This window comes from Hemitrygon akajei, chromosome 8 (genome assembly GCF_048418815.1).
Source record: "Hemitrygon akajei chromosome 8, sHemAka1.3, whole genome shotgun sequence".
Lineage (NCBI taxonomy): Eukaryota > Metazoa > Chordata > Chondrichthyes > Myliobatiformes > Dasyatidae > Hemitrygon > Hemitrygon akajei.
Window position 1 is genome coordinate 163,701,087 of NC_133131.1, and position 288,358 is coordinate 163,989,444.

The window sequence follows — 288,358 nt, forward strand, 5'->3', positions numbered from 1 at the left end:
CACTTTCGGCTGTTGAGGACTTAAAGGGGACATTTTTATTCTTTTATTTTTGCAACACCCCTCATTGACTTTTTTTTAAAAAAAAATCCATTTGGGAAAGGGAGAGGAGAAGGAGACAGCGCGCATTAAATGCCGTGGACCTGATCTGGATATTACTACCACCCCACCTCCCCTCTTTCCCTCCCTGACCATTTTTAACAATCATTTTTGGTGCATTTAAATATGATTGCTTGCTGGCTGACTTTTGCACTTTGGGCAACTTTCTGTGCAGGTAAGGGTTGGTGGTTGTAAGACCTCCTGTTTTCTTTTTTTTTGTGGGCTGCTGGGGATTAATGTTCTGATTGAGTTTTGGTTTTTTTTTGAAGCCCCTTTGTGTGAAGGGGCCGGCGAGTGAGTTTCTAAATGTTTCTAACTGGTTACGTAGATGCCCGCGGCTTGTGTGGTTGCGGGTGCTGGCCGCTTTTGGTGTGTGGTGGTACCAAACGTGTGTGTGTGTGTAATCTTGGGGAGTCGTTGTGGCTTTTCCCTATTTATTTTTTTTGCTGCTGGTCGCTTTATTGTGGCCTGATCTGTACGCGGGGCATCCGCCGGTTCCAAGTTTTATTTCCGACAAAGCATGTTTTGAGTGAGTAAGGGTTTCGTCCTCTAAATGAGAAACTCTGCGGCATTTTGCAAAGTAGTGTTTCATCTTTTTTTAAAAAAATGTTGATTTTTCTTCCCGTTTACCTTTTAAAAAAAGTGTATCGGTTAAATGATAGAGGCAGTTGCAAATTCCTTCTACCTCAGTATAGAGGTAATTGCAAATTGAAGGAAATTCACTATAATGGGGTATCTGGAGTTCCTTTTAAACTCGGCCCGTCTAATGTAAACAAGTTGTGCCAATATAGACATAAAACCACATTTTCCCTTTAAAAGGGAGACGGTGTGTGAACTAATGGCAGACTCGGCCTCAAACGCTGCTTTTATTGTCCCCTTCCCTCCTTGTTTTTGATGTATCGATGGGGGAGGGGGAAAATCTGGGCCCCTCTGCCTCTAATATAACAAACCGCCTAACTTCTCTCTCGGCCAAACGTAAACAAGATGCATTGTATCGTTTTGGATGTGACTTTATTTATGCCACTGCACGGAGTGAAACGTTGTAGCATTTGGGTTGGCGGGTGGGAGAAACCCGTAGATGCCAACACGTCTAAAGTGCTCGGATTGTGAATTTGGAAACAAGAATCGTGCGGATCTTGGAAACATTTTAAAAATATTTTAACCATACTCGCATGGACGATCACATAGTAAGCAACAGCCTGGTCTCTCCCGCTCTCTAGGAAATGAACGCAGGCTTGATATTAAATAAGAAACAAGTAGTTTGCCCCCTCCCTTCCGATGTTAATTTCCCCATGTTTTGCGATATACATTTGTACCGGTTCTTGTTACTAAAATACGGGCAACAATTGCAGAAGATGTATTTAAAAACAAAAGGGCTCATCGTGTTCTTGGTGGGGAGAGGGGTCATTCGGATGCGTGTCAACCATTGATCCTAGCAGGAGCGGTGGCGAGGGGAGGGGAGGGGAGGGGGAAGGGTTGCAGGAGGGGTAGAGCAGCATTTTTGTTTGAAGGCAAGACACGTGGTGGTGCAGAGTTGTAACAGTTCTGAGCTGGGAGTGAGAGAATTTGATTCATTCTTTGGTGTGCGGAAGTTTGTGGTCAGCTTTCGCTGCCGCTGGTTGGGGTTTGACTAAGACTGACGAGCTATGGGTAAGGCGCTGTTTATATTAATACACAGGTGTAAATCCCGCGCCTTCTCATTCCCATAATATTCGCTCTAAGGCAGGCGGAGTTGTTTTTATTTCAGTTGTGCGGAATTCTCAGAAAATTGAGAGGCTTTTGTGTGGTCGCGGCCGAGGTTTATGCTGGATCGGTCTTATTGCTGGTTTTGTGCAGAAATGTATATTCTCTCCCCCCACCCCCCGCCCCTTGGACTGTTGGTATTGTTTCACTAGGCTGCTGAGTTTATGAAATGTGGCCACATCGCCGCGGTTGTCTAATGTAAACCTTTGCTCGCGTTCTCGGTAAAATGGGGACTCGGCCAGCAAGCCCCTCCCTTGTCCTAAGAGGGGAAGAGTTTATCACATAGGCCCGGCCAGCGAGGAAAAGCCCCCCCGGTGAACTGGTCGGATTTTATTCAAACAGCAAACAGCTCCTGGGGGTCTGTTTCCCGGGTTGAGACACAATTCTGGTTTAATTCCAGCCCTCCCTTATCAATGTTACACTGAAGATGTATCGCCTCCAACGTTTGAAAGAGATCCCATTGTCTGTTTCAGTGCGGTGGCTCGCTTTGTAAACCGGCACGTTTGCTCGCAAGGGGTTTTGAATGCGATGCGTTTCGGGGAGGAAGTTGAGGCTCCAGTGTGGAGCCTAGGAAGCGTGGACCTGTTGGCGTGAGAGAGGGGGAAAGCTGCCGCTTTGTGGTCTAACTGGAAGTGATGGAGCCGGCAGCTAAACCAAAACAGGGAACAATGCGGATGAATAAAACATGAGCGCATGTTATATAAAGAATTCTCGTTTTCTTTTCATGAACCCGCTGCCTTTGGTCCTCTTCCCTTCGTCCCATTTTTTAAAAAAGAAACTCTCCGTACTTGACTAACGTAGCGCACCCCCCCCCCCAAAGTGTTGGGTAGGGGCATCTTGTGGGACGGCTAGCGGTGAATTGTTGGGGATTTCTAAAGTTTGCTGGAACGTGTTTACACTGCATGTGTGATAGTGGGCAGCGGGCACTGGCAATGAGATCATTTCCCCGCCCTGTGTTTGCGTGGGATTGTGTCAGCCACACATTTGTAGCACTTGCGGTCTTCGCGGCCGTTTTTCCTCCATCCACCTTCGGCGGCCTCTCCCCGCTATCAATGGGCTGTGACGGCATTTCTTTTTCTGGGGACTAAAATAACCCAACTTTTATTTTTTTTTAAATTCTGGAATGTTTAACGTTTAAATTGCAAATTCGCTTTGCACTCTCCTTTTCTTTCCCCGGCTTGAAGGAATAAACTTTCTGCCGGCGCCCCAAGTCACTTTCTCCGCGACCCCGCTGGGAGTCCCGGTCAGCAGCAAGAAAGTCGTTTCTCAGAACGGCGCGGTCTGTAAACTGGCGGTGTTTCCAATTTTCCAACCACCCCCTCCTTAATGTTTTACAAATTTGGAAGCAAGTTTGTTATCCAAGTAGCTATACGCCACCTTGAGACTCATTTTCTTGCGGGTTTTACAAGTAAAAACCACAGGATCAATTGCGGGGGGGGGGAAGCTCCACACAAAGATTCACAATTGATGTGCTGAAGGAGACGGGCTGTGTGTGACTATGAACAAAAACGATACTGGGAACATTAATTATAGAGTCTTTTTCGTGAGTCCATAGGTTGTGCTCAGTCGGCAGTTAGTTCATTGTTGGGGTGAGTGAGTCAGGAGGGTGATAACTGTTCCTGAACCTGGTGGTAGCGAGGAGAGAGCATGGCCTGGGCGCTGAGGATTCTCGACAACAAGATACGAGTAAGAAGCAAGAACCGCCGGTTTGTTGTTGAAGTTTTATTTTTTAAATCCTGAATGGATTTTTTTTGGTCATTGTTTCTGAAAGGAGTTTTTTTTACCCTCCTGGCTGGAGGGCAGCTTGTGTATCTTAAACCTCTGAGAGATTCGCAGTTATCCGTACTTGTCGCCAAACCTGATCGCAGACGCTGGACGTTCAAAGGACACAGACAAAACGCTGGAGGAACTGGGCAGGAGTCCGGTCGATGTTTCGGGCTGAGACCCTTCCTCAGGACGGGTGGAAAAAAGATGAGTCAGTGTTGGAAGTGGGGAGGGGAGGAAGGTGAAATGAGGAGGAGTGAAGTACAGAGCTGGGAAGTTGATTGGTGAAAGAGATACAGGGGGAGTCTGATAGGAGGGGACAGGAGGCCATGGTTGAAAAGGGGGAGGGGCACCGGAGAGAGCAGGCAAGGAGATGAGGTGAGAGGGAGAACAGTGGACAGTGAAATAAAAGTTAAGTATTGCAGAAAGAGGAAAGACATAGTGAGATAGTGTTCATGGGTTCAATGTCCATTCGGAAATCGGATGGCAGAGGGGAAGAAGCTGTTCCTGAATCATTGAGTGTGTGTCTCCAGGATCCTGTACCTCCTTCCTGATGGTACCCATCAGAAAGCATCATGTCCTGGGTGACGGGGGTCCTTAGTAATGGGCATCGATGTTTTGAGGCACCGCTCCTCGAAGATGTCCGTAACGTATCTGTCTACCTCCACTCCGGTATCCACCACACTGTGTAAAAACACTTGCCTTTCAAAATTACCCCCTCTCCCCTTAAATGCATGCAGTCTAGTATCAGACATCTCAACGCTGTCTGACTCCTCTATCTACCCCTCTCAGCTCTCCCCTCAGCCTCTGCTGCTCCAGGGAGAAGCACTCTCGAGTTTGCCAACCTCTTTCGATGGCTCATGCCTCTAATTGAGGCAGCATCCTGGTAAACTGCCTCCAAAGCCGTGTTCAGCACTCCAGGTGGAGTTTCAAACCCGTGCCTTCGGCCCATCGAGTCAGTACTGAGTGAGCTCAGTCCTTTTCCCGGGGTGGGGAATCAGGACGGGGAGGGCACAGGTTTCAGGTGAGAGGGGAAAATATTTAATAGGAGCTTCAAAGGCAACTTTTTTCTCCCCCCCCCCCCCCAGACAGCGTGGTATACATGTGGAATGGGGGGGGCCAGATATACATTTTCTTCAACCACTCCTTTGGAATGAAAGTGAGGCGGGTACCTGGAGTTCAAAGTTCATTATCGGAATCACCATGTGCCACCCTGAGATTCATTTTCTTGCAGGCATTCACAGTACAACAGAACCAATGAAAAACTGCACACAACATCTGACCAACAGCCAGCTTGGGAAGCTTAGAAAACAGTAAAAAAATAATCCTGAGAATGTGGGGTTGCAGAATCAGTTCAGAGTTGAGGTGATCCACTCTGGTCCAGGAGCCTGATGGTTGTAGGGTAACAATGGTTGGTGAAGCTGGTGGCGTGGAACCCAGGGCTCCTGTACTTCCTGCCCAGAGAAGAGAGCGGGGCCTGGATGGTGGGCGTCCTCGATGATGGATGCTGCTTTCCTTTGGTGACGTTCCTTGTAGATGGACTGAATGGTAGAGCACAGCTCGCTTTGGGATGTGGGGGGGGGGAGCCCCACCCCCTCCCGCAGAAGAATCTGGTGCCTTCACGGCGAGCACGTGTACAACCACATGTCAGGATCGAGCCCAGACGGCCGGAGCTGTGCCACTGACTGCTGAACGTGTGTGCAATTTTTGTGATTTTTAGGGTAATTTTAAAACCCACAGTGGTTGGGTGCAATTCCTAGGCTGTGCTTTAAGGGGGCTGTCGAGCTGGATGTCAGATCAGCTTGCGGGTGGGGGGGGTATGGAGAGAAAGCAGGTACAGGGTTCTGAGTTGGATGATCAGCCATGATCATACTGAATGGCGGTGCAGGCTCGAAGGGCCGAATGGCCTACTCCTGCACCTATTTTCTATGTTTCTATCGATCCTTGATTGAAAATTGAAGATTGTTTAATGTCATTTCCAGTACACGAGAATGAAATAATTGTTTCTCCAGATCCAATCCAGCACAAAGTTGCAAAGTATAAAGATCACAATAACAAAACACACAATACATATAAATATGTACGATAGCTTATTTACATAGGCTGTATGTGCATAAAGTGACTGATGGAAATGTCAAAGTAGTGGTGGGTGGGTCAGTGGGCGGAGGTGCTGATCAGCCTTGCTGCTTGGGGAAAGTAACCGTTTTTGAGTCTGGTGGTCCTGGTGTGGATGCTGCGTAACCGCCTCTCTGATGGGAGTGGGTCAAACAGTCCATGAGCAGGGTGAGTGGGATCCTTCGTGATGTTCCTGGCCCTTTTCCAGCACCTTTCTGTGTATATGTCCTTGATGGCAGGCAGGCTGGTGCCTCGCGCATCTTCAGAAACCCTCTTGGTATCGGGGGGGGGGGGGGGGTGATCTTGCTCCTCGTTTCAGGTCTAACCCGCAGACGCCTCCCCTGCTGGGGCAAGGTGAGCTGTTTGGAGGGACTTGAGGGAGTGGGGGCAAGTTTTGCTAGTCTAACCCGCAGACGCCTCCCCTGCTGGGGCAAGGTGAGCTGTTTGGAGTGTGGAGGGACTTGAGGGAGAGGGGACAAGTTTTGCTGCTTCACGTTGTAAGCCTCGGCAGAGATGGAAGTCGAGTTTATTGTCATCTGCACGAGCCTGTGAATGCACAGGTGTATTGAGGAACTTGCTTGTCACAGCATCGCAGGCACAGATGCACAACGTTCATAACAAAATAAAAATAAACTGAGCATAAATTATACACAATATTTACCAGAGCGAGCAAGAACACAATTATAACAGTAAACAAATCCATTGCAGTCAAAGTTGTCACAGTGTTTCTGTACTCAGAAACAGAATCCGGGTTAATATCACTGGCACGTGTTGTGAAATTGGTTATTTTGGACCAGCAGTACAGTGCAAAAATAATTTTAAAAACAGTTAAGTTACAATAAAAATATATAAAATTAAATCAAAAACACTGGGGTAGTGTCCATGGGTTTATTATCAATTAGGAAATCTGGTGACGGAGAGGAAGAATCTGTTCCTAAAACATTTGAGTGTGTGCCTTCAGGACCCTGCACTACCTCCTTAATGGTAGCAATGAGAAGAGGGTACGTCCTATGTCACTGTGGGTTCTTTGTGATGGATACTGCCTTTTGAAGGTGCCCTGGATGTTGGAGCGGCGAGTGTCCATGGTGGAGCTGACTGAGTTTATGACTTTCCGTTCCTGTGCAGTGGCCCCTCTGTACCAGACAGTGATGCAGCCAGTTAGAATTCTCTCCGGGGCACGTCTGTAGGAAGTTGTGAGGCAGTGTTTACAGTTGGACTGGTTGGTCCAAGAGCTGAATGGTTGAAGGCAGGTAGCTGTTGTTGAACCTGGTGCTGTGGGATTTCGGGCTTCTGTGCCTATCCCCTGCACTTCGGAAGCTGCAGGAAGATGGGGTGGTCTGGGCAGTGGGGGTCGACGTAGAGGGCTGAGCTGAGGATTCTCTTTCAGCCGTGCCTTTCTGAACGGCTGGTGGACGTGCCACCGGGGAAGCCAAACAGCCTGTTAAACGAAACCGACGTTGCAGCCTCTTGACTGGCGGGTAGCAAGTACACTTACCAAGGCACTTAAGTTTATTTCCTTCTTCATTTATTTAGAGATTCAGTGTGGAACAGGCCCGTCGAACTGCTGCCGCCAGCAACCCACCGATTTATCGGGACAATTTGCAATGAGCAATTAACCTGCTAACCGGTAGGCGCTGGAACTGTGGGAGGAAGCCCAAGCACCCGAGGAAAACCCCCGCGTTCCATGGGGAGGAGGAACGAACTCCGTACGGGTGGCATCGGGGTCCAGCTCCGAAGCCCCGAGATGTAATAGCATCGCGCTACCGTTGTGGGACCTGGCTGCTCCCTTCCTGTCTGTCATGTGACAGCAAGGCATTTAGGTTGAGAGGCGATAGTTTTGAATGGAGTAATTTACCACTTAATCTTTGTTCTATCATACTGCTTTTACCTGTCTCTGTGCGTAGAGGCTCTGTATGGTTCTGTTGTAGATACATTTTGTGATTAAGTGGCCAAGAGGATCCATATGGTACCCATTAAGGATTATTGTAATATTAGACGGCACCAAAATCGCCTGTTCTGTCGACTACAGAGAGCGGCCCATTATACCCTTGTCAGTCAGGCGACCATATTACTTCACAGCAAGGACACAAAATCTGCACCACGCTTGTCTCTTGGAACCAGAATGAAACTGATGAGCAGGGCGGCTGTCAAGAACAAAACTTCCAGTTTTTGTTTTGTAAAAAGCAGCTTTACAAAACCCCCAGTGGCTGGAGCGGAAAAGGTCGTGCGCTGGGATTTTGATTCACCAATGCCGCGGCGCTACTGGGACCCGGTTTGTTGCGTCTCGTTCCTTCGACAGCAGCTATTCCCGCTGCAGATGACGGATCGACTCTATTTTGCCGTTTACGCGTTAGGGATTTGCGGTGTGGGTCAGGGCGCGACAATCGACTTTTTAAAAAAAAACCTTCCAACAGTTCTGAAGAATCGTATAAAAACAAAGTTAGAGGTTGAAGTTTAAAATGTGCAGAATTAAATAATACCAGCACGCGTTTGCAATGTAAACAGCTTTGTAAAGAGTTTAAAATGTTTGCGGTGTACTGACTGAAGGGGATGTGTGTGGGGGGGGGGGGGGGTGCTAACTAGAATTATTGAGCAGATTAACTGCCTGGGAGAAGAATTTCTTAAGGTGGCGTGAAGTTTTTGTTTTAGTAGCTCCACAGTGCTTTCCAGAAGAGCTGTGAGGTGCTGCTGCAACTCTGTAAAACTCCGGTTAGACCGTGCTGGGAATTCTGTGTTCAGTCCTGGTCACCTCGCGGCGGTAAGGGTATGGACGCTCGAGAGCAGGGTTCCCAGCGGGGGGGCCACTGACCCTACGGTTAACAGTAGAGGTCCTTGGCACAGTAAGAGGTTGGGATTCCCTGCCTTAGAGAGGGGGCAGAGGAGATTTCCCACGGCGCTGCCTGGATTGGAGAGCAAGTGGTACGAGGAAAGGTGGAGTAAGCTGTGGCTTATCAGACGGTCTTTTCTCCCCCCCCCCCCCCCCCCCCAGGTTGGAAATTGCTAATATGAAAGGGCACAGTTTTAAGGTGTTTGGAGGTGGGTGGGGGGGGGGGAGATGTATTTGGAAGTTTTGTTTACACAGGGTGATAGGTGCATGGAGCTTGTTGCAAGAGGCAAATACATTAGGGGTATTTAAGAGACTCTTTAAGTGGGATGAACGGGTAGGGGGAATGGAGGGCTATGTAGGAGGGAAGGTTTAGTGTAGGTTAAGTGGTCAGTATAACACAATTGGGCAGAAGGGCTAGTACTGTACGGTAGTGTTCTTTGCTCTGTTCTGTTGTCTCCCATCTTGCTTCCCTGGCTCACTGCAGATTGGGTGGCAGGAATCTGGGATCGATCGCAGTCTTGGTGACCATTGTGGTGTTAACCTTCCCTAATTGACGCAGGACAGCTGAGATGGTCAGCTTCCATACTTGTCTGTCTGGGCGTTGGATGGAGGAATTGGGTCTGTTCTGGACTTTTTCGAAAGAGGTGTTGATATGCTGAAGATCCTGACAGGATGGACGTTGAGATGGATCCACTACTAGGCAAATCTAGAATTGGCGGGGGGTGGGGGGGGGAAGGAACACAGGAGAGGAGGGTCATTTAGAACTGAAGTGTAGGAATTTCCTCTCTGGATGGTAAATCCCTGGGATTCCCTAACCTGGAAGAGGTTAGATCCTTGGCAATACTTGGAGGAGGTAGATAAATTCATGAGATGATGGGGAAATGAGGGATAGGCACAGAAGCAGCCTGGGGCAGGCTTGAGGGGCGAGTAGGCTACCTCGGCTTTCTTTGAGGAGGCTTGGATTTTTTTGTGGGCAGTGGAGGAAACATCAGCAACATTCCCTCTTTTTTTACAGCTGCACAGATCAACCATTGCTCTGAGCAGGAAATTTTTACACGGCCCGAAAGCTGCGTGGCACTTTAAATGTTTATTTTTGTAATATGCATACTATGAATATTTAGAATGAAAGTTGAAAAATCACATACTTGTTTTATTTATTAATTGAAGGGGATAATGAAATAGAGTGCACAAACAAAATCTTTCACCTTCTGTAAGCTTTTTCTCCATTTATCTTTAGCCCGGCTATGTGCGTGGGAGCGTTTTGGTTACGGTGCTGCCGCATGGCCTAGAGGCAATAGTGGGCACGGTAGTGTAGCAGTTACCGTGACAATTTACACTGGTGGCATTTAGAAGATCAGGGTTCAATTCCCGCCACTGTAAGGAGTTTGTACTTTCTCCCCATGGTCTTCCTCTAGTTGCTCTGATGTCCTCCCACACTCTGAGCACACACGGGTTAGGATGCTGGGGCCAGAAGCACGTCAACACCCGTGGGCTGCCCCCAGCACATCCTCGGGTTGTGTTGGTCATTGACACCAACGATAGATTTCACTGAATGTTTTGATTACTTGTGATAAATAAATAAAACTAATCTTTAACCTGGACTACGTTGTCCCAGGTGGTATCGGGTTTCCTGAGAATTGAGCTCTCCCAGGCTCCTGATGCGCTTTGATATGATGGCCAAGCCTCGGAGTGCTGGGAGGTGAGTGTCTGGTAGAAGGAATAAAGTTGTTCAGTATTTACAAAATGAGCAAATTCAGAAATCTGAGGTGCAAGGGGACTTGGTGCAGGATTCCCTGAAGGTGAACTCACAGGTTGGGAGGTAGTAAGGATGGCAAATGCAATGTTAGCATTAATTTCGAGAGCACTAGAGTATAAAATGAAGGATGTAATGCTGAAGTTTTCTAAGACATTGGTCAGACCGCGCTTGGGGTATGGTGAGTTGGTTGGGCCCGTGTTAAGAAAGGATATGCTGGCATTGGAGAGGGTCCAGAGGAGGTTTACAAGAATGATTCTGGGGATGAAAGGGTTAACACACGAGGAGCATTTGATGGCTCTGGCCCTGTTCCTGCTGGAGTTCAGAAGAATGAGAGGAGATCTCATTTGAAACCTGCTGAACATTGAAAGGCCTAGATTGAGTGAACGTGGAGAGGATGTTTCCTATAGTAGGGGAGATAAGGACCAGAGGGCACAGCCTCAGAGTAGAAGCATGTCCTTATAGAACAGCAATGAGAAGGAATTTCCTTAACCAAAAGTTGGCAAATCTTGGGAATTCATTGTCACAGGGGGATGTGGAGACTGACTCACTGGGTATATTTAAAGTGGAGGTTGATATGATCTTGATTAGCAGGAACAGGCCATGATGTCTTTGCCAGAGGAGAAGCATCAGGGTGCCACCTGGATTAAAGAGGGTAGGTTGCTAGAGCCTCTGGGCTTTTCTCTTCGGAGTGAGGGAGGGTGAGAGGGGTAAGCTGGGATGAACTGGTGGAGTAGACTCGACGGGCCGTGTAGGGGTTTCCTTGAACCGCCAAGTTCCGAGTCGGGGAGAAAAATGGTACATTCAGTTCTCCATTACGAAACCGGCAAAGATAGAACAATCTTGTATAGCACAGAAAGGCTAACAAAAACCAAATCAGCAATATAGTGAAATAAGAGCAATTAGCATAATTCAGTGAAGGTCGGATATGTGGCCAACAAAAAATATCATCCCCCCCCCAACTCGTTCCCCCTCAACTAACTAAGCTCCAATACATACTGTACTCATTTGCTTCTACCACGCCCAATTCAACCGCCAGGAGTAAGATATGTTAAAGTGCCGGGGTCAGGACTCAAAGTATTTAAGTAAACTACTTAAGAACTTTTTAAAAGCTATTTATTAATGCTTTTTGAGAGGGTGATTTTAGATGCATATCATATTTTTACTGAGTTAAGTATTGTATGCAATTAGTTTTTGCTACAATAAGTGTATGGGACATTGGAAAAAATGTTGAATTTCCCCATGGGGATGAATAAAGTATCTATCTATCTATCTAACCAATGTGACCAGTTACCCACAGTAAACACAGTGCAGACAGACAGAAAACAAATGCACAGTTCCTACAGGCTGAATGGTCTAATTCCTCACCCATGTCTCGTGGCTTGAGATGTGTAAGAGGTAGATACAGAGTGGACAGCTAGGGACTCTTTGGAATTGGCTGATAGGAGAGGGCATCATTTGATTGGAGGAAAGTTTGGGGAGAGGTGTGGGGAGGATGTCAGTGGTAGGTATTTGTACACAGAGTGCCCTGACGGGTGATGATGGTAGAGGGGGATGTGGTAGGGACATTTAAGAGAACCTTAGGCACGTGGATGAGAAAAAGAAGAGGGCTGTGTGGGAGGGAATTGTTAGGTTGGTCTTGCACTGTGGGGTGAAGGGCGTGTACCATTCTATGTTCACGTTCTCTCTAACCGGCCTTTAAGTCCCCTTGTTATATCTGATCGCACCGCTATGCCCGGTAGCCCATTACAGGAACCCACCACAAAGAAAAACACTCCCACCCTGCTCAATTTAAATCTACGTCTTCTAGTTTCGGAGGTGTGTGAAGGGGTTTGTACCCCTCCCCCGCCTCCTAGTGGCCTAACTCCCTCTCTCTGATCTGCCACACTGACGTGTATTCAACAGCTTGTCTCCACCACCCTCCCTTCTCCCCTTCCCCCTCTTCCTGCATGTGTGCAACATGCATTAAGCTTATTAGCAGAGCCCTTGTGGTCTCCCCCCCCCCCTCTGTTTCTCGTTTGCGGAGAAGGTTGGCAGCGGAGGGCTGCGGTTACAATCAGCCAGGCCATTTCAAAGGGTGAGATGGAGCAGCTGAATTAATCACACGCTTGGTGTCACTTTAGTTACAGAAGGAGTCCTTTTTTCCTTGTCGAAATCAGAACTTCTCGGTCACGGTGCAGCCCCGCGCGCACAAAGGTGTTGTGAATGCTGTAGGCTACGCAGCGCTGTAGATGGAGGGGGGGGGGGTGCGGTGTTGTCGGTAGTGATGCGGTTCCCTCAGCCTGCAGTGGTTTGGTGTGAAGTATGTCACCCAGATAACTGGCCTGAGCTTCAGACGTGAGGGGTGGGGTGAGTGTGTATCAGAGGGGCTCCCTCCCACAGCCCCTTCCATTTTCTTCCTCCCTTCATACCACCTACCCCAATCATTTTCTCCCTCTATCACTTCCCTTCCCTTCCCCACCCCCAATTCTGTTTCACTTCCTCCTCTCTCCCCACCCGGTGGTTATCTTCTTGTGGGCACCTCCCTTCCCCCTTGTTGATTTCTCGTTCCCTTGCTCCCCCTCAGACGTTCCTCCCTCCTGACCCGCGATCGGCGACCTTGCGGGTTTCCTGACAGAGGCGGACTGTCCTCATAACCCTCTTCACGTGTTAAAAGAAGGAAGAATTTTCCTGGATAGCCCACGGTTTATTTAAAGCCTGGGGTGTAAAGGCAATCCACGGGCCAGTTGTCCCAAGGAACCATCTTCATTTCTCATCCGATTCCGTGAACACCAAGGGCAATACACCGGGAGCCCTCAGCTGGGCAGTCTCCGGATGGGTAACATCTGATAACTTCTGCCTGTTGGTCCCTTTGTTCTCCTCGCCTTGCCCAGACTTGCTTTCTCCCAACGGAAGAAAGAATCCCTTTCACGCAATTTGACTGCCCCCAATTCCCAGGGGCTGAAGTCGCCTGAAAAGGCCCATTGATGTACGGTTCAAAGAGAAGTGGCGAGGTTAACCCTCGGCCGAGGGCTCTCGGATTGTGAGGCGAGGAGCCCTGTTGCTCAGATCTGGGCCACTGGACAGGGAGGCGGTGAGAGGGAGAGAGTTCAGCCTTCAAAACTCTTGAGGACCAGTGCGAATGAAAGCAGGTCATCTGTTCACAAACTAATTCAGATAACGTGAAGTTTGTTGTTACGTGAGAGTAGTACGGTGTAGAGGTGTAAAATCGCCAAATAAATTGTGCGAAATAAAAGAGTAATGCACTTGAAGTGCTGGAGAAACTCAGCAGGTCAGCCGGCTTCTATGGAGGAAAATGACTGTCGACTTCAGGTTAGATGGCAGTGTGTTTGGGCTTGGCAGCCTCTCAGGGGTCACCTAAAGGTGCTTTTGTCTTTTTCTTAAACGTCCTTTTTTACGGTTGCGAGACAGTGCTGGTCTTTAAAAACTTTGGGTACTGCAGCTCCATCCCATCGGCGCGCTGCTCGTTGGCGCTTGCTAGGAAGGCATCGGAATTGGTGCGCGAAGGCGATGTGCGTTGTAATGGCAGGTGACTGTGTGCGATCGCAAGACCCTGTTGTACATTGATAATGCAAGGTGTCGTTGTCCTGTTTCCCTGGTTTGTTGGTGTGGCGAATGGTGGGGGGGGGGGGGCGGGGAAGCTGTGAGGATTAGGTCTCAAGTCGTGGGTTTGCCTGTTGCTGCCGTCCAGGAGAGGAGACACTGGAGGGGGTATAGCACGGCGTCCGTGCTCAGTTGTGGACCGTCTTATATATATAATGTACCATGTATGCTTTGCACCTTGGCCCCCGAAGGAACATTGTTTAGTTTGGCTGTATTCATTTATGGTGAATGATAATAAACTTGAACTTGACATTTTGGGTGGAGGCCCTCAGGACCCTCATGCCTCTGAATATTGAGGCTGTGCTCATGGTGATCCAGTTGAAGTGAACTTCGCTGGCAGGGATGGAGTTTATCGAGTGGACAGCCAGAGATAGTTTCCCAGGGCAGAAATGGATAATACAAAGGGGGGCATAACTTTAAGGTGATTGGAGGAAAGTATGAGGTGGGGGGGGGCGGGTGTTGTCAGAGGTAAGTGTTTTACACAGAGTCGAGAAAATCTGCTGCTGCTGGAAATCCAAGGTTTCACATGCAAAACGCCGGAGGAACTCAGCAGGTCAGGCAGCAACTCTGGAAACTGTCAATGTTTCGGGCTGAGACCCTTGAGCAGGACTGAGTTCCTCCAGCATTTTGTGTACTTTACAGAGTGAAGCGTGCTGCTGGGGGTGGTGGCAGAGGCAGATAAATGGGGGCATTTAGTAGACTCTTAGACATTTGGATGAAAGAGAAATGCAGGGCTTTGTGGGAGAGAAGGGTTAGATTAATCTTAGTAGGTTAAAGGGCTAGCATAACATTATGGGCTGAAAGGCCTGTACTATGTCCTCTATCCTGTCCTGTGTGTTCATTCAGCTGACTTGGCAGTGCTGTGACTGGAAGCGGGTTCTAGCAGAGCACCAGTTGGCATGTTTAGAGCTGTCTGCTGTTATCCCAGTTGGAGAAGGTTTGTGTGACGGTTCAACATCAGCCAGAAATGGGAATAAGATTCTTAATAAATTAAGATTCTGGTTGTATTTTATTTCACCTTCTGTTTCAAGGTTCTCTTCCCTTACGTTCTGAAAATAGTTGCTTCCAAACTAATTTCCTTAAACTGGCACCGATTTCTTCAATTGGTTTATAATATTAAAAGGAAATTTGATGGAAGTGCTCAGATCGTGAGTGGCTGCTTGGGGTAAACGGCTAAATGTTTGAGAAGCTTCGCTGGGCTGAAGCTATGGATCTGACAAGATATTTTTTCAAGATCACAGTGAAGGGAAAACATTAAGCTCGGTTTTAGAGGGAGGATCAGGAGATGAGTAGCTGTGGTAAAGACGGTGTATGGCATTCTCGCCAAATGTATCTGCTGGGGAGGCCGAAGCCCGAGTCGGTGTCTGCTGGAGACCTGCCCTGGGGTATGTGGGCGGGAGGGAAGCACGAGGCTTGTTGCTTGTGTTCTGTGTTGCTCTGTTTGGCGACTTGCGGGCTCAGGTGTGTGGTTGTTAACACAAACAATGCATTTCGCTGACTGTTGTGCCCCTGGCGTTTAGGGCAGCCATGAAGGACCTCCATCTCTGGCGGGTCATCATGTCAGTAGCTTCCTCACGGTTTCCACTGCTGTCAGTCGAGCAAGTCCCGGGAGGAGACCCAGGAATACCGTCACACACAGATGTCGAAGGATTCTTCATTGTCGTTTCCATAACAGTTTTACCAATCGGGTTCGGCCCTGAGCTGAACCCACGAACCCGGAGGACTGGTTGACCATTCTTAGTCTGGCCTTTACCCTTTGACCTGTTTGGCTTGGGTGACCCCACCAAGAGCCAAAGCATAAAGCCCTGACTCCAGCCAACATAGTTCTCTGGGTCATTGAGGCACGCAAGCCTCCACACCCAACGACAAGGTTGTGGTCCTCTTGCATGTGATAAATGAATCTTGAATCTTGTTAGCCGAGGCACTGAGTTCAAGAGTCGGGGAGTAATGTTGCAGCTTTATAAAACTCTGGTTAGGCCTCATTTTGAGATTTGTGTTCGGTTCCGGTTACCCGGTTATAGGAAGGCAGTAGATATTCACCAGGAGGCTGCCTGGATTAGAGTGCACATGCCGTTAGGAGGGTTTGATCAAACTTGGGTTGCTTTATCTAGAGAGGCAGAGACAGAGAAGAGATTTGATAGAAGTTTATAAAATTATTAGAGGAATAGACAGTAAATGGCTGACATCTTTCAAAATGTCTAACACTAGAGGACATACATTAAAAGTGAGAGGGGGAAGTTTGAAGTAGATCTTCAAAATTCCCACCCCACAGAGTCAGGGGTCAGGGGTGGTGGTGGAGGCAGATACGATAGAGGCATTTAAGAGACTCTTGGATAGTCAGGTGAATATGAAGGGTGGACCATGTGCAGCCAGAGGAGATTAGTTTAATTAGCTGGCATTAGCTTAACTAGTGTGGCACAAGATCATGGTCTCCGGGCATGTTCCTGTGCTGTCCACTCTGAGAGTGGGACTGATTGTGTGCATGAGATGCCACAAGCTCTGTGGACTGAAAGGCTTTAGTTACACGCAGCGGAGCTTGCCACCCTGTGAGCAGGTTGTGACCAGTAGGAAAGGGCAGGCTGGATCCTTGTGATCGTTACGGTTTGCTGTTGGACCGGTGGTCTTAAGCTGTCCCCCCAAATGGTCACCTACCTACAGGAAAGCTTGAAAGAGTGCTGAGAAAAGTTACGTGGTTGAGGAGCTGAATTACAGGGGAAGATTCAGACTTTATTCACCTGAACGTAGAAGATTGAGGGCAGATTTGATGTGCAGAATCATGAGGGGTGTAGATTGGATAAACGCAAGCAGGCTTTCCCCTGTGAGGTTGGGTGAGACTAGAATTAGAGGTCACAGGTTAAGAGTGAAAGGTGAAATATTTAAGTATCACCTGAGGGGGTATGACTCCACTCGGAGGGTGGTGAGAGTGTGGAACGAGCTGCCAGCGGAAGTGGCGGATGCAGGTTTGATTGCAACATTTAAGAGATATTTGGATAAGTACGTGGATGGGAGGGGTACAAATTGTTGGGATTAGGCAGAATAATAGTTCTGCGCAGGCTATATGGGCCGAATAGCCTGTTAATGTTCGGTAGTATTCTGACTCTCAAATCTGTGCGAATCAAAGCTCTAATCTGAAGAAAAGATCCCTCTTGGGCTGGGTGCTTCCAAAATGGGCTGACTGCTGGTGTACAGGTCCTTGGGATCAGTTTCGTGTGACCTATTTCTGTAAAGCATTCTGCTTGGCTTGGACTGGTGAGAGTGCGCAAGATGGCTGCCGTGCCTGCTGCCCAGCGAATGTGCAGAGCACACACGTTTCTCATCTGATCTCCGTAGCCCCAACACCCTTCTGCTTTAGACGTGGTCTGATTTAGGTCCCTACCCAAGATGAATGAGAGGGAGCGGTAACTGCATTAATCCCGCGTCGTCTCCCGGGGGATTCTGCGCCGTAACCGCTGTGTGAAAAGTGACAATCTGCTGTGTTAGTGGCATTGCATGAAACCTGTTAAAGAGGGAAAGTGATTCATATATTCAATAACAAGGACAGAATGAGATGTTTATGGAGCTTTAGAATACATTTGCTCTCACAAGGCTCGGTTCTGAATAAACATGAGGTACTAATTGAGCATCTAATTGGGTCAGTTTAACAGATTTACATTATCAAAGGTGATGAGGTTGAAACTTAACTACACACAGAAATAAAAATAGCTCTCTGCATAGTTCACAACCCACAGGACTCGTGGTTAAGAGAAACTGGCGTTTAATAATTGGTCTACATACCAATGCAAATTCTCTGAAAGAGAGGAATGTTTTCATTAGGATTGGGAGCATCCTGATCCGTCTTGTAGTCTCGATCCTGGGCAGTGCGGAGCCACTGAATCGGGGTGGGGGGGGTGGGTGACGTGGCGCGGTAGTATTCAGCGAAATGCTATTACAGCGACGGCGATCAGAGTGCGAGGGCGTTTGTGCGTTCTCTCCGCTGCAGTGGTTTCTTCCAGCTGCTGCCGTTCCCTCCCATGTCCCGAAGACGTTTGGATTGGGATTAGCAAATTGTCGGTGCTGGAAGTGTGGTGACATTGGCGGACGACCTCCGACTATGTCGGTGGTGGACACAGATGGCACATTTCACTGCGTTGCCATGCGTGGGACAGATAAGGCTAATCTTTAACAGAAGAAATTCTGCAGATACTGGAAATCCAAACCAACGTGCTCAGAATGCGGGAGGAACTCAGCAGGTCAGGCAGCATCTACGGCAATGAATAAACAGTCATCGTTTCAGGCCGAGCGCCTTCATCGGACTGAATGGGGGGGGGGGGACACCAGAATAAAAAGGTGGGGGGAGGGGAAGGAGGCTAGCTGGAAGGTGATCGGTGAAGCCAGGTGGGTGGGGGCGATACAGGGCTGGAGAGGAAGGAATCTGATAGGAGAGGAGAAAGGGAAGGAGAAGGGGCAGAGAGGGAGGTGATGGTCAGGTGAGAGAGGTAAGAGGCCAGAGTGGAGAATAGAAGAAGGAAGGAGGGGGAGAGAAATGTTTTTTTTACCAGAAGGAAAAATCCAGTAGTTATTCCATCAGGTTGAAGGCTACCCAGATGGAATATTAGAACCATAGAACACGACAGCACAGTACAGGCCCTTCAGCCCTCCATGTTGTGCCGACTCATATAATCCTTTTTTAAAAAAAAGAGTACTAAACCGCCACTACCCCATAACCCTCCATTTTTCTCGTGTTGCTCCTCCACTCTGAGGGTGACCTCATCTGGAATCTTTACAAATCTGTATTGGTCCTGAGTCTCGGTGCTGGCGGTGTGCTTTTCTCTGAGATCCACTCGTGTCTGATATCCCACTGCATTGTGAACACAATGTATTTCTAATCATAATGGGGTTTGTATCAGCTCGTGTCAGCTTCGCTTAAAAGCAGAGCTTTCCCAACCATCACTTTATGCCGTGGACCCCTATCATTAACCAGGGGTCCATGGACCCCAGGATAGGAACCCCTGATGTAAAGCAAAGCCATCAGTCCAGTTCCTATAGATTATAGGTTCGTGGAATAATGGAGGAAGGAAATAGGCCCTTTGGCCCATCTTGAACTTGCTAACTAAGATACCATCTGCCTGAATTCGGTCCATATCCATGGCCCAGTATCTCTTAAACATAATAGCAACTGTTTCTACTATCTCATTCTGCTTGGAAGAACTTGCCCCTCAGGTTTCCCTTAAATCTTTCCCCTCTCACATTTAGCCTGTCCCGTTTAGTTTTAGACTCTCTTCTATCTGGGACAAAGACTGTGCCCAATCACCTTATAATTTTGTGTATCTTTATGTCGGTCCTCTGCCTCCTTCACTCCAAAGAGAACATCCCCAGCTTATCCAGTCTCTCCTCAGAACAAGGCCTGCTGTTCTGGCAACATCTCTCCTGCCACTTACTCCGTCTCAGTAAGGACCTGGATGACTCAAGGTTGGGTCTGGATGTTAACCGCTCAAATTTCTAAGTAAATTTATTACAGGTTTCTCCTGCTATCCGAAGGTAGAGCGTTCCTATGAAACTGTTCATAAGCTGGAATATCGTAAAGTGAAGAAGCAATTACCATTTATTTATATGGGAAAAATTTCTGAGCGTTCCCAGACCCAAAAAATAACCTACCAAATCATGCCAAATAACACACAAAACCCAAGATAATATAGTAATATATAGTAAAAGCAGGAATGATCTGATAAATACACAGCCTATATAAAGTAGGAATACTTTTCTGCAATCATTGCAGCACTGTCCACTGTAATGTATAATCTCACTATGTAGTGGAAGCACTCTCTCCAGTAACCTTTAAGCTATGAAGCTACCAAATAACACATAAAATACACAGCCTATATAAAGTAGAAATAATGTACGTCCAGTGTAGTTTCACTTACAGGAATCGGGAAGACAGCGAGCACACTGATGATGGTGTGTTAGGCTGAGTTGTTGGAGGTTGGGGTGCTCAGCAATATTTTCCAATAAGTTACAGTTTCATCACAGTTAAACACTTGCTTATATGAATAACCACCTTCTGTAATCATTTTCTTCAGTTCTGCTGGGAACTTTTCAGCAGCTTCAGAATCAGCCTAATCACTCTCTCCAGTAAACTTTAAGTTATGAAGCTGCCCTCACCTCAGAAACTGATCAAACCACCCATGACTACCTTTAAATTCCACTTTCGCAACACTTTCATCACCATCGTCCAGTGCTTTCTGTTTCAGCTTATTAAAAAGACTGACTGACTTCTCCTTAAGTATAAAATAACTTAACGGAACACCACGCTTTGTACACCCATCAATCCGCTCGAGCAATAGACTTTCCATTTTATCCATTACTGGATGCTGACTAAGAGAGACCACTTTGCTACGAGCAGAACCAACAGTAATAATGGCAGCTTCCAAGATTCTTTCTCTCTGTGTGGGTAAATACTGTAGTGCGAATGGTTCAACTATGTCCTTCCTTCATTCACCACGATCGAAACACTTAATTATGTCTAGTTTTACGCTAAGTGTAACACCCTTACACGCTCTTTTAGGCTTTTCCGATACCTTAGAACTCACCTTGCTAACGGATGCACAAAATAAATCGACCTAAAGCACAGATGCTCACAGGCACGTGTTTAAGCAATGCCGGTTAGAATGCAGTTCCGGGGGAGGAGCTTGGCTGCTCGGGGCGCGCGCTACCTTTTTTCGTAACGGTGAAAACACCTTCTGTTAGTGAAAACAGGTAACTAACTTAGGTCTTTCGCAACAGCGAGGTGTCGTAAAGCGAACGTTCAAAAAACGGGGGCCACCTGTATCAAGGTACATGTATATCACCATATCCTTACATTAAGATTAATATTCTTAATAAAGCAATGCAATAGAATATTTAAAAAAAAACATACATAACGACTGACAAGCACCAAAGGTGCCAGAAGGGACAAAGTGTGCAAGTAAATAGCACCGAGAACCTGAGTTGCGGAGTCCTTGAAAGTGAGTCCATAGATTGTAGACTCCATTGAGAGTTGAGCTGAGTGAAGTTAGCCACGCTGGGATGTGCTGGGCTGTGTCCATAACTCTCTGCAGTTTCTTGCTGTCACGTGCCAAGATTGACATTCAAACTCATCCCATCTAAACTAGCCTCTCGTGTCCATATCCTTCTAAATCTTATCTCACAGAGTACCCACCTTCCTCAACCTACTCCACCACAGCAGACCCATTTGTCCCTGGAATCCTCAGTGCTTTCCCTCTTTGGAAAGTCTGTTCTGACTTTATTAAAGACAAGAAGGTTCACAGTAAATTTATTACCAAAGTACATGTATATCACCATGTACATACCATCGTGAGACTCACTAATGCCAGGACTTAAGAACTTTTTAAAAGCTATTATTAATGCTTTTTGAGATAGTGATTTAGATGCATATCATATTTTTTTACTGAGTTAAGTATTGTATGTAATTAGTTTTGCTACAACAAGTGTATGGGACATTGGAAAAAAAAGTTGAATTTTCCCATGGGGATGAATAAAGTATCTATCTATCTATCTATCTAATGACCATGCTGCGTCCCTACGCTGGGGACAGTCATCATTGCATCACGAATTCGACCGAGCTCGTTAAGACGATAACCAGCATCCAGCTGACCCCGGAGGACATGATGGTCAATTTCGACGTGCTGTCCCTCTTCACGAGGGTTCCCATTAAGGATAGCTCGGTCCGCCTGTGGTCGCGGTTCGATGAGCGCACCTACATCAATGTACTTCCTCTACAAGGTGAGCTGCTATGAACAAATGGACGGAGAGGCCGTGGCATCGCCCCTGTCACCGGCTATTGGTAGTTTCTACATGGAGGACTTTGAGGAGACGGCTCTGAGTTCATCACCCTTACGCCCCAAATGTTTCTTCAGATATGTCGATGGCACCTTCGTAGTGTGGCCTCTTGGACTCCAGGCACTCCAACAGTTCCACGACCATCTGAACAGCTTACATCCAAACATCCAGTTTACGATAGGAGATGGAAAAGAATGCCTGCCTCCTGTTCCTGGACATTCTGATACAATAAAAACTGGGCAGGAGCCTCGGACATGGCATCTATCAGAAATCGAGTCATGCAAACTTGTACCTCAATAATAGTAGCTGCCATCACACCTCCCAATGCAGAGCGGTTCTTTCTACTTTGAGTAACCACACAAAAGCTATTTTGGGCCCATAGTCTCCCCAAGGAAATGAGATGATTACACACGACATCCTTACAGAACGGCTACAAGGTGAGGAAATCAATCGGGCCTTTAAAAGGGCAGACAGAAAGAGCAGGAAGCCTAACAACAAGATGGAACTGCTATCACCTGTCTTCCATACATTTCCACAGTTTCTGGAAGGATCGCCAGGATCCTGAAGAAAAACCGGATTAGTACCACCCACAAACCCTTAAAGAAGCTCCAGTTGGAGCGGGTCAAAGACGACCTGGGGCTGAGGACAACTGGCATGTACAGGATTCTCTGTATCAGCCAGACGGTGGAAACCCGTTTGGGTTACCCGGAGAAATCGGTGGTAGCAGAACGCAGCATTCGCACTGGCCGTGGGATTGACTTTGATGGCACAAAACTGCCGTGCCAGTGGCTTTTGGGACCGCCTGGTAAAAGAAACCATTGAAATTAAACTAGAGGACAAGTATTTTAACAAAGATCAAGGCCTCGTTCTAAGTAAGGGCTGGAATTTGAAAAGAAAGTGGAGAGCAGAAACTTGATTGGATGAGGACTAACCAATCAGGACGGACAGACTACGGGGTTATAAACACCAGCGGACCAGACGTGCCCAGGCATCATCCCTGATGAAGATGGTGGAGTTTGCCATCCGTTATAATCGATACCTGTACCCGGCTGGAAGCCCGAGCAGAGTTTATTCATCCTGAGGTTTCAGGGCATTTACAGTAAAACAAAGAAGTACGATCAAATCTGTGAGAAACTACATAGACTGAAAAGCAACTAAATATGAACAAGACAAGCTGCAAATAATTTAAAAAAAAAAAGAGATGACCGCTACTAAATACTGAGAACACGAGTTGTCGAGTCCTTGCACAGGTTGTGTGTAGTGATGAGGTGGTTCAGGAGTCAGATGGTTGAAGGATAATAGCTGAACCAGCTAGTGAGGGACGGCCTAAGGCAGATCCTGTACCTCCTGCCCGAAGGCAGCAAGCCAAACCTTGCACAAAGCCAAAGCTGCACGATTCCCCATGGCCAGTGAAAAGAAACAGGAAGGACTCCCACAGAACGGGTTACCTTTCAAACCAAGTAAGCTGGAACTCTGTAACCGCGTCTGGCTCCAACTCGGTGATTCCCTACCCCATCACTGTCGCCAAACCCAAAATAACTCAGACGGCTTTAATAGAAGTTTAAGCATTTCATGAACTTCGAAAGACTGAACAATTATGCTGCCTGCATTGTGAGGTTGCTATGGTAGGATTCGCCTCAGCGTCAAGGTGAGGTACCGATAAGGAGCCCTACATAGTTTGAATGCCTACCAATCTCTTGTGCCAAGACAGAATATCACATTACAGTAGAAGTACAGGCAGATAATAAGGGCCAGGACGAGGCAGATTGTGAAATTAGGAGAAGATAAATAAGATTAGTTTTATTTGTCACATATACATCAAAACATAGGACATACTGTACAACGAAAGGCCAGGCTTCCAGTGCCAACATAGTATCCCCATTGCTCGCTAATCCAAACCCGTATGTCTGTCTGGAATGTGGGAAGAACCCTGAGGAGACGACAGTGTCACAGGGAGAATGTACAAAGCTTGTTCTGTTTTGTAACTTCAAAGCATTAAACTGATTCAGAGGAAGACACGAATGTTAGTCTAATTTGTGTTCTAGTTATGGAGATACGGTGTGGAACTGGCCCTTTGAGCTGTGTCACCCATCAGTTCCCCGGTTTATTCCTAGACTAATCCCGGGACGATTTACAATGGCCAATTCACCTACCAACCGGTACGTCTTGGGACTGTGGGAAGAAACCAGAGCACGTGGAGGAAACCCACGCTATCATGGGGAGAACATACAAATTCCACACGGGCAATGGCGGGAGTTGAACCACAGGGTGCCTGTGATGTAAAACGTGCTAGCCGCCACGCTACCGTTCCATTACCGGCATTAGATACACAACAAAACTCCTTACAAACAGCCACACGAGTTGAACCCCTTTCTTAAAAGTTGGTGCTTAAATCGCGATGTTGACCGCGTGCTACCATGCTGGCTCCATCACTAGATCTTCCACCTTCAGCACATTGTACCAGCAAAGCTGTCCTTGTGCAGAGCGCAGAAGGTATATGTGTGTATATAAAATTTGCCCCGCACAGCTCCTTTGCTCTCGCCCCCTCTCCCCTTAAATGCATGCCCTGCAATATTAGACATTTTGATCCTGGGGGAAATGATGTTTCATTTTCTACCTGTGCCCCTCATAATTTTGTCAAGCCTCTGCAACCCGAAAATGTGGTCATGTGCTCTCACTTAAGACGGAGAAAAGATCTTTCAGCGAATTGCTGGGACTTGGGGCAGCAGAATCTGAATATTTTTAAGGCAGATCTTTTTGATAAGATACGCCATGTTAGGTCGACTCTTATTACAGCTCAGGGCTTTGGGGTTTGGGGTTCAATTCCGGCATCCTCTATAAAAAGAGTGTATGTTCTTCCCGTCAACGTGTGGGTTTCCTCCGGGTGTTCCAGATTCCCCTCTCAGTCCAAGGATGTGTTGGTTGGTGGGTTAATTGTCCTGTGGTTAGGTCAGGGCTAAATAGCTGAGGTGCTGGGCAGCTTGGCTCACTGGGTCGGAAGGGCCAGTTCCGTACTTTTGGCAGGGATGTAGAGTTGCCGCTACAGTAAGACCAGTTGCGAATTTCCAATCCACTGAGAAGCTGGTGAGCTGATTTCCCTGCGCTGGGTGAACACTGCTTTTGGCCATGGAAGACACAGTGATCCAGACACTCCTTATAAAGCTGGGAGCTTAAATTCCATGGTGGCAGAGAAATTAATTTGTTAAGTGTGGAAAAGAATTGAGAGCTGCTACTAGCGCAATAGAAGCCAGATTGCCGGTATACACCTCCGATCCCGTGGGGAAGGGCCTGCCATTCCCGTCCGCGTCACGATAAGCAGGTGGTCGGTAGTGGAGAAGGTGTACGGTCAATCTGTGGAATTCATTGCCACGGGTGGCCGTGGAGGCCGAGTCATTGTGTTTATTTAAAGTGGAGGTCGATGGGTTCTTGATCAGTTGCAGGGAGAAGGCAGGAGAATGAGATTGAGAGGGAAAATAAATCAGCCAACCCTAATGGCGGAACAGACTCAATGGGCCGAATGGCATACTCTACTATGTTAAATACACAACAAAACTCCTTACAAACAGCCACAGGAATTGAACCCCTTTCGTAACGTTCATACATCCTGTGCTTTATGGATGTGAGGAAGATGCTCCAGTAGTGTTGTTAGGCAGACAGTTCCAAAAAGAGCCATAAATGCTGATATTCCCCAGTTAGTTAGCATTGTGCTTTGCACTTTCCGTCTCCTCATCAATCACCATGCTTCCAAAGTGATTAATTTGCTTCTGTGCGAAGCATCGTTGAGATGACGGATGAGAAAGCCGCTGTGTGATTGCTCAGGGTTGGCTATTTTAAACCCAGGTCCTGGGGATTAGAGGTGGGTGCTGAACCGGTTAACGGAAGGGGAGCGCAGTGATTAAGAGGCCGCAGGCTCCCAGTGGAGAGGGCCTGGTGTCTCCTCGGGCAGCGTTTGAGGCCGTGGGAACAGTGGTCAGTGAAAGGGAGGAGAAGCCAAAATTAAAAAAAAAAGTGGTGGGGGCATGAAAGCGGCAAGTCAGAAGGAGATGGGTGAAGCCAGGTGGGTGGAATGGTCAAGGGCAGGAGAGGAGAGTGGACCATGGGAGAAAGGGAAGGAGGAGGGGGAGGGGATTGGCAGCTGAGAAGAGGTAAGAGGCCAGTGGGAATAGAAGAAGAGGGGAGGAGTAGGGAATTTTTAAAAAAAATAAAATTTACATTCATGCCATCAGGTTGGAGGGTACCCAAGTGGAACGTGAGGTGTTGCTATACCACCCTGGGGGTGGTTTCATCGTGACACAAGAGGAGACCATGAACCAACAAGTCGGAATGGGAATTAAAATGTTTAGCCACCGGGAATTTCTGCTTTTGGCGGATGGAGCGGATGTGCTCGATGAGAGGAACCCCAAATTAGGAGGGGTTCTCGCCCATGCAGAGGAGCAGTGGACACAGCCTGTCGGGCTGTGCACAGCCTTTAAAAGACTCTTGGAAAGGGATGTGGATGAAAGGAAAATGGAGGGTTATGCTTGTATGCCTCTTCTGTGAGTTAATTCAAGTCTTACCCAAATCTTCCTTGAGTCCTAATTCCAGATTGTCTTGATATCGACAGCTCCTTTATTCTAAAGACAGGTGGACAGGCCAGTGAAAAAAGCAGAATCAGAATCGGGGTTAAGATTTATTGAGACACAACACTAAATAGGCCCTTCCGGCCCCTCGCTGCCCAGCAACCCCAGATTTCACCCTAGCGTAATCACGGGACAATTTACAACGACCAATTAATCACCAACTGGTACGTCTTTGGTCTGTGAGAGGAATCCCACACAGTCACTGGTAGGGTGTAGCAACTCCTTACAGACAGCAGCAGGAATTAAACCCAGGTCACTGATACTGTAAAGCCTTGTGCTGCCCACTACGGCACAGTACCTATCACTTAATATTCTTGAGGCTTCGCTCCTTGAAGGTGTCCTGGGTGCCGGGGAGGCAAGTGCCCATGATGGAGCTGGCCGAGTTTACAACTTTCTGCAGCCTTTTCTGATCCTGTACGGTGACCCTCCATGCCAGACAGTGATGCAACCAGTAAGAATGTTCTCCACGCTAGATCTGTAGAAATTTGAGAGTGTCTTTGGTGACATATCAAATCTCCTCAGACTGCTAATGAAGTACAGTATAGCCTTTGTCGATGTGTTGGGCCCAGAATGTAGATCCTTCGAGATGTAGACCCAGAAACTCGAAATTGCTCAGCCTTTCCACTTCTGATCCTTCAGTGAGGACTGGTGTGTGTTTCCTCGTGTTCCCTTTCTGAAGGCCACAGTCAGTTGTTGCATGCTCACCTTCTTGGGTCAGGGCTGTTAGAAAGCACTGGGAGTATTGCGGTCCGTTCTGGTCACCATAGGGATGAGGTGATCGCAATGGAGTGAGGGCCAGTACAATGCATGGGTTGGGGGGGTGGGGGAGACTTCAGTTACGGGGAGAGATTGATGGGCTTCCCTGGAGAGGAGGAAGCTGTGAGGTGACATGATAGAGGTATATGAAATTATATGAGGCATTTGCAGGGTGGGTAGTCAGCATTTCCTTCCTATGTTAAGGATGTCAACAACAAAATGGCATGAGTTCAATACACAAAATGGTGGAGGAACTGAGCAGGTCAGACAAAAAGACAAACGTAAATAGTTGAGGTTATTTCAAGCTGGGATCCTTCACTGAGACCGGAAAGGAAGGGGGGGGGGGGTAGGGGAAGCCAGAATAACAAGGTGGGAGAAGGTGAATGAGCACAAGCTAGAAGGTGATGGGTCAAACCAGGTGGGGGGGAGGGGTGATGAAGTGAGAAGCTGGCAGGTGATAGGTGGAAAAGGCAAAGGACTGAAGAAGAAGGAATCTGATTGGAGAGTGGACAATGGGAGCAAAGGAAGGAGCACTGAGGGGGCTGATAGACAGGTGTGAAGAGAAGTGGGGAATAGGAGGAGGAGGAGGAGACAGGAGTGGGAGAAATTCCCGGAAGTTGAAGTAATCGATGTTCATGCTGTCAAGTTGGAGGCTAACCATATGGAAGTTGAGGCTTTGCTCCTCCAACCTGAAAGTGGCCTCACTGTGGCAGAAGAGGAGGCCTTGACCAACAGGTCAGAGAGGAAGGAGCTTTTACAGGCATTTGAGTTTTTTAATTTGGATATCAAAAGCAAGAGAGCCTAGGTTTAAGGTGAGAGGAAGGAGTTTCAAAGGGAGTTTGAAAGATTTGTTCACCCCACAGAGTGCTTGATAATAGAAAGTGGCTGCCAGAAAAGGTTGGTAGCCTTGGGTATAGCTACATTGAAGAGATGTGTAGGCAGGTAAGCATGTTTCAGCATAGAGAATTAGAGTAATACAGAGAGATGACAGCGATGCAGATAAAATTCTCCACTAGAATCAAGCATCAGAATTCTCAATAATGGAGTGATAACATTTGCTGAGGGAAATCGAAATACAACCTTCGATTCCCCTCCCAGCAAGTGCCAGTAATTATGTGACAGGTTGATGGGAAAGATTGGAGGGGATTTGAGGAAATTATTCTCTGCCAAAGAATGGCAAGGCTTAGAAGGATGCATCGCCTGGGGTTGGAAATGGCAGATGGGTTGGCATGGATGTGGTGGGCGAGGGGCCTGTGTCTGGGCTGTAGCTTCACAATGCGCTCAGTATTAATGCAGTGCCTTGCGATTCACATCTCTGCTTCTGTCTGTTGATTGCTAACAGGTTGCTGGGAAGTCTAAATGCATCAGTAGACCGTGTAGAGAACATGCATGAATAGACCGTGTGTAGAGAACATGCATGAATAGACCGTGTGTAGAGAACATGCATGAGTGGACCGTGTGTAGAGAACATGCATGAGTGGACAGTGTGTAGAGAACATGCATGAGTGGACCGTGTGTAGAGAACATGCATGAGTGGACAGTGTGTAGAGAACATGCATGAGTGGACAGTGTGTAGAGAACATGCATGAATAGACCGTGTGTAGAGAACATGCATGAGTGGACCGTGTGTAGAGAACATGCATGAGTGGACAGTGTGTAGAGAACATGCATGAGTGGACCGTGTGTAGAGAACATGCATGAGTGGACAGTGTGTAGAGAACATGCATGAGTGGACAGTGTGTAGAGAACATGCATGAGTGGACCGTGTGTAGAGAACATGCATGAGTGGACCGTGTGTAGAGAACATGCATGAGTGGACCGTGTGTAGAGAACATGCATGAGTGGACCGTGTGTAGAGAACATGCATGAGTGGACCGTGTGTAGAGAGCATGCATGAGTGGACAGTGTGTAGAGAACATGCATGAGTGGACCGTGTGTAGAGAGCATGCATGAGTGGACCGTGTGTAGAGAACATGCATGAGTGGACCGTGTGTAGGGAACATGCATGAATAGACAGTGTGTAGAGAACATGCATGAGTGGACCGTGTGTAGAGAACATGCATGAGTGGACTGCGGCTGTCCAGCACATTACGGGAAGGCTGGCACTGCACTGGAGAGGTGCCCTAGGAATTTACCAGGGTGTTTCAGGCGAGAGAGCTACAATAAGGAGAGATGAGAATGATGGAGAGGGTTTGTGCAGGGATATAACATTCTCAGGAGTTCAGACAGAGACAAACATAATATTCGGTTTGTGCCTCCTCCCCTTGACTGCTCCGGTTTCCTCCCACAGTCCAAAGAAGTTCTGGTTAGTAGGAAACTGGTCATTGTAAATTGTCCCGTGATTCGGCTGGGATTAACTCAGTGGGCTGCTGGGCAGCTCGTCTGAAGGGCTGAGAGGGCCTGCTCCACACTGAATCTCAATCTGATGATCAAACACGAGGAAATCTGCAAATGCTGGAAATTCAAACAACAACACACACAAAATGCTGGTGGAACACAGCAGGCCAGGCAGCATCTATAGGGAGAAGCACTGTCGATGTTTCGGGCTGAGACCCTTCTCCTTATAGATGCTGCCTGGCCTGCTGTGTTCCACCAGCATTTTGTGTGTGTCAGTCTGATTGTCCTCATGTCCAGGAGGTGCTTGAGTGGGACTGAAGAGATGTGGTCCTCAGAGCTGTGGGTCAGGGATGAACATGGTTTACTTTTGGTTAGCATGAGCAAAGGAGCTGAATGGTCCAATCGATTCCATAAGTTTATCTAATTTTATGTTCATTCAAGTTCCCACTTTAGTGCTGGGTGGGAGCCTGTTTTATTGGCGCCGTTGCCCGTATTGACAATGAATATGAATGAGTAAGTTTAGGAACTAGAACACTGCAGCACAGTATGGGGTGTTGTGTCCACATTTCACCCGCTCTAGGATCAATCCAGAGTAGATCTGCAACCACCGGGCCCATCTAAGCATGTCTCAAATGCCCCTAATGTATCTGCTTCTGCCACCACCCCTGCCAGGATGTTCCACCCATACACCGCTCTGTGGGTGGGGGGGCAGAATCCCATGTCTCTAACATCCTCCCCCAAACACTTTCCTCTAGTCACATTAGAATTATGCTCCCTTGCTCCCACAGCGTTCCTATGAAACCCTTTCTAATCCGAAATGTCGTAAAGTGAAGAAGCAGTCACCATTAATTTATATGGGAAAATTTTTTGAGTGTTCCCAGACCCAAAAAAATAACCCACCAAATCAAAGCAAATAACACATAAAACCTAAAATAACACTAACATATAGTAAAAGCAGGAATGATAAATATACAGCCTATGTAAAGTAGAAATATTGTAGGTATGGTGTAGTTTCACTTATCAAACTCCGGAAGACAGCGACCCAAAATCAATTTGGAGAAAAAAATCGGCTCGTACATGCACGCGCAAACTGCCCGCACAAGGCCTCACAGTCATTGTAGTCTTTCTCGAGGTAAACACACGTACAAAGCGGGCGTCTTTTTTTCGTAAAAGCGAAAATCCTCTTTGGCTAGCGAAAACAGGTGCTAATGTAGGTCTTTTGTAACAGTGAGCTGTCGTAAAGCGAACGTTTGGAAAACAGGGGCCACCTGTATTAGCAGTGTCCCCGCTGGGAAAAGGTTTCTGGGTGTCCACTCAATCTGTGCCTCTATAATGTAGCATCCAGTTCATACCGTTGGATGCTGTGGAATTCATTACCACAGACGGCTGTGGAGGTATATTTATAGTGGGTGTTGTTCAGTGAATACAGCACAGACTAGGCCCTTCCAGCAATCTTTCCCCCCCCCCCCCCCCATTTAATCCTGGCCTAATTGTGGGGCAATTCACAATGACCAAGTAACTTACCAACTGGTGTGTCTTTGGACTGTGAGAGGAAACTGGAGTAGCTGGAGGAAACCCATGCGGTCACAGGGAGAAGGTACAAACATGGTGGGAATCGAAGCGGGGTTGCCCGTTCAGTAAAGTGTTTGCTAACCACTACACTACCATGCTGCTCTTTACTATTAAGAGTGTCAAAGATTTTGGGGAAACAGCAGGAGAACGGAGTTGAGAGGGATAATAGATCGGCCATGATGGAATGGCGGAGCAGACGACAAGGGCTCCTGTGTCTTATGGTTTTATCTCAGAGTCTTGTCACTGAATCTGAAGCACGTTCTTGTGCCTTGGTTTTGATTTTAATGGGTTTGTGTGGGACACCTAATTTGCAGGAGCAGGAATAAGTTTGGTACGTGGTGATGTCGAACGTGAGGAGGCCAGTTCCTTGGCGTGAACCAAAAAGCCTCTCTCTGCATGCAGGTGCCCTCCCGCATTTCATCACGGGTTTGTTCCCTGCCAAGAACTCTCAGAGGCACAAAGCAGAGGAGTTTTTCCAGTTCGAACGGAATGAAGTTGAACTGGTTTGCGAACTGGGTCCAAGTGTCATTTCATGTTACAGCCTGGCTGGATTGAGCAGTGCAGTGCAGAAACTAATCCTTCGGCCCAGCACGCTAATTTTTGCCCTTCCTCATTAATCCCAGCTCCCCCCATTAGGCCTGTAAGTTCTGTGCTTTCTCTATGTAGACACCAGTCTAAATGCTCCATAACCATGGCTGTGTGTATAGATGACCCCGGCAGTCTATGGACCAGTTAACAGTCGTAGAAAATGGACCACTTTGTGATTTTCCCCCCTCCCCCCCCCCCGCTGTGTGAAGCCAATTGATTTCGATGTGCGTCAGCAAGTGAAAGTTTTTTTTAAAAAAAACAAAGCATTTAAATTTTAGCACATAAATTCTGTAAGACTGAATCTCAGACTTTTAAAGTGTAGTGATCTGTGAATGCCGTAAGGGGGGAAATTCCCGTTCCCTAAATGACGTGCACCACGTCAGCGTGCTGCAGATACTCTGTGTGAGTGGGCTTCCCCCTTCAATCAGATCGTGCATTTGAACCCTCTTTTTCACAGTGTAGAGTATCTGTGCATAATTTGTATGTTGTGCATGGCTTGTGTACCTCAGTGCAAGTGAGATTTTATTGTCCTTGTATCTCATTGTACCTGTGCATGTGACGATACACTTGATAGCTGACCCTTTAGATCTCCTTTCCCTCGTTTTAAGCCTGCGCTCCCTTGTGTTGATCCATCAAGGTACAGCCCACCCTATCTTACGTGCTGCCCATTATGCTGCTGGCATTTAGGGCCACAGTGAAGTCCTCCATCTGTCTGTCTGTACTGCCAAACGTAGATGTAGAACGATCCTGCATTACTGTTTCCATAACATTTTTTTGACCTGTCAGGGCTGTTGGCCCTGAGCCTGGAGGACCAGTGGACCACTCTTAGTCTGATCTCTACCCTTTGACCTGTTTGGCATGGGTGACATCACCAGGAGCCAAAGCACAAGGCCCAGACTCCAGCCAATGTGAGGCACGTGAGCCTCCAAACCCTACGATGGAGGGCTGCCCTGTCTATGCCTCTCTTAATTTCGTAGCTTTTTCCTGAGTAGCAAACAGCTGCTTTCACAGATTGCCAGGTGGGGGGGCTGCGGCCCACAATGTTGTGCTGATCTTCTGGCCCCTCCCTCTTCCACATCCCATAACCCTGTGTTTATTGATTGAGGTTCAGTGTAGAACAGGCCCGACCAGCCCTGCCGCCCAGCAAACCCTGATTTAATGCGAGCCTAATCGCAGGCCTGGGGTTACCCATGCATTCACCAGGAGAGGATATAAACCCTTTACAGGCAGCGGTGGGAATTGAACCCGGGTCATCAGTACTGTAAAGCATTGTGCTAACCACTACACTACAGTGCACCTAACCCTCCGTATGTATAAGAGTCTTGTAAATATCTGTAATGTATCTATCTGCCTCTACCACCACCCTGGCAGTGCACTGCAGGCGCCCATGTTTCTCTCTCTCTCTCTCTCTCTCTCTCCCTCTCTCTCCCTCTCTCTCCCTCTCCCTCTCCCTCTCCCTCTCCCTCTCCCTCTCCCTCTCCCTCTCCCTCTCCCTCTCCCTCTCCCTCTCCCTCTCCCTCTCCCTCTCCCTCTCCCTCTCCCTCTCCCTCTCCCTCTCCCTCTCCCTCTCCCTCTCCCTCTCCCTCTCCCTCTGTCAGAACCCCCTCTGCGGCCCTCTGTCAGAACCCCCTCTGACATTCCCTGAAACTATCCTCCCCTCACCTGAAATGGATTTTCTCTGGTACTGGACGTTGCTGTCCAGGAAGAAGGCTATGTTGCTCATAATCTTATATTCCTCTATCTAGTTGCCAAGAGAAGAGAAGCGAGTTCTGCAGTACCTCAGACTTTTGAATTTAATATTTTGGCAGCTCGTTCATATGGACAAGTGTCATGCGTCAAGTGTTCCTACCCCAGCAGTAGCCGGTGTAAAGTCACCCAGTCAGGAATATCGTTAGCGAGAGTGTGGAATTTATTGCAAGAGATGGTTGTGGAGGCCAAGTCATTGAGTCTATTTAAAGCAAAGGTTGACAGATTCTTGATAGTAAGGGCGTCAAAGGTCACGGGGTGAAGGCAGGAGAATGGGGTTCAGAGGGATGATGAATCAGCCATGATGAAATGGTGGAGCAGGCTTGATGGGCTGAATGGCCTAATTCTGCTCCTATGGCTTTTGGTCTTTATGGTGTAATACATTGGACATGAAGCACCCCCACCGCCCAGGACATGCGGCCTTCTCATTTCTATCACCAGGGACGAGGCACTGCAGCTGGAGGTCGCACACTCAACTTTGCCATCTGATTCATGAATGGACGATGAACCCACCAACAGTACTTCAGTATTTTTATTCTCTTTTTAATTAATTAATTAAGAATGTTTTCTTTAAAATTGCAGTTTGGAGCAAAACAGCAAATTTTATGACATACTGTGTCAGTGGCATACTGATTCCTCGGTCTCCTGGGAACGTGAGCCTGCTTCAGGGCCTGAAGTGGTTCACGCTCTCTGGGACGCGCCCTGGTGCGTACGGGCTATCTCAGCAGTTGGAGTGTGTCCAGGATGCTCGCAGCGAGCGGCTGGGGAAAGAGCTGGCCTTTCCAGCAAGGTCTGCGTCCCTGCGAAGCGCTCTTTGGAGCTGCGTCACTCCTGGGGGGCCCGGAGGAGGAGGAGGAGGTAGCATGGCCAGTGAGGGAATACTGGGCCCTCTGTTGGTGTGTGAGATTGACGGCCGAGCTAATCTCCAGAGTATGCACTCGCCAGCAGCAAGCACAGTGGTTTACAGAAGCAATGTTATTTTTAAAGTCCCAGCAAGCAGGAGAGGAGGCATTGTGGTTTCTATATTTACCCCCAGGCTCCCGAACTGGTGTGGATAACTTCACTCCCCTCAACTCTGAACTGATTCCACGACCTATGGACGTACTTTCAAGGACTCTTCAATTCACGTCCTCAGTCTTATTTAGTGTGCTGTCGAGATGAGAGCACACTTGGGTTGGAGGAGCAACACCCTATATTCTGTAATGGTAGCCTCCAAACTGACAGCATGAACATCGATTTCTCAAACTTCCGGTAATGCCCCCTCCCTCATTCCCATCTCCCTCTCTCGCCTTCCCTGCCCACCAACCCCACACGCCCTCCTTCCCCCTCACCTATCACCTGTCAGCCAACCCTTTACTCATCCCCAGAGATGCTGCTCTGGGTTTCCAGCACCTCTTGTGTTCACGTTGAGCTCTGTCAGATCGCTCAGCACGAGCGATCCTGTGGGTGCGGGGAACCCAGAGCGACACAGACAGTGTGCTGGAGGGGCCCAGCAGGGCAGGCGGCATCTGAGGAGAGGATTAAGGGGTGGATGTTTCAGGCTGAGACCCTCATCAGGACTGAAGCCTCGGTGAGAGGGTGGGGTAGGGGAGGTACAGGCTAGAAGGTGATAAGTGAAGCCAGGTGAGTGGTGGTGGGGGGGGGGGCGGAATAAAGTGGGAATCTGGGAAGTGATGGAAAGGGTGAAGGGCCAAAGGATGGATTCCCGAAGTTTCCTTTACACAGTGCAGGGGGTGGTGTGGGGGCAATATTTGTTTAGATTCCTGATGGCAGGACGGAGTTCTGGCTGAGAGCTCTCCTGACGGTTGACTCCTTTTCCTTGGCCCGGTCCCGAAGGAAGTGGGGGATGGACATTAGAGGGCACCTACTTCAGTAAACGGCCCGCTGGGAGATGGGTTAGGCAAACTCCATGGTGCTTGTGCGGTTAACCGTAGCAAGAAGACAGAACTTTCTGCTTTTGTGGAAGCAAAACCTGCTGGGAAATCCCCTGCTCGCTGTAGGAACTGAGGGCTGGGTCAGCCAGTGCATCTGCCCTGTGATGACCCCTTGGGCCTCTGAAGTGGTTTCCCTCCATGGGCGTACAGATGCTTTCCAACCCCCCCCCCCCCCCCCGCCCCTCTTCTCCCCCCAACTGAGCCTGGGGCCTTTATCATGGACCCTGTCGAGAAAGGACTCGGCCTTGTGTTGAAGGTCAAATCCGCCATGGGCTTTGCTTGGAAAGGGCATGGCTGGCTTTTGTGTGGCGAAGGTGGTCCTGCTCTAAACAGTCCCTGTCCATGGAGTTCAAGGTAATGTTGCTGTGTTACAGAAGTTAGGTTGGACTTTATTATGTTCGGTTCTGGTCGCCTCATTATATAGGAAAGGTGTGGAAGCTTGAGACAGGGTACAGAGGAGATTTCCCAGGATGCTGCCCCGATTAGAGGGCACGTCTTGTAAGGAAAGGCTGAGCGAGCTAGGGCTTTTCATTTTGGAGTGAAGGAGAATGAGAGGTGACTGTAGAGGTGTACAAGATAAGAGGCATGGATCGAGTGGATAGGCAGAGACTTTTCCCAGGGTGGAAATAGCTAAGATGATGGGGTTATGACCTTGGGGTGATAGGAGGGAAGTACAGAGGTGGGTGCATGGAACATACTGCCGTCCAATACATTTGGGACCTTTAACAGACTCTTAGATCGGCGCGTGGGTGATAGAAAAATGGAGGGTTATGTGTGAGGCCCCTTGCAGGTCATTTCGTTTTAACCATGCGTTGCAGTCGTACAAGCTAAGCCAGGAAAAGAATCGTAAGCACAAGAGATTCTGCAGATGCTGGAAATCCAGAGCAACACACACAACGCTGGAGGAACGCAGCAGGTCAGGCAGCATTACAGAGAGGAATAAACAGTCGGTATTTTGGGCTGAGACCCTTCGTCGGGGCTGGAAAGGAAAGGGGAAGAAGCCAGACTAAAGTATTTCGGTTACAGTGCGGGCAGGCGGACGATAATGAGGTACTAGCGATCGTTCAATAGCTTTCTAACAGTGGGGTACAAGCTGCCCTCGAGCTGTCAGTAGATGTTTACGGGATTTTCAATCTCTGCTCAAAAGGAGGGGGCAGGAGAGAATGTTTGGGGTGGGGGGGGGGGTCTTTCATTATTCTGATTGCTTGACTGAGGGAGTGGGAGGTACAGCCAATCCATGGAAGGGGTGCTGGTTCCTCTGAACTGTTCACTCTGTACACCTCCACTGGCTCAATAACACACTTCTGGGGATGGAATCTGTTCCTTTGGCTCTCGTTTGATTTCCTTCTTGTGAATGAATTCCTGCTGACGGAATGAGGCGACTGTGTTGTTGGGTTTTTTTTTTGACTAAACCACGCTCGCTGTCAGTTGATGCCAGCCTCCACTTTTGGCTGTTAACAAACACACACAGAACTTGCGAAAGATATTTTGTAACCTTGGCAGTGAATAAACTGCATTTGGATTTTGGATGTTTTTAAACAAAAATGTCAATTTAAGCACCATTTCCTTGCTCTTACTTGGAGCCGCTTCAGAATGGAAACTGGGTGGAAGTGTTTCGTAGCTGAGCATTTCTCAGCCCCGGCCTCCGGTGCTGCCTGTCGGGAGTTTGCGTGCTCTCCCTGTGACTGTGAAACTGCTGCTCCAGTTTCCGGCCATATTCCAAAGACGTGCTGGTTGATGGGTTAACTGCCCCTGGTGTGTAGGTGGGTGGTTATAAGACCATACCAGACCTTTCCAACCAGGGATCCACAGTCTCTTTGTTTAATGGTATTGGTTCAATAAGGTTGGAACCCCTGCCACAGACCATAAGACATAGCAGGAGAACTGGGCCATTCAGCTCATTGAGACTGCTCTGCTATTCCATCACGGCTGATTTGTTTGTTAACTCTCTCAACCACATTCTCCTGCCTTCTCTCTCTAACCTCTAATGCCCTTTCTAATCAAGAACCTATTCTGATGAAGGAAGGGTCTTGGCCCAAAACGTCGACTGTTCCATAGATGTTGCCTAGCCTGCTGAGTTCCTCCCGCAGTTTGTGTGTGCTGCCGATCTGCACGTCTTTGGGGTGCGTGAGGGAACCCTTGCAGTCCAAGGGAGAGCGTATGAAATCCGCGCACGCAGCACCCGAGGTCGCGATCGAACCCGGCTCTCTGGTGCTGTGACATCGCAGTTCTATTAACTGGATCACTGTGCTACGGAACAAACTTGCACGACAGTGCATGCAGGGCTGGTTATTGAGTCCACGGGCTTTCAGAGGAGTGAGCTGTCAGTGGGTGGGGTATATACGTAGTGACAGAAGCCGGCAGCTGATAGGTGGATGCAGGGAGGGCTTGGAATTGGTGAGGGGGCAGACGGCTGATAGGTGGATGCAGGTGGGGAGGTATTGATTGGCAGGTGGAGGGAGGGCTTGGAATTGGTGAGGGGGCAGACGGCTGAGGTGGAACACAAAAATACAACTGCAGATGCTGTGGATCAAAGAATACGTACACAACGCTGGAAGAACTCAGCAGGTCAGGCAGCATCCATGAGAAAAGAGTAGCCAACGTTTCGGGCCGAGACCCTTCATCAGGAATGGGGGGGGGGGGGGGAAGAGAGGGCCGAAGCCCAGTAATAGAGATAGGGGAGGGGGTAGGGCCTAGAGGCACCAGGTGGAAAACCAATCAGAGGAAAGATAAAGGGGGGAGGGGGAGGGGATAAGCATGAAAGAACTGTAGAGATAAAGAAGCAGAAAGTTGAAAGGGGAGAGAGGCAGAGAGGGACCTGGGGGAGGGGGAGGGAATTACCGGAAATTGGAGAATTCAATGTTCATACCGCCAGGGCTGGTTATTGAGTGCACTGGCTTTCAGAAGAGTGGGCTGTCAGTGGGTGGGATATATATTTATAGTGCTCCCGGTGCAGCCTCTACATCGGCGAGACCGACGCAGATTGGGGGACCGCTTCGTCGAGCTCCTCCACTCCGTCCGTCACAATAGACAGGACCTCCCGGTTGCCAACCACTTCAACTCTGCCTCTCATTCCCATCTAGATATATCCATACATGGCCTCCTCTAATGCCATGGTGAGGCCAAACTCAGGTTGGAGGAGCAACACCTCATCTACCGTCTGGGTAGTCTCCAGCCTGGTGGTATAACATTGAATTCTCCAATTTCCGGTAATTCCCTCCCCTTCCCCCCTCCCCCTCCCCCAGGTCCCTCTCTGCCTCTCTCCCCTTTCAACTTTCTGCTTCTTTATCTCTACAGTTCTTTCATGCTTATCCCCTCCCCCTCCCCCCTTTATCTTTCCTCTGATTGGTTTTCCACCTGGTGCCTCTAGGCCCTACCCCCTCCCCTATCTCTATTACTGGGCTTTGGCCCTCTCTTCTCCCCCATTCCTGATGAAGGGGTCTCGGCCTGAAACGTTGGCTGCTCTTTTCTCACGGATGCTGCCTGACCTGCTGAGTTCTTCCAGCGTTGTGTACGTAGCTGATAGGTGGATGCAGGTGGGGAGGTTTTGTTTGACAGGTGGGAGCAGTGCAGGGGTGGGGAGAAGGTGACCGAGGCCGGGAGGTTTGGGTGATGAAGGGGCTACAGGTAATGCATTCTGATGGGAAAGGAAGATGGACGAAGAGATCCTACCTTGAACTAGACTAGGGAATTGCCCTCTCCTCTCTCTCTCTCTCCCCCCCCCCCCCCCCACCCCCAGTGTCCAGTGGTAATCCATCAATAAAGAAGCGAGTGATCTGGTGATTGTTGTTTAGTTTGTAGGAAGTTGCTCAGCGTGTTAGCGGTGCCGTCACTATGGCGAAGTTCTCTCGCTCACACTGAGGCGGCGTGATGTGTTTGATTACAGTCAGAATGGAGTTTGATATCACCGGTGTGTGTCGTGGAACTTGATGTTCACGGCAGCAGTGCATTGCAATACATATTAAAAAACTGTAAGGTAATTAGAGAGAAAAGTGAGGTAGGTTCATGGGTACATTGTCTGTTCAGAAATCTGTTGGTGGAGGGGCTGAAACCCTGAGTGTGTGTCTTCAGGCTCCTCTGCCTCTTTGGTGGCAATGAGAAGGGAGCATCTCCTGGGTGATGTGAGTCCGTAACGATGGATGCTGTGTGATTGAGGCATTGCCTTTTGAAAGTGTCCTTGATGGAGCTGGCCGAGTTTACAACGTCCTGCAGCCTTTCCGGTCGTCCCGGACGGTGATGCAACTAATAAGAATGCACTCCACAGTGCGTCTGTAGAAAGTTGCAGGTGTCTTTGGTGACGTACCAATTCTCCTTAAACTAATGAAATATAGCTGCTGTTGTACCGCCTTTGTAATTGCGTCAGTATCTGGATCCTCAGAGATGGTGATACCCAGTTCCTTGAAGCAGCTCAGCCTTTCCAGTGCTGATCCCTCGATGAGGACTTGTATGTGTTCCCTTGACTTTCCCTTCCTGGTCCACAGTCAGTTCTTTGGTCTCACTGCCGTTGGGTGCAAGGTCGTCGTTGTGACACCACTCCTGTACACCTCCTCGTCACTGTCTGAAATTCTGCCAACAATGGTTGTGTCGTTAGCAAATTTAGAGATGGTGCTTTGAGCCGTGCTTAGTCTTTGGTTTAGAGCAGGGGTGTCAAACTCATTTTAGGTCACGGGCCGGATTGAGCAAAAATGCAGCTTCATGCGGGCCGGATCAGTCAGACGCGTGCGAACGCAGCTTTCGTTGCCTCCGTTTTTTCAGCCTGCTCTCATGTGTCTCAGTCTCTGCTATAACTACAAAGTGTTTCACTTTACAAATTCCGTTTCTTATGAAGGAGACTGCCGAGCAAGACTGCCGAATAAACACTAAAAAACCCTGAAGACCTGTACCCCGAATAAACTCAGCATTAGCCATATCATACGCCATAGGCGCTTTGATTACTGGGGCCAGCTTAATAGTAATTAGATATTATCTCGCGGGCCAAACATAATCCCACCGCGGGCCGGATTTGGCCCGCGGGCCTTGAGTTTGACATGTATGGTTTAGAGAGAGTAGATCAGTGGGCTAAGTGTGCCAGTGAGAAGAGGTGATTTCCAATCCACGCAGACTGGGGCCTCCTGATGAGGAAGTGGAAGATCCAGCTGCAGAGAGAGGTACAGAGGCCCAGGTTTTGGAGTTGGTTTTGATCAGAACTGGGGGTATGATTGTGTTGAATGCTGAGCTTTGATCAATAAACAGCAGCCTAGTGTAGGTATTAATTTTTGGTTTATTGTACCGAGGTACAGTGACAACACTGTGCTTACAGATCAAAATCAAAGCACGGTGCATTGAACTGGAATGGGGTAAAAACAATAAAAATATAGAATAAAGTGTGAAAGCTAACGGAAAATTGCAGTACAGGTAAATAATACAGTGCAAAATTGCGAGATCTTTCCGTAGAAGAGGTCCGATAGTGGGATAAAAGCTGGTGGTATCTGCTTTCAGATTTGATATCCTCTGCACGATGGGGGGGGTGGTGGTGGGGGAAAGAGAGACTGCCCCAGGTCTTTGATCATGCTGGTGGCTTTCCCGAGGCAGCGAGAAGTGTGGGGCCTGCGGAGGGGGGAGTGGCGAGGGTCTGCTTCCTGCGATGTGCTGAGCTGGGTCCTCAGCTCTCTGTCATTTTTTTGTGTGGTCTTTGGGCTGTGGTCACAGGGAGAGCCTGCAAACTCCACGCAGTCAGCACCCGCGGTCGTGGCCGAACCTGGGTCTCTGGTGGTGTGTGGCCGCGGTTCTGTCAGCCCGCACACTGGGCCGCGTGCCACTGCAGTGCTGATGCAAACAATACAGCTCACTGTACACGCGGTAGATAAAGCTCTCCATTTTCCTTCTCTAATTTACGCAGGCAAACCCCCGGGACTGTTTCCATTCGTGAGCAGTGGTGTCTCGGCTGCTGCATTAAATATCTCTGTTGCAGTGTCACCTAAAGGTGCTGGTTAAATATACACACGTTGGAATTCTGGAATTGGCTCGAGGTTCCCTCCAAACATAAATAAATAACTCTCATACGTAGAGCTTGCCAGTGCTGGCTGCTTGTCAGTAATGTGAAATTTAGTTTGGTAATGCTCTTGCGAAATGCCCTTGGGCATTCTGTTTTGTTGGAGCATCTGTGTCAAAGCAGGTTCCATCACTTCCAGCTGTCGGGTGCATTGGGGGAAAACCTTGTGACTAAATCTCTCAGGGAATCCATTTTAGAAGTGATTTATCTTTCCCTGGAAGTCGGAGTTCTCCCCCCCTTCTCTCTTCCATTTTCTGTTCCCTCATCTCTCTCACCCCTCCTCTCCTCCTGGTGCCCGAACATCTCCTTCTCATTTCTTCCATGGCCTGCTCTCCTATCGCTTCTTTTTTGTTCCGCCCTTTATCTCTTCCATCTTCACCTGCCTGCCTCTCACTTCATCCCTCCTCCCATTCACACCACCTTATTCTGGATTTTGCCCTGTTCCGCTCCAGTCCTGAGGAAGGGTCTTGGCCGGAAGCATTGACAGTTTACTCCCCTCCATAGATGCTGCCTGGCCTGCTGAGTTCCTCTGGCATTTTGTGCGTTCTTTAGAAGCAGCTTTTCCTAAGGCAAGAGGGATCTGCATGCGGGAGACACAAGGTACTGGATATCTTTAGCCGCACACACAACTTGCCGGAGGAACTCAGCACATCAGGCAGTGTCTGTGGTGGGAAGTAAACAGTTGACATTTCATTAGCAGAAGATAGGAGCAGAATTAGGCCATTCAGCCCATCGAGTCTGCTCCACCATTCCATCATGGCTGATTTATTATCCTTCTCAACCCCATTCTCCTACCTTCTCCCCGTTATCCTTGACACCCTGGCTAATCAAGAACCTATCAACCTCCGCTTTAAATATACCCAATGACTTTGCCTCCACAGCCGTCTGTAGCAATGAATTTGAACCAATTCCCCCACCTCTGGTTGAAACAATTCCTCTTTGCTTCATTTCTAAAGGGGCGTTTCAGCCTTCAGCTCAGTGAGGCAAGCTTGATGGACACGTATTGGGGGTGGGGGTGGCGGTGGCGGAGGGGGATTGAGCAGTCAGCAACCTGCAGAAATGAACACGTCCCTGGCTGTCATTCACCACAACACCTTACAGTTCAGAGGGCATTGTCACAGGTACCATGACTGTGCTGGGTGGACCTGAGGAGAATCACACTGCCTCAGCTCTCAGTCCATGCTCTTCCAACCTTTCAGGAAAACGAGGGGCATCTAAAGCCGATGTGTGCGGGGAAATCCAGAGTCAGCTTCATTGTCACAGGCCGTGGTCGCCAAATTGGTTCTTTTGTGGATCAGTACAGAGCAAAAATAACATTAAGTGAAAGTAAATAATGCAAAAAGAGATCCAGACAGTGAGGATGGGTTCATTGTCCATAAATCTGAAGGCAGAGGGGAAGAAGCTAAACTAAGAGTGTGTGTCTCCAGGCTCCTGGACCTCCTCCCTGATGGCAGTAACAAGAAGAGGGCATACAAGGGAAATGGTAGGGCACTGAGGAGTGCAGTAGAGCAGAGGGATCTGGGAATACAGATACATAATTTCCTAAAAGTGGCGTCACAGGTAGATAGGGTCGTAAAGAGAGCTTTTGGTACATTGGCCTTTATAAATCAAAGTATTGAGTATAAGAGTTGGAATGTTATGGTGAGGTTGTATAAGGCATTGGTGAGGCCGAATTTGGAGTATTGTGTGCAGTTTTGGTCACCTAATTACAGGAAGGATATTAATAAGGTTGAAAGAGTGCAGAGAAGGTTTACAAGGATGTTGCCAGGACTTGAGAAACTGAGTTACAGGGAAAGGTTGAATAAGTTAAGACTTTATTCCCTGGAGCGTAGAAGAATGAGGGGTGATTTGATAGAGGTGTATAAAATTATGATGGGTATTGATAGAGTGATGCAAGCAGGCTTTTTGCACTGAGGCTAGGGGAGAAAAAAATCCAGAGGTCATGGGTTAAGGGTGAAGGGGGAAAAGTTTAAAGGGAACATTGGGGGTGGGGCTTCTTCACACAGAGAGTGGTGAGAGTGTGGAATGAGCTGCCAGATGAAGTGGTAAATGCGGGCTCACTTTTAACATTTAAGAAAAACTTGGACAGGTACGTGGACGAGAGGGGTATGGAGGGATATGGGCCGGGTGCAGGTCAGTGGGTCTAGGTAGAAAAATGGTTCGGCACAGCCAAGAAGGGCCGAAGGGCCTGTTTCTGTGCTGTAATGTTCTGTAGTACTACGTCCCTGATGTTGAGGGTCTTTAATGATGGATGCCACTTCGCGAGGCTTCGCCTTTGGAAGGTCCTTGATGGTGGGGAGCCTGTGATGGAGTTGGCTGAGTCTCCAATCCTGAAGCCTCTTGTGCTCCTGTGCATGCGCCCTTCCATACCAGACAGCGAGTAATAATGCTCTCCGCCGTGCGCAGTTATAGAAAACTACAGCACAGAAACGGGCCCTTTGCCCATCCAGTCTCGTCCCGTCACCCTGCACCCTGACCCTCTCCCTCCATGTACCTATCCAATCTTCACTTGCACGTTGAAATCAAAGTCGCATCTGCCACGAGCGCTGGCAGCTCGTTCCACACTCTCGGCCCTCTGAGTGAAGAAAATCCCCCTTCAACATTTCACCTTTCACTTATAACCCATAACCTCTAGTTCAGTCTCAGTAGATGTGTAGAAATTTGCTGGAGTCATTGTGGTAATTTCTTGGAGACGTAACATTGCACCGTGTAAAATAGATCCTGCAGCCCAAGTTGTCTACCTGAGTGTGTTTGCATTTGGCCCATGTCTACCTCAACCTCTCCATCTACAGTACCCCTCCCAATGTCTTTTTTAAATTTGTAGTTGCACTTGCTTTTTCTGGCAGCTCGTTCCATATACCTAGCACTCTCTGTGCAAGAATTGCTCCTCAGCTCCACTTTACAAGTTTCCTCGTTTGCTCCAAGTCAACACACTCTCATTTTAGAGCCTCCATCCCTGGGAAAAAGACTGACCACCCACCTGATGCGCACCTCTCGTGGTTTGATGAGCCTCTACAAGGTCGCCTCCCCACCTGCTACACTCCAGGGAAGATGGTGTCAGCCTATCCGGTCTCCTCTTGTAACTCTGTAACATCCGCGTTAATCTTTCTTGCTTTTCCACTCTGATCCTGCCTTCCCACAGCTGGGTATCTTGGGCTGCACGTGACACCAGGATGGTGAGTGTCTGGAAGTCCCTGTGCGTGGAGGTTAGATTATAAGGAGGTGCTTAGAAAGGGCAGTAGATCAGTTTTTGAATGATTAGGGAATTGAAGGCAGATCAGCCATGATCAAATTGGATGGTAGGTTGGTGGCGGCCCCAAAGCCCCTGTGTCAACGTTCCCGGAAGGAGGAGGCCCAGTGTCTGGGTCCTACACCGAGGGCTCTGGAGGCAGGCCGGGCTGGGTGTGAGGAGAGGGCCTGTTTTGCTGGTTTAGTGCCTCTGTGTTGCTCTCCCAAACATCGTGGGCATGCTAGGTTGGTGCCAGAACGTGTGGCGACTCTTGCGAACTGGAGGAACTCAGCAGGTCAGGCAGCATCAATGGAGTCGATATTTCGGGCCTAGGCCCTTCATCAGGCCTGACTAGGACCTCGGCCCGAACATCGACTGTTTATTCCTCACCTTGGATGCTTCCTGGCCTGCTGAATTCCTCCAGCGTGTGTTAATGCTCTAGTTTGTGCTTGGGCCTTAACAGTGGCAGAGGCAGAACTGAGAAGCAAGACCGTTGAAAGAGTTGCTTGCTCACAGGATGCGTAGAAGGTCATTTTCTGTAAGGCTAATGTGTGAGGGATTAGATTTATTTATACACTCTGCAGCGGCTCAGAGAAATATGCTCGAGTTCCTGTGAGCCACGTGAGTTATTCTTGCACCCTGCCAAGTCAAAAATAAGGATTTTTGATTTCACTGTTAGCAGCTCTTAAACAAATGCTTCCCTCTGAGGCCGACTCTCGCCCGGTGAGGTGTTGTGAAGCCCTCTGCAGCAGTGATGTGAATTTACTTGTGCAAGGGCGGGGGCTGTGTCTGGGGTGCTGTCAGTGCCGAATATTAATGTCCTGTTTCCAGTCTGGGTAACTTCACTCACCTGAACTCTTAACCGATTCCACTTCCAAGGACAATACAGCTCGTGTTGTTAGATCTGTCTGTCTGTCTCGCAGCTTGTCTTCTTTTTCAACACTGCGAATTTGTCAGTCTTTGTTGTGCGTCCCGATGATTGCTTGTTCATCTCCATCGATGCTGCCCGACCAGCTGAGCTGCTCTGGATTTCCAGCATCTCCGGGATCTCCTGTGTTTTTGTTTATGTGTAATTTTTCAGTGATTCTATTGGGACGGCACAGGGGGGTAGTGGTTAGCACAACGGTGTACAGTACCAGTGACCCGGGTTCAATTCCCGTCACGGTAAGGAGTTTGTACGCCTGCCCTGTGACTGCATGGGTTTCCTCCGGGTGCTCCGGTTTCCTCCCACAGTCCAGCTGGTAGCTTAATTGGTCATTTTTCTCCATATTGTATCTCAATTGGAAAATACATTTCTTTATTTGTTTCAACTGTGAATGCTTGCAAAAAAGTGAATCGTGTACTTTGATTAAATTTTATTTTCAGATGTTTGACAGCTCAGGATGCTCCAGCTATTTTTGACACTGAGTAGATAATTTGAGTTCTGTAAAAAAAAACCATGCAGGTCCATTTAATGGGAGCGCAGAGCAGCCTAGTGCAGGAAGGGACATTGCTGGCTAAATGAGGCAGTTGTTTGCTGTGTGAAAGGCCTTTTGTTTCCTGCCTTGTCAATCCTCGCACTGGTGAGATATTCCTCACATTCAGCAGCTCCCTGATCGGAATTCTGTGGCCATTAAATTCCTGCCGATTCACCGGTTGTACATTGTGAAAACAGGCCCTTCATCCCAACCAGCGTGCCCATCTGAGCTGCTCCCACTTGCCTGTGTTTAGCCCATATCCCTCTAAATCTTTCCTATCTCAACCACTTCCTCAGGCAGCTCGTTCACCCTCTGGATGAAAACGTTGCCCGGCGGGTTCCTTTTAAATCTCGCTCCTTCCACTTTAAACATCTGCTATCTAGTTGTTGATTCCCCAATCCTGGAAAGACCTGGGTATATTCACTCTATCTATGCCCCTCATGATTTACCTCTCCTTCCCCTACTCTCTAAACAACACAGAGCCAACTGGCTTAACCTTTAATAATACAATTGCTGAAATCCTCCCAACATCCTGTTAAAACATTCCTGCACTCTCCACCTTGACGGTGCCTTTCCTGCCACGGAGTGACCAAAGCTGAATACAATATTCCACGTACGACCTCACCAACGTCTTGTACGACTGCTACAAACGTCCCAATTTCAATACTCACTGCTCTGCCCGATGAAGGTCAGTGTCCCGAATTCCTCCTTCACCCCCATGTCCACTGTGATGCCACTTTCAGGGGAAGTCCTCTGAGATCCTGCCCAGGCCTACGTTGGAGGTGGAGCCCTCGACTACGATGTTGCTTTTCTCCCACTCTGGGTAGGTGAGGTGCCCTCAGATTCGTGGTGACCCGGGCTCTCAGAGGGTGTGTGGGAACGATGGAATCGGACTGCACGGGAGGGAACCAGTCCACTCCTCGTACCCTGTGCCAGCACCTCGTCAGGGAGACTGTTTATTCATTTCCATGGAGGCTGCCTGACCTGCGTTTTGTCTGTTGACTCCGGCTACATCCACACTATGCCGGATAAATCCGTAACCGAAGCTTTTTCTCTTCGTTTTTACCCTCCGTCCACACTAAAACGGCGTTTTCGTCCCCTGAAACCGGAGCTTTTCAGCGTGGGTATTTTTGAAAACACTGCTCGGGCAGATCAGTGTGGACGGGGTAACCGGAGACTTTTGAAAACGCTGTCAGACGGCAGCGCGCCATTTCATTGTTTTCTTGAACGCAACCTAACAATTTCAGAACAGACGGCAAAGAGACTTAAGCCAGAAGAGGTAGAAATGTACTCACCAAATACTTTGACCCATAACTTACGAATAAATAAGTATACTCACTTTGCCCTGTTTTCTGTCCTTGCTCGTATGAAGGTGGTTTGTTTACCTATTTATGCAAGTACTTCTCTGACAATAGATGTGTAACAGCCTAATGTAACATTGTATGGAAATACAAGATAATACTGATGCAGACATGTTTTATACATTTAGCAAGGTGCTTTATTAATGCAACAGAGTTAGTCAGTTTTTCAATGTTCGTCGTCAGCCGGGTCAATCTGTCCGTGAACTCCCTGTCGGTTGCCTCCGTATGCTCCAGTATTTTTTTTAGTTTTAAGTTCTCCTGCGTGAGAGCCAACAGCTGTCTGTTTTAAGTTTTTCTAGTCTGTAACTACACAAACACGCACTTTTACGGCGAGATTCGACACCGAACATGTCGCTTGTTTTCGGTAGATGTGTCCTGCGCATGCGCAGGAGGAGGAGATTCACCGAAATCTCCGTTTCAGTGTGGATAGATATATTTTCAAAAACGCATAGTGTGGACACCTATCGTTTTTACGCGAAACTGGCTTTTTCAAAATTATCCGGTCAAGTGTGGATGTAGCCTCAGTCAAGCAATCCTGTCACATGCATAGTCCCACAATCCTGCCAAATCTTGTTGTGCTAATTAATTTGTAATTTAAAAGAATTCTATGCCTTTGCACTGTACTTTTCATTCCCCTCCCCCAACCTTTTTACTCAGGCCTCTTCACACTTCTTTTCCAGCTCTGAAGAAGGGTCTCGGCCTGAAACGTCGACAGTTTATTCATTTCCGTCGATGCTGCCTGGCCTGCTGAGTTCCTCCAGCATTTTGTGTGTGTTACTTTGGATTTCCAGCATCTGTAGAATCTCTCGTGTTTAAAATTTCATGTCGTGTATGTTAGTGATAATAAACCTGATTCTTGATTTTAAAGATAAAAATTAGCTTTATATATCACGTGTATATATATATGGTGAAATGCGTTGTTTGCGTCAAGTCAAATCAGCAGGGACTGTGCCAGCCGGTCGGTCTACTGGTGTCAGTGCCAACGTAGCGTGCCGACAACTTACTGAACCCAGTGGGAGAACACTGGAGCACTCGGGGAAGATCCATGCTGTCGTGGGGAGAACGTACAGACCCTCACCGATAGCGGCAGTGATTGAATGGCGATCTCACGCCGGGCACTGTCATAGCATCGCACTAACCAATACGATACTGCAATTTGGTTTTTGGAGCCAGTATCCTTTGGAAGGTCTGAGTCGCGGTTCCCTTGGCACAGCGGCGGCAAGCAAATGAAGTTGGTAGTTGTTATGAACACAGGAACTGAACAGTACAACAGAGAAACAGGTCCTTCGAGCCACGATGTCTGTGTCGATCACGAATGCCGAATTAAACAGAACCTCTCCTGCCTGCAAATGATCCACATCCCTCCATCACTGAATATTTATTTGCCTCTACTTTTCGTTATCTCCCGTAATTCCTCCTCAGCAGCTCTATTCTGATCATTGTGAAATTTCTAAGTGATGTTTCAAAGGCCAGTGATACTCTTTGGACCATCGTCATTATCATCCTGTGCCGTGTTGTATGACGTGGGTGATCATGGTGACCACGGTTGGTCTTGGCAAAATTTTTCTACAGAAGTGGTTTGCCATTGCTACCTTCTGGCCAGTGTCTTTACAAGGTGAGTGACCACTGTCATTGTCAACATTCTTCAGAGAGTGTCTGCCTGGTGTCAGTGGACACATAACCAGGACTTGTGATCTGCACCGGCTGCTGATACGACCATCCACCACCTGCTCCCATGGCTTCATCTGACTGATCGAGGGGAGAGGGGGCTAAGCAGGTGCTACACCTTGCCCAAGGGTGACCTGCAGGGTAGCGGAGGGAAGGAGCACTTTACACCTCCTTTGGTAGAGACGTGTCTCCACCCGCCACTCTTGGGATAGGGCAATATTTTAGGAATGGCTTCTTCCCCTCCGCCATTACATTTTTGAATGGTTCATGCATCCATGATCACTACCTCGCTATTTGTTTCTCCTTTCACAGTAGTGATTTTTGGTCTTGCAGTATACTACCATTGCAAAGCAACAAATTTCACCACGTCTGTTAACGATGGTTGTACAGAGTAGATTAGCATGACCCCTGGCCAAGGATGGCCAAGAGGTTTGTGAAGCATTTTGTGACAGCATGGTGCCATAGCAGTTGGCATGACACTTTACAGCACTGGCTATAAGGTAGAAGTTCAATTTCTGTGGCTGTCTGTTTGGGCTTTATAAAGACAGAATAAAAATAAGCAGGAACATTTTTTCCCTCGCTCTTTCCTCCTCCTCCTCCTATTCTCCAAGCTGGCCACTTACCTCTTCTCACCTGCTCAACACCTCCCTTTGGTGCCCCCCCCCTTCCCTTTCTCCTCTGCTCTCCTCTCCGATCAGATTCCGTCTGCTCCAGCCCTTTATCTTTCCCATGCACCTGGCTTCACCTATCACCCTCTTGCTGTCTTCCTCCCCCTCCCCCCACATTTTATTCTGGCATCTTCCCCCTTCCTTTCCGGTCCTGAAGAAGGGTCTCCGCCCACAATGTCAACTTTTACCCTTTACAACAGATGCTGCCTGACCTGCTGAGTTCCTCCAGTATTTAGTGTGTGCTTTGCTGTGATTTCCAGCATCTGCAGGATCTCTGCTGTTTACAGTCACAAGAGCTGTTTTGTGTAGTACCACTGCTGTTCCATGCAGGGGAAAACACAGCAGTCAGAACCAGAATGCTTCTGTGTCACCGAACTAGAAAAGTGTAGAAGATTATCATTCTTTGTGCGTTTTGAGATGCTTACCTGGCTGTGCACATAGGCAGAGGAATGCTCCCTTCCACCCTTCAGGTGATTCTGCTGTGCAGTTTTGAAAGTTTCTCCTCCTCGGGAAATGCATGGCAGAGTCAGCGTTCGCAAGGTATTTACTTGTTTCGTTTAGAGATTCGGTGCAGCGTAAACCCTCCCCCCAGCAACCCACCTACTCACAGGACGATTCGCCTGCTCACCCCGTGGGAGGAAACCAGAGCAGCTAGAGGAAACGGGGAGGGCATACGGCTTTCACCTCCATCACCCAGGACATACCCTCTTCTCGTTGTGACCATCAGGGAGGAGGTACCAGAGCCTGAAGACACACACTCAGTGATTCAGGAACAGCTTCCCCTCAGCCATCAGATTTCTGAATGGACACTGAACCCATGAACATTTCTACCCCCTTTCTTTGTTGCACTACTTATTGAAATTAGTTTTTTAATGTGTATCTGCATATATTTAATTGTAATTTAGTTTTTATGATGATGTATTGCACTGCATTGCTGTCACAGAACAGCAAAATTTCACAGAACACACACAAAATGCTGGTGGAACGCAGCAGGCCCAGCAGCATCTATAGGGAGAAGTACAGTCGACGTTTTCACGGCGTGCCTGTGATATTAAACCTGATGCGGAATTCCTTACAGACAGCGCTGGAATTGAACTCCGGAACGTCCCGAGCAGAGAGAGCGCGCGCTAACCGTTGCGCCATGACGGTGATCACTGAATTGTGGCTCCGTGTAAAAAGGGTGGGCAGTGTCGAGTGTGCTTTCTGTCTCTCGCGACCGTTGAGGCCCTGTTAGCAAGTTAGGCCCTGTGACTGAACCTGGCTGAGGAAAAGATCACAGACGTCAGATCCAAATGAAGCGGATTTGTGGAGAAGCGAAAGGATGCTTTCTTTAGGATGAAGGAAGCTTGAGAGGCACCCGTTTACGGGAAGGCTGGACTCCAAGCGGACCCATTCCCTGAACAGAGAGACCAAGATGTAGGAGGGGAAATACCCAGTGCGTGCTCGTGGATATGGAGCTTGGCTGAGGGAGAAATCCACATTCAAACGGAAAGGAGAAGTGAGCCACTAATGGCAGGATGCTTAACAGTATTGACGTCCAGAGTGATCTAGGGGTTCCACACCCATAGAAAGACTTGTATGAGATACATCGCTGCTTGGTACAGCAACTGGGATAACTTCACTTGCCCCATCGTTAAAATGTTCCCACAACCTATGGACTTGCTTTCAAGGACTCTTCATGTTCTTGATATTTATTGTGTTTATTTATTTATTTATTTATTTATTATTTCTTTTGTATTTGCACGGTTGAATCCTGGTTGAACGCCCAAGTTGGTGCATACCTGTCATTGCCTCAGCAAAGCAGGTAACATAACCAAAATTCCCACCCACCCCAGACATTCTCTCTTCTCGTTTCTTCCATCAGGCAGAAGACACAAGGGCCTGAAAGCACGTACCACCAGGCTCAAGGACAGCTTCTATCCTGTCGCTCTAGATCAGTGGTTCCCAACCTTTTTTTGGCCATGCGCCACCTAATCACCTCTAAAATCCTGATGCCCCCTGTGGTGATATATAATTCTTATTATTCAAAAAGTGAACTCCTATTCACCTGGAGGAAGCCTAAAAGACCATTAACTTGGTTTAAACAAGCTTCCAAAGAACATGGCATTCATGAACGAGAAAAATAAAAGAACCAAAGGACTGTTAAAGTTCTGAGGAAGAAATTACGAAGAAATTACTAAGAAATTGTAAAAAAAAAGAACATTAAGTGATATTAAAATAATAATAATAATAAATAAAACAATGCCGATTCGTTTCTACAGCAAACAAAGACAGATACACCGTTTAAAAGAGATGACGCAATGTACACACCTTCACACCACCAAGAACCGAAAGCTACTGCAAAAAGCAGCATTGGCGCGACCTCGTACGAGTTTCTTACGCGTTTGGACTTGTTCATTCGTTCCTTCCTACATCAGTCAATTCATTAATTTAATTATGAAAGCCATTTGATGGTTGTAATGATGGTGATACACTATATATACAGTACATACGCAATTACACATGTACATACACAGAAGTATTTTTATGTATGCATACTGTATATACACATATGTATTAACTCGCACACACACTCATACTCACACAGACTTACTAGAAAAAATTCACTGTTAATAACTCATTCTCGAATTGCCCCCCTTAAAAATCAAATTACCCCCCTGTGGGGCGTACGCCCCACGTTGGGAACCACTGCTCTAGATTATTGAATGACCCCTAAAATATGGTCAGTTGGGTTCTTGATCTCACAATCTACCTCGTTATGATCTTGCACCTTTATCCTATATTGTTACTGTTTTACCTTGTTCTAGCACGGTGCACTGTGTAACGACCTGATCTGTCTGACCAGTTCACAGGGGACCAATAAACCAGTCCCAGGCCCCTGAAAGAGGCTGCACAAGTTGCTAGGGTAGCACAGAAGGCATGCGGCATGCTTGCATTTACAAGTCGAGGCACTGAGTTCAAAAGCTGAGTAAAGATTATTTCTGTTTTCAGAGTAATTAGCTGTTAACCTCTGAGTATCCTTGCCCCCGAACAGCCTCTGCGCGGTAACTGAAACGCTCCAGCCCGCACAGCCTTTGTTGCCGCAGAGCTGTAATTTTCTTTTAGATAATGTTTTATTGAAGTGTGATGCAGTTTTCAGGCCATGTAAAACTTTCCTGCTCAGTGCAGCTGTAAACAGAACGTGGGGGGAGGGGGGTGGTTAGCGTTGTGAATAACTGCTGTACAGACATAGAACAGTACAGGACAGGGTGTTAGGCTCACGATGTCTCTACTGAACATGATGCCAAATTAAACCCAATCCGTTTTGCCTGCACGTGATCCGTCTCTCTCCAATCACTGTGTATTCCTCTTAAACGTTGCTGTTATGTTTGCCCCCACCACCACCCCTGGCCCTCTGGAAGGACCACAAGCTTGTCGTAAGGTTTGGGGGCTTGCGTGCCTCAGTGACCCAGAGACCTATGTTGGCTGGTGTCAGGGCTCTTGGTAGGGTCACCCATGCCAAACAGGTCAAAGGGTAAAGGCCAGACTAAGAGTGGTCCACCGATCCTCCAGGTTCGGGGGTTCAGCTCAGGGCTAACGACCTCGACTGGTAAAACTAAACTGTTACAGAAACAGCTATAAATAATCCTTTTATATCTGAGGACCCTGAGCCACACTTGGGGCACAATAGAATGTAGCCAAGGACAGGCAGAGACAGAGGAACTTCTTTGTTGCTCTAAACACCAGCGGTGTAACGGGCTGTTAGCAAGTACCAGCCCGGCACAGTGTTCCAGACGCTCACCGCTCTTTTCAAAACAAACTCACTTATCTTCTCAGCAAACACGAGGAAATCTGCAGATGCTGGAAATTCAAACAACAACACACACAAAAAGCTGGTGGAACGCAGCAGGCCAGGCAGCATCTATAGGGAGAAGCACTGTCGACGTTTCGGGCCGAGACCCTTCGTCAGGCCCGAAATGTCAACAGTGCTTCTCCTATAGACGCTGCCTGGCCTGCTGCGTTCCACTTATCTTCTTTCAGTTTTCCCCTTCACCTGTAGTGCACGTCCTCTCCTTTTTGACACAGATATCCTGGGAAGAAGATTCTGACCGTCTCCTCTACCCCTTTTCTCTTTTGCCCGTTGTGCCGCTGGTGTTTAGGGCAACAATGAAGGTCCTTTATCTCTGGGGGTATTCATGGCTTCCTTTGTCATGTCAGTAGCTTCCTCTTGGAATACTGTCAGTCATGCAGGAATACCGTCGCCCTCCAGTGCAGAAGAGTTCTTCATTGTTGTTTCTGTAACAGTTTTGTTTTACTAGTCAGGGTCGTTGGCCCCGAGCTGAACCCCGAACCTGGAGGACTGGTGAACCATTCTTAGACTGACCTCTACCCTTTGACCTGCTTGACATGGGTGACCCTACCAAGAGCCAAAGCATAAAAGGCTTGTGTGCCAGCATAGCTGTCCAGGTCATTGAGGCACACAAGCCTCCAAATCACGACAAGGTTATGGTCGTCTTGGCGGAGTCTACCCTGTCTAGGCCTCCCAGGGCACTACAGTAGCGAAGCAGTTAGCACGACACCTTTACAGCTCAGAGTGTCAGAGTTCGAGTTCAATTCGGCTCTTTGTTCATTCTAACTGTGCCCACATGGGTTTCCTCAGGGTGCTCTGGTTTCCTCCCAAAGTACAAAGATGTACTGGTCAGTAGATTAATTGGTCATTGGAAATTGTCCTGTGATTAGGCTAGTGTTAAATGGGCGAGTTGCTGGGCAGTGTGTCTTGTTGGGCTGACAGGGCTTGTTCCACCCTGTATTTCTAAATAAAAATAGTTTTGTAAACCTCTATGCATAAAGAGGCTTTCTTACCACAAGTGTACAAAATTTGCAACGCCCAATCACCCCAAGGCCAGGTGTTGACCTTGGTCCAGTTAAGAATGTCCCTGGCCCACTTCACTGTACTTTTCTCAAATCTGAGTCCCTTCATTCCTGATGTTTGATGAACCTTACGATATAGATGCAAAATGGAAGTGTTGCAACTTCAGAACTTGGCATTAATATGTCAGCTCTATAATTTGTTCCATTTTCTTCTCCCTCTGTAGGCTAATCATAAATTATTGTTCTAACTTTGATAAATCCGCAGTCAAAATAGTTGCGACAACTGTAACAAGATTTTGGACGAAAGTGACACGTCCTCAGCAGGATGTAAATGAGTGAAATTTCACAATAATTGTGATGTATGATTGTTGCTTATTAGTTCATCATCGCCCTGCGGTGTTTATTTGGGACGTGAACGAGGACAGGATTAATTTAGAAGCTTGCTAATAGGTTTTATTGCAATGGAGTGGGTTCCTAGGTGTCAACATCTCTGAGGATCTATCCTGGGTCCGACGTATTGATGCACGTCAGTGACTGTATTTCATTAGGAGTTTGAGGAGATTTGGTAGGTCACCAAAGGCACCGGTAAATTTCTAGAGAGGTACCGTGGAGAGCATTCTAACTGGTTGCATCACAGTCCGGTATGGAGAGGCACTGAACGGGATCGGAAAAGGCTGCAGAAAGTTGTAAACTCGGCCAGCTCCATCAGGGGCACCAGCCTCCCCAGCGTCCAAGACACCTTCAAAAAGCGAAGCCTCAAAAAGGCAGCATCCATCATTAAGACCCCCATCTCCCAGGACACGTCCTCTTCCCATTGATACCATCAGGGAGGAGTTACAGGGGCCTGAAGACACACACTCAACGATTCAGGAACATCAGAATTCTGAATGGACAATGAACCCGCAAACACTAACCCACTTCTTTCTTTTCGCTCTGTTTTTGCACTACTTAATTACTTTTTAGAGTATGTATTTCTTTTTGTAATTTATAGTGTTTAAAAATTATTATTTATTGAAATGTATGGCTGCTGCTGAACAACAAATTTCGCAACATATGCCAGTGATGTTAAACCTGATTCTGATTTCCCCTCGGCAATCATTGCAGGATTTTGACCTCGAGCTCTCCTGGGAGTGCTTCTGAAAAAGAATGTGCCCAACAGTATTAACTAACATAGGGGGAAACCAGGTCTCCCTCCTTTATGTCCCGCAGAACAGGAAAGCCTGGTTTTGACCCGAGATGTCTTCCCACAGATACTGCTCGACCCACTGAGTTACTCCAGCGGGTTAAGCAGCGGCTACAGTCTCTTGTGCTTCCGTGGCGGGTCTCCTTCCCCTGCTCTTGTGTTGTGTTCCAGTTCTATGGCCAATGTCCATCGCCAAGGCTCCGATGGACCGGATTTGTACTGCTGGCAAAGGCAATGGTTCTTATCTCCAGGGTAAAAATGTCAGCTGACTACAGGGCATCCGTTGAAGGGGAGTTTAAAAGGAGATGATCAGACAAATACTTTTACACAGGAAGAGATGGGCGCCTGGTTTGCACTGTCAGTTGAAGTGGAGGTGGACACAATCAAGACCCTTCGACGTGCATATGCAGAGATTAGAGGAACGTGGATCGTGTACAGGCAGAGGGATTAGTTTAAATTGGCATCTCGTTCAGCACAGACATTGTGGGCTGAAGGGTCTTTCCTAAGCTGTACTGATTGACGTTCAGCGATCTCTTTATTGGGTATACCTTACCTCAGCTCGTTGATCCATTTGTCTAATCAGCCAATCATGTGGCAGCAACTCAACACATTAAAAGCGGTCAAGAGGTTCAGACCAAACATCAGAACGGGGAAGAAATGTGATCTAAGTCACTTTGACTGTGGAATGATTGTTGGTGCCAGACGGGGTGGTTTTGAGTATCTCAGAAACTGCTAATCTCCTGGGATTTTCATGCACAACAATCTCTAGACTTCACAGAGAATGGTGCGGAAAACAAAGAGCATCCAGTGAGCAGAGGTTCTGTGGGTGAAAACGCCTTGTTAATGGAGAAGTCTGAGGAGAACGGCCACACTGGTTCACGCTGACAGGAAGGTGACAGTAACTCAAATATCGACATATTACAACAGTGGTGTGGAGAAGAGCATCTCTGAATGTACAACATGTTGAATCTTGAAGTGGATGGGCCACAGCAGCAGAAGACCGTGAACAATACACTCAAGGGCCACTGTATTGGGTACCTCCTGTATCCACTGACAGTACGTTCCCTGCATTAGCCTCAGTTTGGAATATCATTCCTGCCTCTATCCCGTATGACTCCTGTGCTTCCTTTCATCTTTCTGCCTCCTCTTCCCCCCTCCCCACCACCATTTCCTCCTTGGCCACATCTCCCCGCCCCGTCCTTTGCCAGGCCCACCCCTGTCTCCGACACCCGCCCTGGCCTGCCCCATCTCTGTGTGAGTGATCGGGGAGCTGCCTCCTCCCAGTGAGCCCGCGTGTCTGGTTCCACGCCAGCTCCTAATAATAGTGCCTCGCGAGGTCGGATCGCTCTGAAATGAGGGGGCGCGGCAGGGAAGGAATAGCCCCTTTTGGCGTCCAAGTGGCTGCCTGCCAAGTGATTAAGCATTACAGCGAGGGGGGGGGGATGTGGGGAAGTGGAGGATTTAACAGTGAGCACTCCTTGTAATAACATAAAAATTAAAAACTTAAAAATTAAAAAGACACTTATGATTCCTTTAACAAAATTGAAGTGTTGGCTTCCATTGTAATGTATGCTTCTGTCCTCCAGCAATAGATGTTCACGTAGGGTTGTGGTTTTTAGTGGAATTTGCTGTTGACATCAGGGAGAATTTGTCATTCCATTTTTTAAATAAAATATCAAGCAGTTCGAAAGCTGACCACTGATTTGTCAGATCGTACTTCAACTGTGGCAGCAGCTTAGCGAGGCGAGTATTTATCTCGGTCCAGCTTTGCCAAGTGCGGTGTGTTCGGAAGGAGGTGGGGGAGAGTTTTCTGCCCCAGGTGTTCGCGTAACCCACACGGGAGCGGGATGGGGGGGGAGGGGGAAGTGGCAGGGGTTCTGGAAAGGGAGGGCTGGGACCATTGAGCAAGGGGTCTGCGAACCCCTGGCCGGGAGGAAGGGATCTGGGAGTTTGGATTTAGAGGTGGTGGCTGCCATTTCCTGTGTGCCATTGTTTCTGGGCTAGCAGGTGCCGGGGAGAGCTGGTGTTTGCTGCCCAAGTGAAAGCTGATGTACAATCTATCGATTGGTAGATTAATTGGTCATTGCAAGTCGTCACATGATGATGCTGTGGTTAAATGGGGTGGGGGGGGGGAGATTGCTGGGCATCATGGCTCGAACAGTCGGCTAGAAGGACCTTTCTATTCTGTATCTCAGTAAATGAATAACAAAATAGCGAACAGTGAAATCAAATCAGTGAGATTCGGGCTTGGGGAGGGGGGTGCAGCTCACTCTTCCAGCACCAGCTTGGCACGTCCACTACTCAGTAACCCTAACCCGTGTGTCTTTGGAATGAGGAACGAGGAGAGCATACAGACCCCGTGGACCGCGGCAGGAACTGAACCCTGATCTTGCAACTGGTGCTGTCATAGCACTGTGCTGACCGCTAACTTCCACAGCCCCCTCCCGGGAAAAGGGAGGGAGCAGGGATGGAGTTGTAGAGCAGCCAGTGAGGCCTGTGGCCTACCAAGTCACTGCCAGCTTCACATACCCTGCTGCACCAACCCCGCTTCAATTTGCCTCGCATTCCGGGATCAGATTTATTACCCACACAAGGGATTCTGCAGGTGCTGGAAATCCGGAGTAAACGCACAAAACACTGCGGGAACAGACAGAGTATGAGGTCGGTGTAGGGTATGAAGGAGAGTGGACTATGGGGGAAGGGGAGCGGGGGGCACAGAGGGAGGTGATAAGCAAGTGAGGAGAAGAGTTGAGGGTGAGGAACTGAAGAAAGAGCTAGTTCATCCCCTTCCCCACCCACTTCACTTCGCCTGTCACCTTCCAGCTTGTTTGTATGTGTTGATTTGACCACAGCATCTGCAGTGTGCTTTGTGTTTACCTTCTAGCTATCCTCCTTCCCTTCCCCCACCTTTTTATTCTGACATCTTCCCCATTCCTTCCCAGTCCTGATGAAGGATCTCAGCCTCAAGTGTCAACTTCTTATTCTCTTCCATAAAAGCTGCCTGACCTGCTGAGTTCCTCCCGCGTTTTGTGTGTGTTTTTCTGGTTTATATGGTAAAATTTGTTGTTATTTTTTCAGTGGCAATACAATGTAAGACTATAAGTTACAAAAAATAAGTGATGGCGTAAAAGAGGAATAATGAACTTCACGAACTTCTAAGGAAGTAGAGGCACTGCTGTGCTTTCTTCATAATTGCACTTGCGTGCTGGGCCCAGGGCAGGTCCTCCGAAATGTTAACATCGAGGAATTTAACGCCTGCACCTCTGGTCAACCCATGGATCTCTGCTTTCCTTCTCTTGAAGTCAGGAATCTGCGGCTTGATCTTCCTGACATTGAGTGCGAGGTTGTTGCTATGGCACCCCTCAGCCAGATTTCCAATCTCCCTCCTGTATGCTGATTCATCACCACCTTTGATTCAGCCTACAAAAGTGGTGTCATCAGCCAACTTGAATATGGCATTGGAGCTCTGGTCAGCCTCACACTCGTCAGTGTGAAGCGAGTAAGAGCAGGGAGCTAAGCACCCGGCCTTGTGGTGCAGCTGTGCTAAGGGAGATTGTGGAGGAGGTTGCCAATCCAAACTGACTGGGGTCTGCGAGTGAGGAAGTCAAGGATCCAATTGCACAAGGAGATTGTCTTGAAGATTATTGACTCGTTTTGAGGGGATGAAAGTATTGAGTGCCGAGCTGTAGTCGATGAAGAGCATCCTGGTGTGTGCATCTTGCTGTCCAGAGGTTCCAGGGTTGAGTGAAGAGCCAATGAAATGGCATCCAAACTGGAGCAGATCCGAGTTACTCCTCGGGCAGGATTTGTTATGTTTTATCACCAACCTCTCAAAACACCGTGGATGTAAGTGCACACACAAAGTGCCGGTGGAACGCAGCAGGCCAGGCAGCATCTACAGGAAGAAGTCCAGCTCACACACCGCCGCTGTGTCTCAGGGACTGGAGGTGCAGTGATTTATCTAAAAAGATTCTGCATGGTTTTTCAGCACACCGCCCCCCCCCCCCCCCATTTTCCTTGAAAACGCAATCAGAAGAACAGCAACGCGCTGGTCTCGGCCCGAAACATCGAGCACTTATTCCCCTCCATACGTGCTGCCTGACCAGCAGAGAGAGAGAGTGTGTGCACGCGTGCAGGCTTCCAGTATCTGCAGAATCTGTGCCTCTGAGGGCAGTGACAGGGGCAGTTCTGTTTCGGACCCAACGCTCCGGCTCTGCCTGCTCTGGATCTCTTTATTGCCAGCCTACTTCTCCGGCAAGGACTCTCCTACCCCCACCGATGGCCCCTTCTCCCGTCTTCAACCCTCCTCCTCTTCATGGACACCCCACTCTAGTCTCCTGCCTGCTCTGGATCTCTTTATTGCCAGCCTACTTCTCTGGCAAGGACTCTCCTACCCCCATCGATGACCCCTTCTCCCGTCTTCAACCCTCCTCCTCTTCATGGACACCCCACTCTAGTCTCCTGCCTGCTCTGGAGCTCTTTATTGCTGTCGACTGTACTTCCTGTAGATGCTGTCTGGCCTGCGTTCCACCAGCATTTTGTGTGTGTTGCTTGGATTTCCAGCATCTGCAGATTTCCTCGTGTTTGTGGGTGTAAGTTCTCCTGGATGATAGTCATTGAGGCAGATCACCACCTTCATGTCATCAGTTGGAATATTGCTTAGAAAGGAGCTTGGAGAGGGATGGTGGGGAACCATCCCTCAGCGAAATTAGCATTGGTCGTGGAGGAAGTACTGGAATCTGATGGGGTTCAAGGACTGTTTACAGCTCCTGTGCTCGGTGTAATTTTTCTATTTGCACAGTTGGTCGTCTTTTGCAAATTGGTTGTTTGCTTAGGCCATCTCTGTCTATAGAACATAGAACAGTACAGTCCCTTCGGGCCGGAGCGTTGGGTCCGAAACAGAACTGCCCCTGTCACTGCCCTCAGAGGCACAGATACTGGAAGCCTGCACGCGTGCACAAACACACTCTGTCTCTGCTGGTCAGGCAGCACGTATGGAGGGGAATAAGTGCTCGATGTTTCCGGCTGAGACCAGCACGTTGCTGTTCTTCTGCTTTGTGTTTTCAAGGAAAATGGGGGGGGGGGGGGGCGGAGAGGTGTGCTGAAAAACCATGGCAGAATCCTTTTAGATAAATCACTGCACCTCCTGTTCCTAAGAAGGTAGCGGTGGTGTGTGAGCTGGAGCGTGAGGGGTTAAGTTGGAGAGTGCACAGGCTGACTCGGATGCTCCACAGAGGAGTGGGGCCTTGCCGGAGAGGCTTTTGTGTGGCCACCGTGAGTGCTGATCAGAGGGGCCCTAGTTTTTATCCTGGCTGGTTTCTTCCTGCACTCCCTCCCCTTCACCCTCTCTGTCTCCCCGCCCGTCGATGGGACTAAATGGTTAAAAGAGCAGACGGTACTTTGAGTGTTAAGAATACTTCTTTGCTTTTAAACTCCTGTGTGCACGTTAATCTGTCCGAGGAGACCACGGCTGCCAGATTACAGTCGGGCCTCAATTAACTTGGTTGCCCCGTGAGACAGCTTTAGAAGGTTAGCTATGCGAGTTCCCTTGACATTTGTGTTTGTGTAGGACATCTGTGCAAATGGCTCCCGTACAATCCTGGCCGCACTCTCCGTCGTTTTATGCTAATGAACGGAATTTGCATTTGCACTCTTCTTTCTGTTTCTCCCTGCCCCCCTCCCCTGCTCTGCCTCTCTTCACAGTTGTAGGAAAATTTTCCAGTGAAAGTCTCCTGGTCCACGGGAGGCGGGGCGACGTGTCCACTTTGCTGAAACAACACGGATTAAAGCTGCTGTAACTGAGCCGCCTGCCAGCTCACCCCAGCCAACGGAGCTGCTGGTTTAACCCTTCGCGCACCGATACTCAGAAAGCCTTTCTTTCCCCTTCGATGCTCCGCCTCGCCCCCACCGTTCTCCCTGGGGACTGGTGCATGTCCCATCTTCACAGATCCCCATTTACATGGGGCACGAGGGCTATGGAGGGCCATGGTCCCACTGTAGCTCCATGAGGCTAGGCAGAATAATAAGGTGGTACAAGCTAGATGGGCTGAAGGGTCTGTTTCTGTGCTGTAGTGCTGTATGACACTACATCTTTGGGTCCAGAGAGAGAGAGAGAGAACACAGAAACCAGCCCTTCTGCTCAACAAATTCACTCTTAGGATTAAAATCTTCAATTCATCAAAATGTTTTTAATCTCCCCACATTCTCCTCAACCTGAGGGAAATCTTGTGTTCACCCAGAGAGTGACCGGTATATGGAATGTCCTGCCAGAGAACGTGGTTGAGGCAGGTACGTTCATTCATCATCATTCTGTGCCGTGTCCAATGATGTGGGCGATCGTGGTCTTTCCATCACCGTCGTTGTCCTTGGCAAAGTTTTCTACCAAAGTGGTATGCCATTGTCTTCTGGGCGGCCCCAGCCATTATCAATACTCTTCAGAGATTGTCTGCCTGGCGTCAGTAGTTGCATAACCAGGGCTTGTGATGTGCACCAGCTGCTCGTACAACCATCCACCATGTGCTCCCATGGCTTCACGTGACCCAGATCGGGTGAGGGGTGTGGGGGGAGGGGTAAGCAGATGCTACACCTTGCCCAAGGGTGACCTGCAGGCTAGCGGAGGGAAGGAGCACCTCACACCTCCTTTGGTAGATGTATCTCCACCCACCACAGGTACACTAGCAACATTTAAAACGTACGTGGGTAGGAAGGGTTTATGGACCAAATGGAGTGAGATTAATTTGGAATTTTGGTTGTGTCACAGGGATTGGATCCGTACAGTTTGGCTCTATGATTCTATAACATTCTTACCCCCCCCCCCCCCCCCCACAAAGTTCTACCGCTGAGCTACACGCCAGGGGCAATTAACAGCAGCCAGTCAAGCTGCCGAGCTGCACGTCTTTGGGATGTGGGAGGAAGCCCACCTGGATTACAGGGAGATGTGGCAAGCTTCACACAGCCAGGACCAGAGGCTGGGATTGAACCGGGGACTCTGGCTCTGCGAGACAGTGGCACGTTGGCCTTCAGACCGCAATCAACCCCTCCCCCACACCGACATCACTCCTGCGGTACGCTCTCTACTGCCCACAAAGACTGGCCTGCAAATGCATTAGTTACAGCATGGCCCGAGGCTGTTCAGCCCATTGAATCTGTACTGCCCCTTGTAATCTCTCATTTGCTCCGCAGATTTTTCCCATTCAGATACTCATCCAGCAAAAAATTGAATCTCTGTTCACTACCCCCCGGCACTGATCTCCAGTCCGCAACCACCCAGTGCGTCTTTCCCAAAACTTTAAAAGTTTTCCTCGTGTAATATAGTGGGGGAGTCTAAGACCAGAAGGCACAGTCTCAGAATTCAAGGGCGGCCCTTTAGAACAGAGATTAAAGAGGAATTTCTTTGGCCAGAGGGTGGTGAATCCGTGGAGGCAGGAGGGTGGGGCTGAGAGCGATAACAAATGGTGGAGTAGACGGGATGGTCCAAGTAGTCTAATTCTGTCCCTGTGTCTAGTGGTCATCTTCAGTGCTTGCTGGATGGATTTTCAGGTGAGTAATGGAACTGTAGAATACATTCGGAGTGGAAGGTGAGAGGGGTGAAGCGCCCCAGGGAACTGCGCGGTCTCGTGTTCCCTCCTGTCACCTTCAGATCATAAACACCGTTCTGCAGATGCTGGAAACCTTGAACAGCACACACACACGCACACAACACACACGCAAAGTGCTGGTCCGCGGAACACAGCCGGTCAGGCAGCATCCGTGGATGATCTTCAGGTGGTGTCCCCACCCTGCCGGTGTATGTGGTCCATTTGGGGTTGGCTGGGGTTTGTAAGAGCTGCTGATTTCCTGTGTTTGTCCCACTCCCATTAGGGAGGAGGCTGCGTGGTACCCACGTCAGGACCAGTTACTTTTCCCCAAGCAGTAAGACTGAACACCTCCTAACCCACCAACCACCACGACTTGATCATTTCCTGTCTGTCACCTCATGTACGGACACTCGTGTGCCTAGGGTCAATTTATGGCCATACAATCAACCTATGGATGTAAACTATCTTACGTACAGTATTCATACTTAATCAGTTTTTTTATCGTGTTTTGTGTTTTTTATGCTGTATGAGACAGATTAACGATGGTTTTGTTCTGGTGTGCTGGAAGTGACATGAAACAATCCTAAACTGAGAATGTGGGTGATTGTGAGGTGTGAGAGAGTAAATGTGAAGGGAGAATGTATGTTAATGGCCGAGCCCTTAACACCGTTGATGTACACTGGGCAAGTCCACAGCTCCTTCAAAGTGGCTGCACAAGTTAAGGACACAGAACATGACAGCGCAGTACACACTTATGCTGACCTAACCTACTCTAAGCTCAATCTAACCCTCCATTTTTTGGTCACCCATGTGCTTTTCCAAGAGTCTTCAGTGTCCCTAATATATCTGCCTCTACCACCACCCTGACAGAATGTTCCACACATCTACCACAGAGTCGTAGAAAGGCCCGTCTAGCCCATGCTGAACCATTTAAACTGCCTGGTCCAATCGACGTGCACAGGGGCCAGAGCCCTCCGTACCCCTCCCATCCATGTACCTATCCCAACTTCTCTTAGACATTGAAATCAAACTCACTTCCACTGGCTGCTCATTCCACACCCTCACCACCCTCTGAATGAAGGAGTTTCCCCTCATGTTCACACTCACTGCTCTGTGATAAGGTGGAAAAGAAGACTTGCTTTTGTTTTTGTAGAGGCACTGACTTCACGAGTCAGGAACTATGATACATCCTTCTAAACTCTGGTTGGGCACCTGGAAGACTGGTTAGGATGACCCTTTGCAGAGGGTGCAGTCGAAGTTCATCAGGATGCTCCCTGGATCAGAGGACATTTGTCATGAGGAGACATTGGGTTGTTTTTTCTGGGGAGGTGGAGGGGAGGTAGAATAGTTCATTACTGGGGTAATGCTTTATAACACCAATGGCAGGAAGATTGGGGTTTAATTCGTGCTGTTGTCTATAAGGAATTTGTACGTTCTCTTTTCCCACATGGTGCTTCGGCTTCCTTCCACATTCTTTAAAAAGTGGTTAGGGTCGGCACGCCGTAAGCATGCTGTGTTTGCACTGGAAGCGTGCTGACAGTTATGGGCTGTCCCCAGCTCATCCCCGAGGTGTGTTGATGTAAGCAACGCATTTCACATGCGCTTCAATATTTCAACAGATGTGTGACACTTACTAAGGGAACAGTTACTACCCCCATCCATCCATCAGACTGTTAAACCAAAGGAGATAACTTCACTCGTCCCATCATTGAGATATTATCACAACCTACAGGCTCACTTTCAAGGACTCTTCATCTGATATTCTCTTTATTTTTTTTTGTATTTGCACGGTTTGGTTCTTGTACACTGATTGAACGCCTAAGTTGGTGCAGTCTTTTATAGATTCTATTCTGGTTATTACTCTATTATGAATTTACTGAGTATGCCTGCAAGAAAATGAATCTCAGGGTTGTATATGGTGACATATGCAATTTAATAATAAATTGACTTTGAAATAAACCTAATCTTCAAAAAGGTTTAATACTAAGGGCATTGCATTTAGGGTGAGAAGGGGAAAGTTTAGGCCTTTAGGGTGAGTTAGCGTGAGAAGGGGAGAGTTCAGATGAGAGGTGTGGGGCAGGTTTTGTTTTACCCAGAGGGCTGTGTGCCTGGGCTTACTCCAGCAGACGCAGTGCTGGAGTTCCCAACGTGGGGTCCGCGGGCCCTCGGTGAATTGGAAGGGGGCCTCTGGCAATGGAGGCATTTAAGAAGCTCTTGGACAAGGACACGAATGAGGAGGAAGTGGAGAGAGAGGGACCATCTTTGGGCAGCAGGGATTAGGTGCCATCAGATGGCTTGTGGGCTGAGGGACCTGTTCTCTGTGCTGTACTGCTGTACGTTTATATTAATATTCTGCGTTTTAATTCGGGTGCATCTCGGATAAGAACTAGAGAGGAAGGGGAACGAGGAGCTGGGTTTCCTGTAACTTGCACTGTGAACAAAAGCTATCAAGGGCCACTTTGTATTTTAACTCGCCTTTCAGAATGCTAGAAATTCCAGCGTAGAATTCACCTGCCCCCACCCCCAGTCCCTGAAACAATGAACAGTCAACTGGAACCAAGCACAGTGATCTCGCCAATTCCTGCAAGCCTCTTGGCGACCCTACTCTCTGAATTCCTTTCCATTTAAAAAAAAGACCCATTCTCCTCCAAACCCCTGTGCTTTGGCCGCGTGTATTCAAGGTGGTGGTGGGGAGGTGAAGTATTTCCAACGTGCCCCTTCTCTCTTACTGGAGTGAGGCGGGCACACGGTCCCCCACCCCCCTCACCAGGATTGGAAAAGATGCAGCTTTTCACTGCGAGGGGCTTTTTAACGAGCAGCCTGTGTTTGTCCAGTCAATGGTGGCCAGCCTTTCTCCCCGTACACCGTCGATCTTGAGTGATGGTTCTGGGGTCTATTCAGCACTGGCCATCTGTCTCCCCCTTGCTCCCCATTGTTCAGAAATTGTTTTGTTAAGCCAGTTCGCTGCATGAAGAGAAAACCTCTGTAGCTTCTAAAGCGTACGACTTCTTGTGAGAAGGCTTGTCTTTCATTAGCATGTTGTCCACTAGGCAATGGGGGAAAAAAATTCCCTGACTTTTATGATTTGTGTTGAGAAACAAGAAAGGAAAGGAACTGGGATGTAACTTCACTACCAGTAGGCTTTGTCGTTTTAATCAAATGTTGCCTTGGTCCTTGTGCGGGTGGGGGGGGGGGGGGTTGCCACTTCTTTTTGGCTAGGGTCTCTTTGAAAGGATGTGCTGAAACTGGAGAGAGTCAAAGGAGATTCACGAAAATGATTCCAGGATTGAATGGCCTGTCATATACAGAGCATTTCGTGGCTGTGGGCCTGTATTCACTAGAATTCAGAAGAATGAGGGGTGACTAAATTGAAACCTATCGAATGTTGAAAGGCCTTGATAGAGGGGATGTGAAGAGGATTCTCTTATGGTGGGAGAGTCTAGGACCAGAAGAGACAGCCTCCGAATAGAGGATCATCCTTTTAGAATGGAGATGAAGAGTAAATTTCTTTAGCCACTGAGTAGTGAATCTGTGGAATTTGTTGCCACAGGCATCTGTGGAGACCAAGTCTTTATGTATATTTAAGGCAGAGGTTGATAGGTTCTTCATTGGCCAGGGCATGAAGGGATACATGGAGAAGGCAGGAGATTGGGTCTGAGAGGGAAAATGGATCAGACAAGATGAAATGGTGTAGCAGACTCAATGGGCCAAATGGCCTAATTCTGCTCTTGTACCTTATGATCATGATAACTTTGCCCCATGTGTACTATCAGAGCCCTAGGGATACAGACCGTAGATTAGTACAGGACAGGAAAAGGCCTTTTGCCCCACAGTGCTGTTCTGAACTAATTAAACCAGTCATTAAACACCTACCTAAACTAATCCCTTCTCCTTAACGTTCTCTACCTACACATGCTTACACATTCCATTCTCTGTGCCTACCTAAGAACCTGTTAAATGCCTCAATTGTCTTTGCTTCTATCTCCCCCCCCCCCCCACGAGCAACCCATTTTGTGTGGGAAGAGAAACAGCAACTTGCCCTTTGAACTCACCATAAATGCTTGCCCCCTGGTGTCGTATATTTTGACCTGGGGGTGGGGGGTGGGGGGGTGGGGTGGAACCAGCTGTAGACTCCATTCGCGTCTCTCATCATCTTATAAACGTCCAGAAGGTCAACCTGTGCAGCCATTTTCAGGGAGCTATGAACTTGGTGTTGAGAATCCTGCCGTTAACAGACTTTGCTATCGGATTTCCGAATAGTCTATGAACATTACCTCAACTTTTGTGCATTTTTTTTGCACTGTTTTATATATATATTCTGATTTTATGTATTGCACCGCACCGCGGCCACAAAATGCCACTTTTCACAACGTGTCTGATATACCTGGTTCTGATTCTATGTTTGATGTTCATGTTTTTTTTAAAAAAAGAGCTTAACTGTTCTCTTGGAGGCTTTTGTGTGCCTTTTGAGTCTCGGCCTGAAACGTTGACTGCTTATTCTCTTCCGCAGATGCTGCTTGACCTCCCGAGTTCCTCCAGCATTGTGTGTGTGTGTGAGTGTGTGTGTGTCTTTGTGTGTGTGATTGTGTGTGTGCGTGTGTGTCTTTGCATTTATCAGTGTTTGATAACGAGTTGCAGCAAGAACTGCTTCTCTGGGTCTGCTTCTCAGCTGCTGTCTCTGTGGAATAATAATAATAACTTGTTTATACAGCACCTTTTATACAGGCAAAATAGTTCAAAGTGCTTTACAATGGGATAAAGTGTAAACATGAAAATTTTTTAAAAAATGAAAGTAAAAAACGTATGTTCATTAAAAGCAGGGTCAAATATATAGGTTTTAAGCATATATTGAGTCAGCATCCCTTATAGTTTTAGTTATTGAATTCCATAGTGTAGGGGTACAGTTCAAAAATCTGCCCTGCCTGCCAGTTATCTTTTGAGAGAGATTGTTTAAATTTAAGAGACTGGTGGAAGAAGACGCAAGAGCTCAAGCAGGATTGTAAAACGAAAAAGATTCTGTGATATCCTCTGATCCCAGGCCATTGAGAGCTTTAAAACAAGTAAAAGAACTTTTAAAATCAATTCTAAAGGTGCAGGAAGCCAGAGTAGCTCGGGTGGAAGTGATTGCTCCCTCGTCCCGGTTTTGGTTAAAAGTCCAGCAGTGACGTTCTGAATGAGTGGAAGTTTGTCAATAGATGACTTTGGAAGGCCAGTCAAAAGTGCACTGTAGTAATCTAGTCTATTCGATCTAAAGACATGGATTAGTTTTTCAACATCATTATGTGCCAGAAAGTAACATACCTTTGCAATATTTCACATTCCTATTGCATGCCTTCTCATTGCTACCATCAGGAAGGAGATGCCTTTGCTGGTGATATTAAACCTGATTCTGATTCTACCACCCTCTACCAACTCCTCCATCCCTCACCTACATCATTTCATAGTGGCCAACTAACCTACCAACCTTGGGGACATGGTAACAAACATGCACGATCGCAGGGAGAACGTGCAAACTCCACTCTCTCTTCCTTTCCTCTTCTCTTCCTGGCCAGGATTCTCCGGGAAGTAATTTTTCAACCAACTCAACAACTGAGTTGGAAGAATATTCCAGGAATGTTTCAGAGCAAGCCACGTTATGAAATTGGCTCTCACCAAAATGATCACTGACCTCCGGCTCAGCACTGATGCAATTATTGTCTCAGTCTTAATTCTTCTAGATCTACAAAAGTGCTGTCTTTGACACAATTGACTACAACATTCTCCTAAATCACCTTGAGAGCTGTGTTGGCCTCTCTGGTAGTGTCCTTAATTGGTTTGTTCATATATCATGGAGAGAAATTTTTTTTGTCTATCAGGGAAGCTATCTTGGTCCCCTACTCTTCTCCTATACATGCTCCCCTTGGGAGACATCATTAGAGAGCATAAACTTGATTCCCACAGTTGTGTAGATGGCACTCAATAGTATATCCTGGTTGAGCCTGACGACAACAGCCAATCTGATCTGATTTCTGATAAGGAGGAATAAACAAATAGATGAGCATTAATTCCCTAAATGAAGATAAAACTGAAATACTTTTGATTGGTTTCAAAGCCGAAAGAGATAAGTTTCTGGATAAACATTGGAACTTAGCTCCCCTTGTAATATCAGCAGTGACGAGCCTGCATGTTATCTTTGATTCGGATTTGAATTTGAAATCCCACGTGAAGAAAGTGACCACTGCACTATCTCCACGCTTCAGAAATGTTGCAAAGCAAAGCAAGAAATCTCAACAACACATGCAAGATGCTGGAGGAAGTCAGCAGGTCAGGCAACATCTGTGGAGAGTTGGTACTTCATCAGGGTGAGATCTTCCATTGGGACTAGAAGGGGGAGGAGAAACCAGAATAAAAAGCACAGACGGGCAGGTGATGGGTGAGACCAGGTGAGGTTCAGTTATCGGGGTCTCGGCCCGAAATGTCGACTGTCTATTCCATATTTATGTTGGATCACTGGACGGTTTAGCATGAAGGGAATGAGGTTATGTGGCTTGGTAGATCAAATCAATAGGAACGGTAGGTGGTGTCAGAGGGGTTGAATGGCCTCAACCTCTATTCCTGGGCTACAGCTCGGAGTTTGATTGGGAGACCCGAAGGTCAGCTAACTGGTGATGGACTGTGTTGAAAAGAATAGGGGAGTGGAGAACTGGAGAACAAAGCATCGGAGAGTAGTCACAGACGGGGGGCTTCTCGCCTTTGGGTTTGTGAGGGGGCCTGTCACCCGGCTCACTGTGATGACTGGGCCCTGGGGCTGACTTGTCCGGCCCTGGATGCAAGCAGCAGCAGTTAATGGAATTTTCCCTTTTTTGTGACCGTCTTTAAGTCGCTGGATTAGTCGAGGTCAAAGCTCAAGGGTCAGATGGCAGGGGCTCCTGCTTGGGGTCAGGCAGTGGTGGCTGGGGGAGGGGTGGTGCTGAGGGTTCTGCAAGGGGAAGGGGAGGGGTGGGGTGTGACAGGGCCGGTATGCTGACAGCACTGGTGGTTTTATGTGAAGGCAGGGTCCAGCCCCCGCTGTCCACGTTCCCCAGTATCCGTCCATCTCGGGCAATGGTATTGGGCGAAGCTTGGGCCACACGTTCAGTTCTCCGTCGGACACGGGAGAACAGACTCGGGAAGTCGTCCTGTGCTTCAGCAAACTTGTCCCTTTTACAAACAGGCCTCACTTCTCAGGAGGAACAGAAATATTCAGGGTAACATTGCAATGTGAAAGCATATTGCTTGACAGTTTCGGTAATTGCTTTGTGATTAACTGTGTTTGGGGAATTTAAAGGTTCTGTGCATGCGTATCTGTCCCTGACCCCCACCCCTGCCTCTCTCGCCCCCCCCCCCGCCTCTCGCCCACCCCCCCCCCATGTGATTTCTGTGGTTGTGGTAATGGGTGTGTTGTTGAGGACTTTGGTCTTGAAACTTTGGGATTTGCCCCAAAAAATTTTTTAAATGGGTTGGGGCCCTCTTTAGAGAGATTAGGGCAAAGGGTGCCCTCCTCAGAGTAACCTATTACCTGGACCCACCCACATGACCAGCCCGGCACCAGGGCTGGGTACCCCACAGCTTTGCCTCCCTCCCTCCCTCCCTTCTGACGGTGATGGCATTCGGGTGATTCTGCCTGCAACAACATGCTAGCTTAGCAATTAGCGTAACGCTATGGCAGCGCCAATAATCTGGGTTCAGTTCCACTGCCATCTGTGAGGACTGTGTGGTTTCCTCCAGCAGCTCCACTTTGGTTAGGTTAGTAGATTTATCAAAGTACATATGACACCTTATACAACCCCGAGATTTATTGTCTTGGTATAATAACTATATATTAAAAAAACATAGAAACAGAAAACCTACAGCACAGTACAGGCCCTTCGGCCCACAATGCTGTGCCGTATGTCCTTACTTTAGAAATTACTAGGGTTACCCATAGCCCTTATTTTTCTGAGCTCCATGTACCTATCCAGGAGTCCTCTTAAAAGGCCCTATTGTATCCACCTCCACCACCATTGTCAGCAGCCCATTCCATGCATTCACCACTCTCTGTGTAAAAAAAAAACTTACCCCTGACATCTCCTCTGTACCTACTCCTCAGCACCTTAAACCTGTGTCCTCTTGTGCTAGCCATTTCAGCCCTGGGGAAAAGCCTCTGACTATCCTCTCATTATCTTGTACACCTCTATCAGGTCACCTCTCATGTTTTATCCTCTTGCTCTTCACATACTTGTAGAATGCCTTGGGGTTTTCTTTAATCCTGTCCGCCAAGGCCTTCTCATGGCCCCTTCTGTCTCTCCTAATTTCATTCTTAAGCTTCTTCCTGCTAGCCTTATAATCTTCTGGATCTCTATCATTTACCTACTTACCTGTCCTACCCTTTCATTCGCTTTTGACTTGCTCATTACTGGCTTCGTCTTTGCACTGACTTCCTCCCCAACTGGTAATTGGTTTATTATTGTCAGAATCAGGTTTAACAGCACTGGCTTCAAGTCGTGAAACTTGCTGCTTTGCAGCAGCAGTACGTTGGAATACACAATATTAAAGCAATAAATTGCATTAAGAAATACATTTTTAAAAAATGAGTAAAAAGAGAAAAATAGAAAAGAAAATACAGGTTGACCTTCTATAACCCGGCACCATCGGGACCTGAGGAGCGCCGGATTAGTGGAAATGCCGGATTACAGAAGGATCACATTAAGCAATAGCTAACAGCCTCATCATACCTCTAAAATATCATGTAAATCAGTACAAGTTAGATAATAATGAAACAGAAATATTAAATGAGTAGCAAGTGAAATTTTAATAAAGTAATATACTGTGCTGGCACAGATTAAATAAAGGGTACGGGTAAATGTACAGGAATTAACTTATACAGAACAGTTGAGTACTTTGGCTTCTAAAGTGAGACGTTTAATATACCTTCAGGCAAAGTTACATGTCTGCAAGTGTGGGGTTGTCAGGATCATCATCTTCATCTTGGAAAAAATGAGTGAAGCATCAGGAACTGGTGCTGAAACTGGCACAATAGTTTCTTCAGGAACTGTTGATGGTGGTGACAGCACATCTGGGTGAGCAGAAGCAGAAGTCAGAGAAAGGAGATCTTCTATACGCCACATTTCACGTGACCAGCAGGCGGTCGGGGATTCAGTGCTGGGCTCTTCCCTCTTCACTCACAGCGACCTCGTTAGTTTTTTTTACCTCCGCTTAGTAATATGCTTAAATTCAGCGGATCGCCATATCTGATCTGAGGTCGTAGGCAGAAGAGAACGGAGTGCCGGGCCGGGTGACGCCAGAGGGCAGTGTGCGACTGCCAGCAGGTGGGCGAGATGGTGGACCGACCCAGTCGCGCCTCACGCAAATGTTATTAATAATCCAGGAAAACAAGCAGGAATCGCCTGTCTGTGCTTACAAGAGCGCGCCAACATGTGAACAGATCTAGCGCAACCAAAACAATGTGCAGCAGATTGGCACGGTGGCCCGGGAAATTTGAAATCACAGATGTGCGGAAAATTTGAAACCTGTGCCGGATTATCGAAGGAACCGGATTAGTGAAGGTCGACCTGTTGTGCGTTAGTGCTCATTGTTTCAGGGACCATTCAGACGTCTGATGGTGGAAACGAGGAAGCTGTTCCTGGTGTGCTGAGCATGTCTTCAGGCCCCTGTACCACCACCTTGATGGCAGCATTGAGAAGGGGGCACACCCTGAGTGGCGAGGGATACCCCTCACCACAATGACAGATACCATCTTTCTGAAGGATCGCCTTTTGAAGATGTCCGCATACCCTGAGATACGGTGAAAGGTTTGTTAGCTTGGCATCTACGTGGATCGTTTCAAATATCAGTAAATCAAGGTAGCACAGAGGAAGAAGCAGTAACAAGGTAGGATAAGCTGACGCAGTTACAGAGAAAGTCCAGTGCGGCCAGACAATAAGGTTGTTTAAAACAGTTGAGTGGGAATTTCTCGTTTGGGGACTGTCATGTCTTTGAGATTGTTCCACCTCTATATGCAGGCTGTAAAGTTTCAGGGTTTTGCATACACATAGAGCTCTACAGCGAATAACCCAGCCACTCGGCCCATCTAGTCTGTGCCCAACTATTACTCTGTCCATCGTCTTGCACCTGGGTCATAGCTGTTCCTTCTCCCCCATTCATGTACTTATCCACTCTGTTTCAATGCATTTTTTTGAATTATATTTTATTAATTTGTGGTAGCATTTTGTTTTGTGTGCTGTGTGTGATAAATGCTTTGTGGATGCACCGTGGTCCAGAGGAACGTTGCTTCATTTGGTTGTATACATGTATGGTCAGGTGAACAGGAAGCTAGAATCTGATTGGTCCCTTTGGCCCATCAGTTCCATGCCAATCAAGATTCCCACCTCAGCTTGTCCTGTTTGCCCCATATCCCTCCGAACTTTTCCTATCCACAGACTATCCAGGTGCCTTCTAAAAGTTGTCAGTGCCCTGCCTCAGCTCTCTGGCAGCTTATTCTATAAACGGACCATCTCCTGCGTGTAAAGGGGGGAAAAAGTTGCCTTTCAGGTTCCAATTAAGTCTCTCACCTCTGACCTTCAACCTGGCCTGTTATTCTTGATTCCCCAACTCTGGGAAAAGACTATCCACATCCACCTAATCTATGCCCCTCATAATTTTCAACGTGGTTGGCATGGGCCAGCCAGGCCACGAGGCCTGATGTGGTTCTCTCTGACTCTAACACCACCCCTCATTCTCCTGCACTCCAATGAGGAAGGTCCCTCCGTAACCCATAATGCAGTATCTCGAGTCCCAGCAGCATGCTCATAAACCTCCTCAGGACTCTTTCCAACGGAATCACTTCTATCCCACAACAGCGTGACCAATATTGAACACAATATTCTAACATCTTGATAAATGCGGGGTTTCCATTAACTTTTGAATATTTTCTTGCTGATTTAAGTGTCATCTTTTCCACCCAGAGTGTGATCTATATATGGAGCGAGCTGCCGGTCAAAGTAGTTGAAGCAAACTCGTTATGCTCCGACGCAGTGTTAGCAGTCATTTTGAGAGGACTAGAATATAAGAGCAAGGTACAAGACATTGTTCAGACCGCATTTGGAGAACTGTGAGCGGTTTTGGGCTCCTTATCTACAAAGAGATGTGCTGGCATTGGAGGAGATCCACAGGGGGTTCACGAGGATGGTTCCAGGAAAGAAAGGGTTAATGCATGAGCATTTGACAACTCGGTGGAGTTTAGAAGAATGAGGGGGGGATCTCGGTGAAGCCTAACAAATATTGAAAGGCCCGGATTCAGTGGACACGGCGAAGATGTTTCCTATAGTGGGGAGAGTCCAGGACCAGAGGACGCAGCCTCAGAATAGAGGAACATCTCTTTAGAAGAGAGATGAAAAGGAATTTCTTTATTCTAAAGATAGTGAATGTATGGAATTCATTGCCACAGGTGGCTGAGTGCAAGCCTAGTTATTGGGTGCATTTAAAGCAGCGGTTGATAGGTTCTTGTTTAGTAAGGGTATCAAAGGTTGTGGAGGGAGGGCAGGAGAATGGGGATGAGATGGGAAATAAGTCAGCCATAATAGAATGGTGGAGCGGTGTCTATGGGCCGAACGCACTACTTCTGCTCCTATGTCTAAAAGTTTTGTGTTCTTAAACATAGAATTACTGTACATTGCAAAATAAATAGTGGAAAAGAGAGTTGGCAGGATTGTGGGACTATGGATGTGACAGGATTGCTTGACTGAGTCAACAGACAAAACGCAGATCAGGCAGCCTCCATGGAAATGAATAAACAGTCTCCCTGACGAGGTGCTGGTGCAAGGTATAGTGAGTGGACTGGTTCCCTCCCGTGCAGTCCGATTCCATCGTTCCCACACACCCTCTGAGAGCCCGGGTCACCACGAATCTGAGGGCACCTCACCTACCCAGAGTCGAGGGCTCCACCTCCAACGTAGGCCTGGGCAGGATCTCAGAGGACTTCCCCTGAAAGTTGCATCACAGGTGGACATGGGGGTGAAGGAGGAATTCGGGACACTGACCTTCATCGGGCAGAGCAGTGAGTATTGGAATTGGGACGTTTGTAGCAGTCGTACAAGACGTTGGTGAGGTCGTATGTGGAATATTGTATTCAGCTTTGGTCACTCCGTGGCAGGAAAGGCACCGTCAAGGTGGAGAGTGCAGGAATGTTTTAACAGGATGTCAGGAGGATTTCAGCAATTGTGTAATTAAAGGTTAAGCCAGTTGAGATTGTGTTGTTTAGAGTGCAAGAGAAGAAGAGGTAAATCACAAGAGGCATAGATAGGGTGAATTCACTTGTCTTTTTCCAGAATTGGAGAATCAACAACTGGAGTACAGAGATTTGAGTGAGTGGGGCGAGGTTTAATTGGACCCTGAGGGGCAACTTTGTCATCCAGAGGGTGAGCGAGCTTCCAGAGGAAGTGGTTGAGGCAGGTACATGAGCAACTACATTTGATAGATATTTGGGAGAGATGCATGGAACGGCAAGGTTTAGATCAGGGGTTCACAGAGCCCTTGGTTAATGGTCAGGGTCCATGGCATTAACAAAGTTGGGAAGCCTGGGTTTAGAGGGATACAGGGCTAGATTAGAAGGGCGGTCTCGGCTGGCATGGACCAGATGGGCCTAAGGGTCTGTTTCCATGCTGTATGACTCATAATTTGCATCAGCTTCCATCTCCTCATGGTGTTTTGTGTCCTTTAATATCTCTGTTGTGAATAACTGAGTGCTTTATCTCTTAATGGCTGTAGAGTCTTTAATTCTGGCCCAATGAATGTGGGCTCAGTGGGAGCAGCGCTGACTCTCAGTTGTGGGATCAGATCCTACCTGAGTGCGAGGGAGCCCTGAGCCTGGGATTGTACGGCCTACATGCTCTATTGACCCTGAAGCAGAGGGGCGCGAACCCACCTTATGGAAGGAAGGCAGCTCGTCATCGCCACCTCCAGGGCAGCCGGGGAACTGCAGCCACTGCCTCCTTGCTGCTGGCTGGCTCAGGCTGTGTGATAGAACATTTCTCCCCCTGCGGTAGCGTGCTCTGTGTCCTGAGGGGAACTGGATAAGCGCCTTTAGGTTGAATTTTTGCTCGGATGCTGGTGCAAGGAGGGGGTTTTGAGTGAAACCTTTGTCAGTCTCACCATTCCACAGACAGATGGGGACTGGTCACTGCGCTTTGCTGCCTGTCATGGTATCAGGTGGAAGGAAGCTTAACTGTGGTTGTCTAGATTGAAGGAGAATGGAGCTGGTTTCTGTTGACCTTTACCACACTGCGTAGTCTGGCAGAGGGCGTCCTGCTATCTTCAGTACACACGCTCAACTTGACAGCCTTAGTCGTCCTCAATTCTTCATCTCTCCGAGGGGAAGCCCACCCTCTCCTGCCTGGTGGCTGGAACTGCTCTCATTTCCCCAGTCGTGGGCCAGCGTGCTCTCATTTCCCCTTGCCGCCTCCTGTAGGTGCTGTACACCTCTCTTGATAAATCCCAGTAGACGTGTGCCCCCTGTGACCACGTGGGTTCAAAGCTGTGGGGGTCTCTAAACTGCCCTTGTGGCCATAAAGTGACGCTAGGCTAGGCACGGGAGTGTCTTTACACAAGGTGACCGACAGGAGATGATAAAATGCTGGTTGAGGTGTTGATCGGCTCAGGGAAAGTAACTGTTTTTCAGTCAGGTGGGCCTGGCGTGGATGCTACATAGCCTCAACCCTGATGGGAGTGGGGTAAATAGTCCATGAGCAAGATGGGTGGGATCTGTCACTATGTTACAGGCTCTTTTCTGGCACCTTTCTGTATATGTGCCTAATGGCTGGTAGGCCAGTGCCGGTGAGGCGCTGGGATTTCTTGTCAATTTCCATACCGAGCAGTGACATGGCTTGTTGGATCCTGTCTGTTACACGTCGGTAGAATGGTTTGAGCGTGGACGTGCAAAGACCAACTCTCTTCAGCCGCCTCAGAAAGTAGAGACATTGGTGAGATTTCCCTATTGTCTATGTTGTTCCATTGTTTAAGAAAGGCTCTAAGAATAAGCCAGGAGATTATAGGCTCATGAGCCTGACGTCAGTAGTGGGAAAGTTACTGGAACCTGTTCTAAAGGACTGAGTATTTGGATAGATGGGGCCTCATCATGGCTTTGTGCGAGGTATGTCATGTCTGAACCGTCTAATAGGGCTTTTTGAGGAAGTTACCAGGAAAGTTGATGGAAGCAAGGCAGTGGATGTTGCCTACATGGATTGTAGCAAGGCCTTTGACAAGGTCCTGCATGGGAGGTTGGTCAAGAAGGTTCAGTCACTCAGCATTCAAGATGAGGTAGTAAATTGGATTCAACACGGGCTTTGTGGGAGAATCCAGAGAGTGGTAGGACACGGTTGCCTCTCCGACTGGAGACCCGTGACTAGTACCGTGCCACAGGGAATGTGGAACGAGCTTCCAGCAGAAGTGGTGGATGCAAGTTCTTTGCTGTCCACTGTCTCTATCGGTGATCTGGTGAAAATGTCATCTGGATCAGAAAACGGGCAGGTGTAGTGGACAGCGAGGAAGGCTCACAAAGCTTGCAGCGGGACCTGAACCAGCCGGGAAAACGGCGATGGAATTTAATACAGACAAGGTTGGGCACTCCGGAGTGTGGTAGAACAGAAGGATCTGGGACTACAGGTCCATCATTCCTTGGAAGTGGCATCACGGGTAGTCAGGGTTGTAAAGAGAGCTTTTGGCAGGTTGGGCTTTCTTAAACCAGAGCACTGTGTATCGGACCAATCATGTTGAAGTTATATTAGACTTGGTGAGATATTGTATGCAGTTTTGGCCACCTATACACAGGAAAAATATTAATATTTGAAAGAGTTCAGGGAAACTGGGACTTAAGGTGATGAGTTATAGGGGGAGATTGAATTGGTGTTTCGAAAGGGTAAATGCAAGCAGAATTTTGCCACTGAGGTTGGGGGCGGGGGAATCGTCAAGCGTCTGATCGGACGAGCTCACCACCCACTGTATTTGTAACTCGTCAGTGATGGTTATCAGTAGAAGCTCTGTGACAGTTTGGTTTGAGGTGGAACGTGCTGCTGTGTGGGAGAAGCACGGGAGAGCAGGGTTTCCAATGGTAACGGTTAGTTTTATTTGTCACTTGTACATGAACATCGTGTCCTGATGAAGGGTCTCGGCCCGAAGCATCGACTGTGTACTCCCCTGCTCAGGTAGTGAGGTTTGAGATGGTTTCAGTTAGGGATAGCACAGCAGACTAGCAGAGCACGCAGCACAGGATAGATCAGTTGCAGATACGGGCAGGGGGGAGTTTGACGCAAATAAATGTGAAGTGTTGCACTGTGGCAGGCCCAGTACACTGTTAAGGACAAGATCCTGAGCAGTGTTGATGAACAGAGGGATCTTGAGGCCCAAGTTTATAGCAAAAGCTAAGGGGAGATCAAATAGAGGTTTATAAGATTGAGGGGCATAGAGAGCATCTTTTTCCCAGGGTTGAAATATCTAATACCAGAGGGCATGTACTTAGGGTGAGAATGGGTAATTTCAAAGGAGGTTTGAAGGGCGCATTTTTACCCAAAATGTCAATTCTATTCCTCTCCATAGATGTTGCCTGACCTGCCGAATTCCTCCATTTTGCGTTTGCCCCTACAAAAGGTGCTTTTGGGGCAGCATGGTAGCATTGCGGTCAGCGTAACTCGGTTGCAGCACCAGTGACCCAGGTTCAATTCTGCTGCCGTCTCCAAGTACTTGTGAGGGAGGAGGTTAACTGGTCGCGTCACGTGGGTGTAAGTGGACAGTGCAAGCTCACTGGGCCAGAAGGACCTGTTACTGTGCTGAATCTCTAAAAAAAAACACTAGATTACATCCGTGGATTCATCCTTGTCCCAGGATTAACCAGGGAGACCAACCCCTCCCCCATTCCCTCAGTGTGTTTTGTGTCTGATGGAGGTGAATATTTTTCTCTGAACGTGCACAGTTCTACGTCCCACGCACAACAAGCTCTTGAGCAGGAGGTTGAATCCCATTTTCACCTTTGGAGATGCTTATCTCTTCTTTGTTTCACTAATTCCGTCTGTGTAATGCCTCCCCCTTCCCCCTCAGACAGTCCCGTCCATCCCTGAGAGAAGCTGCAATATGCCCCACTTTGTTATGGGTCTTAAAAAAAAAACCCTCCTGAATTCACAAGGAATAGTTGGAAATGTTGAGGCACCAGAGGTTTCTGTGTGAATCCAGGGCAACACACACAGACTGCAGGAGGAACTCAGCAGGTCGGGCAGCGTCTACGGAGAGGGAGAAGGGTGGTGTTTTTGGTGAGACAGGGAAAGGGGGGGCACTTCCCCACTTCCTTTCCAGTCCTGATGAAATGTCTCAGCCTGAAACGTCGATTGCTTATTCTCCTCCACGGATGCTACCCGGAGTTCCTCCAGCATTTTGTGTGTCAAGATTTGCAGCACCTGAAGAATCCATTGAGTTAGGGATTCGGGTTAATTTGGGGCAGACATGGAGGGCCGTGGGACCTGTTCCCGTGCTGTACTGTTCAGGAAGAAAAATCCTATTGATTGGCAGAGTTGACCCAGGGGGTCAAGTGGCATACCCCTGTTGCTAGTGATGTTCAACGTGGAGTTGAAGTGAAGATGTGAAGTCAGGAGTCAGTACTGGGGAGAGAGGGATAACTGGACTGGGCCAGCACCTGTCATTTTAAACCCCCACCCTGTGAAATCTGGTCGGTGCTGGCGTTGTGGAGTCGGATCGATCATTGCCTTCTGGAGCTGTGCACGCTGTCTGATTTGCATGGGTAAATGCCGTAGCTGAGCGCCTGCATTCTGATGACCGCCAGGTTGGAATAGTGAGCATGCCGCGTGCGTCAGTTCGAGCAGAGTGAGCCCGCCCACCCTGTGTGACCGTCCCACTCGTCCAGCCAGCGTTCCATATTTATGTTTTTTAATCCGGAGATTCTGACATTTGTGTAGGTGACCGAGGGGTTGTTGATGTTTAATCAGTGAGTCTGTGATCGATACTGGGCTGGAAATGAGAAGTTTCAGTCCAGGGCTGAATCTTAACCCTCCCCTCTCCTCCCACACCACCGGTAGGTGGATATTCTGCGATGACTTGTGCAGAGCCTGCACTGTGAGGTGGGTAATGTACTTGTAGAGCTGCTGATAGACTACACAGTGGGGGGGGGGGGTGGTGGGAGAAAGACCCCCCCCCCACTCAAACACAACACATTGGGTGCATTTGGGTGGCGATTTCTGAAGAGAGAGAGATGTAGATTAGAACAATCACTTTACAGTGCCGGATTGAAATCCCACTGCTGCCTCTGCGTTTCTTCCGGTGCTCCATTCCCCCCCCCCCCCACGTTCCAAAGACGTACGGGGTCAGGGTTAGAGGGTGCTGGGCGTGCCAAGTTGGCACTGGAAGTGTGGCTGCCCCCGCACATCCTCCCTGTTTCACCCACGAAGGTGTGGCGTGAGCTGGAGCTGTCGCAGCCCGTCTGGTGACGCTTTCAGCCATGTCAGGAGGGAATAGTGTCAGAATACAGAGTCAGAACAGAGATGAGGAATTTCCTTAACCAGACAGTGACGAATCTGTGGAACTCAAGTCAGTTGTGGAGGCCGACTCCTGGGTGTATTTAAAATGGAGGTGGATAAGTGTGATTAGTAAGAGCATCAAAGGTTACAGGGAGAAGGCAGGAGAATGGGGTTGAGAGGGATAATCATGAGCAAACATAATGGGCCAAATGGACTAATTTGTCTCCTGTAACTGGTTATTTGCTTGCTGGATGGATTTTCAGGTGAGTAACGGAACTGTAGAATACATTCGGAGTGGAAGGTGAGAGGGGTGAAGCGCCCCAGGGAACTGCGCGGTCTCGTGTTTCCCTCCTGTCACCTTCAGCTCATAAACACCGTTCTGCAGATGCTAGAAATCTCCAGCGATAAGATGGTAGAGGAACTCGAGTTTGGCAGCAGATTATGTCCCCTTGTTTGTGCCCTGGCCCTAATTCTGCTCCTATGTCTGAGGTGTTCCTTAGGGATTCAGAGAAGAGCTCTGGCTCTAACACCAGTGTCTGGGAAATGCCACCGTTCACCTGACCCGAAACTCCCCCTCGATCAATCACACTTGTAGGGTAACGTAACTGGGAGAAATTCACAACCGCCAACGCTGAGTTGTGGCCTCACTTTCAGAGGCTGGTCTGACATGCTGACGTCGTTACGTAAGGATTTTTTAGTGTGCTTTTGTGTTGGGTTTTGCAATTCAATAAAATGCGTTACGGGTTGCGTTAAACATAAAACACCTCATTTAGTTTTATTTGTGAAAACCTACATTGGTGACTCCGAAGCGCTAGGGTGATTCCGGAGTTGTGGAACATGTCGGCCGAACCAGTAGCTTTGAAACTCCTGGAGCTTTGGGTACAAAATGCCGTCATTTGGTTTGTACAAACTGAGGCCTAGTTTGTGCTTCGAGATATCCCCGCCAACAGTACCGAATATTTCCGTGTGGCAGCGTCACTCAGCAACTCCGCGGTGGTGACAGTGGTGAGTCTGCTTGAAGACCCGCCTGAACGCGATAAATATCAACTGTCACACGTTTGGACTATCGGAGTCTGAGCATGTCCAACAGTTGCTCTCCTTGCCTGGCCTCGGCAAAGCTAGGCCTTCGGAGCTAATGGACCACACGCTATCTCTCCTGGGAAAGCACCATCCTTGTTTTATCTTTAAAGAACTCTTCATGCAGCAAATGCCTGATCGAGTTCACATGGCCCTCGGTAATGTACCCGTGATGGACTATAGGGAGCTTGGCAAAATGGCTGACGGTCTTCACTCAGCCGGACTGCAGTGCATCATTCCCTCTCCTTTCTCTACCTCAATAAGCCCAGTCAGCAAGGCCCTCAACAGAAGGACACCCACAGCTGCAAAAGAGACTTCGCCAGGCCTGTGTTTTTACCATGCTCACTTTGGTAGGAATGCTAGGAAGTGCGGCTTCAACAATGCCATGCATCGGGACATCAGAGGTCTGTGAACACCGTGGGTTCCCGCTGCCAGGGTCATCTACCGTACATTACGGACATCCTTTCAGGGTGACACTTCTTATGTGACACGGGTGCTCAGGTACAATGTTGCCAGCATCGCCTATTGGTGAGAAGGCAAAGCAATGAAGCCTCACTGGAGGCCACCAATGGCAGCAAGATCTAGACCTACAGGACACGATGGGTGACGCTCTGCTTCAGTGGGCGATGTTACACACGGGGCTTTGTCCTGGCTGAAGTGGCTAGACCTCTGCTCGGTGCAGATTTCCTGTGTGCCCAGGGACTGTTAGTCGATCTTAAAAGCTGCCGGCTTGTGGATATCAACGACTTTGGGTCGTTATCCTGCTCCCCACAGTGTCTCCGTCAAGCCCGTGCACCACTGCATGAGAGTTTACTCGACTGCTGGATCAATTCCCAAACCTCACCAATCCACTACTCCACTATAGACACAAAACATGTGGTCGAGCACCACGTTTCCACAACTGGCCCACCAGTCCATGCCCGCACACCCAGAAAAGCGAGCAACCACTTTGCCAACATGGAAAGACTTGGCATTGTCTGCTGGTCAAATAGACCCTAGGCTTCACCCCTCCGTATGGTCCCCAGGTCCAATGGTGTTCGCTGCCCATATGGTGATTACCGACGCCTTAATGAGGCCATCCCCCCACCCCCACCAATTGTTACCCCCAGTCCCACATATTCAAGACATTCCAGCATGTCTAGCTGGAAAGTTAGTATTTTCCAAAGTTGATCTAGTTAGGGCTACCTGTGTGCTTGGAGAACATTCCCAAAACAACTGTGATAATCACGTTTGACATTTTTGAGTTTCTGCGCATGCCGTTTGGGCTGAAAAATGCAGCACAGTCTTTCCAACGGCTGATGGATTCTGTATTAAAAGATTTGGGTTTTCTTTAGTTTATCTGGTGAAATACTTGTCACCAATGCATCGAAATCTGAACCTGTGTCAAACTGGCCTTAACATATAATCATCAGAACTGGAAGGAAACCATTGCTCCCATTAGTATGTTCAGGCCAGTCATCGAGATTGTGGGCGATACAAGATGGAAGACAAGGGTCCTTCCTGGTAAGATTGAATCAAAGACTCGTTGAGTAGGAAAATGTCAGTGAAAGCTTTCCAAAGATTAGATGCTGATTGGTTGTTAAGAACTAAACTTTATCATGACAGGTTCATCCACTTCTTATTTTGTGCTCCGTCATTGTCTCATTATAGGAACTTCTGAGAGGGTTTGTTCATTATGTGCTGTGTGATATGCTGTGGGCGATAGGGTGAAGGCATGTGGGCTTTTTCCCCTCAGATTGAGTGAGACCAGTCTCTCAGCAGACACGAGGAACTCTGCAGATGCTGGAAATTCAAGCAGCACACACAAGATGCTGGAGGATCTCTGCACCGGTGGTCAGGCAGCATCCATGGAGATGAGCTCCTCTCCGGTCCCGATGAAACGTCGCCCTTTTAGCCCCAGCCATAGATGCCGCCTGATCTGCTGAGTTCCTCCAGCATTTTGTGTGTGGTGGACATAATTGTGGACCCTTCTTATTCCAGAGGGAAGACAGGCAGGAGGTATTAATGTTCGAGAGGCCAGGCCGCCAGGTTAGAGGACAGCTTCTCTCCCACTGTTATCAGACACTGGAACAGTACTCAAGCACTCTGAAGATGAGCTCGTGATCTCCCGGTCTATCTTGTCATGGCATTCGTACTTCAATGGTCCACTGCACTGCCTCCGGAGCCTACAGTCTGCGTTCAGTTTTCAGTCCCCTACCTCGATTACTTGTGTATGGTAACGATCTGTCAGATCAGATACAAAGAGGACCATCTTCACCCAGAATACGATAAGTATTTGGCACACGCTGTCAGAAGCAGAACACAGTGAACACTTGAATTATTACTGAGGCCCAGAAGGCTGTGGACCCGATGGAATTGACAAAAATGGTCCTGGGCCTGAAAGGGTTAACATATCTTGATCACTTGTGGGTCCGGACTTGTATTTACTGGAGATTAGAAGAATGAGGACGGAACTCATTGAAACCTATTGGATATTGAAAGGCCTAGATGAGCGGGACGTGGTGAGGATGTTTACAACCAAAGGGGCCAGCCGCAGAATAGACGAACGTCCCTTTAGAACAGGGATGAGGAATTTCTTTAGCCAGAGGGTGGTGAATCTGTGGAATTCATTGCCACAGTCGCCTGTGGAGGCCCAGCCATTGAGTGTATTTAAAATGGAGGTGGATAGGTGTGATTCAGTAATGGTGTTGAAGGAAGAAGGCAGGAGAAATTGCTCAGTATACGTGACAATAAGCCATTACCATAACATGCCACACGCAGTGCTCTGAGTATGATCTAACCAGCTTCCACACAAGTTCAGTGTCAGTCTGTCCCTCCGTAAATAAACGCGAGTTGGCTTGCGCTTTACATACCACGAGGGAGGCCGTGTTGCGGAGGCTAAAAGCGGCAAAGGGCTGGGTATTTTTGGGCTCGGGGTTTATTATAGTACCACGTCACTCAGATTAAAGCTGTACCGTGAGCTGCTGGTTGTTTGATGTTTGGCCAGAGGCACGTTGCCGCTTGCTATCAATAAACACGAGCTGCCACAGTCCTCTCCGTCCCACAGTCCTCTGCGCCTGACAATGGAGAAGGCAGCTGCCTTTCAGTTCCCTTTAATCTCCCGAGGATGACTGGGGCTGCAGCTGCTCTTGGTGTGGGAGCTGGGAGCTGAAGGGGCTGGTCAGAGGTCGCGCATCGATCGGCGCCCGCGTGGAGCAGACAGCGCGACATACTGTGGTCGTTGTCAAGCAGTAGCCGTTCACGTGTACCCAAGGCAGAGTTTAGTAACTAACTGCAAAAGAGAAAATGGGTGCAAGGGCAGCGCAGTGGGACAGCTGTCCACGCTGTCTCCTGTCTCAGTTCCAGCAACGCGGGTTCGATCCTGACCCCGGGTGCTGTCTGTGTGGAGTTTGCATGTTTTCCCTGTGACTGTGCAGGTTTCTTCGACTTTACAGAGATTTGAGGGTGTGATCACCGCAGTACTCCCTTCCCCAGGGTCAGTGCCTCCTCTGCCAGGGGTAACACGGCCCGGAAACAGATCGGTCAACCCAATCAGTCCGCGCTGACCACGTACTTACCCGAGGAGAAGGAGGTAGAAGTCTGTCTGGGAGTGTGGTGGTTTAAGGCCGGGTCCGGAGATGGGCTGGGAACCAGACGGCACCTCGTGCTCTCAGCCTGACCGAGTGGGCTCTAGACAAGAGGCTTCTGTCCATGCTTACCCTGTCCACTTCTGTCCTCCCCGCTACAGGTCCGGGCCAGGGAGAGACGGAGACGAGGACGTGTGAGTACTACAATGCCAACCACGAGCTGGAGAAGACCAACAAGAGCGGGGTGGAACACTGCGAGGCCGAGAAGGACAAGCGGCTCCACTGCTACGCCTCCTGGCGTAACAACTCCGGCTCCATCGAGCTGGTCAAGAAGGGCTGCTGGCTGGACGATTTCAACTGTTACGACAGGTAGGAAACATAGAAAGCCTACAGCACAATACAGGCCCTTCGGCCCACAAAGTTGTGCTGAACATGTCCCTACCTTAGAAATTACTAGGCTTACCTATAGCCCTCTATTTTACTAAGCTCCATGTACCTGTCCAAAAGTCTCTTAAAAGACTCTATCGTATCCGCCTCCACCACCGTTGCCGGCAGCCCATTCCACACACTCACCACTCTGAGTAAAAAAACTTACCCCTGACATCTCCTCTGTACCTACTCCCCAGCACCTTAGTCCTGTGTCCTCTTGTGGCAGCCATTCCAACCCTGGGAAAAAGCCTCTGACTATCCACACGATCAATGCCTCTCATCATCTTGTACACCTCTGTCAGGTCACCTCTCATCCTCCGTCGCTCCAAGGAAAGAAGGCTGAGTTCACTCAACCTATTCTCATAAGACATGCTCCCCATTCCAGGCAACATCCTTGTAAATCTCCTCTGCACCCTTTCTATGGCTTCCACAGCCTTCTTGTAGTGAGGCGACCAGAACTGAGCACAGTACTCCAAGTGGGGTCTGACCAGGGTCCTATATAGCTGCAACATTACCTCTCGGCTCCTAAACTCAATCCCACAGTTGATGAAGGCCAATGCACCGTACGCCTTCTTAACCACAGAGTCAACCTGCGCAGCTGCTTAAGGTAGGAGCGGTGGCCGATGCAGCTGAGGGGTACGAACCTGGGTGACCCACATCCTCCTGGCTTCGGAGGGGGGAGGGCAGGGCTCGGGGGTGTGGATCTGTGAAGGTGTGACTCCCAGCCAGCTGGCTACAAGTAAAGTTGAACCTGTGACCTGCTCTAGTAATGAGTCCGTAGAACCTATCCCCAATCCTCTCACAGAGTCGTAGAGCAATACAACACAGAAGCAGGCACTTTGGCTCACCTAGTCCTTACCAATTATTATCCTATCTAGTCCCATCGACCCACACCCAGACCATAGCCCTACATACCCATCCCATCCAAACTTCTCTTAAATGGTGCAATTGAAACCACATGCACCACTTCCACTGGCAGCTCGTTCCACCCTCTCACCACCCTCTGAGTGAAGAACTTCCCCCTCATGTTCCCCTTAAACATTTCACCTTTCAACCTTAACCCAAGACCTTACCAGTCTCACCCAATCTCAATGGAACAAGCCTGCTTGCATATACACTATCTATATCTCTCATAATTTTGTATACCTCTATCAGATCACCTCACGTTCTCCTTTAGGAGTAAAGTCCTAACCTTTCTCTGTAACTCTGGTTCTCAAGTCTCGGCAACATCCTTGTAAATTTTCTCCATACTCTGCAAATCTCGTTGATATCCTCCATAGGCAGGTGCCCAGAGCGGTGCACACGATACTCCAAATGTGGCCTCACCAACGTCTTGTACATCCAGAATCGGAATTATGAAGCAGAATGTGGCAACATTTCCCTTGACTACCCTCTTTACCTGTGAAGCCACTTTCAAGGAGTTATGGCTTTGTATTCCCAGATCCGGGTCTCAGCATCAAGGTAGAGGGTCCTGAGTTAAAACCCAACCCGGGCAGCAGCAGTGTCTGTGCAGAAGAAAGGTCTGGGGGTGTGGGGGGGGGGGGGGAGTGAGGGGGTGGGGACAGAACTGTTGATGTTTCAGGTCAAAACCCTGCACTTGGATATCCAAGTGTCAACGATTCCTCTCCCCCCATCCCCATCCCCACAGATACCACTTGACCTGCAGAATTCCTCCAGCAAATTTCTCAAAACGTGTGCTCTTCATTTTCCTGTAGATGCTGGCCTGATTCCCGAGCATTTTCTGAATTTTGTTCCACCTCTAATTACCTCCTGTTCTCCACCACCATCAGATTTATCAACAGTCTATGACCACTAGCTCACTATTTTGATGTCTTTTTTTCACAATTTGTTTATTTTTCCTTTATTTCTTATTGTAACATTTTAGTAATTTTTTATATGTTCGACAGTACCTCTCTCCCACGAACCAGAGGGGATAATTTCACTCACCCCCATCACTGAACCGTTCCCACAAACTGCAGAGTCACTTCCGAGGACTGGAACTGCATGCCGGTGCTCGGATTCATCGTGAACGACTGTGTGGATCAGCACGGGAAGCAGAGCTGTGTGGATCAGCACGGGAGGCAGAGCTGTGTGGATCAGCACGGGAAGCAGAGCTGTGTGGATCAGCACGGGAAGCAGAGCTGTGTGGATCAGCACGGGAAGCAGAGTTGTGTGGATCAGCACGGGAGGCAGAGCTGTGTGGATCAGCACGGGAAGCAGAGCTGTGTGGATCAGCACGGGAAGCAGAGCTGTGATGCGGCTCGACAGCCCACCTCTTCGACCCCGGCCGAGTATCGGGACAATTCGCGACGACCAGTTAGCCTGCCAACTGGGACATCTATGGACTGTGGGAGGAAACCCACACAGCCACGGGGAAAACGTGCAAACTCCTTACAGACAGCGCTGGAATTGAGCTGTGCACTGTGACGCCCCGAGCTTTACTCACTACAACGTTACTACAAAATCACAGAGGATAATGATCACCAGCGCAATCCGAATTGGAACGTTCCTTCTCTATCTGGAATTACATTTATCCCGTGCCGAGCACATTCCTGCTATCCGTAGACACCATGTGTCCTCTGCCCAGAGGTACCTCCTGAACGTTGCAAGGCAGTCAGATTGGGCGGAGCCCTCCACTGCCCGTCACCAGGACCGACAGTCTGCTACCTCCTGATGCAGCGGTCTTGACTGTGCAGTGTAGACCTCAGCACCGACCCTGGGGAGACTGTAGGTCTGGACTGTGCCTAGCTGTATGTTTGAATGATACTGCCAGCTCTATGTCATGGAATCCCAGAGCTGACAATACAGAGCAGGCCCTTTCAGCCCATCATACCCATACTGTCAGTGATAACTATCAATGCATGCCACATTACAACGTAGAACAGACAGGCCCTTTGGCCCACAATGTTGTGTTGAACTTTCAACCTTCACAATCAATCTAATGATTCCCTGCAGCATAACACTTTTTTTCCCATCCATATGTCTCCTAAACGTCCCATTTAACACATCCGAGATCCCTGCTGTTCTAACCAGCCCACCACGCGGGCCTTCAGTGTCACAGCCGTGAAAGCTCGCCGGCAGATTTACTCCTTCGGGAGCCGAACGAAAGTTGGTGTGTCCTCATCGACTCTCGCCATGACGAATTGGCTTGGTACCTGCTCCACACGTGACAGCGGGAAGCTGCAGAGAGCTGCAGTCGCAGCTCAGCACGTCGCGGGAAGTGGTCACCCCTCTGTCAACACTCCTCACTGTCTCGGTAAAGCAGCCAGTGTATTCAAAGACTCCACCCCTCTCTTTTCTCCCCTCTCGAACGGGGCACCACTTGTTCACTATGTGCCCTGTCATCGACGTGGGCGATCACGGTCTTTCCATAACCATGATTGTTCTTGGCAAATTCTTTTTTTTGCAGAAGTGGTTTGCCATTGCTTTCTGGGCCGTGTCTTTACCAGACGGGTAACCCCAGCCATTATCAACACTCTTCAGAGGTTGTCTGCCTGGTGTCAGTGGTCACATAACCAGGACTTGTGATCCGCACCGGCTGCTCATAGGACCATCCACCACCTGCTCCCATGGCTTTACGTGACCCTGATCAGGGGTGGGAGGGTTGTGGGGGGGGGTGGGGGTAAGCAGGTGCCACACCTTGTCCAAGGCTGACCTGCAGGCTGGCGGAGAGAAGGAGATCTTTGGTAGAGAGATACAATTGTAAGAAAAAGTTTGCGAATTCTGCATTGATTTTTCTGGTTTCCTGCATTAATTACTCATAAAATGTGGTCTGATCTTCAACCAAGTCACAATGATAGACAAATACAATCTGTCTAAACTAATAATTCACATAGAACCTGGAGTGTGATTATTTAAATGGTGTAGTCAGCGTTGATGAGAAGTACAATTGTTCGTTTAGACTGATTGTGTTTGTCTATTATTGTGATTTGGATGAAGATCAGACCACGTTTTATGAGTAATTGATGTAGAAAACCAGGTATCTACGAAGAGATCACACACTTTATCTTGCAACTATACAATCAATCAATCTATGTATACAAATTATTTTATGTACAGTACTGTGCTAAAGTCTTCGGCACACATATATAGCTAGGGTGCCTAAGACTTTAGCTCAGCCCTGTATTTGTCAATGTGAAGCGGAGAGCAAGCTTGTAGATCTGACGGGAGCAAAGTATGTTGGGAATAGTGAGGGTGGAGTGTCACGGGAGGGGTGAGGGACAGGTGGCAGAGAAGGAGTGCTGGGGCAGGGGTGAGGGTGGGGGTGGTACAGGTGCAGACACATCCAGCCCTGAGACACCAGGCAAGGTCATCTGATTCCAAACAATTGGTTTATTGATCATTACAGAATGTCTCTCTGGTGCTTCCCACTGCCTCCCCTCTCTCCCCCCCACCACACCGTCCCGTTCCCTTTTCCCAACCACAATTCCCCTCTCCCTGCCTCCTTCCCACTCTCAGTCCACAATAGAGACCCAGATCAGAATCAGATACATCATCATTCACATACGTCATGAAATTTGGTTATTTTTTGTGGCAGCCACACAGGCAATATATAAAATGACGACACTACTGTGCAGAGATCTAGGAACTGTAGATAGGTATCTAGGTATATCTAAGATTTTCACATTATTGTATTTTTTCAGTTTCAGTTATTGTTGTGTTGTTTACCTTGTGTGTGTTTTTGTTGTGCACGTCGGACCCAGAGTAAGAATTATTTTGTTCTCCTTTTATACATGAGTACTGGAAATGACGTCAAGCAGTCTTGAATGTCCTATCTCTAGGCGCTGTGTAATGATTTTAATTGTATAAACAGTATGCATGACTGGCTTTGTTGAAGCCCATGTTCATTACGCCTTCCCTCTTTTTGTGTCTTGCTTCCTGAAACAGATTTGATCAGATGTGTGTGACAGGAGATCTCCAGCACACGAGCGTGTCAGCCATAACCCTTTATTCAGTTCCTACCTGTCCCTTAGAATTTTTTTTCCAGTAATTACTTCAGTGCTGATGTGAGACTCAATGGCTTAACATTTCCAGCCGATCCTCCTTTGCGAATGGGAAGAACGTGAGTCTTTGGGAACCTCAGCTGCTGCTAGTGAGATGGAAATCTTCCATCCGGGCCCAGCTGGTCTCTTCCCTCACTTCCTGTAGACCATCCAGTAGCCAGAATTAGAAGAATGGGTATGTGGAAGCTTTAGAGATTTACCAGGATGCTTACTGGATTAGAGAGCAGGTCTTATTAGGATTGGTTGAGCGAACTAGGGCTTTTCTCTTTGCAGTGACGGAGGATGAGAGATGATTTGATAGGGGTGTACAAGATGATTAAAGGCATCGATTGAGTAGATAGCCAGAGACGTTTCCCAATATTGACTGGGACTGCCTTTGTGAGGCGGATTAGTTCATGCAAAATGTACCCAGGTGTTATTTAAGCCAGAACGTGGAGAATCCTACCAGGGAAAGAGTTCATCTGTGAGTGAGGCAATGAAGATGGGCAACATTCTCCACTCCTAATATCATAAGACATAGGAATAGTATTGAGGCTATTCAGCCCATGAGGCCTGGTAATGCCCTGTGATAGCAGCTAAACCTGCAGAGGCAGAGTGAGAATGGGCAAAAGAGAGATGGTACAAACTTTCCTCCAAGAGTTAAAGCAGGGTGTACAAAGCTTCGGCTGAATGCCAGCCCATGTGGTCGAGCCGTTCATCGGAACTCCCCGGCCAATGTCAGTCTGTAATGGAATTGAAGCTTGAGGTGTGTTTGCTTTGGCCTGCCGTCTCAGGGGTTGCTGTGCTGGTGTGTAGCGGGCCGTGGGACCAGGCTGACGTGCTGTTCGCTCTCTCTGGCAGGGTGGAGTGCGTGGCGACGGAGGAGAACCCTCACGTATTCTTCTGCTGCTGTGAGGGCAACTATTGCAACGACAAGTTTTTCCACTTCCCAGAGAGCGTGCCGGCAGGTAGGTGGGCCGACAGCTGTGCCGGGGAGGGTGCTGGCGGCTGTGGGAACGGGTGTGTGTTTGAGAGGGAATGGGGGACAGAACTGTAGATAGGTGCTGCACCCTGGGGCGAGGAGAAAGGCAGCTGGAGAAGGAACCACAGCCAAGTTTTAACCTCCCCCCATGAAGCAAATCCCAAGGTGAAGGGAAAGGGATGGTGTTGGAACCGTAATGGAGTGCTATACCCTGAGGTGAGGGGAGGGGGAATGGGGGTCCGAACCGTAGCTAAGTTTTGACCTCCCCATGAAATGGACCCCAAGCTGAAGGGAAGGGAATGGGATAACGGAAAAATGGCCAAATGCTTACACTGATTTGAGGGGGAAGGTAATGGGGGACGGAAGCAGTACTCAGTGCTGCATCCTGAGGTTAGGGGGAAGGGAGTGGGGGTTGCAACCCTAGCACCCTATAGTGAAGGGAAGGGAATGAGGGGCAGTACTATAGTGAAGTGCTGTACCGTGAGTTGAGGTGGAAGGGAATTGGTGAAGACATAGTCAAGTACTGATATTTCCCCTGCCCTCTCTCCCCAACCCCCCGCAGTCGTGTTTGGGTCACCGCCGTCCACTCCGTCACTGCTGAACATCCTGGTGTACGCGCTGCTTCCCATCACCGGGCTCTCCGTCATCATCCTGTTGGCTTTCTGGATGTACCGCCATCGCAAGCCTCCGTACGGCCACGTGGACATGAATGAGGTTCGGAGCGTGCAGCGCGGCATGAGCGCTGGGGAGGGCAGGGCAGGGATGGGGGTCAGTGGTGGACATGGTTATGGTGGGGTCTGGGTTGCACTCAGTGCAAATCGCTGGGAAGTGTCATTCTCCGAGCAAGTGCGTGTGAGTACGACAAGGTCGTGTGTACGTTGTTGGATGGTAGAGACTTGCCACACGGGGAAAGGCCCCTCAACCCATACCGAATATCAACCATCCATTCTTTTCCTTTAGTGTAACACACACAAAACGCTGGAGGAACTCAGCAGGCCAAGCAGCATCTGTAAACAGGCAACATTTCCAGCCGAGACCTAAATGCTGACTGTTTACAGTTTTCCACAGATGCTGCCTGACCTGCTGAGTTCCTCCAGCATTTTGTGTCTGTTGCTCTGGTTTTCCAGTATCTGCAGAATCTCTTTTTGTCTCTTTAAAGTTCCTTTTTAATTTGCACTATTTATTTATTTTGTAATTTGACAGATTCCTCTGCATCACAAGCTTTCTGCAGTCTCTTACCATTTAGATAAATAGTTTTTTATTTTGACATTTCCTACCAACATGGACAATTTTTCATTTTCCCATTCTGCACACTATTTCAAAGTTCAAAAGTTCAAAGTGCATTTATTATCAAAGCATGTATACAGTATACAACCTTGCGATTTGTCTTCTCGCAGGCAGCCACAGAACCAAGAAACACCATAGACCTGTTTAAAGAAATCCTCCACACAAGACCATCAAACTTGCAAAAAAGAATAAAATTGCTCAAACAGCAGAAAGCGAGCAAATAACACACAGAGCATTAAACACCTCTGTAGAGTCCTCAAAAGTGAGGCCAGTCCGGGGACCGATGGCTTCAGACCTTGCTCAAATCGTGCTCTCACTTAACCTTTCCATATGTATCTATTTGCAACCACTTTGTGCTCCCTTACCAAGTTAGTTCCCCACTTACCTTGATGCCATCAGCAAATTTGGCAACTGTCATTATTTATACAAGTTGCTTAAATAAAAAAGTTGTGGCTTCAACACTGACCCCTGTGGCAATCAAATTCAGGTTTATTTTCCCCGACTTGCACAGTGTGAAAATCGATTTTTGCAGCAGCGGTATGGTACAAAGACGTAAAGTTACTCTAAATTAAAAATCAAACAATGACTTAAAAAGAAAATGAGGTAGTGTCCATTGACCCTACCTGGACTGTTCTGAAATCTGAGAACAGAGGGTAGGTAGGTGTTTCTGAATCATTGAGCGTGGGTCTTCAGGCTCCTGTACCTCTTCCCCAGGTATAATGATGAGAAGAGGGCATGTCCTGGGGGTCGTTAATGATGAATCTTGCCTTCCGTGGTGGAGCTGGTGGAGGCTTCCAATCCTGTGCACTTCAGGTTGCAATGCAACTGGTCAGAACGCCTGGCGGTGTACACCTGTAGAAATTTGCAAGTGTATTTGGTGACATACAATTTCTCAAATTCCTCATGAACTAGTGTGCCTTCTTCGTGATTGCATCGGGTGTGTTGGCCTGAGGATTGATCCTCAGAGATGTGGACACCCAGGAACTTAGTTCCCCATCTTTCAGCGATGACTGGTGTGTGTTCTCCTAACATTCCTTTGCTGGGATCAGGACAGACTGGAGAACTCGTCTAGTGAGGCGTTGTGGGTGGAACTGTATGACCGACCACATTAATGAGCTATATTACAGACCACTAATTTGTAGGGAGATTGCAGACTGTTGAAAGAAGCACAAGGCGATGATAACATAGTAGGTGATGTTAACTTTCCACGTATTGACTGGGACTCCCAAAGTGTAAAAAGACTAGATGGGACAGTGTTTGTCAAACGTGTTCAGTAAAGTTTCCTTAATCTGTGTGTGCGTGCGTGCGTGCGTGTGTGTGTGTGTGTGTGACCTTATCTGTTATTAGGGAAAGAGACAGGGCAGGTGACAGAAGTTTGTGTAGGGGAACACTTTGCATCCAGTGATCGTAATGCCTTTAGTTTCAAGATAGTTATGGAAAAGGGTAGGGCTGGTCCTCATACTGGGACAGGCTGTTTTCTGGCAAAGGTGTTTTTGGTAAGTGGGAGGCCTTCAAAAGTGAAATTTTGGGAGTACAAAGCTTGTATGTGCCTGCCAGAATAAAAGGCAAGGATAACGGTTTTAGGGAACCTTGGCTTTCAGGAGATATTGAGGCCCTGGTTTAGAAAAAGAGGTGCATTGCAGGTATAGGCAGCTAGGAAGAAATGAGGAGGTTAAGAAATGCAAGAGAACACTTCAGAAAGAAATCAGGAGGTCTAAAAGAAGGCATGAGGTTGCTCGAGCAGACAGAACGAAGGGGAATCCTGAAGGATGTTATGAGCAGAAGGATTGTAAGGGACTTTGGAAGATCAGAATGGTAATATATGCATAGAGCCAAACAGATGGGGGAGATCTGAAATAGATTCTTTGCATCTGTATTTACTTGGGAAACGGACACAGTCTATAGAAGTGATACAAAGCTGCAAAGAGGTCATGGACCCTGTACAGATTACAGAGGAGGAGGTGTCCGCTCTCTTGAGGCAAATTGATAGATAGATAGATACTTTATTCATCCCCATGGGGAAATTCAACTTTTTTCCAATGTCCCATACACTTGTTGTAGCAAAACTAATTACATACAATACTTAACTCAGTAAAAAATATGATATGCATCTAAATCACTATCTCAAAAAGCATTAATAATAGCTTTTAAAAAGTTCTTAAGTCCTGGCGGTAGAATTGTAAAGCCTAATGGCATTGGGGAGTATTGACCTCTTCATCCTGTCTGAGGAGCATTGCATCGATAGTAACCTGTCGCTGAAACTGCTTCTCTGTCTCTGGATGGTGCTATGTAGAGGATGTTCAGAGTTATCCATAATTGACCGTAGCCTACTCAGCGCCCTTCGCTCAGCTACCGATGTTAAACTCTCCAGTACTTTGCCCACGACAGAGCCCGCCTTCCTTACCAGCTTATTAAGACGTGAGGCGTCCCTCTTCTTAATGCTTCCTCCCCAACACGCCACCACAAAGAAGAGGGCGCTCTCCACAACTGACCTATAGAACATCTTCAGCATCTCACTACAGACATTGAATGACGCCAGCCTTCTTAGGAAGTACAGTCGACTCTGTGCCTTCCTGCACAAGGCATCTGTGTTGGCAGTCCAGTCTAGCTTCTCGTCTAACTGTACTCCCAGATACTTGTAGGTCTTAACCTGCTCCACACATTCTCCATTAATGATCACTGGCTCCATATGAGGCCTAGGTCTCCTAAAGTCCACCACCATCTCCTTGGTCTTGGTGATATTGAGACGCAGGTAGTTTGAGTTGCACCATATCACAAAGTCCTGTATCAGTTTCCTATACTCCTCCTCCTGTCCATTCCTGACACACCCCACTATGGCCGTGTCGTCAGCGAACTTCTGCACATGGCAGGACTCCGAGTTATATTGGAAGTCTGATGTGTACAGGGTGAACAGGACCAATCCCCAGAGGCTGACAATATGTTCCCTGGAACCCTGTGTGAGGCTAGTACAGAAACTGCAGCAGCCCTAGCAGAGATACTCAAATCGACAGATGAGATACCAGAGGATTGGAGGATTGCTAATGTTGTTCCACTGTTTAATAAAGGCTCTTTAAAAAAACCCAGGAAATTATAGGCAGGTGAGCCTGACATCAGGTATTGTAAGAGACTGAATATATGAGTATTTCGATAGTCAGCATGGCTTTGTGCGTGGTAGGTCATGTCTAACCAACCTTAAGAGTTTTTTCAAGAAAGTTTCCAGGAAAGTTGATGAAGGCTATATGGACTTTAGCAAGACATTTGATAAAGTCCCAGATGGTCAAGAAGGTTCAGTTGCTTGGCATTCAAGATGAGGTAGTAAAGGGGATTAGACGTTGGCTTTGTGGGGAAAGTCAGCGAGCGTTAGCAGATGGTTGCCTCTCTGACTGGAGGCCTGTGACCAGTGGAATGCCGCAAGGATTGGTGCTGGGTCTGTTGTTTGTCATTTATATCAGCAATCTGGATGATAATGTGGTAAACTGGATCAGCAGATTTGCAGATGGCACCGAGATTGGTGGTGTAGTGAACAGTGAGGAAGACCATGACGGCTTGCAACGGGATCTGGACCGGCTGGAAAAATGACAGATGGAATTTAATGCAGACAGGTGTGAGGTGTTGCACTTTGGGAGCACCAACTAGGGTAGGTCGTCTTACACAGTGGCACCGAAGAGTGTGGTAGAACAAAGGGATCTGGGAGTACAGATCCGAAATTCATTGGAAGTGGTGTTACAGGTAGACGGGGTTGTAAAGAAAGCTTTTGGCATAGATCAGAGTATTGAGTACAGGAGATGGTGTATTGAGTACATATTGTGTTGAAGTTGTACAAGATGTTGATGAGGCCTAATTTGGATTATTATGTGCAGTTTTGGTTGCCTACCTACAGAGAGATGTAAATAAGATTTATAACCAGAGTTATAAAGAACGATTGAATAGGTTAGGACTTGATTCCCTAGAACATAGAAGACTGAGGAGAGATTTAGTAGAGGTATACAAAATTGAGGGGTATTATTAGGGTAAATGCAAGCAGGCTTTTTCCACTGAGGTTGGGTGAGATCACAACTACAGGTCATGGGTTAAGGGTGAAAGGTGAAAGGTTTAAGGGACCCATGAGCAGGAACTTCACTCAGAGTGTGGTGAGTGTGTGGAATGAACTGCAAGCACATTTCAGTTTCAACATTAAAAGGAAAGTTGGGGTAAGTACATAGATGGGAGGGGAATGGCAGGCTATGGTCCTGATGCAGATCCATGGGACTAAGTGGTTTAAATGGTTTGGCATGGACTAAAATGGCTGAAAGGCCCATTTTTGTGCTGTAGTGTTCTATGACTCAATATTCAATTTCTTGGTCTTGCTGATGTTGTGTCTGGGGTTGTTGTGCTACCACTCAACCCGCCGATCTCTCTCGCTCTTCTCTCAACTTGTTTAATGCTCGCACTCTCTTGTCTTCTGTTAGCCAGCAGATCTGCCATCTGTGCCGCTCTGTTACTGTGTATCCCACGCAGTTTTCTTTCTGAAAAGCTGGATCAGTGACTAATAATGAGTGGCCTTCTGGATTTTCCGTCATTGGCCAGTTCCCCTTTATTCAAAGCAGATATTCCATCTTCAAGGAACTCCACAATGAACTGATCAAACACGATTTCTTTCATGATTGACTCAATTTCTTTTTCAAGGGTGCTTTTTAAAAAAAAATACTTTTAATAAAATGCTTCTCGCATTTTCCCTATGAATAACATTAAGTTAACCGACCTGCAGATTTCTGCTTTCTAAGCCTTACCTGACACAGCCCAGTCCATCACAGGCCAAGCCCTCCCCACCCTTGAGTAAATGTACAAAGCAGCATCCATCATCAAGGCCCCCCCCCCCACCCCCAATCCAGGCACGACTACCATCAGAGGAGCCACACCACCAGGTTCAGAAACAGTTATTACCCTGCCAACATCAGGCTTCCGAACCAGAGTGAATAACATCTATCACCTCAGCACAGCTGATTTCACAACCTACGGACTCACTTTCAACTCATGTTCTCAGTATTATTTATTTCTTTTTTTATATTTGCACAGTTACTTTTTTTTTGCACACTGGTTGTTTATCAGTCTTTGTGTAGTTTTTCATTGATTCTATTGTATTTGTTTTGTTCTACTGTGAATGCCTGCAGGAAAATGAGTCTCGGGGTAGTACATCGTGACATCTACGTATATGATAATAAACTTCCTAATTTTCCCCACATTTTTAATTTTCTCCAAGCCAGGAGAATTTTGGAAAATACAAAACCAAATTCAAAACCATTCTCATTAGCAGCGTAAAGACCAACGGATAAAGTCCATCAGGGCCCAGAGTCAGCTTTGTCAGCTCGAAGTCCAAAACTGATTGTAATTTTCTCTCTCCCTCCCAACTGCAAATTTGTAGCTAACTCTGAGATATGTCTCCATCAGTGAAAACTGATGCACTGGGTCTGACTAATATCGATATTTAATTCGCCTGGGTCTGTGTTTTCCACTATTAGAGTCCCAGTTCTATAAGACCAAGACTGTTTGTTTTGTTATTTAAGTACCTACAGAATTTTTTTCTAACCATGTTTGTACTTTTGATGACCCGATGACCCATACTTTGCATTTCAGCCATGTGTTCAGTCATTTTATTTATTTATATATATATATAATTTTTTTTAAAAAATTTGCACCACTATGCCGTTTATTTGGAGCAGGAGACTGTTGCCACACAGGTTCTAACTAGCGTTGGTCACATGCCTTTGCATAGCGGTTAGACATTACACCATACGTAGAAAGATCAGTTTTTAAAGAGTGTCAGTTATGTATGTTTGGGTTCAAATATCGTTGATTTTTGGCAGTGATAGTTGGCGAGAAATAAGCAGGAAGACATTTCTGAACTGTTTTGCTCACTGCATTTTCAAGCTTTCAGGCTTGGAGGTGCCAGAAACTGCTGGGATTGAAAATGAAATGATTTCACTACTTCAACAAGTTAGGAACTACGAAGAACTTGAAGGTATCGACAATCATCTTGAATGTTACAATGAATGTGAAGTTTTGGAGGGTGCAATCATCGATAGCATTGTATGAAGACAGTCCATGATCTACACTAGGTGTCTGCGTTGATTTTGTCATTGAACACTGGATGAATTCCTCCATCAATAACTATTAGGAACTAATACACAGTTTTATAATGCTGTAGAGCGATTGTTAGTGTTTTAATGTGTGAAACACAAGCTCCTTTTTCACAGTAGAACCCAAAAAACGGAAAATTATAAAGCATGAGAAACTAAAAATTCAAAAACTGAAATGCCAGCAGTTCAAAAGTATTCATCCCCCTTTGCTCAGTATTTAGTTGAACCACCTCTTGCAGCTAGCATAGAGAGTATTCTTTTAAATGAGTTTCTATCAACTTTGTGCAATGTGATGGAGCAGGATTTGCCCATTTTCCCCGTGCAAAATTGCTCAAGCTGAACCAGGTTAGTTGGGGAATGGTGGTGGACAGCAATCTTGAGGTCTTGCTAGAGATGTTAGATTAGGTTAAGGTCAGGACTCTGACTGGGCCACGCAAGGTATTTTGGGTCGTTGTCCTGCTGAAAGACAACCTCCTCCCCAGTTTCAACTTTCTGGCAGAGGCTAGTGGGTTTTTATCCAGGATCTCTGTGTTTAGCAGTGCTTATCCTCCCATCAGTTATAACCAGATTTCCAGTTCCTTCTGCTGTAAAGTGCCCGTATAGTATGATGCTACCTTCACCGTTCCTTACATCAGGGATGGTTTTACCTGGCTGATGCGCAGTATTGGATTTACGCCACACGTACCGCTTAGTGTTGAGGCCAAAAAGTTCCATTTTAGTCTCATCCGACCACAAGACTTTTCACATCTTTACAGTATCTTCTTTGTGATGCTTTCCAAAGTCTTTACGGGCAAGGGTACGTTTTTTTTAAGCCAGGCCTTCTTCCTTCCCATTGGCCCATAAATACCCTTTTAGTGTAAGCCTTTAGAGATTGTGGAGCCATGAACTTCATTTCCAGTTGTAGCCACTGACTTCTGCAGCTCTCTCAGTGATTGCTGACCTCACAGTAGCTTCTCTTACAAGTACTATTCTTCTCCATCGACTAAGTTTAGAGAGGCAGCCTGACCGGAACAATAAGAGGTTTCATATTTTTTCCACATTTTCATGATGGACGGCACTGAATTCTGAGTATGTTCAGTGCCTTTGAGATGGTCTTGTACCCTTCCCCAGATTTGTGTTTCTCTTTTATAATTTCCCTGATATTTTCTTTGTCTTCATTTTGGTTGGGTCTGTTGAAAATCTACCATACAGATGATTTACAGAGAGGGGGGACTTATCCCTATGAGTTCATTGAAAAAAAGGTGATCCTCCAATTTTCTGCGTCGACAAGTTGGTTAAGGTTATTGTAGCAGAGAAAAGTTGGTGTAGAAGTTGCAGAAGGAATGAATACTTTTTCAGCCAAACAATTTTGGTTTTTAATTGTTAGTAAGTTGTTGGTATGTTTTTGAAGTTTTGACTTGACGTGATACACAATGTTTTGTAGTTAGCACAAAAATCCTACTGCAATATATTAAATGTAGAAAATGAGACAGTAAAATGTGAAGATAGTTGTGGGGTCGGAATCCTTTTACAAGGTACTGGGTGTGTGTGGGTGTATGTATATGTATATATATAGTATGTATGTGCATATATTTGTTCAGTTTTCAGAGTCACTTTAATATCACTGGTACGTTGTGAAATGTGTTGTTTTGCAACAGCAGTACAATACAATACATCGTAACTAAAAGTAGAATAAATGTAATTAAGTAAGTCGTTCAAAAAAGGTGAAATTGGTGAGGTAGAGTACAGAGGTTCATTGTCCATTCAGAAATCAGATGGCGGACGGGAAGAAGTTCTGAAAACATTGAGTTTATATCTTTATATTTGACGCTGCCTTTAGCGTTTCAGGTTACCCACAGATTGTGGGTTCCCCCCTCCCTTGGAATTTTTCTTCCTCCTCAAAGTGCATCTTTTCAAAATGTTTTTGAACACTCCTCTTAACTGCTACCAATGCGTCATGATTAAGTTATGTCCCAAATTATGCATATCGGGCCCGAGCCTGTTTTCCTTTGCTTAGGCTGCAAGTGATGTAGTACCAAGCTGTCTGGGGGTGTCTATGTAGTGAGGTCATTATTGAATCCTTATCTCATTTCCCCCCTCATCTGGAACAGCCTGCTCTCTGCTCGACTCCAGTCTATCATCCATTATACTTCCATCCATTTGATTCTGTGCAAATCCCCCATTATTATTTTTAATTTTATTTATTACTTTTGTCCCTGTCCCTGCCCCTGCATCCTGCTGCCTCCCCCCTGCCCCTGCACCCCCGACCCTGCCCCTACACCCTGTCCCTGTCATGCCATTGGATCATATTCACTTTTTAGCCACGCACTGACCTCATCAGTTTTGTTTCATGTGTCTTGACTATTTCAATACAGAAGCCTTTGTTCTGTCTTTTACCAATTTTTGTAACCCCTCTGCTTATTCTGGCTTATTCCTTGATTTGTGCTTTCTACCTCTTCCAGTTATCCATTCCCATATTCGCACTCATCGCTCTCACTTCACCCCGCTACTCTTTGGTTCCACATTGTTACCACTTTAAAACTCTGCTCCCATTACTCAGTTTAAAATCCTCTGGTTATCCAGCTCACTGATCGTCACAAACAAGAGAAAATCTGCAGATGCTGGAAACCCAAACAACACACACAAAATGCTGGAGGAACTCAAAAAAAAAATCTGCCGATACTATTTACTCTTTTCCATAGATGCTGCCTGGCCTGTTGAGTTCCTCCAGCATTTTGTGTGTGTCACTGATTGTCAGTTGTCCCCAGTGGCCTAATATAGGCATTTTATAGACAGGATTAGTTTAGTTATGTATTTGATTACTAATTTCATTAGGTCAGCATAACTGTGGGCCGAAGGGCCTGTAGCTGTTCTGTGTTCGTGAGTACTGCTCCCATCATTCCCATTTCACCAAGAACCAAAATCCATTCACTCTTCCGTATATGCTCACCCTCTTTATCATCTGTCTACTTCCACTTTCTCTTCATCCTTTCTCTTTCTTCCCTGTCTTCCTCACTCATTCTCCCATTCTCTCAGTCACCCCTCCACCTGACCTCACTGCCTCAAGCTTCTCTTCCCCCAGTAATGTGCCTTGATCCAATGTGTTGAGACTCTTAACTGTCCAGAGTGTTTAACCAACCACTCATTTATTCGTTTCCCTTCCAGGACCCAAGTCTGCCGTCGCCTTCCCCACTGGTGGGCCTAAAGCCACTCCAGCTACTCGAGATCAAAGCCAGGGGTCGCTTTGGCTGCGTTTGGAAGGCTCGGCTAATGAACGACTATGTGGCTGTAAAGATCTTCCCCATCCAGGTGAGAGCTGTGTTGCACCTCAAAGTCCTCTATTCCAGGAATCTCGGGACAGGTGGCAGCGGACAACGACTGTTCACCGCTAACTGGGGAGTCCTGAGTTATTCCTTGCTTGAAGCAGCGCGCAGGTTACTATGGCAACTCAGCATGTCAGGCAGCATCCGAGGCCTAAAATGTCGACTGTTTATTCCCCTCCATAGATACTGCCTGACCTGCTGAGTTCCTCTTGCATCGAGTGAGTGAGCGTGTGTTAGTGGATTTCCGGCACATTGAAGCTTGCAGACTTCAAGAACAAACAACAGTGAAGCTGGTCATGAATCAATGTCTGCTAACTTCATCTCCCGCCCCTGGTGTTTCGATGACATTGCATTCTCTAATTAGAATGGAAATTACTTTGGGTCCTCTGAGGGGTGAGGCACTGTGAAGCAGTGTTGCCCCTCCTCCACCAGTGTCAGTATTCATACCTTGTTAATATTAATGAAGGGCTTGTTTGGGCTTTGTTGCTCCCCTTGTCGGTAGTAGGCCTCGTCCAAGATACACAACCCAGGGCAGTACTAGGTGGAGAGCAGGCTACTGTCCGTGTAGCAAGCTCCCCCTCTCTGATGAACCCAAAGGAACCGATACGGTTTGGCACCAGCAGTGTCACAGGAGTTGTCAGTCAGCATTGAACTCAACATGGGACTGCCTTTAGAGACTCCAGCTCCAGATTTACCCCTCAGGGTTTGCTCTCGAAGCCTTCCCCATGAGTGGGTATAGCCGCAAGGCAGTGGAAGTTTAAGATTGGTTTTCCTTCTCCTAGGTGATCTGCCAACCACGGCTGATAAGCCCCATTTGCCCAAAGTGACTGGTTTTAAGGCATCAGTAACCCACCTTTGCCCCTTCTGTCAGTAGAAATGGTTCCGTCGGGCTTAGCCAGATGTAAAGACTTGGTTGTCAGAGGCTATTTAAGAATCGAGTTGTTGTCGGTAAATGTATTTACATAAAATAAGGAACAGTATAGCACAGGAACAGGCCCTTCGGCCCACAGTGTTGTACCAAACCAATCAAATAGCCAACCAAACTAACTCCTTCTGCCTACACAATGTCCATATCCCTCCATTTCCCTCGCATTCGTGTGCCTATCTAAACGTCCCTTAGAAGTCCCTAATGTATCTGCCCCTACCACCACCCATTTGAGGGGCAGCGTAGTTCAGAAGAAAATCAAAAATGCCCCTCACATCTTGAAATTATCCCCTCTCACCTTAATTGCATGCCTTCTGGTATCAGACATTTCAGCCCTGGAGTAAAGATATTGCCTGCCTACTCCAAAGGAGTGTAGTTCAGCGCAACGTTGGGTGGTAGGGCGGAGATGCATCTTACCGAAGGAGGTGTGAGGCACTCCTTCCCTCCGCTAGCCTGCAGGTCACCCTTGGGGAAGGTGTAGCACCTGCTTACCCCCCCCCCACATCCCAAATCAGGGTCACATGAAGCCATGGGAGCAGGTGGTGGATGGTCGTATGAGCAGCCGGTGCAGATCACAAGAGCTGGTTATGTGACCACTAACGCCAGGCAGACAGTCTCTGAAGAGTATCGATAATGGCTGGGGTCGCCCGTCTTGTAAAGACACGGCCCAGAAGAAGGCAATGGCAAACCACTCCTGTGGAAAATCTTGCCAAGACCATGACCGCCCATGTCATAGGACATGGCACATGATGATGAGTACAGGTCACTGCACGCCATGGTACAGAAGCCTGGGCCTTCTGTGGTGGGTGTGACAATAGCCTGGTCCACCCAGCACTCCTGCTGCAGAGTGACACACAAAATGGCGGGACTCTCTCACTCCAGTACTGTGATTTGCTTCACATCGAACAGGATGTGAGAGTTTAGATCATGAGTGATTCCTCTAATGGAGGATCAAAACAAACTCCTCGAGCAAGAGGAGGCCGTGGACCGACATGTCGGAGGCTTTAGATGCATCATTATAGCTGTAGAGGGGAAACAGGCCCTTCGGCCTGACTGGTCTGTGCTGACCACGTAAACCTATCCCATCCGGCCCATACCCTTGAGCAACACCCACAAAGTGCAGGAGGGACTCGGCAGGTCAGGCAGTGAATAAATAGTTGATGCTTCAGGCTGAGACCCTTCTTCAGCACTGGAAAAGGAAGGGGGGGAGATGCCAGAAGAAAGGGATGGGTGAAGGGGAAGGAGGACAAGCTAGAAAGTGGATGGTGAAGCCAGGTGGGTGGAGGAGGGACGAAGTAAGAAGCTGGGAGGTGAAGAGCTGAAGGAATCTGATAGGACAGGAGAGTGAACCACGGGAGAAAGGGAAGGAGGAGGGGGCACCAGGGGGAAGTGATAGGCAGCTGAGGAGAAGAGGTAAGGGGGGTTGTGGAGTGGGGAAGGGGAGGAGAAAAGGTTACCACAAGTTGGAGATACCAATGGTCATGCCATCAGGTTGGAGATCACTTGGACCGAATATAAGACTGTTGCTCCTCCATCCTGAGAGAGACCTCTTCGAGGAGACCATGGACCAACATGTTGGAATTGGAATGAGGATCGGAACTGAAATGGCTCTAAATCCTTCCTACATTGGAAACATATAAAATAATGAAGGGGATAGGTTAAGATAGAGGCAGGGGAGTTGCTTTCACTGGTGACTGAGAATAGAACTGTGGGACATAGCCTCAAGACTCAGGAGAACAGATTTAGGGCAGAGTTGAGGATAAGCTGCTTTTCACAAAAATAACCGTGAATCTGTGGAATTCTCTGCCCTAGGAAGCAGAAGGAGCTACCTCATTAAACACATTGAAGACCTAGCTAGATGGGTTTTTGCATAATGGGAATTGAGGACTGTGGGGAAAATGGAGTTGAGGGGGGTGGTCCATGGCCGGATCAGCCGTGAATGTATTGAATGATGGAGCAGGCTCGACTTTCAGCAGCACCTCACACAATGAAATAGAGGACTGTGCTGAGCAACCCACAAGCAGATGAGGAGAATCCATAACAGAACATCAATTATATGCAACTTTTACAAGAAGTAAATCAGGAAATGTCACACCAAGGTTGGCTTCCTAAGGCAGCAATCAGCCCCACCCCAGCAGGTGCCGTCTTATTTTCCTGTTCTGCCCTCCCTGTCCTCAGCAGGGGTTTTAGTTTGCGACGGAGACCCGGGAGGAACCCGGTGCCCTCGGCAGGTTTGCGAAGATAAATTTCGCTTGCAGTGTTGGCGTTGCCCACCATTAACGGGGGAGCGTGGGTGCGTGTGAGAGTGTGCGCGTGCACACGCAGTTGGGATAGCTCACGGCCCGCAGGCAGGCAAGTACCTCGCTGTACTTACTTCCCATCCCACGGTGCTCTACAGTGGGCCCCCGGCCTCTGGAGGACGGAGCAGTCTGCCTCATGCAGCCCCAAAGCCGACGGCAACACTGCTGCATAATTAATGCAAATGAGGTCTCATCCCTGCAGAGCCTGCTTCGTCACCGAGGAGGGAGATTGCACGGTTTAATTTGTGCCTCCCGTAACCTGAGCGTGTCCCAGAGCAGTGTGCAGGCACTTAGCTGCCTCCAAAGCAAAGCCACCATCGCCCATGCATAGCAGCCTACATGGAATCAGTCTGACCATGGCATTGGAAGGAAGCCGTTCTGCCCATCATGTCCATGCTGGTAGAGTGCCCCCGTCCCCAAATCCTTCCCCATGGCTCTGTAAGTTGTTCTTATCACCCACTTCGGCACGCTGGCCTTCATCAGTCCGGATATTGGGTAAAGGGTAGACAAGGGATTCTGCAGATGCTGGAATTCCGGAGTAACACACACAAAACGCTTGTGTTATTCTGGGCTTCCAGCATCTGCAGAATCTCTTGTCTGTCCTATACATTGTCACCCAGTTTCTGTGTGGTGGTCAGGGAGGGGAAGGGGGTTGAGGAGCCAGTGCAGAGTACTCCTGTGGACCGCTGGAAAATGATGCTGGAGAGGTAGTACTGGAAGACAAGGAAATGGCGGTTGAAATGAATAAGAATGTTACATCAGTCTTCACAGTGGAAGACACTAGCGGTATGGTGGAAGTTCCAGCTGTCAGGGATCATGAAGTGTGTGAAGTTACCAAAACTAGAGGGAAGGTTCATGGGAAACTGGAAGGTTAAAACTTGGACAAGTCGCCTGGACCAGATGGTGTACACACGGAGTTCTGAACGAGGTGGCTGAAGAGATCATGGGGGCATTAGTAATGATCTTTTGAGGATCACTAGATTCTGGACTGGTTCCAGAAGACTGGAAAATTGCAAATGTCACTCCACTCCTCAAGAAGGGAGAGAGGCTGAGGAAAGGAAACTATAGGCCATTTAGTTTGACCTCAGTGGTTGGAGTCGATTATTAAGGATGAGGTCTCTGGGTACTTGGAGGCACCTGATCAAATAGGCTGCAGTCAGCATGACACATATATTGATTGGAAAAGCTTAGAGGAGTACAGGTAGGCATCTTGGTTAGTATGGATGAGACGGACCAAAAGTCCTGCTTCTTCTCTGTGTGACTAGGCGACTGTTTTCGAATGCAAATTGGGTGCCCACTTGGCAGAGTGTAACCAGGGTGACACCACCTTTCCCACCAATCCGTCTCTGTAATTCCCTACCTCACTCCCTTTCTGATTTGGCTGCCGTGGCCTCCAGCCATGTCCAATATAAACTCAAAGTGCAACATCTTCTCCCCGGCACGGCTCAGAAATAATGCCAGATCAAACAACTTCAGATAACGAGATTCAGGAGACGCTGGAAATCTGGAGCAACACAGAAAACGCTAGAGGAATTTAGCAGGCCAGGCAGCATCTGGGGAGGGGAATAAACAGTCAACGTTTTGGATCAAGACCCTTCTTCAGGACTGGAAAGGAAGGAGGCAACACCAGGTGAAGGGAGAGGAAGGAGTCCAAGCTGGCAGGTGACAGGTGAGACCAGCTGAGGGGGAAGGAGGTGCGTGGGCATGGGAGGGGGGGATGACGTGAGAAGCTGGGAGGGGGCAGGTGGAAAAGGTCAAGGGCTGAAGAAGGAGGAATCCGATCAGAGAGGAAGGTGGAGGGGCACCACACGGAGTTGATGGGCAGGTTAGGAAAAGGGAAGGGGTATGAGGGGAATCGGAATCAGAATGAGGACTGGAAAGCAGAGTATGGGGGAGGTGGGGGAGGGGCAGAAATTCCTGGAAGTTGGAGAAATCAATGTTCATACTACCCCAAATGGAATACAAGGTGTTGCTCCTCCAGCCTGAGAACGGCCTCGCTGTGGCAGCTGGGGAGGCCGTGGACCGACGTATGGGAATGGGCAGAAGAATTAAGCTGGATTGTCGATGTGGCGAATAAAATTGCACCTTGATCCTTAAGTGGAGACAGAGAGGTGGGGGGAAAGGGTAGAGATTTCTGGATGTTGGAGAAATCGATGTTGGTGCTGTCTGCTTGGAGCCTGCCCAGACGTAATCGGCATTGCTCCTGTGCCACAGCTGGACCGTCAACCTGTACCAGGAACTTCAAACTTCTTCTGTTCCTTACAAATAAAATGCTTATAGATGGGATGTTGCAGCTTTATCAGAAGTTGGCGAGGCCCGACTTGGAGAATTGTGTGCAGCTTTGGTCACCAACCTACAGGAAAGATGTAAAGAAGGTTGAAAGAGTACAGAGAAAATTTACAAGGATGTTGCTGGGTCTGGAGGATCTGAATAGGTTAGGACTTTATTCCTTGGAGCATAGAAGATTGAGGGGAGATTTGACAGAGGTATACAAAATTATGAGGGGTATTTGGGTGGGACTACAACTAGAGGTCTTGGGTTAAGGGTGAAAGGTGAACGTGAGGGGAAACTTCTTCACTCAGAGGGTGGTGAGAGTGTGGAATGAGCTGCCAGTACAAGTGCATGCAAGCTGGGTTTCAACATTTAAGAGAAGTTTGCATCGGTACATGGACGGTAGGAGTGCGGAGGGCTCTGGTCATGGTGTAGGTCAATGGGAGTAGGCAGCTTGTATGTGTCTGCACTGACTTGATGGGCCGAAGGACCTGTTTCTGTGCTGTATTTTTCTCTTGGCTATTTTATCGTCGCATACCAGTGAGGACGAAATTAAGGTGAGTTGGCACCAAATTTAATGTAAATGTTAGTGTTATTTTAGGTTTTATGTGTTATTTGGTATGATTTGGTAGGTTATTTTTTGGGTCTGGGAACACTCAAAAATTTTTCACATATAAATTAATGGTAATTGCTTATTCGCTTAATGACATTTCGGCTTACAAACCGTTTCATAGGAACGCTCTTACCTTCAGATAGCGGGGGATACCAGTAAGTGTGTGGAGCGCCCTTCTCAGGGGTAGGGGTAGAGGCAGATACATAAGGGACACTTAAGGAAACATAGAAACATAGAAAATTGGTGCAGGAGTAGGCCATTCAGCCCTTCGAGCCTGCACCGCCATTCAGTATGATCATGGCTGATCATCCAACTCAGAACCCTGTACCTGCTTTCTCTCCATACCCCCAATCCCTTTAGCCACAAGGGCCATATCTAACTTCCTCTTAAATATAGCTAATGAACCGGCCTCAACTGTTTCCTGTGGCAGAGAATTCCACAGATTCACCACTCCCTGTGTGAAGAAGTTTTTCCTCATCTCGGTCCTAAAAGGCTTCCCCTTTATCCTTAAACTGTGACCCCTCGTTCTGGACTTCCCCAACATCGGAAACAATCTTCCTGCATCTAGCCTGTACAATCCCTTTAGAATTTTATACGTTTCAATAAGATCCCCCCTCAATCTTCTGAATTCCAGTGAGTATAAGCCTAGTCGATCCAGTCTTTCTTCATATGAAAGTCCTGCCATCCCAGGAATCAATCTGGTGAACCTTCTCTGTACTCCCTCTGGCAAGAATGTCTTTCCTCAGATTAGGGGACCAAAACTGCACACAGTATTCTAGGTGCGGTCTCACCAGGGCCTTGTACAACTGCAGTAGAACCTCCCTGCTCCTGTACTCAAATCCTTTTGCTATGAATGCCAACATACCATTTGCCTTTTTCACCGCCTGCTGTACCTGCATGCCCACTTTCAATGACTGGTGTACAATGACACCCAGGTCTCGTTGCACCTCCCCTTTTCCTAATCAGCCACCATTCAGATAATAATCTGTTTTCCTGTTCTTGCCACCAAACTAGATAACCTCACATTTATCCACATTAAATTGCATCTGCCATGAATTTGCCCACTCACCTAACCTATCCAAGTCACCCTGCATCCTCTTAGCATCCTCCTCACAGCTAACACTGCCGCCCAGCTTCGTGTCATCCGCAAACTTGGAGATGCTGCATTTAATTCTCTCGTCTAAATCATTAATATATATTGTAAACAACTGGAGTCCCAGCACTGAGCCTTGCGGTACCCCACTAGTCACTGCCTGCCATTCTGAAAAGGTCCCGTTTATTCCCACTCTTTGCTTCCTGTCTGCCAACCAATTCTCTATCCACATCAATACCATACCCCCAATACCGTGTGCTTTAAGTTTGCACACTAATCTCCTGTGTGGGACCTTGTCAAAAGCCTTTTGAAAATCCAAATATACCACATCCACTGGTCCTCCCCTATCCACTCTACTAGTTACATCTTCAAAAAATTCGTCAGACATGATTTTCCTTTCACAAATCCATGCTGACTTTGTCTGATGATTTCACCACTTTCCAAATGTGCTGTTATCACATCACTGATAACTGACTCTAGCATTTTCCCCACCACCGATGTCAGGCTAACCCAGTGGTTCCCAACCTTTTCTATGCCCCACACCCCTAGGAAATGTTTGATTAATGTTCGCACCCCCTACAAAAGTAATATCACATTTGAAGATGAAGAAGTCTAATTTCTAATTTTGAACCACATACAATACTGCAGGTGAACAAATTGAACTTAAAAAAACAAGCTTTTAACTCAGTGCACAAAATGCAAATATAAATTGAGAAATTAGATTCTAATTTATTAAGAAAAAATTGTAAACAGTAAAATCAATCCCAATTGTGAACATAAAATTCAATGACTTCTTTGCTCCTGCTTCTCATTCATGATTTTGTCAAAATGTGGAACTTTCTTGCTGACTGCGATCCACAGGTCTGCCTGTGGATTCAGGCGATTCCTAGATTTTGTCTTGATTGACGAAAGAGAACTGAATCCAGATTCACACAAGTATGTTGTTGCAAATGGAATGAGGACACGGAGTGCTTTTCCACCAAGTGCTGGGAACATATCCAGTACTGCACACCAAAACTCCTCCAAAGTCTTGCTGTCAGATTGCATTTTAATAGCTCGATTTGTCTGCAAATCAATAAGAACTTCCTTCAGCTCTTCATCATCTGACATTTTCTCCAAAATGTAGGAATATGGATTCATGATCCATTCTTCTGAAATCTTCAGGTCGCCAGTAGCAAAATATCCATCAAACGATTCTGACAGCATTTCCAAACGAGCCACAATTTCTTCACGCACAGTAGGAGATCCAGCATCATCAACCATCTCTTCTAGTGATAGAAAATTTGATGGCCTCTTTCCGTCCTTCGACGCCAAAGACATAACTTTTCTTTGAAGGCATTCAACTTTTCACAAGCCTTCAATATGTTTATCCCTTTTCCTCGAAGAGAAACACTCAGGTCATTCATACAAGTGAAAATGTCAGCTAAGTAAGCCAGCAATTGGACGAATTCCTGTGATTCCATTGCCCCAACCAGATCACATTCACGTTCCTCCAGAAAAACTTTGATTTCTTCCCGCAGTTCAAAGAAGCGGGTTAAAGCTTGTCCTCGTGACAACCAACGGACTTCTGTGTGGAGAAGCAAAACTGAATGTTCACTTCCCAGATCCTCAAAAAAAGATTTGAAGATGCAATGGTTCAAAGCACGCCCCCTGATCCAGTTGATGGTCTTCACACAAGTATCAAGGACTTTCTTCAAATTTGGAGGCAATGTTTTTGATGCCAAAGCATGCTGATGAAGAAAACAGTGGGTAACTTGCAAGTCTGGAATCTCCTTTTTCATCAATGCAGAAAAGCCAGATTTATTTCCAAGCATTGCAGGTGCCCCGTCAGTGCACACAGAACTAATGACTTTGATATCTAAATCATGTTTGGCAAAGAAGTCTTTCACCAGCTGTATCACATCCTTTGCAGTTGTGTTTGTTTTCAGATCTTTACAAAACAGGAAATCTTCCTTCACAGCACCATCATTGACATACCTCACTAATGTGATGAGTTGACTACAACTGGAGACATCAGTTGACTCATCCAACTGAATAGAAATTTTAAGAGGACTAGCTCTGACATCTGAGGTGACTTGGTCCAAAATATCTTCACTCAAATCACTGATTCGGTTGTGAATGACATTATTTGATAGGGGCACCTGTTCAAACTTTTTTCTTGCTTCTTTGCCCAGGATAATTGTTGCCATTTCCAGTGCACTTGGCTTGATGAGATCTTCCACAATTGTATGGGGCTTCTTGGATTTGGCCACTTTATATGCCACTTGGTATGAAGCAAGAAGTAGTGGTTTTTCAACAGAAATGAAACCTAATTTTGGAAGAGTTCTGCATGAATCAAAACGAGCTCTTTTGATTTTCAATGACCCAACATCATGTCCTTCAACATCAGCTCCGCCATGCTTGTTCTTGAAGTGCTCTTGAAGCTTGGATGGCTTTAAATTTGAGTTGGAAAACACAACGCTACAAAGAATGCACTGGGGTTTTTGCAAGCCATCATTTCCTGTTGTGCAAGTGAAACCAAAGCACACATAGTCATCATTCCATTTCCTTCTTTTTGACATGATGAAGGGTTAAGGGTAAAGAGAAAAATATGAGCTAATATGAGAAAAACTATCTGACTAAGTCAGGGATGACCGCTTTATTCAACCAGACACGCCTATAGCAAAGTATCACGAGAAATACACTTTTGAATATTATATTATGATATTATCTGCGGTTACACCAAGATAAATCGTCAGGTGGAAATGCTAAGGGGATACGACGCGATTTATTAGGCTACTCTCTGCTGAATTTACACACCTATTTCCGATGATTACTGGAGATATGAACTCCCATCACACGATTCAAAGTCCTCACTGCTAACCATGATACCCCCTCAACTAACACAATTCAAAATTATCAACGGTTCAAGAAAAAAACCTTTTAAGAGGAAAAAAAACCTTTGAAATTCAAAAACTTCTTTAAGGCATTGAGACAAATACGAATGAATGACTTCAGCTGCTTTTTATCAAAATGCGGCTTTTTAAAATTTTATAATTAATTTTCCTACTGCAGGTTTGGTTTTAATGCAAAGTCGTTACTCGATGGTTGATTCGGGACGTATAAAGATTTTGGCATTATGAGATGATTCTTAACTCTGAGATGTAACCTTCTAGCTAACATTGATGAGACTCCTCAACTCTGAGGTGTAACTTCCCAGGTAACACTGATGAGAATCCTCAACGCTGACTCGGGCAGCAGGAGACTGGAGTGTGCTTGGGACAAACGTTACTACCACTTCTCAAGGCACACTGACAGCTGGCTGAGTGATGACTCGTGACTTGTCACTCAAGGACACAAGCCACTCTTTGTTGCACCCCCGAAATCCCATCTTGCACCCCAGGTTGGGAACCCCTGAGCTAACCGGTCTATAATTCCCCGGTTTCTCTCTCCCTCCTTTTTTAAAAAGTGGGTTACATTAGCCACCCTCCAATCCTCAGGAACTAATCCAGAATCTAAGGAGTTTTGAAAAATTATCACTAATGCATCCACTATTTCTTGGGCTACTTCCTTAAGCACTCTGGGATGCAGACCATCTGGTCCTGGGGATTTATCTGCCTTTAATCCCTTCAATTTACCTAACACCACTTCCCTACTAACATGTATTTCCCTCTGTTCCTCCATCTCACTAGATCCTCTGTCCCCTACTATTTCCGGAAGATTATTTATGTCCTCCTTAGTGAAGACGGAACCAAAGTAGTTATTCAATTGGTCTGCCATGTCCTTGTTCCCCATGATCAATTCACCTGTCTCTGACTGTAAGGGACCTACATTTCTCTTAACCAATCTGTTTCTTTTCACATATCTGTAAAAAGCTTTTACAGTCAGTTTTTATGTTCCCTGCCAGCTTTCTCTCATAATCTTTTTTCTCTTTCCTAATTAAGCACTTTGTCCTCCTCTGCTGGTCTCTGAATTTCTCCCAGTCCTCAGGTGTGCCGCTTTTTGTGGCTAATTTGTATGTTTCTTCTTTGGACTTGATTCTATCCCTAATTTCCCTTGTCAGCCACGGGTGCATTACCTTCCCTGGTTTATTCTTTTGCCAAACTGGGATGAACAATTGTTATAGTTCATCCATGCAATCTTTAAATGCTTGGAACTCTTAGGCGCATGGATGATAGAAAAATGGAGGGCTATGTTACATCGATCTTGAGAGTAGGTTAAAACTTCAGCACAACAGTGTGGGCCGAAGGGCCTGTTCTGTGCTGTAATATTCTATAATGTTCCCAGTTAATGTGTCTCCATCCCATTCCTCTGCACTCTCCGATATAAAACACACCACTTTCAGTTCTGATGACCTACTCCCTAATGTGTAATTTTTCCTGTGAGATTTAATTAGTTTTAACCTCAGGTAGAATGTTGTTGCCCAGACAAATCTTGAGTTGGAGTGTGACTTTGTTTTGGTACCTGAGGTCTGTAATCCGATGTGCTAGGTTTATGTTATCCAAGCGATGGAGCAGTTCGAAAGACCTTTAAAGCTTGTTCAACAACCTGCACAAAAATTAGGCTCTGTCTACACTTTTCACTGCCTCAGTTGTGATGGAGAGTCTAGGTCGAAATGCTTACTCAAGACTCCCAAGGTCAATGTTTATTCCCCACTGTGGACGCTGCCTGACCTGTTGAGCTCATCTGCGACATTTTTCATTCTGCACTCTGTTATTGTTCTTCCTCGTACTCCCTCGTTGTAGTGATGCGTGAAATGATTGGTATGAGTGGCCTGCAGAACATTAGTTGTTCACTTGTGACAACGGTAACGTAGCTGTCAGTGCGACACTGTTACAGCTCTGGGTATTGGAGTTCAGACTTCAACTCCAGCGCGGACTGTAAGGATTTTGTATGTCCTCCTCGTGACCGCATGGGTTTCCTCCGGGTGCTCTGGTTTCCTCCCACATTCCAAAGACGTACCGGTTAGTAGGTCAACTAGTCATTGCAAGACGTCCTGTGATTGGGCTAGGGTCGATCGGTGGGTCGCTGGTCAGTGTGGTTCATTGCGCTGGAAGGGCCTGCTTCGCGCTGTGTCTCTAAATTAATTAAAATTAAATCATTAGTAAAGCCGATTTGCCAAATTCAGCCCAAAATGATACAGGATGTGGAACTTTTATCTTGTGTTATCTTCCCTGATCAGATTTCGACGTTATGGAAACACGAGAGCCGAGTTATGTTCAGAGGGCATTAAGTACCTGAGGGTTGGTATGTTAAAGGGATTCTGGGTACGGTGCTGCTCGGTACTTCAGGCTGGGTGATATTGTGGATGGTTCAACGAAACGGCAGTCTAGCAGGAAAACCTTCCTTGGCCATATATCCCGAGGAATAGATGCAACTAGAAGATTGAAAAGGCTAGGACTTTATTCCCTGGAGCCTTAGAGATTGAGGGGAGATTTGATAATGGTATACAAAATTATCAGGGGTATAGGTAAGGTTAATGCAAGCACACATTTTCCACTGAGGTTGGGTGGGACTAGAACTAGAGGTCATGGGGTTAAGGGTGAAAGGTGAACTGTCTAAGGAATCTGCCAGGGACCACCTTCACTCGGAGGGTGACGAGTGTGGAGCGAGCTGAACGCAGAAATGGTGGATGTGGGTTTGTTGTAGCATTTAGTTTGGGTAAGCACGTGGATGGAGAGGTATGGTCTGGGGGCAGGTCAAAGGGACTAGGCAGTTTTAACAGTTCGGCATTGACTAGATGAGGGCCTGTTCCTGTGTTGTAATAAATAGTGGAACATCGGTGTCACTCTCACAGCCTTGGGAAACCCAGATCTTGAACTCTGGGGGTTGGGCAAGTACTGAAGGTGAGGCCAGAGGAATTTCCTGACCGGTTGGCTGTCGAGAGGACTTGCTGCAGCGTAGGAATGCTGGATGCCGCACTGGATTTCACAGTATTCGCGCTCTTGACACTTGGTGCTTTCCTCTTCCTTACAGGACAAGCTTTCCTGGCAGAACGAGCGGGATATCTACACCACGCCCGGCATGAAGCACGAGAACGTGTTGCGCTACATCGGATCTGAAAAGCGAGGCTCGAACCTTGAGACCGAGCTCTGGCTCATCTCCTCCTTCCACGAACGGGTAGGGCCCAGCAGTCGCGCCTTTAGTACTGGCTTCCTGATGACCACGGAGCAGCACTGTACAGTACAGGCCCTTCGGCCCGCAGGTGTACTGACCCTTTAACTACTCCAAGATCAACCTAACCCCTCCCTCCCACGTTTTTTATCATCCTCGTTCCTATCTGAGTCTCTTATGTAGCTGACTCTACCAGCACCCCTAACAGTGCGTTCAATGCACCTCACCACTCTCTGTGTAAAAGGGGGGGAGGGAGAGAAAAGGGAAATAAATAAATAACCTACCTACCTTTGAAATCTCTCCTATTCTTTCCTCAAATCGTCCTAAAAGAATGCCCAGTTTTATTGGCCATTTGGGGAAAAAGTCTCTAGCTGACCACACTATCGATGCCTCTCATCCTCCATCGAGTCACTTCATATCCTCCGTCGCTCCAAAGGGAAAAGTACAGCTCATCCAGCCTTTCTGCAGAAGATATGTTCTCTAATCCAGGCAGCGTCCTGGGAAACCTCCTCTGCGTTATCCTTTTGCTCTTGTTTTACGTGGGAGAGAAATTTCCAGCAGGTTGATATTCCGAGTCAGCGGTGACTTCCTGGGCTGCTAACCCACTGTTCGTACAAATGACTGGAAGCTACAAATTCCAATTCAGTCACGGTAGTTATTAACATGAAGTACCTTATGGAAAGAAATGGCCTTTCAAATCCCCTGTGAACCACCCACCTCTCACCTTAAACCTACTATGCAGAGGGCTGACCTTTAGAATCAAATTCAGATTTATTATCACTGACACGTGAACGGTTTTGTTTTGTGGCAGCATTTCAATACAAGAAAGTTACTGTATGTTACAGTAGGAAATAAAAATAATGAGTTGTCCAGTGTGGGCAGCAGGATAGTGTAGTGGTTAGCACAACGGTTTACAGTTCAATTTCCCCCACTGCCTGTAAGGAGTTTGTACATTCCCCTTGTGACCACGTGGGCTTCCTCTGAGTGCTCTGGTTCCCACTCACAGTCCAGCAATGTATAAGTTGGTAGGCTAATTGGTCATTGTAATTTGTCCCGTAATTAGGCTAGGATTAAATCAGGGTCTGCTGGATTGCCAGAAGGGCCTCTTCCACGCTGTATCTCAATTTTTTTTAGGCATCCGTTAGTCTTGCGAGACCATGGGTTTGCACCTTGGAAGGTTTCCAGGTCGCAGGCCTGGGCAGAGTTGTATGGAAGACTGGCATTTTCCCAAGCTGCAGGCTTTCCCCTCTCAATGCCACCGATATTGTCCAAGGGAAGGGCACTAGGACCCAAGCAGCTTGGCATCGGTGTCGTCGCAGAGCAATGTGTGGTTAAGTGCCTTGCTCAAGGACACAACACGCTGTCTCAGCTGAGGCTCGAACCAGTGACCTTCAGATCACTAGACCAATGCCTTATAAACTAGGTCACACGCCTCAATAAATAAACATAAAATAAAACAGAGTTAATGTTTATTGTTTGTTCGGATATATGACTGGGCGGGAAGAAGCTGTTGAGGTTGAGTGTGCTTCTTCAGACTCGTGTACCTCCTCTCTGGTAATAGTGAGAAGAGGGCCTGTCCTGGGTGGTGAGCGTCCTTCAGGATGGGGGGGCCCCTTTTTGAGGATGTCCTCTGCTGGGGCGGCTAGCACCCGTTCAGAGCTGGCTGAGTTCACGACCCTCTGCTGCTGTTTCTGCGGATTAGAGAACATTCCATGTATTGAGTGGACTTAGCTGGCGCGCTGACATTTGTCTCCCCTTCCCGTCGCAGGGTTCCCTGTCGGACTATCTGAAGGGGAGCGTGCTCAGTTGGAACGAGCTGGGCCACATCGCCGAGACCATGTCCTGTGGTCTGGCGTTCCTTCACGAAGATATTCCTCGGTACAAGGGGGAAGGGCCGAAGCCTGCCATCGCCCACAGGTGAGTCCCGTGCCAGGGCTGTGCTGACGTTGACAGTGGAGCATTTGGGTGGGGGGGGGGGGGGGGGGCTTGGTTTACACTGGCGCTGTATATCATTATGCTGGTCGTTAACGCCCCTGAGTGAGAGCGACTCCTGCAGTTTCTCCATAACTCTGCTCCACATTCAGTTTCCCTTTTACTACCTCGGTGTGGTTACGATCTTCCTGCATGATGGCAAACAGTTTTCCACTGTCTCCCCGTGCCAGCGACCGCTCGGGTAAAATGCCCAGGTCCCTGGTGGGAGGGAGGAGAGGCAAAGATTGGGGCCGCAGCATCCCGTCTTATTCCCCAACCAGCACAGCAAGGTGGGAATGGGACTGGGCATCTCAGGTGCTCCAGGCTGTCCGCTGGTCACTGAGATGAGTTGTCCCTCATTTTGCCCGCTGCCCCGTGTTCCTGTGTTACTCCATCATGGACCATTTCACCAGGTTGCTCTGCGAAACCTCGGTTCTGAAAGGTGAGTTGCCCCTCACCGGGTTCCTGGAGGAGATCTGGGTCCTGACTACCCCGCTGACGCTGAAATGCCCCAGCTTTTATGTGGAGTCGTACTTGCAGCATAAAGCTAGCCACGTGCCCCATTTGGGAGGAGGTTTCCAGCAGTGGGGGGAGTCCAGGATCAGAGGGCGCAGCCTCAGAATAAAGGGACATCCATTTAGCATGCAGATGAGGAGGAATTTCTTTAGCCAGAAGGTGGTGAATCTGTGGAATTCATTGCCACAGACGGCTGTGGAGACCAGGTCATGGAGTTTGATGAGCCCTTGATTAGTTAGGGTGAAGGCAGGAGAATGAAGTTGGGAGGTATAACTCTCATAGTTTACGATGGTCGATGTATAGAGCAGACTCAATGGGCTGAATGGCCTAATTCTGATCCCATGTCTCATGGTCTTTCCTGCATTCTGTGTGACCGAGTGGTGGGTGTGTGGAATGCCTGGCCAGGGGTGATGGTGGAGGCAGACATTTTGAGGACTCTGAGATGGGTAAATTGATGATAGAAGAATGGAGGGCCATGTGGGAGGGGGAAGGGTGAGTATGTTAAAAGGTCAGCACAGCATTGTGGGCTGAAGGGCCCGTACTGTGTTGTGCAGTTCTTAGGCCTTTCCAGAGCGCGGGAAGCCTGTGGAGCCTTCTGCGTGAAGTGCAGTTAGCACAAAGCTGGAGAGAGACCTGCATTCTGAGGTGTCTGATTACACGGTGTGGGGGCAGGGGGATTCACCACGTCTCTCTGCTCGCTGTAAATGTTTCTCCCATTAGCTCAGCAGGGCGAGGGAGCAGGTTAGGGTATCAAGTACCTTCTCGTAAATCGAGGGCGTTATCCAATACCCGACAGCTCCAGCCCATTCCTCGTGATATGGACGCCCCCGCGCAGAATGAAAAGTACTTCATCTGTTGGGGGTGTGAGGGGCACGTCCAACTGTGCGGCCATTTTGGAGGAAGTTTAGTAGGCAGCGATCTAGAGCTTGCGTCTGGGCCAGGTTTCCTCCCACAGAGGCCATCGACAAGCCAGGAGTGTTTTAGTGGCCGTCGCTGTCACTGTAATGCAGACGGGCTCTCCGTTCCAGATTTGCTTAATTAACTGAATGTAAATTCCTCGGCTGCCGTGGTGGGGTTTGAAACCGTGCCTGTAAATCAATAGTCTTGACCCCTGAATTACTGCTTCAGTAATTTAATCACAGTGCTGTAAGCCATCAGATAATTCGGATTAATTAGTGGCATCAAGTCGCCAACAAGTGCAACCCAAAATAATAAAGTTTATACTTTCCAGTGCTCCGAATGATAGGTGCAAGCGCAGGAGTTACTTTGGAATTTGATCACAGTGGTCCAAGCACAGAAATGGACCTTTCAGCCCCGTCCTGTCTGTGCTAAAGGGCTGGTTTCTGTGCTGCCTACCGAAATGAATCCTATTTGCCAGTGTAGTATGTGGTCTCCTGTGTCTTGCCGATTTAGGTGTCGCAGAAACAGGCCATTCTGCCCACCATGCCCACACCAGCCCTTCATTGTCTCTACACTAATCCCGTTCGCCTGCATTAAGACCGTATCCTATGCTGCACCTGCTCCAGCGCCAATCTAAATCTGTTTTAAGCATTCTGACTTCGGCAGGAAGTTCCAGATATCAAACGTGCGATTTCCTCCTCAGAACCTCCTCCTTCTCACTTTAAATCTGTGCCTCCCTGGTCTTAATGTTCTCTCCATGAGAAAAGGATTCTGCCGACCCTGTCGATGATGATGATTTTATGCATTTCTGTGGGTACCTTCTGCCTCCCTCACACCAGGAAAATAAGCCCAGCCTATCTAATCATTAACCTACTGTAAGATCGATCTAACCCTTCCTGCTGTAGAGCTCTTCATTTTTCTATCATCCATTACCTATCTAAGAGTTTAACTGTCCCTGATATATCTTCCTCTACCACCATCCCGGCAGTGTGTTGCACCCAGCCACCACTCTGTATGAGAAAACAACAAATACCTCTGACAAACCCCTCCCTTACAACCCCCACCCCATTTCTCCAAACACCTCAAAATGATGCCCCTTACATTAGCTACCGTGAGCCTAATGGTTGGACAGCAGGAATTGTTCCTGAACCTGGCGGTGTGGGACCCGGGGCTCCTGTACTACCTTCCTGATGGAAGTACCGAGAAGCGAGCACAGCCTGGATGGGGAGGGTTCTTGATCATGTGTGCTCCTTGTAAGGTGCGAAGAAAAGAACCAGAGGCCACAGTAGCGTAGCAGTTAGCGCGTTGCTACTCCAGCTTGGAGCATTGAAGTTTGAAGTTCAGTCCTGGCGCCCTCCGTAAGGAGTCTCTGTATGTCCTCCCTGTGGAATGTGTGCGTTTCCTCCGGATCCTCCCACAGTCCAAACTCAGGCCGGGTGGGTTAATCGCTCATTGTAAATTGTCCCGCAGTTAGGTTAGGGTTAAATCAGGGTTGTTGGGTGGTGGGGTTTGAAGGGCCTATTCTGTGTTGCATCTCAACCAGACACAAGCTGGTTGAAGTTGCGGAGAGAGTGGGGAAGCAGATCGCTTCTCCTCAGTACAAATCCTATCATTAGGTCGCTGACTCAAGGCAACGAAGTCATGGAATTCTCTTGTCACTGTCGTGGTCTTGGGCATTCACATTACAAAGTTCAAGATCTACAAATTCCTTGAGCGTGGGATCATGGGTTTGTGAAGAGAGATTTGGGCATATTGGCCTTTCACAAATCAGAAGATTGAGTACCGGAGTTGGGATGTCAAGTTGAAGGCGTAAGGACATTGGTGAAGTTGCACTTGGAGGATTGTGCACCGTTCTGGTCACCTGCCTACATGTCGATAAGATTGAGAGAGTGCTGAGAAAATCTGCAAGGATGTTGACCTGATTTAGAGGGAAAGGCTGAATAGCTTCAGACTTAATTCCCTGATGCGCAGGAGGGGAGTTCTTGTAGAGGTATTCAAAATTGATGAAGGTTGCAGACAGGGTAAACGCATGCAGGCTGTTTCTACTCAAGACCAGAACTGCAGGTCATGGGTTTAGGGCAGGGGTCCTGCCTGGCGTGCCGAGTACCTCCAGCATTTTGTGTGCGTTGCTTGGATTTCCAGCACCTGCAGATTCTCTCTTGCTGTTTTACGCTACGGAGCCTTACTGCTAACCGAGGGGTCCGAGGACCCCAGTTGGCAGTCCCCGGTTTAAGGGGAACAACTTCGCTTGGTGGGTGGTGTGAGTGTGGATCGAGCGGTCAGCAGAAGTGATGGATGCGAGTTCGGTTGTAACGTTTAAGGGAAATTTGAGAGGGGTTTGAAGGGCTATGGACCAGGCAGGTGCAGGTTGTTGGGACTAGGCAAGTGACAAAGCCGACATGGAAGAGATGGGCCAAAGGGCCGGCATCGGCGCTGTAGTGCTCGAAGGCTCTGTTTAATAAATTTTACCCATTTCATAGAGCAGCAACAGAAATGTGTTTGCTGATTGGGGAGTGCTGCCTCCTGGAGGGTTTTAGTGGAAGTGCAGATCCCGGAGCCTGGTATTCATTGCGCCAAGCATATTTATTTTAAACATCTGACTGGAAGTGTTTCATGACATCATTCAAAAGCATTGAAATGATGGATGTCTCCCTTCTGAACGTGGATCACCGTTTTGGCCAGCGCGTCTCTGGCAGGCACCCTATCAGATTTACTTCAGAAATAGATCTTGATATCGGAGGGAGGAGAAATACCGGGAGCTTGAGGCCCGGAACTGATATCATAAGATATACTGAACCAATCTCGTCGCAGTGAGCCAGGTCAGGTACCTTTTTGTTCAAGGAGTTTCTGAGTAAATTACTGCTGTTTCAAACACCCGCTGGCCCATGAGATGTTTTAAAATCAAACAGAAGATTTCTTCACCAACTGAGAAGCAAAATGCCATAATTTATTTTCCCCAGTGTGGGGCCCTCTCCTCCCCTCCCCTCCTGTCCCTCTCTCATCCAGTCCTCTCTCTGCCCCTCCCTGCTGCTCTCCCCCTTTCCTGTCCCACTCCCTGATCCCACCTTCTAGCCCTCTCTCCCCTCCCTCCCTCCTCCTCCTCCCACCCTCTCTCCTGGACCGACCTCCCTCCCTCCCAGACCTCCTCAACAACAACATCGATAAAACAGAACAACTACAACAAAACTAGCCCCTTTCCTCTCTCAAACAAGCCTCCAAACCCAGGACAAGCAGTCTCCTGTCCCTGGCTCAGACACCAGGTCTCCAGTCTCCTCTCCCTGGTCCAGACTCACAGACACCAGGTCTCCAGTCTCCTGTCCCTGGTCCAGACTCTCAGACACCAGGTCTCCAGTCTCCTGTCCCTGGTCCAGACTCACAGACACCAGGTCTCCAGTCTCCTGTCCCTGGTCCAGACTCACAGACACCAGGTCTCCAGTCTCCTCTCCCTGGTCCAGACTCACAGACACCAGGTCTCCAGTCTCCTGTCCCTGGTCCAGACTCACAGACACCAGGTCTCCAGTCTCCTGTCCCTGGTCCAGACTCACAGACACCAGGTCTCCAGTCTCCTGTCCCTGGCTCAGACTCACAGACACCAGGTCTCCAGTCTCCTGTCCCTGGCTCAGACTCACAGACACCAGGTCTCCAGTCTCCTGTCCCTGGTCCAGACTCACAGACACCAGGTCTCCAGTCTCCTGTCCCTGGTCCAGACTCACAGACACCAGGTCTCCAGTCTCCTGTCCCTGGCTCAGACTCACAGACACCAGGTCTCCAGTCTCCTGTCCCTGGCTCAGACACCAGGTCTCCAGTCTCCTCTCCCTGGTCCAGACTCACAGACACCAGGTCTCCAGTCTCCTGTCCCTGGTCCAGACTCACAGACACCAGGTCTCCAGTCTCCTCTCCCTGGTCCAGACTCACAGACACCAGGTCTCCAGTCTCCTGTCCCTGGTCCAGACTCACAGACACCAGGTCTCCAGTCTCCTGTCCCTGGCTCAGACTCACAGACACCAGGTCTCCAGTCTCCTGTCCCTGGCTCAGACACCAGGTCTCCAGTCTCCTCTCCCTGGTCCAGACTCACAGACACCAGGTCTCCAGTCTCCTGTCCCTGGTCCAGACTCACAGACACCAGGTCTCCAGTCTCCTCTCCCTGGTCCAGACTCACAGACACCAGGTCTCCAGTCTCCTGTCCCTGGCTCAGACTCACAGACACCAGGTCTCCAGTCTCCTGTCCCTGGTCCAGACTCACAGACACCAGGTCTCCAGTCTCCTCTCCCTGGTCCAGACTCACAGACACCAGGTCTCCAGTCTCCTGTCCCTGGTCCAGACTCACAGACACCAGGTCTCCAGTCTCCTCTCCCTGGTCCAGACTCACAGACACCAGGTCTCCAGTCTCCTGTCCCTGGTCCAGACTCACAGACACCAGGTCTCCAGTCTCCTCTCCCTGGTCCAGACTCACAGACACCAGGTCTCCAGTCTCCTCTCCCTGGTCCAGACTCACAGACACCAGGTCTCCAGTCTCCTGTCCCTGGTCCAGACTCACAGACACCAGGTCTCCAGTCTCCTGTCCCTGGCTCAGACTCACAGACACCAGGTCTCCAGTCTCCTGTCCCTGGCTCAGACACCAGGTCTCCAGTCTCCTCTCCCTGGTCCAGACTCACAGACACCAGGTCTCCAGTCTCCTGTCCCTGGTCCAGACTCACAGACACCAGGTCTCCAGTCTCCTCTCCCTGGTCCAGACTCACAGACACCAGGTCTCCAGTCTCCTGTCCCTGGCTCAGACTCACAGACACCAGGTCTCCAGTCTCCTGTCCCTGGTCCAGACTCACAGACACCAGGTCTCCAGTCTCCTCTCCCTGGTCCAGACTCACAGACACCAGGTCTCAAGTCTCCTGTCCCTGGTCCAGACTCACAGACACCAGGTCTCCAGTCTCCTCTCCCTGGTCCAGACTCACAGACACCAGGTCTCCAGTCTCCTGTCCCTGGTCCAGACTCACAGACACCAGGTCTCCAGTCTCCTCTCCCTGGTCCAGACTCACAGACACCAGGTCTCCAGTCTCCTCTCCCTGGTCCAGACTCACAGACACCAGGTCTCCAGTCTCCTGTCCCTGGTCCAGACTCACAGACACCAGGTCTCCAGTCTCCTGTCCCTGGTCCAGACTCACAGACACCAGGTCTCCAGTCTCCTGTCCCTGGTCCAGACTCACAGACACCAGGTCTCCAGTCTCCTGTCCCTGGTCCAGACTCACAGACACCAGGTCTCCAGTCTCCTCTCCCTGGTCCAGACTCACAGACACCAGGTCTCCAGTCTCCTGTCCCTGGTCCAGACTCACAGACACCAGGTCTCCAGTCTCCTGTCCCTGGTCCAGACTCACAGACACCAGGTCTCCAGTCTCCTGTCCCTGGTCCAGACTCACAGACACCAGGTCTCCAGTCTCCTGTCCCTGGTCCAGACTCACAGACACCAGGTCTCCAGTCTCCTGTCCCTGGTCCAGACTCACAGACACCAGGTCTCCAGTCTCCTGTCCCTGGTCCAGACACCAGGTCTCCAATCTCCTGTCCCTGGCTCAGACACCAGGTCTCCAGTCTCCTGTCCCTGGTCCAGACTCACAGACATCTGGTCTCCAGTCTCCTGTCCCTGGTCCAGACTCACAGACACCAGGTCTCCAGTCTCCTGTCCCTGGTCCAGACACCAGGTCTCCAATCTCCTGTCCCTGGTTCAGATGCAGACATCTGGTCTCCAGTCTCTTGTCCCTGGCCCAGACACAGATGTCAAGTCTCCTGTCCCTGGTCCAGACGCGTTGACGTCAGGCACAGCCACCATTAGGCTGGAAGAGGTACAGAAAAGGTGTTGCCAGCACTAGAGGGTTGAAGACACCAGAGAGGCTGGGGTTTGTTCCCCTGGAGTGTAACAAGCTGATCTGTGGTCGATAGAATGGATAGTCCGTCTTTTACCCCAGAGGTTGCGAGTCTAAAACCAGATGGTATCGGCTTAAGGTAAAAGATTTAAAGGGGACGCAAGGGATAATTTTCTCCATGTAACAGTTTGTGGAACGAGCTGTCGGGAGAAGTGGTGGAGGCAGTAACATTTACGACATTTAAAAGATATTGGGACAAATATGTGGATAGAAATGACAAGAAGGATTTCAGCTAAACACAGGCGAACGGGACCAGATCAGATAGATGTCTAAGGCAGCATGGATGAGTTGGACAGAATGGCCTTTCCCCTGTTGACCATCAAGTACCTCTCTGTACTAATCCTATTCACCTGCACTCGATGTACAGCCTTTATATTTTGGTGTGTTAGATGATGTGAGAGTCCTGGCCTCTACCACTCCCTCTGGCAATCTGTTTCCGATTCCCACCACCCTCTGAATGAAAATGCCCTTCCTCAGATCCCCCCTAAGTCTCTTACCCCTTAACCTCGAACTTCTGCTCTCTGTGTTTGCTGCCAGTAGTTATTTAAGGGTGATGAGGTGTGGTCCAAATAGGAACAGCCCCTTTGTTAGAACATTACAGCCCAGAAACAGGCCCTTCAGCCCTTCTTGGCTGTGCCGAACCATTTTTCTACCTAGTCCCACTGACCTGCACCCGGCCCATATCCCTCCATACACCTCTCATCCATGTACCTGTCCAAGTGTTTCTTAAGTGTTAAAAGTGAGCCCGCATTCACCACTTCAACTGGCAGCTCATTCCACACTCCCACCACTCTCTGCGTGAAGAAGCCCCACCCAATATTCCCTTTAAACTTTTCCCCCTTCACCCTTAACCCATGTCCTCTGGCTTTTGTCTCCCCTAGCCTCAGTGGAAAAAGCCTGCTTGCATTCACTCTGTCTATACCCATCATAATTTTATACACCTCTATCAAATCTCCCCTCATTCTTCTACATTCCAGGGAATAAAGTCCTAACCTATTCAAACTTTCTCTGTAACTCAGTTTCTCAAGTCCCGGTAACATCCTTGTAAACCTTCTCTGCACTCTTTCAACCTTATTAATATCCTTCCTGTAATTAGGTGTCCAAAACTGCACACAATACTCCAAATTCAGCCTCACCAATGTCTTATATAAACTCACCATAACATTCCAACTCTTATATTCAATACTTTGATTTATAAAGACCAATGTACCAAAAACTCTCTTTACGACCCTATCTATCTGTGATGCCACTTTTAGGGAATTATGTATCTGTACTCCCATATCCCTCTGCTCTACTGCACTCCTCAGTGTCCTACCAGTTACCTTGTATGTTCTACCTTGGTTTGACCTTCCGAAGTGTAATACCTTACACTTGTCCGCATTAAACTCCATCTGCCATTTTTCAGCCCATTTTTCCAGCTGGTCCAAATCCCTCTGCAAGCTTTGAAAACCTTTCTCACTGTCCCCTACACCTCCAATCTTTGTATCATCAGCAAATTTGCTGATCCAGTTTACCACATTATCATCCAGATCATTGATACAGATGACAAATAACAATGGACCCAGCACCGATCCCTGTGGCACACCACTTGTCACAGGCCTCCACTCAGAGTAGCAATCCTCCACAACCACTCTCTGACTTCTCCCACTGAGCCGATGTCTAATCCAATTTACTACCTCACCATGTATACCTAGCGATTGAATCTTCCTAACTAACCTCCCATGCGGGACCTTGTCAAAGGCCTTACTGAAGTCCATGTAGACAACATCCACTGCCTTCCCTTAATCCACTTTCCTTGTAAACTCCTCAAAGAACTCTAATAGATTTGTTAAACATGACCTACCACGCACAAAGCCATGCTGACTCTCCCTTATAAATCCCAAATACTTGTAGATCCTCTCTCTTAGTACTCCTTCTAATAATTTACCTACTACTGACGTCAAACTTACCGGCCTATAATTTCCTGGATTACTTTTAGAGCCTTATTTAAACAACGGAACAACATGAGCTATCCTCCAATCCTCCGGCACCTCACTCGTAGATACCGACATTTTAAATATATCTGCCAGGGCCCCTGCAATTTCAACACTAATCTCCTTCAAAGTCCGAGGGAATACCCTGTCAGGTCCCAGGGATTTATCTACTCTGATTTGCCTCAAGACAGCAAGCACCTCTTCCTCTTCAATCTGTATAGGTTCCATGACCTCACTACTTGTTTGCCTTATTTCCATTGACTCCATGCCAATTTCCTTAGTAAATACAGATGCAAAAAACCCATTTAAGATCTCCACCATTTCTTTTGGTTCCATACATAGCCGACCACTCTGATCTTCAAGAGGACCAATTTTATCCCTTACTATCCTTTTGCTCTTAATATACCTGTAGAAGCTCTTTGGATTATCCTTCACCCTGACTGCCAAAGCAACTTCATGTCTTCTTTTAGCCCTCCTGATTTCTTTCTTAAGTATTTTTTTGCACTTTTTATACTCCTTGAGCACCTTATTTGCTCCCTGTTTCCTATACATGTTATACATCTCTCTCTTCTTCTTTATCAGAGTTCCAATATCCCTTGAGAACCAAGGTTCCTTATTCTTATTCACTTTGCCTTTAATCCTGACAGGAACATACAAACTCCACACTCTCAAAATTTCTCCTTTGAAGGCCTCCCACTTACCAATCACATCCTTGCCAGAGAACAACCTGTCCCAATCCAAGCTTTTTAGATCCTTTCTCATTTCTTCAAATTTGGCCTTTTTCCAGTTTAGAACTTCAACCCGAGGACCAGATCTATCTTTATCCATGATCAAGTTGAAACTAATGACGTTGTGATCACTGGAACCAAAGTGTTCCCCTACACACACTTCTGTCACCTGTCCTAACTCGTTTCCTAATAGGAGATCTAATGTTTCATTCTCTCTAGTTGGTACCTCTATATATTGATTTAGAAAACTTTCCTGAACACATTTTATAAACTCTAACCCGTCTAGACTTTTAACAGTATGGGAGTACCAATCAATGTGTGGAAAATTAAAATCCCCTACTATCACAACTTTGTTTCCTGCAGTTGTCTGCTATCTCTCTGCAGATTTGCTCCTCTAATTCTTGCTGATTATTGGGTGGTCTATAATACAACCCCATTAATGTGGTCATACCTTTCCTGTTTCTCAGCTCCACCCATATGGCCTCGGTAGACAAGCCCTCTAATCTGTCCTGCCTGAGCACTGCTGTAACATTTTCCCTGACTAGCAATGCCACCACCCGCCCCCCACCCTTCATCCCTCTGCCTCTATCATGTCTGAAACATCGGAACCCCGGAACATTAAGCTGCGAATCCTGCCCCTCCTGTAGCCAAGTTTCACTGATGGCTACAATGTCATAATTCCACATATCAAACCACGCCCTCACCTTGTCAGCCTTCCCCACAATACTCCTCACATTGAAATAGACACACCTCAGAAGATTACCACCACACACATCCCTTCTATTTGTGACTTTGCATGAACCTTAACATCATTTATTTTCACCCCCGCTATCTGCTCTGTCACTCTGGTTCCCATCCCCCTGCAAATCTAGTTTAAATCGCACCTCCCCCCCCCCCCCCCCCCCCCATAGCCCTAACAAACCTCCCTGCAAGGATATTGGTCCCCTTGTAACCCATCTCTCTTGTACAGGTCCTACCTGCCCCAGAAGAGGTCCCAATGATCCTGAAATCTGAAACTGGCCCCATGTGTCAGTTCCTCAGCCACGTGTTCATCCTCCAGAGCATCCTGTTCTTACCCTCACTGGCATGTGGCACAGGTAGCAATCCTGAGATTACCACCCTCAAGGTCCTGCTTTTTAACTTCCTACCAAGCTCTCTATACTCACTCTTCAGGACCTCCTCACTCTTTCTTCCTACGTCATTGGTACCGATGTGTACCATGACATCTGTCTGCTCACCCTCCCACTTCAGAATGCTGTGCACGCGATCAGAGACATCCCTGACCCCGGCACCCGGGAGGCAACAAACCATCCGGGAGTCTCTGTCATGACCACAGAACCTCCTGTCTGTACCTCTAACTATCGAGTCCCTTATCACTACCGCTCTCCTCTTCTTCCCCCTCCCTTCTGCACTGCAGAACCAGACTCAGTGCCAGAGATCCGGCTGCCACAGCTTGTCCCAGGTAAGTCATTCCCCCCAACAGTATCCAAATCAGTATATTTGTTGTCGAGGGGAATGGCCACAGGGGAGCCAAGCTCTGCCTGCCCTTTCCCCTTCCCTCGCCTTACGGTAACCCAATTACCTGTGCGCTGCTCCTTTGGCGTAACTGCCTCCCTGTAGCTACTATCTATAAATTCGTCATTCTCCTGAATGATCCGGAGGTCATCTAGCTCCTGCACCAGTTCCCTAATGCAGTTTGTTAGGAGCTGCAGCTGGATGCATTTCTGGCAGGTGTCGTTGTCAGAGACACCGGAGGTCTCCCTGACTTCCCACATCCTGCATGAGGAGCATTCCAACATCCTGCCTGGCACTCTCTCTACTCTAAACAAACAAAACAAAACTTACCGGAACATACCCTCGCCTCTGCCTGTTCACGCCAAAGCCATCCCACTCTGCTCCCTCTGACTCCGCTGCCCGCTGGATTTGGTGGTCGCCTTTTTAAACCTTTGGTGCTCTACTGGCTGACGTCACGCGCCTGTGCAGTCAGTCCAGCCTCTTTTCCCCGGGTAGTGTGTAAAAAGAAAGAAAAAAAAACGGCTGCTCTCCGAGATTCCTTACTCCTTCACTCTCAGCCTCTAGCTCCGATTGTTCTAAGTCAGCTTCGAGAAAGCTGAACTTCAAAGTTCAAGATCCATTTATTAATTGCGTATAGTGAATGCAGCCTTGAGATTCGTCTTCTTGCAGGCAGCCACAAAACAGAGAGACACACTGGAATCTATTTTTAAAAAAAACACACACACAGCAAAGACAGTCAAACACCCAATGTGTGTCGGGGGATGGGGCAGAACGAATTGTGCAAACAATAAAAGAGTTAACAAATAACAGGCAGAACATTGGTCACAGAGTCCCTGACAGCGCTGAGGTGAGTGAAGCCCGTCCAGGAGCCCAATGGCTGCACTGCTCCTGAACCTGGAGGTGTGGGACGCAAGACTCACCGCCCGATGGGTGGAAGGTCCGCTTTCACCTGTAAACGTTCGTGTTTTGTAAGATAAAGTACAGGCATAGAGCTACTGGGTGTGCCTTGCAGGCGGGGGAAGCGTTGTCAGGCTTCTGATCTTCCGTTTCGGTCATCTTCTGATACTGCCATATCTGTGTGTCTCCCTCTCTCACTTGTGATCTTGAAAGTCAGATTGACAGAGAACACACTGCAGGCTCTTCAGCCCAGAACTTTGTGTCCACTTCCAAAGACCAATCTAATCCTTCTCTCCTACATAATGCTCCATTTCTCTATCATCCATGTGCCCACTTCAGAGTCTCTTAAAAGCCCCTAATGTATATGCCTTCACCCCCCCGCCGGTAGTGCATTCCACACACCCAGTGTTTTTAAAAAAAACACACAAACTATCTCTGACATCCTCCCTGTCCATTTCTCCAATCATCGTAAAGTTATGCCCTCCCATATTGGCCATTTCTAAGTGTCTGCATCTTTTAGCTATAAGAAGCTGGACAAACGTGGACTGTTTTCCCTGGAGTGTCAGAGGTCGAGAGGTGATCTGATAGAGGTTTACGAAGTTTAAAGAGGCATAGATGAGGCAGGCAGTCTTTTTCTGCAGAGTATAATAAGGGTCATATGGAAGTTTTAAAGGAGATGTAAAGGGCAAGTGTGTTTTCACACAGAATGGTAAGTGTGGAATGCCAGCTGTGGTGTCTGAAGTAGGCACAATCATGATTCTGAAGAGCCATTTAGACAAGACACGTGAATATATCCAGTCTAGATGAAGGGTTTTGACCCAAAATGTCAACTGTCCATTCCCTTCTACGGATGCTGTCTGACCTCCCCTCATCTCCTGCCTGCTGGCTTTAACGACACTCTGACACAGGGAGTGGCGCTGTCACTCCTGCCGGTCCGGGTTCACTCCTGACTTCCGGTGCTGTCCGCGTAGGATTTTTCCCAATGTCCCAAAGACATGTAGGTTGGCAGGTTAACTGGCCACTGTAAATGTATCCTTTGTGTAGTTGAACAGCAGAATTTGAGGTGATTTTAATAAAATCAAATTTAACTTAAATGTGGTGGATCTGTGGAATTCATTGCCACAGACGGCTGTGGAAGACAAGTCACTGGGCATATTTAAAGCGGAGGTTGATAGGTTCTTGCTTAGTAAGGGTGTCAGAGGTTATGGGAAGAGGGCAGGAGAATGGGGTAGGGAGGGAAAATAAATCAGCCAGGTGGGATTAGTTCAAATTAGCATCACATTCAGTTCAAACCTGGTGGGCTGGTTTCTGTGCAAAACTGTTCTGTGTTCTGTCATTCAGTATTGCAGTGGTGAATTAAGGTACTAACAGTATGATCGTGGTAAAGCATGGGTTAAATTATCAGCAGGAGCTATCTGGAAATTTGGGCGAACATAAAGCAATGGTGCAGCTGGTTCAACCACTGCCAGTCAGCTCCAGCAGGCAGTTCCGTCCCAACCTCTGGCGCTGTCTGTGGGTTTCCTCCCTCCTACACGTGCAGGATGGTGGGTTATTTAGACTCTATAGATTGGCTCTGAACATAGAACAGTACAGCACAGGAACAGGCCTTTCAACCCACAATATTGTGCTGAACCAATTCAATTAGTAATCAAAGGGCAATGTCACTAATACCTTCTGCCTACACAATGTCCATATCCTTCCATTTTCCTCACATTCATTTGCCTATCTAAACGTCTCTTAAAAATTACTCGTGTATCTGCCTCAATCACCACCCCAGGCAGCACATTCCAGACACCCACCACTCCCTGCGTTTAAAAAAGCTTTTTCCTCCCATCTCCTTTGAAATTACCCCTCTCACCTTAATGGCTGTCCTCTGGCGTTATACATTTCGACCCTGGGAAACAGATACTGTCTGTCTACTCTATTGAAGCCCTTTATAATCTCATACAGGTAGTCCCCGAGTTACAATTGTCCGACTTACGAGGAAGGAGAACACCGTCCGCCATTTTCAGTCAGACCACGATGCCGTCCACCATTTTAAGTTGTTGCTGTTGACACTGTGTTGAGTGTGTAACTTTGTATTTGGCTTAAATTTTTCTTAGCAAGATTCACCCTGACCCCGCCCCCTCCCCCTTTTCCAGTGGGCTGGTGGTGCAGTGAGATCAGCACCGGACTCGAGAACGGAGGTTCACGAGTTCGATCCAGTGACAGACTGCTCCCGAGCGCTCCGGGTTGATGTCAAGCTGGCAACTCAACCTCGTATAAAAAACACTGCTACCTCCAGTTTAAATTCCCACGCAGAATATTGTGGAGGATCAAATACCCAAACCCAGCACAGCCCCCACTTGTCCCATTTAGCCTGTCTCAGTGCAGTGGACTTTAGGACCCAGGGAATTCAGTGCGGTGGTCCTTCTGCCACCTTCAACAGGACCCCACCACCAAGCTCATCTTTCCCTCCCTACCCCTCTCAGCTTTTCGCAGGGATCACTCCCTCCGCGACTACCTGGTCCACATGTCCCTCCCCACAGAACTCCCACCTGGCACTTATCCCTGCAAGCGCAAATGCTCCACCTGTCCCCACACCTCCCCCCTCACGACCATTCCGGGCCCCAGACAGTCCTTCCAGGTGAGGCAACACTTCACCTGCGAGTCTGCTGGAGTTGTCTATTGCATCCGGTGCTCCCGGTGCGGCCTCCTCTACATCGGTGAGACCCGACGCAGATTGGGGGACCGCTTCGTCGAGCACCTCCGCTCCGTCTGTCACAATAGACAGGACCTCCCGGTTGCCAGCCACATCAACTCTGCCTCTCATTCCCATCTGAATATATCCATACATGGCCTCCTCTAATGCCACGATGAGGCCAAACTCAGGTTGGAGGAGCAACACCTCATATACCATCTGGGCAGTCTCCAGCCTGGTGGTATGAACATTGAATTCTCCAACTTCCAGTAATTCCCTCCCCTTCCCCCTTCCCCTATCCCAGGTCCCTCTCTGCCTCTCTCCCCTTTCAACTTTCTGCTTCTTTATCTCTACAGTTCTTTCATACTTATCCCCTCCCCTCTCCCCTTTATCTTTCCTCTGATTGGTTTTCCACCTGGCGCCTCTAGGCCCTACCCCCTCCCCTATCTCTGTTACTGGGCTTCGGCCCTCTCTCCCCCCCCATTCCTGATGAAGGGTCTCGGCCCGAAACGTTGGCTACTCTTTTCTCACGGATGCTGCCTGACCTGCTGAGTTCTTCCAGCGTTGTGTATGTATTCCATAATACCAGATGAATACCAGTACTCCCCGTCAGCGTGCAAGTTTCCTCTCGCGTTCCAAAGGCGTGCGGTTAGGGTTGGTGAGTTGTGTCCGGGCTGTGTTGGCGCCAGAAGTGTGGTGACCCTTGCAGCCTGCCCAGCGCTATCCTCGTTGATTTGATGCAAAGCAATGCATTTCACTACATTTTATTATAAAGCTGATCTTTACTGTTCTGATTTGAATCTTTTTGTAGCAGATTGGTGATTCATTTTCAACCAATTGGGAATAAAAGTCTACTCTCAGTAATAATAGACTTGAATTCACTGGATAGTTGTACAAGCCCATTTAGTTCAGGGGAAGGACTCTGCCCCGCCCCCCTCCCCAGCCCAGTCCAGCCTATATGTGACCACCAATGTGCTTAATCGAAATGACCCTGCCCAGTGCTCATTTCTGACTCACTTAGCAACAGCCAGCGGGCCAGGGCTGCATTTGGCAGGCCGAGATGTTCCCCCGGTTTCTGCGCTGTGCTGCAGTAAAGTTCACACAGTGTCATCCATCCTCACGGGATACCTCAACTCATCCTTCTTTTCTTTTTCCCTGCAGAGATTTCAAAAGCAAAAATGTGCTCCTGAAGTCCGATTTATCTGCGTGCATAGCCGACTTTGGGCTGGCCGTCAGGTTCGAACCCGGAAAGCCTCCCGGGGACACACATGGACAGGTAAAGTCAACGATGGAAGATGTGTCTTGGGGGAAGGTCATGGAGGGGAATCCTTACACCTTCTGGGATGTGTGGTCACTGATCTCCACTGGATTTCCTTTAGTGTGGGGGAAACAGGGATAAAATGGAAGATGAGACATGCACAATATTTGTCATAGTCATAGAGAAGTACAGCACAGAAACAGGCCCTTTGGCCCATCTAGTCCATGATGAACTACAAATGTTCCTCCCAGCAACCTGAACCAGGGAAATAACCCTCCATCCCTGTACCTATCTGATCTTCTCTTAAATGTTGAAATCGTCCCCACATCCATCACTACTGGTGACAGCTCTCACCATCCTCTGAGTGAAGTTTCCCCTCATGTCCTCCTTAAACATTTCACCTTTCACCCTTAACCCATGACCTCTAATTCCAGTCCTGCCCAACCTCAGCTGTAAAAAGCCTGTTTGCACTTACCCTGTCTGTCCACATCCCTCATAAATTTGTTGTTGTTGTTCAGTCGTTAAGTCGAGTCCGACTCTTTGTGACCTTGTGGACTGTAGGGTCCATAGTGTTTCCATGGCAATATACGGAAGTGCGCCCTGTCCTCGTTACAGGCGGGGGATACGTTCCTCGCAGTCGACGCATAATGTGAATAATTATTTAAATGGAGAAAACAGGGATGCGTTCCGGAGGGCTTCCTAAATATATTTTATCTGTCATTTATTCACATTTTCATAACAATACAACACAAAAGCAATACCACAAGGCACATTTGTATTATATTTCATCAATTTAAGGTAATGTTCAATGTAATAAATCATAGAAAGTTAACATACTAGGGTGTAGAGTACTCACCAACTGTGGCAGGTGTGTTCGCTCCGGGAGATGAGTGGTTGTTGTGGTGTCGGGCAGCTTTACGTGGATAATGTGCATGGATGGTTGTGGTCATCAGGATCATATCAAGCACAGCAAGGAGTGAAGGAAGACTCACAGAACTCTTAGAACTGCCGGCACCGGTTTGAAGAAAGTGGTGAGGGTTGTTTGCTTGGCAGCATTTTGTATTTCAGCATAAGTTTGCTTTTAGGGAAGAAGGATCGACTGCAGGGAACGACTGAAATGCTGACTCTAATTCTAAACTTGGGTCCATGTCCGTCGCCATTTGTGCAAGTGTTCCGACTTCCACCATTCCCTCACCGTTGGTAAACTCCCGGGATTTTCAAAATTGTCTGTTGCTTGCAGCATCTGAGAGAGAGTTTGCCGTAAAGAAAAATACGCCTTGAATGTGGATCACACCTTCAAGTGGTTGAATCAGTGATGTTGTGTTAGGCGGCAGAGGGCACACTTATGTTAGGATGAATGCTGTCCAAATGTTCAGGATGGGTTGGCACATTGTCAAGCAACAAAAGAACTTTAAAGGCAAGATTCTGTTCCCGGCAGTAGTGTCCCAGAGCTGTGTTACCTTCAGCTGATGTCGCACTGTTTATAATTTCCAACTTTTTTTCAAGTGTCAAAGCGGTTCTCTACCACTCGGCTGATGGCCCAGGACATGACATCGGACGCTTAGGAGGCATAGTTAAATACTTCAAGTCCAAAATCACTGCACCATAGGTAAAACCAACAAAAGTTTAAGAGCGCAAGATCGCACATCCACACCTTGCCAAAACCAATGCGAGACTGGTGGGAGTGAGACTGTGAGGCGTGCGAACCTGACTTGTACTGGCGGGAAAGCAGTGCTCCTCACATAACTGTTAAGTTTTGGACGCATATAAGGAGACGTTGGTAGAAATAGGTTCCTCGCATAACTGTGAATCCCATAGTCTGAAGACGCATATAACGAGGATAGGGTGTAGATTACCAGGCCTTTCTAACGCGCAGATACTGCTGCTGCCCGTGTTGGGACCCGGCTGGGTTTGAACTCGGGACCATCTGCCTTGAAGTCCAGTGCTGATGCCACTACACCACCAGCCGGACCCTCTATCAAATCTCCCCTCATTCTCCTATGAAGTCCCAACCTACTCGACCTTTCCCTATAATTCAAGTCCCGGCAACATCCTTGTAATTTTCTCTGCTCTCTTTCAACCTTCCTTATATCTTTCCTTTAGGCAAGTGTCACAATATGTGCTTTGTGCTGTGTGTGACTGTTGATACTGTGTTTTGTACCTTGGTCCAGGAGTAACACTGTTGCATTTGACTGTATTCATGGCTATTTATGTATGGTTGAGTAGCAATTAAACTCGAACTGGCACAATACTCCAAATTAGGCCTCACCGATGTCTTGTACAATATGGACGTAACATCCCATCTCCCATACTCAATACTTTAATTTATGAAGGCCGGTGTGCCAACAGCTCTCTTTATGACCTTACTTTCGATGAATTATGCGACACTACTTTCAAGGAATTGTGTATTTCCAGATCCCCCTGTTCTACTGCCCTACCGCTCACTGTGTCAATCCTATCCTGGTTGGTCCTCCCAAAGTGCAGCACCTCACACTTGTCTGCATTAAATTCCATCAGCCATTTTGCAACCAGTTTGTCCAGCTGGTCAGAAGCTCTGATAGTTTTCCTCACTGTCCACTACACCCCCAAGCTTGGTGTCATCTGTAAACCTCCCAATCCAGTTTACCACTTTATCATCCAGATTGTTGATTATAAATGACAAACAACAGGGGACCCAACATCAATCCCTGTGGCACTCCGCTAGTCACAGACCTCCAGTTAGAGAGGCGACCATCTACAACCACTCTCTGGTTTCTCCCACAACGCCAATGTGTAATTCAATTTACTGCCTCACCTTGAATGCCAAACAACTGAACCTTGTTGAACAGCCTCCCACCCGGGTCCTTGTCAAATGCCTTGCTGAAGTCCACATAGGCAATATCCACTGCCTTGCCTTCATCAGCTTTGCTGGTAACTTCCTTAGAAAACTCTAAAATTTGTTAGACAAGACTTGCCACGTACAAAGCCATGCTGACTATCCCTAATCAGTCCCTGTCCATCAAGATATTTATATATCCAGTCTCTTAGAATACTTTCTAATAACTTTCCTACTACTGATGTCAGGCTCACTGGCCAGTAATTTCCTTGTTTATTTTCAGAGCCTTTCTTAAACAGTGGAGCAACGTTAGTTATTCTCCTATCCTCCGCCATCTCACCCACTGTTAAGGATGTTTTAAATATCTCTGCTAGGGCCTCTGCAATTTCTGCACTAGCCTCACAGAAGGTTCCAGAGCACGCATTCAGCCCCTGGGGATTTATCCACCCTGATTCAGAATCAGGTATATTATCACCGGCTTGTGACGTGAAACTTGTTAACTTAGCAGCAGCAGTTCAATGCATTACATAATCTAGCAGAGAGAGAAAAATAATAAATAAAATAAAATAATAATAAACTAGTAAATCAATTACATATATATTGAATAGTTTAAAAAAACATGCAAAAACAGAAATACCGTATATTTTAAAAAGTGAAGTAGTGTCCAAAGCTTCAAAATCAATTTAGGAATCGGATGGCAGAGGGGAAGAAGCTGCTCCTGAATCACTGAGTGTGTGCCTTCAGGCTTCTGTACCTCCTACCTGATGGTAACAGTGAGAAAAGGGCATGCCCTGGGTGCTGGAGATTCTTAATAATGGACGCTGCCTTTCTGAGACACCGCTCCCTAAAGATGTCCTGAGTACTTTGTAGGCTCGTACCCAAGATGGAGCCGACTAGATTTACAACCTTCTGCAGTTCCTTTCGCTTCCTGCGCGGTAGCCCCTCCATACCAGACAGAGATGCTCTCCACGGTATAGCCATAGACAGTAAGCACTACCTCTGTAATCTGTATACGGTCTGTGACCTCGCTGCCCTTTGCCTCACTTCTCGTGTCTCGCAAGTAAATACAGGTGCAAAAATCCATTTAAGATCTCCCCCACTTCATTCAGCTCAACCCATAGATGACCACCGTGATCGTCAATTTTGTTATTTCCAATCCTTTTGCTCTTAACATATCTGTAGAAGGCCTTAGAAGTCTGCTTTACCTTGTCTGCTGGGGCGACCTCGTCTTCGTCCTGGTTTCCTTTTTAAGTGTTCTCTTGCATTTCCTGTACTCCTCAGCTACCTCATTTGTTCCACTCTGCCTATACACCTCCTTTTCGCTAACTAGGGCTTCAGTATTTTTCTGAAACCAAGGTTCTGTAAACCTGTTATCCTTGCCTTTTAATTCTGACAGGAAATACAAACGCTGTAGTCTCAAAACTTCACTCTTGAAGGCCTCCCACTTACCAAGCACACTTTTGCCTAAAAATAATCTGTCCCAATGCCAGATCCTTTCTGATAGCATCAAAATTGTCGCTTCTCCAACTTGGAACCTCAACTAGAGGACCAGACCTATCCTTTTCCATAACTATCTTGAGACTATTGGTGTTATGATCACTGGATGCAAAGTGTTCCCCCACACAAACGTCTGTCACCCGCCCTGTCTCATTCCCTAATAGGAGATCTAGTATTGCACTCTCACTGTTTGGGACCTCTGTGTACTGATTAAGAAAGTGTTTTTGCTGAGGTTACATCAGGAGTACTACATGCATTTCTGGTTGTTTAGCTATCAGGAGCATGTCATTAATTTGGAAGGGGTACAGAAACGGTTCACGAGGCTGTGTGCCAGGATTTATAAGGAGAGACCAGATAAGCTGGGAATCCTTTAATTTGGGGGTCCCAACCTGGGGTCCACAGACCCCTTGGCTGAGGGTTGGAGTCCATGACATTACACTGTAGCATAGGAGGCTGAGGGATGTCCTTTGAGGTTATGAAATCATGAGGGACACAGTCCTTTCCCTAGAGTTGGGGAGTCTAAAACTAGCTGCATCTGATTAAAATTGAGAAGAGAAAGATTTAAAAGAGAGGGACAAGATAAATGCAGCTAACTTGGTTGGGCAATTTGATTGGCCTGGACAAGGGCTGGTTTCTGCACTGTCCTGCTCTGTGATTGGATGACCAGTGGCCTTGGGCAGGAGAACCTGTGGTTGGGGGTGCGGGTGGGTGTGGTGATGGCCTAAGGAGAAGAGATTTCCTGTTTTGGAATCGAGGCAGTAATTTTTTTTTGAGATTCTTTTGCCCCGGAAGTGTTCCAGCGGAAGGGGATTGCTTAAAAATAACCTGTCACCCAATGGACAGAGGAAACATTTTCTCCTCCCTCTCTTTTGGATTTCTGAGGATTTCCTCTCCCTCCAAGGATGGTGGATGCCATGTTTGACTACGTTTAAGGCCGAGGTAGATAGAGCGGTACAGGAGCGTAGTGATTAGCATAACACCTCACAACACCAGCAATTGGGGCTCAGTTCTCTGCGAGACTGTGTGGGATTCCTCCGGTTTCCCCCCGTGTTCATTGCAAAGGTGCGCGATAGTAAGGGTCGTAAGTTGTGGGTGTGCTATGTTGGTGATGGAACTTGCACCCACTTCCTCTGACTGTCCTTGACACAAACGACACGTCATTGTATGTTTCAATGTGCATGTGACATATAAAGCTGACTTTTATCTTATCTAGAAAGGTTCTTGATGAAGGGGGGGAGGAAGGGTGCAGGGAAGTAAGGGGGGAGGGTGTGAGGGCAGTGATAGGCAGGAGTATGGAGTTCCGGTTGCAATATCAGCCAATTGGTCACAGGGTCCAAGTGTCCAACTCCCACTCCTGATGTTTAATCTGACAGACTTTTGGATTTGAAAGAGGTTGTGGGACACAGGGATGAAATTGTAAAGTCGGTGAGGCACAGGAGCAGAACTGATCCCACCGAATGCTAGCGTAAATGGGGCAATGCCAGACGTAGGTTTTCACAGAGACTGGCAGGTACATGGAACGCCCTGCCAGGAGTGATCTTGGAGGCAGATACAGTACGGACATTTAAGAGACTCTTAGATCGCTACATGGGTGATAGAAAAATGGAGGGTTATGTAGGAGGGAAAGGTTAGATTATTATTGGAGTAAGTCCATAAGGTATAGGAGCAAATTAGGCCATTCGGCCCATTGAGTCTGTTGCACCATTCCGTGGCCAATTTATTATCCCTCTCAACTTCACTCTCCTGCCTTCTCCCCTTTGGCGAAGACTAATCGAGAACCTATCAACCTTTGCTTTAAACAGACCCGATGACTTGGCCTTCACAGCTGTCTGTGCCAATGAATTCCACAGATTCACAACCCTCTGCCTAAAGAAATTCCTCCCCATCTCTGTTCTAAATGGACATCCCTCTACTCCAGGGATTTCCCAACTTTCTTTCTGCCATGGACCCCTCCATTTTTCTTCCATCCATACACCTATCTGAGAGTCTCTTTAAAATAAGATACAAGAGTGGGATTAGGCCATTTGGCCCATCGAGTCTGCTCTGCTGTTTCATCATGGCTGATCCCATTTTCCTTCCAGCCCCAATCTCCTGGCTTCTCCCCGTATCCCTTCATGCCCTGACCAATCAAGAATCTATCAACCATTGCCTGTGGCAAAGAATTCCACAGATTCACCACTCTTTGGCTGAAGAAATTCCTCCAGATTTCCATTCCAAGAGGATGCCCCTCTATTCAAAGTCTGTACCCTCTGGTCCTAGACCCGCCCGCTGTGGGAAACATTCTCCCCACATCCACTCTATCACAACATTGTGGGCTGAAGGGTCTGTTCTGTTGTATAATGTTTTGTGACCTAAACAAATGGCCTATTCTTCCTTGCTTTTTATGTGGTCAGTGTCCAAATGTAAATCCAATTGGAGCAGGGTCAGCAACAAGATGCGTGGGAGCCACTGTCCTCTGGGGATTTTTCATTCTGCATAAATCACTTGGCCCTTTGTGTTTTCACTTTCCATTGAACACAGAGATTCACTCCTTCATCTTCCATATGGGATTCAGATTAAGCAGAGCTCACTAGGCTGAGTGCCTGTGATGGGGCTGTGGGAAGGGGCAGTGTGCTGGATGCCCCTATTGTGAGGCTGGTGAATTGCCGCAGTGTGTCATCGTGATTAATACCTCGTGCTCCACTACAATGGGAGTCTGCACACCCCCGAAAGAACATCTGTGCAGACATGGGGAGCGGAGACTGCAGCCACTCTGCAGGGTTCTGCCCATACGCGACACAGAAACATTTGCATTCGTGCACGAGGTGCCCCTGTGAGACATTAACCCAATAGACGTCAGAGAGGCAGCGGTGATGTACAGCACTAAGGCATAGAAACAGATCTTCGGCAGGGATGCAACCCACCTGGATAACTTTATCAGTGTGATCTGTGCACACGCACGCCACCCAGAGAAGTAATGCAACAGCGGAGGCTGAGGGAAGGTACAAAGGGAGCAGTTTCGTCTGGTACAGAGAATTTTCCCAGACGTTGCTGCTACTTGAGAACCTGAGTTATCGGGAAAGGATGAATAGGTTAGGACTTTTATCTCCTGGAGTGCAGGAGAATAAGGGGAGATTTGACAGAAGTATACAAAATTGAGGGGTATAGATAGGGTTAATGCAAGCTGGCTTCTTCCATTGAGGTTGGGTGAGACTTGATCTAGAGGTCATTGGCTGAGAGTGAAAGGTGAAATGTTTAAGGGGAACCTAAGGGGGGGGGGCTTTGTCACTCAGAGGGTAGTGTAAATGTGGAACAAGCTGCCACTGGAAATGCTGGATGCAGTTTTGTTTGCAACTTTTAACTGAAGTTTGCTTAAGTATATGGCTGGGGGCAGTGGGATGGAGGGCTACGGGCCACGTGTGGGCCAGTGGAACTAGGCAGAGTAGCAGCTGGGCATGTCCTCGATGGGCCAAAGGGCCTGTTTTCACACTGCATCACTCTGTGGCAGGTTTTCAGATGGCAATTACTTAGCAGCACCAATTTCAGATCAGCTTATTGGCGTATAGAACAGGATGCAGTAAGACTTGTTCATTCAAAGCAGACCATACCTGCTGCGTAACCATGCATCCTGTGGGGCTTGGTCCCTTTCATAGCCAGTTGGTCTGATTAAGATTGCATTTACTCAGCTGGTTTCTGGCATGGCAGGCTTGCTGCATGAGGAGAGACTGGGTGGATTAATCCTGTGTTTAGGAAAATGAGAAGCGATGGCATTGACGGTTCAATAATTCTTACCAGACTTAACAAGGAGGATGTTTTCTAGGACTGAGGTGTCTAAACTCGGAGGTCTGGGGTTGGGTGAGGAGAGACTTTCAGTCGGGATAGGTAACCTTTAGGGTTCAATACCACAGAGGGTTATGGAGGCTCAGTCACTGTGTCTAGTCGAAACAGGGATTGATGTTGAAGAGTAGGGAGGTCACTCCATTCTCCTGTGCCAACACCATAAGATATAGGAGCAGAATTCCATCTTTTCGCCCTTGAGTTTTCTGTCATTTCATCAACTTTCCTCTCAGCCCCAATCTCTTGCCTTTTCCCGTATCCCTTCATGCCCCGGTAGGAGGTCTGCTATGACCCTAATGAAGGGCAAAGTGGGCGACTCTTTCCTGTGTGTATCTGTTATTCATACGGCCCGGAAGCTCCAGTCAGGATCAGCCTGAGGCTTGGGAGAGTGTTCAAAGTAAATGTATGATCAAAGTATGTATACTTTACTCAACCAGGAGATCCGTCGTCTTACAAGCAGCCACAAAACAAAGAAACAAAGAGCAGAGAGAGGGGGAAAAAAACAAATCATGCAAACAATAAAAGTAGGCAAATAACGTTCAGAACTGAATTTCACGAAAGTGAGTTAGTTGCAGGCCATAGCCTCATTTCAGTGCAGAGACGAGTAAACCTCACAGAGCAGTGAGCTGTACACCCGCCCGATGCCGGCCTCTGCCCCCGACACCCCCACCTTGTCAAAAGTCCAGTTTAGGTTCTTTGTCTAGCTTGCATTATCCTTGTTTAGGATGTCGTACGTAGCTGTTTTTGGTAATCCTAACTAAAATATTGCTGATGGAAGCATTAGGATCTTGGACCTTCTCCACACAATGTGATCCTGGTTGATAAATGACCATATATCTAATCCTTCCACATGGCTTAAGACATTTCATTTGTAGATATTTGTCTTGTTCAGAAAAGGGCTGAAAGCTGCCTCCTCTGCTCTAACAGCTCTACAGTTTGTTCATTGGCGCCCTTCTCTCTTGCTAGGTTGGAACACGAAGATATATGGCCCCGGAAGTCCTGGAGGGGGCCATTAACTTCCAGCGAGATGCCTTCCTCAGGATAGACATGTATGCCATGGGGCTGGTGCTCTGGGAAATGATCATGAGGTGTACCGCATCCGACGGCAAGTATCGGTTCCTGTTCCGCTTCACCACACAGCTCATGTCCACTCTGGCAGCACCGTACCGTAGTGGTTAGTGCAGTCGCTTTACAGCGCCAGTGATCGCCAGTCGGTGTTGGATTCCCGCTGCTGTATGTAAGGAGTTGGCCCCGTTTCCCCTGACTCCGTGGGTTTCCTCCGGGTGCTCCAAAGGCGTACGAGTAGGGTTAGTCGGATTTGGGCCTGCTACATTGGCACAAAGCGTGGTGACGCTTGCGGGCTGACTCCAGCCTGATCCTCGGTGGTTGACTCATTTCAAGGTACACGTGACAATAAAGCTAATCTTTATCTTTGAACCATTCATTGCCTCGCAGGTTCAATGCCACGGCACTGACGCTTCTAGGTCTGAAGGTGATGGGTTCAAATCTCCGGGCTGACACTCCAGCGCAGTGGTGACGGTGTTACATGGTCCGAGGTGCAGATGTTTACACGCCCCTCTGCTCTTGGAGCGACTCGAAAGATCCCCTGCTCTTTTAACAGGGAGTGTGATATCTTGCCCACGTTTATTTGTCAACCCAACTTGAAGCAGACGATTAGAAAACAAACGAGAGAGAATCTGCAGTTGCTGGAAATCCAAGCAAAGCACTGGAGGAGCTCAGCAGGCCAGGTAGCACCTGTGGAAAAGAGTGAACTGTTGACATTTCAGGCTGAGACCCTTCGTCAGAAATGCTGAAGGGTCTCGGCATGAAACACCGACTGTACTCAGGTCCATGGATGCTGCCTGGCCTGCTGGGTCCCGCCAGCATTTTGCGTGCGTTGAAGCAGCTGATCGGAGATTATCACTGACCTTTCTGTACCCACGTTGTTTGCCCTGTTTATCACGTCATGAGCACCCACAGGTCAGAGCGTCATGGGTCCTTTGCTCCATCTAGTCAGAGCCAAACTGGTCTAGTCCCCACAAGCCGCACCTGGACCATAGCCCTCTACCGGACACCACTAATCCTATGTCTCTCTCCACAGATGCTGCCTGACTTGCTGAGAGTTTACAGCACTTTGTGTTTTATTCAAGGTTCCCATCGCAGGACATGTTGGCTGTTGGTTTAATATCGAGCTGGCCGTGACATCTCACACATGCTACTAACCTCATCTCGCCTCTCTGCCTGTGCAGGGCCCATCGACGAGTACACCTTTGCCGTTTGAGGAAGAGATCGGCCAGCACCCAACGCTGGAGGACCTGCAGGAGGTGGTTGTCCACAAGAAGATGAGGCCTGTCCTGAAAGAATGCTGGTATAAGCATCCGGTGAGTAAGTACGGTCCTTTTCATTGCGTGGCCCGTGAAGAATTTCGCCATCTCCCTGGAAAATCGGGCATCTCAGAATAGTACAACAGTGTTCCAAGCCCTCTGGCGCCTGGACCCCTTGTGCCACACGTGATCCAGAGCCCACCCTTCCCGGCATGTTCAAAGACCAAGTTCAAATTTATTATCAAAGTATGTTTTCCGTATGCAACCTTGAGATTCATCTTCTTGCAGGCAGCCCAAAAACAAAGAAACACAATAGAGTAAAAAAAAACCCCACCCACACACACACACACACACTCACACTCACACTCACACTCACACACACACTCACACTCTCTCACACACACTCACACACACACCCACACACACACACTCTCACACACACATACACACACACACTCACACACACACACACACTCTCTCTCACACACACACACACCTCACACTCACACACACACACACACTCACTCACACTCTCACACACACTCACACACTCACACTCTCTCACACACACTCACACTCTCTCACACACACTCACACACACACCCACTCACACACACCCACTCACACACACCCACTCACACACACACACACTCACACACTCACACTCTCACACTCTCACACACACTCACTCTCACACTCTCACACACACACTCACACTCACACACACACACACTCATACTCTCACACACACACTCACACTCTCTCACACACACTCACACACACACACACACTCACACACACACTCACACTCACACACTCACACACACTCACACACTCACACACACTCACACTCTCACACACACACTCACACACACACACACACACACACACACACACACACACACACACACACACACACACACACACACACACACACACACACACACACACACACACACACACACACACACACACACATATCCAAAGGTCAAAAGAGGACAAATCTCACAAATGACAAGAAAAATTAACAAAACATGTGGACCAAGAACTGCAGGGTCCCTGACAGTGAGTCCAGAGCTGTGGAGCCCGTCCAGCGCTGAGGTGAGTGGAGCCCGATGGCTGCAGAGCAATTATTGCTCCTGAATCTGACGGTGTGGGACGCAAGAATGGACTAATGTGGGGGGGGGGGGGGGCGGGGGAGGCGTTCAAAGGAGAGGTGTGGGGCAGATTTTCTTTATACAGACTGGTGAGTATCCAGAATGCACTGTTAAGGGATGTGGAGGCAAATAACACAGGGGCATTTAAGAGGCTTCCATATAGGCAGATGAAAATGCTGCTGAAGACGACGCTGGTGTGCAGTGGCGGTGCTTTGCAGATCGCTTACAAAGCTACGCCCAGTGGTGGTGGCAGGAAGTGACAGAGACGAGACAAACGCAGGCAGATGGCGCTGAGCACCTGTTTGTCTTCTGCTCTCGGCCTCGATCCTGCTCGACTCTTTAATTGAGTAATGGAGCAGGACCTGAGCTCGCCTTCCACTCGTTAACGCAGCGTCCACCCCCAGTGATGACCATACTGGTGCTCCCGAGAGTCTGGTTCACCGAATCCGCCCGGAAATGGCAAAAGTAACCGGTCCGCTTAGTCGGTTCAAAAGCACATCCTTTAAAGGGGAGCTACAGGCTGCGGGACTGCAGCGGTCGCAGTTTAGAAGAGGAGGATCTGGTAGTCTTGTGGGCCGCCTGCAAAACGTCACTGTTGTATGTCAGCGCCATGTTTAACAGCATAGTCACTGCCCACGTGAAAGCCTCTTAAACACTTGTGTGATATCAGCTTCCACACGCCTTGGCGGCACATTCGCATACCCGCCACCTTAATGCATCTGGAGTCCCACGCCGCCCGGTTCAGGAGCAGTCGTTTCCCATCGGGCTTCACTCGCCACAGCGCTGCGTGGGCTCGCTTTCGGGGATTCTGCAGTTCATGGTCCATGTGTTTTTATTGACTTTTTTTTTAAAACTATTTGCGTGATTTGTCCTTTACACACTGGATATACGGCCGTCTTCGTTGTGTGAGTAGTCTGCCTGAAAGGGTGGTGGGTGCAGGGCTTCCCCACACACTGAGGTGTCTGTCTGTGTCTGAGTAAGTTTGCAGGGTTACAGATCAAGATAGGATTAGACACAAAGTTCAAAGTAAATTTATTATTAACCGACATGTTCTACTTTGAGATTCGTTTTCTTGCAGGCATTTACAGGAAGAAATAGATGTAATAGAATTTTATGAAAGACACCTCCCTCCCTCCCTCTCCCCCCCCCCCCCCCCCCCCCACCACATTGAATGCCCTCATCTGCTGGTTCTCCTGGTTCCTCCTAGTATCCACCTTTGGCACATTGGCTTTCATAAATCAAAGTATTGAGTAACAGGAATTGGGATGTTATGTCGACGTCGTCTAAGGCATTGGTGAGGCCTAATTTGGAGTATTATGTGCAGTTTTGGTCACCTACCTACAGGAAAGATGTGAATAAGGTTGAAAGAGTACAGAGAAAATTTACAATGATGTTTGTCAGGTCCCTGAGGATCTGGGTTACAGGGAAAGATTGAATAGGCTACGACTTCATTCCCTTAGGAGCAGGGGTGTCAAACTCATTTTAGGTCACGGGCCGGATTGAGCAAAATGCAGGCTTCATGCGGGCCGGATCAGTCGGACCGCGTGCGAACGCAGCTTTCGTTGCCTCCGTTTTTTCAGCCTGCTCTCATGTGTCTCAGTCTCTGCTATAACTACAAAGTGTTTCACTTTACAAATTCCGTTTCTTATGAAGAAGACTGCCGAGCAAGACTGCCGAATAAACACTAAAAACCCTGAAAACCTGGTACCTGAATAAACTCAGCATTAGCCATATCATACGCCATAGGCGCTTCGATTACTGGGGCCAGCTTTATTAGTAATTAGATATTATCTTGCGGGCCAAAGATAATTCCACCGCGGGCCGGATTTGGCCCGCGGGCCTTGAGTTTGACATATATGCCTTAGAGCATCGGACAATGAGGGGGAGGTCTGATAGAGGTGCACAAAATTATGAGAGTAAGTGCAAGCGGGTTTCTTCCACCGAGGTTGTGTGAGTCTACAACTGGAGTTCATGGGTTATGGGTGAAAGGTGAAATGGGAGCATGAGTGGGAACTTCTCTGATAAGGTAGTTTGAGTGAAACAAGCTGTCAGAGGAAGTGCTGGATGTGGATTTGATTTCAACATTTAAAAGAAATTTGGGTAAGTACAATAATGGAAGTCTATGGTCTGGGTGCAGGTTGATGGCACAAGACAGATGAATAGTTCTGCATGGACTAGAAGGGCCAAATGGCCTAATTCCGTGCTGTAGTGTTCTATGATTCACTGAGGTCAGTGTCCCTTCCCGTGGGCGCCGGTCAACCTCCACTCTTGCCCCCTGGCGCCCAGCACCTCCTGACACCCGAGTGGCCGTCCTGCCCTAAAGCTGCCTGCTTCTCTCTTTCTCCCACAGGGGCTGGCGCTGTTCTGCGAGACGATCGAGGAGTGTTGGGACCACGACGCGGAGGCGCGCCTGTCGGCTGGCTGCGTGGTGGAGCGCATCGCGCAGACGCGCAGGCTAATCAACGGCACTACCTCCGACGGCCTGGTGAGCCGCGTCTCCACCCTCACCAACGTGGACCTGCCCCCCAAAGAGTCCAGCATCTGATCCCACGGCGCCGAAGTCGGACCCACACGACGTAGCTGCTAACTTAACCTGACTTCTGGTCGCTGTGCTCAGATCCGGAGCTATTTACCAGCACACACAGACACACACACACACACGACTCTACTGTATTCGATGGGCATCTCGATCCAAAAGCATTCAGATACCAACCAGTGAATGCAGCAAAAAAAATTACCGCTACTAAGGTGCAGGTACCTCAGACTTGAGTCCATTTCAGCCGTGTGAGTGTTCATTTTTCTTTCTCCACGCTCATTTGTAGCTTTCTCTGTCTTCTCGACAGCATGTTTGTGACTTTTTTTAAAAAAAAAGATGTTTGCGAAAACCTGTACCACCGGCAAAAAGCAGGAAGAAAATGAAAAAAAAACAAAATGCTGCACCCATAGGAGGAAACCTTTTTTGACTGTTACACATGATTTTACCTTCCTCAAGGGATCTATACATACACACACACACACACACACACACACACACACACACACACACACACACACACACACACACACACACACACTTTCGACGGCGAGCGCTTCAAAGCGGTCTTTTTAACGGGAGAACGGGTGTCCACCGTAACGTGCATGCGCACGCTATTACGTGAGCGCCAACCACCCCCCCCCCAACACACACACTGTTACGTGCACTCGCCCCGCACTGAGGGAGAGGTGGGAAGGGACTCCCCCTGGGATGTTGGCGTGAGGGGGGAAGGGAGAAAGGGGGTGGGGTCGCGAAGGGAGGAGTGAACAGGCTTGGCAGCGTTTGGACAAAGCAAGTATATGTAAGTAGCTCCGAAAGTAATTCTCAGGTAACCGGTCAATTTTAGGGGGTTTTTTGGGATGGGTGGGGGTCGTGTTTTTTTCCCGAGCGCGTCATTATCCAACAGGCACGCGGGGTGGGAGGGGGGAGGGAGGGAGGGTGGGTGCGGGAGAAAAAAAACGAGTTTATTTTGTCTTAAAGAAGAAAGAGGTGCATATTTTATGGCCGCATATTTACACGCCATAAGCAGTTTTAAGTCCGTGAATGTCCCGAGTGCTGCTCTTTTTATTTTGCGACATGCAATGTTTCAAGAAGACAAAAAACACACACACACATCGACTACATAATGTGGCTTCCGAGGTTTTAACGTGAAACAAAACTCATGACCACAAACCACCTCAAAATAAAACCAGAAATACCTCAGATTTTTTCTACCTGTATGATTTTATTATATATTTTGTTAGTTGTGTTGTCTTTGTAGAGCTATTTTAATGTAAGTTGGCTTTTATGACAAGGGAGTTTAATAAGTTCCAAATTATTAGGAAGTGCTACCATTTACCATTGTAAATAACTGTAGGTTTGTAGAATATTGCCTATAAGGTATCTGGGCATTATTGGTCTCATTTTGTTTGCTGCTTGCCTCACCTCCTGTCGCTCTTGTGAATATTTTGCTCTAGTGGAGGTTTCAGTTCGCCTCCCCTCAGACACACACAAAACACTTCATGATTTCTTCTCCCTTTGCAGCTAAATCTTTGCAATGCAAATGTCGTCTTCCAGACAGTAGTTTGCAAAGTCTTTTTAGAGGTTTTAATTTCTCTCTTTTATTCCCTGCAAGACCACCCCATGTGCCATATTTTTAGCTAACAGGAAGACTCAAAGTGTGATTATGTATTAAGGGTTGGTTGATGAAGTTTTATCGGACATGGTCTCTTTGTGCTAAATGTTCACACGACGTTGATACAAGCTTTTTGTGTTTAGAAGGAAGCAAAAGCTAACTTGGTTTACCAGCAGGCAAACTGTTTAAGAAGACCTCTTTGCATCTGGTTTGTTGAGTTGAAGGAGAGAGGAGGACAAGGATTGCATTGGCTTGGTGATTTACAAGCCTCTTGCCAATGACCCCCCATCACACGTGACCTCCCTCTCTCCTGTCCAAATGCCTGATGAATGGTGATCAAAAATCTGGGGCTAATTAATTTGTTTCAGTTGATCCTGGCCACAGTTCCCTGAAGGGATTTGAGCTTTTCACCACCGAGAAGAGCATTTTATGCTTGGACTCAGGAACACATGGCTCTACTTGTTTCTGTGAACATCGTGGGACAATCTAAAACAAGAGGGAAAGAAAATCTCAAAGGATGGATGTTGTTATACCAAAATCTGTTAGTCGTGGCAGAACCATCACACAACATCAGCTCTGACTCCCTTTCTTCACCATGGAAATTTTCAAAGGATTTTCTGATGGGTTTTGTTTCCTTTGGGGCTAATGAGATTACTTTGCTGATACTAATTTAATAGGTGATATAAAATTTAGCAAGCTATTAATTGGTGTGTTTATCAGCCAGATGTTAAGCGAGTGGTGTGGGCTTTTGTGATCATGTGCATCTCCGTGTTGGTCAGGCGTCGACCTCCTCAGTGATCCAGGAAGAGGCAATGCTCCTGACGTGGGATGCTTTGGTGAACTGTACCTCACTCCATTTCCCTGCTCTGAAACGGGACCTCGGGAGTGCTTCACTCTGGCAATTGAAAGACAAAGCCCAGGCTTATAAGGGATGTGGTGGTAAAGAACTTTGGTTGGGGGGATGGGGGGTGGGTGGGGTGGGTGGTGAGACGAAAGAATTATGCAGAAGGGCCGGGGGTTGATGGCACCCCCTGGGTTATATTGGACTGTTTGTTCTTGGGTGGATCCTCTGCACGATCACCTTTCCACACAGCCTGGCGTGGAATTCTTTCATCGGGCAGCTTTTCCGGCATCCCTCCTCAGAGGTGTGAATGTCGGCAGGGCTGCAGATTCCAGATTCCCAGGAGACCAAAAAGGAGTGGAAGAGGAAATCAATCCTCCTTTGAAGGGAGAGGACAGAACTAAGCCATTGCACCCAGACCTCAACTAAACTGTGGCCTCTATGGGGAGGATCCAACCACCTTCTAGTGTATTGTCCAGTAGCTTTGCTGAGTTGTGTCTTCAATGTGCTTTCCTCTGTATAAAGCTGTTTCGATATCCAGAGCCACTCTGTTGTAATGACGCTTAATACCAAGGGCCCTTCGGTCATATCTTTGTGGATTGCCACAGTAACTGTGTTTGTATTTTAAAGAAAAACATTTAAACTGCACTTCCTTCAATTCCTTCCCAGTGCCACACTTTGGAATGTGATTTGGTTCGAGTTCCAGCCTGCTGCTTGATATAAATATCGATCCACTTTGGCACGAAACTATGCAGATGTATTACCAATTCTAAGCAGATTGAACCAACAATTTGTATGGTATTTGTTGGTTGTGGTTCTATTTTCAAGCTCATTTCAAAGATTCATTATTTTCTCTGACTGTGTTTTTAAACTGGCCACAATTGTCAATAGTATCCTGGGACCCTAATGGGGCAGGAAACAGGTGTCGGTGTTTCCAATCTGTCCGGTAATCTCTGAAGTATCACATTCGCTCTTGTCCTTCCCCTGAGTTGTTGTACGGTATTGTAAATACTCACCATCTTATTTCTTCACTGTATTGAAAAAGTACTTGACAGAGCAGCAGGTAGCAAGGTACAATTTCTAGGACTAGCATTCCCTAAATCAGGGAACTGGGGAGCTGACCAAGTCCTTCCTGCTCCATCTAAGCTGAGTGAGGAATTGAAATCGCTTGGAGGAAGTTTTCCTGTCTTGGAGGCTGAAACTTGAGGCAGGAGTAGGCCGAGATATGAGAGCATAGGGCTACAGCATCCAGAGCTCTAGTCGTGAAACTGGGTTCAATAAGGGCTCCCTTACCCCTCTGAGGTAACTGTGGCTGAACTGATGGCTGGTATTCAGAAAAAAATAGTACTACCTAGTTGGGCGTCTTATCATTTTTGCAGCCAATTCTTTGAAACAAGATTGAGTTGACTTGAATTGATTGGCTGAAGGCTGGAGCTGGTGTGCATGGATAGCACGTGCAGCTGTGAGGGAACGTGTTCCCCTGTCCGAGCTGACCTTACAAAGGCACGCGTTCAGCTGTTTGTAGCTCATGGTCTCCAAACATTCGTATAAGAAGCCGGATAACGAGCAGATCCAATTAGCATCCCCGAGCGTTCTTTAATTGGTCCTACAATGAACTGTGCCGGCTAGATTCAGGTTGTACGAAGCCTCGCGTGTGGCATTCCCCAGTTGGTGGATGAGAGGAATGGAAATCCTCCATTGGAATTGGGTAGGGCTGGGATGTCCTGGGCTGTACCAATCTGGAAAGACCTTTGGCAAGACTGTGACAGACCAGTGTCCTTTCCCTTCAGGGCCTCCGGGTGTGGGAGCTGGTGTCGCTCTCTCAGTAAACTGGAGGGTAATAAAGTTAGCCGTGAAGGCCAGCCGTGGGCACGGTGGGAGGTGAATATGCTGGGGGTTCCGGTCTCCCAACGCACGCCCTTGTACACTTCATCCAGTGCAGGGTGTACAGTCAAATGAGCAGCAAGTGAATGTACATTAAAAGATGCGGGTGGTTCTTTTTATTAAATATATACCGGATGGTCTGGTCTGTTCAACCATGCGCCTGTCTTATCTTCACCGTGTAACATCCTAGCTCCATGTCTCCGGCCCCCGTGTGTCACAGAGCTTCTGAGAGGGATTTGGTGTAGAAGCTGTAATTTTCTTGTCCATTTTAAACAACTTTGTATGTCACTTCCAGTCTAAGCCTCGGCCAACAGCTCAGCTGAACTCCTTCAGCTTCTTGGATGCAGAGTCTCTGCGGGTAGTTTTCCTACTGCTGGAAGTCAGTGACACTCCTGCTCTGAGTTGTAATCTTTTAGACAATGTGCTTGCGATTGTCAGGCTGGCTTGTCTTGTGTGAATCGTTTGCAGTCACCGAGTGCACATCGATTGATCTCCATCAAGGGCTCATTCGCATGAAATGTTATCAGGTCCACAGATAAGGCTGAAGCCACTAATCTGGCAAGTGAAAGCACGGCCTTTATCTGAAGCTCATGCTGGGCTAGTTCACTCTGCTCCACCAATACATTCAGACATTTACAGGTCGACACCTTCTAAAGCCTTTTCACCACACAACTACACGTTATGCAAAAGTATCTGAACCGACGCGAGCCTTGAGCGAAACCACTCCTCCCGAGGGTTCTTCGTGTTTACTGTCTCCATATGCCAACACTGATCCAGCAGAAAGTGAAGGATCGTCAATATTGTGCCTTTCCTATACCTCCTTTGCTTTTCCTTGCGCGTCACAAGCAGCTGCCCTACTTCTCTTAGCTTGCGTTGGGTTTCACCAGGAAACAGCTGTCCTTTTTGGCGTCGTCTTTTTCTTTTGCTCATTGGCCAGCCATTTCCTTCATTCAGTTGGAGGCCGGATGCAGTTTTGTGATCCAGGTATTTTAAGGAACCATTTACCTCAGACCTCGCTAAACAGTGTTGCCAGCTGGAACTTGACATCACAAATGTAACCAAAACACAAACCTCTCTGGATTATCACTTGCATTTTAAATAAAACATTCCCAGGGATTGAAAAATCTTTACTGACAGGTCCAGCATCAAGTGAAGCTTTGAAATGGCATTGTGTTGAAAAGGATTTAATTTGGAGGCAGAGCTGCTAAAAAGTGATTTTGGACTGACGAGTTTATTTTTGATGTTGGAGCCCCTGTGTATTAAAAGTTTCTATGGTGGGGTAAGGGCAGTACCTTGGAGAGGGTCGGTAAAAACCACATAATAATAATCCACAGATAGGCCTTAATCGTTACCTTCAATGAAGGGTGCTCAGTGCCAAGGGCAAAATTCTGCTTCAGATGTGTCAGAAGTGTGCAAATGGCAGGGACAGCAAAGCAGCTGAGTATGTGAGTGAATGCTCGGGTCCAGGGTGGGGTTGGGAGTGGTGAGACTGGTGGAGGGCAAGTGCTGAGAGAGAAGTAGCAAGCCCTTGAGTGCCAACAAGGCCACAGGGAGTCGGTCTCCAGGTCACCCCATCTCCCTCAGGCAAAGCTAAATGCAGGGCCTCTATGGTTGTGACAGCAGAGAATTGCTGGGGGACAACGATTTGAGAAATCTTCCTCCACCCTCCTGGTCTCTAATAGGAACTCAAGATCGAGCATTCAGACTCCTCAATTTACCTGGAGAGAAACAGATTTTAAAAATTATTACCGATTTGAATTTTGCTTTCAGTGAATTTACACCCCCACACATGTGCTTTGTCCTGAAGGACTGTGTTCCCCCTGGAATGGTCTGTGTCAGTGTAACTGGTATGTCCATATAACCTGTGCCTCAAGTCACCAAACCTGTCGATATGCTTTTTAAATGCCCACTTGAAAGCCATCCCATCAGTAGAACTAAGTGGGAATCAGGACTGGTGAGCTCTCAACTATTTGTAATAGAAAATTCATCAAAGAAAACGGGTATTTCAGGAACTCCACACTGAAAGCCGTTCATTCACTTGCAGAATTGCCTGACATATTTAGTGTTATTTATTTCTTTAGGCAGTGCAGCTGTTTTGTTTTAACCACGCTGTCTGTCTCCTTGTTCTAATAACTCACAGCGATTGCTCTGAGTGAATGTAGACTGTTCAGCTTCAGTAGTGATTGGTGAAGTATTTGGTTCCCAGAGTAGAAATCTTTAAGACTGCCCCGCCATTAAACTAGCTTGTCCAGCCTTAACGTAAATAATATGTTTTATCTGTTCTGTGGGATAAACACAAGAGATTCTGCAGATGCTGGAAATCCAGAGTAACACACACACACAAATTGCTGGAGGAGCTCAGCGGCCAGGTGGCATCCATGGAAAGGAACAAATGGTCGACATTTTGGGCCAAGGCCCTTCACCTTGACTGAGTTCATCCAGCATTTTGTGTGTGTGTTATTCAGTGGAATGTCTTTTCAACCAGCCACTTTTAGATTTGCTAGAGGGGTTGCACGCCATTACAATGGAGCCAAGGTCCTTGGGTAAAGATCGAAGCTCTTTTCCCTAGTTCTGCCCTCTGCGACTCTGGATGTGACCCACTGTTACCTGGTGACAGCTGATCTTGGGGCTCAGGGCTCTAAAGATATGTCATTGTAGTTCAGTTTTAAACGTGGCTTGCCTACCAAATAATACTGCCTCATCACACGACTTGTGCAGTCAGAGACTCTAAATTTATTGAGAGTGAGATTGTTAGGCTACATCCCTCATAACAATGTTCAAGGAGTGAAACAAACAAAAAATGTGAAATGTCTCTGCAGCTTTGAGTAATTTATTTCACCTGGTGTTTAGAGGATATTGTTGGCCGTATAATCGAAACAAAGCAGAGAGGAGGAATTAAACACTGTTTGCCAGGAACTCTTGTCTCTTAACTCACTACCTAGAGAGCCTTTCAGTATTTAAAGGATACGTCAAATTAAAACGGAGAAGCTGATACTTCTGGGATTACACAATGTTGGCATTGGGAAAGGGGTGTTGTATCAAACTCCACTGCTTAAAAATAGTATTAATTGTCCAGTGGGGCACCAGTGATGCCAATAATGGTTACTGGCCTTGGGATGCCTTGTACAGCAGATTCTAGCTGCTGTTACAGAAATCTCTTTGGTATTTCTGACTTAACTCTTAGCTGGTGAACCCAACTACGATGAATAAACTCTTCTCAGGCTTCCAACCGGGTACGGGAATCGATTTTAACCGACATTTCGATGACAAACTCTGCCAGCTTCATCAGGGATAACGCAGATGAAGATGGCAGAGTTTGTCATCAAGAAGGTCAGTTAAAATTGATACTTGTAACCACCTGGAAGCCCGAGAAGGGTTTATTGGTCATATACACTAGGAAAGCACGAAACTCTTTTCTGACTATGATTCCACACAATGCCATTGTCAACATAATCAAGGAAAATAATTAACACCATGGAGAGCTGTTCTTTTTTGCATTTTAAACTTGTTTTAATTTACGATATTTAAATCTGTTTTTTTTAATTCTATTTATTTATCAGTAAGTTGATGAATTTGCCAGAGTAAACCTGGATTTTTTAAGTATATTAAAAAATGACTTAGGATGAAGGAAATATAAAAAAATAAGTCATGCAATCTGACCAGTTTAAAGGAGGAATTAATTGCAATGCTTTGAAAATTGATGCTGGAAAAGATTTGGAAGGTTTCTTAATCTTTGGGCCCAAACTTAAGTACTGTTCCTTATATCAGATGTGAATTGTAAATGTGTAGGATATAATTCACTATTGTAGTTGAAAATTGTAGGACCGTGTTAGCTTGTACTACTGATTTAACAGAACTTATACTAAAAATTGTTTAATAAACATATACAGAGAGTTAGGCTCTTTGATGTAACCCCTCTGAATTGGAAAATAAATATTATGTTAATTTTTTCTTTAAAGATGCACCCCTAAAACGATGCTCCCTCCATTGCGTTAACAGTTCTGAAAGGACTACATCTTGAACAGAACACTTTAACAATCATTGTAACATACTTCATACAATTTGCAGTGATCTTTGTTCTTTTTACTGTGGTAATTTTAGAAATAAGTATCAAATGTTTGAATAGATGCTAAGTTGAGGTGTTGCTGTTCCCAGTTTCTGGACCCAAATGCCAGAACAAAACCAGTATGAATGTAGTATTCCCCCCCACCTCCTGTGAAACAGCACCATTGCAATAGGAGGAACTAGAAAGGATTATTTCAACTTTATCTTTTTGTATATGAAAATAAAAAAAAATTGATAAACCTCCGTGCTTCATCAAGAATCTTTTCTCCTTCTCTGGAAGAAGTTATGCACAGTTTGCTCACAGTTCATTCATTGGGACAAGCAGATCGGTCAAAAGGACGGCTTCTCCTTTCCGCTAAGCAGCAAAGCTTCACTCGCTGGACTCCCAGTCACATTGCTAATGATCTTAACGTTGTGCTAACCTTCCTCTTCCCCTCCACCCTCCCACCTCTGCAGCTTCCTCTCGTCTCTAAAGCAATAGTTTGGTCAAAGGGCTTGTTTTTGTGCTGTAGTGCTCTGTGTATTCTTTGTTCGTGTCATTAGCCTACCAGGACATGTGGTAAGACCAGAAGATATAGGAGCAGAATTAGGCCATTTGGCCCACTGAATCTACTCTGCTATCCAATCATGGCTGTTACTTTTTTCCCTTTACAACTTCCCTTTCCCACCTTCTCCCCATAACCCTTAACCCCCTTGTACAATTAGAACCTGTAAATCTCTGCCTTAAATACTTCCAGTGACTTGACCTCCACAGCCTGCTTTAATAGTTCACCACCCTCTGGCTGAAGAAATTCCTCATCTCAGTGTTAAAGGGATGTCATTTATTCTGAGGCTGTGCCCTCTGATCCTAGATTCTCCTAACAGGAACATCCCCTCCAAGCCTTCCAGTATCTGGTAAGTTTCAATGAGATCTCAAACAACTCCACTCCCCTTTTTGAACTCCAAATACAGGCCCAGAGGTAGCAAATGCTCTACAGGGACTTAATCGTAACACATCCATCAAACAACTGGGAGTGTTTTAATAAAAACACAAAATGCTGGCAGAACTCAGCAGGCCAGATAGCATCTATGGGAGGAGGTAGTGACGACGTTTCGGGCCGAAACCCTTCATCAGGAGTGAAGTAACATGGGATGGTTGAGGGGGGGGATAAGAAGTGGGGGGAGGGATGAAGTAGAGAGCTGGGAAGTGATAGGCTGAAGGGAAATAGGCTATGGGGAAGGTGGAGAATTATGAGAAATAAAAGAGAAAGAAAGGTAGGGCTGGGGGGAGATTATAGTGAGGGGGGGGGGGAAGAGAAAGAGAACCAGACTAAAATAATAGATAGGGATGGGGGTAAGGGGGGGCAGGGGTATCAACGGAGGACTGTGAGTTGGATGTTTTAATGTTGTGAAAGGGGATGGGAAATTTCACACTGATTTCATGCTCCCAAAAACTCTGCAGTGGATGGACAGAAAAGCAATGGCATTTGGGGTTTCACCAGCTGGTCAAGTCACTCTGCTATATTTTGATTAGTTTTCCCTGCCTGTCCCCAACTTGCGTGTCAGTTTAAAGATCAGCTCGATTTGTCACGTGCCCAGTTTGTCAAAATGTATAGTGAAACTGTCATTTGTGTCAAATCAGTGGAGACTGCGTTGGGGGCAGCCCGCAAATGTTACCCACGCTTCTGGTGCCAACGTGGCACGTGCACGGCTCACTAACCCTAACCATGTGTCTTTGGAATGTGGGAGGAAACCGGAGCACCCAGAGGAAACCCACGCGGTCACAGGGAGAATGTGCAGACAACGCAGGAATTGGATCCCAATCGGTGACTCTAGACGTCGTTATGTGATGCACTAATAACTCCATTACTATGGTCGGAGAAAGGTACGGGGGTGGGAGGGGGATGTCTTTTTTTTAAACAGATTGGAGGTGTGGTGGTAGAGGCAGATACATTAGGGGCATTTCAGAGACTCGGGCACATGGATGAAAGAAAACTAGAGGGCTCTGTGTGATTGATCTCGGTGTTTTGAAAGGTTGGCACCACATTGGCAGGGCCTGGGCACTGCTGTACTGTTCTAGGTTCCACACTGGCACCTGATCCATATCCATATCCCTACAGTCACGCGTGACGTGTAGATGCCACGGTCATATCTGCTTCCTCCACCACCCCTTGCAGCGCATCCCAGGCACCTTGTAAACAAAACCAATAAATGTTATCAGCTTTGCCTCTAACTCCACCGCCCTTAAATTCACAGTCCATCTGTGACACCTCCCACCCCTTTCTCGATCTCTCTGTCAACTTGCATCATTCATAAATCTACTGGTTATCTCCACTATACCTGTTCTGTAAAAATGATATTCTCTTTTGTCAGTTTATACACCTTTGCAGCTTCCCACTCCAGGACATCAGGGATGTTTCCCTCCTCTAAAGAACAGGGTTTCCCTCCCTCTACTCTCCTCGATTTCCCAAACATCTGCGCTCACCCCATCTTCCTGCTGCTGCAATAGGGACAGAGTTCCTCTTGTCCTTGCCTACTGCCCCATCAGTTTCCACATCCAACACTTTATCCTCCACTTCTGCCACCTTCAAAGGGATCCCACCACTAAACGTATCTTAACCCCCATCCCCCCCTTCCGCAGGGATCGTTCCCTCCGTGAATCCCTTGTCCATTCGTCCCTCCCGGCGCTCAACCCTGCAAAGTGCTACACCTGCCCATACACCACCTTCCTCAACTCCATTCAGGGCCCCCAAACAGTCCTTTCATGTAAGGCAACACTTCAGCACGAATCTGCTGGGGTTGTCTATTGGGTCCAGTGCTCCCGGTGCGGCCTCCTCTTCATTGGTGAGACCTGTCCTCGATTGGGGAACCACTTTGTCAAGCACCTCCACTCCATCTGCCACAAACAAGATGTCCTGGTGGCCAAGCATTTCAATTCCGATGCGTTGGTCGATGGCCGCCTCCCGTGCCGAGATGAGGCTACCTTCTGGGTGGAAGCAACACCTTATGTTCCATCTGGGTACCCTCCAACCTGATGCCTGATGGTATGAATATTGATTTCTCCTTCCGGTGAACAAATCTGCCCTGACACCTCCCACCCCATTCCCCACTCTGACCTTTCACTTCTAAACACCTGCCTAGTATTTCCCCCTGGGTCCCCTCCTCCTTCCCTTTCTCCTATTGTCCACTCTCCCCTCCTTTACCTATCACTTTCCAGCCAGCCTCCTTCCCCTCGGTCTCAACCCAAAACTTCAACTGTTTACTCATTCCATAGACGCTGCCTGACCTCCTGAGCTCCTCCAGCATTTTGTATGTTGCTTAAAGTAAATAAAACTTGCCCAGACTTCTCCCTTTCCCCTCTCATCTTAAATCAATGCCCTTCAGTATTCAGTATTTCTTGCCTGAAAACAAGACTTACCTGTGCCTTGTCAGTTTATATAGTTTTTATCAAATCTCCCCTCTGATGAAAATGATCCAAGTCTGTCCAGCCCTTCTAGCTAATGCTGTCCAAAATCTAGGCAGCATCCGGGTCAACATATTGCAAAGCCTGTGACTTACTGACCATTACGCTGATGGTGTTTGGGACAGCTAGTGTCCTAAACAATGAAGGTCCTCCATCTCCGGGGTTTCACAGCCTCCTCCATCATGTCAGTAGCTACCTCTGGGCTTTTCAGTACTGTCAGACATGCAGGTCTTAGGAATACTGTCGCACTTGGATGTAGAAGGATTCTTTATTGCTGTTTCTGTAATAATTTTGTTTTACCTATCAGGGTTGTTGGCCCTGAGCTGAACCCCCAAACCTGGAGAACCAGTGGACTACTCTTTCTACCCTCTACCCTTTGACCTGTTTGTCATGGGTGACCCTACCAAGATCCAAAGCACAAGACCCTGACTCCAGCCAACATAGGTCAACATAGCCTCCAAACCCAATGACAAGGTTGTGGTCCCCTTGGAGGTGCAAAGCTTCTACTTCCTTCCTATAATGGAGTAAGTAGAACTGCACGACAATACAGTAGATAGATAGATAGATACTTTATTCATCCCCATGGGGAAATTCAACTTTTTTCCAATGTCCCATACACTTGTTGTAGCAAAAACTAATTACATACAATACTTAACTCAGTAAAGAATATGATATGCATCTAAATCACTATCTCAAAAAGCATTAATAATAGCTTTTAAAAAGTTCTTAAGTCCTGGCGGTAGAATTGTAAAGCCTAATGGCATTGGGGAGTATTGACCTCTTCATCCTGTCTGAGGAGCATTGCATCGATAGTAACCTGTCGCTGAAACTGCTTCTCTGTCTCTGGATGGTGCTATGTAGAGGATGTTCAGAGTTATCCATAATTGACCGTAGCCTACTCAGCGCCCTTCGCTCAGCTACCGATGTTAAACTCTCCAGTACTTTGCCCACGACAGAGCCCGCCTTCCTTACCAGCTTATTAAGACGTGAGGCGTCCCTCTTCTTAATGCTTCCTCCCCAACACGCCACCACAAAGAAGAGGGCGCTCTCCACAACTGACCTATAGAACATCTTCAGCATCTCACTACAGACATTGAATGACGTCAACCTTCTAAAGAAGTACAGTCGACTCTGTGCCTTCCTGCACAAGGCATCTGTGTTGGCAGTCCAGTCTAGCTTCTCGTCTAACTGTACTCCCAGATACTTGTAGGTCTTAACCTGCTCCACACATTCTCCATTAATGATCACTGGCTCCATATGAGGCCTAGATCTCCTAAAGTCCACCACCATCTCCTTGGTCTTGGTGATATTGAGACGCAGGTAGTTTGAGTTGCACCATATCACAAAGTCCTGTATCAGTTTCCTATACTCCTCCTCCTGTCCATTCCTGACACACCCCACTATGGCCGTGTCATCAGCGAACTTCTGCACATGGCAGGACTCTGAGTTATATTGGAAGTCTGATGTGTACAGGGTGAACAGGACCGGAGAGAGTACGGTTCCCTGCGATGGTAAACGCCATGGAGCTACCCCATTACAGAACAGATGAAGACGCTCTTCATGGAAGGCAGTAACTTACATCCAGCAACAGTATGACTTTGACTTGTCTATGTCATAACTCTCAGAAATCTCTGGACTTGTACACTAAGGTCCCTTATTTCCTCGGTACCGTGGTAAAGAAGGCCAATGCAGTGTTGGTATTCATTTCAAGGGGAATAGAATATAAAAACAAAGAGATAATGCTGAGCCTTTATAAGACACTAGTCAGGCTGCACTTGGAGTATTGTCAACAGTTTTGGGCCCCATATCTCAGAAAGGATGTGTTGGTATTGGAGAGAGTACAGAGGAGATTCACGAGAATAATTCCGAGAATGAAGGGGTTAATATATGAGGAGCGTTTGGCACCTTTGGGCCTGTACTCACTGGAATTTAGAGGAATGTGGGGGTGGGGGGGGGGGATCTCATTGAAACCTACTGAATGTTGAAAGGACCAGATAAGGTGGATGTGGAGAGGACAGAACTAGAAGGCACAGCCTCAGAATTGAGGGATGACACTTATAGATAAGGAGGAATTTTTTTTTAAAGTCAGAGTAGTGAATCTGTGGAATGCTCTGCCACAAACAGCATGGGTATATTTAAAGTAAAAATTGATAGTTTCCTGATTGGTCAAGGCATCAAAGGTTACGGTGAGAAGGCAGGTGTATGATTGGTGTGATCCGGGATCAGCCATGGTGGAATGGTGGAGCAGACTCGATGGGCTGAATGGCCTAATTCTGCTCCTATGTCGAATGGTCTTACAGTGCTGCTCTTTAGGAACCTTTCATTCATGGAGTACATACGTCCTTTTATCTGATTCCTCCCAAAGAAAATGCATCAGTGCATTACCAGGATTAAATTTCACCTGCCATTGCCTTGACCAATTGAACAGCTAATCAGAATCAGCTTTGTCATCTCTGACTTGTGCTGTTATGCAGCAGCAGTAATGTGTAATACATAAAAAATCACCATTTAATTGACAAGAAATATAAAAATATATGTTTACAGATGACACTAAGAATGGGAGCAGAGTAGACAGTGAGGAAGTCTATCGAAGCTTGCAGCAGGATCTGGACCAGTTGGAAAAATGGGCTTAAATGGCAAATGCAATTTAATACAGACGAGTGTGAGGTGTCACAAACAGGAGAAAATTGGCAGATGCTGGAAATCCAGGGCAACACACACAAAATCCTGGAGGAACTCAGCAGACCAGGTGGCGTCTATGGAAAAGAGTAAACAGTCGACGTTTCGGGCCAAGACCCTTCTTCAGGACCAGAAAGGAAGATGAGAAATCAGATTAAAGTGGGGAGGGGAGGAAGAAGTACAAGGTGGCAGGTGATGGGTGAGAGCGGGGCAGTGGGAGGGGTGAAGTAAATAGCTAGGAAGTCAATTGATGAAAGAGATAAAGGGCTGGATAGGGTGGAATCTGACAGGAGACTATGGAAGAAAGGGAAGGGGGACGATCACCAGAGGGAGGTGATGGGCAGGTAAGAGGGGGGAATGGTGGGGGGCGGGAGTTTGAGCAATCTATGTCCGTGTCATCAGGTTGGAGGCTATCCAGACAAAATATAAGGTGTTGCTACTCCAACCTGAGTGTGGCCTCATCACGACAGTAGAGGAGGCTATGGACTGACATGTCAGGATGGGAATGGGAAGTGGAGGTAAAATGTGTGGCCACTGGGAGAGCCCGCTTTTTCTGGTGGACAGAGTGTGGGTGCTTGGCGACGCGGTCTCCAAATCTACGTCGGGTCTCACCGATATACAGGAGGCCGCATCAGACACAGTATACGACCCCAACAGACTCTCAGGTGAAGTGTCGCCTCATCTTAAGACCGTAAGATATAGGAGCAGAAGTAGGCCATTTGGCCTATTGAGTCTGCTCCACCATTCAATCATGGGCTGATTCAATTCTTCCAGTCATCCCCAGTCCTCTGCCTTCGCCCCATACCCTTGATGCCCTGGCTAATCAAGAACCTATCTATCTTTGTCTTAAATACATCAAATGACTTGGCCTCCACAGCTGCTCGTGGCAAAAATTCCACAGATTTACCACCCTCTGACTAAAGTAATTTCCCCACATCTCTGTTCTAAAAGGATGTCCTTCAATCCTGAAGCCGTGCCCTATTGTCCTAGAACTGCCTACCATGGGAAATAACTTTGCCATATCTAATCTGTTCAAGCCTTTTAACATCCGTAATGTTTCTATGAGATCTCCCTTCATTCTTCTGAACTCCAGAGCTGCCAAACGTTCCTCATCATTCCTTTCATTCCTGGAATCATTCTCGTGAATCTTCTCTGAACCCTCTCTAATGTCAGTATATTCTTTCTCAAATAAGTTTGGCACGTTCAGTTCAGTTCAACGTAGACCATGCTGTTTGTTGTCTGGAGCTTAGAAAAATAGAGGGCTTATGGGTAACCCTAGGTAATTTCTAAAGTGAGTACATGTTCGGCACAGCTTTGTTCCTTAGGTTTTCCATGTTTCTATAATCTCAGCGAAAGGGGGATCCGGACACGACGGGCCGAATGGCCACTGCTTTTACCCGGATCATTCCCGCCATCTGTGAGCCGTTAGTCCGCCGAACGGGAGAGGGAGCAGTGGCTGGAGGTCCGCCGAATGGGAGAGGGAGCGGTGGCTGGAGGTCCGCCGAGCGGCAGAGGGAGCGGTGGCTGGAGGTCCGCCGAGCGGGAGAGGGAGCGGTGGCTGGAGGTCCGCCGAGCGGCAGAGGGAGCGGTGGCTGGAGGTCCGCCGAGCGGGAGAGGGAGCGGTGGCTGGAGGTCCGCCGAAGTGGATGGGGGGCACGCGCAGAGGGGTGGGTGGGACGTTCGGCTGAAATGGCGCGGAAGGGCGGGTTTCGGTCGGTGCTGCGAGCTCTGAATTTGAGCGGCGGCAGTCGGCGACTCTTCGGGGCCGGCTTTGTGTGTGGGTCGGTCCTGGGCTCCTTCGGCTGCGCACTGGTTGTGCAGTGGACCCGCCGGCGGCAGCAGGACGAAGAGAAGGTTGAGGGAGGTGAGGCAAGGAGGAGTGTGAGGGAGGTGCTGGGAAGCTGTGATGCAGTGTTCGAAGCAAATTTATAATCAAAGTACATATACAACCCTGAGATTTATTTTCTTGCAGACAGTCACAGTAAGTACAAAGACAAACGTGCAAAAGACAACAAATTATGCAAATACTAAAAGAAAAACAATAATAGATAAGTAATAAATGATATTGAGAACATGAGTTCTAGAGTCTGTGAACTGTCTCCCTGAGGTTGTAGATACATTTCAGTGCTGGGGTGTGTGAAGGTATCTCCTCTGGTTCAGAATTATCAGTTATTAAACTGTTCCTGAACATAGTGATTTGGGACCCGAGGCTCCTGTACCTCCTTCCTCATGTCATCAGTGAGAAGAGGGCTTGGCCGCATTGGTGGGGGATCCTTGATGATGGATGCTGTTTTCCTGCCACATGGCCCCAAAGGCTTTTCCTTCGATGGATCGGCTTTTTGTAGGTTTTTCCTTTCAGGTGCATTGGTGCTTCGATACCAGGTCATGATACAGCCAGTTAAGTTTACTCTCCACCGCATACTTACGAAAATTCGCCAGTTTTAGATGATGTGCCAAATATTTGCAAACGTACAAGAAAGGAGATGTGCTGCCGTATCTTCTTTGTAATTGCACTTGCATGCTGGACCCAGGGCAGATCCTCTGAAGTGATAACACTGAGAAATTTAAAGTTGTTGGCCCTCCAGCTCTGATCCACCGATGAGGACTGGATCACAATCCTCGGGTTTCCTCCTGAGGTCAATAATCAGACCTTTGGTCTTGCTGACATTGAGTATGTGGCACCACTCAGTCTCCCTCCTATGCGCTGATTTGTCACCACCTTTGATTCAGCCAACAGCAGCAAACTCAAATGAGGCATTGGAGCTGTGCATAGCCTCACAGTCAGAAGTATAAAACAAATAGAGTGGGGGTGCCTTGTGGCACCGCTGTGCTGAGGGTGCCTGTGGAGGAGATGTTGCCAACCTGAACTGACTGGGGTCTGCAAATAAGGAAATTGAGGATCCAATTGCACAAGGAGGTATTGCTGCCCAGGTCTTAGGATATTATATTAGGCCATTCAGCCCATCGAGTCTGCTCCACCATCCCATTATAGCTGATCCCAGATTCCACTCAACCCCACACACCTGCCTTCTTGCCATACCCTTTGATGCCTTGACCGATCGGGAAACTATCAATTTACACCTTAAATATATCCACAGATTTGACCTCCACTGCAGTCTGTGGCAGAGCATTCCACAGATTCACTACTCTATGGCTAAAATAATTCCTCCTTATCTCGGTTCTAAAGGGTCACCCCTCAATTTTGAGGCTGTACACTCTAGTTTTGGATACCCTCACCATAGGAAACATTCTCTCCACATCCACTCTATCTAGTCCTTTCAACATTCGGTTGGTTTCAATGAGATCCCCTGCATTCTTCAAATTGCAGTGAGTACAAGCCCAAAGCTGCTAAATACACCTCAAATGTTAACCCCTTCGTTCCTGGAATCATCCTTGTGAATCTTCTCTGGACTCTCCAGTGACAACACATCCTTTCTGAGATATGGGGCCCAAAACTGTTGACAATACTTCAAGTACAGCCTGACTGGTGTCTTATAAAGCCTTAGCATTATTTCCTTGCTTTTATATTCTATTCCCCTTGAATTAAATGCCAACATTGCATTTGCCTTCTTTACCAGAGACTCAACCTGTAAATTAACCTGGGAATCTTGCATGAGGACTCCCAAGTCCCTCTGCACCTCTGATGTTTGAACCTTCTCCCCATTTAGATAACAGTCTAAACTGTTGTTCATTTTACCAAAATGCGTTACTGTATCATACATTTCTCAACACTGTATTTCATCTGCCACTTTTTTGTCTATTCTTTCAATTTGTCTGTCCTGCTACAATTGTATTGTTTCCCCAGCACTACCTACCTCTCCACCTGTCCTCATATCATCGGCAAACTTTGCCACTCATGGTTAGTTTTGAGGGGATGATAGTGTTGAATGCAGAGCTGCAGTCAATGATCCTGATGTATGCATCTTCACTGTACAGATGTTCAGGGTTGAGTGAAGAGCCAATGAAATGGCATCTGATATTGACCTGTTGTGATGTTAGGCAAATTGGAGTGGATCCATACGCTCAGGCAGGATTTGATATATTTCCTCACCAAACTTCACACAATGAATGGAGGATGAGGTGTGTTGTTGGCCTAAAGGGAGATATCTTGGAGATGGGTATGTTGCAGATGTTAGGTGATAGAGGTAGATAAAGATTGATGGTAAAATATGAAGGTAAGGTCAATAATATAAAGAGGATACAAAAAGTTTTTTTTTAGATGTACGAAGAGTAAGAGAGGTGAGAATGGATTTTGGACTTCTGGAAACTGATACTGGAGAGATAGTAGGGGAAATCAAAGAAATAGAGGAATTTAAGTATTTTGCATTTTCCTTCACTGTGGAAGACTATCAGTATGCTAGAAATTCAAGAGTGTCAGTCAGAAGTGGGTATGGGGTTGCTATTACTAAGAGAAGGTGCTTGGGAAATTGAAATGTAATGAACGTAGGTAAGTCACCTGGACCAGATGGACTACACCCCATGATTTCCCCTATCCCACACACAGTACAAAACACTATCCTGTTGCCATTCTCACTAAACTACTATGCCCTAACAGATAAGGAATGAACAATTACAGAGGTGCTAGAAAGTATGTGAACCCTGTAGAATTTTCTTTATTTCTGCATAAATATGACCTAAAATGTGATCAGATTTTCATATAACTCCTAAAGCTAGATAAAGAGTAACCAGTTAAATAATTAACAACAACATCATACTTGTTCATTTATTGAGGAAAATGATCCAATGTTACATATATTTGTTGGAAAAAGTATGTGAACCTTTGCTTTCAGTAACTGGAGTGACCCCGTTGAACAGCAGTAACTTAAAGCAAGTGCTTCCAGTATCTTGATCAGTCCTGCACATCGACTTGGAGCAATTTTAGGCCATTCCTCTTTACAAAGCTGCTTCAACTTTGGGATGTTGGTGGGCTTCCTTGCATGAACTGCTTGCTTCAGGTCCTTCCACAACATTTCTACAGGATTAAGTTCCGGTCTTTGACTCGGCCATTCCAAAACCCAAACATAGCAATGTGCATTTCTGCCAGAAAGTTCAACTTTTGTCTCATCTGTCCATGGAACATTATCCCAGAGTGTTGAAGAACATCCAGGTGGTCTTGCACAGGGACCTCATGATTTGGATAATGGAATTGATGGCTTTGTGGCCAAGTTTCTGGACAATACAAAGATAGATGGAGGGTAGGTAGCATTGAGGAAGTAGAGAGGCTAGAGAAGGACTTGGGATTAGGAGAATGGGTAAAGAAATGGCAGATGGAATACAGTGTCAGGAAGTTTATGGTCATGCACTTTGGTAAAAGAAATGAAAGAGTTGACTTTTCTAAATGGAAAAAAAATCAAATATCTATGATGCAAAGGGACTCGGGAGTCCTCACGCAGGATTCCCTGAAGGTTAATTTGCTGGTTGAGTCTGTGGTGAGGAAGGCAACTGCAATGTTAGCATTTGTTTTGAGAGAACTAGAATATAAAAGCAAGTAATGTTGAGGCTTTATGAGGTACTGGTAAGGCCTCACTTGGAGTATTGTGAGCAGTTTGGACCCCCTTGTCTAAGAAAGGATGTGCTGAGGCTTGGAGAGGGTTAATTCCAGGAATGAAAAGATTATCATATGAGGACCGATTGATGGCTTTGGGCCAGTACTCACTGGAATTCAGAAGAATGTGGAGTTGTGGGTGGGCGGGGGGTGGGGGGGAGTCTCACTGAAACATCGAATATTGAAAGGCTTCGATAGAGTGTATGCAGAGAAGATGTTTCCTATGGTGAGGGAGTCTAGGGCCAGAGGACACGGCCTCAGATTAGAGTGATGTCCATTTAGAAAATAGAGATGAGGAATTTATTCAGCCAGGAAGTGGTAAATCTGTGGAATTTGTTGCCACAGGCGGCTGTGGAGAGCAAGTGGTTGGGTGTATTTAAGCAGAATTTGATAGGTTCTTGATTCAAAGGTTCACCTCACCATCAAAGTATATGCAGAATGCAACTCTGAAACTTATCCTCTCCAGACAGCCATAGAATACAGAAAATCACACAAGCAGTTGAAAGAAATATATCAACCCCAGTGCCTGGAGCCAGCAGCCCTCCAAGAACTGCTTTCTCCCTTCATTTGCCTTGATGTTTCACTCTTCCTCGATGCTTTAATCAGTGAGAAATATAGTCAATCATAGCCCCTTGTCTGTCTCTGAGCACGTGCTCATCTTTCTCTCCTGAAGTTTAGTCAGGGCATGAGGATTTATGGGAAGAAGGCAGGAGATTGAGGTTCGAGGGTAATGGATCAGCCTTGATGAAATGATGGAGTAAACTTGATGGGCCAAATGGCCTATCCTGCTCCTATATCTTATGGTCTTTTGATGGAGTGGATGTGGAGAGGATGTTCCATATAATGGGGGAGTCTTTGACTAGAGGGCACAGTCTCAGTATAGAGGGATATCCCTTTAGCACAGTGATGAGTTGTCACCATTAAAGTAAAATAACTGGATCCAGAACATACACACTCTTAGGACTCGATCACACTTTATTTTACTTGTGTACAAGCATGGTCCCTGTCACCTTGGACAGAAAAATGCTATTTTCATACAAAATTAGCTTATCAGTTACAGATATAGACCATTTGATAAATTACATATGTTTGAATTCCTTATTTGCAAGAACAGTTGCCATTCACAATACAGGTATTAAAAGTCAATAGAAACTACAAGTTAATAACCAGTAACATGTTGGAGTTAGTAAAGCAATTGTCCCTTAGTTGTGTGTGCTTTGGATTGCTTACCTTATCTCCAGTCCCTTTGCTGTGCAAAGGAAGGTTATACTTTTCAAAGACCTTCCTTGCCTGGACTGTCTGTACACTATCTGTAGTCTGTCCTTGCCAGGATATTACGTTAGCCCTTGCATACAGCAACTTCCGCGTGAGAAATTTCTTTAGCCAGATGGTGGTGAATTTGGAATTCAATGCCACGACAGCTGTAGAATTCAAATCTGGTTATACTTAAAGCAATAGGTTTCTGATTAGAAAGGGTGTGGGAGCGAAGGCAGGGGAATGGGGTTCAGAAGGATAATAAATAAACCATGGTGGAATGGTGGAGCAGACTGAATGGGCCAAATGGCCTAATTCTGCTCCTAGTCTTACTGTTTTATGTTGATAATGGGAGGAGTGCTGGCGAAAATGGTGAAAGTTGTGGTGAGATGTGACTTCAGACATAGGAACCATAGGAACCATACATTAATGCAGGACACATACCAGAAGCACTACCCTCAGCATTGTCAAGGACCCCTCCTATCGGTCCCACAATCTCTCTGACTTCCTACTGTCAGTATAAGAACAAGGATTTATAGATTCATAGGCTGGGGAATAGCTTCTTCCCCCAGGTTGTGAGACTTCGGAACACCCTGCTGCCAGGGCATTCATCTTGCGTTCTCTTACTGTGGACTGATGAACGTTCAGGTCTTTAGAAATGCATTTGTAGCCTTTTCCAGCTTCTTGCACCTCTACAGTTCTAAGGTTCTCTGAAAGTTTTGATCGAGGCATGGTGCACATAAAGAGATCTTTATTGAGAAGAGGAAGCTTTGTCAGTAACCTGACTTTGTGTGCCTTTTTTATATGGCAGGGCACCTCTACAACCCACACCTCCAATCTCAACTCATTGATTGGAACACCTCACTCCAAATAGTTTTTGAAGAAGGCATTACCCCAGAGGTTCATATACTTGTTTCAACAAATATATGTAATGTTTTTGTGTTATTTATTGGGTTCTCTTTATCTAGTTTTAGGATGTGTGAAGATCTGACCATATTTTAGGTCATGTTTATGTAGAAATTGAGAAAATTCTACAGGGTTCACAAACTTTCTAGCACCTCGGTAGGAGCCTCAAGTCCCACACCACCAGGTTCAGGAACAGTAAATACTCTTCAACCATCAGGCGCCTGAGCCAGCATGGATAACTTTACTCATCACAATGCAGAATTGATTCCACAACCTATGGACTCACTTTCAAGGACTCTATAACTCATGGTCTCAATTTTTTTTATTATTTATTATTATTATGAGATGTTTTTCATTTTGAATATGGTCAATTTGTCATCTTTTGTACATTGGTCGTTTATCTTTGTAGATTTTCATTGTACTTGGTATTTACTGTGAATGCTCTCAAGAAAATGAATCTCGGTGGTATATGGCATATATGTACTTTGCCAATAAATTTACTTTGAACTTTGATTTCAGTGTCTGCAGTCTCATTGCTTGTTAGAACAGGTGCTGCATCTGATGATGTTGTGCGATTGGTGGACCTAATTTTTGGTGTCTAATCTGCAGAGCTTGTGCTCGAACTAGTCTCTGACTCTAGATGGCCCATTGTTTGAAAATTGTGATTGTCCCGGTTCCTCTGCCAATGCTCAGAAGTACTGCAATCCAGGCAATGCCATCTTCTCTCAGCTACCATTGGGAAGAAGGTACAGCAGTCTGAAGTCCCACAGCACCAGGTTCAAGAACAGCAACTTCATCTCAACCAGTTAGTTTGTAAACCAAATGGCACAGACTTACTCACTATGTCTGTATAACAACACTTTGATTACTTTGCATTAAAATTAATTATTTTTGTTCTAATTTTGTCCTTTTTTGTAAATATCATGAATAATTTATGTTTTTTTCTTGTGAATGATTTTATACGATATTGTGTTTGTTGTTGCTTGCAAGTAAGTTTTCCAGTGGCTCTGTACATACATGGACTGCCCCATATGACAATGACCTTGACTTTGACTTTGATTTTTCTCTGTAGAGCACTTGGAGGACAATCTGCTGGAAAAGTTTGGCTTGCCTCTGCTTGGTTCAGACATCCGTTATTGCACCAATCACATCTCCTCATATGATCAGGCCAAGAGGACACCCAGATGGGTTCTCGAGCACATCACGAAAGAAAAGGTGCAAGGTACATTAAACTGGTTAAGTGAAACTGAGCCCTTCAAGGATCTAGCATTGAGCTGACCCTTGCCCTGCCCCATGATGATTTCTCACCAATCACCATGATCCATCCTTATGGGTGTTACAGGTTTAAAGGAGTGGGTGTGTAGATTGACCTCAATGAACTATAAAAGACAGAAGCATTCAATAGATACGTTTAATGTCAGAGAAATGTATACAATATACATCCTGAAATTCTTTTTCTTTGCAAACATCCACGAAAACAGAGAGGTGCTCCAAAGAACGAATGACAGTTAAATGTTAGAACCCCAAAGTCCCCCCCCCCAGTTTCCCCCTCCCATGCATAAGCAGTGGCAAAGCGACGACCAGTCCTCCCCCACCAGCAAAAAAGCATCAGCTCCTCCCACCGAGCACTCAAGCGCGCAGCAAAGCATCAATAAGTCACAGACTTGCAGTATCCCAAAGACTACTCGTTCATGGATTAACTTGCTCTCAATTGGTGGGTATGTGTGAAGTGAATGTAACATAACTTCCCAGCTCCTATGCTCAGTGCCCTGACTGATGAAGGCCAGTAGGCAAATGTCTTCTTCACCACCTTGTCTACCTGTGATTGTCACTGCAAAGGAACAATATACTTGTACCCCCCACGCCCCTCTGTTCTAAGTATGCCCCAGGGCTCTACCATTCACTGTCAAAGTCCTAACCTGATTTGACTTGTCCCAAGGTTAGGACAAAATCCCAAGGGATCTGATCAAGTTTGCAAATAGTTAAAAGAGGAGAGGCAGAGGACCTGTGGGAACTCCTCACTACAGGTGTCCCGAGAAAGGCTCTAGATTAACACTTGCTGGAATGTCCATAAACTACAGAACCCCTTCTGCGACTCTTTTGCCCGTTGAGTCCACAGTATATGCTGACTCTTTAAAAGAGCAGTCCAATCAGTCCTCTGCTCATTTCTGGGAGGAATTTTCTTCTTTGAATGCTTAGGCTATTCTTTTTGAAAGGTTGCTGTTGAGTCCGTATTCTCCACCTTCTCATTCCGACCACTTGTGTAAAAAAAAAAGAGAGAGAGAAGAAACATTTTTAAATTACCCAGATTTTGTGTGTGTGGTCATCAAAAATCCTCCACTTTCTTTTTGTAGGATTCCAGCATTAAGATAAGTAGCATGTTCAACAACCATAAGCACAAAAGATTCTGCAGTTGCTGGAAGTCCAGTGTAACACACACAGAATGCTGAAGGAACTCAGCAGGTCAGGCAGCTTCTATGGAGAGGAGAAACCGAATGATTGTTCAACAACTGAATGGTCTTAAGGTTTAATTTCCTTTCTAGTAACAGATGGAGTCGTTAACCTGAATAAGCTGAAAAACCAGAATTCACCATGGAAATATATTTACATTGCACTGTGGTTTTGAACAGGAACAGCTGATCGGAAATACTGCAAGTTTAAACCAGACCCTGCTGTGCCACCCTGTTTCAGCGCCGTCAATGAGGACTACATCAACAGTGGCTGGAGCCGAGGACACATGGTTCCAGCAGGAGACAACAAGTACTCACTGGTATAGATCAATCTGCATACTGTTTTATGTGTGTGTGCACGTGCATGTGTCTTCCCTGAAGTTTAGAAGAATGAGGAGTAACCTTACCCAAAGGAGGCCTGACAGGGTAGCTGTTGAGGCACCTTCAGTAACGCAAGAGGATGCAGTTTGAAAAAACTAGGGCCCAGTCATTTACATCTGACTTGTACTGCAAAAGCCTTAGGTTCCACACCATCAGTTTCAGACATAATGTGGCTCTGGTCAAGATAATCACTTTGAAATGTAGGAGAATGAGGGGCGACCTTACAAAAATGTTTAAAATTATGAGAGGCACAGATAAGGTAGATAGTAAATGACATTAAAGAGGGGGGAGGGTCCTGGTTGGCTGCTGGTGATTAGTGGTGTTCTATAGGGACTGTGTTGGGTCTGCTACTTTTCATGTTATATGTTAAGTGATCTGGACGGCAGAATTAATGGCTTTGTGGCCAAGTTTTCAGACAATATGAAGATAAGTGGAGGAGCAGGCAGTGTTGTGGAAGTATGGAATCTTGGGCAGGTTGGGAAAATGAGCAAAGAAGAGTCAGATGGAAGACAGTGTAAGGAAGTGTATGGTCATACACTTTGGTAGAAGGAATAAAGGCATAGACTATTTTCTAAATGGGGAGAAAATCCAGAAATCAGAAGTGCAAAGTGACTTGGGGGTTCTTGTGCCTGAACCAGGAATCTTAAGGTAGTATAGGGTAACGTATAAACTTTACTTTGACTTCTGACTTAAATCATCCATGTGAACCAAGATGGCAGTCTGAGCTAGTCTTTGCCTGCCTATGAATCTTATCCCTCAAAGCCTTATCTATCTAAATGTCTTTTAAATATTTTTATTGTACCTGCTTCTACAGCTTCCTGTGATAATTCATTCCATATATCTGCCATCCTCTCTAGTGAACAAGTTTCCCTTTGGGACCCTTTAAACCTTTCCCCTCTCACCCTCTAGTTTTAGACTCCTTTATCCTGGGGAAAAGACTTGCCATGCACCTTATCTACATTTATCATAATTTTATACATTTGTGTACAAATTTCATCAGATGCCAAGCTGATCACTTTGTACATCATTTTCTGCCTTTCTGTTTCTCCTACCAAAAAGTTATTATTTATTCCCATTGTACTGTATCTGCTCCCCCCACCCTACAAGCCCATCACCCCTACTGCGACATAGGCTGCCGACAGCAGTTCATCACCGTCCTCTATCCTGGGCCCGTCTTTCTAGTTGACCTCAGTGTAGCCCATCTTCAAAGATCCTTCCCCTCCCAGAGATGAGCTCTTTGGAGCTTCTGTTGGCATTTCTGTAGCTCTGGGTTTTTAATGGGATGGGGTTGCTAGACCCAAGCCCAACCCTCCTCCTTTTGCAGCTGGGCTGGGGACCATCCAGTTGTGTATTTGCTGCTCGCTCACTCAAATTGTCTAAATATCTGAAGCCTCTTTGCTGCTTCCTCACAACTCGCAATTCCACTTGGCTCAACTGCAAGTTTAAAATGTTATCCATCTAGTTGTCAGTACTTACCTGCCCCATTGACTTAAAAATAATTCAGTCAGCACTGGTGTTAAAATTTGTGCTTGTTATATTTTTTTGAAGGGCTACTTTTGAAAAAAATTATTAATTGACTATAATGTGCTTTGAGATATAATTTGTTTATGCCAGGTACTTCTATGCTTTTCTGTTAATTTATCATGGACTGAGATTGTGAGATGTTGGTCCACTTGATAGCCAGAAGATGGCAGTGTTGTACAGTTAAGCACAGGTGATGCTGCCCTTCCACCACACTCAGTAGTTTGACTGCCTAAAGTGTGTCTCATTGAAACCGGGCACTTTGAGAGATAGGACATGTGCGCATGGGTTTAATATTGCTGTTTTGGTTCTCTGTGTTTCAGGGTAATTCCTCATATAGTCATAACAGCATGATACAAGCCCTTCAACTCAATGAGTCCATGCTGACTAATTTCCTTTCTGTCCATCTCCCTCCACCTGCTCTCTTCCAAGTACCTATTGAAGTGCTTGTTAAATGGTGCTATTTTACCTGCTCAACTGCTTACTCTGGTAGCTCATCCCATATGCTCACCACTCTCTGTATGAAGAAGTTGCCCCCAGGCCCCTTTAAACTTTTCCCCTCTTAACCCTAAACCTCTGCCCCCGGATTGCTTTTTTTGGTCTCCCATATCCTTGGATAAAGACCCAAAAAAACCAGAAATAGGCATTCAGCCCATCAAGTACTGTATGCTCTGCCCATCAATCATGGCTGATTTATTTTCCCTCTTCAACTTTCTATTCTCCAGCTTTCCTCCCGTAATCTTTAATGTCCTTACTAATAAATAACATATTGACCTCTGCTTTAAATATAACCAATGATTTGGCCTCCACAGCCATCTTTGGTAATGAATTCCACATATTCACCACCCTCTGACTAAAGAGATTCCTCCTCACCTCTATTCTAAAGGGAAACTCTACTATTCTGAGGCTGTGTGCTCTGGACCTGGACTCTCCGACTATTAAAAACATGCTCTCCATTTCAATTTTATCCAGGTCCTTTAAAATTCATTTGGTTTCAGTGAGAACTCCCTCATTCTTCTAAACTCAAGTGAGAAAAAGCCCAGAGCTATCAAACACTCCTCATATGTTAACCCTTTTATTCCTGGAATCATACTTGTAAACCTCTTCTGGACCATCCCCTTAGATTCCCCCTTAGATATGGGGCCAAAACTGCTCACAATTCTCCAAATATGGTCTGTGAGACACCTTATAAAGCCGCAGCATTGTATTGTTGCTTTTATATTCTAGTCCTCTCAAAACGAATGCTAACATTACATTTGCCATCCTTACTACCAACTCAATCTGCAAGTTAACCTTTAGTGAATCCTGCACTAGACTCCAAAGTCCCTTTGCACCTCTGATTTCTGAATTTGCTCCCCATTGAAAAGGTAGTCTATGCCATTATTCTTCCTCCCAAAGTGCGTGACCATACACTTCCCGACACTGTATTCCATCTGCCACTTCTTTGCCCATTCTCCGAATCTGTCCAAGTTCTTCTGTAGACTCCCTGTGACCTGCCTCTCCACCAAATCCTGCAGAATGTTTGAGGTAGGTAACAGGATAAAATGACAGGTAACTAGAAAGCAGGTGATCCTTCTGGGATGACGCAGCAAGGCAAGGCAACATACATTACGTTGGAGAATGTTGAGCAGTGAACAGGCAGAGAGACCTTGGAGTGTGGATCACCTAAAGTAGTGGGACAAGTGTATGGGGTTCTGAAAAAGTTCCAAGTTCATTATCTTTCAACTATGCACATTTATACTGCCAAATGGAACAACATTCCTCCGAACCAAAGTGCACAACACAGTACATATTCATAACTCACACACATAATGCATAAATTAATATATTTTAGGGAGGGTCAAAGAGATTGTTGGGTGGTTGTGAAGGATCATTGACGATGTTAATGGCTCTGCAAGTACAGCCCTCCTGAAAAAGACGTAGAATACTTTGTTAGGTAAGGTACAGATTTATACTGAAACAGCCTGATGTTGGGGAGACATTCTTTACAGCAAGCGTGGTGTTGAAAGATGACTTATAAAAATCTTAGAGTCACAGACCAGTACAGAACAGAAACTGGCCCTTCGGCCCGTCTAGTTCAAAAGAACTGTTATTCTAGTTAGTCCCATAGACCCGCACCCAGACCAGTGCCCTTCGTACTCCTCTCATCCATACACCTCTCCAAACTTCACTCAAATGGTCCAGTTCAACCCGCATCTACAATTTCCATTGCCAGCTCGATTCACACTCACACCATCTGAGTGAAGTTCCCCCTCGGCTTCCTCTTAAATATTTCACCTTTTACCCTTAACGTATGACGTCTAGCCTTAACTGAGGGGAAAAAAGTCTACTTGCATTTACCCTATCCCCCACATCATTTTGAGTACCTGTATCAAATCTCTCCTCATTCCCTCATTGGGAATAAATTCCCAAATCTTGAGCCTTCCCTTGGCAATCAGAGATTATGATTGAAGAGGGCTACGTGTTGGGTTTATGTCTTTCTCTGCATGTCCACAACTCAGAGTTGGTGCCTGGACTTGATTGATGTACTGAATGGATATTACAGACCATATTTAGTGTCAGATTCAAATTTTTATATGGTATTGAAGAGTGAGTCAGAGCAAGAAGGCTGTGAGTGGAGAGGCTAAGGATTTCTGGAACAAAAGCGTTTTACTACTCGGGGTAAAAGAGAGGCAAGACTGCGCAGGTGGGTGACATCAGCCAGTAGAGCTGGAAAAGTTTTGAAAGAAGACAGCCATATCCAGTGGGCAGCAGAGTGATAGGGCTTTGGCTCAACGGGCTTAGGGGGTAATAAGGCGAGGTATGTTTACCTGTGTTAATTGCAGAAAAGAAGTATGTGCGTGAGGCTGTTTTTCTGTGCTCGGTGTCAGATGTGGGAGGTCCTGGAGTCTCCCAGCCTCCTGGACAGCCATATCTGCACCCGGTATGTTGAGCTGCAGCACCTAAGGGACCTCGTTAGGGAACTGGTGTTGCAGCTCGATGACCTTCGTTTAGTCAGGGAGAACGAGGAGGTGATAGAAAGGAGTTATAGGCGGGTGGTCACACTGGGGCCATGGGAGACAGACAAGTGGATAACAGGAGAAAGAAGGGCAAGAGTCAGGTACTAGAGAGTACCCCTGTGGGTGTACCCCTTGACAATAAGTTTGAGTACTGTTGGGGGGGAGACAGCCTGCCTGGGGGAAGCAACAGTGGCCGTGCCTCTGGCACAGAGTCTGGCCCTGTGGCTCAGAAGAGTAGGGAAAGGAAGAGGAAGGCAGCAGTGATAGGGGACTCTATAGTTAGGGGGTCAGACAGGCGATTCTGTGGACGCAGGAAAGAAACTTGGATGGTAGTTTGGCTCCCGGGTGCCAGGGTCCAAGATGTTTTGGATCGTGTCCAAGATATTCTTTAGTGGGAGGGAGAATAGCCAGAAGTCGTGGTACATATTGGTACCAATGACATAGGTAGGAAAAGGGAAGAGGTCCTGAAAATAGACTACAAGGAGTTAGGAAGGAAGTTGAGAAGCAGGACTGCAAAGTTAGTAATCTCAGGATTACTGCCCGTGCCATGCGACAGTGAGTATAGGAATAGAATGAGTTGGATGATAAATGCGTGGCTGAGGGATTGGAGCAGGGGACAGGGATTCAGATTTCTGGATCATTGGGACCTCTTTTGGGGCAGGTGTTACCTGTATGAAAAGAACGGGTTGCACTTGAATCCCAGGGGGACCAATAACCTGGTGGGGAAGTTTGCTAAGGCTACTGAGGAGAGTTTAAACTAAAATTGTTGGGGGGTGGGAACCGAACTGAAGTGAAAGAGGCGGTTGGCTCACAAATAGAGAAAGTTTGGAGATAGTGTGAAAGGGAGGATAGGCAGGTGATAGAGAAGGGATGCACTCAGACCGATGGTTTGAGATGTATCTATTTTAACGCAAGAGTATTGTGAACAAAGCGGATGAGCTTAGCGTGTGGATCAGTACTTGGAGCTATGAAGTTGTGGCCATTACAGAGACTTGGATGGCTCAGGGACAGGAATGGTTACTTCAAGTGCCGGATTTTAGATGTTTCAGAAAGGACAGGAGGGAGGCAAAAGAGGTGGGGGCATGGCACTGTTGATCAGAGATAGTGTCACGGCTGCAGAAAAGGTGGACGTCATGGAGCGATTGTCTATGGAGTCTCTGTGGATGGAGGTTAGGAACAGGAAGGGGTCAATAACTTTACAGTGTTTTTTATAGGCCGCCCAATAGTAACAGGGATATTGAGGAGCAGATAGGGAAATGGATCGTGGAAAAGTGTAATAATAACAGAGTTGTCGTGATGGGAGATTTTAATTTCCCAAATATTGATTGGCATCTCCTTAGAGCAAGGGGTTTAGATGGGGTGGAGTTTGTTAGGTGTGTTCAGGAAGGTTTCTTGACACAATATGTAGATAAGCCTACAAGAGGAGAGGCTGTACTTGATTTGGTATTGGGAAATGAACCTGGTCAGGTGTCAGATCTCTCAGTGGGAGAGCATTTTGGAGATAGTGATCATAATTTTACTGTATCTCCTTTACAATAGCATTGGAGAGAGATAGGAACAGTCAAGTTAGAAAAGCGTTTAATTTGATTAAGGGGAATTATAAGGCTATCAGGCAGGAAATTGGAAGTTTAAATTGGGAACAGATGTTCTCAAGAAAAAGTATGGAAGAAATGTGGCAAATGTTCAGGGGATATTTGTGTGGAGTTCTGAATAGGTATGTTCCAATGAGACAGGGAAGTTATGGTGGGGTACAGGAACCGTGGTGTTCAAAGGCTGTAATCTAGTCATCAAAAAAGAAAAGCTTACAAAAGGTTCAGAGAGCTAGGTAATGTTAGAGATTTAGAAGATTATAAGGCTAACAGGAAGGAGCTTAAAAAGGAAATTAGGAGAGCCAGAAGGGGCCATGAGAAGGCCTTGGCAGGCAGGATTAAGGAAAACCCCAAGGCGTTCGACAAGTATGTGAAGAGCAAGAGGATAAGACATGAAAGAATAGGACCTATAAAGTGTGACAGTAGGAAAGTGTGTATGGAACCAGAGGAAATAGCAGAGGTACTTAATGAATGCTTTTCTTCAGTATTCACTATGGAAAAGAATCTTGGTGATACCTTGCAGCAGACTAAAAAGTTTGAGCATGTAGATATTGAGAAAGAGGATGTGCTGGAGCTTTTGGAAAGCATCAAGTTGGATAAGTCACCAAAACCGGATGAGATGTTCCCCAGGCTACTGTGGGAGGTATAGGAGGAGATTGCTAAACCTCTGGTGATCTTTCAATCACCAATGGAGACAGGAGAGGTTCCGGAGGATTGGAAAGTTGCGGATGTTGTTCCTTTATTCAAGAAAGGGAGTAGAGATAGCCCAGGAAATTATAGACCAGTGAGTCTTACTTCAGTGGTTGGTAAGTTGATGGAGAAGATCCTGAGAGGCAGGATTTATGAACATTTGGAGAGGTATAATATGATTAGGAATAGTCAGCTTGGCTTTGTCAAGGGCAGGTCGTGCCTTACAAGCCTGATTTAATTTTTTGAGGATGTGACCAAACAGATTGATGAAGGAAGAGCAGTAGATGTAGTGTATATGGATTTCATCAAGGCATTTGATAAGGTACCCCATGCAAGGCTTATTGAGAAAGTAAGGAGGCATGAGATCCAAGGGGACATTGCTTTGTGGATCCAGAACTGGCTTGCCCACAGAAGGTAAAGAGTGGTTGTTAGACAGGTCATATTCTGCATGGAGGTCAGTCACCAGTGGTGTGCCTCAGGGATCTGTTCTGGGACCCTTACTCTTTGTGATTTTTATAAATGACCTGGATGAGGAAGTGGAGGGATGGGTTAGTAAGTTTGCTGATGACACGAAGGTTGGAGGTGGTGTGGATAGTGTGGAGGGCTGTCAGAGGCTACAGCGGGACATTGATAGAATGCAAAACTGGGCTGAGAAGTGGCAGATGGAGTTCAACCCAGATAAATGTGAAGTGGTTCATTTTGATAGGTCAAATATGATGGCAGAATATAGTATTAATGGTAAGACTCTTGGTAGTGTGGTGGATCAGAAGGATCTCAGGGTCTGAGTCCATAGGACGCTCAAAGCAGCTGTGCAGGTTGACTCTGTGGTTAAGAAGGCATATGGTGTATTGGCCTTCATTAATCGTTGAATTGAATTTAGGAGCCGAGAGGTAATGTTGCAGCTATAGAGGACCCTGGTCAGACCCCACTTGGAGTACCGTGCTCAGTTCTGGTTGCCTCACTACAGGAATGATGAGGAAGCCATAGAAATGGTGCAGAGGAGATTTACAAGGATGTTGCCTGGATTGGTGAGCATGCCTTCTGAGAATAGGTTGAGTGAACTCGGCCTTTGCTTCTTGGAGCGACGGAGGATGAGAGGTGACCTGATGGAGGTGTATAAGATGATGAGAGGCATTGATAGTGTGGATAGTCAGAAGCTTATTCCCAGGGGTGAAATGGCTGTCACAAGAGGGCACAGGTTTAAGGTGCTGGGGAGTAGGTACAGAGGAGATGTCAGGCGTAAGTTTTTTTACACAGAGTTGTGAGAGTGTGGAATGGGCTGCTGGTGACGGTGGTGAAGGCGGATATGATAGGGTCTTTTAAGAGACTTTTGGATAGGTGCATAGAGCTTCAAAAATAGAGGGCTATGGGTAACCCTAGTAATTTCTGAGGTAGGGACATGTTCAGCACAACTTTGTGGGCCGAAGGGCCTGTATTGTGCTGTAGGTGTTCTGTGTTTCTAAACAATCAGTACTTGCTGATTTAAAATATATCTACATTTAATTTGCAAACAATGGTTAAAGTTCAGCATGTGCACATTAGAAAGAATGTACAGTGGTAGTCTCTCGTTATCATTGCTTTGTCATTTTGATTAGCCCTTGTATAAAGAGTTTGTCCTTTAAACAAAGATTAATTATGTTAACTGAATCTGTGGTGTGTTTTGTTCTCCTTTGCAGAAAGCTATGGCAGAAACCTTCTATCTATCCAACATTGTACCTCAAAATTATGAAAACAATGCTGGCTTCTGGAACCGGTGAGCATCAAAATTTCCTAAATTTATACTTCAATCATGTGACCTTTATTTTCTTAAGTAATGCTTAGGGCTATCGGCTTGTGTTTGTCTAGGGGAAAATGCATCCACCTGCCAAACCGTGTCTCCCGTTTGCATAGATGCTGTGTAATGCACACTGGTACAAACTCGCACATACAATGTCAGACGGCACAAAATGTACATTTTATAGACTACGCTTTGTAAATCTTACTGGAACTAGGTAATTAATAGTGATACAATATAAAAAGAAAGAAAAGGGTGTCAAAACTTATCAGAGTTCAATCAGTTTGTGCACAACCATTGGAGCTCAATTAACGAAGCCTTCTGTCTGCCATTCGATCTTCTCTGACCTCCTTGACCTACCGCCTGGGACCAACCTCGGTGGTCGACCAGAAAGCGTCCAGTACGTCCGTCCTCTTCAGTTCTCCACCCGAAAAGCCCGCGCACTGACTCCAGGTTCCCACACGTACAGGTAGAATAACATAGCTTCCATTGGTTAGTTCCTCCGTTATCGATAATTATAACCCAAACATTTCAACTAAACAGCATTACCTCATCAGTTACATACAAAGAAGCCATTTCATTATAACGCTACAGAGAAGCCATTTTATATACACAGTTAACAATAATTGAGAACCCTGCACTTAGGTAGACCCTTGGTTTGGGGGTCACTTGCTTCCTCTCCAGTTCTGCAGTAATGCAATTTTGGTGCCTCTACTGCAAGTGTGACAGGAGTTGCTTGATAATCTGGGAAGAGGGGTGAATAATTAGAAAGGAGGAGAATCTCTTCTGTTAGTGCTGGACTTCCTTCTCCCAATAATATCCAGCTTCCTCAGTGCCACCCTGAACATGTTTCTCCATACTGACTGATCGTATGCCAGGATCTCCCACAAGTTAATCAGGGTGTTCCACTTAAAGGAGGATTTGGTAACATCATAAAGTTATAGAGACTACGGTTCAGAAATAGACCCCTTAGTCCATTTAATCCATGACAAACTGTTGTTCTGCCTAGTCCCATCGACATGTACCTAGACTATAGCTCTCCATAGCCTATCCATTCATGTCGTTATCCAAACGTCTAAATGTTGCAATCGAATCCATAGCCATCATTTCCACTAGCAGCTTGTTCCACATTTGTACCACCTGATGAGTGGATAAATTCCTCCACAGGTTCCCCTTAACACTTTTACCTTTCACCCTTCTCCTGTGAGTTCTAGTTATACTCACACCCAACCTCAGAGGAAAAAGCCTGCTTCCTTTTATCCTATCTATATGCCTCAAGATTTTGTATATGCGTATCAAGCCTCCTCTCATTCCTTTGCGCTTCAGAGAATAAAGATCTAATCTATTGAAACTTTCCCTGTAACTCGGGTCCTTAAGTCCCAGTAGCATCCTTGTAAATTTTCTCTTTCAATCTTATTGATACCTTTCCTGGAGGTAGGTGACCAGAACTTGCACATAATACTCCAAATTATGCCTCACCAATGTGTTATACAACTTCAACGTAATATCCCAACTCCTTCATTCTTTTTGTCTTGTCATAACAGAACGCAGAAGAAGTGTTTGTTTTGGGAAGCTGATGTTGAGTATGAGAGTGACATGTTTTTTTTTTGTGTGATATGTACATCACCAGGAAGGCATTTATTGGATATCCCAAAATGCCTTTGAGAAGCAGGTGGTGAACCTCTGTCTCGAACCATTGCAGTTTTTTCGGGCGAAGGTACTGCCACAGTGCTATCAGGTAGAGAGTTCCATGATTTGAAGGAATGATAATGTTTCCAAATTGATAGAACCATATATAACCACATAACAATTACAGCACGGAAACAGGCCATCTCGGCCCTTCTAGTCCGTGCCGATGCTTACACTCACCTAGTCCCACTGGCCCACACTCAGCCCATAACCCTCCATTCCTTTCCTGTCCATATACTTATCCAATTTTACTTTAAATGGCAATACCGAACCTGCCTCTACCACTTCTACTGGAAGCTCATTCCACACAGCTACCACTCTGAGTAAAGAAATTCCCCCTCGTGTTACCCTTAAACTTTTGCCCCCAATTCTCAAATCATGTCCTCTTGTTTGAATCTCCCCTTCTCTCGATGGAAAAAGCCTATCCATGTCAACTCGATCTATCCCCCTCATTATTTTAAATACCTCTATCACAGGGGTGTCAAACTCATTTTAGGTCACGGGCCGGATTGAGCAAAATGCAGCTTCATGCGGGCCGGATCAGTCGGACGCGTGCGAACGCAGCTTTCGTTGCCTCCGTTTTTTCAGCCTGCTCTCATGTGTCTCAGTCTCTACTATAACTACAAAGTGTTTCACTTTACAAATTCCGTTTCTTATGAAGAAGACTGCCGAATAAACACTAAAAACCCTGAAAACCTGGTACCTGAATAAACTCAGCATTAGCCATATCATACGCCATAGGCGTTTCGATTACTGGGGCCAGCTTTAATAGTAATTAGATATTATCTCGCGGGCCAAAGATAAATCCACCGCGGGCCGGATTTGGCCCACGGGCCTTGAGTTTGACATATATGCTCTATTAAGCCCCCCCTCAACCTTCTACGCTCCAAAGAATAAAGACCTAACTTGTTCAACCTTTCCCTGTAACTTAGGTGCTGAAACCCAGGTAACATTCTAGTAAATCTTCTCTGTACTCCCTCTATTTTGTTGATATCTTTCCTATAATTTGGTGACCAGAACTGTACACAATACTCCAAATTCGGCCTTACCAATGCCTTGTACAATTTTAACATTACATACCAACTCCTATGCTTAATGCTCTGATTTATAAAGGCCAGCATACCAAAAGCTTTCTTCACTACCCTATCCACATGAGATTCCACCTTCAGGGAACTATGCACCATTATTCCTAGATCACTCTGTTCTACTGCATTCTTCAATGCCCTACCATTTACCATGTATGTCCTATTTGGATTATTCCTACCAAAATGTAGCACCTCACACTTATCAGCATTAAACTCCATCTGCCATCGTTCAGCCCACTCTTCTAACTGGCCTAAATCTCTCTGCAAGCTTTGAAAACCTACTTCGTTATCCACAACGCCACCTACCTTAGTAGGCACCTACCATCTGCATACTTACTAATCCAATTTACCACCCCATCATCCAGATCATTAATGTATATGAGAAACAACATTGGATCCAATACAGATCCCTGAGGCACACCACTAGTCACCGGCCTCCAACCTGACAAACAGTTATCCACCACTACTCTCTGGCATCTCCCATATAGCCACTGTTGAATCCATTTTACTACTTCAATATTAATACCTAACGATTGAACCTTCCTAACTAACCTTCCATGTGGAACCTTGTCAAAGGCCTTACTGAAGTCCATATGCTTTAACATCCACTGCTTTACCTCATCAACTTTCCTAGTAACCTCTTCAAAAAATTCAATAGGATTTGTCAAACATGACCTTCCACGCACAAATCCATGCTGACTATTCCTAATCAGACCCTGTCTATCCAGATAATTATATATACCATCTCGAAGAATACTTTCCATTAATTTACCCACCATTGACGTCAAACTGACAGGCCTATAATTGCTAGGTTTACTCTTAGCACCCTTTTTAAACAATGGAACCACATGAGCAATACGCCAATCCTCCGACACCATCCCCGTTTCTAATGACATTTGAAATATTTCTGTCAGAGCCCTATGAAGGGAAGTGCGCACCATGAAGGGAATCACTTGTGCTATAGTCATAGTACAGGTTGAGTACCCCTTATCCGGAAATCTCCAAAATCCAAATTTTTTTTTTGACTATATGGTGTCACAAATGAAAAATTCCACAAGATGTCCAGGTCTCTCTGCATCACAGACAGTTCTGAGATATGACCAGAAAATTAAGAAAAACACTGCATAAAGTGAAAAATGAAGATCTTGATTGAGAAAGAGAGGCAGAATAAAGGGTGTAAAGGTAGAAGGGCTAAAGTGCGTGTACTTCAATGCAAGAAGCATCAGGAACAAAGGTGATGAACTGAGAGCTTGGATACATACATGGAATTATGATGTAGTGGCCATTACAGAGACTTGGCTGGCACCAGGGCAGGAATGGATTCTCAATATTCCTGGATTTCAGTGCTTTAAAAGGGATAGAGAGGGGGGAAAAGGGGAGACGTGACATTACTGGTCAAGGTAACTACCGGTATTACAGCTACAGAAAGGGTGGGTAATGTAGCAGGATCCTCTTTTGAGTCAGTATGGGTGGACGTCAGGAACAGGAAGGGAGCAGTTACTCTATTGGGAGTATTCTATAGGCCCCCTGGTAGCAGCAGAGATACCGAGGAGCAGATTGGGAGGCAGATTTTGGAAAGGTGCAGAAATAACAGGGTTGTTATCATGGGTGACTTTAACTTCCCTAATATTGATTGTCACGTGATTAGTTCCAATGGTTTAGACGGGGCAGAGTCTGTTAGTGTGTCCAGGACGGATTCCTGTCACAGTATGTTGACAAGCTGACTGGGGGAATGCCATACCAGATCTAGGATTAGGTAACGAACTGGGTCAGGTCACAGATCTCTCAGTGGGTGAGCATCTGGGGGACAGTGATCACTGCTCCCTGACCTTTAGCATTATCATGGAAAAGGATAGAATTAGAGAGGACAGGAAAAAGTTTAATTGGGGAAGGGCAACTTATGAGGCTATAAGGCTAGAACTTGTGGGTGTGAATTGGGATGATGTTTTTGCAGGGAAATATACTATGGACATGTGGTTGATGTTTAGGGATAAATTTGTCCCGGTGAGGAAGATAAAGAATGGTAGGGTGAAGGAACCATGGGTGACAAGCAAGATGGAAAATCTAGTCAGAAGAAGGCAGCATACATGAGGTTTAGGAAGCAAGGATCAGATGTGTCAATTGAGGAATATAGGGTAGCAAGAAAGGAGCTTAAGAAGGGGCTGAGGAGAGCACGAACGGGCATGAGAAGGCCTTGGCGAGTAGGCTAAAGGAAAACCCCAAGGCATTCTTCAGTTATATGAAGAACAAGAGGATGACAGGAGTGAAGGTAGGACCGATTAGAGATAAAGGTGGGAAGATGTGTCTGGAGGCTGTGGAAATGAGCGTGGTTCTCAATGACTACTTCTCTGGCTAGGATCTTTATGTCCTTGTTGTCCATGGGAATGATACCGGAGGTTTGGAGGGAGGCGAATGTTGTCCCCTTGTTCAAAAAAGGTAGTAGGGATAGTCCAGGTAATTATAAACCAGTGAGCCTTACGTCTGTGGTGGGAAAGCTGTTGGAAAAGATTCTTAGAGATAGGATCTATGGACATTTAGAGAATCATGTTCTGATCAGGGACAGTCAGCATGGCTTTGTGAAGGGCAGATTGTGTCTAACAAGCCTGATAGAGTTCTTTGAAGAGGTGACCAGGCATATAGATGAAGGTGGTGCAGTGGATGTGATCTACATGGATTTTAGTAAGGCATTTGATAAAGTTCCATATGGTACGCTTATTCAGAAAGTCAGAAGGCATGGGATCCAGGGAAGTTTGACCAGGTGGATTCAGAATTGGCTTGCCTGCAGAAAGCAGAGGGTCATGGTGGAGGGAGTACATTTGGATTGGAGGGTTGTGACTAGTGGTGTCCCACAAGGATCGGTTCTGGGACCTCTACTTTTCGTGATTTTTATTAGCGACCTGGATGTTGGGGTAGAAAGGTGGGTTGGCAAGTTTGCAGATGACACAAAGGTTGGTGGTGTTGTAGATAGTGTAGTGGATTGTCGAAGATTGCAGAGAGACATTGATAGGATGCAGAACTGGGCTGAAAAGTGACAAATGAAGTTCAACCCAGAGAAGTGTGAGGTGGTACACTTTGGAAAGACAAATTCCAAGGCAGAGTACAAAGTAAATGGTAGGATACTTGGTAGTGTGTTGGAGCAGAGGGATCTGGGGGTACATGTCCACAGATCTTTGAAAGTTACCTCACAGGTAGATAGGGTAGTTAAGAAAGCTTATGGGGTGTTAGCCTTCATAAGTCGAGGGATAGTGTTTAAGAATCCCGAGTAGTGATGCAGCTCTATAAAACTGGTTAGGTCACACTTGGAGTACTGTGTCCAGTTCTGGTTGCATCACTATAGGAAGGATGTGGAAGCATTGGGAAGGGTACAGAGGAGATTTACCAGGATGCTGCCTGGTTTAGAGAGCATGGATCATGATCAGAGATTAAGGGAGCTAGGGCTTTACTCTTTGGAGAGAAGGAGAATGAGAGGAGACATGATAGAGGTGTACAAGATATTAAGAGGAATAGAGAGTGGAGAGCCAGCGCCTCTTCCCCAGGGCACCACTGCTCAGTACAAAAGGACATGGCTTTAAGGTAAGGGGAGGGAAGTTCAAGGGGGATATTAGAGGAAGGTTTTTTACTCAGAGAGTGGTTGGTGTGTAGAATGCACAGCCTGAGTCAGTGGTGGAGGCAGATAGACTAGTGAAGTTTAAGAGACTACTAGACAGGCATATAGAGGAATTTAAGGTGGGGGGGGGGTTATATGGGACGCAGAGTTTAAGGGTCGGCACAACATTGTGGGCCAAATGGCCTGTACTGTGCTGTAATATTCTATGTTCTATGTTGATCATCACATCTACCTGCACCTGGTCCATTTCATCCATGTACCTATCCAAGCTCATCTTAAATGTTATAATTGAACCCACGTCTACCACTATAGCTGCTGCTTGTGTTTCACACCTGCCCCACCTTCTGTGTGAAGAAGTTTCTCCTCAGATTGCCCTTAAATATTTCATCTTTCACCATAAACCTATGACCTCTAGTTCTCTTCTCACCCAGTCTGAGTGGTAAAAGCTGGTGTGTATTCATCCTAACTGTAACCCTCCTAATTTTGAAGATCCCCCCCCCCCGCCACCGTTCTCTTGAACTCCAGGGAATTAAGTTCTAACCTGTTTAGTCTTTTGCTATAATTTAAGTCCTAAAGTCCTGCCAACATCCTTATAAAGGTATATGGAGGAATTTAAGGTGGGGGGGTTATATGGGAGGCAGGGTTTGAAGGTCGGCACAACATTGTGGGCCAAAGAGCCTGTAATGTGCTGTACTATTCTATGTTCTATGTTCTAAATTTCTTTAATGTAGCCATCCTTTGCTTCATCTGAAACTTGCATTGATCATGATGGCAAACTGGTTCCGTGTTAGTAAGCTAAAGGGTCGTGAACCATTTGCTAATTCCGCTGGGGGAGTCAATCATTCGGGATTGATTTTGCATAAGCTTGCTCCTTAAACTGGCAATCTGCTGCTCAGCATTCCTCATTCAGTGTGACAGTATCAATGTCAAAGCTTCCAACTGATCAGACTGTCATAGCAGAGTGGTATTCGGATCTGTCCCAACAGGATTGTCTATGAAGGTCCAGACATTCCAGATCCCTATCTTCATGTTGAGCCGTGGAAGGTGCTGATCTTTTAAAATGAGGTAGGCATTGCAGCCTTCATAGATCAAGGTTGCAATCACAGGTGCCACTTGGCAAGTGCAAATTCACTGGCATCTATGGGCTAGGGTACATACTCCTTGCCCATTGCTTCCCTCCTTACTTCACATCCGGCCCCCAGCTCCTGAGCCCTGTTACTGGGCCCCTTCCTTCATCCACACAGCACTGCATGTTTCTGGCTCCAGCTCTGCTTGTGTGCTGGGCTCAAAGAGAAATACGGTCATACAGCACCGAAGCATGTCCATCGATCCTCCAGGTCCATGCCTAGCTATTCGTACTAATCCCATTAACCAACACTTATGGAGTGGTAGTCGCCTCTCTTTTAACCCGGGGTAGCTGCTGTACACCAGCTACCACACGGGATTCACAGAGCAAAGTCTCTAAGGAACCTCAAGTTACAATATAGCAGAATAAGGTGAAGCTTCTTCATGTCTCTCCCTTATTATGATCAGCCCCTTATTTGAAGACTGTAACTTAGATTCTGGATACATATAGAACATGGAGCAAAACTGAAAAGGAATAGGTCCTTCAGCCCACATTGTCTGCACCAAACACAATGTTGAATTATACTAAGCACTCCTGCCTTTACGTGCACCATATCCCTCTGTTCTCTGCATATTGATGTGCCTATCAAATGCCATTATCATATCCAGGCACCCACTGGCTTCTGTGTAAAGAAAACCTGCCCGCACATCTCATTTAAGTGTTCCTCTCACATTAAATGCAAATCTTCAGGATCATGTGACATTTCCCCCAAGGAGAGAAATTTTGTCTACCCTGAGTATGTCTCTTATAGTTGCATATACTGCCATCAGGTCTCCCTTTGGCTTCTGCTGCTCCAGAGGAAGTAACCCAAGTTTGTCCAACCTCTCCTTATAGCTCATACTCTCTAATCGAGGCAGAATCCTGATAATTATCCTTTACACCCTTTCTAAAGTCCTTCCTGTAATGGGGTGACCAGAATTTCACACAATACTCCCAACTGTGATCTAACCAAAATTTTATCCTGGTGCAACGTGTCTTCCTTACTCTTGTATTTAAAGCCCTGACCAATGAAGGCAGGCATTCTTTACTACCCTATGTACCTACGTGGCTGCTTTTGGGGAGCTGTGGACTTGGACCCTAAGATCACTCTATACCAGGGGTCTCAGTCTGGGGTCCACGGAACTCTTGCTTAATGGTATTGGTCCATGGTTAAAAAAGTAAGGGAACCCCTGTCCTTTTAGGCTCCTGCCATTAACTGTAGACTTTTCCCCTTGCCCTTTGCACTTGCTCAGTGTAATTTCATCTTATCATTTCTCTGCCTATATTCTGTATTTTACTGTATCCTGCGACAACCCTCTCAACTCTTCACAATTCCACTGCAAACATTCTTACTGACATGCTAACACACCCATCTATATTTTCATCCAAGTTATTAAAACAGTGGCCATTTAATTAGGTAAAGGAATGGGATCCACTGTAGTCTACTGCTCCTGTTTCATTATCAGGGTGTTTTTGCCCACAGAACTGCTGCTCATGGATATTTTTTGCTTACCGCACCATGCTCTATAAATTCTAGAGAGTGTTGTGAAAATCCCAGGAGATCAGTAGTTTCAGATATACTCAAACCACCCTGTCTGGCACCAACTATCATTCTACAGTCAAAGTCACTTAGATCACATTTCTTCCTCATTCTGATGTATGGTCTGAACAGCAACCGAACCTCCTCCTCCTCTTCTTCTTCTACTTCCGGCAGTTTAGACGCATCTAGGCACATTACTGCCCTCTGCAGGATGTGCAATTAATTACAAAATTTCAAGAAACTCAAATTCTCAAATATAAACTGGTCGCACGTAGAAACAGAATAATAAACTTGTCAGTCAGATGGTGGTTCTCTTGGTGGCCAAACAAATATTTAATAGAAAAACAAAATACATTTAAGTTAGACGGCCTCTTGAACAATATTTTTCTTTCAATTTTGTATCGACTACAACTCAGCAAAACATACTGAACTTTCTCTGGACTACCACAATCACATAATCCAGTTGAACCGAACCGAATGCTTTTATGCATTGAGATGCTGCCACATGATTGGCTGATAGATGTTTGCATTAATGAGCAGGTGTATCTAATAAAGTGGCCACTGAGTGTATAAATCACAAACAACAGAGGCCCCAGGAATACCACTGGTCACGGACATCCAGCTGGAATAGCATCCCTCCACTGGTACCCTCAGTCCTCAGACATTGAGGAGCATTAACGCTACATCTACCATGTCAAGCCACTTCGGAATTGTATCCATTCAGTAGCCTTGTCTCTCACATCTGAAAGGTGGAGGATGTGCCAGGAATCTTCTGAAGTATCCTATAAGGATGACAAATCAGATTGCTACAACTACAGAGGGTCTCTTTCTGATTCAGGAAAAGCCATTGCAAGGAGATGACTATTAAATGTAACCTGAAAGACATCATCCTCCATTCTGTATTTTTCATATGCGTGAACTCATAACAGTTGCAGCCTGACTGATGGGGACCCGCTTTTCAGCACTGTAGCCCTATTTGGCCCAGGCCTTGACTGTCAGCAGCCCTTTTGACCGGACAGGGCATCTCAGGCAAGTCTGATGCTGACACCCCAAGGCTGTCACACTTTCATGGAAGCCAAGAGAATGGTTAATAAGAAATGAAACTCTCTCAGCTTGAGTCAGGTGCGTTGTCCCAACTTTTACAGGGGCAGTGGTTAGTTAACACAAGTATAACTGAGTTCATTCAGTCTTACTGGTTATAGGGACTGCAAGCTATTAATTAGCACATCACACTACTAAATGAAGGAATGGGGCCATTTTTTGTTATCAGGACAGGAAAAATAAGATTGAGCTGTGATGGCACCGAGTCATGAATCACATTGGCTTGGAAAATCCCAAGATCATGTCTGGATTTGTTTTTTTAAATTATGCTCTTATAACTAAAGAGAACCCATTCATTCCTTTATTTAACAGTATCATAGAACATTACAGCTCAGTATAGGCTAGTTGGTCCTCAGTGTTGTGCCAACCTTATCAGAATCAGTTTTAATATTACTGACATGTTGTGAAATTTGTTTTTTCAGCAGCAGGTTAATTTAAAAATAAATATTTAAAAATATTTTAAAATAATAAAATACATGCAAAAGTTTGGGCACCCCGGTCAAAATTTCTGTTACTATGAATAGCTAAGCGAGTAAAAGATGACCTGATTTCCAAAAGGCATAAAGTTAAAGATGACACCTTTCTTTAATATTTTAAGCAATATTATTTTTTTATTTCCATCTTTTATAGTTTCAAAATAACAAAAAAGGAAAAGGGCCTGAAGCAAAAGTTTGGGTACCCTGCATGGTCAGTACTTAGTAACACCCCCTTTGGCAAGTATCACAGCTTCTCAACACTTTCTGTAGCCAGCTAAGAGTCTTTCAATTCTTGTTTGGGGGATTTTCGCCCATTCTTCCTTGCAAAAGGCTTCTAGTTCTGTGAGATTCTTGGGCCGTCTTGCATGCACTGCTCTTTTGAGGTCTATCCACAGATTTTCGATGATGTTTAGGTCGGGGACTGTGAGGGCCATGGCAAAACCTTCAGCTTGTGCCTTTTGAGGTAGTCCATTGTGGATGTTGAGGTGTGCTTAGGATCATTATCCTGTTGTAGAAGCCATTCTCTTTTCATCTTCAGCTTTTTTTTTTATACAGATGGTGTGATGTTTGCTTCCAGAATTTACTGGTATTTAATTGAATTCATTCTTTCCTCTTACCAGTGAAATGTTCCCTGTGCCACTGGCTGCAACACAAGCCCAAAGCATGATCGATCCACCCCCGTGCTTAACAGTTGGAGAGGTGTTTCTTACATGAAATTCTGCACCCTTATTTCTCCAAACATACCTTTGCTCATTGCGGCCAAAAAGTTCTATTTTAACTTCATCAGTCCACATGACTTGTTTCTAAAATGCATCAGGCTTGTTTAGATGTTCCTTTGCAAACTTCTGACGCTGAATTTTGTGGTGAGGATGCAGGAAAGATTTTCTTCTGATGACTCTTCCATGAAGGTCATATTTGTGCAGGTGTCACTGCACAGTAGAACAGTGCACCACCACTCCAGGGTCTGCTAAATCTTCCTGAAGGTCTTTTGCAATCAAACAGGGGTATTGATTTGCCTTTCTAGCAATCCTACAAGCAGTTCTCTTGGAAAGTTTTTGTGTTCTTCCAGACCTCAACTTGACCTCCACCATTCCTGATAACGGCCATTTCTTAATTACATTACAAACTGAGGAAATGGCTACCTGAAAATGTTTTTCTATCTTCCTATAGCCTTCTCCTGCTTTGTGGGCATCATTTATTTTAATTTTCAGAGTGCTAAGCAGCTGCTTAGAGGAGCCCATGGCTGCTGATTGTTGGGACAAGGTTTGAGGAGTCGGTATTTATAAAGCTTTGAAATTTGCATCACCGGGCCTTTCCTAATGATGACTGTGAACAAGCCATAGCCCTAACAAGCTAATTAAGGTCTAAGACCTTGGTAAAAGTTCTCTAAGAGCTCAAATCTCTTGGGGTGCCCAAACTTTTGCATGGTGCTCCTTTCCTTTTTTTCCACTCTAAAATTGTACAAAACAAAAATAATACACTAATCTTGCTTAAAATGCAGAAAAGAATGTTTTATCTTTAACTATATGACTTTTGGAGATAAGCTTATCTTCTACTCACTTAACTATTCACAGTAACAGAAATTTTGACCGGGGTGCCCAAACCTTTGCACGTTACTGTATAAATTACAATAAGAAATATATTAAATAAATAGTGCAAAAAGTGAGCAAAAATAGTGAGGTAGAGTTCACTGTCCATTCAGAAATCTGATGGTGGAGCGGTAGAAGCTGTTCCTAAAACATTGAGTGTGTGTCTTTGGGCTCCCGAGCCACCTCACTGTTAGCAAAGAGAAGTCATGCAAAAAGCAAAAGAGAAATTGAGGTGGTCAACATGGATTCAATCTGATGGTGGAGAGAAAGAAACTGCTCCTAGAATGCTGATTGCGTGTCTTCAGGCTTCTGTACCATCTCCTTGATGGCAGAAGAGGGGATATCCTGGGTGCTGAGGGTCCTTATTGATGAATGCTGCTTTTTTGAGACATCACCTTTTGAAGATGTCCTTGATATTGGGGAGGCCAGTGCTCATGATGGAGATGGCTGAGTTTGAAACCCTCTGCAGTTATTTCCTATCGTATGCAGTGGCCCCTTCATACCAGACACTGATGCAACCAGTTTTAACCTATTCCAGCCCTCTAACCTATTTTTAATCTATTCCTTGATCGATCTACCCCTTCCTTCCTACATAGCCCTCCATTTTTCTGTCTTCCATATGCCTATCTAAGAGTTTTTACATGTCCCTAGTGTATCCACTAGCAATCCCACTACCACTCTTGGTAGGCTAATTAGAAATTAATAACTAAAATATTGATTAGTAGCTTGCAATCCCTATAACCAGAATGAATGAATGCTTATTCACAATTTTAGATTCTTCCACAAATACTGTATTGTACAAACGTCTTGGGTACCCATATATAGCGAGGGTTTTTATATCATTTCCTGCATGGGTTAATTTTAATTTGATTTGAAGCACATGATAGAAAGACAACCATCTCCATTCTGTCTTTATTAGCCCTTGTAAAAGCACTTTATTAGGTACAGGAGAGGAACCTGGTGTGGTATTCTGCTGCTGTAGCCCATCCACTCCATGGTTCAACGTGTTGTATTCAGAGATGCTCTTCTGCACATCACTGTTGTAACGTGTCATTATTTGAGTTACTGTCACTTTCCTGTCAGCTTGAACCAGCCTGGCCATTCTCCACTGATCTCTCTCATTAGCAAGGCGTTTTTGCCCACAAAATTGCCATTCACTGGATATTTTAATGGTTTTTGCACTATTCTCTGTAAACTCTGAAGACTGTTGTGCATGAAAATCTGAGGAGGTCAGCAGTTTCTGAGATACTCAAACCACCCCATCTGGCACCAACAATCATTTTATGATCAATGTCACTTAGATCACAATTCTTTCCTATTATGATGTTTGGTCTGAACCTCTTGAACATGTCTGAATGCTTTTATGCATTGAGGTTCTGCAGATAATTGGCTATTTAGATACATGCATTAATGAGCAAGTGTGCAGGTGTACCTAATAAAGTGGCTACTGAGTGTAGATCTGTGGGTGGTGCAGTGATTAGAGCTGCTGTGTCACAGCTTCGGTGACCCCATTCTCAGCTGATTACTCTGTGGAACTTGCATATTCTCAAGTGGCTTCCTGTGCTACAACACTGATGTGTCATTGGGAAATGACCTGATGCAAGACAGTAAAAGCAATTCCTCAGTCTCAGTGCTGGGGATTTACAGCAAGCAGAAGCACCCATATAATCCAATAAATGAAAAGGTGTTTGATGGCTCTGGGACTGTACACACTGGGGTTTAGAAGAATTGGGGGGGTGGGGAGAGAAATGTCATTGAAACCTGTCAATTATGTGGAGAGGATGTTTCCTGTAGTTAGGCAGTCCAGGACCAGCCTCAGATTTCAAGGATGTCCCTTTAGAACAGAGTTGAGGAATTTCTTCAGTGGTGAATCTGTGGAATTCATTGGCACAGATGGCTGTGGAGGCCAAGTCATTGTGTATATTTAAAGTGAGGATTGATAGGGTCTTGATTGGTCAGTGCATCATAGGTTATAGGGAGAAGGCAAGAGTATGAGGTTGAGAGGAATCATAAATCTGCCATGATGGAGCAGACTCAATGGGCTGACTGGTTTAATTATGCTTTTATGTGTTATGGATCGTTTATTTACCTCTATAGACACTACCTGACCTGCTGAATTCCTCCAGCATTTTGTGTGCATTGCTCAAGATTTCCAGCATTTGTGTATCCTGTGTGCAGGCCTCTCGCAACTCTGCTTTAGAAAGCACTGCATCTGAGGAACCTTGCTATTCAGTAAACTGATAGGTTTGATAGGGCAGGTGTGGAAGTTCAGGGCCTGAGCCACGAGAGACTGCAGATGCTGGGGCCTGGAGCCAAAAGCGTGATGCTATGGAAACTCGGCTGTATACGTGGAAGCATAGGGATAATTGTTATTTCCGGCCGAGCCCCTTCATCGGGATTGAGAGTGCCAAAGGGAGGGAGCCAAAGAGGTGAGGGAGGGGTAAGGCAGGAGGGTGTGATGGCCCAGTGCAGCTAGGAGGGGTTTAAACGTGACACGCCTCAAATTAAATAGGTAGTACACTGCCAGCATTTTTCAGTGGGATCTGGGTAGTTCAATTTACCCCTTGCATTGTTGCTATGTGAGCTGGAGCATTTACAGCATTTCATATTTTCAGCATTCACGTCTTGCTACTATTGTAACACAGTAGCTTAGCGTTCAGCACAATCGCTTTACAGTGCCAGCCAGCATGGATCAAGGTTCAATTTCTGCTGCTGTCTGTAAGGAGATTGTATGTTCTGTCTGACTGTGTGGACTTCCTGGTGCTCCCATGTACGGTTAGGGTTAGTGAATTGTGGGCATGCTACTTTGGTGCTGGAGTATGGTGACGCTGCAGGCTGCCCCAGCATGACCCTTGGAATGTGTTAGTCGTTGATGCAAAGTGATGCATTTGATTGTTTTTGTGTATATGGCAAATAAAGCTAATCTCTCCTTAAGCACTCATTATTTAGCAAAGTCAAGTGCAGGAATATTGAATTGCACTATTTATTTTGTATTGCATCTTGTAGTAATTTTTGTCTTGTACTGTATTGCTGCCACAAAGCAACAAATTTCATGATGCACATCAGTGAGAGTAATTCTGATTCTGAAGAATGGGTCTCACATGTGGGATGGGCACTTAGCTGAGTTGCCTGCTTGCCCCTGTGAAATTATTCCATTGAAGACTAATGGAAATATGAGAACATCGGAAAGAGAGAAAAAACCATCTGCAGAAGTAGGACAATTTGCATTTATATAACATAATGCCTATTTTGGGGTTAGAGGCCTCTCACCACACGTGGGTGGATGTATGGGAAGGGGAAGGGGCTTGTGTTGTTCTGCTGAACATTGTGGCAATTCTGTGTTGGAGCTGGAATGTGTAGTGACATTTTTGTGGGCTGTCCCAGCGCATCCTTGAGTGTGTTGGTTGTTAACACAGACAATGCACTTCACTGTATGTTTCAAGGTACATGTGATAAATAAATCTGAATCCTTAATACCATGTGGAAGCAATATCAATAAACTGTTAGTGCTCAGCTACATCTGGTGACTGATAATAAATCATCATTTGCATGATTTCCGCATGCTAGAAGTTTGGTTATCCAGCATAGACTGGACACATGGATATTTTGGTTAGCTATTTGTTAAGCATGGGTACTCCCTCAGCTCTGATCCTACAGCCTGGGTATTTTGAGAAATGATGAATAAATGACCTTGCATGGTATGTTGAGAACTTTGAACTTTCACTTTCAAGCTCATGCATAATCTGTCCTGATTGGGTCTCAATACCCTCCTCTGTAACTGGATCTCGGACTTCTTGACAGAGAGATCTCAGACGTCCATTTTGGAGGCAACATGTCTAGCTCCTTCACGCTGAACAGCAGCGCTCTTCAGAGCTGCATCCTCAGTCCACGGCTGACGCATGGCTCTACTGCTATATTCAGCTCTAAGCCACATCATTAAGTTTGCAAATGATACAACAGTGGATGGTCTCATCAGCAGCAATGATGAGTTTTCATACAGAAAGGAGGCGGAGCGGCTTGTGGACTTTGACAAGTCGCAGTAGTTAGAGCTGAGAATCTAGCCAGCCAATGGCATGGCCAGCAATGGCTTAGTAAAGAAAACCAGTGAAGCTGTTAATTAATGCAAGGCTTTCACATTGTTCTTGGCAGGTTGGAGATATACTGCCGAGAGCTGACCCAGCGGTACAAAAACATTTGGGTCATTTCAGGCCCTCTGACTCTACCAACAACAGGAGCTGATGGAAAGAAAACCGTTACCTATCAGGTGAGATAAGTCAAGAGAATCTCTTGTTACGTATTCAGGCAACAATAATTATAGATGAGTTAGACGAAGGGTTTTTATAACAAATAACACGTTTATTAAACACTGATAACAAACCCCCTTCAAAAGTAAACAAACCCAAACAATGATCCGAGCTCAGCTGCTCAAACAGTCCTTAATAGCGTTGCAGTCCCAAACAGTCTTTAAAGCGGTATTGAAAAGAACTCAGTTCTCTAAAGCGATATGCCGACAGTTCAAAACCTCACGGTACTTTTAAAAGGAGAGACTTTTTTAAAGCGATGTAAATTCTCTTCCACGTCGATGTCCTTCGATTCCCAGCGTCGAACTCCCACGTCGAATTTTATTAAATATAACAGCTTAAAGTGACTGACCTTCCTTCCACAATATTCTCAATCTCCCGCTTTTTCCAGCGGAGACTATCGTGAGAATAGTAAACGAAATCCTTCCGAATGAGGATCACACAAGGTCGAAGTCAATCCATCGAAAATCGATTTTTCTCGATCTCCATTTTCCAAACTTTACTCTCCCTTAGCAAAGAAACCGTTGGCTCTGACCTTTTAAACTTTAGGCATTATATAAAACTTCATTTTTAACTAAACTGCGTCATCACATTAAATCACACAGTGATATGAAGTCATCTTGGCAAATCCAGCCACGAACTGCCCCACCTGACAGGGTGGGTCTCCCTTTTATACCCTGTAGAAAAAACCTGTCACATGACCTCTACTGGCGGGAAAATGACATCACTCCACCATTACAAAACCATTACCTCATGTCCAGTATAACTTCAACCCCAGTCACGTGACAAGGGTACCACCGTCACGTGTCACGGGTACGTAACACCTCCCTCCAAAAAAACATTTTTGGTCTGACAAGAACAAAAATTTTTAACAATTACTTACAAAAAAAAAACAAATGTATAAATCATATAACATACACAATATACAATACAGTAGGAGTGTTACAATAAAAAAAAACCACTCCAAAAAAAAACATTGTACATTCAACATCGAGATAGACAATCAGCAACCACATTATCTTTACCTTTAATATGAGTTATCACAATATTGTACTCTTGTAACATCAAACTCCAATTTAACAATCTTCTGTTTTTGTTTTTCATCTTACTCAGAAAAACTAACGGATTATGATCAGTGTAAACAATAAGTGGTTTTTGAGTTGTACCAACATATACCTCAAAATATTCCAAAGCTAAAACAAGAGATAACAATTCTTTCTCTATTGTTGAATAGTTTCTTTGATGCTTATTAAATTTCTTAGAAAAGTAAGCTACTGGATGATCAACCTCATCACCCTCATTCCTTTGCATCAATACTGCTCCCGCAGCTTCATCACTAGCATCCACAGCTAATGAAAAAGGTTTTTCAAAGTCAGGTGCCTTAAGCACAGGTTGTTCACATATCATTGTTTTCAATTTTTCAAATGCTTCCTGACAAAACACTGTCCACACAAACTTCACATTCTTCTGCAGAAGGTTAGTTAATGGAAGGGCAACATTAGCAAAATTCTTACAAAATTTTCGATAATATCCTACCATTCCCAAAAACCTTCTGAGAGTTTTTTTTCCCGACGGAGTGGGAATTTCTAAAATTGCCTGAACTTTTGCCTGAACAGGAGCTACCTTACCTTGACCTACAACATAACCAAGGTAAGTCACAGTAGCATGTCCAAATTCACTCTTGGCTAAATTAATAGTCAAGTTAGCTTTTGAAAGCTTTTCAAACAATTTCTCCACCGCAATAATGTGTGCTTCCCAAGTATCATTTCCTGTCACTAAATCATCAATATAAGCATCAGTATCTTTCAAACCCTGAATCACAGAATTAATCATCCTCTGAAAAGTACCTGGGGCATTCTTCATCCCAAATGGAAGAACATTATACTCATATAACCCAGATGGAGTTACAAATGCAGAAATCTCTCTACCTCTGTCCGTTAATGGAACACACCAATACCCTTTCAATAAATCAATCTTTGTAAGGAACTTTGCTTTCCCAACTTTATCTATACAATCATCTACTCTAGGAATTGGATAGGCATCTGTCTTCGTTACAGCATTCACCTTCCTATAGTCCGTACAAAACCTAATACTACCATCAGGTTTTGGCACCATAACACATGGCGAACTCCAATTCGAGTTAGAATGTCTAATAATATCATTCTCTAACATGTATTCAATTTCCTTCTCAGCAAGTTCACATTTTTCCATGTTCATCCTATATGGATGTTTAATAGGTTTGGCATCTCCAACATCTACATCATGTGAAGCTACAGTAGTCCTTCTCGGAACATCTGGAAACAAATCCTTATACTTAAAAATCAATTCCTTCATCTGTTGTTTCTGCTCTAACTGTAAATGTGCTAATTTCTCATCCATATTTTCCAAAATAGTCGAATTAGGTAACCTAACAGAAACAATGTTAGATTTAGAATGAAAGTCAGATGAATCATCTATCATGTTCCCAGTTAAATCCAACTCATTCTCACTAACCACAACAGTCACAGTATCAGTTTGTTTCTCAAAATATGGTTTAATCATATTTATGTGGCAAAGTTGTGTTGACCTTCTACGATCTGGAGTTTTTATTACGTAATCCACATCATTAACTCTAGACACAATTTCATAAGGTCCATGAAATCTAGCTTGTAAAGGATTTGTCTGCACTGGGAAAAGAACCAACACCTTATCTCCAGGCTTAAACATCCTCATCCTAGCTTCCTTATCATACCAAGTTTTCATTTTCTCCTGAGCCAACTTTAAATTTTCCTTGGCTAAGCTACAAGCTCTATGTAACCTGTCCTTAAATTTCAAAACATAGTCCAACAAATTAGTATGCACTTCCTTACTAATCCACTGTTCCTTCAATAAAGCTAAAGGTCCTCTAACTCTATGCCCAAACACAAGTTCAAATGGACTAAAACCTAAAGATTCCTGTACCGATTCCCTTACTGCAAATAAAAGTAAGCTTATACTCTCATCCCAGTCACCTTCATTCTCCACACAATATGTCCTAATCATATTCTTGAGAGTAGAATGAAACCTCTCCAAAGCACCTTGCGATTCTGGATGGTATGCAGACGAAGTAATTTGCTTAGCTCCCAATTTATAAACTATCTGTTGAAACAATCCAGACATAAAATTACTACCTTGATCAGTTTGTATTTCCTTAGGCAATCCAAAATAAGTAAAGAATTTTATAAGAGCCTTCGTCACAGTTTTAGCTTTTATATTCCTAAGTGGTACTGCCTCTGGAAACCTAGACAAAGTACACATGATAGTCAACAAATACTGATAACCAGTTTTTGTCTTTGGTAATGGACCAACACAATCTACAATAACTTTAGAAAACGGTTCACCGAATGTTGGAATAGGTTGTAATGGAGCTACTGGTGTAACCTGATTTGGCTTACCCACAATTTGACAAGTATGGCACGTCTTACAAAACATCGCCACATCTTTTCTTAAACCAGGCCAGTAAAAATGTTTTAAAATCTTGTCCACAGTTTTCCTTACCCCTTGATGTCCACCTAAAGGCACACTATGAGCTAAAGTCAAAATCTCATTCCGATAAACTTTAGGAACAACTACCTGATAAACAACATTCCATTCCTCACTTGCAGGAATTGTAGGCGACCTCCACTTCCTCATCAACACTCCTTTTTCCAAATAATATCCTACTGACACCTTCTCAATTTCACTACCTAGTAAAGCTTGTTCCCTTAATTTTATAATCTCAGGATCTCTATTCTGCTCTGCTATCATCTCCTTCCGAGACAGAGATAAATCTTCATAGTCAGACTTACTCCCAGAACCTTGTTCAAACAACGAAGGTAAGAAAGTCTCTGACACATCCTCAAAACTCAAATCCTGAGTTGAACAGTCATGAGTAACAACCTCATTCTGCACATCAATTTTTTTAGCCATAGCTCTAGTCACAACACAAGAAAAATCTGTGTTAGAATTTACCTCTGGTTCCTCTGATTCCATTGTCAAATGCACTTCAGGAAAAACTTGTCCACCTGCCAAGTCATTACCTAACAATAAAGAAATACCCTTCACAGGTAAGCTATGCTGTAATCCTACCTTAACAAATCCTGTAACTAACCCTGACTTTAAATTTACTTCATGTAAATGTACAGGCATAAAATCACTTCCAACACCTCTTATGTAATTTACCTCACCAGTATCACTCTCTTCATTAAACTTCAACACACTATCTAACATCAGTGATTGAGAAGCTCCAGTATCCCTAAGAATTTTTATTGGCACCAGAGTAGATCCTTCTTTCAAGGATACAAACCCTTCAGTTATAAAATGATCATATCCCTTTCTAACTTTGTCAGACTCTAACAAATCCTCATTTGTGTTTACCAAACCCTGTAACTTTACAGGTGCTTTAGTATGTTGCACACAAGCATCCGGAACTGCTTCCTTCTCTTTCTTTTTCAATTTGAAACAGTTAGCTATTACATGGCCAGGCTTCTTACAATAGTTACAAATAAGACCAAACTGTCTTTCCTTCACAGGTTTTCCTTCCTCCTTACCTCTCTCATTAACCTCTAATTTAATTTCTGATTTACCTTGAGTCTCCATATTATTTTTCCTCTTAAAAATTCTACCCTGAGGAAATTTATTCTTATGGATTAAAACATACTCATCAGCTAATCTAGCACAGTCCTGCAATTTATCAGTATCCCTCTCATTTAAGTAGGTCCTTACTTCAACAGGAATGCTTCTTTTAAATTCCTCCATCAAAATCAGCTCTCTCAATGTCTCATAGTCCTCATTTACATTTTTAGAAGAAACCCATCTCTCAAAACACATAGCTTTATCATAGGCAAATTCCACATAAGTCTTTTCCACAGACTTTTTCAAACTCCTGAATCTTTCCCTATACGCTTCTGGGACCAATTCATACGATTTGAGAATATTTTCTTTCACAATATCATAATCTAATGCTTGCGCAGCAGTTAAAGCTGTGTAAACGTGTTGTGCCTTGCCTTTGATTACACTCTGTAATAACACTGACCATTTATCTTTCGGCCACTCTGACATCCGAGCAATAGTTTCAAAATGTTGAAAATATCTCTCCACTTCTGTTTCACTAAATGGAGGGACCAATTTAATTTCTTGGCTAGCAACAAACGGTTTTTTAGAATCAGCAGACTGTTCTACAGACCTTAATTTCTCCATTGCATATTCAAAATCTCTCTGCTTTTGCTCAGCTTCCAATTTACACCTTTCTAACATCATTTGTTCGATTTGCAACTGCATCTCCAGATTACTTATTGGAAACGATTCTAAAATCGATTCTTCAAAATGACCCGAAGCCACATAGTGAGACGCGATTTTTCTCTGTATTACAGCTTTTGATGTAGTTGGCAAAATCCCTTTAAGATGCAACCGATTAGCAAGTTCAGAGACTTCAGTTTTTTTCGCCTTCGCTAACAAATCCGCGACTGGCGAATCCAGAAACTCATCAATATTCATCGTTGCCTAATACCACTCACAAGCCAATCAAACAAAAAAAAAATCGAGCAATCCCCGTTACCAAAACACCGATTCAAAATTCAAAAAGCTTATTAAACTCAAACAATTCAATTCCGGACGTAGCCCCCATATTTAAGTTACGTATTCAGGCAACAATAATTATAGATGAGTTAGACGAAGGGTTTTTATAACAAATAACACGTTTATTAAACACTGATAACAAACCCCCTTCAAAAGTAAACAAACCCAAACAATGATCCGAGCTCAGCTGCTCAAACAGTCCTTAATAGCGTTGCAGTCCCAAACAGTCTTTAAAGCGGTATTGAAAAGAACTCAGTTCTCTAAAGCGATATGCCGACAGTTCAAAACCTCACGGTACTTTTAAAAGGAGAGACTTTTTTAAAGCGATGTAAATTCTCTTCCACGTCGATGTCCTTCGATTCCCAGCGTCGAACTCCCACGTCGAATTTTATTAAATATAACAGCTTAAAGTGACTGACCTTCCTTCCACAATATTCTCAATCTCCCGCTTTTTCCAGCGGAGACTATCGTGAGAATAGTAAACGAAATCCTTCCGAATGAGGATCACACAAGGTCGAAGTCAATCCATCGAAAATCGATTTTTCTCGATCTCCATTTTCCAAACTTTACTCTCCCTTAGCAAAGAAACCGTTGGCTCTGACCTTTTAAACTTTAGGCATTATATAAAACTTCATTTTTAACTAAACTGCGTCATCACATTAAATCACACAGTGATATGAAGTCATCTTGGCAAATCCAGCCACGAACTGCCCCACCTGACAGGGTGGGTCTCCCTTTTATACCCTGTAGAAAAAACCTGTCACATGACCTCTACTGGCGGGAAAATGACATCACTCCACCATTACAAAACCATTACCTCATGTCCAGTATAACTTCAACCCCAGTCACGTGACAAGGGTACCACCGTCACGTGTCACGGGTACGTAACACTCTGTATAACAGCTTTGTGAATATTTTCCTCACTACCACTCAGAAAACAGAGAAGTCACCCCTTCTGAGAGATAAATAGTCTTAGAAAAAGTGAAATGTGTATCATTAGAGACCAGAGCCTTGAGCAGTAATTCAATTTAGGGTAGGGTTTAGAGGCACTATTGAAGCCATAAAGAGAATGAAAGCAGCCTGATATTGTCAGAGATATTGAACTAAAATACATTGAAACCTCTTCCAGATTTATTTATTTATTTAGAAATTAGAGCAGAACAGGCCCCTCCAGCTCAACGAGACGTGATGCCAGGCCACCCACCTATTTAGCCCTAGCCAGATAGTTATGTCTTGTGCCATTCTCAGATTGTTTCAACAAATTACTTCTTCTTTGCTTTTTATTTGCCTTGTTACGGTCTACACTGCTTCTCAAGCAGGATTGTCCTTTTTGAGATTTTCTGCACCTGTTCTTTTGTCAGGCACTTGCTCATTTCACTTTCAATTAACTGATGAATAATTTTCCCCTCTGCACATGTTAAGCTAATTGGCCTGGAATTATCCATATTCGCTAGTTTTTCCTCACAGATGACTACATTATTGGCCACTTTCCAATCATCGAACATAAGTGCACATTCATCAGAGCCTAAAACGATTATTTTAAAGCCCAAGTCACTTCTGACCACAGGATCCATCACTGCATCATTTTGTATTCTATCTTAAATTAATTATTTATGATTTTCCTTTTCAACCAATGCTTCTTGTTTGTCTCACACTTGGTTCTGGTTAGGTTCCGCATTTGTACCCAGATGTCTGGGTTGGTGATGGACAATGTTTCCTCTTTTTCTACAGCTGTGCTCTGGGCAGGAAATTTTTACACGGCCTGAAATCTGCGTGGCACTTTATATTTTGTTACATGCATACTATGAAAATGTAAAAATTACTTTCTTTTGATTTTATTTATTAATTGAAGGGTATAATGAAATACAGTACAACAAAGAATCTTTCACATTTCGTAAAGCTTTTCTTGTCTGTCTTTATCACAAATCTATAAACAGTGCAAACGCTATATATTGTTTATAAGCACGTTCTGGATTAATTTTGTATGCAGTTGAAAGATATGGGCCACGATTTATTAACAATTAGCTACCAACTTCCATTCTGTTTTTACTGTTACAATTCGTAATATTGTTGTAACTGACAATATAAATACAGAGAAGTTTTAAAATGTTTCAATGTAAAGGTTGTAGTGTGTTCATTATTTATAAAATTTATGGGTTATATTCATTAACATTGATTATAAGGTATTTCACAATTATGTTAACATAGATTTCAGAATTATATTAACGCTATAAAAGAAAATTCCTGCTGCACATCAACAAAGGTTACGTGTACGGGAGCATTGCAGTTAACTGCATGGATCTGCACCCGTACAGCTTAGAGGGAAGAATAATGTTGGGTGGGTTCATGGGACCGTACAGCACAGTATAGTCCATTTGGCCTGCAATATTGTGCTGACCTGTTAACCTACTCCAAGAACAGTCTAACGCTTCCCTCCCACATAGCCCTCCAATTTGTTTTCATCCATGTACCTATCTACGGGCCTCTTAAATGTCCCTAATGTATCTGCCTTTCCCAACACACAGGCAGGGCATTCCAAATACTTACCACCTCTGTGTAAATAAAAAAATCACCCCTATATTTTCTTCCACTCAGCTTTAAAAGCATGGTTATTGATACAGTCGTCCCTCGGTATCCGTGAGGAATTGGTTCCAGAACCCCCCACGGATACTCAAATCCCTTATATAAAATGGCGTCGTATTTGCATATAACCTACGCACATCCTCCCGTATACTTTAAATCATCTCTAGATTACTTATAATACCTAATACAATGTAAATGCTATGTAAGTAGTTGTTATACTGTATTGTTTAGGGAATAATGACAAGAAAAAAAAGTCTGTACATGTTCAGTACAGATGCAACTATCATAGCTGTTCTGGGAACGCTGGTGCTGCCTCGGCATCAGCTGATGCTGATTCTCCTGTAATCTTTAAGTTCTTGAGGCTGTAGCGCTTTACATAGCTAGCCAGCCATCCCTTACTAGCATTAAACTGCTTCCTCTCGCTCACAACTCAAGTAGCGATCAAACGAGATACAAGGCAAACAATGCTCAAACAACGAGTGCTGGAGAGAGACAGAGAATCTGTGGAATGGTGAGAGGCTACAGCAGGGTATGCCTGCACATCACTTCATTTGTGTGGATTCAGTGTAGTGCTCGGCACACGGCTAATTCAAGTTTTGCTTTTTGGAACTTACTGGAATTTTTTTTCCGGAATATTTTCGATCCGCGGTTGGTTGAATCCGCTGATGTGGAACCCACGGATACGGAGGGCTGACTATTAGCCATTGGCACTTTGGGGGAAAAAGACACTGACTGTCCCCTCTATCTGTACCTCTTATAATCTTATACAGTGGCATGCAGAAGTTTGGGCACCCCGGTCAAAATTCCTGTTACTGTGAATAGTTAAGTGAGTAGAAGATGAACTGATCTCCAAAAGTCATAGAGTTAAAGATGAAACATCCTTTTCAAAGATTAAACATTTTAAGCAAGATTATTATATTATTTTTGTTTTGTACAATTTTAGAGTGGAAAAAAAGGAGCACCATGCAAAAGTTTGGGCACCTCAAGAGATTTGAGCTCTCATAACTTTTACCAACGTCTCAGACATTAATTAGCTTGTTAGGGCTATGGCTTGTTCACAGTCATCGTTAGGAAAGGCCAGGTGATGCAAATTTCAAAGCTTTATAAATACCCTGACTCCTCAAACTTTGTCCCAACAATCAGCAGCCATGGGCTCCTCTAAGCAGCTGCCTAGCACTCTGAAAATTAAAATAAATGATGCCCACAAAGCTGAGAAGGCTATAAGAAGATAGAAAAGCGTTTTCAGGTAGCCATTTCCTTAGTTCATAGTGTAATTAAGAAATGGCAGTTAACAGGAAAGGTGGAGGTCAAGTTGAGGTCTGGAAGAACAAGAAAACTTTCCAAGAGAACTGCTTGTAGGATTGCTAGAAAGGCAAATCAATACCCCTGTTTGATTGCAAAAGACCTTCAGGAAGATTTAGCAGACCCTGGAGTGGTGGTGCACTGTTCTACTGTGCAGTGACACCTGCACAAATATGACCTTCATGGAAGAGTCATCAGAAGAAAATCTTTCCTGCATCCTCACCACAAAATTCAGCGTCAGAAGTTTGCAAAGGAACATCTAAATAAGCCTGATACATTTTAGAAACTAATTATGTGGACTGATGAAGTTAAAATAGAACTTTTTGGCTGCAATGAGCAAAGGTATGTTTTGAGAAAAAAGGGTGCAGAGTTTCATGAAAAGAACACCTCTCCAACTGTTAAGTACAGGGGTGCATCGATCATGCTTTAGGCTTGTGTTGCAACCAGTGGCACAGGGAACATTTCACAGGTAGAGGGAAGAACAAATTCAATTAAATACCAGCAAATTCTGGAAGCAAACATCACACCGTCTGTTTAAAAAAAAGCTGAAAATGAAAAGAGGATGGCTTCTACAACAGGATAATGATCCTAAACACATCTCAAAATCCATAATGGACTACCTCAAGAGGTGCAAGCTGAAGGTTTTGCCATGGCCCTCACAGTCCCCTAAACATCATCGAAAATCTGTGGATAGACCTCAAAAGAGCAGTGCATGCAAGACGTCCCAAGAATCTCACAGAATTAGAAGCCTTTTGCAAGGAAGAATGGGTAAAAATGCCCCAAACAAGAATTGAAAGACTCTTAGCTGGCTACAGAAAGTGTTTACAAGCTGTGATACTTGCCAAAAGGGGTGTTATTAAGTACTGACCATGCAGGGTGCCCAAACTTTTGCTTTGGGCCCTTTTCCTTTTTTGTTATTTTGAAACTAAAAGATGGAAATAAAAAAAGTAATCTTGCTTAAAATATTAAAGAAATGTGTCATCTTTAACTTTATGCCTTTTGGAAATCAGGTCATCTTTTACTTGTTTAGCTATTCACAGTAACAGAAATTTTGACCAGGGGTGCCCAAACTTTTGCATGCCACTGTATACCTTGATCAAATCGACTCTCATTCTCCTTTGCTCTAAAGAGAATAGCCCATGCTTGCTAAGACATGTTCTCTAATCCAGGCTATGTGCTGGTAAATCTCCTCTCCGCCCTCTCTAATGCTTCCAAATCCTTCCTATAAGGAGATGGCCAGATTTCAAGTGTGGTTTAACCAGAGTCTTATAGATCTGCAACATTACATCACAGCTCTTGAACTCAATTCCTTAACTAATGAAGGGCATCACACATATGCCTTCTTAATCACCATATCAATTTTGAGGGATCTATGATCGTGGATCACAAAATCCCTCTGTTCCTCCACATTGCTAAGAATCCTATCATTAACCTTGTACTGTGCCTTCAAGTTCGACCTTCTGAAGTGTGTCACTTCACACTTTTTCAGATTAAACTGTCTGTCACTTCTCAGCTCAGCTCTGCATCCTGACTATGCCCCTATGTAACCTATGACAACCTTCTACACTGTCCACAACACGATCAAATTTTGTGTCATCTGCAAACTTACTAACCCACTCTTCCGTTTCCTTATCCAGGTCATTTATAAAAATCACAATAAGCAAGTGTCCCCGAACAGATCCCTTTGGAACACCACTAGTTACCGGCTAGCCAATTTTGAATCCACTCTGCCAAGTTTCCATAGATCCCATGTCTCATGGATTTCAGGATGAGCCTTCCATGGGGAACCTTGTCAAACACTTTGCGTAAAAACAATGAATACCACATCTGCTGCTCTATCTTCATCAATTTGTTTTGTCACTTCCTCGCAAAAATCACTCAGGCTCATGAACCTGACTGCCCCTCATAAAGCCATGCTGACTATTCCTAAAAAAACTATTCAAATTCCACAGTGGCAACTGCGGAATATACACAAAAATTTTTTTAATATTCTATTTAAGATATGGAGGCCAGCATTAGATGAGCTGTCCATAGATGCCCTTAAGAAGGTAGTGGTGGTGGTGGGCTGCCTTCTTAATTACAGTCTTTAAGGTGTGGGTATATCCATAGTGCTGTAAGGCAGTGGTCCCCAACCACCGGGCCACGGACCAGTCAGCAGCTGACTCGTATCGTTTCATACCACCAAATCATATCGTTTCCTCGTGGCCCAGTAGCACATGCTTCGTGGCCCGGTGGGTAAGGGACAGGGCTTCAGGATTTTTGTTTATTGAGATACAGCACAGAATAGGCCCTTCCTGCCACGTTGCCCAGCAATCACCCGATTTAATCCTAGCCTAATCGTGGGACAATTTACAATGACCATTTAATCTAACAGCTGGTTAAGTCTTTGGACTGTGGCAGGAAGCGAGAGTACCTGGAGGAAACCCACATGGTCAAGGGAAGAACACACTAACGATTTGCAGGCAGCGCAGGGAAATGAGCCTGCATCACCTGTAATGTAAAGCATTGTGTTAACCACTATGCTACTGTGCCACCCTGGACTTTGGCCCAGTGACGGTGAAGGGACAGTGTTACACAATCAGTGGCCACTTTATTAGGAGTGGAACCTAGTGCAGTCTCCTGCTGCTGTACCCCATCCAGTTCACAATTCAACGTATTGTGCATTCAGAAATGTTCTTCTGCCCACCGCTGATGTAACATGTATTTGAGTTACTGTCATCTTCCTGTTAGCATGAACCAGTCTGGCCATTCTCCTCTGAACTCTCTCATTAACAGTGTGATTTCACCCACAGAACTGCCACTCACTGGATTTTATTTTTGTTTTCCACACCATTCTCTGTAAACTCTAGAGACCATTGTGCATGAAAATCCCAGGAGATCAGCAGTTTCTGAGATGCTCTAACCCATTGAGCTATTATTTCAAGGTCTAAGTCACTTAGATTACATTTCTTCCCCATTCTGATGTTTGATCTGAATAACAACTGAATCTCTTGACCATGTTCACAATTCAAAGTAAATTTTATCATCAAAGTACATCTTTGTTGCCATATACATAACCTTGAGATTCATTTTCTTGTGGGCACACTTAACAATCAGTAGAATAATAACTATAACAGAATCAACCTAGGGCGCCTAACTAGGGCATTCAACTAGACTGCAGAGTTGAAGACAACAAATTGTGCAAGTACGAGAGGAAACAATAATAGTAAATAAATAAGCAATAAATATCCAGAACATGAAACAAAGAGTCCTTGAAAGCGAGCCCATTGGTTGTAGGAACATTTCTACGATGGAGCAAGTGAAGTTGAGTGATGTTACCCTCTTTGGTTCAAGAGCCTGATGGTTGAGGAGTAATAACTGTTCCTGAACTTGGTGGTGTGAGTCCTGAGGCTCTTGTACCTTCTTTCTGAGAAGAGAGCATGTCCTGGGTAGTGGGGTCCCTGATGATGGATGCTGTTTTCCTGTGACAGCGTTTCATGTAAATGTGCTCTATGGTGGGAGGGCTTTACCCATGATGGACTAGGCTTTATCTATTACTTTTTGAAGGATTTTCCGTTCAAGAGCCTTGGTGTTTCCGTACCAGGCTCTGATGCAGACAGTCAGTGTACTCTCCACTACACATCTACAGAAGTTTGTCAAAGTTTTAGATGTCACGCCAAATCTCTGCAAACTCATAATGAAGTAGAGGTGCTGCTGTGCTTTCTTTGTAATTGCATTTACATGCTGGGCCCATGATAGATCCTCTGGAAAAAAAAACACCTAGGAATTTAAAATAGCAAACTCTTTCCACCTCTGATTCTCCAATAAGGACTGGCTGATGGACCTTAGGTTTCCTTCGCCTGCAGTCTATAATCCACTCCTTGGTCTTGCTGTAGGGTCTTGCAGCTTCCGTACCCCAGTGATGCAGCCAGACAGATTCTCTCGACAGTGTTCCTGTAGAAAGCTGTCAGAATGAGGGCAGGGAACCTTGCATGCCTCAATCTCCTCTAAAGTGTAGACTCTGCTGCGCCTTCTTGACTGTGAGGATCCAGGTTAGATCATCTGCTTTATGCACACTCAAGGAACTTTGTGCTCTTCACTCTCTCCATGGCATAGCCTTTAATGTTTAATGGAGAGTGGGCGACCTGTGCCTTCCTGAAGTCCACAATCATCTTTTTTGTCTTGTCCACTTTGAGACTCAGGTTGTTGTCTCACAACATTTGACAAACCTCTCTACCTCCTCAGTGTATGCTGATGCATTAATGTTGCTGATGAGGCCAACCACTGTGATACCATTAATGAACTTGATGATGTGGTTTGAGCTGAAATTGGCAATGCAGTTGTGAGTCAGCAGCGTGAACAGTGGACTAAGTGCACAACCCTGAAGGGCATCAGTGCTCAGTGTAATGGAACTTGAGGTGTTGCTGCCAACTCATACTGACTTAGATCTTTCCATTAAGAAGTCCAAGATTCAGTTAGCGAGAGGGGTGTTTAGGAACTGAAGTAGGCTATTTGACCCAGCGAGTCTGCTCTGCCATTCAATCATGGCTTATTCAAGTTGGATAAGTCGCTGGGTCCGGGTGAGATGTACCTCAGGCTACTGTGGGAGGTGAGGGAGGATGAGATTGCTGAGCCTCTGGCAATGATCTTTGCATCATCAATGGGGACGGGAGAGGTTCCAGAGGTTTGGAGGGTTGTGGACGTTGTTCCTTTATTCAAGAAAGGGAGTAGAGATAGCCCAGGAAATTACAGACCAGTGAGTATTACCTCCGTGGTTCGTAAGTTGATGGAGAAGATCCTGAGAGGCAGGATTTATGAACATTTGGAGAGGTATAATATGATTAGAAACAGTCAGCATGGTTTTGTTAAGGGCAGGTCGTGCCTTATGAGCCTGATTTAATTTTTTGAGGATGTGACTAAACATTGATGAAGAAAGAGCAATTGATGTATATGGATTTTGTCAAGGCATTTGATAAGGTACCCCATGCAATGCTTATTGAGAGAGTAAGGAGGCGTGGGATCCAGAGGGACATTGCTTTGTGGATCCAGAACTGGCTTGCCCACAGAAGGCAAAGAGTGGTTGTAGACAGGTCATATTCTGCATGGAGGTCAGTCACCAATGGTGTGCCTCAGGGATCTGTTCTGGGACCCTTACTCTTCGTGATTTTTATAAATGACCTGGATGAGGAAGTGGAGGGATGGGTTAGTAAGTTTGCTGATGACACGAAGGTTGGAGGTGGTGTGGATAGTGTGGAGGGCTGTCAGAGACTACAGCGGGACATTGATAGGATACAAAACTGGGCTGAGAAGTGGCAGATGGAGTTCAACCCAGATAAATATGAAGTGGTTCATTTTGATAGGTCAAATGTGATGGCAGAATGTAGTATTAATGGTAAGACTCTTGGCAGTGTGGAGAATCAGAGGGATCTTGGGGTTCGAGTCCATAGGACGCTCAAAGCAGCTGTGCGGGTTGACTCAGTGGTTAAGAAGGCGTACGGTGTGTTGGCCTTCATCAATCGTAGAATTGAATTTAGGAGCCGAGAGGTAATGTTGCAGCTATATTGGACCCTGGTCAGACACCACTTGGAGTACTGTGCTCAGTTCTGGTCGCCTCACTACAGGAAGAATGTGGAAGCCATAGAAAGGGTGCAGAGGAGATTTACAAGGATGTTGCCTGGATTGGTGAGCATGCCTTATGAGAGTAGGTTGAATGAACTCAGCCTTTTCTCCTTGGAGCGACGGAGGATGAGAGGTGAACTGATAGAGGTGTATAAGATGATGAAAAACATTGATAGTGTGGTTAGTCAGAAGCTTTTTCCCAGGGGTGAAATGGTTGCCACAAGAGGACACAAGTTTAAGGTGCTTGGGAGTAGGTACAGAGGAGATGTCAGGGGTAAGTTTTTTACTCAGAGAGGGTGTGGAATGAGCTGCCAGCAATGGTGGTGGAGGCGGATACGATAGGGTCTTTTAAGAGACTTTTGGATAGGTACTGTACATGGAGCTTAGAAAAATAGAGGGCTATGGGTAAGCCTAGTAATTCTTAAGGTAGGGACGTATTCAGCACAACTTTGTGGGCTGAAGGGCCTGTGTTTCTATACTTCTTTTCTCCTCCTCAACCCCATTTCCCAGCCTTCTCCCCGTAACCTTGGATGCCATGCCCAATTAAACTCCTATCGATCTCTGCCTTAAATACACCCAACGACCTGGCCTCCATAGCGGCACATGGCAAAAAAATTCCACAAATTCACCACCCTCTGGCTAAAGAAACTTCTCCGCATCTCTGTTTTGAATAGATGCCCCTCTATCCTGAGGCTGTGCCCTCTTGTTCTAGGCTCTCCCACCATGGGAAGCATCCTTTCCACATCTCTGTCTGGTCCTTTCAACATTCAGAAAGTTACAATGAGATCCCCGTCCCTCTCATCCTTCTGAATTCCAGTGAGTACAGACCCAGAGCCATCAGACGTTCCTCGTATCATAACCCTTTCATTCCTGGAATCATCCTTCTGAACTTCCTTTCCAATGCCAGCACATCTCTTATAAGATGAGGGGCCCAAAACTGTTCACAATACTTAAGGTGAGGCCTCACCAGTGCCTAATAAAATTTCAGCATCACATCCCTGCTCTTGTATTTTAGACCTCTTGAAACAAATGCTAACATTGCACTTGCCTTCCTCACCACCGACTCAACCTGCAAGTTAACCTCTAGGGTGTTCTGTACAAGGACTCTCAAGTGCCTTTGCAACTCCAGATTTTTGGATTTTCTCCCCGTTTAGAAAATAGTCCGCACATTTATTTCTACTACCAAAGTGCATGACCATGCATTTTCCAACATTATATTTCATTTGCCACTTCCCTGCCCATTCTCCTAATCTGTTTAACTCCTTCTGCATCCTACCTGTTTCCTCAACACTACCTGCCCCTCCACCAATCTTTGTATCATCTGCAAACTTGGCAACAAAGCCATCTATTCCATCATCTAAATCATTGATATACAGCATAAAAGGAAGTGGTCACAACACTGACCCTTGCGGAACACCACTAGTTGCTGGCAGCCAACCAGACAAGGATCCTTTTATTCCCACTTGCTGCGTTCTACCAATCAGCCAATGCTCTAACCATGTTAGTAACTTTCCTGTAATACCATGGGCTCTTAACTTGGTAAGCAGCCTCACGTGTGGCACCTTGTCAAAGGCCTTCTGAAAGTCCAAATATACAACATCCACTGCATCTCCTTTATCTATCCTACTTGTAATCTCCTCAAAGAATACCAACAGGTTTGTCAGGCAGGACTTTCCCTTAAGGAAACCATGCTGACTTTGTCCAAATTGTCCTCTGTCACCTCGGCCTTAACAATTGACTCTTAACATCTTCCTAACCACTGAGGTCAGGCTAACTGGTCTATAATTTCCTTTCTGCTGCCTTCCTCCTTCCTTAAGGAGTGGAGTGAGATTTGCAAATTTCCAGTCCTCTGGCACCATGCCAGAGTCCAGTGATTTTTGAAAGATCATTTCTAATGCTGCCACAATCTCTAACACTGCCTCTTTCAGAACTCTAGGATGCAATTCATCTGGTCCGGGTGAATTAAGTACTTTTAGGTCTTTCAGCTTATGAGCACCTTCTCCCCTGTAATAGTAACTGCACCCATTTCTCTTCCTCACACACTACAACATCTGGCATACTGCTAATGTCTTTCACAGTGAAGACTGATGCAAAATTCTCATTGAGTTCATCTGCCATCTCCTTGTCCCTCATTATTATTTCTCCTGCCTTGTTTTCTAGCGGTCCTATATCCACTCTCATCTCTCTTTTATTTTTTATATACTTGAAAAAGCTTTTACTGTCCACTTTGATATTATTTGCAAGTTTGCTTTAATATTTCATCTTTTCCCTTCTAGTAATTCTTTTAGTTACTCTGTATGTTTTTAAAAACTTCCCAATCCTCTATCTTCCCACTAATTTTTGTTTTGTTGTATGCCCTCTCTTTTGTTTTTACATTAGCTTTGACTTCCCTTGTCAGCCAGGGTTGTACTATTTTGCCACTTGAGTATTTCTTAATTTTTAGAATACACACGTCCTGCACCTTTCTTAATTTCCCCAGAAACGCATGCCATTGCTGCTTTGCTGACTTCCCTGCCAGCAGCTCCTTCCATCTTACTTGGCCAGCTCCTCTCTCATACCACTATAATGTCCCTTTCTCCACTGAAATACTGCTACATCAGACTTTATTTTCTTCCTGTCAGATTTCAAGTTGAACTGAATCATATTGTGATCACTGGTTCCTCAGGGTTCTTTTACCTTAAGCTCCCTAATCGCCTTCAGTTCATTACATAACACCCAATCCAGTATAGCTGATCCCTTAGTAGGCTTGATGACAAACTGCTCTTAAAAAGCCATCTCTTAGACATTCAGCAAACTCACTCTCTTGAGATCCATTACAAACCTGATTTTCTCAATCGACCTGTATGTTGAAATCTCCCATGACTATCACAACATTGCCCTTTTGACTCACCTTTTCTATTTCCTGTTATAGTCTGTGGTCCACATCCCAGCCACTGTTGGGAGGCCTGTATATAACTGCCATCAGGGTCCCTTTACCCTTGCAGTTTCTTAACTCAACCCACAAGGATTCAACATCTTCCGAACCTATGTCACATCTTTCTACTGATTTGATGCCATTCTTTACCAGCAGAGCCACACCAACCCCTCTGCCTACCTTCCTATCCCTCCGATACAGTGTGTAACCTTCAGCTCCCAATTACCACCATCCTTCAGCCATGATTCAGTGATGTCCACCATATCATACCTGGCAATCTGTAATAGTGCAACAAGATCAACCACCTTATTTTTTATACTCGAGCATTGAGATACAACACCTTGAGTAATGTATTTGCTACCCTTTTTGATTTTGTATCCCTAATATACTGATATGCACCCTGTTGGCTGTTACTGGTTTCCATCACCTGCCTGCCTTTCCTGACAGTCTGACTGGATGCTATCTTTACTTTATTACCATCCGTCCTATCCTGAGTCCCATCACTCCAGCTCCCACCCTGCTACCAAATTAGTTTAAACCCTCCCCAACAGCTCTAACAAACCTGCCTGCGAGAATATTGGTCCCCTTGGGGTTCGGGTGCAACCTGTCACTTCTGAACACCTCATACCTCCCCAGAAGAGATCCCAAGAATCTGAAGCCCTGCTCCCTGCACCAGCTTCTCAGCCACACGTTTATCTGTCAAATCATCCTGTTTCTACTCTCACTGACACGTGGCACAGACAGCAATCCAAAAATTACTACCCAGGAGGTCCTGCTTCTCAGCTTTCTACCTTGCTCTCTAAAGTCACTTTTCAGGACCTCCTTGCTTTTCCTGCTGATGTCATTGGTACCAATATGTACCAAAGGTGTTAACGTATGAGCATCTGAGGGATGATGGTGTTAAATGCTGAGCTGAAGTTGATGAACAGCTTCCTGGCGTATGAGGCATCTTTTTCTTGAGTGTTGTGCCGAGGCTGTTGGCATCATCAGTTGACCAGTTTGAGCTATAGGCTCAAAGCACTTTATAATTGTTGAAGTCAATGCCACTGGGCTGTAATCATTTAGGCCAGTTACCGTTGCTCAATAATGGTGGCTGCCTTGAAGCCTGCAGGGACAGTGGACTCTTTTAGAGAGATATTAAAGATGTTTAAGACTTCTGTTAGCTGAGCTGCACAGTCCCTCAGCACTTGACCAGGTATGCTTTGCTTGAGTTCACCCTGGCTAGTGTGCTCTTCACCTTGGCTGCAGCCATACAGGAAGCCTGTTCCTTAGGAATGGGGGTACTTTCCTCAATGTCACATCATTCAGTTAGTCAAATTGTGCATAGAAAGCTTTCAACCTATCAGGAAGGGAAGCATCACTGTCATTGACATGCAGGATGGACTTTAATCGCTTGTGGTTTGTAGACCCTGCCACATTTGACATGTGTCCCTGGTGTCACAAAGGTGTCTGTGGATTTTCTGCATATACTCACACTTTGCCTTCCCGATGGCATCGCCTGCTGACCTTAAGAGTTGTCCTGTCGCCTGATCTGAAGGCAGTGTCCTGATCCCCAAGCAGTGCACGAACCTCTGCAGCCAGCTATGGTTTCTAGTTTGCCCTGGCAGTGTAGTGCTGAATCACAGTAACGTCCTCAATGAATATCACCAATCCCGCATATTCATCAATGTTGATGTGATGATCCCAGGCAGTCGCTTCCTAATGTTACAATTGTAAAAGGGATCATAATAATTGTTGTTAATATTGATAGCCAATAATATCAACGAGCATACCAAAAGTTTTTTTTCAAATATCTAGAGTAAAAGAGAGGAGAAGCAACCACACAAGGACTCCTGCTGAAGGGTCTCAGCCCGAAATGTCAACTGTACTTTTTTCTGTAGTTGCTGCGTGGTCTGCTGAGTTTCTCCGGTATTTTGTGTGTGTTCCTTGGATTTTCAGCATCTACAGACTTTCTCCTGTTTGTGTAAAGAGAAGAGAAAGTAGAGTATTGGACTGCTGGAAAGGTAGTAATAGAGGACAAGAAAATGATGAACTAAGTAAGTATTTTGGATCTGTCTTTCCTGTGAAAGATACTTAGCAGTATGCTGGCAGTTCAAGCATGTCACGGGTCAAAAGTAAGTGCAATTGCTGTTACTAGGGAGAAGGTGCTTGGAAACTGGAAGTAGATAAGTCACCTGGACCCGATGGACTACACTTCAGTTCTGAAAGAAGTAGTGGAAGGGATTGTGGCGGCATTAGTAATGATCGTTCAAGAATCATTAGATTCTGGCACGGTTCCAGAGGACTGGAAAATTGCAAATGTCACTCCACTTCAAAGGAAATTATAAACCACTTAGTCTGACCTCAGTGTTTGGGAAGATGTTGGAGTCAATTTTTAGGGATGAGGTCTCAGGGTACTTGGAAGCACGTGATAGATAAAATAGGCCATACTTAGCATGGTTTCCTCAAGGAAAATTCTTGCCTGACAAAAATCTGTTGGAATTCTTTGAGGAAATAACAAGCGGGATAGCCAAAGGAGAATCGGTGGATGTTCTGTACTTGGATTTTCAGAAAACCTTTGTCAAAGTGCTGTAGATGAAGCTGCTTAACCACATAAGAGCCCTTGGTACTACAGGAAAGATCATAGCTTGGATAGAAGATTGACTGATTGGCAGAAGGCAAAGAGTGGGAATAAAGGGAGCCTTTTATGGTTGGCTGCCGGTGATTAGTGGTGTTCCGCATGGTTGTGCTTTTTATGTTGTATGTCAGTTATTTGGATGACAGAATTGATGGCTTTGTGGCCAAATTTCCAAGCGATAAGAAAATGGGCAAAGAAGTGCGAGTCAGTGGGACTAGGTGAGAGTAAGCGTTCAGCACGGACTAGAAGGGCCGAGATGGCCTGTTTCTGTGCTGTAATTGTTATATGGTTATATAAGTGGCAGATGGAATACAGTTTTGGGACGTGTATGGTCATGCACTTTGGTAGAAGGAACAGAAGTGTAGACTACTTTCAAAATGGACAGAAAATTCAAAAAGAAATTCAAGGTTCTAAGGGACTTGGGAGTCCTCGTGCAGCTTGTAGGTTGAGTCTGTGGTGAGGAAGGCAAATACAATGTTAGCATTCATTTCAAGAGGACTAGAATTTAAAACCAAGGATGTAATGCTAAGACTGGTGAGGCCTCATTTGTTGTGAGTAGTATTGTGATCCTTATCTAAGAAAGGGTGTGCTGGCATTGGAGAGGGTTCAGAGGAGGTTGATGAGAATGATTCCAGGATTGAAAGGGTTATTGTATGGGGAGAGTTTGGCTCTGGGCCTATACTTACTGGAATTTAGAAGAAAGAGGGTGGATTTCACTGAAAACTATCGAATATTGAAAGGCCTAGATAGAGTGGATGTGGAGAGGATGTTTCCTTTAGTAGGGTAGTCTAGGACCAGAGGGCAGAACCTCAGAATAGAGGGATCTCCATTTAGAAGGCAGATGAGGAGGAATTTCTTTATCCAGAGGATGGTGTGGTGGTCAAGTCATGAGGTGTATTTAAGGTGGAGGTTGATAGGTTCTTGATTAGTCAGGGGAGAAGGCAGGAGAATGTGGTTGAGAGATAAAATAGATCGGCCATGATGAAATGGCGGAGGAGACTCAATGGGCTGAATGGCTTAAATCTACTTTTATCTCTTATGGTTTTACTGTTTAAAGGATCAAACAGAATAATTGGCAGCAGCCAGCAAAATGAAATCTTTTTTTTTCTGTCGTGAATATAAATTGGACTGCATTTTGTTCTTGATTCGCAATCAAGTCAGTGCAAGAGCCATAAATGTACCAAGGGGACCACCTTCAAATAAAAAAATACTCCTCCTCCCCTGATTTCCACTCCTCCACTGTTAATACCCCAAGGCTATTTAAACATCACAGCTGAGCCTGATGCTGTAAATTTACTCAGCACCTTTCATCTGAAGTGACAGGGATCCATTGCAAGCCTCTCCCCTTGTACTGAGGAACAATAGCACCAATTGTGGAAACACACAAAATGCTGGTGGAACGCAGCAGGCCAGGCAGTATCTATAGGAAGAAGTACAGTCGACGTTTTGGGCCGAGACCCTTCGTCAGGACTAACTGAAAGAAAAGATAGTAAGGGAATTGAAATTGGGTGGGGGGGGGGGAATCTGAAATGATAGGAGAAGACAGGTGGGGGTGGGGTGAAGCTCAGCTGGAATGGTGATTGGCAAAAGGGATACAGAGCTGGAGAAGGGAAAGGATCATCGGACGGGAGGCCTAGGGAGAAAGAAAGGGGGAGGGGGAGCAACAGAGGGAGATGGAGAACAGGCAAAGAGTGATGGGCAGAGAGCAACAAAAGGAGGGGAGAAAAATAAATAAATCAGGGATGGGGTAAGAAGGGGAGGAGGGGCATTAACGGAAGTCAGAGAAATCAATGTTCATGCCATCAGGTTGGAGGCTACCCAGACGGAATATAAGGTGTTGTTCCTCCAACCTGAGTGTGGATTCATCTTGACAGTTGAGGAGGCCATGGATAGACATATCAGAATGGGAATGGGACGTGGAATTAAAATGTGTGGCCACGGGGAGATCCTGCTTTCTCTGGCGGACAGAGTGTAGGTGTTCAGCGAAACGGTCTCCCAGTCTGCGTTGGGTCTCACCAATATATAAAAGGCCACACCGGGAGCACCGGATGCCATATATCACACCAGCCGACTCACAGGTGAACTGTCGCCTCACCTGGAAGGACTGTCTGGGGCCCTGAATGGTGGTGAGGGAGGAAGTGTAAGGGATGGTGTAGCACTTGTTCCGCTTACAAGGATAAGTGCCAGGAGGGAGATCGGTGGGAAGGGATGGGGGGGACGAATGGACAAGGGAGTCGCGTGGGGAGCGATCCCTGCGGAAAGCAGAAGTGGGGGGAGGGAAAGATGTGCTTAGTAGTGGGATCCTGTTGGAGTTGGCGGAAGTTACGGAGAATTATACGTTGGTGGGGGTGGTAGGTGCGCTCTGTCTGCCTAGGCCTCCCATCCCCTGATCCTTTCCCTTCTCCAGCTCTGTATCCCTTTTGCCAATCACCTTTCCAGCTCTTAGCTTCACCCCACTCCCTCCTGTCTTCTCCTATCATTTCAGATTTCCCCCTCCCCCCACTACTTTCAAATCTCTTACTATCTTTTCTCTCAGTTAGTCCTGACGTAGGGTCTCGGCCCGAAACATCGACAGTGCTTCTTCCTATAGATGCTGCCTGGCCTGCTGCGTTCCACCAGCATTTTGTGTGTGTGGCTTGAATTTCCGGCATCTGCAGATTTCCTCATGTTAGCACCAATTGTGTTTTCACCCTGTAATCCAGCCGTGTGTATCTACCAGACTGACCTGTGATTGAATGTAAAAAAAGAGAACAGGAGTAGGCCTGTCGGCCTCTCAAACCTGTCCCACCATTCAGTGTAACCAGAGCCTATCTTTTCTCTTAATTTCCCATGACTCTCAATCCTTGATCTTTCAAAACTGTGTATACTTTAAATATCACCAATTATCTAGGCTGCCAAACTCTCCAGGATGCTGAGTTTTAGAGACTCTCCACCCCATGTGAGATGTCCCTTTGTGCCTCAGGTTTGTTTTTAGAGATACGGCACAGTAACAGGCCCTTCTGGTCCAAGCAACACACCCAAAATGCTGGAGGAACTCCAATAGGCCAGGCAGCATCTATGAAAAAGAGTAGAGTTGACGTTTCGGGCCGGCAGGACTGGAGGAAAAAAAAAGCTGAGGACTAGATTTAAAGATTGGGAGGAGGGGAGAGAGCAACTCCAGCAGATGACAGGTGAAACTTAGAGGGGGGGGATAAAGTAAAGAGCTAGGAAGTTGATTGGTGAAAGAGAAGACCATGGAAGAAAAAATGGGGAAGGAGTACCAGAGGGAGGCGATGGACAGGCAAGGAGATAAGGTGAGAGAGGGAAAAGGGGATGGGAAATGGAGAAGGAGAGGGGGGTGGGGGGCATTACGGAAGTTTGAGAAATCGATGATCATGCAATCAGGCTGGAGGCTACCAAACAGAATATCCAACAAGTCCTCACATGCCCAATCACATCCACGTGACCAATTAATTTACTAGCTTGTACATACTTAGAACTTAGGAGAAAACTGGAGCACCTGGAGTAACCCATGTAGCCCCCTGGAAAGCCTCAGGCTCACTCAGCTCGCTTCTGTCTAGGGGGAGCAGCCTTCATCCCGCCAAACTGGATAATCAGCTTGTGTGAATGCTGTGTGATGTCCCCAACCCTGCCAGTTAACAGATAGTACACCATGTGTGATTAAATTATTACACTTAATAGATATTACTAGAACTAAGTGATTAATAATGATACAGTGTCTATGAAGGAAAATAAAATAAAGAAAAGGCGCCACTTATCAAAGTCCAAACCACTTCATGCACAACCGTTGGAGCTCAATTAATGAAGTCTTCTGGCCACCATTCGATCCCCTCAGACCTCCTCGACTCGTAGCTCAGGACCACCCGCAGTGATCAACCAAGCACCCCCGGCACGTCTGTCTTCGTCTCCTCTCCTCCTGACCTCGGACCCCCGCTCGGGGTCCATTCCGTCGCCCAGTTTACAACATCGCGTCCTCTCTCTCTCACCCCCTTGCGTCAACTGCCCAATTCCCCACCAACAATAACTTACAGACTCAGAAGAGAAAGAATAACATTAATCCCAATTGGTTAACAAACGAATACAATTCACGATATCATTAATTTTAACCCAAACAAGCTGCGAGAGAAAGCACTTATCATAACAAAGAAGCGTTCCTACTTTTAACAAAACAGAGAAGCCATTTTGATTTACATACGCAGTAACATAAAGAAGAAACTCCAATACACAAAGAAAACTCCCGCAAAAGAAGAAACCCCCTTACACCCACAGGGAGGATGTACAAACTCACTACAGGCAGTAGTGGGAATTGAACCCGAGTCTTACCGTTACACTAATGACCATGGTTTATGCAATTGTGTCCCTTCATTCATTAGTGGAAGCATCTCAACATCTGCTCTGTTATGCCCCATTTCTTGCATTTCAGTAAGATCACCCTTTATTCTTGTAGATCTAACACCTGTAGCCACTCTTGTTAGAACCCAGTGGCTACACTGATCTGATGGCTTTGTGCCATCTCAGACAATGAGTCTCAGACTAAGAGTTTACAGGGTGTGATATTTATGTTTGGAGGAGACATATTTTCTCTCAGAAGACCCAGCTCTATTTACAGGGAGTACTGCTTTGGAGAAGAGTTTAGCCACTTCATGTTTACCTCATTTGCTACCGATGCATTTCATAGAACAGTAGAGCTGAACTATTGTTGTTAACACATAAAAGTACAGCACAATGCAGTCATTTCGGCCCACAATGTTTTGCCAACCTATATGAATCTAATTGACCATCAATCTAACCCTTTCCTCTTATGAATGAATGAAATTTTATTTCGGTCAGTACAAACATAACAAAAAGCATCATTTTCAATGATGATTTCATAAGACAAATTAAATAATAAAAATCTTTAAAACAGAACGAAAGGGTGTAGGCTGAAGCTACAGCTTATTATGCCTACCCTCTTACTTATACAAAAACATACTTGGTGTCAATCATCACATCAAAACAAAAAATTTCATAATAGACAATAGGTGCAGAAGTAGACCATTCGGCCCTTCGAGCCTGCACCGCCATTTTGAGATCATGGCTGATCAACTACTATCAATACCCGGTTCCTGTCTTGTCCCCATATCCCTTGATTCCCCTATCCATAAGATACCTATCTAGCTCCTTCTTGAAAGCATCCAGAGAATTGGCATCCACTACCTTCCGAGGCAGTGCATTCCAGACCCCCACAACTCTCTGGGAGAAGAAGTTTTTCCTTAACTCTGTCCTAAATGACCTACCCCTTATTCTCAAACCATGCCCTCTGGTACTGGACTCTCCCAGCATCTGGAACATATTTCCTGCCTCTATCTTGTCCAATCCCTTAATAATCTTATATGTTTCAATCAGATCCCCTCTCAATCTCCTTAATTCCAGCGTGTACAAGCCCAGTCTCTCTAACCTCTCTGCGTAAGACAGTCCAGACATCCCAGGAATTAACCTCGTGAATCTACGCTGCACTTTCTCTACAGCCAGGATGTCCTTCCTTAACCCTGGAGACCAAAACTGTACACAATACTCCAGGTGTGGTCTCACCAGGGCTCTGTACAAATGCAAGAGGATTTCCTTGCTCTTGTACTCAATTCCCTTTGTAATAAAGGCCAACATTCCATTAGCCTTCTTCACTGCCTGCTGCACTTGCTCATTCACCTTCAGTGACTGATGAACAAGGACTCTGAGATCTCTTTGTATTTCTCCCTTACCCAACTCTAATCTTTTAACACAAAGTCCAATTCCAAGTATCATTTATTTACATTACTCCCATTTATTTAAAATCATGTATTTTATATTTGTTCATTAAATTATTTTAAAATAACTTAAGTGTGGTGCATGTTTTTAAATTCTCACTACAACTGTTCCATAGATTCACCCCTCTGACTGAAATACAATGATTTTTTACATTTGTTCTTATCCTTTGTTTTTGAAATATACGTGTTCCTCTCAAATTATGTTGACTTTCTCTCATTTTAAACAATCTTTGGATACTTTGTGGTAACTGTCCATTTTTTACTTTATGCATAATTTGTATTATTTTAAAATACACAAAATCTCTGAATTTTAAAGTGCTTAGTTGAATAAATAGTGGATTGGTTGGCTCATAATAACTTGTCTTATTTACAATTCATATGGCTTTCTTTTGGAGTAGAAAAATAGAGTTTGTATTTGTTTTGTATGCATTTCCCTGTACCCCTACACAGTAAGTCATGTATGGGACTATAAGTGAACAGTATAATGTATACAAAGATTCCTGATTTGTGCTTTGTACAGTATTGCAATAGATTTTGACATTTTTGCTTTGACATAATTTATATGTGGTTTCCAGCTAAATTTATTATCTATTACCATTCCTAAAGGAGGTTGATAGGTTCTTGATTACCAGTCAGGTTGTCGAAGATTACATGGAGAAGTCAGAGAAATGGGATTAAGAGGGATAATAAATCAGCCACGATGAAATGGCAGAGCAGACTTGATTGGTTGAATAGCTATTTCTGCTCCTATATCTACTGCAGGTGTGGTCTAACTGAGGTTTAAGTTTCCACCATTATCTTAAGATGCTCCTTGTTTTGCTCCTTTGGATATATGGATTTTGTAGTTATATTGTGAATAGCACTGGAGAATCACTTGCCTGTCATTTAAAACACATCTTATTCATTACTGTTTTTAAATAGTTGAATTATTTTAAAATCTCTTTTGAAGGTACTAATTTTTAAATGCCTCTGATTAACAGAGACATCTAAAAATAGTGTGACAGGCCTTTGAGGGCACAAGTAATAAGAGTATTGTCAGGGACATGGTGACATCCAGAGTAAAAAGAGAAAATGCAGGAAATACCTGGTGGGTCAGGCAGTGTCTGTGGAAAGAGAAACAGTGAATACTTTGAGTTACAAATCTCAACTGGCTAGTTAGACAATTTGGTTGGTATGGGCAAGTGGGAACGAGTGGCTTTATCTGTGGTGTACGACTGATTCTGCAACTATTCACCAGAAGTGGAACGACGAGAAGGTTGGAGAGAACATACCAGTTAGTTAACTGCTGTCTGTCTAATTGGTTAAGTTTAGACCATAAGACATAGGAGCAGAATTAGCTATTCAGCCTATCAAGTGTGCTCCACCATTTGATCGTGGCTGATTATCTTCTCTCTCAACTGCATTCTCCTGCCTTGTAACCTTTGATATCCTTTCTAATGAAGAACCTACCAGCTGCCACTTTACACATACCCAATGACTTGGCCTCTACAGCCATCTGTGGTTATGAATTCCACAGATTCACCACCCTCTGGTTAAAGAACTTCCTACTCATCTCTTTTCTAAAGGGATGTCCTTCTATTCTGAGGTTGTGCCCTCTGGTCCTAGACCAGTGGTCCCCAACTACTGGGCCGCGAGGAAACGATATGATTTGGCGATATGAGTCAGCTGCACCTTTCCTCATTCCCTGTCACGCACTGTTGAACTTGAAATAACCTACCAAATCATACATAAAACCTAAAATAACACGAACATATAGTAAAAGCAGGAATTATATCATAAATGCACAGCCTATATAAAGTAGAAATAATGTATGTACAGTGTAGTTTCACTTGACAGAATCAGGAAGATTAAGACAAAGCTGATTTGTAGAGAAAAAATCGGCACGTACACACATGCGCATGTGGCATATGCACATGTCACGCATGCGCACACAGGTGCCTGCACAAGGCTTCATGGTAGTCTTTCTCGGGGTAAACACGTGTCCCGTATTTGACTGCTACTTTTGTCCCTTATTTGGGAGTGATAAAGTTGGCAACCCTACTTGAACAACGCCTCCTCCCCCCAGTCCGCAAGAATATTGTAAATATTAAAAGGTTGGGGACCCCTGTTCTAGACTCTCCTACTATAGTAAACATCCTCTGCGCATTCACTCTATCTAGGCCTTTCAATAGTTGATAGATTTCAATGAGATTCTCCACCCCCCCCCCACCACCATATTTCTAAATTCCAGCAAGTACAAGCCCAAAGCCATCAAATACATCTCAAGAGTTAGCCCTTTCATTTCTTTTGCAGTTTGTATTTTCATTTCAGATTTCCAACATTTGCAGTTCCTTTTTCACTGGTCATCCAGAGGTCTTGTTATCCTCCCAGCCACTAGGCAGCAATAGAACCAAACCCTGGAGGTGGTTAGGTGTCAGGTGGAGGCAGAGGGTTCATTTGGCTGTGGGGCTATCTTGAGAGAGTGAGGAAGTCTTTCAGATCGAGCGCAATCCAGCCCAGTGGGTCAAAGTCACATTCTGCTGTGAAGTGTCTTAAAAGGTCTACTTCCCCTCTCTTCCTTCATTCCTTCATCTTTCCCACCCACCTGGCTTCACCTATCACCTTCTAGCTATCCCTTTTCCCTTCCTCCAGCTTTTATTCTGGCATCTTCCCCCTTCCTTTCCAGTTCTGAGGAAGGGTCTCAGCCCAAAATGTTGACTGTTCGTTCATTTACGTGGATTCTGCCTGACCTGCTTAATTCCTCCAACATTTTGTGCATGTTGCTCTGGATTTCCAGGATATGCAGAAGTTCTTGTGTTAAAAGATTTGTGTTGTTTTGCCCTATGTTTTGTAGCTTTAATTGCTCCTCTTGTCAGATGCTGGATTTGTTTTAAACTATTTTTTTCAACATGGTTTGAATGTTTCGCAGCAACAAATGTTCATTTCAAAATAGCTTGCAAGCTCTAAAATAGTACTTAAATGTATTGCACACAAATCACGACTGAAGCACACTTGCTCTGTTGCTATACTTGTGAAGGCGAATGGTATTTGCATGTCTGGCTACTTGATTGCCAGTTTCATCTGTTTTATGAATGACTTTCAAGTTTTCTATATGGGGGGAATCCCCTGCGTCTATCAGCACATTCCTGGTGGACCCCCATTCCAACTTTGGAAAAGGGAAATTCTATTTCCACTGTTTAATGTGTGCAGTAATTCGCTGCCATTACTGCAGAAGAGCAAAGAGCAGTTCCTGAGACGTTAGCGTGGGCTATATTAAAAGAAAATTGTATTTCTGTGGTGTTGTTCAGACTTCAGTGTTCCCCAACACAATTTATAGCTAACAAAAAACTAGGGCAGTTCTGGGGACACTGGTTCGATCCTGACCTTAGATGCTGTCTGTGCAGTCTGCTTCGCCATTTGATCATGGCTCATTTGTTATCTCTCTCAACCCCATCCTCCTAACTTCTCCCTGTAACCTTTGACGCCTTTACTAATCAAGAATCTGTCAATCTTCGCTTTAAATATACCCGATCACTTAGCCTCCACAGCCATGGCAAAGAATTCAACAGATTCACCATTCTCTGGGTAAAGAAGTTATTTCTCATATCTGTTCTAGGGGGACACCCTTCTATTCTAAGGCTGTGTCCTCTGATCCTAGGCTCCCCCTTTTTTTGTTAGTATCCTCTCCTCATTCTCTCTGTAGGCCTTTCAGTATTCGATACATTTCAATTATATCCTCCTTCATTCTTCTAAACACTAGTGAGTACAGCTCCAAATCCATCAAATGCTCCTCAGAATATTAACCCTTTAATTCCCAGGATCCTTCTCATAAACCCCCACTGGACCCTCTCCACTACCTGTACATTCTTTCTTAGATATGGGGTGCAAAACTGTTCACAATGCTCTAAATGTGGTCTGACCAATGAATTATAAAGCCTCAGCATTTCCAGAGCAGAAAGACTCTTTCATCTATGCTACTGTTGTGTTCTAGGCCTCTCCACAACCCTCACTCCCCACAACCCCAATAACCTTCCCTCTAATGCTGCTGATGTTGTTCTCAAATTTTTGCATTGGTGAGATCCATCCTGTAACTCCACCCTGGGTAAAGGAGCTTTCCAATTCCTTACACTTATGTTGGTGGCTATTTTATATTTACGACCTGGTGCCTTCCCAGATAGAAACACTGGCTGTATGAGTAATTTCCGAAATCTTGAAGATCTCCATCTGACCCCTCAGTCTTTAATTCAGAGAAATGGCATCCACTGTGCCTAGTCTTTCTAGTGGTTCTAACCCATCCAGTCTGACAACATCTACTACTTCTTGGAATTCATTTAATAACTAAAATTGATTTATTATTGTAACATGTACTGAGGTACCGTGGAAAAACTTTGCTTTGCGTGCGTCCATATAGATTATTTCAGTGCACAGGTACTTTGAAGTCCTGAAGAAGGGTCTCGGTTCAAACATTGAATGTTTATTCATTTCCATAGATGCTGCCTGACCTGCTGAGTCCCTCTCACCATTTGTATGTATTACGTAGATACATTGAGCTAGTACAAACAGAATCAGGTTTAATATCACTGGCATATGTCATGAAATTTGTTATTCTGTGGCAGCAGTACAGTGCAATGCAATACATAAAAAAATTACAAATTACTATATATATAAATTATTGTGCAAAAGTCTTAGGCAAGGACCTTAAGCTAGGGTGCCTTAGATTTTCGCACAGTAATATATTTGTCAACGTGGAGTGGAGAGCAAATTTGTAAATCGGGTGGTAAATGGGCTGCAGCATTAGTGGACAGTAACCCATAGTGATGCTGTGTTGTGTGAATCCTTTCGTCTCATCAAGACAAGCTGGTTGCATCAGAGTTTTACATATGAGATCCCAGTATTGTAACTGTATCCTTCCCTCCTGTACTGTGCTGTCTGTGTTTTGAAAAGAGCCACGTATTGAGTCCACAGTGTTGAAGGAAGATTGTGTCAGCTCTGACAGCTTGATGATGATTGATGTTGCAGTTGGTTTCTGCACCAGCAGAGGACAACTCTTTTGGAGGCCACCTGTCGCCATCTCCTGTGACCATACAACATTGAAATGCCTTTTAGACTGATGTAAAGATGATATTACCAGCCTTGGCCACCCCTCACCACAGGACAAGTGATCCAATTATCAAATGCTATTTAGCTGTCATTCAGATCAACTCAGATTTCAAGTGTAGCGGCATCAGAAAGCAGTGAGATTTTTGTAACTGGTCCACTTAATATTAAAATGGAAAGTTTCTGCAGAGTAAGTTTTTTTTTTAAAAAAGGACAGATTATAGTGTAGTGTTTTAAGGACTGTAACACTTGGACAGGACCCCAATCTCTTCATGAAACAAAAGTTACATAGATTTCAAAACTAGAAAAAAAACTCTGTAGATGCTGGAAATCTGAAATTGAATTTTTTCCAATGCTTCTAGGTAATGCTCTCTTCTCTTTGTGTGTAGCTTTTCACTGATTCTAGTTTAAAGTAAACGTACAAATGTTACTATATACTGCCCTGAGATTCATTTAATGAAAACTATACATAAAGACTGACTGCAAAAGAGGGCAAACTGGGCAAACACAAAAAGAACGATTAACAATAATAATAAATAAATAATAAGACTGAGAACATGAGCTGTAGAGTTTACTGTGATTTTCTGCACGAAAATGAAGTAAGTAATGACACATATGTACTTTGATGATAAATTTATTGTGAAATGCTCCGGAGGTGGCATTATCAGTGGAAGGAAAACAAGAGTTAATGTTTTGAGTAAAAGAATGAGAAAACATAGTTTCAAATTTCAGAGAAAGCAGGAAGTGGCCTATCATACAAAGGGAATAACTCTGATAGGGTTATCAAACTGTTGCCCAGGTGATTCTAATGTTTACTGAGCGATCGGGTTAATGGAGTGTCTGCCGAGAATGAATGTTTAATGTGTGAGTGAGGTAAAAATCATGCAGGGTGCATGCATCATCTTGGAGTGGCAGCTGCAGCCCTGTACCTTAACCTAGCAACCAGAATCAAATTTATTATCACTGACTACAGTAGATCATATGTAATTTGTTGTTTTGCAGTGGTAGTACAGTGTAAAGACAAAATTGCTATAAATTACAAAACCAAAAAATAATGTAGGGGGAGAAAGGAATAGCAAGATAGTGTTCATGGACTGTTAAAAAAATCTGATGGTGGGGGAGAGGAAAAGCTGTTCCTGAATCAGTGAGTGTGGGTCTTCAGGCTACTGTACTTAGTTCTCAATGGCAGTAATGAGAAGAGAGCATGTCCCAAATGGATTGAACTAAATATTGAATTGACTTTATTTCTTACATCCTTCACGAGGAGTAATAATCCTTACGTTACATCTCTGTCTAAATATGCAATTTATAGTAATTTGTAATAGTATGTACAACAGGACAGTCAATATAGCATAGAAATACAGTTGTCTGAGTGTGAATTAATCAGTCTGATGGCCTGGTGGAAGATGCTGTCCAGAGCCTGTTGGTCTTGACTTTAATGCTGTGATACCGTTTCCCAGATGGTAGCAGATGGAACATTTTGTGGTTGAGGTGATTTGGATCCCCAGTGATCTTTTGGATCCTCTTTACGCACCTATCTCTGAAAATGCCCTGAATAATGGGAAGTTCGCATCTACAGATGCGCTGGGCTGTCCACACCACTCTCTGCAGAGTCCTGCGATTGAGGGAAGTACAGTTCCCATACCAGGCAGTGATGCAGACAGTCAGGATGCTCTCAATTATGTCCTTGTAAAAAGTCCTTAGGATTTGGGGACTCATGCCAAACTTCTTCAGCCGTCTGAGGTGAAAGAGGCACTATTGTACCTTTTTCACCACACAGCCAGTATGTACAGACCATGTGAGCTCCTCAGTGATGTGTATACAGAGAGTAAAGGAGGGGCTTAGTACATAGCCCTGAGGGGCTCCTGTGTTGAGGGTCAGAGGTGAGGGAGCCCACTCTTACCTCCTGTTGGCGATCTGACAGGAAGTACAGGATCCAGCTGCACAAAGCAGGGTGAAGACCAAGGTCTCTGAGTTTCTTGTCAAGCCTGGAGGGAATTATGGTATTGAATACTAAACAGCATTCTCACATAAGCATCCCTCTTCTCCAGGTGTGTAAGGACAGTGTGTAGAGCTGTGGCTATTACATCATCTGTCGATCGGTTGTGTTGGTAGATGAATTGTAAGGGGTCCAGTGTGGGTGGTAGCAAGCTGCAGATGTAATCCTTGACCAGCCTCTCAAAACATTTGCTTATTATTGAGGTGAGTGCGACAGGACGCCAGTCGTTCAGACATGTTGCCTTGGTCTTTTTAGATACAGGAACAATGGTGGATGCTTTGAAGCAGGAGGGCACTTACACTGGGAGAGGGAGAAATTAAAAATGTCTGTAAGCACACCTGACAGTTGTGCGTACATGCTGAGTATCCGCTCTGGGATGCCGTCTGGTCCCGCAGCCTTGCGACTGTCCACTTGCTGGAAACAGCTGCGTACTTCAGCCTCAGAGATGACCAAGGCGCAGGTCACTTCAGCGGCTGTCCTTGGGGGCTCAGTGTTGGTGATATTGAACAGAGTGTAAAAAAGATTTAGCTCATCTGGGAGCATTGTTAGCAGCACCACTGTGCTTAGCTTTGAAGTCTGTGATGGTGTGCAGATCTTGCCATAAGCTGTATGTGTTGTTGGTGGAGAGTTGTGTCTGGATCTTGTTCCTGTATTGTCCTTTCGCCGCCTTGATTACTTTCCGTAGATCATAGTTGATGATGGATGCTTCCTTCTTCAGGCACTGTGATGGAGCTGGCTCAGTCTATTTCTCTGCAGCCTCTTGCAATCCTGTGCATTGATCAGGCTGTAATGCTGTCAGGATGGCAGGAAATAGTCAATACACCCACACCTTGATCATTTTTATTGTAATCAATAAAAAAAAAAGCAATATCCATAGGCCTATATTAAAGCTATGTTTTGGCAATACACTTTAACCATGCAGCATCTATTTGTTCAATGATAATTAAAGATTAGCTTTATTAGTCACGTGTACATTAAAGCATACAGTGAAATACATCATTTGCTCCAAAGAGCACTATATGAGGTCATTCTTACTCTTGGTTGTAAGGCTCTATAATAAGTCAACCTATAGCGGGGAAGTGATGACCCCCTCCTGTTAGACTGAGGTAGCTTATTTTTTATTCTTTCTTCTCCTAATATTTGTATCTCTGTGCAATTGTAACGCTACTGAGACACAGTAATTCCCTTTGGGATCAATAAACTATCTATCTACATTGGTGCTAGAAAGTTTGTGAACCCTTTAGAATTTTCTCTATTTCTGCATAAAGATAACCTAAAATGTGATCAGATCTTCACCCAAGTCCTAAATCTAGGTAACAAAAACCCAATTAAATAACACAAAAACATTATACTTGTTCATTTATTTATTGAGGAAAATGATCCAATAATATATATTTGTTGGAAAATGTATGTGAACATTTGCTTTCAGTAACTGGTGTGACCCCTGTGTACAGCAATAACTTCAACCAAACGTTTCTGATAACTATTGATCAGTCCTGCACATCAGCTTGGAGGAATTTTAGGCCATTCCTCCTTACAAAACTATTTCAGTTCATCAATATTTCTACGATACCTTGCATGAACAGCCCTCTTCAGATCATGCCACAGCATCTCAATTGGTCTAAGATATGGACTCTAACTTGGCCATTTCAAAACACAATTATTTTTTCTTTTTAAACCATTCTGTTGTTGATTTACTGTTGTGTTTCGATCATTGTCTTGTTGCATCACCCAACTGCTATTAAGCTTCAGGTGAGACAGCTACCCTGACATTCTCCTGTAAAATGTCTTGATACAATTTTGAATCCATTGCTCCCTCAGCAATTGCAAGTTGCCCAGGCCCTGAGGCAGCAAAGCAGTCCCAAACCATGATGCTTCTTCCACCACACTTCACCATTGGGATGAGGTTTTGGTGTTGGTGTGCAGTGCCCTTTTCCCTCCAAACATAACGATGAGCATTTCTGCCAAAAAGTTCAACTTTTGTCTCATATGAATGTGAAACATTCAGGTACAAACTTGAGACATACAGTAATGTTGTTTTGTAGAGCGGTAGTTTCCTCTGTGGTGTCCTTCCATGAACACCATTCTTGTTCAGCTTTTCTTATACTGGACACATGAACAGAGACTTTAGCAAGTTCCAGAGATTTCTGCAGGTCTTTTGCTGTTATCCTTGGGTTCTTTTTCACCTCCTTCAGCATTGCACATTGTGCTTGTGGTGTGATCTTTGCAGGATACTGACTCCTGGGGAGAGAAGCAACAGTACTGGATTGCCTCCATTTGTAGACATTTTCTCTTACTGTGGACTGGTGAACACTCAGGTCTTTAGAAATGCTTTTGTAGCCTTTCCCAGCTTCATGCATCTCAACAATTCTTCTAAGTCCTCTGAAAGTTTTGATCGAGACTTGGTGCACATAAAGTGATCTTTCTTAAGAAGTGCAGGTTCTGTCAGTAATGTAACTTTGTGTATCTTTTTTAAAGGGCAGGGCACCTCTACAACCCACACTTCCAATCTTACCTCATTGACTGGAACACCTGACTCCAAATAGCTTTTGTAGAAGGCATTACCCCAGAGGTTCACATACTTTGAACCTAGACTGTGATTGTTTAAATAGTATACTCAGTAATAACTAGTAGATCAATTGTTTGTGTGCTATTAGTTTAGGCAAGTTGTGTTTGTATATTATTGTGACTTAGATGAACCCACCAATCCTTACTAACTCAACCATCCTTGGAATATGGGAGGAAACCCATGCGGTCACGGAGAGAATGTACAAACTCCTTACTGATAGTGGCAGGAATTGAATCGCAGTTGGTGAAAGCTGGTCCTGTAAAGCAACGTCCTAGCTGCTATACGTACATTTTAACCGTGCAGCATTTATATTTAATTAATACCACATGTGGTTTGGAAAGTACACCAACCGGTTAATCCTTATTAAAAGCAAAAGTGCCGGAAACATTCTAAGGGTAGAAAGAGAAGCAATTAAAGTTTCAGGTGCAAGATCCTTTGTCAGTACAAGGACTAAAGCAAACTAGTTAGTTCACAGTAGCAGAGGAAGTGGGGTACAGGTAGGTAGAACAAAAGGCATATACACTCAATGGTGCTTTATTAGGTACCTCCTGTACCTAATAAAGTGGTCACTGCATATGTATATTTGGTCTTCTGCTGCTGTAGACCATCAGCTTCAAGGTTCAACATGTTTTGCATTCGAAGATGCTCTTCTGCACAACACAGTTATGTATGGTTATTTGAGTTACTGTCGCCTTCCTGTCAGCTTGAATCAGCCTATTCTCCTCTGACCTCTCTCTCATTAACAAGGTGTTTTCACCCACAGAACTGCTCATCACTGGATTTTTTTTGTTTTTCACACCATTCTCTGTAAACTCTAGAGACAGTTCTGCATGAAAATCCCAGAGATCAGTGATTTATGAGATACCCAAAGCACCCCATCTGGCACCAACAATCATTCCACAGTCAAAGTCACTTAGATCACATTTTTTCCCCATTCTGATGTTTGGTCTGAACAACAATTGAACCTCTTGACCATGTCTAGATACTTCTTTGCATTGAGTTGTTGCCATATGATTGGCTGATTAGATATTTGCTTTAATGAGCATGTATCTAATAAAGTGGCCACTGAGTGTATTTGTGGTACTTGAGACTAAAGTGATAATGTGGTTAGAGTTATTGATTAGGGGAGGCTATGAGGTCTGTCTGTAAGGCCAGGCTATGCTAATGGAAAGTGAAAAACCAAGTAAACTCACAGATGGGTGACTGTCTGATATAGTCAGAATGAAGGAGTTAGTTACCTCCAGTCGCAATACCTGATACTAGCAAACCCTGTTGGTTTAGGGAGCTAGAAACTGAACATCCGTGGGCTGTTTCAATTACTTTGTGGTTTGATGTTTTATATTTTGTGCTTTTGCTTTTTTTGCATGTTGGGGTTTTTATGTTGAATGGATTCCATGTTTTTTTTGTTTTGTGGCTGTCTGTGGGAAGAGAAATCTCAGGGTTGAATACTGTATACATACTTTGATAATAAATCTTCAAATCTTCGGTATGAAGGATGCAAAGGCAGAAGTAAGTGAACCAGAAGCAACAGATCTTTGTGATTAAAGGAAGTATTTTGTTAAAAAATATTACAGATTTATATACTGTAGTTGTGTTATATAGAGACGGAAAATATTTGATTTTATTTCCATCACAAGCAAACCACTGGTATCAAGCAAAATTTAAAGACTCAAACGAAAGATTCAAGCACAAGGCACAGAGTGAAGCTTGTTATTTCCAAAGTGGCCTTTTCATTCCAAAGTGTGGCAAACCTTCAGCAATACAGGATAAACAATGGTGCAAAATAATATATAAATCCTCAGCAAAAAGCAATGAAATTTACCCAGCAGATGACAAGGAAATAATTAACTCTCTCTTGTATACTCTTGCCTCAATTGCAGCCTGGACTGTTGTAATTGGTATTGGTTTATTACTGTCACATGTACTACAATAAAGTGAAGAGCTTGCAGATCAAATCATTACATACTGCATTAAGCTAGAATAAGGTAAAACAATAACAATGCAGAACAGGCATCTAAGGCACTGAAAAAGTGCAAGATCATAATGAGGTAGATAGTGAGGCCAAGCGTCCATCTTATCTTACAAGAGGTCCATTCAAGAGTCTGATAAACAGTGGGATAGAAGTTGTCCTGAAGCCTAGTGCTTTCAGTCTGTTGTATCTTTTACCTGATGGGAGAGGGAGAAGAGAAAATGTCTGGGGTGGGTGGCATCTTTGATTATGATGGTACTTTACTGAGGTAGTGAGAAGTGTAGATGGAGTCCATAGAGGGGAGGCTGGTTCCTGAGACGTTTCCACAACACTGCAGTTTTTCGTGGTCATTTGCAAAAAGCAGTTATGCATTCAGACAGAATGCTTTCTATAGTGCATCGATTAAAAAGTAGTAAGGGTCAATGGGGCCATGCCGAATTTCTTTAGCTCACTGACAATTAGAAGTCCAACCAGCTGCTCCAATTTGTTTACAAATTAAATTCGGAATTTGCCGTCTGTCTGCAGGCCTAAACTATCTGCGGCTGATTGGGGTCACAATCTGCTTAGTGTCTGAAAATCTCAGTCTCTGCTTGAGTATGTGCGATGTCTCATTTTGGTTGCTTGCTTGGTCTTATTGTCCCTCTCTCTCTCTCAATTCAGGTAATAGGGTCAAATGAGGTTGCTGTACCAACACACCTGTACAAAGTCATCCTCGCACAAAAGGACAGTGCATCATCTGCACCATTGTCACTGGGAGCCTTTGTCGTACCCAATGAACCAATCAGCTTTGAGCATCAGTTGGCTGAGTACCAAGTGAATCTACAGACGCTGGAGAAGATGGCCGGGCTCACGTTTTTCCCAGTCCTGGACAAGATCAGCCAGTGCTGTGACCTCTGTGAAGCAGACACTTGCCAGCTGCTCGACGCCAGGGAGTTCACTCTGTACATTACTGCACGAAAAGCTAGAAGCGCCACGACTTTGCACAGATTGGAGACAGTCATGGGTGAACTCCGGGGAAGTGGGATCGAGCCAGACAAGTACCTGGTGGATCTGTACCAGCAGAAAAAGCAGGAGCTGGAACTGAAAGAACCAAGCAAAAACCAAGCAGCCAAGGGTGGATAAGACAAGTCAAAGTCTCAAGTAGAGCTCTGTACTGAAACAATGGCGGTTTATGTCATACCGCACAGAAACAGACCCTTTGGCCCAAAACATCCGGGCTGAATCATTTTGTACACCCATATTGATCCCATTTGCACCCATATCTGCCATCTAAATACCTTGAGTGTAGTAATTATATTTGAATCCACTACATCCCCAGCAGTGAGTTCCATATTTCTCAAAACAAACATACAGTGCCTATAACAAGTATTCACTACCCCCCCCCCCCAGGAAGTTTTCATGTTTCATTGTTTTATAACATTGTGTCACAATAGATTTAATTCGGCTTTTTTGACACTTATCTTACTTTATGCCTACTGGCATGTAGGACAGTGACGAAGGTCCTGTTTGTTCTGGGCTAGCTTCTAAATGGTACCCCAGGTGTAGTTCAGGGTCTTCAGCTCTCCCTCTACAGTTTGACGCCAGGTACTCTTGGGTCTTCCTTTTTCCCTCTGGTGTCCAATGGAGGGCTATATGTGTGATGTTATCAGGTTCCCTCCTAAGCATATCCTTGATTAGCTCCATCACCCTCTCATGAGGATGGTTTCAATGCTCTCTTGATGGCATTGAGCAAGTAGTTCATCATTTGAGATGATGTTTGGCCAGAATATTCTTAAGATTCTTCTCAGGTTCTTTGTGTGGAAGACTGACAACTTAGTGAGTCGCTTCCTGTCATTCTCCAGCATTCTGATCCATAGAGGAGGGTAGAAAGAACACAGCTCTGATACATTTTTAGCTTGGTCTTGATGTTGTACTGTTGGGACCTCAATATGTTGCTGAGCATTCTGAAGGCATTTCTGGCCTTGCTTTGACAGTTCCTGATGTCGTTACCTGCCCCTCCGTCGTGTCTTGACAGTGCTGCCCAGGTAGGTGAACTCCTCTGTCGTAGAAAGGTCTCCATTTACTCGGATTGTTGAGGAGTAAGCCAGTGAAATATGGTAGGGGGATTAATTTCTTTCCAATTCAACAAAATAGATCTTCTAGCCATTAATGTAAGAAATGCAATCATTCGACAAGCAGAAGATGATAAATGGATTGAGTCCATCATTGGTAAACCAAAAATTGCAGTAATAGGATGAGGTTGTAAATCAATGTTCAATACCGTGGAAATAATATCGAAAATGTCTTTCCAATATTTTTTCAAAAGTGGACATGACCAAAACATATGAGTTAAAGACGCTATCTCAGAATGACATCTGTCACATATAGGATTTATATGGGAATAAAAATGAGCCAATTTATCCTTGGACATATGAGCCCTGTGCACAACTTTAAACTGTATTAATTTGGAGAAAATTAGAAGTGTTGTATTTGACCCTTCTATTAATTTTGAAAAGACATGGAGACCATTTATTCAATATTTTCATATGATGTAATTTGACCCTGTTCCAATCCTATTCGTTTTTTTCGGTTTTGATTATACATATGTTGAGAGGATCGGAGTTGGCAACACCGATGATTTTGTACTTTTTTAATAGATACTATAAACAGCCCATTATTTAATATTTTTTTCTCCTTTTTTTTCTTTATTAGTGTTAGGTTGTTAGATTAGTTTTTCTTAGGGTTAATTTTTTTTTCTTTTTCTCTTGTCTGTTTTTTTAAATATATATCTAGTTTTGTTCTGTTTATATGATATTTGTATCATTCATGATTTGGGAAGATTTAACTATATTGTAATTATTGCTTGTATATCCTTTCATGTTCAGTGTAACTTTGTAATCCCACTATCTATGTATTAATCTTATGTTGATATTAATAATAATAAAGAGATTGAAAAAGGATTGTTGAGTTTGAGATGTTCAAAGTCATCACCGTTTTCTACTCTTTAGGCCAATCTGCTGAGCAAAATCACTGAGGCACGATGTTTTTTCTTGTATGTGCTGGTGAGTGTGGGAGACCAGAACCAGGTCATCAGCAAAGTCGAGCTCTTCCAATGCCGAGAAGAGGGTCCATTGTATGCCTCTTGTCTGATCTTCAGTTGTTCGCTGCATCACCCAATCAATGGCAACATTAAAGAGTGCCGACATCACACATCCTCATCTCATTCGTCTTCACTTCAAAGCTGTAATCACCGTTTCCAACTCTACATTTAAAATTGGCATAAAAACTCTTGGAAATTTTCTTGTATCCATCTCCTGGACTTGTGCTATTCAATAACTTTTTCGTGGAGTTGCTTAGAGTGTTGTGTCTTCATGGTGTAGTTTTTGCCAGGATACCGACTCATCAGCAGTTGGACCTTCCAGGTACAGGGTGTATTTTTACTACAATCAATTGAAACACCTTTTCTGCACACAGGTCTCCAAATACAGATCTCCATTTAACTAATTACATGACTTATAAGACTAATTGGCTGCACCAGTGATGATTTGTTGTGTCATATTAAAGGGGGTGAATGCTTAAACAATCAATTATTTTTCATTGTATATTTGTAATTAATTTAGATCACTATGTAGGGCTCTGTTTTCATTGATACAAGAAAGTCTTTTTCTGTTGATCAGTGCAAAAAACCCCCAAATTAAATCCACTGTGATTCAATGTTGTAAAACATGAAAACTTCCGGGAGGAGGGGTGAATGCTTTTTATAGGCACTGTATATATATTTTAGGGCTTGCCAAATGGTGCTAAATATGTTGTATATAGTATAATGTGTGCAGTATTGTATCTGGTTTGTACCAGGAAGCTCTAGCTTATGTCCAATTCTGCATTAATTTGGTTATGTACAGAGAAAGATGGTGTTAAAACTTTTTCTTCAAATGCATCCATAGGTAAGTATTTTACTTAATTATTTGAATTATATTTTTACAGCTAGTGACTAATTACATGTACACATTTACAACCTTTTCAAAAAAAACTTGTAGTATTGTTATGTAACATTCTGAAAGGAGTTTCAAGCCAGCCTTCTGATTATCAGTCATCAAAAAGTGTTAAAACAGTGGATGAATCTGCGGATGTAGCACTGGAAATGTTGTAGTTTGGAGCAGTAAACAGATTCCTGCACGACATTAGAGGCAAAAGGATAACCCTGCATCAGCATTGAGAAAGCCAATATAATGAGGTGAGAGGGTGGATGAAAATAGCTGGTAGGTGATAGGTGGAACCAGGTGAGGTATGATGCCAGATGGAGCCAGGCAGGAGGTGGGAGTTAAGGCTGGAAGGTCTGGGACCAGATAAGGAGGGATAATGGGCAGATAGAATTGATGGAGGAGTGGATATGGAGATGAGTGTTCTGGATGACCATTTTGCACAGCACCTGCGGTCTGTCTGCAACAGCCATCTTGAGCTTCTGGTTGGATGTCATTTCATCTCCCCTTCCAACTCTCCCATTGATCTGTCCTTGGCCTTCTCCATTGGCACGGCGAGGCTAAACACACATTAGGAGAACAATCACTCATATTCCACTTGGGTACACTACCAACCCAATGGGATGAAGGTTGAGTTTTCCAGTTTCAAGAGCTCATACTCACTGTATTCTTTGCCCACTCCTGTTGGTGAATCTCCAGATGTCTCAAGTCACTCATCATCCCATCTTGGGAATACATCAAGAGTTTGTCTGTAATGTACAAGAGGTGGGCTCAACACACAGCAGGATAGAAATTCTGTCTGAGTCTGGTGTAGGCACATTCAGGCTTTTATATCTTCTGTCTTATAGGAAGGGAAGAGAGGATGCTGGGGTGTGGTGGGGGGGAATGGAATGCATTTTTGATTATGTTGGCTGCCTCTCACAAAGATATCAAGGAGTGCAGACAGAGTCCTTGGAGAGGTGGTTGGATTCTGTGATGGACTGAGTTATGTCCACAACTGCAATTCTGTTAAGAGCAGTTGCCTTACCAAGCTCTGACTCATCTGGATAAGAAGCTTTTAATGATGCAATAATAAAGATTGGTAAGGATCAAAGCGGACATGCTGAATTTTGTTAGCCTCTGCTCCCGAGGTGCTGGTGACTTTTTTGGCCACAGTTTAAGACCATAAGACATAGGAGCAGGATTAGGCCATCTGGCCCATTGAGTCTGCTCCACTATTCAATCATGGCTGATCCTTATTTTCCCTCCTCCTCAACCCCAGTTCCTGACCTTCTCCCCGTAACCTTTAGATGCCATGTCCAATCAAGAACCTATCAATCCCTGCCTTAAATATACCAGCAACCTGGCCTCCATAGCTGCATGTGGCAACAAATTCCACAAATTCACCACCCTCTGGCTAAAGAAATTTCTCCACATCTATTTTGAAAGGGTGCCCCTCTATCCTGAAGCTGTGCCTTCTTGTCCTTGACTTTCCCACCATGGGATACATCCTCTCCACATATACTCCATCTAGGCCTTTCGACATTCAAAAGGTTTCAATGAGAAACCCCTCCCCCACCCCATCCTTCTGAATTCCAGCGAGTACAGACCTAGAGCCATCAAACGTTCCTTTCATTTCTGGAATCATCCATGTGAACCTCCTCTGGACCCTCTTCAATGCCAGCACATCTTTTCTAAGATGAGTCCAAAACTGTTCACAATACTCAAGGTGAGGCCTCACCAGTGCCTTATAAAGCCTCAGCATCACATCCATGCTCTTGTATTCTAGACCTCTTGAAATGAATGCTAACATGGTATTTGTCTTCCTCACCACTGACTCGACCTGCAATTTAAGCTTTAGGGTGTACACGGACTCCCAAATCCTTTTGCATCTCAGATTTTTGGATTTTCTCCCCAGTTAGAAAATAGTCCACAAATTTATTTCTACTACCAAAGTGCATGATCATACATTTTCCAACATTATATTTCATTTGCCACTTTCTTGCCCATTCTCCTAATCTGTTTAACTCCTTCTGCATCCTACCTGTTTCCTCAACACTACCTGCCCCTCCACCAATCTTTGTATCATCTGCAAACTTGGCAACAAAGCCATCTATTCCATCATCTAATTCATTGATATACAGCATAAAAAGAAGTGGTCCCAACACTGACCCCTGCGGAACACCACTTGTCACTGGCAGCCAACCAGAAAAGGATCCTTTTATTCCCACTTGCTGCCTCTTACCAATCAGCCAGTGCTCTAACCATGTTAGTAACTTTCCTGTAATACCACGGGCTCTTAACTGGATAAGCAGTCTCGTGTGGCACCTCATCAAAGGCCTTTTTAAAGTCCAAATATATAACATCCACTGTATCTATCCTACTTGTAATCTCCTCGAAGAATTTCAACAGGTTTGTCAGGCAGGATTTTCCCTGAAGGAAACCATGCTGATTTTGTACTATCTTGTCCTATGTCACCAAACCTTAACAACTGCCTCTAACATCTTCCCATCCACTGAGGTCAGGCTAACTGGTCTATAATTTCCTTTCTGTGGCCTTCCTCCTTTCTTAAAGAGTGGAGTGACATTTGCAATTTTCCAGTTCTCTGGCACCATGCCAGAGTCCAATGATTTTTGAAAGATCATTTCTAATGCTGCCACAATCTCTAACTCTACCTCTTTCAGAACCCTAGGGTGCAGTTCATCTGGTAAGGTGACTTATGCACCTTTAGGTTTTTCAGCTTTTTGAGCACCTTCTCTCTTGTAATAGTAACTGCACCAACTTCTTTCACATACATCAGGAATACTGCTAGTGTCTTCCACAGTGAAGACTGATGCAAAATACTCATTTAGTTCATCAGTCATCTTTTGTCCCCCATTATTATTTCTCCTGCCTCATTTTCTAGCTGTCCTATGTCCACTCCCATTTCTCTTTTATTTTTAACATACTTGAAAAAACTTTTACTATCCACTTTGATATTATTTGCTAGCATGCTTTCATATTGCATCTTTTCCCTTCTAATGATTCTTTTAGTTGCTCTCTGTTGGTTTTTCAAAACTTCCCAATCCTCTATCTTCCCACTAATTCTTGCTTTGTTGCATGCCCTCTCTTTTGCTTTTACAATAACTTTGACTTGCCTTGTCAGCCACAGTTGTATTATTTTACCATTTGAGTTTTTTTTTCATTGTTGGAATACATATACCCTGCACTTTTCTCATTTTTCCCAGAGCATGCCTTTGCTGCTCTGCTGACTTCCCTGCCAGCAGCTCCTTCCATCTTACTTGGCCAACTCCTCTCTCATACCACTGTAATGTCCCTTTCTCCACTGAAATACTGCTACATCAGACTTTATTTTCTTCCTATCAAATTTCAAGTTGAACTCAATCATATTGTGATCACTGGTTCCTCAGGGTTCTTTTACCTTAAGCTCCCTAATCACTCCAGTTCATTACATAACACCCAATCCAGTATAGCTGATCTCTTCATCGGCTCAACAACAAACTGCTCTGAAAGGCCATCTCTTAGGCATTCAAAAAACTCTCTCTTGAGATCCATTAACAGCCTGATTTTCTCAATCGACCTGCATGTTGAAATCTCCCATAACTACCATAACGTTGCCCTTTTGACTCGCCTTTTCTATTACCTGTTGTAATCTGTAGTCCACCTCCCAGCCACTGCTGAGAGGCCTATATATAACTGCCATCAACCCTTGCAGTTTCTTAATTCAACCCACAAGGATTCAATATCTTCCGATCCTATGTCACATCTTTCTACTGATTTGATGCCATTCTTTACCAGTAGAGCCACACCAACCCCTCTGCCTACCTTCCTTTTCCTCCAATATAACGTGTAACCTTGGACATTTAGCTCCCAACTGCAACCGTTCTTCAGCCACGACTCAGTGATGGCCACAACATCATACCTGGCAATCTGCAATAGTGCAACAAGATCATCCACTTTATTTCCTATACTACGCGCATTTAGGTACAACACCTTGAGCATTGTATTCGCTATCCTTTCTGATTTTTTTTATTAGTTTTTTTTAATACATTTTCTACATAGCTACAGATAAAAAAAACCCAAATCAAAATGAACATTGATACAGTGCAAAAATAAACATACAATAATAATATAATACAAAGAAAGATAATTGAGAAAGCACCCAAATTGAAGACATGTAAAATTAGTATCCTCCCCAAGCCCCGCAACAAAAAAAACTCCAGACCAACCACAACACAATATAGACAATATAAATCAGGACAATCAAACCCCCAAAACTGTAAATACACTTAGCAACAGAAGATATTAATGCCTACTACCAACAAAAAAAAGAGCTGAAAGCAAGGGACCGAAAAAAAACCCTAGTCAAGAGGAAGGTTATGAAAGTACTCAATAAAAGGTCCCCAGACCTTATGGAACTTTAAATCCGAATTAAGAACTGAATAATGAATTTTTTCAAGGTCTAAGCAGGCCATCCTTTCTGATTCTGCAGCCAAATGTTTTGATACTCAGCCTGTTGGCGGCCACTAAGTCCCATCACCTGCCTGTCCTTCCTGACAGTCTGTCTGCACACTATCTTTACATTTTTACCATCTGTCCTATCCTGAGTCCCTTCACATCACATATGCCTCTGATGCTGCTGCAAGCAAGATTTTCACTGCACCTGTGCCCACATGCACATGTGACAATAAACCTGAATCTGACTTTGCTTTGTTGACCCCTCAAGATAAAATATTCTGTTCTTTTGCTCACGAGAAACATTAAAACAAACTCCTGTCCTGGTTCATAGTTCCATCAAGAGCTGATCATCCACTACAGTGCTGTATCAATGTAAAGGGATTACAATGGTTGTCTGTGGTACAAGGCTCGATGGGTTGTTCTCCAACCTACTTACCAATCTGGGTTGTGAGTTCAAATCTAGCCTCAGAAGAGTACAACCAATGTACAGATTGAGCAACATGACAAAGTAAATAAGAGGGGCAATTTCTTACGGATGAGGTTTAAGCCAAGACCCCACCACCCCTTTCGGATGACGCACAAGATCATACAGCACAAAGTAACAACAGAAAATAATAATGAAGGGGAAGAAACTGTTCCTGTATCATTAAGCATGGATCTCCTGCTTCATTGGTAGTAATGAGAAGAGGGATAGTGACTGTCCTTAGTGGTGGGTGCTGCTTTCTTGGTGTGCTTGTGATGGAGTTGTCCAGGTCTACAACCCTTGGCAGCCATTTGAGATCCTGTGCATTGGGCGTTCCATATCACTGCTCTCCTTGGTACATCTAAAGAATTTTGTAAGAGTCTTTGGTAACATACCAAATCTCCTTAAATTCTTAATGAATGTAAAGAGAATGTGAATGTGAAGAGAATATGGAGAGCATACATAGAAACAGAGAATTAATGTTGACATGAGGGACTGCAAATGCTGGAGAGCGGCCATGAAGGAGTGGAGCTTTGAGGCTTTGGCTCGAGAGGTTTTGGCAGTTGGATTGTGCAATCAAGTCAATCAAGATTTGAATAACTCAGACTCAGCAGAAAGCAGTTGATTGGGCAATTGAAAATTGAAAAGCTCAAACAAATAAAAAGAGGGGTAGCTCAAGCAGAGCGGCCAGTGGAGAGCAGCCAGTGAGTGAGTGGAGCTTTGAGGCTTTGGCTCAAGAGGCTTCAGTGAGAAGAGGCGGCGGACGAGCTTGCTCCCATTGAGGTAAGGCCGGGTAAGTTTTTAAAATTAATTTAATTAACTTAGTTGGTAATGGAGGCAGTAGATAGGGCAGTCCAGTGCTCCAAATGTAGGATGTGGGAAGTCAGGGACAGCACAACTGTTTCTGATGACTACGCCTGCAAAAGGTGCATCCAGCTGTAGCTCCTGTCAAACCGAGTTAGGGAACTGGAGCTGGATGAACTTCAGATCATTCGGGAGGCAGAGGCAGTAGTAGATCGGAGTTTCAGGAAGACAGTCATACATAAAAGTCAGGAGACAGGTAACTGGGTGACTGTCAGGAGAGGGAAGGGGAATAGACAGAAAGAGCAGAGCACCCCTGTGGCCATTCCCATCAACAATAAATATACTGTTTTGGATAATGTTGGTGGGGATGACCTACCAGGGACAAGTTGTAGTAGTTGCGTCTCTGGCACTAAGACTGGACCCTCAACTCAGAAAGGAAGGAGTGAAAAGAGGAGAGCAGTAGTGATAGAGGATTCGATAGTTAGGGGGACAGATAAGAGGTTCTGTGGGAGATCCAGAATCCCAGATGGTCTGTTGCCTCCCTGGTGCCAGGGTCCGCAATATCTTGGATCGAGTTTTCGGTATTCTCAGGAGAGAGGGTGAGCAGCCAGATGTCATGGTCCACATGGGGAACAATGACATAGATAGGAGTAGGGATGAGGTCCTGAAGAAGGAATATAGGGAGTTAGGTCAGAAGTTAAAAAGCAGGACCTCAAGAGTGGTAACCTTGGGATTGCTGCCTGTGCCACAAGACAGAGAGGGTAGGAATAGGAAGTTATGGCAGATGAATGTGTGGCTGAAGAGTTGGTGCAGGGGGCAGGGCTTCAGATTTCTGGATCATTGGGATCTCTTCTGGGTAAGATCTGCCCTGTACAAAAAGGACGGGCTGCACCAAAAACTGGAAAGGGACCAATATCCTGGTGGGCAGGTTTGCTGGAGCTGTTGGGGAGCGTTTAAACTAGTTTGGTAGGGGGGTGGGAATCAGAATGTGTGTGCAGAGATTAGGGTAGAAGGACAAGGGCATGATGCTATGTGTTCTGATTTGATGAGGAAGGACAGACGGGACAAAATATAAATGTAGCCAGTTAGTGGGGTTGAAATGTGTCTATTTCAATGCTAGGAGTATTACGAATAAAGGGGATGAACTTAGAGCATGGTCAGTACGTGGAACTATGATGTTGTGGCCGTTACTGAAACTTGGCAGGATTGGCTGATGCAGGTTCCTGGGTTTAGGTGTTCTAAAAGGTATAGGATGAGAGGTAGAAAAGTGGGGGGGGGGGGGGAGTAGCATTAGTGGTCAGGGATAGTATCACGGTTACAGTTATAGAAAGGGAGGACGCTGCAGAGGGAGTGTCCACTGAGTTGGTGTGGGTGGCAGTCAGAAATAGTAAGGGATCAATCACTGTGCTGGGAGTGGTGTATAGGTTCCCAAATAGCCCTTGGGACACCGAGGAGCAGATAAGCAGGCAAGCAGGCAGATTTTAGAATGATGCAGGAAATACAGGGTTGTAGTTATGGGTGATTTCAACTTCCCTCATATTGACTGGCACCTCCCGAATGCAAGAAGGATAGATGGGGCTGAATTTGTCAGGTGTGTTCAAGAAGGATTTCTGACACAGTATGTGGACTAGCTGATGAGAGGAGAGGCCATACTGGATCTAGTTCTGGGTAAGGATCTAATTCTGGGTAATGAACCTGGTCAGGTGGGGGAGCATTTTGGTGAGAATGACCACAATTCCCTTAGCTTCAGCATAGCTATGGAAAAGGATAAAAACAGACAAAATGAGAAAGTGCTTAACCGGGGAAGGGCTAACTATGAAGCTGAGGCAGGAACTAGCGAGAGTAAATTGGAAACAGATGTTCAAGGGTGAAAGCACAGAAGTAATGTGGAGGAAGTTGTGCTGGGTTCAGGATAGGTTTGTCCCGCTGAGACAAGGAAAAAATGGTAGGAAAAGGGAACCGTGGCTGATGAAACACATGAGGCAACTCGTCAAGAGGAAGAAGAATGCATATGTTAGAAGCAGGAAGCAGGAGGGGCTCATGAGAAATATAGGGAAGCCAGGAAGGAGCTTAAGGACTTAAGACAGCTCGAAGGGGGCATGAGAAGGCCTTGGCATGTAGGATTAAGGAGAACCCCAAGGCATTCTATGCGTATGTGAAGAACAGAAGGATGACAAGAATGAAGGTGGGGCTGCTAAAGGATAAAGAAGGCAACACGTGCCTGGAGGCGGAAGAGGTTGGGGAGGTCCTAGATTAATACTTTGCTTCAGTATTCACACGTGAAAAGGACCTTGATCAGGGTGAGGTCAAAATAGAACAGGCCTGTGTGCTGGACAATGTGGAGATTAAGGAAGAAGTGTTGAATCTTCTTAAAAACATTAAGATTGATAAATCCTCAGGGCCAGACGTGATATACCCCAGGTTGCTGTGGGAATTGAGAGAAGAGATCGCAGGAGCATTAGCGATGATCTTTGAATCCTCTTTGGCTGCAGTGGAGGTGCTGAAGGATTGGAGAATGGCAAATGTAGTTCCCTTGTTTTAAAAAGGTAATAGGGAGAATCCTGGGAACTATAGACCGGTGAGTCTTACGTCAGTGGTCTGCAAACTATTGGAAAGGATTCTTAAGGATAGGATCTACGATCATTTGGAGAAGTACAGTCTACTCAAGGATAGTCAACATGGCTTTGTGAAGGGAAGGTCGTGCCTCACAAGCCTAATTGAGTTTTTTGAAGAGTTAACAAAAGAAATTGATGAGGGTAGGGCTGTAGATGTGGTCTACGTGGATTTTAACAAGGCATTTGACAAGGTCCCCCACGCGAGACTCATCCAGAAAGTCATGAGGCATGGGATCAGTGGCTGTTTGGATAAAAAATTGGCTTACAGGAAGAAAGCAGAGGATAGTAGTGGAAGGAAAGTATTCTGCCCGGAGGTCAGTGACTAGTGGAGTGCCACAAGGATCTGTCCTGGGACCCCTGCTATTTGTGATTTTTATAAATGATCTGGATGAAGAGGCAGAAGGATGGGTGAGTAAGTTTGTGGATGACACGAAGATTGGAAGAGTTGTGGATGGAGCTGTAGGTTGTCAAAGGTTACAAGAAGATATAGACAGGATGCAGAGTTGGGCAGAAAAATGGCAGTGGAGTTCAATCCAGGTAAGTGTGAGGTGATGCACTTTGGAAGGACAAACCAGAAGGCTGAGTACAGGGTTAATGGTCAGTTACTTAAGAGTGTGGATGAACAGAGGGACCTTGGGGTTCAAATCCATACATCTCTCAAGGTTGCTGCACAGGTTGATAGGGTAGTTAAGAAGGCCTATGGGTTGCTAGGTTTCATCAATAGGGGGATTGAGTTCAAGAGTAGAGAGGTCATGATGCAACTCTATAAATCTCTGGTGAGACCACACTTAAGAGTATTGTGTTCAGTTCTGGTCACCTCATTATAGGAGGGATGTGGAAGCTATGGAGAGGAGATTTACCAGGATGTTGACTGGATTGGAAAACAAGTCTTATGAGGCAAGGTTAGCAGAGCTGGGACTTTTCTCTTTGGAGCGTAGAAAGATGAGAGGGGACTTGATAGAGGTCTACAAGATTATGAGAGGCATAGATAGGGTGGATAGCCAGTACCCATTTCCCGGGGCATGAATAGCCAACACCAGAGGGCATATGTACAAAGTTAAAGGAGGGAAGTTTAGGGGAGACATCAGGGTTAAGTTTTTTTTTTACACAGAGGGTTGTAGGTGCCTGGAGTGACTTGCCAGGGATGGTGGTGGCGGCGAAAACATTAGGGGTATTTAAGAGCCTCTTGGACAGACACATGGTGAAAGAAAAATAGAGGGTTACCGGGTAGTGTGGGTTTAGTACTTTTTTTTAAGGAATATATGGGTCGGCACATCGCAGGCTAAAGGGTCTGTACTGTGCTGTAGTATTCTAGTGTACTAATACAGTCACAGGACAGTACAGCACGGTAGGGGCCTTTCAGCCCACGATGTTGTGCTGAAATTTTAACCTATTCCACGATCAATCTAACCTTCCCCTCCTGATAACAAATTTCCCTCCATTTTATTACATCCATGTGTCTGCCTAAGAGTCTCTTAAATTCCATGCCTCTTCAGAACCACTCCTCCCTCCCCCAGTAGTGCATTCCAGACAATTACCACTCTGTGTAAAAAAAAAACTACCTCTGACATCTTTCAAACTTTCCTCCACTCACCTTAAACAGATGTCCTTGGGTATTAGCCTTTGCCATTCTGGGAAAAAAGGAACTGACTGTCCACTCTATCTAACTCTTATCACTTCATACACCTCTATAAAGTTGCCTCTTACTCTAAAGAGAAAAGCCCTAGCTTGCTTAATATCTTTCCTCATAAGACGTTCTCTAATCCAGACAGCATCCTGGTAAATCTCCTCAGCACCCTCTCTAAAGATTCCACATCCTTTCTATAATGATGCTGCCAGAACTGAGCATAATAAAGAATTAGAATCAGATTTATTGTCGTATGTCATTAAACTATGACACGCGGAAAATGCTGAAGGAACTCAATGGGTTAGGCAGCATCCATGGAGGGACATGAGCAGATGAAGCCCCTTTATCAGGACCTCATTGAGAGTGAATGTGTTTGATGTACCATATACACTCGCTGGACTGAAGAACCTGTTTATATGCTCTACCTCACTATCACTCATCAGAATCAGAAGCACTTGCACTTCAGCACATCTCGGCTGGTGAAAGGCATTGCCATTCTCAGATTCCTTACTTGTTTATTTACTTATTTAGAGATACAGCACAGAACAGGTCCTTCCAGCCCAACAAGCTGCACTGTCCAGTAACCCACCTATTTATCCTTAGCCTAATCATTACTTATTTATTAAGGTACAGTGCAGTGTAAGCCCTTCCAGCCCTTTGAGCTGCAATGCCCAACAATCCCCCGATTTAATCCTAGCCTAATTATGGGCTAATTTACGATGATTAATTAACCTACCAACTGGTACATCTTTGGACTGCGACTGTGGGAGGAAACCAGAGCACCTGGAGGACGTACAAACTCTTCACAAACAGTGCTGAAATTGAACTCCAAACTCTGACGCCGAGTTATAATAATGTTACATTATCCACTACGCTACCGTGGAGACCCTGAAACTGACAATGGATACAAGTGATCCGTCTTATTTTATTAATCCTCCAGCTCCAGAGTTACAGTATCTTGGAGGAGTCCTACAAAGAAATGAGCAGATCTGCGTGACAGATGGTAGAGGGTAACAGAACTTACAAGCACTCCTGTGTGTGTTCTCTGTACAGTGCATATCACTATTAGCAACACGAACAAAATGCCGAAGGAACTCAGCAAATCAGTAAGCATCTATGGAGAGCAATAAATAGTCGATATTTCAGGCCAAGACCTTTGGATTTCCAGCATCTGCACAATCACTCATGTTAATAACTTATTAGCAATCAGCTCTTAGGGTCAGTGGATGACTTCACTCACTTCAACACTGTTCCACAACCTATGGATTCATTTCCCAAGACTCTGCAACTAATGTTCTCAACATTATTTATTATGTTTATTATTTTTTCAATTGCACAATTTGTCTTCTAATGTACACTGTTGTTTGTTCATCTTTGTCTGTGTAGCTTTTCATTGATTCTATTGTATTTCTTTGTATCTACTGTGAAAGCCTGCAAGGAAATGAATCTCAGCATAGCATACCAACTTTGAGCTTTGGTGGGCACTTGATGAATGAACAAGAAAGACTGATCCAGGAGTCACATACAACCTGTTGACTTGCATCATCGATGTGGAGTTGGTTGGCTGTCACCTTCCGCAGTGACAGCTGCCTTCCCTCAACATAATGCAGGTCCAAAAAGGGATTCAGACCACCTCCGTGAATTTCACACAGCATTGGTCTGCTTTCGGGATTCAGACAAAGGTTAAAAATAATCAGTGCTTTGGACCCTCTTCATGAATGTGGTGCTTAGCATAGAAGTCAGCCAGTAAAGTCCCAAGTCCTAGCTCAGGATGTTCCCTGCAGTGGGATCATAGGGTACAGCCTCAGAATACGAGGATGTCCCTTTAGACAGAGATGAGGAGGAATTTCTTCAGCCAGAGTGTGGTGAATTAATGGAATTCATTGCCACAGGCAGCTGTGAAGGTCAAGTCATTGGGTATATTTAAAGCAGAGATTGATAGGTTCTTGATTAGTAAGGGCGTCAAAGGTTATATGGAGAGAAGGCAGGAGAATAGGGTTGAGAGGGATAGTAAATCAACCATGATGGAGCAGACTCAATGGGCCAAATGGCATCATTCTGCTATAATGTCTTATGGTCCTAATAATCCAGAGAACTGGAGTTCAAATCCTGAAGCAGCTGCTAGAGAAATTAAAATTCTTTTAAAGCTCTCTAGAATTGATGAAGTTGATAACAGTAGAATAACATGCAGCCACAAATTACAGTTTAAAAGCTATTCTCATTGACCAGTTTATTCAGGGATGCAAACAGCTGTCCTTTCCAGTTTGGCTAATGCATGATTCTAGTTCCTTAGTAATGTGATAAGTTCATTAATGGGGCTTAGCAAGACACTCACATTATATCAGGGTGCTGGGAATGGACAGGAATTGTTGAGTTTGCCAACAGTGATGTGAGCAATGCTGGGAGTTTCCTATCAGCTTTCCTCTGGTCCCACACCACCAGGCTCAGGAACAGTTACTACCCTACAACCTACTGGTTCCTGAACCAGTGTGGATAACTTCATTCATCTCAACCTTGAACACTCCACAACTCATGTTCTCCGTATTATTTATTTACTATATTTTTTTAATATGCACGATTTGTCCTCTTTTGCACATTGGATGTTTGTCAGTTTTTATGTAGAGTTTTTCATAAACACTATTTTCCTGTAAATACCCACAAGAAAATGAATCTCAAGAAAGTATATGGTGACATACAGTAGGGGTACTTTGATAAAAAAATTACTTTGAAATTTTGAAACCTAGTTACACAGCTCTTGGTAAACTGATATATTGTCACATGTATCGAGGCATGCCATCAAAACGGATCATTTCTTTACATCGGTACGTCAAGGGAGTACAAGGAAAAACAGTAACAAAATGTAGAATGAAGTGTTAACAGAGGAAGTGCAGTACAGTCAGACAATATGGGGCATGATCATAATGAGGTATATTGAGAGTTCAGGAGCCCAAGAGGACCATTTAATAGTCTTGTAACAGCAAGATAGAAGCTCCCCTTGAGCCTGGTGGTATGTAGGCTTTTGTAGCTGAAAATTTCGATCCCTAGATGAGGCTTCTGTTATCTCCTCATTAAAGCTTGTGGAAGGTGTCCTCTGGGTGCATAAGACACTGGAGCAAAACTAGCCCATTGGGCCCACTGAGTTGTTCTGCCATTTCATCACGGATGATCCATTCTTCCTCTCAGTCCCAAACTCTTTGCTTTCGCCTCATATCCCTTCATGCCCTGAATAATCAAGAATCTATCAATATATCAATCTGATTGGAAAGGCTGACTCTGTTACAGGAGTCAAACTGGACACACTGGAGACTGTGGTAGAACAAAGGATGCCACAGAAAATCCTGGCAATCTTGGAAAATGCTTCTCACCCTCTGCATGCCACTTTGGCTGAACAGAGCAGCACTTTTCGTAATAGACTAAGACAACTGTGCTGCACTATATGGGGTCATTCTTACCTTTGGCCATTAGACAATAGACAATAGGTGCAGAAGTAGACCATTCAGCCCTTCGAGCCTGCACCGCCATCTTGAGATCATGGCTGATCACCTACTATCAATACCCAGTTCCTGCCTTGTCCCCATATCCCTTGATTCCCCTATCCATAAGATACCTTTCTAGCTCCTTCTTGAAAGCATCCAGAGAATTGGCCTCCACTGCCTTCCGAGGCAGTGCATTCCAGACCCCCACAATTCTCTGGGAGAAGTTTTTCCTTAACTCTGTCCTAAATGACCTACCCCTTATTCTCAAACCATGCCCTCTGGTACTGGACTCTCCCAGCATCTGGAACATATTTCCTGCCTCTATCTTGTCCAATCCCTTAATAATCTTATATGTTGCAATCAGATCCCCTCTCAATCTCCTTAATTCCAGCATGTACAAGCCCAGTCTCTCTAACCTCTCTGCATAAGACAGTCCTGACATCCCAGGAATTAACCTTGTGAATCTACGCTGCACTTCCTCTACAGCCAGGATGTCCTTCCTTAACCCTGGACACCAAAACTGTACACAATACTCCAGGTGTGGTCTCACCAGGGCCCAGTACAAATGCAAGAGGATTTCCTTGCTCTTGTACTCAATTCCCTTTGTAATAAAGGCCAACATTTCATTAGCCTTCTTCACTGCCTGCTGCACTTGCTCATTCACCTTCAGTGACTGATGAACAAGGACTCCTAGATCTCTTTGTATTTCTCCCTTACCTAACTCTACACCATTCAGATAATAATCTGCCTTCCTGTTCTTACTCCCAAAGCGGATAACCTCACACTTATTCACATTAAACGTCATCTGCCAAGTATCTGCCCACTCACCCAGCCTATCCAAGTCACCCTGAATTCTCCTAACATCCTCATCACATGTCACACTGCCACCCAGCTTAGTATCATCAGCAAACTTGCTGATGTTATTCTCAATGCCTTCATCTAAATCGTTGAAATCCCCCATAACTACTGCGACATTACCTTTGCCACATGCCAATGTTAACTCCTTATTCAACTTGCACCCAATATCCGTGCTACTGTTTGGTGGCCTGTAGACAACACCCATTCGGGTCCTTTTGCCCTTATTGTTCCTCAATTCTATCCACACAGACTCCACTTCTCCTGATCCTATGTCCCCCCCCCCCCCTTGCAAAGGACTGAATCTCATTCCTCACCAACAGGGCCACCCCACCCCCTCTGCCCACATTTCTGTCCCAACGATAGCACGTATACCCTTGCACATTCATTTCCCAGGTCTGATCTCCCTGCAGCCATGTCTCCGTTATCCCAACAACATCATAGTTACCCATTCGCACCTGAGCTTCAAGCTCATCCGCCTTATTTCTGACACTTCGTGCATTCAGATATAGAATTTTTAGCCCATTTCTCCTCTCTCTGTTTGAGTCTGCCTATTGTGCTTAACCCAGCTCCCCGAACTCCCATCGGGCTATACGCCCCTAGAATTTTGTTGTCCTTCCTAAATTTACTTATTCTTTCTGCACATTTAACTCCATGTTCCGTCAGACCATCCCTCTGTACATGTGTCCTCCTTATCACTTGTTCCGCCTCACCTTTCTCTACTACACACTTAATATTCCAGAACTGTGTAGTCCTCACCTGTCCTTTATTCTTCATCTCGCTATCCTCTCTCACATTCTGGATCCCCGCCCCCTGCAAATTTAGTTTAAGCCCCCCCAAGAAGCACTAGCAAACTTCCCTGCAAGAATGTTAGTACCACTCCAGTTCAGGTGTAAACCGTCCCTTCGGAACAGATCCCACCTTCCCTGGAACAAAGCCCAATTATCTAAAAACCTGAAGCCCTCCCTCCTGCACCATCCTCTCAGCCACGTATTAATCTGTATAATCTTTCTGTTCCTTGCCTCACTCGCATGTGGCACAGGTAGCAATCCTGAGATTGTTACCCTGGAGGTCCTGCTCTTCAGTTTCGCACCTAACTCCCTGAACTCCCTACGCAGGACCCCCTCACTCATCCTACCCACGTCGTTGGTCCCTACATGGGTTCTACATTAGGTTCTATAATGAGTCAACCTTTAGCTGGGGAAGTGATGACCCCTCCTGTTAGACTGCTTGTGGTAATTTATTCTTTCCACTTCTTTTCTAATATTTTATCTGTGCACTAGTAATGCTACTGTGGCACTGTAATTTCCTGTGGGATCAAAGTATCTATCTGTCAACCTCTGCCATAAATATACCCAATGACTTGGCCTTCCACAGACAGCTGTAGCAATGCATTCTATAGAATCACCACTCTCTGGTGAAAGAAATTATTCCTCATCTCCGTTCTAAGAGTACACCCCTCTATTCTGAGGCTGTGTCATCTGGTCTTAGACTCCCCCACCATTGGAAACATCATTGACAGCTTTCAATATTCAATAGGTTTCAATGAGGTCACCCCTCGTTCTTCTGAATTCCAGTGAGAACAAGCCTAGAGCCTTCAAATATGACAAGCCTTTCAATCCCAGAAACATTTTCATGAAATTTAACTGGGAGATGGTTATAAAAGGAGAGAAGTTATATATTGCATATATATATAACTTGGATATTGGACATACAGGATTGAATAATTCCTTGTTCAGAATTAATATGCATAATACAGACACCTGTAGAGTGCATTGTCAAGAAATGGTGCAGCATACATTAGTTGAATGCAGTTCTTATGAGGTACAAAGGAAACATCTATTTGCTAAATTGATATATTTGGAACTAATGCAGTTTAATATGGAAAGTTTGTTTGGATATCACTGCCACCATAATGTACATAAATGTGTAATATGTGTATTTGTTTCTCTGAATAGACTTTTTGATTTTATTTGAGTTTTTATTGGGGGGGGGGGTGGAATTTCATGGGTATACTTCCTATCGTTTTGTTCCATGCTCCAAATCAGTAGTGGTGGTAATGCACCTTATGTTGGCCTACCAACCATTATTAAACTTTACAAGCTTAGGAGACTAGGAGATAGAACAGAGAAACATAGAAAACCTACAGCACAATACAGGCCCTTCGGCCCACAAAGCTGTGCCAAACATGTCCTTACCTTAGAAATTACCCATAGCCCTCTAGTTTTCTAAGCTCTATGTACCTTTCCAGGAGTCTCTGAAAAGACCCCATCATTTCCGCCTCCACCACCGTCGCAGGCAGCCTGTTCCATGCTCTTATCACTCTCTGCGTAAAAAAAAATTAACACTGACATCTCCTCTGTACCTACTTCCAAGCACCTTAAAACTGTGCCCTCTCATGATAGCTATTTCAGCCCTGGGAAAAAGCCTCTAACTATCCATATGATCAATGCCTTTTATCATCTTGTACACCTCTATCAAGTCATTTCTCATCCTCTGTCACTCCAAGGAGAAAAGGCCAAGTTCACTGAACCTATTCTCCTAAGACATGCTCCTCAATCCAGGCAACATCCTTGTAAATCTCCTCTGCACCCTTTCTGTGGTTTCCACATCCTTCTTGTAATGATATGAACAGAACTGAGCAGGGTACTCCAAGTGGGGTCTTACCAGGGTCCAATATAGCTGTAACATTACCTCTCTTAAACTCAATCCCACAATTGATGAAGGCCAATTCACTGTATGCCGCCTTAACCACAGAGTCAACCTGTGCAGGAGCTTTGAGTGTCCTATGGACTGGGACCCCAAGATCCCTCTGATCCTCCACACTGCCAAGAGTCTAACCATTAATACTATACAGGTTTCCCCCGCTATCCGAAGGTAGAGCGTTCCTATAAAATGGTTCATAAGCCGGAATATCGTAAAGTGAAGAAGCAGTTACCATTTATTTATATGGGAAAAAATTGTGAGCGTTCGCAGACCCAAAAAATAACCTACCAAATCATGCCAAATAACACATAAAACCTAAAATAATATAGTAATATATAGTAAAAGCAGGAATGATATGATAAATATGCAGACTATATAAAGTAGGAATACTTTTCTGCAACCATTGCAGCACTGTCCACTGTAGCAAAAATCTCACGCAAGCACTCTAGGCAGAAGCACTCTCTCCAGTAACCTTTAAGCTATGAAGCTGCCAAATCATACCAAATAACACATAAAAATACACAGCCTATATAAAGAAGAAATAATGTATGTACAGTGTAGTTTCACTTACCAGAATCGGGAAGACAGCGAGCACACTGATGATGGTGTGTTAGGCTGAGACACTGGAGGTTGGGGTGGTGGGACACTCGGGTGTCATCTCATCATTATTTCCATCAGGGCAGGCAGGTCACCTTCTTCTATGTTTGTCTGCCTCAACGTCGAAGGCTGAGGTTTGTTGTCTGCTGTGGCTGATGTGGAAGGCTTGAAAAACGATAGTATGCTTGACTGCTTAGCCTCACGCATTTTTCTATCATACAGTTCTTTGTAAGCACTCAAACCATCCTGCAAATATCCCCTAAACCTACACACCTTTTCAAAATTAAAGTCATACTTTTCTGCAATCATTGCAGTGTTGTCAATCGCAGCGAAAATCTCACGCAATTGCTTCACGTTCAGTTTCTGGACGACTTCACTTTTGGACCGTTCACTACTGTGTTCGGTTTCAATTGTTATCCTTTCCTCTTGCAATTGCATCAGCTCTTCATCTGTCAATTCTTGGTCATGGGATGCCAAAACCTCTTCAACATCATCTTCGTCAACTTCCACAAACCCAGCCTCCTTAGCCAAACTCACTATGTCCTTACTTCGTTCACCATGATCGAAACGCTTAATTATGTCTAGTTTTACGCTAAGTGTAACACCCTTACGAGCTCTTTTAGGATTTTCCGATACCTTAGAACTCATCTTGCTAACGAATGCACAAAATAAATCGACATAAAGCACAGATGCTCACATGCACGTGTTTAAGCAATGCCGGCTAGAATGCAATTCCGGGGGAGGAGCTTGGCTACACGGCACGCACACTGCCTTTTTTTCGTAACAGTGAGAACACCTGCTGTTAGCGAAAACAGGTAACTAATGTAGGTCTTTCGCAACAGCGAGGTTTTGTAAAGCAAACGTTCGAATAATGGGGGACACCTGTATTCTGCCATCATATTTGACCTACCAAAATGAGACACCTCACACTTAACTGGGTTGAACTCCATCTACCATTTCTCAGCCCAGTTTTGTACCCTATCGATGTCCCATTGTAACCTCTGACAGCCCTCCACACTATCCACAACACCCCCACCCTGTGTGTCATCAGCAAATTTACTAACCCATCCCTCCACTTCCTCATCCAGGTCATTTATAAAAATCACAAAGAGTAGGAGTCCCAGAACAGATCTCTGAGGCACACCACTGGTCACCGACCTCCATGCAGAATATGACCCGTCTACAACCACTCTTTGCCTTCTATGGGCAAGCCAGTTCTGGATCCACAAAGCAATGTCCCCTTCGATCACATGCCTCCTTACTTTCTCAATAAGCCTTGCATGGGGTACCTTATCAAATGCCTTGCTGAAATCCAAATACACTACATCTACTGCTCTACCTTCATCAATGTGTCACATCCTCAAAAAATTCAATCAGGCTTGTAAGGCACGACCTGTGTTTGACAAAGCCATGCTGACTATTCCTAATCATATTATGCCTCTCCAAACGTTCATAAATCCTGCCTCTCAGGATCTTCTCCATCAACTACCAACCACTGAAGTAAGACTCACTGGTCTATAATTTCCTGAGTTATCTCCACTCCCTTTCTTGAATAAGGGAACAACATCTGCAACCCTCCAATCCTCTGGAACCTCTCCAGTCCCCATTCATCGTGCGAAGATCATCGGCAGAGGCTCTGCAATTTCTTTCCTCACCTCCCACAGTAGCCTGGGGTACATTTCATCTGGTGCTGGTGACTTACCCAACTTGATGCTTTCCAAAAGCTCCAGCACATCCTCTTCCTTAATATCTACATGCCCAAGCTTTTCAGTCCACTGCAGGTCATCCCTACAATCACCAAGATCGTTTTCCATAGTGAATGCTGAAGCAAAGTACTCATTAAGTACCTCTGCTATATCCTCCGGTTCCATACACTTTTCCACTGTCACACTTGATTAGTCCTATTCTCTCATGTCTTATCCTCTTGCTCTTCACATACTTGGGGTTTTCCTTAATCCTGTCCACCAAGGCCTTCTCATAGCCCCTTCTGGCTCTCCTAATTTCATTCTTAAACTCCTTCCCACTAGCCTTATAATCTTCTAGATCTCTATCATTAACTAGTTTTTTTGAACCTTTTATGAGCTTTTCTTTTCTTCTTGACTAGATTTACAACAGCCTTTGTACACAGTGGTTCCTGTACCCTACCATTCTTTCCCTTTTTCATTGGAACGTACCTATGCAGAACTCCACACAAATATCCCTTAAACATTTGCCGATATTGTCATTTGAAGTAAAATTGGATAGGTATATGGACAGGAAAGAAATAGAGGGTTATGGGCTGAGTGCAGGTCGGTGGGACTAGGTGAGAGTAAGCGTTCGGCATGGACTAGAAGGGCTGAGATGGCCTGTTTCCGTGCTGTAATTGTTATATGGTTATATTTCTTCCATACATTTTCCTGAGAACATCTGTTTCCAATTTATGCTTCCAAGTTCCAGCCTGATAGTCTCATAATTCCCCTTACTCCAATTAAACACTTTCCTAACTTGTCTGTTCCTATCCCTCTCCAATGCTATGGTAAAGGAGATAGAATTGTGGTCACTATCTCCAAAATGCTCTCCCACTGAGAGATCTGACACCTTGATTCCCATCATAGCATGGAAAAAGGCCTTTCAGCCCAGCTCATCTGTGCCAACTAGTCTAGTTCTCCCATGTCTGACACATATCATTCTAAACCTTTACTTGTCTATGTACTTATTCAAACATTTTTAAAATGTTGTTATTTTACCTGCCTCAACCACTTCCAGTGGCAGCTCATTTCCTATACACGACTCGGCCCGAAACGTCGACAGTGCTTCTTCCTATAGATGCTGCCTGGCCTGCTGTGTTCCACCAGCATTTTGTGTGTGTTGTTTGGGTCACAGGATCTGTAAGGTAGCAGCACTAATTGCTGCACTTCAGCACTTTGAACTCAGGGAGTAAACAGTTGTAAATTAATATACAGAAAATACTGGAGGAATTCAGGTGAGGAACCATCTACGGAGGGAAATTTAATTCTTGATGGAATGGGCCTTCATCAGTGTGTTGCTCAAGATTTTCAGCATCTGCAGAATCTATTGTGTTGCAGTAAATTAACATGCTTCTCGGCCTAAATAAAGCATGGTGAATTAAGACAGTAGTTTGCCTTCCTCTGACATTCCTTTGTTTGTGAGGGTTCTGAATCTTCCCAATGATGTGATAAGCTCAGTGACCATTCCTGCTGAGGCAGAGACCCCTGCACACGCCACTCCAAACACTCACGTGCCTGGGAGTCTGCACTGCAATGCACGCCAACCCTACCCGTGGCCTCCGCCAGGCCTTGAGACTGTGTGACCTTTGGCTCTGGCATAGCGTGCATTGTGCAGGACAAGTGTGGTCTCTTCCCTAGGCTGCCATTCAAGCAGGTGTCTTGGAAAGCAATCTACCCCCCCTCCCCCACACTCTCTCCCCCATTCATTCCTCACCCACACAGCAGACAAATCTGACAATCGTGTAACTACTCCATCACTAACACCACCACTGAACTTATAGCAGCATTTCAACCCTCCGCTCACTGCCGTCTCTGTTTTCTTAGGCCAAATCACTAAAGAAAAAAAGAGAAAGAATAACAGAGAAAAGAAACAGAACTTTCAGCCCACTATATCCATACTGGCCATCCATATTCTTGCTTAACTTTTGAGAGTGTTTGGTGTCTCTGACCCATCTTCAATGGAGTTTATTTATTTAGACATACAATGAGGTAACAGGCCCTTCCAGTCCATTGTGCCTGTGCCACCCAATTACAACCCCATGTATGCAGTTAACCTACTAATCTATACGCCTTTGGAATGTGGGAGGAAACCCATGCAGTCACAGAGAGGATGTACAAACTTCTTACAGATAGCAGCAAGAAATAAATCCAGGTTGCTGGCGCTATAAACACTAACCACTATGCCACCATGCCATCCAAGTTCAGAAGGATGGGTTGTGGGGGGGTGGGGGGGGAGATCTTACTGAAACCTACTACATACTGAAAGGAGTGGTGTAGAGAGAATGTTTCCATTAGTATGAGAGTCTAGGATCTGAATAAAGGGCTATCCGCTTAGAACCGAGATGAGGAGCAATTTGTTCTTTCTAGTGGCATTTTAGATAAGGTGGATAGTCACAGTCTTTCTCCCCCCAGAGAAGGGAAGCTTAAAACTAGATGGCAGAGGTTTAAGGTGAGGAAAGGGGAACTTATCCATGCAGAGGGTTAGACTAGACTAGAAGACCATAAGACACTGGAGCAGAATAAGGCCATTCGACCAACTCAGCCTGCTCCGCCATTCCATCAGGATTGATTTATTATCCCTCTCTACCCCGCTCTCCTGCCAAGTTACCTATCTAGTTGAGGTAGAAAGCTTGGTTGGCATAGATAAGCTGGGCTGAAGGGCCTCCTTTCATGCAGTTTAGCTCCATGACTCCTGAAATTACATGGGAAAATGAGAGAGTAGATGTTGAAGGTAACGAGAGTTATGGAGGAACTCTCAGTACAATAGACAGTAGGTGCAGGAGTAGGCCATTTGGCCCTTCTAGCCAGCACTGCCATTCACTGTGATCATGGCTGATCATACACAATCAGTATCCCGTTCCTGCCCTCTCCCCATATCCCTTGACCCCGCTATCTATAAGAGCTCTATCTAACTCTCTCTTGAATGCATCCAGACTTGGCCTCCACTGCCTTCTGGGGCAGAGCATTCCACATATCCACCACTCTCTGGGTGAAAAAGTTTTTCCGCATCTGTTCTAAATGGCCTACCCCTTATTCTTAAACTGTGGCCTCTAGTTCTGGACTCACCCATTAGCGGGAACATGCTTCCTGCCTCCAGTGTGTCCAATCCCTTAATAATCTTACATGTTTCAATCAGATCCCCTCTCATCCTTCTAAATTCCAGTGTATACAAGCCCAGTCGCTCCAATCTTTCAGCATATGACAGTCCCGCTATTCCGGGAATTAACCTTGTGAACCTACGCTGCACTCCCTCAACAGCAAGAATGTCCTTCCTCAAATTTGGAGACCAAAACTGCACACAATACTCCAGGTGGTGTCTCACCAGGACTCTGTACAGCTGCAGAAGGACCTCTTTACTCCTATACTCAATTCCTCTTGTTATAAAAGCCAGCATGCCATTAGCTTTCTTCACTGCCTGCTGTACCTGCATGCTTGCTTTCATTGACTGATGTACAAGAACACCTAGATCTCGTTGTACTTCCCCTTTTCCTAACTTGACTCCATTTAGATAGTAATCTGCCTTCCTGTTCTTGCCACCAAAGTGGATAACCTCACATTTATCCACATTAAACTGCATCTGCCATACATTTGCCCACTCACCCAACCTGTCCAAGTCACCCTGCATTCTCATAACATCCTCCTGACATTTCACACTGGCACCCAGCTTTGTGTCATTGGCAAATTTGCTAATGTTACTTTTAATCCCTTCATCTAAATCATTAATGTATACTGTAAACAGCTGCAGTCCCAGCACCGAACCTTGCGGTACCCCACTGGTCACAGCCTGCCATTCCAAAAGGGACCCATTAATCGCTACTCTTTGTTTCCTGTCAGCCAGCCAATTTTCAATCCATGTCAGTACTCTGCCCCCAATACCATGTGCCCTAATTTTGTCCACTAATCTCCTATGTGGGACTTTATCAAAAGCTTTCTGGAAGTCTAGGTACACTACATCCACTGGCTCTCCTTTGTCCATTTCCATAGTTACATCCTCAAAAAACTCTAGAAGATTAGTCAAGCATGATTTTCCCTTCATAAATCCATGCTGACTCGGACTGATCCTTCTACTGCTATCCAAATGTGTCGTAATTTCCTCTTTTATAATTGACTCCAGTATCTTTCCCAACACTGACGTCAGGCTAACCGGTCTATAATTCCCTGTTTTCTCTCTCACTCCTTTCTTGAAAAGTGGGACAACATTAGCCACCCTCCAATCAGCAGGAACTGTTCCTGAATCTATAGAACATTGGAAAATGATTACCAATGCATCCTCGATTTCTAGAGCCACCTCTTTAAGTACCCTGGGATGCAGACCATCAGGTCCCGGGGACTTATCAGCCTTCAGACTCAACAGTCTATCCAACACCGTTTTTTGTCTAATATAAATTTCCTTCAGTTCATCCTTTACCCTAGTTCCTTTGGCTACTATTACATCTGGGAGATTGTTTGTGTCTTCCCTAGTGAAGACAGATCCAAAGTACCTGTTCAACTCATCTGCCATTTCCTTGTTCCCCATAATAAATTCACCCGTTTCTGTCTTCAATGGCCCAATTTTGGTCTTAACTATTTTTTTGCTATTCACATACCTAAAGAAGCTTTTACTATCCTCCTTTATATTCTTGGCTAGTTTACCTTCGAACCTCATTTTTTCTTGGCGTATTGCCTTTTTTGTTATCTTCTGTTGCTCTTTAAAAGCTTCCCAGTCCTCCGGTTTCCCGCTCATCTTTGCTGTTATATTTCTCTTTTATTTTTATACTGCCCTTTACTTCCCTCGTCAGCCACGGCCACCCCTTACTCCCCTTAGGATCTTTCTTCCTCTTTGGAATGAACCGATCCTGCACCTTCTGCATTATTCCCAGAAATACCTGCCATTTTTGTTCCACTATCTTCCCTGCTAGGGTATTGTTCCATTGAACTTTGGCCAGCTCCTCCCTCATAGCTCCATAGTTCCCTTTGTTCAACTGTAATACTGACACATTCGATTTTCCCTTCTCCTTCTCAAACTGTAGGTTAAAAGATATCATATTATGGTCACTACCTCCTAATGGTTCCTTTACCTCGAGGTCCCTGATCAAATCTGGTTCATTGCACAACACTAAATCTAGAATTGTCTTCTCCCTGGTAGGCTCCAGTACAAGCTGTTCTAAGAATCCATCTCGGAGGCACTCCACAAACTCCCTTTCTTGGGGTCCAGTACTATTCTGATTCTCCCAGTCTACCTGCATGTTGAAATCCCCCATGACAACTGTATCATTACCTTTGCGACATGCCAATTTTAACTCTTCATTTAACTTACACCCTACATCCAGACTGCTGTTTGGGGGCCTGTAGATAACTCCCATTAGGGTCTTTCTACCCTTAGAATTTCTCAGTTCTATCCATACTGACTCTACATCCCCAGATTCTATGTCCCCCCTCGCAAGGGACTGAATATCATTCCTCACCAACAGAGCCACCCCACCCCCTCTGCCAGTCAGTCTGTCCTTTCGATAAGATGTACATCCTTGAATATTCATTTCCCAGGCCCTGTCTGCTTGAAGCCATGTCTCAGTTATTCCCACAACATCGTACTTGCCAATTTCCAACTGAGCCTCAAGCTCATTTACTTTATTCCTTATACTTCGTGCATTCATATATAATACTTTTAATTTGGTACTCCCCTCTCCTTTCATATCAATTCCTATTTCACTTGGCCATACTGTATGATCTCTTCTTGAGCTTTCTACTCCATTGATTCTGTTGTCCTTTTTAACTTTTCTTATTTTCACTTTCCCTTTAACTCCATCCTTATATTTCCAGTTCATCCCCTCCCCCCACTACTTAGTACAGGTTATTGCAGTATAATTTTGAATTATTTTAGTAGAAAAGGACCAATCAAAATACTATCATAGCCTAAAGTGATGGATTATTACCACATAACCTAATAAGTCATTACAGACAGTGATTAGTTATTAGAATGAAAAATGCCATAGATTTAAAATGATACTCATCAAATTATTTAAAAATAACTTTATGGACTGGTACTGTATAACATAACTAGCCCTTCTTTACACCTGAGAACCTGTCACTATCCTGTGAGAATATTATTTCCCTACTCTCTTGAGCAGGAATTCTTAAGGGTAGATTGGTAGCACAGCAGGCAGAGATGCTATCTCACAAATTCAGCAATCCAACCTCAATCTTAACCTCAGCTGCTGTCTGTGTGGATGTTTGCACATTCTCTTTGCGACTGCCTGGGTTTCCTCCCACATCCCAAAGACGTGTGTTGGTTGGTTTATTGGTCACTCTAAATGATCTTGAGCATGTAGGTGAGTGGATCTGGAGTGGAGTAGGTGTGGTAAGAATGTGAAGCGTTGATGGGAATGACGGAACAATAGGTTTCAGACAAAATTACTGGGGAATAGGATCACACTGTGAGCCAGTATCAGCTTGATGAACCAAACTAGCTTCCTTCTACATCATATGGAACTGTGTTCCATTGTAATGTGATAATCTATTACTTAATTCTACAATAATCTGAAATTTTACTCTACAACAGATATTACATTATTGTAATCTGCTACTTCATATGGTAAATCTATTATCACAGTAATAAACAATCAATTACGCAATATGTCGAATCTTGAGGTTGATGGGCTACAGCAGCAGAAGACCGTGAACATGCACCCAGTGGCCTCTTCATTAGGTACCTCTTGTACTTAATAAAGTGGCCACTGAGTGTATATCACCAAATACTACCCAGAGATTCATTTTCTCACAGGCATTTACAGAGAAAATACAACAGACTTTTATGAAAGACTATGCATAAACAAAGAATGACAGCAATCAATGTGCAAAAGAAGATAAACTGTGCATATAAAAATAATACTAATGAGAGAAAATCTGCAGATGCTGGAAATCCAAGCAACACATAAAATGCTGGAGGAACTCAGCAGATCAGGCAGCATCTATGTAGGGGAATTAACAGTGAACGTTTCAGGTTGATACCCTCTATCAGAATCTCGTGTTTATCCTTAATCCTCTATTGAAAATACACACTGCTCTCGGCATCCAAACAAAGAGTGTTTTTGCTGCTTCACTGCAGCGGGAATGCTCTGCTGTTAGAGGCAGAAACAAAGGAGTGTAGAACAGTGCAGCAAAGGCTGCAGGAAAAGTGATGGGAGCAACATCAAGACCTGCTTACGGCCTTTGTCGACCTCTCCAAAGCATTCGACACTGTGCAAAGAGAGGTCTTATGGGGTGTTCTCCTCAGGTTTGGCTGTCCCAATAAATTTGTTAACATCCTCTGCCCGTTCGATGATGGGATGACTGCTTGGTGACCATAGGAGGACAAGAGTCCGAGCCCTTCCTTGTACGCACAGGGGTGAGGCAGGGGTGTGTGCTAGCGCCATTGCTCTTTAACATCTTCCGCTTGTGTGTTACCAAGCTTCTCCACAATGAGATTGAGGATAGCAGCGATGCGGCAGTGGACGTCAGATTAGATGGCAACCTCTTTAACATCAGGAGGTTCCACACAACCACCAAACTCCATAGAGAATGGGTCCTGGAGCTGCAGTATGCAGATGACTGTGCTCTTGTGGCCCATACTCTGGAGGATCTTCAGACTGTCCTTGCTGTGGTGGTGAGAGCGTACAGCAGGATGGGGCTGACTGTCAATACCACTAAGACATAAGTGATTTGCCGATGGAATGCTAGTATCCCACCCACCCTACCTGCCTTCACTGTTGGTGATGAAAAGCTGTCAATAGTGCCATCTTTCAAATATCTGGGGAGCATTCTCTCTGAGGATTATGGCATTGACGACGACATTAAACACATTAAACAGGCATCAGCTGCCTCTGGGAGACTTCGGCGTAGAGTCTTCGTCCCTCCACAAAGGTCACCACCCTCCTTTACAGCTGTGAAGCTTGGGTAACGTACAGCCGTCACATCAAGTCCTTGGAGCGCTTCCACATAAGCTGCCTTCAGAGCATCCTGGGAGTTACCTGGCGTGACGGGTGCCAGGTAAAGACCAACTGCAGAGGTATTGAGGCTATGATCACCCAGCGTCAGTTGCAGTGGCTGGGGCACGTGATAAGGATGCCCCCATGTCGGCTACCCCGCAGAGTGTTATACGGCCAGCTACATCATGGTCGACGCTCAGCTGGAGGGCTGAAGAAACGCTGTAAGGATCAGATGAAGAATGCTTTAAGGAAGTGCAAGATCAGACCTGAGGACCTGGAGGACGTTGCTGCTGACCGTAACACTTGGCGACAGCTGTGTAGGGATGGGGTTCATATCCTGAAGATGCTAAGAACAACCAGAAGACAGCAGAAGAGAGCCAGGAGAAATGCAGCCATGGTTGCCATCACTACCACCACTACTACAATAGAACCACCTGCAATAGACCTTGTGGGTCCAGGATAGGACTGTATAGTCAAAGATCTCACCATTAAAGGAGTGGACGTCATCATCGGATTCCGATGGACAACCGAAGAAGACAGCAAAAGAACAGGCCATTTGGCCAATGATGTTCTGCTGAACTAATGACCCCTAATCCCCGATGAAGGGTCCCGGCCCAAAATGTTGGCTGCTCATTTCCATGGATGCTGCCTGACCTGTTGAGTTCCTCCATCATTTTGTGTGTTGTTTTGGATTTTCAGCATCTGCAGAATCACTTTTCTGTTTATGACCCCTAATCCCTTCTGTCTGTACATGGTCCATATACCTTCCATTCTCTGCACATTCATGAGGCTGTGTCTCTATCACAGGAGTTACCAACCTTGCTTAATAGTATGTGTCCATGGCATTAAAAAAAAGTTAGGAACCCCTACCTTATCAGATCTGCCTTCACCATCACTCCTGACAGCACATTCCAGGCATTTAACATACTCTGTAAAAAAAAAACCCACCCTGTATTTTGCCTTTGAATTTTTCCCCTTTCACCTTACCCATCCTCTAGTATTTGGCATTTCTACCCTGGTTAAAAGCTACAGTAGCGTAGTGGTTAACACAAGGCTGTACAGTGGTTAACGCAACCAGTGACCTCAGTTCAATTCCTGCCGCTGCCTGCAAGTTTGTACCTTCTTCCGGTGAACATAAACACTGGAGCATCTCAGGGATATGTGCTTATCCCACTGCTCTACTCTCTCTACACCCATGACTGTGTGGCTAGGCACACCTCAAGTGCCATCTATAAGTTTGCTGATGATTGCTGGCAGAATTTCAGATGGAGACGAGAGGGCGTACAGGAACGAGATATACCAGCTAGTGGAGTGGTATCGCAGCAACAATATTGCACTCAACATCAGCCAGACCAAAGAGCTATTTGTGAACTTCAGGAAGGGTAAGACAAGGGAACACAATCCTCATAGAGGGATCAGAAGTGGAGAGAGAGAAATTTCAAACGTCACAATGTCAATATCTCCGAGGACCTGACCTGGATGCAACATATTGATGCAGCTATAAAGAAGGCAAGACGGTGGCTATATTTCATTGGGAGTTTGAGGAGATTTGGTTTGTCAACTAAAACAGCTGAAAACTTTGACAAATGTGCTTTGGAGAGCATTCTGACAAGCTGCATCACCGTCTGACCGCGTGTGTCCTTTGTTTCACGGAATCCTGGTTAACCCCTTACGTACTGGATGTAGCGATTCTGATTGACAGGTTTACTATACACGGTCAGGATAGATCTATAGAGTCTCTCAAAAGCAGAGGTGGAGGAGTATGCCTCATGATCAACTCTTCTTGGTGCACAAATATATCAGTGCTCTCCCGATTCTGCTCACCAGACCTGGCTGTAGGCCTCAGTTAGGCTTGATAGACCATGGATTTGCACCTTGTAAAGTTTCCAGGGTGCAAGCCTGGGCAAGGTTTTTTTTATGGAAGACCGGCAGTTGTCCAAGCTACAAGTCTCCCCTCTCCACGCCACCAATGTTGTCCAAGGGAAGGGCATTAGGACCCATACAACTTGGCACCAGACCTGGAATATCTAGCAGTTAAGTGCCGTCCTTTTTACCTACCATGGGGGTTCTCCAGGGTCATTCTGGTAGGAGTTTACATTCCACTCAGGCCAATGTCAAGTAGGCTTTAGATGATCTGAGCAATGGGATCAACATGCACAAAACAGCGCACCCTAAAGGCTGATTTATACTTGTGCGTATGGGCTACGCCATAGCGAGCATGCATTGGTGTGCGCCAAAACGCTAGTGGGCAGTGGGGTTTCGATGCCACTGTGTTGTTTCTTCGTGAGAGACATGGACAAGGAAATGCATTTCAAACATTTTTGCATGTCATCAGGTAGATTTGACGATTTGATTAACCTATTTTGCATCGGTGTATAGACATGGTGGAGAAGAAGCAACCCAAAATGCGATGCTACCAAGCGGACCAATCACAGTTGTTGCGGTCTGCGTCACCACAACGCACGAGTTACTTTTTTGCGGAGCTGCACGTCACCCTACGGCGTAGGGTACACGATACCTATGGCGTAGATGCAACGCACAAGTATAAATTAGGCTTAACGCCTTCCATCATTTTAGAAGATTTTAACCAGGTCAATCACTAAGCAATTACCATCAACAGATCACTCACAATACCAGAGGAAACAACACACCGGACCATTGTTACACCACCATCAAGAATGCCTACTGCGCTATTCCAAGCCCTCACTTTGGGAAGTCTGATCACCTGGCTGTACTTCTACTCCCTGAGTATAGGCAGAGACTGAAGACTGTAGCACCAGTAGCGAGGACCAAGAAGGTATGGACAAGGGAAGCACAGGAGCGCCTACAGGACTGCTTTGAAACGGTGGACTGGACTGTATTCAGGGACTCACCTTCGAACCTGGATGACTATACTGCAGTTGTTACCAACTTCATTAAAACCTGTGTGGATGAGTGTGTGCCTACAAAGACTTACTGTACGTTCTCAAACCAAAAGCCATGGATGAATCAGGAGGTACGTCACCTGCTGAAGGCTAGATCTGTGGTATTCAAGTCTGGTGACCCAAGCCTGTACCAGAAAACCAGGTATGATTTGCAGAGGGCTATCTGAAGGGCGAAGAGACAATTTCCAATGGGGTTGGAGGCGACATCGGATGCACGGCAACTCTGGCAGGGTTTGCAAGACATTACTTCCTACAAAGCAAAACCCAATAGCATGAATAGCAGTGATGCTTCACTACCAAATGAACTCAACGCCTTCTATGCTCACTTTGAAAGGGAGGACACAACTACCGCTGTGAAGGTCCCTGCTGCACCTGATGACCCTGTGATCTCTGTCTCAGAGGCCGATGTTAGGCTGTCTTTAAAGAGAGTGAACTCTTGCAAGGCGGAAGGTCCCAATAGTGTACCTGGTAAGGCTCTGAAAATCTGTGCCAACCAACTAGCGGGACTATTCAAAGACATTTTCAACCTCTCACTGCTATGGGCGTAAGTTCCCACTTGCTTCAAAAAATCAACAATTATACCAGTGCTTAAGAAGAATAATGTGAGCTGCCTTACTGACTATCGCCCGGTAGCACTCACATCGACAGTGATGAAATGCTTTGAGAGGTTGGTCATGACTAGACTGAACTCCTGCCTCAGCAAGGACCTGGACCCATTGCAATTTGCCTATCGCCAGAATGGGTCAACAGCAGACGCAACCTCAATGGCTCTCCACACGGCTTTAGACCACCTGGGCAACACAAATACCCATGTCAGGATGCTGTTCATTGACTATAGCTCAGCATTTAATACCATATTTCCCACAATCCTGATTGAGAAGTTGCAGAACCTGAGCCTCTGTACCTTCATCTGCAATTGGATCTTCGACTTCCTAACTGGAAGACCACAATCTGTGCGGATTGGTGATTAGCTATCCTCCTTGCTGACGATCAACACTGGGGCACCTTAGGGATGTGAGCTTAGCCCACTGCTCTACTCTCTATATACACATGACTGTGTGGCTAGGCATAGCTCAAATACCATTTATAAACTTGCTAACAATACCATTGTTGGTAGAATCTCAGGTGGTGACAAGAGGGCATACAGGAGTGAGATATGCCAACTAGTGGAGTGGTGCCACAGCAACAACCTGGCACTCAATGTTGGTAAGACAAAAGAGCTGATTGTGGACTTCAGGAAGGGTAAGATGAAGGAACTCATACCAATCCTCATAGAAGGATCAGAAGTGGAGAGAGTGAGCAGTTTCTAGTTCCGGGTGTCAAGATCTCTGAGGATCTAACCTGGTCCCAACATATCGATGTAGTTATAAAGAAGGCAAGATAGCAGCTATACTTCATTAGGAGTTTGAAGAGATTTGGCATGTCAAGAAATACACCCAAAAACTTCTATAGGTGTACTGTGGAGAGCATTCTGACAGGCTGCATCACTATCTGGTATGGGGGGGGGGGGGGGGGGCTACTGCACAGGATCGAAAGAAGCTGCAGAAGGTTGTAAATCTGGACAGCTCCATCTTGGGTACTAGCCTACAAAGTACCCAGGATATCTTCAGGGAGCAGTGTCTCAGAACGGCAGCGTCCATTATTAGGGACCACCAGCACCCTTTTCTCACTGTTACCATCAGGTAGGAGGTACAGAAGCCTGGAGGCACACACTCAGTGATTCAGGAACAGCTTCTTCCCCTCTGCCATCCGATTCCTGAATGGTCATTGAACCCTTGGACACTACCTCACTTTTTTTAAATATACAGTATTTCTGTTTTGCACGTTTTTAAAATCTATTCAATATATGTATACTGTAATTGATTTATTTATTTATTATTATTTCTATTTATTATTTAAAAAATTTATTTTTCCTCTTCTTTATTATGTATTGCATTGAACTGCTGCTAAGTTAACAAATTTCACGTCACATGTCGGTGATAATAAACCCAATTCTGATATGCAGGGGGGAGCTAACGGGGGCTACTGTACAAGATTGAAATAAGTTGCAGATACTTGTAAAATTAGTCAGCTCCATCACAGGTATTAGTCTCCATAGTATCCAATCCATCTTCAAGGAGCAGTGCCTTAGGAAGGCATTAAGGATCCCCACCACCCGGGACACTGAACCCATGAGCACCACTATTTAATAAATAGATAAATACATACACATATACATATATACACACACTTAACATTACTACCTTTTTCCCCTATATTTATCATATTTCATTGTACCACTACTGTAAAATTAACAAATTTCATGACATATGCCAGTGATATTAAATCTGATTCTGACTGCGTGGGTTTTCTCCAGATGCTCCAGTTTCCTCCAATGGTTCAAAGCTGTACTGGTTGGTAGGTTAGGTCATGGTAAATTGTCCTGTGATTAGTATAGGATTGCACTGGGGTCCTCTGGGTGGCACAGCTTGAAGGGCCAGAAGGGCCTTTTTCACCAGTATCTCAATAAATAAATACTGCCAACCATTCTATCTATTGTTCTCATAATTTTATAAACTTTTATCAGGTCTCTCCTCAGCCTCTGAATCTCCAGAGAAAACCCAGTTTGTCCAGCCTCTCCTTACTGGACATGTCCTCTTATCCAGGCAGCATCCTGACACCACACGTAAACTGCTGGTGGAACGCAGCAGGCCAGGCAGCATCTATAGAGAGAAGCGCTGTCGACGTTTCGGGCCGAGACCCTTTGTCAGGTTAGGTAGCATCTACGGAAGGGAATAAATAGCTGATGTTTTGGGATGAGACCCTTCATCGGAATCTCTTGTGTTTATGCTTAATCCTCCAATGAAAATACGCACAGCTCTTGGCATCCAAGCATAAGAATATTTTTGCTGTTTGATAGAGGTACAATCCAGATAATGAGACATTGAACTGAGGCATCTTCTCCATTCTCAGCTGGACTCAAAAGTCCCCAAGTTCAAAAAGAACAAAGAACATTAACGTCACAAGATAAAACCCTGAGGTTCAAGGCAGAAACAGAGTACTCCTGGGCAAATTCTATCCTAGAGTCAGAGTCATAGAGAGGTACAGCACAGAAACAAGCCCTTTGGCCCATCTAGTTCATGCTGAAACCAATTAAACTACCTGCTCCCATCGACCTGCACTGAGACCATAGCCCTACATATCCCTACCATCTATGTACCTATCAAAATTTCCCTTAAACATTGAAATCAAGCTGGCTAGCTCATTCCACACGCTCATGACCCTCTGAGTTAAGAGGTTTCCCTCATGTTCCCCTTCAACTTCCCACCTTTCACCCATGATTTCTGGTTGTAGTCCCACCCAACCTGAGTGGAAAAAGCCTGCTTGCATTTACCTTATCTATACCATAATTTTGTATACCTCTATCAAACCTCCTCACAATCTTCTGTATTCTAAAGAATACAATCCTAACCTTTTCCATCTTTCCCAGTAACTGGGGTCCTCCAGACCCAGCAATACTCTCTCCCTCAATAAATTTTCTCTGTACTCTTTCAACCTTGTTTACATCTTTCCTGTAGGATGGTGACCAAAACTGAACACAACACTCCAAATTAGGCCTCACCAACATCTTACACAACTTCAACATAATATCACAGCTTCTACAGGGCAAAGATGTCCTGGGACTCAGGACAGCTGGTGTTTACAGAATTCCCTGTGAATGCGGAGCCCCATATATCGACCACATGGGACTCATGGTGCAAACCCACATCAAGGAGCACAGGAGGTGTATCCAGTACCTGAAGGAATCGGTAGTAGCAAAACACAGCACTCGCAATGGCCAAAGGATTGACTTCGATGGCACAAAACTACTGTGCTGCATCAACGGCTTTTAGGACTGCCTAGTAAAAGCTACTGAAATAAAATTAGAGGAAAAGAATTTTAACAAAGACAAAGGTCTTGCTCTAAGTAAGAACTGGAATTTGATTGTAAACAAGGTGGGAGAAAGGAAACCTGATTGGATGAGGACTAACCAATCAGGAGGGAAGGACTCAGGGTTATAAATACCACTGGACTATACAAGCCCAGGCATCATCACTGAAGATGACAGAGTTTGTTATCGAAATGTTTGTTATAATCGATAACTGTACCCAGCTGGAAGCCTGAGAAGAGTTTATTCATCCCATCTTCTGTACTCAATACACTGATATATAGATAGATAGATAGATAGATACTTTATTCATCCCCATGGGGAAATTCAACTTTTTTCCAATGTCCCATACACTTGTTGTAGCAAAACTAATTACATACAATACTTAACTCAGTAAAAAATATGATATGCATCTAAATCACTATCTCAAAAAGCATTAATAATAGCTTTTAAAAAGTTCTTAAGTCCTGGCGGTAGAATTGTAAAGCCTAATGGCATTGGGGAGTATTGACCTCTTCATCCTGTCTGAGGAGCATTGCATCGATAGTAACCTGTCGCTGAAACTGCTTCTCTGTCTCTGGATGGTGCTACGTAGAGGATGTTCAGAGTTTTCCATAACTGAGCTTACTCAGCGCCCTTCGCTCAGCTACCGATGTTAAACTCTCCAGTACTTTGCCCACGACAGAGCCCGCCTTCCTTACCAGCTTATTAAGACGTGAGGCGTCCCTCTTCTTAATGCTTCCTCCCCAACACGCCACCACAAAGAAGAGGGCGCTCTCCACAACTGACCTATAGAACATCTTCAGCATCTCACTACAGACATTGAATGACATCAACCTTCTAAGGAAGTACAGTCGACTCTGTGCCTTCCTGCACAAGGCATCTGTGTTGGCAGTCCAGTCTAGCTTCTCGTCTAACTGTACTCCCAGATACTTGTAGGTCTTAACCTGCTCCACACATTCTCCATTAATGATCACTGGCTCCATATGAGGCCTAGATCTCCTAAAGTCCACCACCATCTCCTTGGTCTTGGTGATATTGAGACGCAGGTAGTTTGAGTTGCACCATATCACAAAGTCCTGTATCAGTTTCCTATACTCCTCCTCCTGTCCATTCCTGACACACCCCACTATGGCCGTGTCATCAGCGAACTTCTGCACATGGCAGGACTCCGAGTTATATTGGAAGTCTGATGTGTACAGGGTGAACAGGACCGGAGAGAGTACGGTTCCCTGCGGCGCTCCTGTGCTGCTGACCACCGTGTCAGACCTACAGTCTCCCAACCGCACATACTGAGGTCTATCTGTCAAGTAGTCCACTATCCAATCCACCATGTGAGAGTCTACTCCCATCTCCGTTAGTTTGTGCCTTAAGATCTTGGGCCGGATGGTGTTAAAGGCACTAGAGAAGTCAAGGAATGTAATCCTCACAGCACAACTGACCCCATCTAGGTGAGAGAGTGATTTGTGCAGCAAATACGTGATAGCATCCTCCACTCCCACCTTCTCCTTATACGCAAACTGAAGAGGATCCTGGGCGTGCCTGGTTTGTGGCCTCAGATTCTGTATTATCAGCCGCTCCATGAAGGCATATGTGCCAAAAGCTTTCTTTATGATCCTATCTACCTGTGATGCCACTTTCAATGAATTATGTACCTGTATTCCAAGATCCCTTTGTTCTAGCACACACCTCCTTTCACCGTCCAAGACCTACCCAAGTGCAAAACCTCACACGCTCGTCTGCATTAAATTCCATCTGCCAATTTCTAGCCCATCCTTCCAGCTGATGCAGAACCCTCTGAAAGCAGATCATTGAACAAAGGACCCAGAGGAGCTCAGGAGGAGACAATGGCGCCTAACAGCTACTCCTTTGCTTGCATCTTCAGAAACAGCTCTATTTCCATCTTTAATATCTCTATTTTTCCCCTTCAGGGTTCTTTTGAAGACCCATGACCTGGAGTTACATGCTGACTTTGGTTCTTTGTGGGAATGGGACCCGCTCTTGGGCTTTCACGACTGGCCGTATGCCAAGGATACGGCCTAAGAGATTAGCTCACCTTCGGAGTTCCGGGATCTCGTGCCTCTGGAGATGGGCGGACCGAAGGTCGGTGTCTCGGCAGGAAATCAGTGTTTCATGGGAGATAGATCTCTGGCTGTGTGCCCAGAGACCCGAGATCTTTGGGTGCAGAGTTTGGAAAGAGCGATAAACCAATCAACATTGTAAATCAGCGAGTTGTTTGTTATGTCTCCCCTCTCACTGTGAAGCGGAGACATCTCTTTCTCCCTTATTAGGGAGAGGCAGCCTGTGGTATGTCGAATACCAAGTGAACGAGTAGTCTTTGGGGTACTGCAAGTCTGTGTCTTTGCTGCATGCTCGAGTGCTCGGTGGTTAGTGCCAATGCTTTTTTCTGTGGTGGGGGAGGGGGAATCATTGCTTTGCTGCTGCTTTCACATGGGATGGGGAGAGCTGGGGGGGGACTTTGGGGTTCAAACATTGAACTGTCATTTATTCTTCAGGGGCACTCCTCTGTTTTCCTGGATGGTTGCAAAGAAAAAACATTTCAGGATATATATTGTATACATTTCTGACATTAAATGTACCTCTGAAATCAATCCCTGACACACCACTAGTCATAGGCCTCCAATCAGCGAGGTAACCCTCTACTACCACTCTCTGGCTTCTCCCACAAAACCAAAGTCTAATCCAATTTACTACCTCATCCTGAATACCGAGTGACTGAATCTTGACCAACCTCCCATGTGAGACCCTGTCAGTTCAGTTCAGTTTATTGTCATTTAGAAACTACAAATGCAATGCAGTTAAAAAAATGAGACAACGTTCTCCACAATGATATCACAAAAGCACATGACAAAACAGACTACACCGGAAAATCCACATAACATTTGGTAATCCCCAAATCCAGAGTTCGGAGAGGCTGCTGCATATTAATATCGCGCTACCATCTTAGCGCGTTCCCTGGAAAGGAGCTCCAAACCCACCAGACAAAACAAGACTACCCAGACACACCAAGTCAAGCGACAACTCTACCACCCAACAAACCAAAAACTAAAGCTACAAGACCTACACAAAACTACATAGTTACATATAGTTAACATTTAGTTACAACAGTGCAGACAATCTGCACTGGAGATTGCACTGCATCTGGAATACCTTACTAAAGTCCATGTAGACAACATCCACTGCCTTGCCTTCATCCATATTCCTGGTAACTTATTCAAAAAAACCTTGTAAGATTGGTCAAGCATGACCTACCACACACGAAGCCATGCCGACTATCCTTAAATCAGTCCGAACAAACTGACTTTTCTTTCAGCTTAACTGAAACCAATCAGATGATTAATAGTTATGGCATATTTAGTACATTCCTAATTGTCTCTTAGGGGTGTATGGGGTGTCCAGGGAGAGGCAGGACCTCTAGTGAAGGGATCTGTATCCACTGTGGGGCAGCTCACTCTCCTTTGGTCCCCACTCAGCTCTCACCTGTGGCTCCAAATAGTTGTTTACACCCAACAACCCCTAAACCCCGGTACACCACTTCAACAGGTAGGCTAAACCATGAGGTGAGACGGCCTTACACCTCAGTGAGATAGGGACATACCTGTCCTTCCATGTGAAGTCAGCTCCAAGCAGGTAAGGTCAACAGTGAGATCCAACAGCCTGGAAGGTGGTTCTACAATGCTTTGAGGAGGGTGAAGAGCATGACAAGGCACAGAAATCATGGTCTTCCACTGCAAATATGACCTTATATGACCTCTGTAAATCCTACTGTCTACTGTGTTCTTACAAAGTCTAGCTGCTAGCTGCTGGTATGCCTTCCCTGCAACTGTATCAATGTGTTGGCCCTAGGGTAGATCTTCCGAGATGTTGACACCCAGGAACTTGAAGGTTAGTTAGCAGAGGGGGAGGTGTGGCTCTCTGTATAAGAAATAATATTAAATCATTAGAAATAGATGACATAGGATCGGAAGGTGTAGAATCGCTCAGTGTTAAGAAATGGCAAGGGTAAAAGGACCCTACTGGCAGTTGTATACAGGTCTCCAAACAGCAGCCGGGATGTGGATTACAAATTACAGCAGGAGATAGAAAAGGCATGTCAGAAAGGCAATGTCATGGTAATTGTTGGGGATTTTAACATGAAAGTAGATTGGGAAAACCAGGTCAGTACTGGACCTCAAGAGAGAGAATTTGTAGAATGTCTAAGGGATGGCTTTTCAGAACAGCTTGTTGTTGAGCCCACTAGGCTGTGCTGGATTGGGTGTTGTGCAATGATCTGGAGGTGATAAGAGAGCTTAAGGTTAAGAAATCCTTAGGGAACAGTGATCACAATATGATCGAGTTCACATTGAAATCTGAGAGGGAAAATGGCTGAAATTGACTGGAAAGGGACATTTGCAGGAAGGACAGCAGAGCAGCAATGGCTGGAGTTTCTGCGAAAAATGAGGGAAGTGCAAGACTTGTATCTTATATTCCAAATAAGAAGAAATTTTCAAAGGGAAGGACACTACCATGGCTGACATGTGAAGTCAGAGCCAAAGTAAATGCAAAAGAGAGGGCATACAAGGAAGCCAGAGCTAATTCAGATTCAGTTTATTGTCATTTAGAAACCACAAATGCAATGCAGTTAAAAAATGAGACAACGTTCCTCCAGAATGATATCACAAAAGCATATGACAAAACAGACTACACCAGAAAATCCACATAATGTTTGGCAATCCCCAATCCACAGTCCGGAGAGGCTGCTGCGTATTAATATCGCGCTACCGTCTTAGCGCGTTCCCCGGAAAGGAGCTCCAAATCCACCAGACAAACAAGACCAAAAACTAAAGCTACAAGACCTGCACAAAACCATATAGTTACAACAGTGCAAACAATAGCATAATTGATAAAAAACAGATCATGGGCACAGTAAAAATAGTCCAAAGATGTTAAAGGATTATAAGTTCAAAAGAAATCACCACACAGTTTCCACAAGTCCACAGGGTCCCGACAGACTCGCCATCCCATGCCAGCGGCAGAAGGGAATATCCCCACTATGGACTTCCACGGCACCGCCCAACTCAGCCTCGCAGACGCAGCACACACTGAAAGCGACCTGACCGCAGCGGACTCCGAGTCCATCGAACCTCCGAGCCAACAACCATCCCCTCCAGCACAGCTTCTCCGAGCACCACCCTCTGCTGAGCGTATTAAGATGGCCCCGCCAACGGCAACGCAACCCCAAGGACTGGGGGCCTGTTCTTCCCAGCAGAGTCCCGGACCTCACAGCAGCAACAAAGAAGGTCTTCCTGGAGATTTCCCGATGTTCCTTTGTGCTCCCACATCCATTTTCAATCGATTATGATTGCGCACGGCACCCCACTTCACAAATAACAGATAATCAGCTCCGGAGTGGCCGCTGCAAGCTGCGTCGCCATCTTGGAATATTACTATAGTGGGAAAATAGAGGTTGGGAAGCTTTTAAAAACTTACAGAAGGGAACTAAGAAGGTCATTAGGAAGGAAAAGATGAATTATGAAAGCAAGCTGGTGACTAATATCAAAGAAGATACTAAAAACTTTTTTAAGTATATAAAGGGTAAAAGAGAGCTGAGGGTAGATATAGGACCAATACAAAATAACGTTGGAGATATTGTAATTTGAGATACAGAAATGGCAGAGGAACTGAATGCGTATTTTGCATCAGTCTTCACAGTGGAAGATGCCTACAGTATACTGGACATTTAAGAGTGTCAGGGAAGTGAAGTTTGTGCAGTGAAAATCACGACCAAGGTGCTCAGGAAGCTTAATGGTCTGAGGGTGGAAAAATCTCCTGGACCTAATGGAGTGCACCGTTGGGTTCTGAAGGAAGTAGCTGGAGAGACTGTGGAGGCATTAACAATGATCTTTCAAGAATTGACAGACTCTGGCATTGTACTGAATGACTGGAAAATTGCAAATGTTACTCTGCTATTTAAGAAGGGTGGGAGGCAGCAGAAAGGAAACTATAGACCTGTTAGCCTGACATCAGTGGTTGGGAAGCTGTTGGAATCAATTATTAGGGATTAGATTATGGAGTACCTGGAGGCACATGACAAGATAAGCCAAAGCCAGCATGGTTTCCTGAAAGGGAAATCCTGCCTGACAAACCTACTGCAATTCTTTGAGGAAATTACAAGCAGGGTGGACAAAGGAGATGCAGTAATCATGGTGTACTTCGATTTTCAGAAGGCCTTTGACAAAGTGCCGCACATGAGGCTGCTGAGCAAGATAAGAGTCCATGGAATCACAGGGAAGCTACTAGCATGGGTGAAGCATTGGCTGGTCGGCAGAAAACAGACAGTGGAAATAAAGGGATCCTATTCTGGCTGGCTGCCGGTCACCAGTGGAGTTCCACAGGGGTTGGTGTTGGGACCGCTGCTTTTTACAATGTAAGTCAATAATTTGTACTACAGTATTAATTGATTTAATCAGCTAAATTTGCCAATGATAAAAAGATAGGTGGAGGAGTGGGTATTGTTGAGGAAACAGAGAGCCTGCAGAGAGACTTAGTTTAGGGGAATGGGCAAAGAAGTGGCAAATGAAATACAATGTTGTAAAGTGTATGGTCATGCACTTTGATGGAAGAAATAAACAGCAAGACTATTATTTAGATGGGTAGAGATCTGAAAATGCAGAGATGCAAAGGGACTTGGGAGTCCTTGTGCAAGATATCCTAATGGTTAACCAACAACACGCACAAAATGCTGGTGGAACACAGCAGGCCAGGCAGCATCTATAGGGAGAAGCGGTCTTGGCCCGAAATGTCGACAGCGCTTCTCCCTATAGATGCTGCCTAGCCTGCTGTGTTCCACCAGCATTTTGTGTGTGTTGTTGTTTGAATTTCCAGCATTTGCAGATTTCCTCGTGTTTGCTAATGGTTAACCTCCAGGTTGAGTCGGTTGTGAAAAAGGCAAATGCAATGTTGGCACTCATTTCTAGAGATATAGAATATAAGAGCAGGGATGTGATATTGAGGTTCTATAAGGCACTAGTGAGACCATACTTGGAGTATTGTGTGCAGTTTTGGGCTCCTTATTTCAGAAAGGATATACTGACATTGGAGAAGGTTGAGAAGATTCACGAGAATGATTCCAGGAATAGAAGGGTTACCATATGAGGACCGTCTGGTAGCTCTTGGGCTGTATTCCCTAGAATTCAAGAGAATGAAGGGGGATCTCATAGAAACATTCCAAATGTTAAAAGGCCTAAACAAATTAGATATTTCTCATGGTAGGGGATTCTAGAACAAGAGGGCACAACTTCAGGATTGAAGGACGTCCATTTAGAACTGAAGTGCAGAGAAATTACTTTAGTCAGAAGGTGGTAAATCTGTGGAATTTGTTGCCATGAACGGCTGTGGAGACCAAGTCATTGGATGTATTTAAGGCAGAGATAGATAGGTTCTTGATTAGCTAGGGTATCAAAGGGTATGGGTTGAAGGCAGGGGAGTGGGGATGACTGGAAGAATTGGATCAGCCCTGATTGAATGGTGGAGCAGACTCAATGGGCCAAATGGCCTACTTCTGCTCCTATATCTTATGGTCTTAATCAATTAAAAATATATTAATATTTATTATAATTTATATATTTTTATGTATTGCACTACACTGCTACCACAAAACAACAAATTGGGTAAGTCTTAGTCTTGCATAAATGTGCATAAGTCTTAGACACTTGTGAAATTAATCTGTAAAGTGAAGATGCTTTCAAAAGTAATGAAAAGTTTCTAAATATCACAGAAATGTATTATAACCAGCAGTAAATGGTAAAAAATTAAATCAAATCAATATTTGGTGTGACCACCCTTTGCCTTTAAAACTGCATCAATTCTTTTAGATACACCCTCATGCAATTTTATAAGAAAATCGGCTAGTAGGTTGTTCCAAGCATCTTGGAGAACTTGCCACAGTTCTGCAGACTTTGGCTGTCTCGCTTGCTTCTGTCTCTACAGATAATCCCAGACAGCTTTGATGATGTTGGAGGCCATACCATATGAAACCATTAAAAAAATCTACGGCGCCTATGTCAGTGATACTAAACCTGATTCTAATTCTCTCCCATCTTCCCCTTTCTGAAGCCTACAATCAATTGCTTTGCAACTGCCGTTAGTTATATGCTCCTCTCCCTCTCTCATTTAGGTTTGCTTGCTGCCTTGGAGTTTGCTGGGATCCTGGGACCTATTGATTACACCATTAAGAGTAATACGCCAGACACTGTCTGCTACAGGAAGGCTCTGCAAGCATTGACTCTGTTCAGTTATTAACTGTGCTATGTACAACCCTCCCTTCTCCCGGACTTCCACCGGTTTGTGTAAGTGTGTAATTAACCTCCTCCTGGTTATAATCACACCCTCTACAGTTAATAATTAAAATTATTAGAATCCAGCCCTCATAATTGCCTAAATTGGCTTCATGCCTTAATTCATCAGCACACAAACTGGAACAGGATTGCCGTAACTCAGGGCTCAGCAATGTCAGTCTTCATTCAGCAATTAAATCAAAACAAGAAGAAACCTCGTATCAACTACTTTACACCAAAAGATTGGATCCTGGAAAATGCTACGGTTTCTGGGCAACATTACACTTGAGGACCAAAATATAATTTACTGCACTGAGAGCTTGAGTCTCAAAAACAGCAGTCTTTTTATTGTTTTTATGGTTTAGGATTTTATTGAAGAGCATGACTGGGAAGCAATTTCTCACTGGAATTCTACCTACTGGGAAACAACAGGAAGGGATTTCACATTGGAATTCCACACACTGGGGAAGAATGGCAAGGGATTTTACACTGAAATTTTACCTACTGGGTAAAAAAAAAGGATGGAATTACGCATTGGAATTTTACCCACTGGGAAACAATGCGAAGGGATTTCACACTGGAGTTCCACACACTGGAAAAGAATGGGAAGGGATTTCACACTGGAATTCTAGAATAGCTTTATCACATGTAAAATGCGTCATTTTGCAACAAGGACCAATGCAATTATGCTGAGGGAAACCCAAAAGTGTCGCCACAGTTCCAGTACCAACATAGTATGTGGGAGGAAACTGGAGTGGCAGTGGTGATGGGGAGAACATATAAACTCCTTACCGTGGCAGGAATTGATGCACAGCGAATGGATACGAGTGAATTGCATACTGGAGAGTTCCTTAGGGTTGTTATAGCTGGGGGGGGGGGGGCGGTAATGGGGGAACAAGCTCCCGCTACTTATTAAATGCTCCCAACGGCGTGCGCTTCAAATTGCCTCATACAACCAAGTCCAGCTCCTGGCCTTCACATGTGGCTTAGCTACTAAGCCGGGTGGAACTGTTTCTACTGACAAGAGGCAAAGGTGGGTTACTGGCAACCAGTCGTTTCGTGAAGATGGGGCTTGTCGGTCATGGCTGACAGTTCATCTTGTAGAAGGAAATCTCTGCTGCCTTGCGGCTATACCCACTCATGAGGAAGTCTTCGGAACTACGTCCCAGGGAAAACTCCGGAGCTGGAGTCCCTAAGGCTGTCCTATGTTGAGTTCAACGCCGACTAGCAACTCCTGCAATGCTGCTGGTGTCAAACTGTATTGGTCTCTTCTGTTCCTCTGGGATCATCCAATGCACTGAGAGGTGCAGCTTGCTACATGGGCAACAGCTTGCTCTCCATACCATACTGCCTAGACTTGCATATCTAGACAGCTGGGACACAACATCCACGGTCAACTCCGATTGGCGACAGCCTCACTCATCACTCACAAAGGAATTCATCTTGTACGGCAACTTTGAGGGATCTGTGGACTTGGACCACAAGATCCTACACTGCTAAGAATTCTGCCAATAACCCTATACTCTGCCTTCAAGTTTGATCTTCCAAAGTGAATCACTTCACACTTTTCTGGATTGAACTCCATCTGCCACTTCTCAGTGTAGGCGAAGTACAAAGAGCATTAGAGGAAAATCCACATAAAGTGCTCTCAGGAATTTATGAAACCAAATTTGACACTGAGTAATGCAAGAAGATACTGAAGCAGAGGATCAAGTGTGGTCCTCAGAGGCAGGTTGTAGGTGCACTATGGGGAGGAGAAGGAGCCAAAGAGGTTGAGGCAGTTCTGGATTTAGGGCACAGAGGGCGCTCTTGGCCTGCAATGGTACAGACAGCAGCACAAACTCCCTCGCTCTTACTATTCAAAGTAGAAAGAGGGCAAGGACAGATGTGAGGGATGACAAGGTAGAAAGTGGATGAAGGTTATATGTGCACGATGTTTGCTTGGTCATATCCATCCACGTGCTCAACAAACTAAATAGATCAGTTCCATCATAGGCACTACCCTCCATAGTATCGAGGACATCTCCAAAGAGCGATGCCTCAAAACAAGGCAGCACCCATCATTAAGTTTTCCCATCACCCATGCCTTGTTCTCATTGCTACCATCAGGACAAAAATACAGAAGCATGAAGGCACATACTCAACGAGTCAGGAACAGCTCTCCTCCGGCATCCAATTTCTGAATGGACAGTGAACCCGTGAACACTACCCAACTTCTTTTTTATTTCCATTTTTGCTCATTTAACTATTTAAAAAAATATATACATACATATACACACACACACTTAATATAATTCAGATTTTTTCTATTATGTATTGCATTGTACTGCTGCCATAAAGACAATAAATTTCACAACATATGCCAATGATATTAAACCTGATTCTGATACCAAGTTATATAATCACTCACCTTCCGACCGGCTATAGAGGCAAATGGGATGATGTAGATGGTGTTGGATGCTGACGGTTTTGTGATTCAAAGTTTCTTCGGAAGTCAAGAATGAGGTAAAAAAAACTTGCAGCTTACAGCTGATTTATTCAGTGTTACAAAACAAAGAACAATGAACAAACAAAGAAAGAGCCGACAGAATAAAGAAAAGACAAAGGAAAAAGCTGTTGAGGTCATCTCAAAATCAGACGAGATTTAACAAAAATTCCTGTGTTAACATTTAACCTATAACATAGTCAGTATGACACCTGCTACAGAAATCAAAGCAGCTCCTGGAAAAATACAGAAACAACTATACCATAATAGTTGGAAACTACACTGAAAAATTACATGTATGTATGTACATAAAAATAGAAACAAGCATAGGGAAGTTAAACTAGAAGGGAATTGCCAGAAAAATAACAATTCTACACCCTAATCCAACAATGGGCAAAATAGTTGGCACGGGCAGATGGGCTGAAGGGCCTGTTTCTGTGCTGTACCACTCTATGGTGCTATCACCATATTCAGCTAATTCATACTTTCTTCTTTCCTTTCTCAGACACAGAGAGTCATGGAATCCAATCCTTCAGCCCTACTCACTCTGCTGACCAAGATAACCATTCTCCATATTGTCTGAGGCTCTTTGCAAGAAGACATGGTTGAGAAGTTGGTGAGGGTTGGCAAGAGGTGTTGGTGAGGTAACCTTCCCAGGTTGTGGTGTGTAGTTTTAACAATCAGTGGTGCATGGCCCAGACTGACAATTAATTTGGTATGTTCTTGTTAACCCTCACTAATTTTTACCCCTCAGCTTAGAAACCATCCTATCTGGATGCTTCACAGCTTGGTACAATTGCTTCTGCTGTGACGCAAGAAACTGCAGAATGTTGTGGACATATCTCAGCAAATCAGCCTTCCCTCGATAGACTGTCTCTACTCACAGCGTTAGTGAAACAGCCAACATCATCAAATACAGAACCCCACCCACCCCAGACATTCTCTCTTCTCCTCCCTCTCCCATGGCGCAGAAGATACAAAAACCTGAAAGCACATACCACCAGGCTCAAGACAGCATTTACCCAACTGTTATAAGACTATTGAATGGCTCCTTAGTACAATACGTTACTCTCTTGACCGCACAATCTACCTCATTATGATCTTGCACCTTATCATTTACCTGCATTGCACTTTATTCTGCAATCTGTTATTGAACATGTTCTACCGCGGTGCACTGTGTAATATTTGATCTGTATGAACAGTATGTAAGACAAATTTTCACTGCGTCTTGGTACACGTGACAAGAATAAACCAAGACCAAAGTGACAACAATGCAGTAAATAACCAAGTCTGAGAATATGGCAGCACCATCAGAAAGGGATACGAGAGAGGCAACCGGTTCAGAAGTTACAATATACAAATGGATGGCTGGGCCACAGTTGGAGTACTGTGTGCCATTCTGGTCGTCCAGCTATGAGAAGGATGTGACTGAGCTGAAAAGGATGCAGAGGAGTTTTACAGGAAAGTTGCCTGACTGGAGTTAAAAGGAGAACGTGGATAGGCTGGGAATATTTTAAAAAACACACTGTACAAAATGCTGGAGGAACTCAGCATCTATGGAAATCAATAAACAGTTGACGTTTGGTCCAAGAGCTTTCGTCAAGGCTAAACTAAAGATTCGCTTTATTTGTCCCATCGAAACATCAAAACATACAGAAAAGTGTGTTGCTGCATCAAATCAAACCAGCCAGGATTGTTCCGGGCAGTCTGCAAGCATCACCGCACTTCCTGCCACAAAATTAGAGTGTAGGAGGCGGATAGGTGTCGTTACAGAGAACATAAAATCCTGAGAGACATGAGGAGATAGTCACAGTCTTTTTCTCCAGGCCAAACTAGAGAGCATAGGTTTAAGGTGAAACATCATCATTATGGACTATGTTGTATGACGTAAATGGTCGTGGACTTCCATCTGTCTATGACCATGATGGTTCCTAGCAAATTTTTCTAGTTTGCCATTGCCTTCTCCTGGGCAGTTTCTTTACAATACGGGTGACCCCAGCCATTATCAATGCACTGTTCAGATTGTCTGCTTGGCGTCAGTGGTTGCATAACCAAGATTTGTGATATACACCAGCTGCTCATACCACCATCCACCATCTGCTCTCATGGCTTCACGTGACCCTAAGCAGGTCTTACACCTTGCCCAAGGGTGACCTGCAGGCTAGTGGAAGGGAAGGAGCACCTTACACCTCCTTTGGTAGAGATGTATCTCCACCCTACCACTCATTAAGGGGAAAGGGGAAAGTTTAAAATGAGACCTGAAGGACAAGCTTTTCCCTCAGAGGGTAGGGGCTAAATGAAGCAAGCTGCCAAAAGAGGTAGCAGAGGTAGAGGTGGCTACGATTACTATGTTTGAAAGTTATTTGGACAAAGTAAATTTATTATCAATGTACATATATGTTACCATATACATGCCTTGAGATACAGTTTTTTGCAAACATTCACAGGAAAAATTACAACAAAATATAATGAAAAGCTACACATAGACAAGGATTGAAAAATCAACTGATGTGCAAGAGATAAACTATACATATAAAAATAATACCAAGAACTTGAGTTGTAAAGAGTCTTTGAAAGTGAGTCTATAGGTGTAGAATCAGTTCAGAGTAGTGGTGAATTAACTTATCCACACCAGTTCAGAGGCCTGATAGTTGAAGGGTAATAACTGTTCCTGAATCTGGTGCTGTGAACCCAAGGCTCCTGTCCCTCCTTCCCAACGGTAGTAGCAAGAAGAGATCATGGCCCGGATGATGGGGGTCTTGGATGATGCACTCTGCTTTCTTGTGGCAGCTCTCCATCTAACGCATGTACATGGATATGGGCCCAAATATAGGCATATGTGATCAACGTAGGTGGGCATTTCAGTCAGCTTGAACAATTTGGGCCAAAGCACCTGTTTCCATGCTGTATCTCTCTGGATCTATCACTTTATCAATATGGGCAGGGCATGCAATTGAAGTTTAGGGTGTGGGTCAGGGTAATTTTCCCCAAATTACATCCTTCGCATCAACATATCAAATTCTTTGTTAGGTTAGCATGTGTATTGTTCATACA

The 288,358-nt window shown here is 45.5% G+C and overlaps 2 protein-coding genes across 2 annotated transcripts; both read left to right on the plus strand.

Annotated features, from left to right (window-relative positions):
• The first annotated feature begins 1,621 nt into the window (after positions 1-1,621).
• On the plus strand, positions 1,622-149,185 carry acvr2ba (activin A receptor type 2Ba). The gene is given in 12 exon segments (XM_073054973.1): positions 1,622-1,746; positions 85,608-85,815; positions 91,719-91,825; positions 92,402-92,553; positions 102,387-102,530; positions 115,702-115,845; positions 117,608-117,756; positions 134,093-134,207; positions 143,284-143,422; positions 144,567-144,586; positions 144,588-144,698; positions 148,149-149,185. Coding segments are annotated over 12 exon segments (1,488 nt in total). The 5' UTR covers positions 1,622-1,742; the 3' UTR covers positions 148,344-149,185.
• Positions 149,186-164,534: 15,349 nt separating this feature from the next.
• LOC140732391 (nuclease EXOG, mitochondrial-like) lies at positions 164,535-239,750 on the plus strand. Its single transcript, XM_073054974.1, has 6 exons — positions 164,535-164,721; positions 171,635-171,784; positions 173,193-173,332; positions 181,869-181,945; positions 198,308-198,422; positions 237,104-239,750. The coding sequence occupies exons 1-6, from the start codon at positions 164,547-164,549 to the stop codon at positions 237,563-237,565; spliced, it is 1,119 nt and encodes a 372-aa protein (XP_072911075.1). The 5' UTR covers positions 164,535-164,546; the 3' UTR covers positions 237,566-239,750.
• The last annotated feature ends 48,608 nt before the right edge of the window (positions 239,751-288,358 follow it).

Coding starts and splice junctions, on each gene's coding strand:
- LOC140732391 (XM_073054974.1), top strand. CDS start 164,547: ATGGCGCGGAAGGGCGGGTTTCGGTCGGTGCTGCGAGCTCTGAATTTG. Junction 164,722..171,634: donor CGAAGAGAAGGTTGAGGGAG/GTGAGGCAAGGA, acceptor TTTTCTCTGTAG/AGCACTTGGAGGACAATCTG. Junction 171,785..173,192: donor CACGAAAGAAAAGGTGCAAG/GTACATTAAACT, acceptor GGTTTTGAACAG/GAACAGCTGATCGGAAATAC.